General features: G+C 42.7%; 7 protein-coding genes and 1 non-coding gene across 15 annotated transcripts; 6 read left to right on the top strand and 2 right to left on the bottom strand.

Annotated features, from left to right (window-relative positions):
- The first annotated feature begins 35,156 nt into the window (after positions 1-35,156).
- Positions 35,157-147,427, top strand: dlgap4b (discs, large (Drosophila) homolog-associated protein 4b). Of its 4 annotated transcripts, none has more exons than XM_028998405.1 (14): positions 35,157-35,431; positions 72,311-72,377; positions 107,957-108,001; positions 116,918-117,420; positions 118,036-118,802; positions 118,986-119,212; positions 121,471-121,618; positions 124,816-125,110; positions 139,175-139,566; positions 139,784-139,872; positions 140,518-141,008; positions 144,771-144,862; positions 145,000-145,158; positions 145,441-147,427. In XM_028998405.1, exons 4-14 carry the CDS (start codon positions 116,988-116,990, stop codon positions 145,657-145,659), a joined length of 3,312 nt encoding a protein of 1,103 aa, XP_028854238.1. In that variant the 5' UTR covers positions 35,157-35,431; positions 72,311-72,377; positions 107,957-108,001; positions 116,918-116,987; the 3' UTR covers positions 145,660-147,427. The 4 variants fall into 4 exon arrangements, with proteins under 4 accessions (XP_028854238.1, XP_028854239.1, XP_028854237.1 ...); XM_028998406.1 differs by having other exon boundaries at positions 118,036-118,814; positions 124,834-125,110; XM_028998404.1 differs by having other exon boundaries at positions 118,036-118,814.
- LOC114801486 (U1 spliceosomal RNA) lies at positions 86,880-87,036 on the bottom strand. The gene has a single exon (XR_003751537.1). It is a non-coding gene; the product is annotated as a U1 spliceosomal RNA (small nuclear RNA).
- Positions 147,428-153,152: 5,725 nt separating the features above from the next.
- Positions 153,153-159,940, top strand: tgif2 (TGFB-induced factor homeobox 2). 3 transcript variants are annotated; one of them, XM_028999585.1, is made up of 3 exons: positions 153,153-153,453; positions 155,385-155,641; positions 157,254-159,940. In XM_028999585.1, the coding sequence occupies exons 1-3, from the start codon at positions 153,435-153,437 to the stop codon at positions 158,118-158,120; spliced, it is 1,143 nt and encodes a 380-aa protein (XP_028855418.1). In that variant the 5' UTR covers positions 153,153-153,434; the 3' UTR covers positions 158,121-159,940. The 3 variants fall into 3 exon arrangements, with proteins under 3 accessions (XP_028855418.1, XP_028855419.1, XP_028855417.1); XM_028999586.1 differs by lacking the exon at positions 153,153-153,453 and adding an exon at positions 153,699-154,762; XM_028999584.1 differs by lacking the exon at positions 153,153-153,453 and having other exon boundaries at positions 154,920-155,641.
- Positions 159,941-160,741: 801 nt separating this feature from the next.
- On the bottom strand, positions 160,742-165,304 carry myl9b (myosin, light chain 9b, regulatory). Its single transcript, XM_028998652.1, has 4 exons — positions 165,167-165,304; positions 163,068-163,269; positions 162,131-162,292; positions 160,742-162,048 (listed from the first exon to the last, which is right to left on the bottom strand). The coding sequence occupies exons 2-4, from the start codon at positions 163,249-163,251 to the stop codon at positions 161,873-161,875; spliced, it is 522 nt and encodes a 173-aa protein (XP_028854485.1). The 5' UTR covers positions 163,252-163,269; positions 165,167-165,304; the 3' UTR covers positions 160,742-161,872.
- A 2,289-nt stretch (positions 165,305-167,593) lies between these two features.
- LOC114800484 (phosphatidate phosphatase LPIN2) lies at positions 167,594-182,173 on the top strand. The gene is made up of 21 exons (XM_028997912.1): positions 167,594-167,631; positions 168,211-168,365; positions 171,246-171,446; positions 172,302-172,397; positions 172,499-172,725; positions 173,012-173,119; positions 173,457-173,565; positions 175,062-175,752; positions 175,834-175,927; positions 176,571-176,758; positions 176,840-176,933; positions 177,068-177,137; positions 177,394-177,486; positions 177,597-177,667; positions 177,929-178,055; positions 179,933-180,081; positions 180,200-180,286; positions 180,404-180,556; positions 180,655-180,769; positions 180,887-180,990; positions 181,117-182,173. The coding sequence occupies exons 3-21, from the start codon at positions 171,255-171,257 to the stop codon at positions 181,259-181,261; spliced, it is 2,913 nt and encodes a 970-aa protein (XP_028853745.1). The 5' UTR covers positions 167,594-167,631; positions 168,211-168,365; positions 171,246-171,254; the 3' UTR covers positions 181,262-182,173.
- Positions 182,174-185,006: 2,833 nt separating this feature from the next.
- On the top strand, positions 185,007-188,443 carry trim107 (tripartite motif containing 107). The gene is made up of 2 exons (XM_028999092.1): positions 185,007-185,046; positions 186,842-188,443. Exons 1-2 carry the CDS (start codon positions 185,010-185,012, stop codon positions 188,314-188,316), a joined length of 1,512 nt encoding a protein of 503 aa, XP_028854925.1. The 5' UTR covers positions 185,007-185,009; the 3' UTR covers positions 188,317-188,443.
- Positions 188,444-191,665: 3,222 nt separating this feature from the next.
- Positions 191,666-200,766, top strand: tpra1 (transmembrane protein, adipocyte asscociated 1). 2 transcript variants are annotated; one of them, XM_028998238.1, is made up of 11 exons: positions 191,666-191,975; positions 192,688-192,868; positions 194,766-194,898; positions 195,156-195,242; positions 195,476-195,548; positions 195,645-195,724; positions 195,836-195,946; positions 196,070-196,130; positions 196,240-196,342; positions 198,064-198,144; positions 198,607-200,766. In XM_028998238.1, exons 2-11 carry the CDS (start codon positions 192,702-192,704, stop codon positions 198,845-198,847), a joined length of 1,137 nt encoding a protein of 378 aa, XP_028854071.1. In that variant the 5' UTR covers positions 191,666-191,975; positions 192,688-192,701; the 3' UTR covers positions 198,848-200,766. The 2 variants fall into 2 exon arrangements, with proteins under 2 accessions (XP_028854071.1, XP_028854072.1); XM_028998239.1 differs by lacking the exons at positions 191,666-191,975; positions 192,688-192,868 and adding an exon at positions 192,875-193,008.
- A 267-nt stretch (positions 200,767-201,033) lies between these two features.
- Positions 201,034-234,679, top strand: chchd6b (coiled-coil-helix-coiled-coil-helix domain containing 6b). 2 transcript variants are annotated; one of them, XM_028998717.1, is made up of 9 exons: positions 201,034-201,284; positions 202,180-202,264; positions 202,353-202,404; positions 203,895-204,039; positions 211,428-211,448; positions 215,052-215,135; positions 221,113-221,183; positions 227,977-228,112; positions 234,162-234,679. In XM_028998717.1, the coding sequence occupies exons 1-9, from the start codon at positions 201,201-201,203 to the stop codon at positions 234,186-234,188; spliced, it is 705 nt and encodes a 234-aa protein (XP_028854550.1). In that variant the 5' UTR covers positions 201,034-201,200; the 3' UTR covers positions 234,189-234,679. The 2 variants fall into 2 exon arrangements, with proteins under 2 accessions (XP_028854550.1, XP_028854551.1); XM_028998718.1 differs by lacking the exon at positions 211,428-211,448 and having other exon boundaries at positions 201,035-201,284.
- The last annotated feature ends 1,464 nt before the right edge of the window (positions 234,680-236,143 follow it).

Below are 236,143 nucleotides of genomic sequence, written 5' to 3'. Positions count from 1 at the left end.
CGTTCTCTGAACCTGCAGCTTGAGTTCTCCACCAGATTTTGCCTCCAGAATCCTAATCAATCAGAACTAATTATTTGTTAAATTTGACATTATTTTGAGGGTACATTCAATTGAATCATAACCAAACAGTGAGCACCATTTCAAAAAACATTTTTGTAAAGTTTTTATTACATAATCTACCCTTTACTGCCTTACCGCCCGTAAAAGATGTGTTTATGTTGACAGTCAGAGGACGGCGAGAATGGCTGAACGGCTCTAATGGCGAACATGTGTTGGGGGAGCGTGCGGGGGCTCCTGCATTCCCCGGCTTATTATCTTTTCTGAGTGCGCCGTCAGTTAGTCACACAGTTCGTGTGAACCGACGAGACACCGGGAGTCCCATGGGAGTTCTACAACAGCACGGAAGAGAGAGAGAGAAAGACATTTCGCCACCGACCGCACACCTGTCTGCTGCGCTGCCTGCGCCGCTTCCCTCGTTCTGGCCTTTTACCCCCGACGTGTGTGTCCCTCACCGTTTCCCATCCCAAGTCACACACTGTCATTCAGTCCCTCCCTTTCTGTCTTGTCCTCCAGTCTGGCCGGAGGAGGGAAGGGGGACACAGCTCGCCTGTTTTGGTGTATTATGGGGGAGTCTGATGTCTGAGGTTTCTCTCTCTCTGCAGTTTATCGGCCAAGGGGCCTAAGAGGAACCCATGAATCGTGAAAAGGGACATGCTGAGCCATTAAAAAAAAAAAACACCCACCTCGCCCTCTCTCAACACTCTTTTTGTGGTCAGGAAAGGCAGCAGATGTTTTGGCCACGCCATAGACCCTGTGGTTTGCTGAACGTTAGGAGGGGCAGAAACCCTCGACATGAATAATATAATTGTGTTGTGTGAATGCAGCCGTGTGTGTTTGTGCTCGTCTGTGTGTAGCCAAAACCGACACGCCTAAACCAAACATGCCCACGCTGCCATTACAAATTACCCAGGTACACCAGCAGGCTCACAGAGCTCCTTTCAGAGCGACAGGCCATGGCCTGTGCGTTATGGTGAGCATACATTTGTTATGCCATACAATGGGAAATTTTCTTATCTTTCCAAGACAATGACTCTTTTCCATTTTTACACATCTTGTAAATGCCTAAATAATCAGAATGCATGAGACTGTCCCACGGGGATTTTATAAAGTAGCAAAGCTGAACACCTTTCACGCCCTGAAAAGATACAGAGGGTTAGTAACATAGCACAGATTCACAGTGCTGCATTAAAACAATTTAAGAACTGCTGTACATTGTACACAGGCTACATGATCCAGATACACATGAGTGCTTGTCATTTCAATACATGACTCTTAATTGGTGTGGAGGCAACTGACCTCATAACCTTTCATGCCAAATAGCACCTCCTTTCACTGAAAAGGCAGCAGTAGCCTACGGGGTGCATTAAAAAAAAACTTAGGTGCACAGGTCAAGTTCACTGACATCTCATCAAGCTTTAAGAGCATGTCTTTTTCATGTCACATGTGTTACTGGTTAGTTAATTCCTCCTCAGCTACACCTTACTAGCAAGCCAGACCCCGTCTTACTTGTCATAAATGAATAAAAAACCATGAAGACTGCTGAACACAATCCTGGATGTCAATTGGAATAAAACAACATCATTCACAATGCTGTAACATAACGTCACACTGCGTTACTCCAGGAGGACTGCATTAGTGAATGTAAGTCCGTCTGGATGAGTGCACCCACTTACTGGGGTTCAATTTACGTGGGGGCACCTAGAGTACAAGCAGAGGCCTCAGGAGGTAAAGCATATGGTCTGATGGATAACAAAGGTCAAGTTATCTGGCTTCCAAATGAGAGAACTAATTCACTTTGATAGTCTAAACCGACCCAGATGGTGCCAGATGTAGAGACCAATTGCATTTCCGTGTGAACTCCCCCATTAACACCAGCAATGAGAAACACAATATCCAGCAGTAATAAAAAACATGAGTTGCTGTTTTGGAATGCATTTTGGGTACAGTCTTAATGAAACTGTCACAATCGAGGACATCGGACACACGGCCGCGAGGAACAGGGATCCAGTTCGATTCTTGGACCTCTCCTCAACACTGGACACATGCAGTAAACTTTATACTGGATATACTGGACACTGAATTGACATTCGATGCACAGATCAGCTCTGTGGTCAAAGCCAGCTTTTTCAATTGAGACAACTGTCGTGAGTCAAACCACGTCTCGGGGACACACTTGCAGACATGCTTGGACCGGGGGGACAAGAATGACTGGAGGTGCTTGGCCGGTGAGATGGAGGCAGAAGTTGAGTGGGAACAGTGGACACGCCGGTGGGAGGGGAGCTCTGGCTCTGTAAGGAGTGGTGGGGAAGGAGGCGAGGGGGTGGGGTGGACCAGGGCCAGAGGAGAACAGGAAGAAGGCTGGCTTGAGGACAGTCCAGGAGCGTGAGTCAGATGGGGCGCGTCTTGGGTGGCACAGGGGGACACCGTTGCTTGGCTATGGGTGGCAGGAAGGTGGGGTAACATATACGTATCGACGTACCATAAGGGGCGGGCAAACTGAAGGTCGAGGACAGGCAAAGGTCGCAGACAAACGGAAGAATCAATCAGGCGTTTACAAAGAAGGCTAGCGTCTCTGGGAATTTAATTCAACAAAGACTGCCCGCTCTCACTTCCGCTTCCGGGTCGCTGTCTCCCCGGCTGATCTTGCTCCCTCCGGTGGGCTGGAGGTGGCACGTTGGCCGTGACACCATGATTTTATTACAAATCATCTGGACTACTGCAACACACTTTATGTTGGGCTTAACCAGAGGTCACTTGATCAGCTTCACTTGGTCCAAAATGCTGCGTGGCTTTTAACTGGTAGAAAAAAAAAACACGAGCATGTTACTCCAGTTCAGGCATCGTCACACTGGCTTCGTTATCGGATTGATTTTACAGTTCTTTTGTTTGCTTTTAAATGCCCCAGAGTATTTTACGCTCCTCCGCGTGCTCTCAGGTCAGCAGAACATTCATTGCTAGTCGTCCACAAGTCAAGGAGGAAACTTTGGGGTGATCCAGCTTTTTCAGCCGCTGCTCCAAGACTTTGGAACGTAATGCCCTTGAACATCAGGCCGGCCAAATCCCTTCCTGCTTTTAAGAGGTCCCTCAAAACACATTTTTTCTCCTTGGCTTTTAAATCTGTCTGAGATGTTGGTTTTACTGTTTTATTGTGGTTAGTATTGTGGTTAGTTGTTATTATTTCATTGTTTTATTCACTGTCTCTCTCTTTTCTTTTGTCTGTGTACTGCAGTTTGGTCAACTGCGTAGTTTTAAAGTGCTTTATAAATAAATTTCAGGAACGTGGTGTCAGTGTCCGTGTCAGGAGGAGAGCCCTCTGGTGGCCTGGTGTATGGGTGACAGCCGTGACAGAGGAGTAGGTTGACAGCGGGGGCCGAGCCTTCGGCAGCAGGATCGGGAAACCACATGGCGGCTTGACCGGTGGAGGCCTCAAAGGGGGAGAGGACCGTGGCAGACGAAAATGTGCTGGTTCCGAGCGAGCTCTGCAAGGAGGACATGCTTGGACCAGGAAGTGGGTCGGCTCAGTGGGGCGTGGCTTCACTTGGAGGCGTGGCTTGGCAGAGAGCAGGCCGTGGGTGACAGGGCGTGGCCTAACCTGACGGAGGTTTGGTTGATCTCGGGAGCGGACACATTGTCAGAGAAGGCGCCGGAGTCATAGTTGTTGCAGAAAAGGCGGTCAGCAAAAAACAAGGGCAAACAGGAGATGGAAGCATAATCCAGAATAGACAGAAGGTAGTTGGCATGAGGCAGTATCTATCCAGGTAAGGCTTACAGCAGACGTGAGATGAATTAACGTATGAGTTTACGTCTGTCTTCACTCGTCGCCGCCATTTTATTGCCGGCTACTGTCATGGGTGCAGCGCCCTCTGTTGGCCCGGCGGATGGGTGACAGTCGTGACAGAAACCTCGACTGCAGCTGTCACAACAAACTACCATCAGGCACACAATTCAAGCTGACATTTTCGAGTTCCGAAGCCATGTGCCCAACAATTCTTATACTTATTTGTTTTAGTTGTCATAGACCACACTCTTTTACTCGTTCTTCAAGTACTTTGATGAAATACAGAGCAAATCCAGGGCAAATCCATATGTTTTTAAAACATATGGCACTGCATATGTGACCATTTTTTTAAAAAGTATAGATTAATCAGGCCAACGCTGTTAATCAAACTGCATTCATTAAAGGCTGCTCCGTAAAGAGAGCCAAGGAATTAGGTCAGGAGCTGCACAATGAGTCTAATCCCCCCTTTTTCTTTAATGGCTAACAGATCCAGCACTTACTGTACAGAACTTAACCCAGAGGCAGTGCTCTGAATATCAAATAAGCCATGAAATTACATTTGCAAAGGCTTAACTTTGAGGAAAAACTCCCAAGTAGTCAGATGCTCTGAAGGCTCCTTCATTAACCTGCCAAACGCGATCTCCACAACCGGAAAATAATATATGCACTTTATGTTGGGAAAAACATTCAACTTTAGTCCCTGTTAATCTATGAAATGGTTTGAAATACAGTCCGTCCGTAGCCCATCGAGCACATTCTCGTATTTCACTGCCACAGCTGAAGACAACCCTCTATGTGTATATTTAACCAAATGTCTTTTTTATTGGAGAACAGAGGGTCACTGAGACCAGTAATCTTCCTCCTGTCCACACCCGCCCAAGCTGACATGTAGTCACTGAGAGCAGACGTTTTGTCTGCAGCTGCCAGGACCGGAGCAGCATGCGTGGAAGTACAAAAAAATGTGCACAGACACAGCGCTGCCTTGTTATACACAGACACATTCAACATGTCCAGGGTCTGGCCACAAAATAAAAACTCACATTAAACATTTCAGGAAATCCCCATCAGGCCTGAGACCAAACACACTCTCCCATCAGAGAAGCACTGTTGATCTAGCTGTTTTTCTCACAGAAAAGTCGGAGCCCCATCTGGTGGGCAAGAATGCAATGAAGAAAAATTATACTGACACACAAATTCATCCATAAGTGACTTTAAATCTGCATGACACTGTCATCATGTCAGAATGAGATGTCAGCCACTTATAGTGGTACATAGAAGTTGAGAACATAGCTTAGTTATGTCTTGTTTCATTGAAGTAGTTTCATGTTTACAATGTATATTTTATAGTGCTATTACTTTATGAGCATAAACTAAAGGCCAGATGTTTCAGCCTTTAAATTTTTCTGCACGTTTTGACACATCGACTCATGGACAATGGAAATGAGGCATCAAAGGAAGCACTGAAACCATGATGGATGAGAGGTTGATTTTTGCAGTGATTTTAACTTGATTGTAGTGGTCATAGATGGGTAGTAACAAGTTACATTTACTCTGTTACATTTTACTAAGACTGGGTTTACAATTCCATACTTTTACATTTGTGAATTATAAAACTCTACTCTTACTTCGCTTACTTACTTCGTTGACATGACATGACACCAATCAGACGTAGCCAGGCAGTAGCATGCTCACACATAAACCGTGGAGGCACAGCAGCACAAACTTCCACAACACAGACACGGAATGAAAAATTAAATATTACAGAAACAATACAGAATCCCAGTCTTTCATTTTGACCCTTTCAGTGTTTGTTAACATTTTGTTAAGTGGTTTTTCTGTCGAGGATGGAATTAACGTTATCGTTTGTCTGTTTAATTTAATATATCAATACTAATACATAATTTAGTCCATTGATACCAGAATTGTATTTTTCTGTCTGAATACATTATTTTTACATTAAATAAGATGTTGTAATCCAAGTTACTCAGTACTTGAGTAGTTTTTATACTCTTTCGTTAGTAGACTACTTTTGGTGACTACTTTGTAGTTGAGTATTATTATCTTGTTTAATTCAGGTCACAATGGTCACATAATTTATTACGTTGCACTAGAACAAGCCACGATACATCGAGTATATTCCATATATCGGTCAACACTAATTATTTCCAAACAATTTTGGTGAGGATGCAGTGAATCTGTACCCCATCATTCCTGCATTACCAAATCGACCAATAACAGATATATCATGGGTAGCACATACACTCCAAACCTGCAAAACTTCTTAACTATAATGAAGTTGGACCAACCCTACAGGTATCCCTAACTTCTTACCCTTCTAATTATAAAAAAGTCAGCCTCATCGTTTTTGTAAAAAGCATTTGACCTCAAGCGGACCTGCAAAATGTCCCCACAAGGCAGGTGTTGCCTGTCATTCCTTTCCTCATAAGGAATATTTTATCCCCACGAGTACAGTGATACAGATGGTGTGTCTGTGTGTGTGTGTGTGTGAAGATCTCAGACACACCTGTCTTCCCCAAGCTGTGTTTGTGCTGAGCTTAAGGGTTTCCATCCCCGGAACCTGAAGAGCACTTCAGTGCCTTCAGAACGGCCATGACACCAAAATAGAGCAACCACATCCTTACATGGAGCAACAATGCCCTTCTAAACATCTCTTTAACTTATATGTGGATTAAGAAATGTTCAGAAGTTACATATTGCTTTTTTAAATGCACATAAAGCAACTTAATACACAAAAATATCCTAGGGCTGCTATAATAATATATTTAACATTTATGTATTGGGTTAATGTCACATTAAATAATATATATCAAACAACAAATAACTATCCAAACAACTTGTCAATTTGCACATTTTAAGCTGTCAAAGACATTAAAATGATGCAGACACAATTCTCATAATAACTAACAGTATAATAATATGCTAAGTCTTTAAATAAATAAGCATGCGCATGTTGCACTAAAGTAGCCCCAGCCGTCTGGTGCGCGTCTGAAACTGCTTCAGGCAGCTGTGATTGGCTCTGACCTGTCACATGACCTCGGACTGCAACCTCTTGGGCAACCTTTCACACTACAGACACAGTAAACCCTGAATGTAGAGTTAAGCGGTGCACGCGCGCACACACACACACACACACACACATGAAGAGAGAGCCCGCTGCACAGTTAACAGATGTCTTGAACATTAGAGAACAGGTGGGATGTTTTCTCAGACCATAGACGTTTATGCAGACGCGGGGGGGTGTAATTGCAGAGCGCTGATGATGAAACCCAAACAGGTGTAAAGAGCACTGCGCTTTATTTACTCTAATTGCATGGTTTGTGGGAAAACTGTGACACGGCGTGTTATAATGCTCCATAGGTTAATGCCAGTCTCTAGCTGCAGTCTAAGGGAACGCGCCCCAATGCCACCCCCGTTGCACCCTCATATATATCTTCCTGGGTTTTTACTGAGAGCTGATTTCCATTTTGTCTGTGCTCATCTGTGTATTTCTGGATCTATCTGTACCATACATCACAACTGGAATTTAGGTGGTGGATGCACCAGTGGAAACAGTAATTAAATATGTCACACGTTTCACAACAAATGCATTGTATTCACGTACCTCACACAAACCACTAATTTCACAGCAGCTACCCGTAGATGTAATCATTATGAAGTCAGATGGAGATAATGTTCCAAAACAAATAAATAACCTTAGTAATACTTCTAAATGTAACTGCAAGAGACACGTGGCATGTGATGAAACAGGCATAATACAGTGGCATCAGTGGCACAGTGCACGTACGAGCATGCAATCATTGGCTCTTCATGCTTTGTGGGTTAATGAAATCACCAGGCTGTTTTAGCTCAAAGCTGTATTTGACCCATACTGACCCATACATGAAAATTTATTTCCAATAGGAGAAAATACTCTGTATACAGTGACTGCTGGCAAGGCCCATAGGTGTGTGTGTGCGTGTGTGTATATTTAAATATATATTTTTAATTGGGCTCAAAGACAAAACAATGTCAAGTGCTATTAAAAATCCACATCTATGACTGTCTAATGTCCATGCTTTGCAATTACTCATTAATACCGCATATTGTGCAATAATAAGGTCAACACTTATAACGCTGCTTTAAAAATCCATTAGATTAGGAGTGGCATATTTTGTTTGACAGAAGAGCAAATCACACTGGGTCAAGAGTACCTCTGTATTTAATACTAACCTATGGCCCACCAATGCACCACAGATATCAGTTTCCCATGAACTTCAGCAGAAAGCTTCTGTAGAATGACCTCTGACCTTGACATCTTTACTATGGCTATTAGATAACCCAGGAGAACTTTTAGCATATCCCAACAACAGACTGTCTTTCTTTTAAAAAAAACAATGAAGACTGAGAATCATTCATGTAGAGATGCCCTCTGGTTAAAAAAAGAAGAGGTAAGGAGGGTGTGGCCCAGAGTTATTGTTTCTGGATCCCTATAGTCTGTGTAAGGCAGGTGATACTCCTGAAAAAGTAACTCCAACACAGGCAGTATGGAAACCTGATCGGAAAAAAAGGTAGAAAAGAAAAAATCTCTAGAGAAAGTTTCACGCAACGTGACTTTCTGTTCGCGTTTAGTATGCGTCACGGCATCTTACATTTAAGGGAGGGGGAAAGTTTATAAAGACTTACGTGATGAACACGGGCTTCTCCGGTCGTGCGTCCGCTGCAGGGACTGACGGACAGGAGCAGTGACGGCCGAGCAGCAGCACACGCGTCTCGACAGGTGCGCGGTCTGACAGCGGCTCCTGTGATTGGCTGAGAGAGACACCGCGTTAAAAAGTAACAGCGCGACGAAGCATCGCGAGAAGGGCTGTGTCGGGAAAAGGAACGATTGTTAAAACGTCACTTTGTCGTCGAAACTGCCATTTTTCACATAGTTTAAAAGTAGCAGTGGCTCGAAACTGAATTAGATTTTTCTTTGGTTCATAAAAACACTATGGTAAAATGTTCAAACACTAGCTGTATTTATTTTCTTGAAGCATGAAGAATTTGACCACTATGTAATGATTAGTCCATTTGAAATGTAAATATTAAATCAGGGAGATCTGTTAAACTAATCAATTAATTAACTAACGTTATTTGGTACAAATGTTACATAATTAGTTGAAAACTAACATTACAGTGCATTATAATAATATATTTGTGTAGTGGCTGTTGAGCTTATGAAAAAGACAAGAAAGTACATGGACAAATCTATATTATTTTATTTTATTAATTCCATATTGTGTTGTCTGATCATCGCAGCTCGCTGCCTGAACGTTCGCTTCTTCCGTCCACTGTCTTCCGTCCACTGTCTTCTCTCAGACTGTCACGACTACGGACTTACGGGGGAAGGAAGCGCAGAGGTCTGACATGTTGGGAAGGGGGTTTTATTCATAAACAAACAATAAACTCAAAGAAACAATGGCGCGGTGGCCGAAAACAGTTTAACGTAAATAAAGAACTTAAACAAACCCGTAGGCGTGTGGCGATTGCCAGAACTGAAATTACGAAAACCTACGCGGTTACAATATCAAGTTCACGAAAATGCCAGCGACCCCGAACGGGCGGAAACTTCCAGCATTTATGGGGCGTCAGGATTGGATTCCGGTGTGGAGCCCAGCTGCAGGCAATCCTGACAGAGCCCCCCCTCCAAGAGCTACGTCCTCGGAGCCCCAACAGTACCATCAGTGGAGGCGGCGGGGCGGACGGCGGCAACCACAGGGCTCCTGCCCTGCTGTATCCTCCCCTTGGAGGACCCGGTCCCTCGGGCTGGCTCCCCGGCGTGGTCAGGCGTGGCGGCCCCGGTCCCTCGGGCTGGCTCCCCGGCGTGGTCAGGCGTGGCGGCCCCGGTCCCTCGGGCTGGCTCCCCGGCGTGGTCCCGCTTGGCGGCCCCGGACCCTCGGCCTGGCTCCCCGGCGTGGTCCCGCTTGGCGGCCCCGGACCCTCGGTCTGGCTCCCCGGCGTGGTCCCGCATGGCGGCCCCGGACTCCCGTACCTGCACACAATAATCAGGGCCGATCCATCTGGGTACGTGTGGGCCCTGTCTCCACATGTCCCCTCTGACACGTCTTGTGTCACCCCCTGCACCGCGCAGGGAGATTGTCCCAGAGCCTCCGGCGACTGTTCCAGGCACCCCAGGCTGGTGCCTTCTGGGACTATGCAGCCCCTCTCGCTGCACGGCCCTGGTGCCAAGGGGGGGGCATTGCCAGACCATCCGGCTAGCCCCTTCTGCGTCCGTTGGGACAAGCAGGCCCTCTTCCTGCCTGTCCCAGCTGGGTCCTCATGCCTACCCGGGGGCTCTATGGCGCTCCACCCCTCTGGAGGCAGACGCAGGCCCATGCCTGGCCCGCCCTCCTCACTGGCTACCGGAGGACCCAGCTCCATCGCTTCCCCACCTCCCCTCCCCTCAGGAGGAGTCCCCAACCCGAACTGCACCCCCCCAAAAAATTCTTTGGGGGAGCACCCCCCCCGGCTGGACTTAGGGGTACCTTGGGGCTTGTCCACCTCGCCTTGGACCAGCACATTCGGGTCAGGAACCTTCTTCCTGGGGTTCGGCTCCGCGGCTGGGTCGCCATCTGGTGGACACAAAGAGGGGAAGTGGGGGCGACATACGGACACATATGCCACACAGACACACACAGACAGAGACAGACAGAAGAGAGGGTCGTCTGGCTCCCTCTCTGGGCTCTCCGGGACCTCCTCAGGGGGCACAGCCAGGATCTCGGGAGGAGCGACCTTCTCGTCGCCCACCAGTGCTGGATCTTCTTGCCCCGGATCCTGACTGGCACTGGATGTGGTGGAGGGGCAGAGTTCGATCCCTGGCTCAGGCCGATCAAACTCCGCCCTCAGTCTCTGTTGGAAGTCCCGAAAACTCCTGTCTGTCTCTCCCTGCTGCCAGAGGGTTGTGCTCCAGCCCCATGCTGATCCAGTCAGACACGTGAGGATGGTAGTGATCTCGTCTGTGTCTGCTGCCCCACTGAAGGGTCCCGGGACAATTGGGCTGTCCCACACGGGGCTGGGCACGTCGCTGGAGATGGTGGTAGGTGTGTGGTGTGGAGGGGGGGTGGACGTCTTCTCCAGCAGGTGTGGACGCTGGTGCTGCGCTGCCATTTCGCTGGGGAACGTCCGGGCAGAGGGAAGGCGGGTCGGCGACTGGAGCAGGAATGGAGGATTCCCTGCGAGGCAGTCCCGGCAGCGCAGTTGCTGGCTGGCGACCTCCCGTCGCCCTCTTCCACCAGCTTTCCTCACACTGCTGGGAGGGACGTGGGTCTCCACGGACCTCGTGACGATCCTGGATGGGCGCGATGGGCGGAGCCATCCTGGCACCGACTGCCCAAACGGCGTCATCCTGGTCGTCGTCCGTGTCCACCTCGTACCCCCGGAAGTCACATGGGTCATCACGGACGCCGCGATGATCTCGGACGCGCACGCTGGGCGGAGCCATCCCGGCACCGACCGCCCACCGAAAATCCACGTCATCATCGCTTTCGTCATCCGTGTCCTCCCACCGGTGACTCCAAGGGTCGTCCACCCTGCGGACATCCTGGACCCATGGCGCGATAAGCTCCCATGGGCAGTACTCTGGCCATTCGGGCTGGAGGCTGCCCACCTCCTCGCTGGAGGAACGCCGCCGTTGTTGTTGCCGCTTCTCACCCCCCTGGAAGTGACGTGGGTCCCCACGGACCTTGCGACGATCGCAGACTGGCGCGATGGGCGGAGCCCAACTCTCGTCTCCCGTGCTCTCGTCGTCGTCCGTGTCGTCCCAGTCCACGGGGAGCCTTGCCAGCAGAGCGCAGAGTTCTTGGCTCGACATGGCGAAGATCGTGGGGGTCGCATCTTCTGCGCTCGCTGCCCACGTCACTTCCTCGCTGCTGCCGACGCCAACGTCCTCGCTCCGCCCACTCACCCGCCGACGTTGTCGCTTCCGGGTTTCGCGGAGTTTCCCGGGGGGTGACGTCATCACGCGGCGCCGCGTACCACGGCTTCTCGGGGAGAAAACGCTCCACCAGAACGGGCGGCGCATCTCTCCCCTGGTGTCCGCGTTCACCGCGCCGGGCTGCGTCCTTCGCGGCGTTTCTTCTCCTCTGCTTTTTACCTCTGCGCTTTTGGGGGGGTCGCTGGCATTCTGTCACGACTACGGACTTACGGGGGAAGGAAGCGCAGAGGTCTGACATGTTGGGAAGGGGGTTTTATTCATAAACAAACAATAAACTCAAAGAAACAATGGCGCGGTGGCCGAAAACAGTTTAACGTAAATAAAGAACTTAAACAAACCCGTAGGCGTGTGGCGATTGCCAGAACTGAAATTACGAAAACCTACGCGGTTACAATATCAAGTTCACGAAAATGCCAGCGACCCCGAACGGGCGGAAACTTCCGGCATTTATGGGGCGTCAGGATTGGATTCCGGTGTGGAGCCCAGCTGCAGGCAATCCTGACACAGACGATGGCTCCTAAACCTCCATTTCCTGTGCCTGATTCATCCTCATTTACTTGTTTGTGTAAGATTCCTCATGGGATGCTTCATCCCCTTCCCTTTACAGACACAGCATGCAAGGACTTCGTAATCTGTTATCATCTTGCTGTGTTTTATCATTATTCCTTGTTTAATTAGATTGCATTTTGATCATTTTATTTATCAAGCACTCACCCTTAAGCTGTCCTCATTCTTGTCCTCTTCCCAGTCTTCTTGACTTCTTTGTACATTGATCCCTGCTGCAAAGTTTCTCAGTTTCTCTCCACAGATGCATCCATCTGTGTCTCAGTGAAGCCATCAATCGCCCTCGTCTGTCTCATCATTTTCCTGCTGCTCTGCCACCCCCTGTTTTTTCTGTTCTGCACTGTTTATCAGACCTTTTATCTATTTTATCTCCTCCACTCCTTCTATCCCGTTCTTTAAGATCTTTCTCTCTTTCATTGTCTCTTGTCCCACATTGTCTTCATTTATTTATTGTTTTGCTGCTTCTTTTGTCTCAAGCTCCTAATTTCACACATTTTTTCAGCAACAGTGGTGTCATTCTCGTCCTTTGTTTTTCCATTGTATCATTTGTGACTTTTCTCCATTTGTGGTGGCCTTGTGGATAAGAAAGCGACATAGAAGTACCACTTCTATGTACCACTATATATACTCGATACCCTAGGGTTGTGGGTTCAAATCCTGAACCGCCAAGGTGTCGCTGAGATCCCACGAGCAACCCACCTTCATGGCTTCCCTCTGCTCACTAAGCACTGAGCAACAGAGGACCGTGTTCACCGTGTTCACCGTGTGTTGGGCAAGGAAAATGTAACTCACTACTGCCTCACGGTGGTGTTACAGTGGGCCATTTTTAGCCGGTTAGCACGCTAACCTCAGCATCTGCATGTGCAGCACCATACACAGGGATCGACCGCCTGCCTTTCATATTTTAAATGCTTTAAACAGAGACATTTGTCATCATATAATTATCACGAAAATCCCTTTCACTCCAGAGCAGTGAAGGACCGGCTTTTGTGTTTCCCCATGACTGTTCGAGAGGATACAGATTGTGAATTTGTGAGATGTATAAATGTCAATATCATGAAACTGATAGCATGCGTTCTGAAAAGCTCGAGTGCTGTCGCAGGTTCAGCTTCTGTCTAGTGGTGCAGGACGACAATTTTCTTTTTATGCTTCATGTTAAATACAATGATTTCAAGGTCATCCTTCTCATTTGCGTATTCTGTGCCCTGAGCTCACTGCTCTGTCACTGTGACTCAGCCGTTGCTGTTTTAGACATTTAACGATTTAAAAAAAAAAAACTTTCGTACATACAGTATACAGAAACCTGCTGTGCATGAACATTCACACAGAGAACGTGTCGAGTTTGTATTCAGCTTCTTTCTTTCTTTCTTTCTTTCTTTTTTACATCTGCATTCCTCTCTCTCCCCTCACATTCGTGTCACCTTTCTCATCTGTTCATCAGAATCTAACCCTAACCCGAAGGGGGAAAGATCAGACATTATCAAATTATTTAATATTGCGGACTTTTGATTGATTTTTTTGTTTTTGTTTTTGGTCAGAAGCACAAGGTCATTTTGTTGCCTTGAAATAGCAACTTGCCGACAATGCGCCTAGCCACGCCTCGTTTTAAAAAGACCAGTTGTACGAGGGCAAAACGAACAAATCATTTGCTATTTTGAGGACACAGGTGCATGGCGAGAAGATGAGCGACACACCTCCACAAATTTGGTGGACAGCATTGAAGCTGTGTCTTATTATGTGAGTTGGATTGTCGAATATGCGTTCTTGATGTTCCCCTGCTTTGGAACAGCCTTCTTGCATACCAGGTAAGTCCGGTATAAATGAATGTCTAATAAACCCTGTCACGTGGTTTGTGATTTTTGGCTTCCCCTCCAAAAAAAACCCCCAAAAAACAGAAGGAGCAGATTGCATTCTGCTTTAAGTAAAGGAAAGAGCACCACATCTCACATCTCTTTTTTTGCCTTTGGCCAAGGTTTGTGAGGCCAAACTTGTAGAAGGAGTAATCAGATCAAAATTTTGATCTCTACATACTGCTCAAAACATTCGCTTTCTCTCTGAAGGTTTCCATGTCTTCAGGTTGACAGTCTTCCCTGCCCACCTTCTGTGGGGTTTTGGATTTTCTCCAGTTCTTTCTCAGCCTCTTTTTCTGCACCCTCCTCCACACCCCCTGTTAGTCAGCTTTGGTGTCCTCGTCCTCCTCAGACGTCAGACCGAAACGTCCTCCTCCACCTTCTCAATCACCTCCCCAGGTTTTGCCGCTTCATTGTCTCTCCTTGTCGCACGCCCCCTCCATCTCCTCCTGTCTTTTTACCTGCCTCTTCATGCCACTCCTTCTTAATCCCCATCAGCTCATGTCCTCTCACCGCCTCGCTCTCTCTCTTCCTCCCGCACCCGAACAACATGCCTCATCTTCCCTCATTAGATGCATCTTCTTCACACCCTCACTCTTGCCATTCTTCTCAACCTGCCTTCATTTTCTTACCCTAATTATGACTAATTCTCACATTAGTTCCTTTTTTGGGGACATTATTTTCCCCCACAGTCCCACCTCATCCCATCCTCTTCACCTTCTTTTTATTCGTCATTATTAAATCTAGGGCTGCAACTATTGAACATTTTTCATCAGACTCGAGTACTCTGATAAATCATACTTTGGTATATACTATATCAATAGCGTGTTATGCAAAATGAAATGTCTCTTAAAATGACCAAGCATTGTGCTGTTAGTCCTCCCTGTGTTTATTCAAACTGAATATTTGAAACTTAAAAGCCTGCGGCTTATTGGCACCAGACCTAAGCCCATTTAATCAACCTTTCTTTGAAACAAAAAACCTATGAAACATAACGTCACAAATATAGGTTAACCTATTTGTCCTTTTATTTGAATAAAAAAGGGGTGTAACACCTGCCATAGCCCCACTGAGTACAAAAGTACAAAATAGTAAAAAGAAAATATAAATAAACAATTCAAGTATTACTAATAATCCAAACAGTTCACTTTTGAACTGTATCCAGTTTTAATCAGAATTTCATCAGCCTTTGAATGTGCAATACCATTGAATTCCTTTTCGGTCCGATACCAAGTAAAATCCAGGTTGGTATTGACAATACTGAAACTAAATGTAATTGGCAAGTCAAACTAAAAGTGTGTGTCCTTCTGCACCATGAGAGCTGCTTCAGTATATTGATTGTGTATGACAGGCAATAATTAATAATATTCATATCAAGTATAAAATTGCATCCTCTATGCTTTAATGGAGGTGCTTGGAGAACTAAATACCACTGGTCAATCACCAGAGGGCAGTATAACTTACAGTGTGAAATCTGCGCTTCACAGATTCACTGCATGTTGACAAAAGGCACTTGAAGACAAGCCATTTATCATACAAATACACACAATATTATTTATCATAACATTCTGTATTTTTTTACTTTTCCTCAAAGCCTCCTAAAATTGTGCACTGATGGGCTGCTAAGTTTCTAGAAGAGCCAGTGACCTCTTTTTGAACAAATATAGCCGGAGAGCATCACATGCTGACTGCAGCCTTCTCCCACTGAGCCCACTTGTGCCAGACCTCCACCTGTCTAATGAAGACGAGCCCTGAATCTGGGTCAGGGATCCGTGGGAGCGTGGAACAAGGATCCTGCGCTTTCATAAGCCCCAGTGGCAGCCGCTTACCAACAGTTCAGGGTGTGCAGACCTCAGGCTCCTCCTGTGATCTTTTGGCCTTGTTTGGGACTGACAGGGATTTAAAGTTGCAATGATGACAGTATGGAGAAGGTGAAGAGAACACTGAAAACAGTGACCCTGATTCACTAAAGCAATTACAGGGAGCATGCAAATCCAGATATATGTATTAAAACATACAAAAACCATATTTATACATAAATTACATTTTAATGACCTTTTTAATCATGATTTATTCTGATTCATTCTTATTATGCATCTTGCAGACTGCAAATAAATTGCAAATTACTGCTTTTCTCTGTAGTTCAATGGGATATTGTTTAAAAAAAAATCTTCCTAAGAATTGTGTCACCCCTTTTTGGGTGAAACAACCTTAAACATCTGTATTTGTTTCACCTTCCACGTATGAAAAAAGATGCAACCAGTTTGCTCTTATGTTTGAGAGCCTCGGCAGCCGCGGGTGTCCATTTAAAAATAATGTAAATGAGACAAATCAGAACTCATGTTACCTTTAGAGCATGTGTTAAATAGCACAATTCCATTTTTATAATTCACCTGTATAATTTACTAGTACGTAAAAAAGTAAAAAAATCCAAGAAAAGGACTGTGTGATGTCAGCGTACACTGCAGTTTGCTAGCAGCAGCGCTGCGGTGTAAATACCGCTTTTATATCGGTCCAGGTCGGGCTACAGCACTCACAAGAATAAGTAGGTCAGAAAAACTATGAGACATCAGTGGAGCGTGTTAGGTCTTCAGCCCTGTTTCTCAGAAGTTTTTTAGATGTCTTGCATCTTGAGGTGAGCACTGGTTCAGTGACGCAGGTACAAGGTGCAAGTTTCTTTTAAAACCTTTCAGTGCAAAAGGACAATAGCTGAAAGTAAAAGATGAACACAAAAATGTTGCTTTCAAATTACTGATGCTACCAGAAAAGTGTTAATTATAATGCAAAATGTTTGTCATAAAAATGTTCTGGCATTGATTAATCTGTATCTGTATGCAAATTTTGGTCCTAATAAAATGTTTGTAAATGAAGATGGTTCACAGTTCAGCTGAAGAGGGCCTGGAATAAAATAAAATTGTAATGGCATTAAAAGCTCAAGTCAGCATGGGAGGATGGGCTTTTTGATTCACACAGATCTTAATGAATTTAATTTTTTTTGCCATGCGAGCTATGTCTCTAGAAGATCTGCTTTTTATGGTGTGCTTGCTTTCTTATAAATTCACTGTGAATGTGTAAGGGTGTCTGTGTGTATTTATAAGCCCTGAAAAGTCCATTTCACCGAAGCAATGTGAGTCATTCCTATTTGGGTAACGTAAGGCGAAGTTTAAGACTGCAATGTAGTTTGCAGAAATGGGAGGAATTGTCCTTGGTGACACAATAAGACATTCTTCCATTCTGATAGTGTGGAATGATGCGTTGTTACATGACGTAATGACCAGATATTATCTGAAGCCTTAATCACATACCTAAAGATAATTTTAAATTTATACTCACAAAGGAGCCATATTATTTTATTTTCCATAAAATTTTCCTCCGAGGTTAAACTGTTTAAAGGTTAAACTTATGCTAGTGAAATTTAAATTCTATTGAATCCTATTGTCAGAAATTGGTACAAGAAGGCCACAAAAATGCGGTTGCTCTTTGTGTGTGCAGTGTACGTGCTCTCCCCATAGTGATGTGGGTTTCCTCTGGGTTCTCTGGTTTCCTCCCGTAGTCTGCAGGCATGTACACTAGATGAATGGTGTGTGTGTGTGCTGGGAGAGCAATGCCCTGCTCCCAATGTCCTATGATGGGCTCTAGCTGCCGCAAGCTTGCTCAGGAATAAGTGGTGATGGATAGCGTGTGAGTGAGCAGTTTGTTTTATATTTATGTAATAAAGCCCACACAGTTTCAGTCAGTGCTGTCATTACTGGCTTATCACTCTGTACATCCTCGCATCATACTGCTGTTAACAGGCCGCCTGCTGCTGAGTCAACATGATGGGTGAAGCTGCTACACTGCGCCATGTCCCCTGACCTCTGTCTCCCGTGGAGGGTCTCCACCAAGTGTCTCAGGTGGTGTATCTGTGGGGGAGTACTGGTGCTGCTCAGGGATACTGGGGACAGCTTCTATGATGTCAGCCCCCTACCTGTTTTCTAGCCCCTGGGCACCAGTCACTCTTTGTAGAGCATTCCAGTCCCAGATGGATGTTGTAATCCCTGCTCCGCGCGTTCCCCAGGCAACTGGGAGTAAATGTCATTCTCAGTGGCCACGCTTGCCCCGAGCCAGCCAATGGGAGACTCCATTCTTGATGTGTCCACAGGGCAGGGGTGCATTAGCAGTATGTTCAGCACGCTGAAGTGTAACTAAGGGAGGAAAAGTTCAGTGGACGCAAATGGAAACCGCTGGTCTGTGACAATAAATGTCCAGTCTGCAGCAGGGGACAGAGATGTAAAAAGAGGGCGATGTTCTCACAGGGGCCTGAAGGAGTGTAATGGTATGCATGATCAGACTGAAATGGAACATGAACATGAGGAACATGATAGCCGAGTTGATGAAGTGTTTTGTGTCTGAACTATACCGGGGTGTGTATGTGCACTGTACTAGCTGTGAATTGGCTGCGTTAGTAAAGGGTTAAAAGGTGCTGAGACACCCAGCATGTCCGCCACATCCGCAGAGTGTGTCAGTGGTGTTGCGCTTTTTAAAAAAATGTGCTGAAATGTCACAGTCACACACCCCCAGGCCCTGGTGATGTTATTCTTGATTATGTTCATGAAGAGCAAAAAAAAAACGTTTTTTTTAAAGCTGAAATACTGAGCTTGGCCAAATATCTCTCAGTGCCTCGGTCTGACATTTAATTCAATGGTCTTTTTAACACTGATAAATTAGGTCCAAATAAAAACAAAGTGATGTCATTATGTTTGAATGAGTGTAGTCTCCTTAAGTGGATGGATGTCTGAATCAGTTGTTTCACTGTGGGTGCCAGAGTGGGTATAAATCCTTAACATCTATCCTTCTACCACCATGATGTGGGTCTAAATTAAAAATGGTACAAAAATTAATAAGAACATGTCACTGAAAAAGCATAGTCACTGAACGAAGCATTCCATTGTAAATCAAGAAAAAATAATTATCCCTGATAATGGGTCTCTCTGCAGATATTCCATTCATAACCAGCCACTTCCAGCTACAATAATTTTTTACATCATGGACAGGACTTGTGATCTCTATTTAGTGTTATTTTAATGGGGTAATATACATCATTTTATATTAAAACCAAGGCCATTTCTGAATGACCCTGAATGTTTTAGTGTATCTGCCATGTAGCCTGTGGGAAGCAGAGGACCAAAATGTAAAGATGACAAATATTATTTATAATGTGTCTGAACATGTAGAGGGATGACACCCGGATCAGAGTGCAGGGCACAGAGGCCTGTAGACAATAATAGAAGAGAGGCATGACACTACAGAAAATCACATGCTGGAATGAGAGAATGTTGGAATCGGAGATGGAGAAAAACAGGTTAAAGCCCTTGTTATAGCAAGAGCAGCACCGGTGAAGCAGGATTTGGCAGCCACTAGCATCTGGAGGCCGCTAGATAGATCTGTGTTTTTTTTTACCATACGACCTTCATTATTCGGCCATTAAGAAGGACCCGAGGCTAATTAAGGTCGGGCTTTCATGCAGGTGGCACTGCGGGAGCAGGTTTTGGACGTGCCGATCTATCTGTGAACCCGAACGCAACACAGACACCTGGCTCACCCGCCGGTACCCTCTGCCTTTCACCTGCCCTGTGTGATGTCTCCTTCTATTAGCCTCTCCCTGTCCTGTGTTGAGTGTGGGTGATGGATGGATGTGGGTGGAAGGTCTGAGGTGTCAGCTCTCCAGGTTGCCTCAGCATGACAGTCAAATGCTGATTATTTGTGTCACATTGACAGACACTCAGTTCCTTTTTTGGGTATTTCACTTGATATTCATGTTGATGCATACTTGTATTCACTTTGAACTACTCTGTTTAAATATGGTTAGCATTAAGTACTTAATTAATACCCTTTGTTGCCCAGGTCCACATATTGCATAGAATACAGAAATGACTGTTTCTGGATACCTGTGATATGCAGCTCTGCCACAATATACTGTAGGTGGTGTAGATATAATATGTCAACAGGCTCTGCCCTAGGTTCCCTTCTGTTGTTAGCAGCTGGATCCACTAAGGTTTTCTGCTGCGCTGCAGTGGTTCAGACATCCCACAGATGCTCATTTGGATTGAGATGAGAATTTGAGTGCAGGATCCCATAGGAACACCCCACCAGGCCCATTGTTTTGGATATGCTCCAACCCATTTGTGTAATGACAACTTAGTCCTTGTTAAGATCCCCAGATCCTTATTCTTGCTAATTTCTGCTTTGGGCGGAAGGCGTCACTTGCAATCATGTTAATCACTTTGCCTGTAAACGGTTTTAATGTTGTGGCTGACTACAGCCACCTCCCACGCGCGTTTTAATTGATGCCCTGATGCCCTTCTCCAGAGCAGTTAATTACAGGGTCAGTCCCCGGCAAACAGCAGAGGGGTTAAATGGACAAAAGGGTAACAGGAAGGATTTTGGGCCTGCATCTTCATTTTTCACACTCTATAGCATTTTATTGTGTGGTTGTACATCACAGTTGACTGTCCACAGCTGGGCGTGCTGGACACAACAGCTTGACAGACCGCAGGCTTCAAAATGTGAAGGCCAAATGGCAGGAGGGGGAAACGAACTAAATCTGCGGTCACATTTAGCCCAGCAGCTCATCCCATGTTGCGGAGTCAGACGAACATGTGAGGTACCGGCTACAATTAGTTAATGGAACACCGGGAGCACAGAATAGGTCTCATCTGGTCCAAAATCCCTCACTAATCCCCCTTTAAAACCCAGCTAATCCTGCGCTGCCCTGTCCCGGGACAATGCTGGTGGACGGCGCCGGTGCAGTCCTCTGTGGATGAGGAGGGCGTGTGTACTCTGCCTCAGGTGTAATGCTCTCTTCTGCCCCCACTCCCCTCTTCACAAGCCTGATGCAGATGTTTTTGGCTGTTTTTAATTTTCATTTCTTGTTTTTTTTGTATGTGTGTGTGTGTGTGCGTGTGTGCATGTTTTTTTGCTGGAGGACTGCTCTTCCTGTCTGCATTAAGGGCCATCTGTGGCTGTGTGTGTGAGCGCGTGTGTGTGCGCCAGCACAACTGGCCTTGGGCTTAGCGCTGCCTCGCTCGAATGCTGATGCTAGTTTTAAATAGCAGCAAATGGGAGACTGGGCCCAGACCGACCCTGTCCAACAGCGGGGCTTTACTGAGGGAGAACAGTGCCGCTCTATCCAGAACTGGGAAGAGGCGCAGCACTCAGTCATTCAGAGACACACCGAGTGCGCGCGTGTGTATGCACAAAACAGGGAGGCAACTGATTTCACACCACTGCACACGGGTGGCCACATCATCTTGATAAAAAAAAATCACCTCAAACTCTCAACCTATCCTTCGCTCCTAATTACACACTAACCAACCGAAGATACGGGGGCATAATATTGGCCATGCTCACAATCAGACACCAGACACTACGGCTTCTAGGTAACTGAGTCATCAGTCACATGATTTGCGTGATTTGTGGAGCCAAGAGGAAGGCAGAATGTCACACAGACCAAGACAGAGAGAACGAGATCAAGAGAAAATGCGAGGGAGACGGGGACAGGATTGTGACAAAAAGCTGAAGAAAGAGGAGTTGGAGGAGAGGGATGAAGAGATGACATGTTTTCCTGACGTCTGTTTTTTGGTGACATTTTCAGGCTGATTGAACGAGCCATTAAAAAATAATAATAAGTAAGAAGAAGATGTGATGACACTGTATGGCCTGGTTTGCTGACAGGCCTCTATAATTAGCATCTGCTCTGTTCCCACACTGACAAAATTGGCACAATCTCCCTAAAGTTCCATTACCTGAATATCAGCAACACTCTTTTTGTGGCACTGTGGGCTGTGTGCAATGTGTCTGTGTCTGTCACATCACAATTAAGTTATGTCTCTTGCACGATCACATCTCACCGTTGCCTCTTTTGTCCCTTAGTGATGACCTCACAGATGGATGGAGATCTGGGGTGTCTTCACCTAGTGGTGGTCTTGCAGTTAAGGAAGCGGCCTGTAATCAGAAGGTTGCCGGTTCAAGGTGCCACTGGGCAAAGCACCGTCCCCACACACTGCTCCCCGGGCGCCTGTCATGGCTGCCCACTGCTCACCAAGGGTGATGGTTAAAAGCAGAGGACACATTTCGTTGTGTCACTGTGTGCTGTGCTGCAGCGTCTCACAATTCACTTCACTTTCACTTTCACATCGTCCAGCTAAATCCTTTAGTGCTGTTTCCAAGCAGACACGGGACAGTGTCCAAAAGAAGAGGTTTCTTGAGGACCCCGATACAATTTTTGTATGAATGTTCACCTGTTCTTATGGCCTCTATTTCCCTGCCTTTTTTTTATTTTGCAGAGATGCAGCTCTCCTCAGGGCGATGATAATTACAAAGGCATGCTGTGAAAAGATGATTGACAAACCTATGAATATAATCGACACTAAAAACAAAAAATATTTATTTATGTCATATATATTTATTTATTTAGTATTATTTATTTATCTCAAATCTTCAGATCAGCATGTTTCTGAGGAAGAGACTGAGGGAGGGGGAGGCAGAAGGAGAAAATCGGCAGAAATCAATACAGAAGAAAAGAAGGGCGGGGGAATTGACATCCGCATTGACGGATGGTTCAGACGTCCAAGCATTTGCCTGGAGACGGGAGAGTCAAGTTGCTTTTTTCACTCTGAAGTGTGTGCCTGTGTCCAACAGGCTGAGTGTTAAATATTTAACTGACCTGCAGGAAGATGAAGCAGCTGCCCGTCAGGACTTTTATTAAAGCGGCGGAGTCAGGAATTACAGAAGCAGTGCACGTGGACTGAATAAGACGTTTGGACTGAGCGGTTTGCCACATTGCAGTAACAGAGCTTAACAATCACACGTTGCACTGCACAACAAGGAAGGAAGTCGTTTTACACCAGCACTCCCACGCATTAATCCCACATTTAATGTTTCAAGCAGCATTTTTAAGAAAATTAGAATTTTGTGTGCATGTATTTTGTGTGGATTGCTAGGTGTGTGAAGTGTATAGGCATGTAAAGACAGTGTGTAGTTGTTACTTAACTGCCAGGGTGCCAGTACCTAGGCAGGGATCATTTTATACCCTACGGAAAGAATAAAATACTTTTTTTTCTCCACAAAAACAATGTATGAATTGTCACCCAAAATTCACACATGAAAATAAAAACGTTGGCAATGCTTTGATGTAATGATGTTAGCCTGTGCATTTTTAGGTTCTTTTGAACTGTTGTCAAAATGTTAAAAAGAAAAACATTGTGCGGAATGTGAAAATTAAAGTTAATATATGCCATGTCTGTCTGAGTTTAAATATATTTAATGCACACAGATTAAAAAAAAGTTATTCATTGTGTCATTTATTTCAGTGTACCTGACTGCTGACTGGGTGAGGTTGCTTAGCAACAACACCAACAACTACATTTATAACTTCATCACAGCTTCAGGGTTTCTGTTCTTCACCATTGAAGGCAGTCATTCATAAACTATTTTCAAACTTATTGTAACAGGAATATTCAAGCCAGGGCCATACAGTGCACGATATACAGTTCTCATGATTGATGACTATTTATCAGGACAGCCCTTGTAATCAGAAATGTGTACTGAGGTAATTCTTACACAGTATTGGTTTTCGAACTTGTTGAATTTGATATGATTAGTGCGGTAAACCTCTTTGGCAGAAGCATGTTTTTAACCCCTCCTTGTTATGGGGCTTGGGGAAGAAGGTGGTCATGTGAATACCCACCATCTGCTCATCAGCTGGCAGATCACATGACCTCTTCATCTGCTTGTGACATGCTTATTAATCTCCTGTTAACTGAGAGCAAGGGAAATAACCCCTTCGAAGTGTAAATAACTTTTTTTTTTGTTTTTCTCTTTGACTCAGTTTCAGATGCACAATTTGATTAGGTTAATAGAAGCCGATTGATTTTTGTCAACAGACACCCGGATCTCAGCCAGCTTTGGCGCGGAACACTCATTTCGTCAGTGCTCTGCATTGCCATAGTCCCAGCAAATCAATCACAAATGTTCTGTCGATTGATTTGTTTGGACCGACGAAGCAATCGTTTGCTGCAAAAATCCACCCGGACCTGGGGAGCGGTTATCGCCGGTGTTACCAAGGAACAAGGGGAATTTTGCTGAGCTGCACCTTTTATTCCCAAATGAACAGTTTAGAGACCTCTAAACCGATAGAAACAGCCGCAGAGTAGAACAGAACAGAAAAGGACTGGAAAGGGTTAAAAGCAGAATAATTACTTGACCCCTTTATGTGCTGGACATGATTCCGGCTGACTAGAATGTCTTTTGGGGCAGCAGCTCCACAATTCACATCTATAATGCCCGGCCTTGATTAAACCATCTGCCCCCGTAAAGGGTCAGTTACTCAGCTAGTGGGATTTGTGAAGATTCCTATCAATTAATGGTCATGGCAGGAAACCAGCAGGCGTGGGGTGGCACTCGTTGGGTAAAAGAGCGCTGTTGCAATTGGGGGTGATTAGTGCGCTGTGTTGAAGTTGGGTAAAAGAGCGGCGTTGCAATTGGGGGTGATTAGTGCGCTGTGTTGGGGTGTGCTGACAGTGTGACAAGCACCCACAGCTACACGCCGCACCCGTCTTCCCTGCGCTGTGCACTGGCAGATGTTTAATGAATCGCTCCTCAGCTCACACGCCTCCGCTGTGTCTGATAAAAGCAATCAGGAGCACAGTCGCTCATTTATCACATGGACCGAGCTGGGGTGTAATCCAACACTTTGCATGGATTAAAGGTTCGTCAAATGATGGTTACAAATAGACCATCCAGTCGGACAATGTGTCAAGTACGCAAGCACAGGAAGAAACTCGTTTTGTTGGCTGATGCATTTCCAACTATGATAGGTGATGATTTAAGATTGTTAGAACTGCCCTTTTTTTAGCTCCATTTTTATAGTACATCACAGACCAAAACAGCACACAAATTGGTTCCAAATTGTATGCTTAACATTGAAACAGATTTGTGCCACAATTTTTGAACACAACTTTGGCAATATTTTACAATGAAAGCAAAAAAAAATTGCTGAGAAAAAAAGTGCTATGTGCTTAGTTGAATCTAAGTTAATATAATAGTGTATATTAGTTATAGTTTTTTTTTTATTTCTCTGACCCATGTTTTGCTTACAGCTCGCTTTTTTTCTGTCTCGTCCATGAGATTGTCGCTCTCGTAGGTGGCTTTACATTTACGCCCCCTTATTTATGGTATGTGTTGCCTGAAGTTTTGGTTGTGTTGTGACCAAACCTTTAATCTGGGCGGGGCTTTCTGTCATTGGTCAGCAAGTATTCGAGTGACAGCTCCCTGGCCCAGACGTTATTGGGGATGAAGGCACAAAGAAGCTTGTCGATCCAGGGCATGAATAATAATTTTGACTCTGCTGGGCTAGACATGTTATGTGTTAGGCTAGAATGTGTTAGCTATGCATTGTTATGTAATTTAGGGTGCATGGAGCTGTCACTCAAATACTGTCCAACTTTTAGACGAGTATGATTAAATCTTTTAAAATGATGGTCACAGTTGGGACAACACAATAATTGCTAATTGTACTCATTGTAACTGCTCTGGGTTTGGAGTACAGTCGTGGCCAAAAGTTTTGAGAAAGACACAAATACAAATACAGGTTGGTAGTAGCCTAGTGGATAACACACTCGACTGTGAACCAGAAGACCCAGGTTCAAATCCCACTTACTACCATTGTGTCCCTGAGCAAGACACTTAACCCTAAGTTGCTCCAGGGGGAGACTGTCCCTGTAACTACTGACTAAGTTGCTCTGGATAAGGGAGTCCAATAAATACTGTAAATGTAAATAATGTTTTTCTCAAAGCTCCCGTTTTTATTATTACAATTTGCATTTACTTCAGAATGTTATGAAGAGTGATCAGATGAAAGAACTGATATTCTGTAAAAAGTACAGGGATTGGACTGCTAAAGTCACTTTCTCTGATGAAGCCCCATTCCGATTGTTTGGGGCATCTGGAAAGATAATTGTCCAGAGACGAAAAGGTGAGCAGTACCATCAGTCCTGCCTCGTGCCAACTGTAAAGCATCCTGAGACCATTGATGTGTGGGGAAGCTTCTCATCCAAGAGAGTGGACTCACTCACAATTTTGCCTAAAACACAGCCATGAATTAAGAATGGTACCAAAACATCCTCCGACAGCAATTTCTCCCAACCATCCAAGAACAGTTTTGTGAAGAACAATGCTTTTTCCAGCATTATGAGCACCGTGCCATAATGAAGGATTATGAAGGAATGGGTCGCCACCAGTCAGGATTTGGCCCAGAATTTCACTGACTATGCCTGTCACGACCATGCGGGCATGACGCGGCGGGTGAACGGAGAGGACGACGAAGAGTGACGAGGAATGGAGGACGCTTTCACCTGACATCACGAAACGGGGTTTAATTTGTGAAGCACAAGACAGGGGAGACATCCGAGACGTAGACACTGGTGAACATAACGTTAAAGACCTGACCGCAGACAGAAACGAACAGGGCAGCTTTAAACATTTGACACAGGTGAAAACGATTAGGGAACATTACACAGGACAACAATGAAACTCCGGCCCGGATCCTGGACCGGAGTAACCCCCATTTCGGACCGGATCCTGACAGAATCCCCCCTTTTATGGCACTACACCTGGCGGGCCAGACGGAGCAGTCCATGAAGGAGGGGGGAAAGGTCCATACACAGAGTCTGAATGGTTCGAGTGGACAGGAGGAATCGAACGGAATCGACTCCAGGAGAGAAAAGATGATGAACAGGGAGGAATGATAAATGACTGAATGAATGAAGTAATGAATGAATGAATGGTCCAGTCTTCACGATGGACGAGCGGCGGTTCTCCAGCGCAGACGGCTTCGGGCCAGTGTGGTACCGGCACCTCGTCCGCCGTCCGCATGCGTCCGCCGCTCCCTGTCAGTCTCCGGCTCGCCCCGCTGAATGGCCGCTCCTCACCTTCAACGCCGCCAGACACGGGACTGAGAGGCAGGGGTCGGGACCCTGCTGAACATGAAGCCATGGAAGGCCAGGGACAAGGAAGCTGGCGGCGTCCTCCCGGCGAGTCGCGGCTCCTCCGATCTCAGCGGGGCTGCGTCAGGTGGCGTCCAAATGTGGGTCAGGTCTTTCTGTCACGTCCATGCGGGCATGACGCGGCGGGTGAACGGAGAGGAGGACGAAGAGTGACGAGGAATGGAGGACGCGTTCACCTGACATCACGAAACCGGGGTTTAATTTGTGACGCACAGGACAGGGGAGACATCCGAGACGTAGACACTGGTGAACATGGAACATAACGTTAAAGACCTGACGGCGAACAGAAACGAACAGGGCAGCTTTATACAATTAACACAGGTGAAAACGATTAGGGAACATTACACAGGACAACAATGAAACTCCGGTCCGGATCCTGGACCGGAGTAACCCCCATTTCGGACCGGATCCTGACAATGCCAGGGCAAATTGCAGGGGGGGCGGTAAAAAAAGGGTTAACATTACAAATATCGACTCTTTGCATAAACTTGATGTAATTGTCTGTAATTGTCTGATGTAAAGCTTATATTCTAAGTAATTATACTTCAATAACTGACTGACAAAAAGCTCTAAAAACACTGAAGCAGCAAAAAAACTGTATTTGTCATTCTTTTGGCCACGATTGTAGTAGTGTCCTTAAAACTGGGATAACTGTTCTTCTCTTCACAATAAAAAACTTTTTCCATGTGCAAATTCTCACATTTTCAATATGCCAATATGATGGCAGCAGGAACCCCTGATAGCTTTGAGTTTTATAGAGCATTTCTTAATTTCCACACCTTTATGCTTTGCAGCTCATTCTGTGCTGCCCATCCTCCTCCTTCCTTCGGCTGCTCCTTTTAGGGGCCGCCACAGCGTATCAGCTGGTCTGCTTGTTGTATTATGCCCACGAGTGTAATTTCCAGGGGGTTAATCAGATCCCCCCAATACAATCGCAGGGCTTTAGAGTGTGACCAATTTGGAGGAAAACTCAATGTGGCTCACGCAACAAACACATATTAGGTCTGCGTCATATTCTAAACCAATATGAGATCGTAAAGGACGTGGCCCGCCTCTGATTGACCGTGGTCCAGATATTCCTGAACTGACATCAGCCAGACAAGCACAGCTTTTTATAAGCCCGAATCTGTGTCATTTATACATTTTTAAACGTATCTTTCATGGTCAAAGTTCTTTCCACACCTCAGACTAGCATCCGTTTCATCGCCTCTGCTTCCCTTTTAGCTCTAATCATAAAGCATCACCTGACCGTGCATTTGTCGCCCAAGCCTGAGTAAAAAATTATAAAGTAAACACTGAAAAAGCACCTGTAAAGCACCTCTGCATCTATAAAACACATTACATGCTGTGATAAATGTACTGGACCGGTGTCCTCTCTCCCCGCTGCCTTTCATCAACAGGCAGCAGCAAACAGATCATCAGGCCGAGATGATAGTCAAGCCCTTAAAACACTTGCACTTCAAATTACATTTTCTTTTTATTTCATATGTCTTGTTTTAATTTCAGCTCATTGAATCACTTTAAGCACCAACACATTTTCAAACACATTTACCTTTCTTGTAAGATTGTGCTTCGCATAAAGAACCTTATGTTAACCAGATCGATATTAAATAATTTACAGGTCAATATTGTCCATATGCACAGTGATTTAAAAAGGAGAAAAAGTGAACCTGTAAATCTAATTAAATGTGATGCCGTTGAAAATTTGGTTCAAATTTGGTGCCAAAACTCTCAATCCCATCATTCCAGTTATGATTTCTTTAATCATTTCAATTATTGCCAAGAAAGTATTTTAATTAATTGGTAATGTAACCCGCTTTCTCTACCAAACCATCACCTGTTTGTTAGCGCAGTCGCAGGTGCTAACTAAATGTTTGCTAACTGAACTGCGAGAGACAGACATGAAAAGAGGCGGACAGTTCTGACCGAGAGGAGGTAAAAAAAAGTCCTGACCGAGAGGAGGTAAAAAAAAGTCCTGACCGAGAGGAGGTAAACACCCCGACTGTTAAGTTAGCTGATGGTTTGTTGACTGGAGTGTGTTAGTTGTTCAATTGCCAGCCCAGCTTCCTGTGAGGAAAAGCCAGTCATTTAGCCTGTAGCCTACAGTCAAGACCAGCGCAGAATTCTAGAATTGTAACTGAAGTACGGTGGTACCCCACGTCACAGAACGAATGTCTGAATCCAGCACACACAGACAATGATGGTGCATGTTTGTGTGCTTGTTAGTTACAAAAATATGTGGTCTATGACTGAAATGGTGAGTAGAGAATTACCCGGAACATCTGATTAGAGAAACATCTCTTTAGCTTATCTACCAAAAATTGGAAATATTGGAAATTAAAATCATTAGCATAAATAATAGCAATATAAGAAAAAGGAAATGTTACCCTATTTGTTGACATCTTCCACCACAAGTCACTGCAAACTTTGATGTTGGAGACCATGTCCTACATTTAGCTTGTTAATGAACTACAATCACAGCATTAGCGCAGGTTATGTGGAGGGGGGTTGGCAGTGTGCTGTGCTGTGTGCATGTGGGGCATAACTGGTGATTGCAGTGTGTGTGTGTGTGTGTGTGTGTGTCTGTGTGTATGTATGTGGGTGAAAGAAAGGCAGGGCAATTTATGTGATGGGATAGAGGAATGTTATGTACAGTAAACAGTACAGACCAAAAGGGGCCAACAAGTGCTAAACACCTCTGGGAACTCCTTCAAGACTGTAATCAGAGCAAAGGGCGGCTATTTTGAAGAAACTAGAATATAAAACATGTTTTCAGTTATTTCACCTTTGTGGTTAAGTACATAACTCCACATGTGTTCATTCATAGTTTTGATGCCTTCAGTGAGAATCTACCAACGTAAATGGTCATGAAAATAAAGAAAATACATTGAATGAGAAGGTGTGTCCAAACTTTTCGTCTGTACTGTATGTTAAGTATAAATAAGCAGTGTTTAATTATGTCACCATGTAGTGTTTTTGCCATCTGGTTAAACAGCAGCAGGGGAGCCAACAAGCAAAAATGTATTTATAAATTTATTTATTTAGGCAGATGTATTAGCCCCCCTCGCCCAATGTTCAGCACAATGTTTATGCCGGATGCCCCTCCGGATGCAACCTTCCTCATTTACAGCGGCTTGGGGTCGGCACCAAGAAACATGCTGTCACCTGCATCCCCAGCGGCTGGGTTCATTCCATGCTGCCCATAAATAATGAAAATTGTTTAAAAAAACTAACCATAACCTGAGTGTTTGAGAGTGTTACTTCAGGTCTACATATTTCTTTGTGAAATCCACACAGGTTTTAATTTACTATCCATGTACTTGGCTAAATTTGCCAGAGCTGAGGAATTTTAGGCTGTAAGGTCAGTCTGGAAAACCATATTCAATACAGACAATACAGACTTCTAAACGGACCCATCCTGGGCTCTCCTGGGCTCTTTCCTACAGATCTGTCTCCAACTGGTAGATCTGGTAAAGTGAACCCTTCACATACTCACAGCAATGGGAGGGAAGTGCAATGACTTACACAACTCAACACAGCTCAACAATCTTTGCTCAGTATTAACTCTGCGCCCATCACAGAACCTCGGTTGCACTACATCAAAGTGGGTCTGGTGCATGGCCCAGAGCTCCGCATTTCACAGTATGGCAGCTTATTAAAGAGACGACATCTACGAAATATACGAAAGGCTGAGTAATGCTCAGCCTTTAAGAATACTATTTACTTTGGCTCTAATGACTCCCTTGCTTTCATCCCCATTTTCCTCTGTACTTATTCATTTATCCCTGAATTCCTCAGTGCTTCCCTCTGAGGTGATTAAGTGTCTCCCAGCAGCCTCTGGACGGCTAATGCTGTTTCAACTCCCTTTTCTCCTTAAATACAAACCATTAAAATAAAGGTCCACAATGTATCACAGCCTTATACACTGTATAGGATACACTGAATTCATGAAAGCATTATAATCATGCATTTAATGTTGACTGTTGTATAGCAACGTTCCACCCAAATTTTAATAGTTGTACCTTAAAGAGCTCTGTGGTGAAATGCACTCACAAAAAACACATTTAAACATTTACAGATGTAGATTGGATGTTAATATCAGAGGAAATTGCCCTGGATGCCTATAATGAACCAAACTGAGCCAATTTTGTGACTTTATCACATATTTGAAAACAATTCAATGACTATTAAGGTTTGGTTGTTATTACATGCCTTTAAAGAATGTCTTTCTATATTTGCTTTGCATGACAAAGATTATTATGCACTTAATGTGTTCCTGAAGTGTTTCATGTAGACAGCTGAAGAAAACATAGCAACAATCCTGCATGTAGAATAAATAAGGCTTCAGTTAAATTTTCACAATCATCTCCTCCTTGAACCGTCACCTTATCATAGTGGAGGAGTTTGAGAGCCCTAATGATCCTAGGAGCCGTGTTGTCTGGGGCACTTGGTGTCCCTGGTAGGCTCTCCCATGACAAATTGGTCTTAGGTAAAGGGTGAGACAAATAATGGTTCAGAAGATCTTTCATGGAAGGAAAAATGTGGTGGCAATGTGCAATGTGGTCCGATCCCCAAAAAAGGAAACTGGCTATTGGAACATGGAACGTCACCTCTCTGGCGGGAAAGGAGCTGGAGCTTGTGGAAGAGGTTGAGCAATACCGGCTAGATATAGTCGGACTCACCTCGACACATAGCATTGGCTCTGGAACCCCAGTCCTTGAGAGAAGCTCGACAATATCCTTTGCTGGAGTTGCTCCGGGTGAGAGGCGCAGGGCTGGGGTTGGCTTTTTTGTTAGCCCCAAGATTCTCAGCCTGTTTCTTGGGGTTTACCCCGGGGAATGAGAGGGTAGCTTCGCTGTGCCTTCCGGTCGGGGAAAGGGTCCTGACTGTTGTTTGCACTTGTGCACCAAGTAGAGTCCCTGGGATGACTGGGGTCTCCATTGTCCTGCTGGGGGACTTCAAGGCTCACGTGGGCAATGACAGCATGACCTGGAGGGGCGTGATTGGGAGGAACAGCCCGCCAGATCTGAACTCGAGCAGTGTTTCGGTATTGGACTTCTGTGCAAGCCGCAGTTTGGCCATAACAAACACCATGTTCAAACATAAGGATGGCCATCGGTACACTTGGTACCAGGGCAGCCTAGGTCGCAGGTCGATGATTGACTTTGTAGTCGTATGGGTGAAGAGAGGAGCAGAGCTGCCAACTGATCACCACCTGGTGGATCAGATTGCAAGGAAAGATACTATACCCAAACGTATAGTAAGGGTCTGCTGGGAACGCCTGGCAGAAGAAACTGTCAAGATGGTCTTCAATTCCCACCTCCAGTAGAGCTTTGACTGTGCCCCGAGAGCAGTGGGGGACATGAGTCTGAAGGGACCTTGTTCCGCTCTGCGATTATTGAGGCGGCTGTTGCTACCTGTGTTTGCAAGGTGGCCAGTGCCACTTGTGGCGATAACCCCCATATCTGCTGGTGGACACCAGAAGTTAGGGCTCCCTAACGCAGTCAAAGCTCTGCCGGAGGTGGGAATTGAAGACCATCTTGACAGGTTCTTCTGCCAAGCATTCCTAGCAGACCCTTACTATACGTTGGGGTATGCCGGGTCTACGTGGCATCTTTTCCTGCAATCTGATCCACCTCACTGAAGAAGGAGGCCTACAGGGCATGGATGGTCTGTAGGTCTCCAGAAGCAGCAGACAGGTACCGAATTGCCAAGAGGGGTGCAGCGGTGACAGTCGCCGAGACAAAATCTCGGGTGTGGAAGGAGTTTGGTAAGGGCATGGAGAAAGACTACCAATCGGCTCCAAAGAGGTTCAGGCAAATCATCCAATGCCTCAGGAGAGGAAGTCAACAACTCGCACTGTTTACAGTGGGGATGGGGACCTACTGACGTCGACTGGGGCTATAGTCGGGCGGTGGAAGGAAGACTTTGAGGAGCTCCTCAATCCCAGCAATGTGCATTCCGAAGAGGAACCAGGGCTGGGATAGCTGGGTATGGAGTGTCCAATCTAGGGGGCAGGAATTGCTGAGGTAGTCAAACAGTTACACAGCAGTGGAGCCCCAGGGGTGGTTGAGATCCGTTCTGGGTATCTCATTCCTATGGATGTTGTAGGGCTGTCGTGGTTGACATGTCTCTGCAACATTGCGTGGACATCAGGGGCAGTTCCGGTAGAGAGGCAGACTGGGATGGTGGTCACCATTTTGAAGAAGGGGGACCAGAGGGTGTGTTCCAACTCTAGGGGGATCACTCTCCTCAGCCTCCCTGGAAAGGTCTACTGCAAGGTACTGGAGGGGAGGGTCCGGTCGATGGTTGAATCTCAGATTTAGGAGGAGCAATGTGGTTTTCGTCCTTGCAGTGGAACTGTAGACCAGCTCTTTACCCTTGCTGGGGTGATGGAGGGGGCATGGGAGTTTGCTCAACCAATCCACAAGTCTTATGACCGTGTCCCCAGGGGCACCCTATGGGGGGGCGCTCCAGGAGTATGGGGTGGATGGTCTTTTGTTAAGGGCCATCCAGTCCCTGTACCAGAGGAGCGTGAGTAAGTCAGACCTGTTCCTGGTGAGGGTTGGACTCCGCCTCGTCTCTTCTTTTTGCGGATGATGTGGTCCTTCTAGCTTCATTAGGCTCTGACCTTCAGCTCTTGCTGTGTAGGTTCGCAGTCGAGTGTGAAGCAGCTGGGATGAGGATCAGCACATCCAAATCTGAGACCATGGTTCTTGCCAACTTCGGGTTGGGAGAGAGGTCCTGCCTCAAGTGGAAGAGTTAAGTATCTCAGGGTCTTGTTCATGAGTGTGGGAAGAAGGGAGAAGGAGATCGACAGGCGGATTGCGGCATTGTCTGCAGTGATGTGGATGCTGAACTGATCTGTCATGGTGAAGAGGGAGCTGAGCCAGAAATCAAGTCTCTCGATTTGCCAGTCGATCTATGCCCCAATCCTCACCTATGGTCACGAGCTTTGGGTAATGACCAAGCGGTCAAAATGAGTTTCCTCTGTAGGGTGGCCCAGGTTGACCAAGGACATGCTGGAGAAATTATATTTCCAATCTGGTCTGGGAACGCCTTGTGGTCCTGCATTTCTTTGGATTATTGCTCACATAAAAGGGTGTGTGTGTGTGTGTGTGTATAATCATACATCTATACATATATACATATATATTCATTTTCAAAAATGTTTTCATTTATAAGATGGAATCATTCCAAATTTGGCAAATTTGAAACCAACAACAAACCCAGCTATAGCAACTATGGAACATGATCTTTCTTGGTGATCTGGTATGTGTCTGGTGCCTACTTTGGGAAGATTTGGGAAGAATTTAGTTTTGCACCATGCAGAAACAATGACAGTTGAAATGATGATGTAACTCGGATAAACTGAGAAAATGTGCAGTGCTTGGAATGACTCCCATTATAAACAGTGACCAGATTCTCCACCAGCAGGACTTGAGAGTCAGTGCAGTTTTCTTACATTTATTTTTTATTTATTGCATAGATTTTTTTCACTTTCACGTACAATGTTGCACCAAAACAAACGCACACATCTGCGCAGCATACGTTGTAAATGTTTGTCTCTGTAATTTAGTCGTTTTGTATCTGTACTACAACTGCTACTTCTACTACTACTACCAATAATAATATTATTAATAGGAATGAAGCAGCTGTTATTGTTACTATGACTGATGTATGAATTTTTCGGAACGCACATCACTCTCGGCCAGGGAATTGTGAGCCTCTGCAGTTGTTTGCTGTCCGTGGTGCTGATTTGAATATTTGCACTCTCTCTCTCTCTCTCTCTCTCTCTCTCTCTCCCTGCTCCCCCGGGCCCTGCGCGCACTGCAGCGTTACCGCTCCTCTCCTCTCCTCTCCTCTCCTCTCCTCTCCGCAGACGGGATTGTAGGGCTGGAGCCGGAATGGGGGATGTCTGTGGAGCGGGAGGCGCTGCTCTCCTCCTCCTCCTCCTCCTCCTCCTCCTCTTCCTCTCGCCGGATAGAAGACGCCGCTGAGGACGAGTAACTGTGACCGCGGTCCGCGCCTTTGGCTCTTTCTTTTTGGGAACGAAAATAAAGCCACGGTCGACCACAGGAGAGCGGTGGGAAGTTACGGCCGGTCACGCCGGGATAAGTGGCGCCGGCTCGGGCTCTGCGCATCCGGTGACTGCGCGTGAAAGGTAGGGACATGGAGGGCACGACGAACGCGACGCCCGTCTGCATGCAGCCTCCCGAGCTGGTGTTTTCTCCACGACATCGAGCGTGCGCGCATGTGCGGCTTTTTTACTGCGTTGTTCTACAGCGTGGCAGGAGAACTGGCTGAAAACATCATCTGGTGGTGGTGGGGGACGGGGACGGGCGTCCGCTCGTTATCCTTCACCTCCACCCATTCAGCATCAGTCGCGTCTCATTGAAGAGGAGCGGAGAGGAGAGATGTGATCATCACCCTCCTCATCATCCTCACCCCTGTCATTTTTTTATTATTATTATTAATTATTAGTCTGGAGTCTGGAATCTGGAATCGGTCCCCCTCCTTGTGCACTGACATCTTCACCCTTAGAAATGTATTTCAAAGTTTTCCTACGTTCAGTTGTTTCCTGCCATGGTGATTGTTATTTAGCCGCGGCTTTAAATGAGAAATGAAACTGCGACGGTTGGACATTGGTACAATTTTTCTGTGTGTGTGTGTGTGTGTGTGTGCGCGATGCGAGGTCGTGGCCTTGGTAGCCGAAGACATCAGTCTCCCTGTCCGTAATCCTTTCTGAAGAAATCTCAAAAGTGGAGGGACTGTCTTGCCCTACTTTAGCAGCCATGAGTCATTTAAAAAAAAACAAAAAAACCTTGTCTCGTGTCCCCATAACTTTCCCCTTTTCAAACTGAATTCAATACTGAGCTGCTCTCTGTCTCCCTCACCCCTCCTGAGACGTACCGTAGTATTCCTGTCTTTCAGACCTGGGTCAATGTGTCTTTCATGCCTTCAAATTAACATTCGCTTTAGCTGCACCCCTTTAGCACAGCTTTTTCTTCTTTCTTTTTTTCCTTGGTTGACCTCAATAGCGGAGCCTAACTGATTTAGTAGCCTCAATTTGTTTTGGAGTCAGAGAGAGAGAGAGAGAGAGAGAGAGAGAAACGAGCAAAATTTGTCTGCATTGGCCTCTATTTTCCTCTTTGTCAGAGAGAGAGAGAGAGATGGCACACACTCAGTTTTGAAACCAGCACGTTTTATTGTTGTGATAGTTTCTGTTGGTCAGGAACTACAGGATGAGCGGTTGATTTTGTTTTGGGGGGACCCCCCCCCTGAAATAAATGCTGCATATTTAAACAAACATTAATGTAAATTGCTGCGGGTGTCATTGGGTCCTTAACTGTGGGGCAGCGGGAGTATTAGGAAGGAGGAAAGGATTTATCAAAGGATTTTAAGACACGCTGGTAGCGGCCCTGCCTGTTTAATGGCCCAATCAATCTTTGTTGCCGGTTCTTGGTGCTAGAACCAGTGGAGAACAGAAGAGCCGGCTCTGGGGCCTGAGGGCCGAACGTGAATATGCGGCGGAATCAGAGAATCGGTGCTTAATGGTGCCATATTTAATGATGACCTTGTTTAATGATGACCATATCTCATTTCAGTAGATCAGATCACATGTGCTAATCATGATGGCGATGCTCATGTTGACAGATGTAGTATTTCTGCACTAATTATTTTAAATCGCTGCCATTTTACCGTTGTGTGGACATTTGTGTATAAAAAGAGAACAAAAAGATAGAAAGAAAGAAAGAACTGATTTCTTTTCTTGCGCATTTGCTCTGCCTGTGATATTGTCAAAAGTGTGAATAATTTAAGCTGTGAAAATGTCAAAAGGGCCTGTGTGTGTACGCAGAGAGAGGCGTGCGTGTCCGGAAGTCAGCGGCAGTTGCTAAATCATGCGCCGCTGTCCTGCGCTGACACCCAGCGCAGCTCATTAGGGGCCAAGGGGACATGCGAGGGAGGCGTGGGGACACGATAACAGGCCTGGAGCAGCCGGACGCATCAAAGGTAAAAGGTAGAAGACAGTATAACACTGCATGTATGTCCAGCCAGGGCTAGGATTTACAGTGTAACAGTGAAGTGAAAGTGAAGTGCAGCACAGCACACGGTGACACAACAAAATGTGTACTCTGCTATCAAACCATGACAGGGGCCTGGGGAGCAGTGTGTGGGGACGGGGCTTTGCTCAGTTGCGCCTTGGCAGTTCGGGATCTGATTCGGACACCTTCCGATGACAGGCCGGGTTCCTTACCCACTAGGCCACCACTGTATTACTGTATGACTCCAGAGTAAAAAAATATATATTTCCAATCCGCACTGCATTAGCTAGATTAGTCCCACACAGGTCTTTCTCTCATTTTTACTTAAAATTATTCTTAATAAAGTATTTTTAATGTAACAGCATGCATTACTGAACAGATAAATATAATACATATATAATACCCTTATTGTACCCTTACATTACCGAATTGACACACACATTCAAAAATTTAAGGACCCAGGATGTACAAATGTAATTAAGGCATTTTAAATGTGTAATTACGGTAATATTAGAACACTTCTCTGAGTTCGCATTCTCTTTCCCGTAACCATAGTAACCCCATGCAGATTTTGGTATGTTTTTTAAATAAAATATGAAAATTTCCTTACTTTGTGAGGACATTTTGTCCTAAGAAGTACATGCTCGCACACACACACTCTGATTGCTACAGGATGGTTATAAGGCATTTAAAGTTGTAAAGTGGGCTGGACAGCTCACATTTGGACAACTCCACAGCTCAGATACCAATATTTCTAGATATGATATGTACTTTTTGAGCCTTAAACTAGTGAAAAAATCTCAGCCAATGAAGTCTATTTCTGGAACAAACGTCTTCTGGTCAGAAATGAGCGGGGCGAAGCTGACAAGAAATGAAGTCAGGAGTGCAACAGAGATGAACAAGTCTGTTTCCTTTCCGCAGGACTGACTGAGAGATAATCAGCATTTCCCAGCACAGGTCCCCTTCCTCTCAAGGACTGTTTTTTTATGAATACTAATTAAATGATCTGCCAGATGTGTCAACGCCTATCGTCCCACCCGGAAGCCAGTAAAGCAGTACGACATTGAGGCGTTTTAAAAAATACTGACGTGAGCCGTGTTAGCAGCGCTTTGCCAAAGTTCGTCTGTAATTAAATCATATCTTGAGTGCTGGCCTGTTAGTATCACGCAACAGCAAAATGCACAGACAAACACATAGACACAAACAAATCAGTTCTGGAACTTGTCCACAATGCTTTTCACTTCAGGGTGACCGAGCCAAACTAATTTGGAATAGAACAGACAGACACACACACGCACAGAAATACTAAAGAAATGTCCAGAGATGTGTCTGTAATACATGGCTGTTATTGCCCTTGATATCTTACACATACACTCGCACACTCACACACACAAACACTCACACTCACACTCACACTCAGTGCTTATTCTTAGTTAGCCAAGCAGACTTCTCAGACGTGTCGGCTGTTACTACCTTTTTTTCCCAGCGAGAGACGGCTGAACGCTGGCGCTGTGTGTTACATCATCAAACCAATCCTGGCCACAGATGTTCGTTCAAAGTGACCCAGTCTATAAATATTAAAGCCGGAGTGAAAACATGATTCTGAATTTCATGCCGCACGGTTCCGGCACGCCGGAGTCAAGTCCACTTCAAGTTCAAGTTGTGCACCTGCTGCTGTGGCACGGCAGCTTCGGATGACTCTCCGTCAACGAGAACATTAGGAGCTACGTTCCGCTAAGTACCACCCTAAAACACTCATGTTTTCTCAAACAGCAAGGAGCATCATGGGAAGCAACGTCGTTCAGCCTGTGGATTTAGAGAGGCCGGCGTGGCGAGCTGCTCTTCCGACTGTAATTTACAGCACAGCAGAAGAGAAATGTGAACAGAAATACCTGCTCTGCCCCATAATTTATGGAGGCCGATGGTGTGTGAAATGCAGTGATAATGACTACAGCCCAGATTGAATTTCTGTGTTTGCAAATTCCAGAGACGGGAAACGGGGACATTCTTCTTCAGCATATGTGAATGTGTGTCTTTTACTAACCTTGCGGGGACCCAATAAAATGACACTATACACTTAAATAAGCTTGTTTGCACTCATTATACATGTGAACAAAATGTATTTGTGTCCTCATTTGAACAGTTTTTTCAAAGAATGTTCAATGGAGGCAAAGGGCGGCACTCAGCCAGCAGAATGAGCCAGGCTGTGCATCAATAAAGGTTTCCGTGGTGACACCCTCGGAATCCAGTCCACGTTCCGCCCAGGTTCTATTTGCATTCATGTATTAACCAGAGAAGGTGCTGCTGTGATAGGCCACTAAGCTTCAGAAACTGAAAGAAGGAGGAGGGAAACAGGGAGGTGTATTTTTAGTGATTTGACCATGGCCAGTTTATTTCTCCACCATGACATGTGACTGAAGGAGACCTGGAACAAACATGTTCCTCTCTGTCTCTTTACCTCTAAGGACTCCTGATTTGTCTTTTCTCCGAAGACTATCTTCCGTCAGTAACGTTTGGTGGGACTGAATTAACATGTCACCTTGGCTCAGAGCCCTGGATAGATGGGTGTAAAAGAGGAAGTCTTGCAACACTGACATGAGAACAGCATCTTATTGTGTTGAGACACATCTCCCTCCACCACTGTACAACCCGTAATAACCAACCTTGGCAGTCATGATGAAGAACTCTCCTCTCAGATTTTTCTCAGCCCGTTATGAATATCTGATACTGTGTGGCACTCATTTATAATAAAGTAGTCTATAGTACGTTATAATTTGGCAAAAAAGAAAAGGTCAATGCTGTCCATGTATCACTTTTCTGATTAATGTCTATATGTTTAAGTTATATCAAAACAACAAAAGTGGTTATATTGCTTGGACCAAAACATAATTATTAACACAAGATTAATAATATTTGCTTTACTATGGTTGTGGATTTTAAAAGTCATTTTGCCTGTCTAATGTTGGGATAGTGAAGATGTGTAGTCTGATGGCTGAAATTAAATATTATGGATTCCACTGATGAATTAAGTGCCTTCAATGTACACTAATAATTCAAAGGAGACATTGTTTTTACAACCAAAAAATTCTGAATTACCGCTTAGCCTTTTCATACCTTCGACGATGGTTTTAACACTTTGACATAAATATACATCAAAGGCTTGAAATAATGCAGTGATTCTCTGCTGCCCAGAATCAATTAACTGGCATTTCAGTGACTCGACTTCAGTCATAATGACTGAATGGAGGATTTTATAATGGCTGCTTCAGTGAGACAAGTATGAGTGTGCCAAGAGTCTTAAGAAGTCTTCTCTCTCCGCCTCGCTCTCCCCTAATGTATTTTTTCTGTCATTTCGCTGTAAATATTCCATTCTATTCCATTCTTCCATTCACCTTTCAATGCTGCTCGTTTCCGTCGATAAATAAAATCATCAACTAAATTTGGAGTAAGAGGACTTTCTATGTTTTTATTTTTCCAGCTAGTCCATTAAATGCCTCTCCTGTGTGGTTTTCAGAACAAAAGACCATAATTTTGAATTAATTACTTGCCATTAAACAGACCACTTGGCTAAATGGTTGCAGTCATGGTACTGTGCCTTTAAGATAAAAAAAAAAAACATCTGTTTTTTCCTGTTCCTTTCTAATGGACAAATAGATTTCTCAACAGGACCCATTGACACCAACTGCATCTTTTTACTCTGCCTAGTTACTGAATGATAACAAAGATATAGCTGGTGCTGATTTAACGCTTGTGATGATCACAACAGCATACCCAGTAAGAATTCTTGTTGAATGCTTTAAGCTTTCAACTTTTGAGATTCTTTATTTACATTTGTCATTCGGCAATTTTTTTTCCAAAATGCAACCACCTTAACTTTGGTTACTGTAAGACACTAATTATTCTTTTGTGCGTGGATGCTGAGCAAATTTCTCAGAGCCAGATTACATGTTAAATTGGATGGCGTGCACTGGGGGAATAATAAATTACTGCCTTGCAATTAACTAACCAGCCCTACCCGCAGCCGAGAGGAAAATATTTAAATAGGAAATAAATGGACTAGGGACTCAAGCTATTGATTTTGACCGCCTTCCCATATTTGCGTTTCATTTTTTCCTCAGTCCTTCAAATAGAATAGCTTCCATGTGGCACCGCGTTCACAAAGGAGCACACTTCAATAACTGTTTTTGTAGACCTCAGAGTGGCATTTCAAGTTGGCTTGCATGGAGAATCTGTACTTTAACGGTGCAGAGAATTGCATTAATTGATTTTGCCGCAGCCGGAGGAACCAAGTCAGATTGTGTCAGACGTGCATCCATGGCTTTTATGCAGGTGTTTGCCTGGAACACATTTTCTTCTTTCGTTCTAATTCGTACTGCAAAGAGAATACAGACCGAAATCTCTATTTCATCAGTGGTTTAATCATAGGCCCAGCATTCTGGGTGCATGTATGTATCTATGTATAGGTGTGTGTGTGTGTGTGTGTTTGTGTGTGCACGTGCCTTGGTGCAAAACTGAAGTGCCTCTGTTGGAAACCTTTCGCCAGGTTCAATGATTCACTAATGACTCAAGCACACTGAACCGGAGAGTTTAAATGAAAGGAAATGCAAGACTAAACTATTCAGTATTCAGATACACAGGATGAGAGAGAGCAGGAGAGGAGAGTCAGAAGAGACTCGAGTGGCACGACCAAAACAAATGGAGGCCAGAAATTGCGCCGAAAGAACTGGAGATGTTTTGAAGTATCATTTGAAGTGCATTATATCTGCAAATTGCTTGGCAGCCCAAACCCAAAGCCATTTTACAAAGCTGCAGCCTGCCCTGCACATCATGTTGACTGATTCCTATTCAGTGTCCTCACATCCAGTGTCCTCACAGCCAAAAACAGAAAAAATATTCATTTTAAAATCTAATATATGACAAATTAGGATCAGCGTAATGTTTGTATTGTTTTCAACACTATTGTGCTCATTGGCAGCTGAAATGCATTATGGTCTGAATTCTGAATCTGGTAGCCACATTTGAAACTGGGTTTTGGCCCTGTGTGTGTATGGAGTTCGCATGCTCTTCCAGTGTGGTGTGGGGTTCTCTAGTCCTTCCTTGGTCCGAACGCATGCTGCACTAGGTGGGTTAACAACCGCTAACTGGCTGTACGTGTGAGTGAATGGTGTGAGCACCCTTTGGTGGGCACCTTACAGTATAACCAGCAGTCATTGTCAGTTCGTGAGCTGTAGCTGGTTGGTAGCGCTGTTAGTGTGCACTGCCATTTGATTGTTTTGGTCCAATTAATCACAAGCACAGAATAATTCTAATAATGTTTCCTCCTTGATGTAAGGGTGAATGTCATTACTGTGACTCAGCTGTCTCGAGCATTTATGCATTATGGTTTGCTGCTCCAGGATATTTGCCAGACGCTGATGAAACAGTGTTTAGGGAGCTGTTGGGGAAATGTGGCTCCAATGACTGGTTCAAAATTTTCCACATAACACATGCTACACTGCATGTTTTTACAGTGTCTTCTTCAGTATGAATATGAATATGTCAAGAACCCAGTTATCTACCTAAACAACGTATTTAACCCCATCACACATAGGAAATCAGCAGCATAATATGTCCCTCTTGATCACAATTCTCTCAAGGAATCAACAACACATGTACATGGACATGTTGGGTCTCACCGCAGTGTTGCATGCTCTCCTTTCTGTTTGGTGCTGCATCTTTCCATTCAATTTGGAAGTGTGTTTGGCGCAGATGTCTTCACAGATTGGACAACATTTTCCACAGATTTGAAATGGGACTGAATTCAGGGAAAATGAGGGACATCTTGTTGTTCTGCAGTGAAACATCTCCCCTGTGTCATCCTCTGTTGCTCATGATGTCTGCACCACTGACACAAGGTAAAATGATCAGATTTCAGTACTTGACAATGATCAGAACATCTAGACAATTCATTTGAAACCAAATGTGTACGCGGTGTCTCCATGGGGACTGTTACACGGACTGTCCCTGTAAGTCACTTAAGGGCGATAGGGATAATGGCATCTGATAAATGCTGTTAGTAATGCATAAATGCATTAAAGTGAGAGAGATCACACGACACACCCAAAATGAAACACTTCACTCACAGATGGGATGACTGGTGCACTGCGGGGACCTGGATATTGAAGTGTCACCACTGACAGGAAATTTTATGGGATCTACCGTAAACAAGCTAATAGCAGTGTTGACTCGCTCTGCCTTCCTTTGTACAGAGAGAACACATATACTGCACTGTACACCCTTTCACTCGTTCTCTCTGCCATTCCCTCTGTCACACTTGTACGTTGTTTTGTGATCTCAGAGCTCTCATATTTGTTGCACCCTAGACACCCTAGAGGAGCCTGCAGGATTTACCATAACACCAGTAGGTACACTCCTCCACACTGCTAACACTGCTGTGGGTGTGCTGGTCCCTCGGCTTCTCATCAAAAAAGTCTCAGTCAGGGGTAAACATGACCGGCCCTGGTTTAAATTATGTTTTCTTCCGTGCAACCGTATGCACATTTAAAAGTCGGATTTTGCTCCTTTTTTAATGTGGCAGGGACACCGAGGTCTCCCTCTCCGGACCAGCCGGACCTGGGTCTATTCAGTCGTTGCACAATTCATACTCGGCAGACTTTTAAGCAGTGATCTCGATACATTTCTGAAGGCCTTGCATCACGCACAGCCTGCTAGCGTGACAGAAATAATTACACACAAAAAATGTCCGCTTGGGTAGTTCTTTGTCACCAAAATAACATGTTTGATGTGACATTAGTTAACTATATTTCTATTCATGGCATTTACCAGACGCCCTTATCCAGACTGGCTTATGTTCAGTAGTTACAGGGACAGCCCCCCTGGAGACACTCACGGAAAAGTGTCTTGTTCTGGGAGGCAATGGTAGTAAGTGGGATTTGAACCTGTGACTTTGTGGCCTTCTGGTTCATAGGCAAGTGTGTTACCCACTAGGTTACCGCCACCCTACTCCCCTTGAATAACTATTATAGTACATCAAAAATTGGGGCCTAAGCATATTCATTGTTGTTAGTGTCATTATGGATGTTAGGATATAACAGTAGAGATGGATTGTCCCATAGTAATCAGTGTAAAAAACATATTGCATATTTATTCAATATTACTTACTCTGATGGGGTATAAGGGGTATTGTGACTTTTTTTATGATGCTGCTGTCTTCACTTAAGAGGCAATGTGGTCCTCAGCGTTATCGCAGCCTTTCGGGTCTTATCTGAACCCGAGTCTAAGCCCAATTCGCAAAAGAAGTCAGCAGACCTCTGGGACCATATTAAAACCAGACCATTAAAGTTTTATGACTTCAACTCACTTATCACGGTGGTAGGCTGGCAAATCAGGCCAATTAGTTGGAGACGAGAGACGCAATCTTAAATCTTAAATTCTCCTTCTCCGAAGCATGTTGGGAGCATTTATTCGGTTTCTAGTGATGGTGGCAGGGGCAAATTGGGATGATGAAGAGCAAGTGTAATTTTGTACAGCACTGATTAGCTTCAAGCTCTTTTATGTACTGATCTATTGAAGATTGACCCGTTAAATCAGGGCTGTCCTCTTATTCCCATGGTGCTATTTTTACATTAACACAAAAAGAAGGGTAGTGTCCAGACACCTAGACACACTGGAAATATGACATGTCACATGATTAAAGCACACACCCTTCATTTGTGTATCACGTTTAAGTGACAGGAAGAACACTTCCTGAAACTGAGAATTGACCTTACATTTAGCAGTAGCACAATTTAAAATTAAACCTACACTGTCAAAAATTTATGCCATAACTGTGGTCATTATTAACCCTTATGTGCCCTCTCACATGCATGACCCTTTTCAAGATTTCTTGTCCACATCACATGCATCTGAAAAAATTTCAAGTGTTCCTGACACATAAACTGTATAGCCTTCTGAGCTGAGGTTGTGACACTATCTGTAACCCATAGGGGGCCATTTGCAGTGGACCATGAACATCACCCCATTAGTGTCACAAGACAGAGACAGACAGGTGGCAGCAGAAGTAGAGCGCATATGCACATATGTGTGAGCCTATTGTTTCTGAGCAAACCACGTGATCCAGGCTAAAGTCTTCATACAGTTTATATATGAATGTGTCATTGTCTTTAAATCAGCATCCTGTTCACCAGTTTGCGCTTGGCTCCAATCACATTCCCTGCTTCTGTAGTGAGAAAAAGGCTAGAGTAATCACTCTGTGAGTTGTGCAAGAAGTGCTTCACAGCAGAGAAGCCGGTCCTCTTCCGTTCTGTATATCAGCAGTACAAAGAGGCCAGGGGTTGCGAGCATTCCAGGGAGGCCACGCTGCTTAGAAGTGTCTTTGCACATGGACGTGGACTGAGGCCTGTCAAGAGGGACCCTTTTAGCTCTGTTAGCGGTCCGTCTGATTGCACTCGGCAGCATTTTAAAGGGCTCCAGCAGCCCTGCATGTTAGGGCTGATCATGTTCTGGCCCTCTTTTCGAAACCTCCAGCCACTTCTCTCCTTCCCAGACGGTGGTGTTGTGTCACACAGGGGACAAGAATACGCTTTAGTGCTAGTGTGAATGTGAGATTAGCTTTTTTTTTAAACGATGCTGCAGGCTTGATTTAGCCTTGATCACTTCAGTTGCATAAAGCAAATGTTCAGGTGGATATAATAACAGGGTTTCAAGACCTTGTTCAAGGCCATTTTTATCAAATGTAAGACTCTTCATCAGGGTCATCAACACCATTTCACCCAGGTTCTCAGCAGACACTGTAAGTCAAATTCGAATATACACACACACACACACACACACACACACACACACAGTATACAGTCATGTGAGAAAACTAGGACACCCCATTAATCAGCTCTTTATTAGGAAATGTTCACATATCAATGTCCAGTCATGTTTTTATGTATGTCTGGAAAATGTATGTATGTCTGTATTTTAATGGAGGAAAAAGTTAGGACACCTTACCCCCTAATAACTAGTGTTGCCCCCTTTGGCTGATATAACTTCGGTGAGACGCCTTTGGTAGCCTTTTACCAGTCTCTGACATCGATCAGAAGAAAGTTTGCCCCACTCCTCAACACAGAGTTCTTTCAGCTGTGAGATGTTTGAGGGCCCGTTTCAAGTCACCCCACAGCTTCTCAATGGGATTACGATCAGGGCTTTGACCTGGCCATTCCAGGACTCTCCACTTCTTAGTTTTTAGCCAGTCCTTGGTGGATTTGCTGGTATGCTTTGGGTCATTGTCATGTTGCAGTATCCAGTTCTGCTTCAGCTTTAATTTTTTTGCAGATGGTTTCACATGTTCTTCAAGCACCCTCTGATACACAGTAGAATTCATGATGGTGAGCTGGCCAGGTGCTGCTGCAGCAAAGCATCCCCAAACCAAGATACTGATACTTTTTTATATATGTTTTATATATTTTGTATATTTGGTTTACATTTACAGCATTTATCAGACGCCCTTATCCAGAGTGACTTACAGTCAGTAGTTACAGGGACAGTCCCCCCTGGAGCAATTTAGGGTTAATTGTCTTGCTCAGGGACACAATGGTAGTAAGTGGGATTTGAACCTGGGTCTTCTGGTTCACAGGCGAGTGTGTTATCCACTAGGCTACTACCACCATCACCTGAAGAAGTGTGCAGCGTGCCTGGCAGATTACTGACAGATGGAAGGCTTTTTTCGTTTGATTTTTTACAAATGTAAGCACATACATTTGTCACTAATCCTGATTCAATGATATCAGAGAATTTTTTTTTTATATAATCAGAACACGTCCGCTGGTAAGTCTCACACACAAAAGTGCAAAACACATACTAGAACTTCGCCAAATTATTTTAGAGGTTACCAGTAAATACATTTATTAGGTCTACAGTATTTTAAGACCTTTAACTCTGGATTTAAGGATTACTTAATGATAAATGATTTTTAATGATATTTAAGGCCTAAGTTTTCAAAAGTTCAGATACACTGAATAAGCTACATAATTTTGAGGCTATTATTGTTATGACACATATAACTATGGTTTACAAATGGCTGATTTAACATGATTAGGGGCTGATCCTGTTGGAACTCATAACTAATAACAAAACAACTATATCAGCTATATCACTGTAGTCTTGCTTGTCATGCTTTTCTTCTGTTGAGAGCAAAATTTGAATGCAGTATTTCTTCATATCATTTTTTTGCAAACAAATGTTGAATGCAGCATTTTTTATTTAACCCTTTGAGTTTTTTACTCTTTCAGCCCAGACAGCTGAACTAGACACACAGTGGTGTTGATCCATTAAAGCGCAGTGCTGGGTCACAGTGGTAAAGCCATTGATTTCAGTGAAGAGTGCAACGTGCATCTGATGTGGCACTTAGTGTGGGTAACAGCAGGGATTCTTGGCTCTCCTTGCCTGGGGGGTATTTCATGTATCAGACACATCTGGGACTCTGTGGTCCGCAGCCAGCAACTGCGGTGGTCTCTGTGCAATCTGTGTACTAAAAAAAAAAAAAAAACGGAGCAAGTACCATACATAAAGCATAGATAGATAGATAGATCGATAGATATTTGCTGATATTAATTGATATTTGCAAAAATTAATTACAGAAATTAGCAAGGCCCACTCCTCTGGCATGTGTTTAATAAGCGGGCTCTTGCTCTCTAACCACAGCAGTTTTTAACAAGACGTGTTGCGAACCCATATGAGCATGAATTTCAAACAAACGACATGATGCATTGCACGACTGTGTAAGCTGGTGGAGTGCTTCACATATTCCGGCGGTCTTTTGCCGTGTGCTCAGTGTGGCATGCTCATTTATAAACCAGGATCGTGGAGATAGAGCGATGGTTTTTATTATTTCATTATTTAAATAATTATAATAATTAAAATAATATATTAAAAAAGGTATTTAAAGAACATAAGCAGAATGGGAATTTGCTCTGGTTGTTATGCCAAATAAAAAAAATTACAGGTCTCCAAAGAGGCATGGGTAATTGTTTTTCCTGCTTCAAACTTTTCAGAAGAAATGAAGTGTTATTTGATTTGTTCTGGTTGATAAAAGGCCTGTTATTGTGCATGTCTGCATTTTACAGATGGGTACTTTGACTGTTCACATGAAGATGTAATTTTGCAGTTTACTCTGTTCGAATCTGGAGAGGCATATATGAGGGGGCAGACAGAAATGTAAAGGGGGCACATGGTGGCAATGGAGGTGGGAAAGAGGTGGGGTGGGGATGCTCTGGATAAATGTTTTTGTCCTGTAACTGGATTGCACTTTGTCAGGCCTCTACCCTAAGACTTGTCCAACTTGGGTGTCCACCTGATGGGTCATTGAGGCACACAAACCACCTGACCACAACAAGGTGGCAATCCCTCAGGGGAAAAACTAAAAAATTAGAGCACAATGTTTTTTCAGCTCTAACAGACAGGCTGACAGTGGTGCTTGGGGGATCGAGAAAGAAACACTCCTCAAACGAGACTGAAAGTGCGAGAAGAACAATGGACTAGTCCCCCACTGGCCGTACAAATATAGACGTGTTTTATTATTTGTTAATTATCTCACCAGTCGCTAAGATTTTGAAGACAAGAGATTTGCTGCTTCCTCTACCTTGCCGCGAATTTTGTTCTTCCCTGCCTGCTGTCATGACTCCGGGTTGGTAGAGGAAGGAGGTGCAGAAGCCAGACTAAATGCTCAAATAAAATTCTTTAACCGAGAAACAACAATGGTACGTCATCTAACTTGTGCCGTTTCCAGTGGATTTTCGGCTGCTGTAGTAAAAACCTGTTCATATTCAGTTTGAGGGTATTTTATTATTTTCTTTTTTCAACTTTGAAAAGTTTGATTCAAGGGGGCAGGACGTTTGTTTATGGGGGAACTTCCCCCTCTTGCCCCAGCGTAGAGTCGGCCCCATTTAAGGTTATGGCTTGTGTTGAATGAAACAAATGCTGAAATGAAGGGCTGCGTCAGGCTAAAATGTAGCACACTGCGAGTCAGAGATGTTTAAAATGGCAGCATTTGTTGAGATTGGGGGTTTAAAGTGATGGTTTGCTGTATGCACTTTGTGTTCCTCATGAATGCAGTTTCAGTCAGAGCTTGGCGCATCAAAGCCTCCTTTCATTTTTAATGTGGATCACAGCCTTGCTGGTTTTATCTCTCTTATCTGTTTTTTTTTAGCGTGGAGGAAAATGTTTGAGATAGTATTCCATTCTTCAAGGAGGACTGCTTAATATAGGCCGCAGTCTGTGGCTCGACCTAATTGCCGGTGCTGGAGAGAGAAAGCAAAACCTAAAGATCAACCTAAAGAGCAGTATTATTCAATTGTAAAAAAAAAAAAAAAAAAAAAAAATGTGACTTCATAATTTTAACAATTTATCGGAACCAGTTTGCCCAATCACAGCAGACACTACCACCTTTCTGCCAACATTGTGACTTAGTACATTTACAGCATTTATCAGACGCCCTTATCCAGAGCGACTTACAATCAGTAGGTACAGGGACAGTCTCCCTGGAGCAATTTTAGGGTTAAGTGTCTTGCCCAGGGACACAATGGTAGTAAGTAGGATTCGAACCCGGGTCTTCTGGTTCATAGGAGAGTGTGTTACCCACTAGGCTACTACCACCCTGGTAGTAATCTGCAATCCATGTGTACAGACTGGAAGGAATGCAGTTTATTTCTCAGGCCAGCTAAACCTCATGTGACTATGTATTATACTGAATTAAAACATTAAATTATCCATTAATATGATATTACAATCAACAACACTCCACCAGGCATCAGTCCACATATCACACAGCACCACAAACTAAACAACACTGCACACAGATCAGGAAACCACATGCCTGACAACTCTTGCATTCTCCAGCAACAATTACTGCAATTTTTTGTCCAAAAAAGGCATTTATTTTAGAAAAGTTGCTGTAAATTAAGGCAAACTGCAGAATTTACATAATAGACTGTGTCCTCTGTTGGTTTTAATAACTACATGAAACATGCAGGTACTGCATACAATTAACAAATAATTTTGACATTTTTAAAACCTCTAGGAAACATGGTACCATAAAGTGGGAAATTGAGGAATACGGGTAGACAAAATGAGAGCCTGCACTTCACAGTGGCCTGAAACATCCAGCACCTGATACAGCACCTGCCCCAGAGACGGCCCTGGACAAAAATAGCCGCTGATAAATTTCACTACAAACCCTCGACCCCCAACTCCACCCCACACATGCCACACACACTTCAATTCTTTCTCTCTCTCTGGACTGTGAGGTTCCTGCCGGAACCCATGTCCTGTTCCACACAAATGTAGAACACGTACAGAGGCACTGTTGTGTTTTTTGCAGGGAACATTATCTCCTGGCCAAAAAATCTGTCCAGAGCAGCATCACAAACAGGCCGAAATATGATTCATACAGCATGTTTCTAACACAGCATTACTGTTGGCATATGTTAGCTAACACCATGCAATACTTGGAGTTTATGTGGGGCAGGTCTGGCCTGCTGGGAACATCTCAAGATATTCTTAAGGGGGCAGGTTTAAAGTGACTCGGGATCAGTCTTAAAATGGGCATGTTTAATGGGACTCGCCATTTTCTTATTTAAGATTTGGATTTAAGAGGACATGTTATGTGCTTCTTAAAGGGGATGTTTAATGAGGATTTGTTTGTTAATCCTCTGTGGGGCTTGAGTTTTAACCTTTTGGTATTTGGTATTTCAGCCAGAGAGTATTTCTCTCTGGAGTGTTTTATATAATAAAGATGCAATGAATAATAATATGATAGTAATGGGATTTTTCTAATAATTACCACTAGACTTGGAATTTGCATGAAATTCTTGATGTCCATGCTAGTGGCTGTACTGCAGTCCTTAAACACAATCCACACAAAAGGCTGCTTGATGTGAAGATTCATCTGTGTAAAGAAATCCTTTCTTTGCATATCTAGGGCTTCCCCTTGTGATCTTACGGTGGGTGACTTCTGGACAAAAGCCAATTCACCAAGCCTCTTGCAGCTAAGCACCACAGCCGGTCTAGAGCACCAGTTAAAAGAAATCAGCTCCAGGCTACATGTTATTGCATTAACTGTAAATGCTTGAAGTAGGAACCATGGGATCACAAAGGTTTTCCATTGTGGCCTGGACTACAGAATGTGCTGTCTGTGCAGTACAAAAATATTCTGATTGCATTTTGATGCAAATTAGTGCTTGTCTTTTTCAATCTGATCTATGTTTTTTTTGTCCTCTCATCAGGGTCCTCACAACACTTTTACTTAATCATGTAGCGCCAGATTTGGAGTTAGCAATTAGCCACTGGTGTGTGAAATGAGTGGAAAAAAGCCTGATATCACAGCTGTTGTATTCCCATTGTAATCTGTCATTTAAAGCATCAAACAGTAATTATGTTCTGTACCCATAAATGAGAGTCATCTTGTATAACTGTCAGTTGCACAGTTTGAAACTAAGATACTGACACAAAGACACATGGCACCAAGATGTTCTAACGTTGTTTTCGGTCATTTCTTTTCCCCAATGAAAACACATGGACTCTAGAGATATGACTGTTGACTAATCTAGAGATGAACGATTCAACATTCTGAAATTTTTTATTTTAATTGATTATTTAATTTGAAATAATATTATTTACCTGATGAACTGTTTGGCTGGTTCCGTTTTACAGACTGAATGAGTTACAGCTTCATCTGGTGTCACAGTCTGCATTATCAGAAGACCAAAAGTGGATGTTCAATTTCTTGCATCTGTGTTAGATGTCCCCATGACGTCCAAAAAGTTACCATGTCTAGGTTTGACTATATGTTGACGTCCAAGCATGGTCATATTTAGACGTCAAAATAGTGGACACAGTTTTCCAGAATTGGTCTTGGACCGATGTACGCAATATAGACATGATCTGCTCATCCATAAGATAATGTTTAGTTGGCTGAAACATGGTAAAAAACATACAGTATAGTGTAGATCCAAGATTGCATAACATTAGTCATACAAGTGCTTTGATTTTGCAAACATAAAAATTGAGTTCAGCAGAACAGAATTACATTTGACAAGAAACTAAAACTTTTGGAGATGCAATCACAACAAGCCATAGTTTACCAGAGTGTTTTCTGTAAGCCTTCAGAGAATTCAGCAAAAGCGAATTCAGGACTACAAAAGTCAAATATGCAGAATGTCTGGAATTGCAGTTTGCAATCAGTTACTTGTCTGCTGTCTATAGAGGACAGCAAACAATGACACACGTCGGAAATAACCCAGTCAAGGACTTGAACACATGTGACCAATAGACTTTAAATGACATTGTTTCATGTTGCTCGCTGTCCTACGGCTGTTTGTTACACCACTATCCCTTCTCTGAACCTTGCTATTTTAATCTACATATTCCTCACAACATACCACTGCATGTCTACCCCCTACACACCCACATCCTGTACCTTTCATTGCAGTACCTTCTGAGATCCTATGAGCTTCAAAATGACTCTAATTATCCCTGATGAACTAGGCACATTCCATAAAGGAGTAATTTATGGCAAAAATCTAGACTTGCATTTATGCAAGGAGTCTGTTGTGTGCTTCAGTTTAACAACTAATGACTAACGTCTGCACCATAAGCACATGTAACAGAGATGTGCATGAGTCCTAAATAAAGTGCGACTAAAAACATTTTTTTTTTGTATTTCATTTTATTAAATTTTTATTTCCAGTTTGTCTTTCACCTTGGGGTAGTAAGGTGGGTGGAAATGATGCTCCATTCTAAAAGTGTGTTTTATTTTAGTACTTCATGTGTTGTGTGAGAGTAAATATTGTACATATAGTTAGTGATGTTTTGTGGATCGTGGTAGCCCATGTTTAGTTTCGGATGGCTAGTCTTGGCTAAGCTTACTATGTGTAAATTGTAACTTTTGTATAGTGAACTGAGCAGGGGAGTTCATGGGGGCCACACTGTTTTATTTTGTGGTTATTTGAGACAGGTATGCGTCTTTTATTTAGTGTTTTTCTCTTTTTGTACATTTTGTATATGTGTTAATTTTACATATTACACATTGAAATTAGCATGGCGCTGGGCCTAACTCGGTTGAACTAACACAGTTCATCTTTGATCTTAGGGAAGTGAGTAAACTGAACAGGGGAGCTTCACTGTTTTATTTTGTGGTTATTTGTGAAAGAAAAAGAAAAAAGTCAAGGAACGGCAATCCTTGAGACCTGATTTCCCATCCCGATGAGTCGAACTGAAGGCGTACACACAGATGTGCCATATTGCACTGTACAATCCCCACTTCTGTTCTCAGTGTTCATCTGTGAATGTGCCTCTTGAGACCGTTTAGTCAGTCTCCTGAAGTTTGTGGATGACACAACTCTCATTGGCCTAATCACTGACGCCACAAGGAGAGTGTACCAGAGGGAAGTGGACCGTGTAACATTAACCACCTGGAACTCAATGCAATCCAGTGGAAAAGGTCATCAATTCATACAGATATCTGCTCTCTCGATCCACACAGAAGTAAACGCCTTTTACAACCTGTTAGCGGTTCAAGTTCTATGTCTTTCTTCAGCTTTGTCACTGCATTCATATTGCTGTCACAGGGTGAAGGTCTAAATCTTACAGGAAATGGGAGAACCAATCATTTCCAAGAACCATAAAAGCCCGGCTCAGCCAGATAACTGAACAGCCAGTTCAACAGAGCTGTGGACTACAGCAACCTCACTTCATCCATAACTGTCTGGTTCAGAGGAACAACTTGCAAGACTCGGAGCAACTATCATTGTGCCATTTCCTCAACTTCCCTGCCTTGAGACCCTGTATCAATCAAGAGCATAAAAACTTACAGGGACAATTGGTACTGGCCCGACTCACTCTGGTCTCTACCCACTTCAGAAACTCTCATCTTTCTGACACTCAGATCCAAAAGAACTCGGCACCTTAGCAGTTTGCTCCCAAGGGCCATAATATAATGGAATGACCGCTCATTATCAGTGACTGCTGCTGTTGTCTCGGTTTCTTTTTGCAGCATATGTCAGTGTCACGATGGCTGGACATGGCAAGGAAGAAGGACGCATACGCACGACGTCACAGAATGGGGGTTTAATACATGTTAAACAAGACAAGGGAAACATCACCAAACAATGACCCGACGGCAAACAGACACGAACAGGGTAGCTTTATACAATCATACACAGGCAAACACGATCAGGGAACATTACACAGGAAGAACATGAAACTCCGGTCTGAACTCCTGATCATGACATTACCCTCCCTTCTAGGCACGAATCCCGACGTGCCACCCAAAATGATCCATGAAAGGGGGGGGGGGGGGGGGGGGGGGGGGGGGAGTCCATAAGGACGAGTGGCAGCTGTCCTGCACTGGCGGCTTCAGGGTCGGGCCAAAGCACAGTTCATCCGTGGGGCACCGCCACTCCGGTCAGTCTCTAGCACGCCCCGCTGGAAAGTCCGCCACTTTCCTCGTCTCGGTTATTGTCGGGAGCACCTGAACTGTGCAACGGGTCTCCTCGACCCCAAGATAGCTTTCGTAGGCTGTCGAGATCCAGCTGCAAGAATTTGCCGTTACTCCTCACCTCAGGGGAAACATGGATAGCGTGACAGATCTTCTCAACCCCACAAGGCATGGACTTCATCAGAAAACAACTCCAGACCCAGAGTTGTCCCTGCCGGACCGAATCAAGACAGTCAGTGTCTCCCTGACCTGGAGCTGCATCTACCAGAATTACTCTCAACTTACCTCAGTTAGCCTCAAGTGTTTCTAAAATATCATAATGATTGTAGCATGTTTTCGATTGGTATAAACGCTTCCTGGAAGGTGGGCCAGGATGAGGGAATACTGCCTTTTCCCAGCCATGAATGTCTGAGTATTCTATGAGAGAAGTCATTTTATGCTGTGTATGACATTGTGCCAATACAGTAATTCATTGTAAAAGGTGCAGCAACAAAGTGTTGGGCATAGGCAATGAATACTTACGTAGACGTGATTTTTTTTTTCCAATAAATTTGCCAGGACCTCACGTAAACTTTTGTTGGGGTGTTGTGTGTAAAATTCCGAGGGGAAATTTTTAATCCATTTTGGAATAAAGCTCTAATGTAACAAAATGTGGAAAAGCACAGAGTCTGATCAGCATAGTGTTAGGTAGAGGGACAGATCCAAACTCTAGAAATCATCCCTAGTCTGTCCCAGCACTGAACCAGGAAGGGGTCAATGTGGGGTCATGTTGGGAAGCCTAGAGCTGATAATTAAATAACGACCCTTTACAATATGAGCCAGCAACTGATCTAATACGTAAAGTGAGACTTTGCAGTCAATAAAGGGATTTCTTGTAAACAGGGTATTGAGTATTATTTAGTGTCACATGGTCACAACACAATTGTAATCTTGCCCAGTCAATACACCTAATCTTGTCCTATCACCACAAAAAAATTTGTGATTTCATTATGCCTGTTGTTGGAAAATGGATCATACCTGTCATTACACACAAAAACCCTCTGCACTGCTGAACTAATTGATAAAACACTCCACATAAAGCCTTTATAAACTTTTTTTGTGAAATAAACAATGATTTAACAACACTCCCTATCATGGAATGTAATGAGTTCTCCTTTCCGGAGTTTCTTTGGCTACCAATAGAAGCTTGTGCCAGTGTGGCTAATTCTGTGTAATTGTAATCTATATGGCCTCAGGCTCCAATTTCACAGTTGCAATGCTGGGACACTGAGCTGTGACGATAATCCCGTCATTTAAAGCTCAAAACTGTGGGCCTGCCCTACCCTTATTCCGAAACCAATTGTCTTTCTTGCTACTCTATTTGCTGAATCAAATCAGAAACTTGCAGCTAGCTACGTTTCAGTGTTAATTTTATTAAACCAAACTGATAACGTCCCACAATGTAGCCAAATTTGAAGCATGAAGCGTTTATATTGATTGGCCACATTTACTCTCAGCTTTGACAAATGTTTAGGATTGATTTGTTCTTCTTTTTTTACTTGTCTAACTGTGAATATTATATGTTATATGCTGACCTTCAGAAAAAAAAAAAGTTTAAGCTTCATTTTGGGTCGACGTCCAACAGATGGATTTGTGAATCACGGTTTTTGTGTATAGCTCTGTCTATGCAATTATCACATCTATGATTGCTGTCGTGCTGATGATAATAGCAATTTAAAGGTAATTAGACACTACAAGTCTTTAGGGATTTGTTTAAGAAATTCATACTATTCTAACCTTGCTTAGCTGTGAGTGTATGAGTCAAGGTCCTTAGATTGTCCAAGTCAAGGACTGAACCTGCTTGTCCACCCATGTTCACCCAGTTGTGGGATTCCTGAGGGGGATCTCACACTCCAAAGACAAGCTTAATATAACTGCCAGCCCTAAATTGGAGTTTCAATTGATGTTTCTGTGTGTTCCTCTAGATAGACTAGCTCAAAGACTAGACTAGTAAACTAGTATGTTACTTGGGATTTGTGCTGTCAGTGGAGATGAGTCAGGCTAGGGGTGGTGTGCTGACAGTCTCAGAGTCGTGGCCATGCTTCTGCCACCACAGGGCCTCAGCTGTTTTCAAGTGTTCTTCATTACCAAACTCGGCCTGTCCTTCCATTACTCCCTCCACCGTGCCTCTTGCTTTTAACTCTGTACATTTTGATGAATCAAGAGCCAATCAGCTCTGTCAGTTTCATTCCGGCACCCTGAGAGCTCTAATGAAATCTCAGAGCAGAGCAGTGGGCACCCCTCACCTGCCTGTAATAAGTCCCAGCACTGGAAATCTGTTTCATTACCAGTAGCCCCAACCCTTTTGTAATGGAATCCTTTGGGGGCTCTTTGGCCAGACATCACACTGGTCACAGTTTAAAAGAGGCATTCCCCCAATTTGTCTAAGATAACTCTGCTCAGCCCTCAAAACAAAGATTTATTCAGGTTTATTCATTGATCAGTTTCCTTTTTTCTTTTTCTGAAAGGCAAAAGTTTAATTGCAGCATTTTGTATCTGCAGAAGTAGCTTTGAGACAGCCAGACTTGTTTCGGTAAGTCCATGATGCAAGGCTCTGGCAGACACTGAACTGAGTCCCTTGCTAAAGTTAAACAGAAATCTCACATCACCGAGAAGGAACAAGCATGGATGCAAGATCTGCTTATCCACATCCACAGAATTTTCCCTTGCTCATATATTGTTTGTATTGGTTTGGTCTCATGTGGTAAATTGTATTTCAATTTTTAAGTAAATGTGTATTTAGTTTATACTTCACATATGTAATACAATAAATATCATTCTATATGTAAAAAAAAAAAACACAATAATATCAAAAGTCTTTTGGGAGATCATTCCATATAACACAACACAAATGTCATGGTTATAACTGCATTTGGCCCAGCAATACTATGTTTACAACACTAATAACCTGAATGATAAATTGATAATTGATAACTGAAATGCAACTGCGAGGCATGTGCTGGCAGAAATATGTGAAATTCAACTAAACTCTATGCATTTAGATGTAATCTGTTTACTTTTGGTATTAGTGTTGTTCAGCCATAGTGTGAAGTCCAAATCTGAGACCTCCGAGTTCCCAGTTCATATTAAATTGCATCTTTAGTCCTGTGTTGATTGATTACACATGTCCTTACACCCTAATTTCCCTTACTGTTTAAACCTCAGTGGTGATCTGCCATTTTGCTTTGATTTCAGCAGTTGATTTCAGCAAGTTTTTGCATATCATAAATCATACATTCATGTAAATTAATGATTTCTAACAAATCATGTTTATGACAATGGAAATACCCCAGACACTGTCACGGCCATTTGGCATGGCGAGGCAGGTGAACTGAGATGATGACAAGACTTGACGATGAATAAGGACGCATTTGCACGACGTAACAGGGGTTTAATCTTGTGAAGAACAGGACAGGGGAAACATCCGGTAACAGATGAACATGAACCCAAGTAACAATGACCTGACGGCAAACAGACACGAACAGGGCAGCTTTATACATCAGACACGGGTGAACATGATCAGGAAACATTACACAGGACAAACGTGAACCTAACATGAGTAACCTCTTCCGGACCGGATCATGACAGACACATCTAGTCCTCAGATCATGTGCTTATACAACAAAACAACTAACAATCTGCATTAACTTATGTCGCTTTGTTTAGGCTTGGTTTTCATCGCGCTTGGCAGGTTCCGATTTCCCTCAGAACCCACACTAAAATGGACTCTTCTGTGTAGATTGTCACTCCTGTTGAAAGCATCTGCTGAATTGAATCTGTGTCATTTATTAACTTGGAACTTGTGCTGAAGTTGAGCGATCACTTCATCTAATCCGTTCACAGGCTCTCAAAAGGTTCTAGTCTAGTATGATTTGATTATGATAATGCATTTCATTTGAGCTCTGTCAGAGTTTGGATGAAAGATGTTTTTTTTTTGTTCATCAAATGTCAGATGCACTGTGCATTTCAAATTGTCTCTGGGATGAAGGCCCAGCAAATTGGCTGCAATCATTTCAGATTTTCTGCTGCAAATTGTCCTCCCCTCATTAGGCCTTTGTGGTGTGGTGATGGGCATTTATTTATTTATACGGTAAACCACATCAACTTGATTCAATTTCAGATAAGAGGCGGAGATCTGTGTTTACCAAAGAGCGCTTAGAGAAGTGTAATGAAGTTAAATGAAAGGACCACCTCACTTCATGACCCAAAGGAGATGGTGTGGCCTTAACAAGTAGGTTAGGTGGGCAGGGCCTGATGCAGCAGTTGGCACAGGGTGTGGGCTGGGGTGGTTGGGGGAGGACAATGCTGCATTACAATAATCTAAAACAGATTGATGGTGCCTGAATGATTGGGCAGAGGCTCCACTGTTGCCCAAACTCATGTTCTCTTGACTACCACCAGAAGTGGGACAAAGTCATTGCTTTTCAAGTCACAAGTAAGTCTCAAGTCTTTGCCCTCAAGTCCCAAGTCAAGTGCCAAGTCAAGACAGGCAAGTGTCAAGTCAAGTCCAAAGTCAAGACTGATAAGTCTCAAGTCAAGTCCTAAGTCCTGCAGTTTGAGTTTCGAGTCCTTTCAAGTCTTTTAAACCGCACAATAATAATAAATTTTCACCGATCGTGTATGCTTTTAAAATCTATTGTTTTATTAAAACAAGTGCAATTGAAACTGCAGAAATAAATAGTGCTGACATTGCACTATTAACTTCATTTTTAACATTTAACTAATATTTTTTAAGAATATTCTTCATTTTAAACCACTGCTTTACAGAATAAACGCATCTGAAAAAACAAGTGCAACTGTAATTATTCGAACAAAAAGTGGTAACATTGTATTTCCATGACATATTGCATTTCAATTAGTTCCACAGCAGTTTGTCCTGTCCTGTAACAAATACATGAACATAACAGACTTAACCGCGGGAAGTGGAGAATAAGATGTACTTGTCTTTACCAACTGTTTATTCAGTTAAATAGCTGCATCCATGTTACCACGTCACGTTTGATGTGGTAATTTCACAGTTCGAAGACTCGTTCTCGCCCCCTACAGTGCAATTCGGCTAGGTATACATCCGCGCTAAAATATCAAGGTGAAAGTCATCATAGTGTAGCGGTTCTTCTTCTGCATTGCGTAACTTCTCTAGAACATCGCGTCTTTCTGCACCTCTCTCTACAATATACAGTATTAAAAGAACATAAAAAAATATTCACAAAATAACACACATGCAAAATATTCCTAATATGTACAAAAATTAAAATGAAATAACTTTTTGCACACAAACCCCACGCACCTCTCACAGCTCACGCCATGTGTCCAAGAGACCTGAACCGGGTCTCAAAAACAAAATAAAAGTCTTTAGAAAATAAGAACATAAAAGACACAAGAAAGAAGAAATATACTTATAAATCTAACCATTTAACTCCGGCACACTAGCTTGCGTAGTATAGACCCAGCTCCCAACCCAACTTTGTGAATAGATTAACGGCGATATTTTTTTATCGCCGATAAGAGTCTCACGTTAATGCAGCACGTTTTTATCGCACGATAAGAGTCTCACGTTAACGCACCTCACGTTTTTATCGCCCAATAAAGAGTCTCACGTTAACGCAGCACGTTTTTTATCGCCCGATAAAGAGTCTCACGTTAACGCAGCACGTTGTCCTGTAATTTGATTGGATGGATGCTGTTGGCTCAAAACAACGTGGATCTAATTTGATTGGATGTCTTGCCGACAGCAAATACGCGCATAGACGCACATATACACAGACATTGAAAGATACAGAGCGTTCGGTAATAACGTTTTAATATTTGGGTTTTCTGGGAAACAGCAAGTCTTGTCAAGTCAAAAGGCTCAAGTCCAAGTGAAGTCACGAGTCAATGATGTTAAAGTCCAAGTCGAGTTGCAAGTCTCTTTACATTTTGTCAAGTCGTGTCTAAAGTCATCAAATTAATGATTCGAGTCTGACTTGAGTCCAAGTCATGTAACTCGAGTCCACACCTCTGACTACCACCACTTTTAAGAAGCAGGTGAAAACCCTCCTATTCAAAAAGTATTTCAGACAAATCACAAAACACTTACACACGCACATGCGTACACATTGCACAAAACAATACAAAAATATATATACATTATAATTTTTTCTAGGTCTAGCACTTAACAATCTCCGAGCATGCTCTTTGCTGACAAGTTAGGCCTTATCAGGTCTCTTAGTTTTGTAAACTCTAAATTCTATAGATATCGAACGAGAATTGCTGGTCTTTTCCTCTTGTAAGTCACTTTGGATAAAGGCGTCTGCTAAATTAAGTAAAGTAAAGTAAAGTAAAAAAGTCACTCTGATTGCTATATTTCTAAGCCTTCCAGTGGATCTCATGTTAGTCTGACTTTTGCCTCCCTCTTATTGCCTCCTTCCCAGTCTCTACATCTATGTCAGCCCAGGTTTCTCTCTCTCTCTTTTCCTCTCGCTCTATCACTCCCTCTCCATCTCTCTCCCCCCCTACGGCAGCCTAGCTAGAGTGGGATTCTGTCTCCATGACGATGGCTGGAGGCTCCTCAGTTTTTTTTATTTTTTTCCCAAGGTCACCTCTGTGAGAATGTCACAAACAGAGAGAGAAAGAAGGGGTAGAAAACAGACACATGGGAAAGGGGGGATGGTTGACGAAGTAAAATATGAGGGTGAAAAATAAAATCATGTAATACTTTTAATGACACGAATCCTACTTTTGCTTCAATATTCAAAACCAAAAGGAGATAATAAATAAATGCAGAGCTCAAGCTGTGTAAAAAAAATCCTTTACTCAACCATCCATCCCTCCATCCATGCAGCTCATTTCTCTGCTAACTCTCTCCAAATGTTCCATTGTCATAAATATTTCATCTGTTCAGAACCCGAGTTTATATGAGGGAAGGGGATCAGGTGCTAACACTCTCTCTGCACTCGTCCGACCTCGGATTTCATTTTGCTCTTCAGAAGGGGGTAAACTGTAAAGGATCCTTTCACAGCCTCATTTGCTGCAGTCTTTCCTAACTTTTCAGCTTAGCAATCAAACACCATAGTGTCTGCACAAAGGGCTTTCTGAGTGGGACCTCATTAAACCACAGGACTGCTTTAATGCACCCCGTTTTTTGCCGGTACAGTGAGAAGCAGCTGCTCACATCGGAAGTGTTATGCACGCTTTGAAGATGCATTTCCTCAGCAGTGCTTTGCTGCTGGGGCCGGCACGCTAAAGTTGAGGGGCTGCCTAATAAAGCTAGCAGCTGCCTCAGAAATTGCATTAGAAATGCATGATCGGGTCAATAATGGACTGAAAAAAAAAAATCTGAAAGCCTTGGCAGCCACTGCACTACTGTACACACAGTTGCCACACGTAATCTGTATATCTGTATATCTGTATATCTGTATGTGTTATATTTTACAAACCAGTATTTAGAATACAGTTACTTTTAAAAAAGGATAGAATGCTTTTAGAATACAGTCGCTGCAAACTGAAACAAATCTGCTTGGCATAGATGTGTATGACACATGTTGATTCTGATTTGCCAGTTGACAGCTGTAGTATATTTGGCGGGATGTCCAATACTTTCGCATTTCACTTGCCATAAAAGGCCGTTGAAGGGGATGTGAGGCTGTATTTCTGCTTTATACACTTGTGGTCAGAATGCAGACTAAATGCAAATGAAAACATATGCACATAGAGATTGGAGCAGCAGGAACATGAAAATTCAAAGCCCTGGCCGATCTGAATTGGACGTGCTGCCCTGTAAAACAAACTTTACACCAATAAGGCCTGATGCTATTCTTTTGACAAATCCTTGTTAATCCTGAAGAAACTACTAAAGTGCCTTGAGAAATCACAAAGTACAATAGCAGAAGTACAAAGAAAAAAAAAACAACTAAAATGACAAAAATATTTCACAAAATTAGCTAGACAGGGCTGGAACAAGATAAGGCAAAGACATCAACTCAAAGATGGGAGTATGAAGCCAAAAGAAAATGCACAAAAACTGAACCCACTGTGGATTTTAGACAAATTTGTCAGAAAGAAAGCTATTGTAGTTGAAGGATCTATTCAATATTATTTAGCAATCACAACCAACATATTACTATAGGCATCAATCCTTCGGCCTTAGCTATACCTTTACACACAACCTAAGTATTCAGGGCTTCAAATGAGAGAAAAAGGATCATTAACTCAACCACCTGGCCTTTGTTTTTATGTATATATGAGTGTGTTCTTGGTGTGTGTGTGTGTGTGTGTGCATATGTCAGGTACAGTGCAGCAGGAGACCGGTGGCAAACAGTAATTTGCCGCGATGGAACACCTTGTTGTTATGCTGACACTGGAAGGTTATGTGTATAAATCACCTGTCACCCACACTCCCCGCTCTGGCGGAGGCGCTCAGACAGGCCACTGCATTAAACAGCTTGACCTGTATTCGCTTGAGTGAGCTTTGAGGAGATTGTTGTGTTGTTGTTTTATTTTTTTTTATTTTACTTGTGAATTACACAGAGGGACATTTTGACCATTAAGGGTCATGTCTCTTGAAATAACATGTCTTCCTGTACGTTAGCATGGGAAGAAGTAGGTCAAGTCACAGAAAGGTAGAAATCTGAGGGTGATTCCTGAACTTTGATCAGGAGTAATATAGTAGTACATCTAAAGGTATTATTACCTACTTGCTGTAATTACTTGCTATCATGTGGAAAGCTAATCGTTGTCAGATCATGCAAATCATAACTATCATATCCATTATTCAAGGCAAGCTAAGTGAGCAAGGAAGTGACTTCACGTCATGGACGAAGAGGCTAAAGGTCAGTTGAACATTTCTGGGCCAGACTTCATGCAGGGCACCCTGATTTTCTTTATTGTTGATGAGGGGGTGGTATTTTAAGAGACTGCGTGGCAGTTCGTACTCTACGGTCATGGATACTTTCTGGGGAATTCTCTGCAATGGCGTTCTAGTTTTTGCTCCACTTATTGCTCCAGTTTTATGTGGACCAGCCTCCATTTTGTCCACTTTGCTGGGACCCTGTGGTTATTTTGGTAAAGGAACACCCAGTCCTCATCATGCTTAGTTAAGACGGTGTCTGGGTGTATTATGAATCTGATCTGTACATCAGAATCTGTAAATATGATATGTACCACCATTCACCTTGGGTGTACTTTGGGTTGGGCTAATTGAACAAGTCAGTGTGATGTAGATTGGGTACCAATGGGACAATAATGAGCAACAACCCTTGAGAATCCTTCAAAATCATGAGTTCTTTTCTGTCTCGTAATGTTGTGCATATGCATCCGCCTTCCTTGCCATATCCAGCTACCGTGACAGAATGACCCGAACAGATTAGAACGCAGCCTATGTCGCCTCACTGAGATCCAAGGAGCCGTGGCTTGCCTGGAGTACGCCGCCAGCCCCCTTGTCCCTGGCCAGTGTTGGCTTTATGTTTTGCAGGGTCGTGACGTGTCTGATGGGATTTCTGTTTGGTGGAGGACGACTGCCCTATGATCCCATGTCTGGTTTCGTTCATGGCAGGAAGCGGCCATTCAGCGGTGCATGCCGGAGACTAATCATCATGCGTCCTCCTTCCATGCTCTGTCCAGACGGTGTCTGGGTGTATTATGAATCTGATCTGTACATCCTAAAAAAGTCCTCAAGGTGTAAAGAGAATGCGGAGAATATATTTTATGGCTGTTAATCTATTTTTTTAAGTTAAATAATTGCCATTGTGATACACTGCAGCACAGCACACAGTGCACACTAAATGTGTCCTCTGCATTGAACCATCACCCTTAGTGAGTACTGGGCAGCCATGAAAGGTACCCAGTAAGCAGTGTGTGGTGGTGATACTTTGCTCAGTGGTACCTTGTCACCGGCTACCTTCAAATTACAGGTATGGTCTCTTTCGGACGATTCGCTCATCATCTCACTATGTGACACGCCCCTTGTGTGGCTATTTGTTGAAGCCCAATTAAATCACACATTCATGCTCAACTAGATGGGGCAGCGGGAGGCCCTGCCTCCTCTTAATAAAGCCCCTCCACACCCTTTTGGTCTCTCTTTCGTCACCTCTTCACTCAAGGTATTCTTTGATTGTGTATGTGCTTACATACACAATCAAAAATGTCATCTTCACTAGTGTGTGTGAAAGCATTTTGGTAAAAAAATTTTGCTAGTTTTTATGAGAGATTTTTATTAGTGCATGCATTTCACCATCATGTGTGAAGGGCATTTCACCTGAACAGGAAACCATTTCACCTGAACAGGAAGCCATTTCACCATTTCAGCCATTTTTTTTAAAGAGCACATTTTACTTTGTAACTTCACCAATGTCCACATATTTCACTTGTTTGTGTGAGAGCATTTCACTTGTGTATGTGAAAGTATACATTTTCACTTGTTTGTGTGAGAGCGTTTCGTTAGTGAATGTAAATTATTTCAGTTGAAAGTATATGCATCTTTCATTGTAGTCTGTGCTTGATTATGGTTTCATATGTTTCTATGGAGGGAAATTCTGAATAAAGTCCCTAACGGCCCCTTATATGTCAGACATACCGTTCACTAGCTCAATTAACAAAGGCATCAGTATCAGCTATCTCTGACAGCATGGTGGGAATTTCTAAAAATGACTGAGTCATCACTAATCCCATTCAAAAACCCATCTGGAACAACCTGGACATAGTACAAAACAATAATATAATAAACTTTTCAAATTGAAGCTGTAAAGACATTCAATACTTATTCACATATTCAAAGGAAATGACTTTCTTCCCTTCAATATATTAGTTAAACAATATTGTATTAACAAGAATAGATTATTTGTACATATCAACAAAAACCACCAAGTGTGGTAGAATTCCTTAATCTAAAAACTCCCAAATTGCTGTCCAATATCTAAGACTTTTTCCAATATAGATTACTCAGTCTCTCTAAATGGAAGTGTTTCTGGTCAGATTTCTGGATTAATTTAAAACATTTAAATTGACTAGAAATACCAATCTACAATTAAAACAATACAAAATTCTGCATAGAGTACACTATACAGGCCAACGGATGTTCAGGATGGGTATTAAAGGAGTTTGGTCTTTTACCGAACTACTGAAGTGCCTGACACGGGACGTGGCCTGGCTGACGCACTTGATGTAACAATGCTATACTCTGTTGGTTCCGTTATATGCTACACAATTAAAAAAAAACTCGATGTCTAATACAAAAATGTCCATTTATTCCAAAGCACTTTGCAGATATCACCAGTTAGTAGTTCGAGTTGGAGGTACAGCAAACAGTCCTGTAAGAGCTGGCGTAGCATTCGTGCAAGCGGTTAAAAAACCCTTTGCCCTTCCGGGTCAAACACCTACCAACAATATAGTTTGTGCTACCTTTATACCTGAATACCTGCATGCGCCACCCTGTGTTCCACCTAGGATATTACAACCATTAACCTTGCAACATTTGGCGGCTACAATGGGTTTTACGTCTACTAACAACTGCTCACACTGTTAAGGCAACACACCTCAAGGTTACACCCAGGCTCTTTGCTTCTGTCCACTTGTTCAGAAATTTTGGTGCAGGATTTGTGAAGACTTACGGTCTTAACCTCAGTCTGCTTGTTGGGCATCCTAGACGGTGCCACCATGAAAATTAATACAATTCACATGGCTTTCACTGCCTTATTCATTTCTAAGAAAACTGTCCTCATGAACTGGAACCACCTGTGCTGCCCAGTGGTAGACTGGCTAACTCCCATGGACTGCTTGGCAGGTCCTGGCCCTCCTGGCTCTGTTGGGTCCCTGGCAGGGGTTGGGGGGGTATGTGGGTCGCTAGGGTAACCCCGCCCTCCTCCAGGGTTCTCCTCTGCCATTTTCTAGGTGGGGGCCGCAATTGTTCCTGTGGTGACCCTCTTAGGACATCCGTGCCCTGTGGGGGTCTCTGGATGTCTATTTCCACCCTCTCCTTCCTCTATATGTCGACTTATGTCCAACTGTCTGTTGTGATTGTAGCAAGTTAAATAAGAAAAATTAAAATCTTAGAATTTATTTATAAAAAAATGCAGTGAATGATGATAGCACAGATACACATACACACTTCCTGTGTTACTGTGTTACTGACAGGCCAGAAAAAAGTGAAGTGATTGTCATACACTGTTACACAGCACACGTGCACATAACGAAATGTGTCCTCTGCTTTTAACCATCACCATTAGTGAGCGGTGGGCAGCCATGACAGGCGCCCAGGGAGCAGTGTGTGTGAACAGTGCTTTGCTCAGTGGCACCTCAGTGGCAACTTGGCGGATCGGGATTCGAACCGGCAACCTTCTGATTACAGGGCCACTTCCTTAACCGCAAGGCCACCACTCCCCCGAAAGAGTTAGGCTGCATTGGGCGGGAATTGAACCCTGGCCTCCTGCGTGGCAGGCGAGAATTCTACCACTGAACCACTAATGCTTGCACCTGAACACTAATGCTTGCTTACGGAGTGAGTGAGTGAGTGAGTGAGTGAGTGAGTGAGCTTGTGACCTTTCACACATTTCTTCCTCATTTTGGATGATTTTTTTAGATGTAAGTCCTGTGTCCTCATACTCCATTTGTCTGAAAATAGTCCTTTAGACCTTTCACTTTACATTACTGTAAAGCACTTTAAATGTCATTTGTTAATGAATACTCCTGCCTTCTCTGTTACATCCTAAGCTAATAATACTATCAGCCTTTTTTTTTTTTTTTTTTGGAGTCTGTGATGAACGCTTGATTGGGCTCTAGATACAGTAATTCAGAGGAATATCTGTATTCTTCTGGACTTCACCTATCCAGCCAAAACCACCGACAGATGTGGCACGAGGAGACAGATGCAGACATAGCGGACTGGCAGCAGGTGATGTTTAATGATGGTATAGACGGCATCCAGCAGGGTACAGCAAGCACTCGTCTCACACTCATATGGCACTAAGCCTCAAATCACGAGAGAAGAACAGACCTCACACCTATGGTCTTGAATGCTCCTCTTTACTCCATTTCCTTCCACAAAGTGTGACCTGAGCTACATTTGTTTACAAATCAGGACAGTGTAGTGGACAATGATGTTAGTAACATTAAACTTGAATACTCTAAAGTACTCAAGGTGGAGGCTAAATTTACTGTAGGTGGCCCATTTAAAGCAGGCCTTTTAAAGGGATCAGCCATTTTAGGAAGGAATTGGTCATTTTGACCAATTTCAACAACAGGCTACAAAGAGTAAAACAATCCAAAACCATCTTCCTGAAAAAAAAGCTTTTTATCCTGAAGCAATTCATCACAAACTTCCTGAGAATTGTTTTCTAGACATTCCAGGGGCAATTTTGTGGTATGTTAGGGTAACATTTTAGCAGTACAAATACTACTACTAATTATTTTTGTTCAGCTGATAAACCTGCTGAACACCACACATTTACACTTATAGTATTTATCCTTATCCATAACAACTACGGTAGCTACAAGGACAGTCCCCTGTCTTGCTCAGGGACACAGTGGTATTAAGTGGGGTCTTGAACCTGGGTCTTCTGGTTCATAGGCAAGTGTGTAGCCCACTAGGCTACTATCACTACCACATCAAACTTAAATTCAGCACGCAGTGCACACAGTTCCACAGCAAAAGGGTAACAACACTACACACATCCATGAGTACCATTAGATGTAACTTTGAAGCCCCCACCAGAAACATCCATCAGACTGTCGTGTCAAGGGCATGCTGAGTAGTGATGAACTACTGGTCTCCACAGCCTCCTTGAAGCATGCAAAAGGAAGTACCTACCTGATTATATTTACAAATATTTGGTGAATTTTATTCAATCTATTATCATGTAATATCTACTTAAAAAATATACATGAGATTAAAAAAATGTTCTAATATAGTGCCGGATGACACTGGACGAGGCTGCACTACACGTTTCTTGGAAACACAGCTTTAGAAATATTCTAGATCAAGAGCACAGACCCACACAAGGACCCTTAGACACTTAAACACACTTCCATCATGGACAAGCTTCTCTGTGATTGATCTGTTTCAATCGGATCCAGTGCCACTTCTTCTGAGTTTCTGAAGAGTCTGGACACAAACAAGACGTTTTTTCTGCATCTCTCTCTCCCTCCCTTTTATTTATGCTATAATTCCCACGAGAACACATAGAACTATTCTGGCTCACTACAGTACTAAAGGTCATTTTTTTTATACGGAAATGTGTTTGTCCTCTCCCTTCCTTTGAAATCAGTGTCTCAAAAACTGCTGTGAACTTTGCAGACTGACAGCAATCCATTAGTTCACTCGTATTCCCATCAGAGTTTAGCCAACACTGCTGTTGTGCTCGGAATGCTTTTGTAGGTGACAGGTGTATTTTGTTCAGGCTCCTCTTCATTCTGTTCCAAAATAAGCGATGGCGGTATTTACTGCAAATTTGGCCTTCTGTTCCCCACCGTGGGGAAGCACATTCTGTTTGAACTTTTAACCGTATTTTCTTCCATATAAACACCTTTTACAGCTTAGTCCCACCGTGGATCCAACTGTCAACTGTCCCATTGAGACATACTGTATGTAATTATGGCCTATACAAGAAATAAGTGTTGTTGGTGATTCTTTTATGAACTGAGGCGTTGTGTCTTCACCAAATCGAAAATGTTGAGCCAGTGTGAAATGGCAGTGCAGGGTAACTCCTGCCTGGACCAGCTAAATATTTAATGGTTCCTCTGTCAAGTGAGCAAACAATATCTGGACTAGATATATGAGGTGTTTTTAACTCCGGTCTTGTTGCTGCACCCTAAATTAATTATTTCAGTAGAAGTAATCTAATAAGTGATAAATCTTCTGAGGAGTCTTCTGTCCACCGGCACCTTACATTGCTGCTCTACACACTGTAAAAAAATTGGGAGAAAATTTGCAACCGGCTGCAGAGTACTTTTAAGTTTATAACTTCACACTTTGCTAACTTTTTTTACTTAAGAGTGCCCTGTAGGATTTATGTTTTTTTCTCCATTTAGCACCCAACATTCCTCCTTAATTCCACAGTGTGTTTATTTTCCCTTTAATTCCTATTACTGAAAAGCAAGGCAAAATAATTGATTGAGGAGACGTCCTCTGGTGTGCTTTATGGCAACTGAAATGTATTCTGGGTATGCAGTTGTAGCTGGTTGCGGGGTTACCAGCTGGTTGGTAGTTCTTATAACAATCAAGGCATAAAAAAGTTCCCTGAATAATTGCAAACATTAAACATGTTCTAAATTGGACAGCATAAGAAAAAAGAATAATATTTCTGTGGAAAGGGGAATTTTGTGCATATTTCTTCCTTTCAGTTTTAAGATAGACTAAAACTTTTTTAATATTATTTTGAGGGCAACAGAGTGATGCAAGCCAAAGACAAATGATGCAGTACACTGTATTTATCTTACATAAGTCTCTATAGGTCAAAAACCCTGCAGTGCTCATCTGCCATTTGTAGTCTTATCTCTTCTGATTCTGTCATGTGAAATAAAACCATCCTTGTTCTTAAAACAATGGATTTGCTGCTCTGAGCACTGTGCCTGTAGATAATATAATTACCATTCTGATAAGCACATTCTGATAAGCAGCGCTTTGAAATGTGGAATGCAGAATGAGTTTTTGCTTCTTTTTGCTGACTCATACTCTCAGCACCTCAGTAAAAGTAATACTCAGTAAAAAGTCTGTAAAAACTATATCAGCTCTTTCTTTAAAGGTAATATTTTGAATTTTTTTTGTGAGATTATTTAACTTTAATACGAGTTCCCCTGGCCTGTCTGTGGTCCTGCAGTGGCGAGTGGTCATTCTGCTTCACCGTTCAGAGAGCCGGATCTGGAAATTTGTCCTCTTGGAAATTTGTCATCATAAGGGGAAAGGTTACCTCCCGTTTCTCATGCTTTTTCCACCCCTCCTCTAAAAAAAGTAACTCCACTGACAGTCGTGCCTTGAAAACGTGCGAAGCGTTGCAGTTGCCTTGTGATTAGATGTGAAAATGAGCAGAAATGTATTTTTTTTAGCTCCATCAGGCGAGACTCTGAAGAACAAGTTTGTTAAATTTTCTTTTTTCTGGATAAACACTGACACGACTTCTTAGTTGCGCCAATTATTGTGGCCGGTGAATGGTGAATGGTCACTTCTATAGGACGCTCTCCTCCTCATTAGCATTTAAAGCTACAGGCTCCAAAACGGCGCGTCCTGGGGAAATATTTTTGTGGGACTGGCTGAAAGAGATTGTAATTCTGCCCCTCGGCTGACATTATTAGGGGACCACAAAGACCGATATAAAAGCAAAGAGAAAAACATAATTAGGGACCTTTAAAACTACTGTAGGTCAGAGACACACACTTTCACAACCTAACTGAAGCAAGTAATTCTGAAAAGAACGTTTGTGTTTTTTTTTTTTTTAAGAGCGTACTGTAGTCATAGACCAGCAGGCTAAGCCTGCTGACAGTGACACACACCAGAATTGCTCCGTTTTCATTGCTGAAGTGGTGCTGAAGCAGTGACAGCACATTGAAGGTGGGCGCACACCGACAAAGTGTTGCTGGAGCGAGGGATTTTGAGGGTTCGCTGTCAGTGAGGTCAGAACCACAGGCAGTTGTGTGTTTGCACTGTTGTTAGCACACTGATCAGTCCCGGCACATCGTTCTGGCAGCAAGATCATCTTTGGTCATTGCAGCCTTGTTTTTCTGTCTAATAAGTCATTGTCGCTCATTTCAATTTTAATGGGCTTATAGTTTCCACCGCAGCTTCTCTTGCAGCACTTTGTTCCGTTTAGCACAGTATGTTTAATTTCATTTCATTTTCACAGTATGTGATGTGTGGCATCGTCACCAAATGTGACGATGCCACCAAAACACACTTGTTTTCATGCAGAAAATACGTGTAGATGTTTGATATGAACTATACAGCCTATCGGACAACGAGTCCCACTGTGGAGATGGTAGTTTAAAAAAAAATATAAGCTTGATCATGAATGCTAAAATAAAAAAAATAAAGTAAAGTGAAAAAGTGAAGTGATTGTCACATGTGATACACAGCAGCACAGCACACGTTGCACACAGAGAAATTTGTCCTCTGCATTTAACCCATCACTTTGAGTGAACAGTGGGCAGCAGTGTGTGGGGACGGTGCTTTGCTCAGTGACACCTCAGTGGCACCTTGGCGGCTCGGGATTCGAACCGGGAACCTTCTGATTATGGGGCCGGTTCCTTAACTGCTAGGCCACCACTGCCCCAAATAAGAGCATCACCTCCCCATCGGGGAATCGAACCCCGGTCTCCCGCGTGACAGGCGGGGATACTCACCACTATACTAACGAGGAGCCAATGTCTATGGTTTAATGTAAACTGGTGTTAACTGATTTATAAAATATGTGTAAATGTGTTGAACAGTGCATAAACTTGCGACAGACAGAATCAAACAAGCATATGAGGAGAATGAATGAGTTAAATGAACTTTTTCTTTTTTTTCTTTCCTTTCCAGAAAAACTCCTGTTCCATCTTTCCCCCTTCGTGGTATTTGAGGACTATTTTCTCACAGTCTCACCAAGGTACAGTAAGTGTGTGTGTTTATTCCCTAGTACTGATTTGTTGTTTGCTCGCTTCTCTTCTGCGACTTGTGGCCCCTCAATTTCTGGAGCGTGTCATTTGCCATCTCCCAGAGGAAGAGTGTGGGCGGCGTCTCTCCTACTTGCTGTTGACTTTGAGATGGGTGCCGGTGGTTGAGTTCAGCAGAGGAGATGTTGGCTGGTTGGAGGGTTAGGGAACCAGGGTTTCTCGGAAAAGAGAGCACTTTGGGAATTACTCGGATAAAGCTCCCGCTGAAAGTGCCTGCGTTTGGAGTCTTCAGTTGTGCCAGGGCTGTCAGCTTGAGGCATGGCTAGATTTTACAAGGCAAAGATGCCTTTTATTTGCGCTTTTTTGCAGTGTTTTTAAAAGCAAAACGTGATTTACCTGCACAGTCGCCAGGCTGCAGTCGGTGTTAGTGAATTAAACATTGATCGAATCAGGTTTACTGCGTTGCAGCAATATTTCACAAGAATTCTTTTGTTTGTTAAATGCGAGTGTAACTCTTCATGTGTTACTAACTATACCACTGTCTAATTACTAATCAGTAAAACAATTCAGCTCCGGATATAAAATCTGTTGAGATTTGTGCTTCATAATAGCTATTTTAGTAATAAGAATAATAATTATTATAATACATTTGGTTTTTACATATTATATATTATGTATATTAGCCCCCTAATTTATCCATATAGAAGGATCAGTTGAATGCTCCGCAGTAGTAATCCAGGCTGCTACTATGCAGGCCATGCTGTTCCTTGTTCATTTTGAAGTAGAGCACCACAGTATATTTAGATGATCAGAGAGTTTTCGCGGGGTGCTGCGGTTGTATGTCCCTGTTTTAGAACGGTGGATCGGCCTCCACATGATGTCTTCCTTCGCTTTCGTGCCTGTAAGCAGAATGCACAGTGGGCCGCAGGGGTCATTTTGTTTTGTGTCAGGAGCAAACCTGTCTAATTAAAGATGCATTACTTCTACCTGCTGTGCTTGGAGAGGAATCGTTTTTAATATACCATGTGTCTTCTCGGCTCTGCTGTGTGTTTTTTAGAAACATATTTATTTTTGATAGAAAGCGGGTGGATTTTTTACTCTAATATACAGAGAGTTAGAGAGAGAGAGAGCAGTGTCCAGTCTGTGTAAGCATTACATTAACATGCCCTAATCTGTAGGAGGCTTATTGAAGACAAATCCCACCCCCCAAAGCTTTTAAAGCTCCCATCCTTTTATCTGCAACCCTCCCCTCTGCACGCCGGTCTCTGTCCACGTGCCCCATCCTGCCCCATCTCATCACCCTCTTACCATTCCTCTCATCATCCTTCCCTTGCACTCCTGCGCCCCTTCCGTTCCACCGCTTCGGTTTCATCCTAAATCCAACCAATAGGTAATCAATGCAACAATTAAGGAGCGTGTGGAAACAGATGTTCACATGGAAACACACACAAATTAAGGTACGGAGAATGCACTTTGATGAAGCCGTGAGAACGAATATGTGAGCATATAGACAGCACTCCCTAATGCTAATAATGAAATGAATGTCTGGTTTAGTACTACCAGTCATTCAAAAGCCATTTTTACAAACATTCTGCCCCTAAATGCCCTTTAATAATAAATAATATTGGGGGGCAGTGGTGGTCTAGTGGTTAAGGGAATGGTTCAGTAATCAGAAGGTTGTCGGTTCAAATCCCAATCCACCGAGGTGCCACTGAGCACCGACCCCACACACTGGTCCCCCGCCTGTCATGGCTGCCCACTGCTCACCAAGGGTGATGGTTAAAAGCAGAGGACACATTTAGTTTTTGTCACTGTGTGCTGTCAATCACTTCACTTACAACACATTAAATGTATGTGTTATATATTAAATGTATAATTTTTTTTATTTCAAAAAACAATTTACAACCTTCACCCAGTTTTCATATATAGAACACAAAGAATTGAATCAGGACTAGATGCCAGTAAGACTGTAGCACAGCATGATTCCCCATATTGTATGAAGGATGGCTGTCCTTTTGTGACTGCCTTTATCTCTCCTCTCTGACCTTCTTTATTCTCTCACTCTCATTTGTAATGTGAGTTGATATCACTGTCCTGTTTTTCTTCTGTGACCTGAAATGTCTGTGCTAAAAAGCACTCTGAGCATCAGCACCCGTTCACCTGCATGACCTAAAGTACTGCAGAAAGAGGAATCTAATCATCTTGGCGCAGGGTCATGCAAATGTCAAAGGTCAGGCAACAATTTGCTTCAACTTAGTTTGGTTCCTCTCATCTGCTAAATGTTTTTATGATTGTCCAAAAGATGCTTTATGTGGAAACAGAGTTTGCATTCCCAAAGAGGGAAACTGGAGGAAAACTCTCAAAAGGAGAGTCTGCTGGCAATGTCTTCCTTTTATACCTTAGTTTGCCCACAGACACATTTGTTTTATATTTCAACCAGTTGTGATTTTTTTTTAGCTACTTCAGTCGCTGTAGAGCTAAATGTGCTTGTCTGAGAATCAGGGCATTCCTCCTTTCTACCTTTTCCTGTAGCTTTCCCTTCACTGACACTGTAGATCCATTGCAGCAGCATGTGGAACGTTCTCATAAATATTGAAAGAATTTGCTCCAGTATGTCTCTTTCCCAGGAGATTAGTGGCATGTTGTGAGCACTCCTTCGGAAATGTAATCCTCTCTGTTCTTCTCAAGGTTCCTTCATGTTCCTCAGTGGTAGGTGGGCTTGCTAGAACACTGAGGACATTGACCCTGGAGATAGGGACGCACTGCTGACTTTGTCTCTCTGGGATGTGCCTAGTTGCTCTAGTGTGGTGTATATTCAGATCTTCCCAGGTCCACAGTAAACATCTCATCAATTGTGATCCACGACAATCTCCTTATTCTCCACATCATTATCTATCCCAGTGGTAGCATATTAATAGCATTTAATTAAGTATTTTTCATATTTATGGCAAAAACGTTGTATATTGAGATTTAAGCATATAAAATGACAAAGAATGACGTACCCCTCTACACATGCATTCTTGTACCTTGATGTTTACAAAGCAAAATTTATGGGAGAAATAACAATGTTTATGTTTATGTATTAACATTTTTTACATGATTAACAACCGGGTGGGTAACCTAGTGGGTAACACACTCGCCTATGAACCAGAAGACCCAGGTTCAAATCCCACTTACTAACATTGTGTCCCTGAGCAAGACACTTAACCCTAAGTTGCTCCGGGGGGGGGGGATGGACTGTCTCTGTAACTACTGATTGTAAGTTGCTCTGGATAAGGGCGTCTTATAAATGCTGTAAATGTAAACGTAATTTTACTTGCCAAGAAAACTAAAAGGGGTGGTCTCTTATATTCAGGTCAACATGGGAGTCAGAAACTACTTCATTTTTCACACAATTTGCTCTCTTTGAGGTTATTTGTTGTATTTGGTTGCCAATCAACCAAACAGCCAACAAGTGAATTTCTCTGTTTGAACTCGACTAATACAAATGCTGCTACTGCCACTGTGCAGTTTACATTAACAGCTGCTCAATCGTAAGCTCAATAATCCCGTCTCTTTATATAAAAAAAATTCCCACATGACCTGTCAGGGCAGGGTCATCAAGAAACTAAAGAACAAGGGAGCAAGGAGAACAACAGGGAAGAGGCGAGAGGAAGGGAATGGGCCCATTGTTGCTTTGAGCAGAGGACATGGGATTTTAAGATGAACTGATTGCACAGAGAAGAGCCTCAGGGAAATGCAGCGGAGAGGAGTGGTGCCGGACTGGTGCTGCCTGTCACAGGGAGATGCTAATGAGTCGGCAGGACCAGGCACCGGAGAGACCCACTAGGGAGAAGGAAGTGGAGGCGACTGATGAAGGGCGATTGTGAAGGAGGCGGCTCTAAAAAAAATGCAGGAGTATGGGACAGTGGGCACAGGACAATTTAAATGTACAGACCAGCTAAAAAAAAACAAGATTCCTTCCTTTTAAGTTTGTGTTGCGGCACATCTCTCAGCTCCTGTCACCTCTCTTAACCCCAATGCGTTTTCACTTCTCCTGCAGCTAATTCCATTTAGGTGCTAATTAACAGGGCCGACCTCAATTAATGCAAGAATTGCACCTACATACAACGTGCGTGCTTTGAGGGGAAAAAAGTAGCTTCTATTTGCTTGCAGGTGCTTTCGCCTTCAACATTGAATATTGCAATTTTAATAAATCAAATGAAATACTAGGCATCTGTTGACAAAACAGCCCTATTGAACCAGAACTCCATAAAACTGATTAACAGATGTAGGTGTTTTACACATTGCATTAATAAACAAAAAAGATTGTTTTTCATATATTCTCAAAACAATGTAAATCAAAATGTAAATCTTGGTATGCAATATGATAAGATGTAATAATGCACACAAAAACGAAAGTTATTTTAGATCTATCAGGTTTTTCCATCTAGTACTTCTGTGATTATTGCCAACAGAACCAGGTCATGCCCAGAGAAACATGGTTATATCTTATTTAACCCAGAAATTACATACAAGATATGATTTAATTAATTCCAATTGTTGTATTTTGTTGTGTTATATACTTTTTAATATGTACAATTTTGAATGTATTATCTTTACATATTATATTATATAATATTATAAATATATTATATTATATAATATTATAAATATATTATATTATTGTTAAATGGCAAACTCAGTGAGTTAATATGGCCAAAGGCTGCTGGGTTTACTTAAATTTAGATGGCAGCATGGTGCCTGCAAGTGTTAGAGCGGCTTTTGAGCCTCCATGGGACATCACCACCGGATGTCCACACGTCATCTGCGCAGCTCGTCACCCTAACACGTCAAATACCCAACACTCTAAGCCTTATTAACCCAAGCCCCCTGGAAGTGCGGCGTCCTGCCATCATCCACCACCAGATAACCCAAACAGCTCATGTAACCACATAACAGAAAATACCATAGAATAGAGTGGAAGGAAATGAATTAGGGTCACTACGTCACTTGGAGCAAAAAATACAGACTTTCAAAAATTCCATTAGCAGGTGTTTATACCGTATCCAGATTTATTTATTCATTTATTGTCAGGACTCATTAAGTGAAATGTAGAATGCTAAAATTAAAGCACAGAAAATATACCCATAGGCACCATCCACAGACTTCAGGCAATATAAACAGTGATTTGACAGTTTACATCCATCTTGAAACAATGCTGCAGTTTTGGAACAAACACATGACTCTTATATAAGACAGCCGGCTGTTTTTTTATTTCACCCCAAACATTTTCTGCTATCAGTTGCAATCTTTTACATTTTGCTCTCACACTGAAAGAATATTGTCAGTCTTGGTTAAAAGCATGCATAATTGTTAAATCATACATTTTGTAATTCTTTTTTTAGGGGCTTGAGGAAACCTGGGCTCTGGTCATTCCCTTACCACCTGTTCCAATCTTTTTTATTTATTTTAACCCTAGTTTTGATTTAATTTCTGAGAGATTTCTGAAATGGGATGTTGGATTTGGATGCTCCTGATGAGAGTTTCAAATTAAGTTTTTTATGGAGTTTTTAATTTATTTCCTTACTTTTTTTTTTTTTTTTTGCTGAGTTGAGGTTGACCCTCCGCCTCATGTCTGTTCAGCCTGGAGCTGCTTTGTTCACATCTGCTCTCCATACTGGGTCCCATCTGCCCCAAACGCAACATACAGGCCTGCAGGCTACACTCACACATGCTGTAACTCATTTACTCAAACTGAATTACAAAAATGTGTACTTATTTTATATATATATATATATATATATATATATATGCATGCACACATTGTTAATCACTTAAATGCACTGACACATGCACAGAACTACACTGACATTATTGCTTTCACTGTTTTTTTATATTAATTTGCATCTACATGATACCCTGAAATACTGAATACACAGTATTACAAGCTATATACACATTTTCCAAGTGAGTACCTTAATATAAATTTATTTATGTGTATTTATCTATTTGTTTGTTTGGTCCCCGTTTCATGACACTGCTGCTGAAAAAGTAATATTTCAAGGGACGATTGCTTTCCCCATCTTTTTGACAGTTATGCATTGATAATCAATCAGGGTTGTTGATAAGTGATTATCGAATGGGTGTGGAGAGCCGGAGTACAGGCAGTGAATGGTGTTAATCACATAACCACATCACTGAGCACTCTGGATGTGTGGACCATAAGTCAATTTGGACAGCAAGCCAAACAGCTTTGGAAAAATAATCCTCCATAATTATGACGGTCAGATTATACTGAGATCTGTTTTTTCCCTTTGACGCAAAAACTCTGGTCGGAAATGATGATCGTAACCAACAGTTGTTTACAGTTTTAAGTTGTCCGTTGCTGCTTATTTGAAGGGTATAGAATAAAGTTTTGGAATTTTTGGCAGACTGAATAATAACATTTCTGCACAAACTGTTCTGTAAATATGCATTACAGGAAAACACAAGGCTTCTACTCAGACCTTAAAATGTCCAACAACCCCAAGGATGTTTTTTCGCATGTCCAGCAAACTGTTTATTTACAGCATTTATCAGACCCCCTTATCCAGAGCGACTTCAGTAAATCAGTAGTTACAGGGACAGTCCCCCCCTGGAGCAACTTAGAGAGCAACTCAGGGACACAATGGTAGTAAGTGGGATTTGAACCTGGGTCTCCTGGTTCATAGGCGAGTGTGTTACCCACTAGGCTACTACCACCCTGCATTTAGACTCATGTGGTAAAATGCTCTCACTTGCATTGTGCCAACTAACCTTATTGAGAACAAATGTAGCTTCAAGGCGTATAGTTTGAAGCTGTAGCCCATCATACCCCCACAGTGCCAGCACATTGCATACCAAGCAACTGCTGCTGAACATATATTAGTTAGTTGTGGAAGCTTGAGGGATGTTGTTGTCTTCATCACTGCCGGAATAGTGCACAATGTCCAGACAGTAGACACTAGGCTGAAGATATGGATCCCAGGCTGTACATGACAACAAATTGACACGTTGCAGAGTAATATGAAGACAATTTTGTGACCAGTGAGTGTAAGGCTTGTGATGCTCCATTACAGAAGAAAATCATCAGTGAAGCACAATGCAATAAGTCCACCAGACTAAATAAACCTAAGACTAGAAAATAAACTCCCAAACTCCCAAAATACATTTATGTCAGATGTTATAAGCATGGTAAAAATGCTCACTGTAAGATCACTTAATTGATGGTAACATGGAAGCACGATTTAAGTCGCTCTGGATAAGGGCGTCTGCCAAATGCCTTAAATGTAAATGTAATGCTCACAAAATACAAATGAAACAACCAAGAGGATTATAAGCAGATGCATGCTGATAATGCATTAACTAGTGTTAATGCATACAATTAATTGTAAAACAGACCAACACACACACACCAACAATTGGCACTACCAGAACAAACAGACATACATGAAACTGAAACTCGTGAACACTCCACACTCACTACTGCTTGTACGGTGCACATTGCTAACCGTTCGTTTGAGAGGCTGAACGACAAAAAGGTGACCAAACCGTAACCAGGATGAGACGGCTTCCTGTATTCCCACAATTCCCTGACCCGTGCGCCATGTCCTTGTAACAGGAAGTGCTGCTATCTCATCATTTGTCACAGATCTGCTTTGTTATTGACTTGTGGGGTGGCGGTGGAGAGTTGCTGGTGTGCAGAGCTCACTGTGCAAAACAGCCTCCACCCTTCATCATGGCGAGCTGAGGGGTTTTTACATTGGAGCTGGGTAAGACGTCCTTTGTACCTTTCATCGAAATGGTTGTTGACATCTGTGTTCAAGACACCAGGAGGAGGTAGAGGCAAGGGAAGGAAGGCAGGGAGAGGAGGACGTTTCATGTTTTTCACTCTGCTGTGGGGCAGCACTTGTGTGTCCTTCTACCTCCGACTCTCTTTCTCTTTCTGCCTCGCTGTCCATTTTTATTCTTCTTCGTTCTGCCCCCGTCTCTTTTCAGTACGAGCGCAGGAGCGCTACGGCTCCTCAGCGTCTCATTAGGGTGTCTGAGAAACTGGGAGAAATTCGGCTGGCAGGGCACTGGCGCAGAAGGGGACGTGAGGACACACAGAGTGGAGGCGCTTTGCAGTTCCCCCGAATCACACCGGAAAGCAGGAGGAGGTGCAAAATGCACAGGCTGGGTTCAGGCTGCAAATCTGAGTGGGTGCCAATGTTGTGATATTTTAAATGTAGAAAGGACCACTTCGTCCTTCATTTCCATATTTTTAAAATTAAAACATTCAAAAAGCATTTTTGATCATTTCAATTGGTTTGTTGTAACTATAGATTCTTCTCAGGATCTTGCCAAGAAAAAAATACAGTCGAAGATAAGTCATAATTGCATGTTTCAATTATGTCATAAAATGGCTAAAACAATTGTCATAAAATGGCAAATTTGCAACCCAATATGCAACCCAACTTGCAACCCTTATTGCAATCTCTGATCAATTAAAGAGAGATATAGGCAAAGTATTTTCAGCATATAATGAAATAATGTTTAAAAAAAAAAAAAAAGATTCTGTTGAAAATGAACATATACATGATTTTGTGAAGCAATGGTAAACTGGTTCAGAGTGCCTATCGCATACAATTTAAGACAGCAGAGGAGCTGAAAGGATATGTCCATATCTCAAAGTCTAGCATTTGGATGACAAAGAACTGCACTTTAAATCAGGTATACACTGAAAATGTCCACGCTTCCATTTTAAATTAAGCTTGGCGAACTCACAACATTAGGATTAGGTCAAAGTGAGAGCAACCTTTTAAAGTATCAGCAGCTGTCCCATTTATCTGCAAGCTAAAAACTGGGACATAATGCTGAATGGGTTGCCAGATGTTGAAAGGTAATTTCTCAAACATTAATGCTTAGAGATTTAATCTTATTTTCTTTGTCATGTTTCATTGCAGATATGTTTGCCTAATTTATTTATTATATCCCTATTTGAGAGAGGAGCTGTCATTTATGCTGCATTTTATGTTAAGGCAAGAGAACCTGTTTAAGGCAAAGCTTGCTATATGCTAATGTGTGGAGGGTCCTCAACTGTAGACAGATGGAGACTAGCCTCTGTTATATGGATTCACCCTTCATGCCGTTAGAGGGCTGAAGCTCGTGCATATTCTGATTACGAGGAAGCAGACATACAGCAGAAATATAATTTTTCACGTGCACATGTTGAGAGAGAACATACGACTCACACTATCTGGTGTTAAATTAACACACTCCTACATTTGTAACAGACATTATTCTCTCAGGACAGTGTTTTCTCGGATCTTATGCCAAAAATTCATCACTTTGGCAAAATGATAATCAACGCCTGGGTTTTCTCACCACCATTTTTGGTCAATGCAGCAAAATGAACATCATCACCCAGTTTTTGCAAAGCATGTGTAAATGTTGGAATACTATTAGCAAAGTGCCCTTCCAGAGGGCTGTTATTTACTGTCATTGACCTTTGCCTATCAATCTTCACCAGTACCACAAGGCAACTTGTCCACTGGTGCAAGATGAAGCAAGAACAGATTGATGGTTACAGCTTCCTTCTCTTGAAGAACATCCATTTTTTGTTGGTGTATAATGATTTCTGTCATCACCCGGAACACAAATCTTGATCTGATGATCAAAATGGGAGGAGCCCAATCATTGACAGTTCTCGTACACGCTCAAACTTAATTAAAAAAACTATTGAGTTCAGTCTTGTTTTACAAAAGTGCAAATCCTGAGGACACCTTTCACCTTCTTTAGTGAATAAGCCCCATGCTTAGCATGTAGTGCTGTGATTTGTGCCAGAAAAATGCCCACAGGACATTAATACACCCATGACATGCTTACACTTAATGCGTGTAAGTGGCCTCCTGTGAAGCTGCATGCAGACTTCCAAAATCCATAAGATAATATCTGCTATCAGTCTAGCATCAGCACCATATTGTCCACATCTGCCTCTGACACGAAGCAACAATAATTACAATCATTATTACAGTTTCAGTGTTCAGAAATGACCATTTGTGTGTGTGTGAGTGTGTGTGCTTGGCAAGCCAAACAGGAAATAAATAATATATATAATGACAGGGAACTGAATATATGGAATGAAATCTGATGTCACCAAGCCATTGGTGCCATTTGTGTTTTTTGAGAATATAAAGGCAGCTTTTAATGACACAAGTGAAGGTGTTATGATTAACCAATTGATGGCAGTGTCACTACCACTACACTACAATTGTTTCCTGGGAGGCATGTAATATGATACATATTTAATGCACATTAACACAAAAATAATTAAGTGAAATTGACCCTGAAATACGTAATCTTTTGTGACAACACTGACCTTCAGAGGACAGAATATGGGAAAGTCAATGTCAATGTTTTCTCATGTCCCTCTTCAGTTATAATAAGGCTGTGCGACCTTCCTCTACAAAGGAAAACTCATCAGCCCTTGTGGCATTACCTTCCTGATGTTTTGGGCAAATCAGCCACAATCTGTAATTTAGACTTCATATTGATTAGCAGTAATTGCTCTCAAACCTTGTTGCCTTTAATTACCTTTGTACATCAGAGGAAAAACCATCCTTTGAATGCGCTCCAGCAAATTAGCAAAAATGCCAAGATGAGTGTTTGCTCTTAGTTTTGTGCAATTACAGCCATTCATCAATACTCCTGAACAGACCTCAGTTGTAGTTAACAAGGGTGCCCAATATCCCTCATTCCTTGTCCATATCTATCTGCAGAACATTACAGAAGGTCATACAGATGCTGCCCTAAAAATCCATGACTTTTTCAGCATGGGTCACCTGAAAGTAATGACCATATTAGATATTAAAAAAAGCACAAAGAAGCAGGTAAACTGAGAATTTGCTTCCTTATTTTAAAAGATGCAGCGCTATACACTGCCACACACCTTTCTGATTCACTGAAGTATTCGAAGCACTAATTAATGTATGCTGTTATACATTTTTAATGACTATTGACCATGTATCTGGCAGCAGCATGTACACATACTGCTGTCCGGCAGCCGAAGTCGTCCCTGAATTCAGCAGTGTGGGTTTATAGACGCAAGTCATTGTGTTTGTTAGAAGGTTACTAAGGTTTCCTTTCAAAAACGAATAATTGAGAAATTGCATTTTCTCCCCCTAGGAGAGAGAAGGGAGAGAAAAGAAAGATAAAAAGCACAGCATGTGAACTGTATGTATGAATGTATGTGTGTGTGTGTGTGTGTGTGTGTGTGTGTGTGTGTGTGTGTGTGTGTGTGTGTGTGTGTGAGTGTTTGTGTCAGACAGCTCATACTTTTACTACAGTGAGCAATGTCATTTCAAACACGAGTCAATGGTCCTCTGTGGCAGTGACACAAGCTGAGGTCCTGTGATGAACTTAGATAATGCAGCATGCTTCATTTTGCTTGTGTGAAAGTGCAAGTGTGTGTTTGTGTGTGGAAAAGCAAGCCCTTGAGATATATGCATGTCTGTCTGCTTTGTACTGTTTTCTCGCTTTCTCTTTTTTGACCTTTACCTCATAGTGTCAGTAAGTGCCAGTTTGGCCAAATAAGATCACATCAGCAGAGGAAGCAGAGGAAGTGAACACTATCTATTCCATATTACTGTTCCATTATCTAATGTACACTGATCAGCCAGAACATTAATACCACTGTGATGGTTTGTGAACAACCTTCCACCTGCAGGAAGAAAACTGTAATTTTAAGTTGATGAAAAAACGGACTGATCTGAGTGAGTTTGACTAGGATCAGATTGTGATATTAGACTTCTGGTCTTGTGAGGAGAGAGCAGTGGATAGTACCTTTGAGTGGTCCAATGAAGAACAACCAGGAAAAGTTGTGATATGGTGGGAGGGCTTGCCCATCTGTGCTAATCCCAGAGAGGACAAAACAGTCAAGGTGGCGATTACATTTTTGGCTTATTTAGCTGCAATCCTCAGGGTGTCCATGTTGATCCCCACAAACCCCAAAAGCCCCACTAATCAGAACAAGACCAGGATGTGGTCAAGAGGTGTCAGACAAATTAAAATACACCTCATGGGACCTAAAGTGATAGAAGTGAAAGTGAAGTGATTGTCATTGCAAAACACTATAGCACAGCACACACAATGAAATGTGTCCTCTGCATCTAACCCATCACCTTAGTGAGCCATGGGCAGCCATGAAAGGCACCTGGGGAGCAGTGTGTGTGGACCTCAGTGGCATTTGAACCCACAACCTTTCAATTATGAGTCCACTTCCATACCTGCTAGGCCACCACTGCCCCAAAGGATCTACTGCTATCTTCTTGTTACAAGATATGGTTGGACACCATCAGATCCGCAATGGATCAGAGTTGCTTTGGTGTCACAAAATAGACAGAATATTACATGGGGGTCAGGTAATGCCCAGCACAACAAGTCACAGTGTGTCACAGGAACAGTGTAAGATTATTAAGGGGCTATGGAGTGAGGTGCTTTCCCAGATCAATGGCAAAGAGAGCTGCCATTTGCTGTTGTCGCCGTGTTGGACATGTAGTGTTGGTAAATACAGTCCAGTGCTCTGTCGCATTCACATCATCCCAAGCAGAGCAGTCAGCATTGAGATGGATAATGCTGTGTTTCAAAATGAGATTTATTATCTCTGTTATGAGAAATTATTCAGGCCCTACATTGCGAGAAAATTAGCTTTCATGGGCATTTTCTTTTTAGGATCAGGGTAAGGAAGAAGGTTGTGTGTTCAAACCCCAAACCATCAATGTGCTACTGAGGTGCCATTGAGCAAGGTACCGTAACACTGGTCCCCGGGCCCCTTTCATGGCTGCCCACTGCTCACCAAGGTGATGGGTTAAATGCAGAGAACACATTTCATTGTGTCCTCGTGTGCTGTGCTTCAGTGTTTCACAATGACAAAAACATACACCTTCACTTCATTTTAAAGATTTTCTTTGCATTCCTGTTGACTGTATGTAAGGGTATTTTTTATTTCTTTTTTTTTCAATAATTTTAAATAGCAAATGTTTAAATTGTGTTCTGAAATTGCCAATTCTTTCCGCAACGTTCTGCAATCTGTTTCAAAGTGCCAGGTATACAGTCATAGATAACTGTTCATTAAATCCGCACAGTAATACTTTATGAACTGTAATGTAATGAATTATAGCCAGGCATGTTTTATTAAAAAATAACTAACAACACTCAAGCGTAAGTGTTTTACATACATTTACCATCTGCTCGGAAAGTGGCTGGCATGTAGGTCCTGGTAATTGTTGGGGTGGTAATGGTCTAGTGGGTAACACACTCACCTATGAAAAAGAAGACCCAGGTTCAAACCCCAATGTAATTTGATAATTTGATTATATTGGATAGTATATAATTTTATATGGTGTTGTGACCAATGGAGACCACTATTCACCTCAGGGCTCCTACTTCAGTGAAAGCAGGACATAAAATCACCATGGACATTTTATTTTACACCATTCAGAAAGTTCGGAGTTCCGACCGAAGTTTCATGTTCGTCCTTTGTTATGTTCCCTGATTGTTATCACCTGTGTATCATTGTATAAGACTATCCTGTTCGTGTCTGTTTGCCGTCGGGTCATTGTCTGGTGATGTTTCCCCTGTCGTGTGTACTATGTATTAAACCCCTGTCTTGTGACGTTGTGCGTATGCGTCCTCCTTCCTCGCCATGTCCAGCCATCGTGACAGAATGACCCGACCGCGAACAGACAAAACAGGGCAGCTTTATACACATATGATTATACACAGGTGAACACGATCAGAGAACATTGCACAGGGCGAACATGAAACTCCGGTCTGAACTCCGGACCCGGAGTAACCCCTGCCGGACCGGATAATGACAAAATTTACTAAATGTAATATGAATCTTTGTCCAGCAAAAATAAATAAATAGATAAATAAATAATGATAAAGTTTAACTCTGTCATGATATGGTCTGGCAGGGGCTACTCCAGGTTCAGGATTCAGACTGGAGTTTCATGTTGGTTTTTGTGATTCCTGGTTGTTTTCACCAGTGTATGATTGTATAAAGCTGCCCAGTTCGTGTCTGTTCGGCATCGGGTCATTTTTACTACCTATTTTGTGACGTCATGCATATGTGTCCTTCTTCCTCGCCATGTCAAACCAGCGTGACAAACTCATATTTGCACAATGTACTAAACTGGTCGGTTTCAAATGTTTCTTTAACCAGTGCAGTGCATTCTGTCAGAACTCAGTGTGTGTAGTGATTGTCACATGTGATACAAAGCAGCACAGCACACGGTGCACACAGTGAAATTTGTCCTCTGCATTTAACCCATCACCCTGAGTGAGCAGTGGGCAGCCATGACCAGTGCCCGGGGAGCAGTGTGTGGGGACGGTGCTTTGCTCAGTGGCACCTCAGTGGTACCTTGGCGGATCGGGATTCGAACCAGCAACCTTCTGATTACGGGGGCGCTTCCTTAACCGCTAGGCCACCACTGCCCCTAAAAAGAAATTATCAGGGGAGAGCGCGAACGCAGTCCCCCACTACCAGAAATTATGCAGTCGAGATTCCCACATTTGGGGAATTCGCAGGGGTCAGCACAGCCGAAGTGCAATGGCTGAGCCTCGCCTTGGGTGAACCGCCTTCTTGATCACGGTATCTCCCCTAATTGTTGCTGATAATGAGCCTCTCTACATTTAATTTACAACATCTGGATTTTCAAGGATTTGATATTATTTTATATTAATAGATAAAACAATGATTTTCTTATCAAGGAGATTCCTATGTGACCCTTAACTTTTGAATGTTTAGAGTACAGACCTTAACAAGATATGGCAAAATTTCTCTGTAATTCGATAAGAGCAAAGACCCCAGAACACACATTTCAGACCAGAGAGCTTAATGTTCCATTACCAGCATGCATTAAAAAGAACATAAACAGAAAACTACAGGAGCCCTTACATTCCAAATTAATTACCCAAGTTATTGAAGCAAATGTTCCTTTCCACAGACAGTGATGCCATTTTTGGTGCTCTTGAAAAAAAAGGCTTTAGCCTCTGTTATTATCTCTGTCCCTCAAGACATTAAAGAATTAAATCATTCATTTTAGCGACACTAGACTAATGAAACATGCTAAAGAGCTATCAGTCAGAAGAGCTTTAAAATCTAGCCATGTTAAATTGATAGACTCAAGTCTTGTTTACAGTCATTGTCCTTGAATATTTTCAATGCTAGTCACTATCTGTACCTGTTACACAGATCATGTAAAGCTTTATGATTTTGCCTTGATTCCTTGTTTCTGAGTTTGCATTTTTGGTGTTGAGTTATTTGTTATTTGGATTTCTGGTTTTCTGTGTTGCAACCTATTTTGGTATTTATGCTCATTGGACTCAAGGGGGCTGTTTTACTTTTTTTGCCCTCATTTAGCTAACAAGACTTGAAATAGGGTGTATAACAATGCGACCGTAATATTTTTATTTGAATAAAAGTGGCACAGATGCATGTGGCAAACAAGAATGGCTTTTTTGTGTCAGCGTGGCCATGAACAGCTGCAGGGACAGAGGGGGGCTGTCTCAGGGTCATCGTTGGTTTCTCCTTTTCACACTCACCTTTAAAGTTGTTAGAGAATGGAAAACTCCTTTTGATGGGGGCATAGTTGAATAAGCAGGGATGAACCTCAGCTCTGCGGCTTAATCTGTCTAACACAGAGGTCAGTAAAAAACACAGGGGATATTTTCACTGCACTTTCTTTCTTATTCGCTAACATGTCATCTACCTGCTAGCCCAGTAAAATGCTAAAATTGAAGGGCTGGTAAGACATCTGCAAGTTTGGTCTGGTTAAACACACAGCATAGTAAAAAACAATGACAAGGATAAGACACAATGAGGGTACATTTATACACATAACGGATGTACACACGGATGCAATCTGGGAGAAGCACTGTGAACAATGGTCTGAAAAGTTCTATGTGTTGTCCTGATGTTCTGTTAAACATTGACATCAGAAAAAAAATGACTGCAGCGTCATACTGTCACTGCACCATTCAAGCAACTTGCTGTTTTCCATAACTTTTTATTTTGGAACAGAACTGAAAAGTGTTGGCGTTGTGCTCCAGGTCCCTAGTGCATTCTGATATTTTCTCAGAAACCTTCTGGTTTCAACTCATTTTGTCCAGCTGGATCACATCCTCGCCACAGATGGAGATCAACACTTCATTTGTCCATGATTCTATTTTTATTTATTCGTCATAGCACTGTCCTCCCAAAATGCTGAGGTCATATTAATCTTCATGTATATGTTAAAAGTTTGACTTGTGACGTATGTTCAGTGTTTTGTCACTTTTATGAAAAATATGGTATCAACAATGTCTGTGAAGATTCTCAGTCATCCAGGTGAATTTGTCTGATAGTTGAGTCATGGCAACTGGACTTTCTTTCTTTAAGGTAGATACGTTTCATTCTGCATCCACAGAACTCCCCCCACCTTTGTTCCACGTAACGAGCCTATTCAAGGTGGGATTGAGGTGCAACCAACCTGCAGGATAAATTTGTGGGCACAAGCCAACTTCCCTCAGATTGACAAAGTTCTGTGGATGCAGAAAGAAACAACTCTACCTTAAAGAAAGAAAGTCCAGTTGCCTCGACTCAACTTTCAGACATGGTATCAACAATGGGTCACGAGAGTAGGAAGTTGTAATGGCAAGTATTTGTGTGATTTCTAAGCAATCATTTTGGAACATCTGCGTGTGCAACTGTGTGCATGTTTGATGAACAGGCTGCACTGAAAACACCCGTTTGAATCCACTCTACCGTATTTCACCCGTTTTATCGATGTGACAGTCTGTGTGGTGTTTTGTCATGTTAATGTGCCTCGCCTGTCGGTCCACGTTGAAGCACTTGGCTGATCTTGTTTAAAACATATATAACCACTGCTCCCTAAAGAAGAAGAACGAGCCATAACCCATCATATTACACTTGTGTGTGTCTGAAGGTACCTTTAGATCATACCGAAAGCCAGACAACAAAGGGTCCAGGCTATCACCTCCCTGTCACAGGTTCAAACCCAAGTCGCACTGGATATTTTTCCAAATCCACATCGCTTTGTGCTGGAAAGACTAGTTAAGACTGGAGAGAAGTGAGGACCAGAGGTGGCTCTCACAGATCTTATGTGGTCTGTTTTATCTTGGGTTTGTCTGACATTAACCTCCACTCCATGAATCAAGAGATCTTTCACTGAAAATTGTGGCGGCTGCTCGTGTGTCTGCAGCCTGGGTGTCTGTGATGTGCTCTGTGCCTATATCGGTGATGGGGATGGATTATGAATGAAATGGGGTCTCCTCTGTTCTAGCCTGGTAAGGATAAGGCCAGCAGCACTTCCTCTCTCTGTCGATGACCCTCCTCCTACTCCAACCCAACCATGGCTGTCAGCACTCTCCCCCTTGTAGTCACACAGCTGTTAGTCTTCATTTTCCAGCAATATTGGCTTCACCAAGGTACTGACCATGCCAAAGCAATGCTATAATCTGCATCCTGAGGACAGAACAGTGTGGTTTCTTCATCCTCCAGTAAAGCATATAGTTCCATATCACATGACAGTCAAGTCACCAGGAGCCCAAAATCCCTCTGATCCTTTTGCAATTAAATTCCACCTTTTGCTATCCTTCTCAGCAAAATATCACTAGTGTCATGAACATAATCTTTTCGTGTTTATTATTGGTGTTGCGCCTGATCCTTCTTCACACAAGCTCTTGGAGAAATCCGATGTGGCTTTTATGGTGAATGTAAATAGTCCATTCTCCCTTCGTCGTGAATCTGAGTTGCGTCCAGGCACTGGAGCTCTGCTAGCCATGTGTGTTCCTCTCCAGAGGCCTATAATTACACTCACTGAGGAGCCATTAGTGACGGCAATGGAGACAGATGTCCACAGCCTGCTCCGCTAGCACCGTGCTCAAACACGGCAGGCATGATCATGTGACCAGGACTGTTGGTCCATCCTGTCTGCCTACCGTGTGAACTAGGCTTCAATCGTGCCATTTATTCCAATCGGGCTAAGCTGATAATGCTTCATAAACTCGGGAAAGATTTGCAGATTAAGGCACTTAGCTAAGCATGTCAAGCTACTTGAGTAGCATTATAAATATTTGCTAACATGCTACAGAGAGATTATGAATCATCTTTACACATGGGATGGGAATACATGAGCTATGGCAAGCACATTGAGAACCAGGGAAGAGCAACACCGGAGCCAAGTTATCTGATTGGCCTTGCTGCTAAAGAGATGAGCGAGACCCCTGCTACCCGAGCGTGCATGACCCTGAAATGATAATGGTCATGGTAATCAACTGTTCAAAGCTCTGTTTGAAGTATCACACAAGGCCATAGTATAATCCATTTTGTACTCATTAATAATGAATGAATTGTTTAATGAAGCAGCACTCAGAGGAACAGTTAGCCCGGGTGGCTTATGTCCATGATATACAGGCAACTGTGAGTACACACTCTAAGTCATCTTGAGCAATAATGTAGGTTTTCTTTTTGCAAACTCTGTTATGTAGACAGTCATTAATTAAATAAATGGCACCATATCCTCTAGATGACCTACAGAAGGCATGACGTGTCAAGGAATGTGTTTAATTAATTCATTCATTAATTGTAATATGCAGAACTCCAGTTGGCTTATGCCCCACACTGTGTGAGCCCAATGTTCCATGATTGGAATGGGGTTCAAGAATGAGTGACTATTATGCAGAAGATTGTTTTTTTATTTGTAAATGCCTACTAACATTTAGTTCCATGTTTTTAAGAAATTCTATTTTTTTGGAAATGGCTCTTAAAAAATTATTTGACTGAAAACATGTACTAGTGAACAATGGAGAATCTTCATAAATCAAAAAATGATACTAATTTAATTGTTGTATAGCAGCATTTTCAGTCTTCCTCCTGGAGCTCCATCTCCCAGAATGTTTAAACTCCAGCATGGCCTTAATTAGCCTCATATCTTTCATATTGACTAAAATGAAGGTGGTAGGTTGTAGACAGTGTGGGTTTGATTGAGAATTTGCAGGGAGGTGATATTTTGGGGCCAGAAGATACAATCCCTCTTCTGTCCCAGTTCAAAGCTGCATTGTGAGATATGAGGTTTCAGTTCAGTGTAAAACTATGTAAAACCATAGAAAATACTGATTAACCCATTTACTGTCTACTGTAGATCAGGAAACTATGTCTTGTTTTCAACCCCAAAATCAAAGTGGTTACAAAATATTTTCTTAATTTTCGATAATAATTCCTTCAAACATACATGGAACAACACAGCATGAGCATTTCATGAGTTCCATGCCACATTAGTGGAGAAACTCCCTTGAGCTGAACGGAATGCAGAATGAGTGGAGACTGCTGCAGACCCCGTCAGCACAGTGCTGAGACTCCATTTTGAAGGTCGCTCATGGGATGAGCGAGATCAGTGCAGCCACCGCATCTGGGACTTGGGCAAAGCCTTGGCATTCACATCTCTAGAAAGACAGTACAGATTAGGGGGAAGTAAAAAAATCCATCCCAATTCTAGGCAATTACAGCGAGTGGACAAATATGTGCTGCTGATTTTTGATGGAAAATGAAGATGAATTGTGACAGCCTATATTTATTTATGTAGCAACCAAGTCAGAGTGTAACCATCTCAGTTTTCATTTTTATGAAATTTGTTTTAATTAACATTTGTTATGCTCAAAACACTTGCAAAAAACACAATGTAACAGCTTTGAAATCAAACTGTCCACTTAGGAAGCAACACAATCAATTGACAATCAATTTCATGTGCTGTTGTGCAAATGGAATAGACAACAGGTAGAAATTATTGGCAATTAGCAAGACATCCCCAATAAAGGTGTGGCTATTCAGGTGGTGACCACAGACCAATTCTCAGTTCCTATGATTGCTAATGTTTTGGTAAATTTTGAACACTAGCAGTGCTTTCACTCTGGTGGTAGCATGAGACGTAATCTACAACCCACGCAAGTGGCCCAGGTAGTGCAGCACATCCAGGAGGGCACGTCAGTGCAAGCTGTGGCAAGAAGGTTTGCTGTGTCTGTCAGCGTAGTCACCAGAGCATGGGGATGCTACCATGAGACAGGCCAGTACATCAGGAGACATGAAGGAGGTTATAGGAGGGCAACAACCCAGCAGCAGGATAGCTACCTCCATCTTGCTACATCCATTTGCCTGTCAGTGTCCGGGATTCAGACACAGCCTCAGTGTTTAAATCCAATCTCAAAACTGTTTTCTCTGGCTTTTTGCTAAAGTCCTAGACCCTCATTTCAATTGATTTTGACGCAGTGTCAATTATAAAGTCCAGTTTATCACAGAGTCCCCCTGTTAGACACAGACAAAGTTAAATTCACCAGTTAGGCTGTCCTAGTTAGGGTACCGGGCCACTGTAGCACCAATATATCATTATAACCACATATTTCAGTATCGGTCGTACAGTGCAACCGTCTGCCGCTGTTTGTTTTTCTCCGAGACACGGAATCAAGCACCCAGACTACTGGCAGACTCCAGTGATCAGACCAGCAAATAAATCCTGGTTCCTGACAACTGCTTTACAAGGACAAAACATGAAACAAACCAGAGGGTCACCACAGCCACCACCACCATTACAACTACAGCTTCAGGGATCTTCAAATGGACCAGTAACATCATTATGGACACGTAATCTAGACCATAACACTGAATACATCCTGGACTTCTCCAACCCTACAACCGTAGGACTTATTATTATATCATCCCCAACCCTGCACTGACACCAATTGCAGGCTCACTCTACCCTGGAAGGGGGTCCCTCTCTGTATCACTCTTTCCCAAGGTTTCTTCCTCTCTTTTTTTTTTCTCTCTCTCCTAGAGTTTTTTTTGTGTGGAGTTTTTCCTTGTGTGCAGAAGGGTCAAGTGTGGGGGGTGTCACCTGTAGAGCCTGTCAAAGCCCATTGAGACATACTGTATGTGATTTTGGGCTATATAAGAAATAAATGTTGTTGTTGTTGTTGTTGATCTTTGTGCAAGGAGGAACAGGAGGAGCGGAGCACTGCCAATAATCCTTGTGTGAGTTTGTTGTCTATGTAAAGAAGAATGTGAACAATTAATCATGTGAACACGACCATTTGATGCATAGAGCACCCAGAATTGGATTCAAACCCATGTCTCCTTGTGAAAAGACAGAATGTGTGTTCCCTGCATGTACACGTTTTGTTAATTCATTTCTTGTTTTTTTTTTTTGTTTTTTTTAGTCATATAGTGAAAGTAGGAAAGAGCAGCACGCAGTGTACGTATCTCTAAGAAGTAGGCAGCATTGATGAGTCATCCTCCATTCATACAGAGCTGATTCCTTCTCCACTCTGGCTGCCAGACTCACAGATACACAAGTAGAGCATGTCAACTCGGCATCTGAATCCGGAATATGAGGCTCAGGAGCAGGCAGAACAGTAAATGTGATACATTTACACTGTTTATTCCAGGGGGAGAGGGATTCTGAAGAAGATGCGCAGAAGCTAGGAATCCCATAAGAGGAGTTACGGTAAAGCCAGTAGCTCACAGATTAGATGCAGTGGGGGCTTTTGCGTGAGACAGACCCTTCCAAGACCTTCACCATTCCCCCGAGAGAAACATAACATAAGCATAAACAGGGAGATAATGGTAGTTAGTTCTAGCAAACAGCCATTAGCAGGGTTCAATAAGGAACCTCTCACCAATCCCAGTTTATTTACAACCCCAAATGAGAAAAAGTTGGGACAGGGTGGAAAATGTGAATTAAAAAATTAAGCAGTAATTCACAAATTTCCCTTAATTTTAATTTCATTGCAGACAGTTTTTTTGATCAACATCATTTGATATGTAAATAAACATCCATTCTTGCCATTTTGGCTTGCAAGACATTTAAAAAAAAGTAGTAGGGGGTAGTAATGAGGTATAATAATTCATAATGGTTTGATTTGAAACTGGTTATATTAACAAGTGATTGCAATCATGATTCGGTACAATAGCAACATCGAGGAACGGCCTACTCCTTTAGGAGCAAAGAAAATTGCCAGTTTGCCACCAAGTGCAGGCAAAAATATTTGAAATGATGAAGAAAAATGTTTGTCAAAGAAAGATAGGAAGAGATTTGGACATTCCTCCTGCTACAGTGCATAACATAGTGAAAAGAATCAGGGAATCTGGAAAACTTACAATGCAAGCCTAAACTGAATGGCAGTGATCTCCGAGCCCTCAGATGGCACTGCTTATTTCAGCAAGACAATGCCAAACCACATACTGCATGCATAACAAAGGCATGGCTGCGTAAGAAGAGGGTGTGGATGCTTGACTGGCCTGCCTGCAACCCTGATTTGTCAGGGAGAATGTTTTGGCTGTATCCGGTGGAGGATTAGACCTGCAGGTTACTAGCTAACTCCGCCCACAGGAGGTAATGTGGCCATATGTGTTGGTGGTCTGATGTGAAACACCACAGGTATCGTCCCAGCTGGGGCATTGGTTTGTTCTCTCCGCCTGGCCATTGGTTTGTGGGTGATAGCTGGAGGAGAGACTGCAGGTAGAGCCAATGTACCGACAGAATGCCTTCCACACAGCTGAGACGAACTGGGGTCCCTGATTGGAGACGATGTCCTGGGTAACGCCTGGAGGTGAACAACGTGTTGGAGCAGGAGGTCGGCAGTTGTGTCAGAGGAAAGAAGGCTGGGCAGGGCGACCAAGTGGACCGCTTTGGAGAAGTTATGGTGGTCTTTTCATTGGCTTCTGGAAGTCTAGGGATGAAGTCCAAGGCAAGGTTGGTCCATGGACGATGAGGAATAGGCAGGGGACGAAGGGAACCGACAGCCAGAGCGTTGGAGGACTTGGCCCGGGCACAGACGTCACAGGGGTCCATGTAGGCCTGCACATCCCTTGCCAACGACAGCCACCAGAACAGCCAGTGTATGAAGGAGATGGTCCGTTGGCATCCTAGATGGCTGGAAAGGGTAGAGGAGTGGCCCCAGAAAGCGACAGGTCTCTGGGACATACAGGCAGGGCCAGGATCTGACGTCTGGGTGGCTCCAAGGACCACCAAAGAGGGCATAAGATCCAGTGAAACAGAAGAATGGGTTCAGGCTCAGAGGAGGAAGAATCTGGGTGTGCTGTCAGGATATGGCATCTGCTTTGATATTCCGGGAGCCTGGACGGTAGAACAGGTGGAAGTTCAAATTGTTTGAAGAACACCGTCCACCTTGCCTGTTGTGGATTGAGTTGTTTAGATGACTTGATTTAGATGAGATTCTGATGGTTGGTCCAGACCAGAAAAGGGGTGTCACAGCTCTGCAGCCAGTGCCACCACTTCTCAAGAGACGCCTGTATCACATCAGATGTTGACGTAAAGGAAAGGATCAGGGAAGGGACAGGACAAAAGGATGAGTTGATAGATGATGAGTCAGATAAGGACAGTCTTACTTAGTTGAGGAGAAAGCAAGAGCTGAGTCGAGTTGACAAATGTCAATCAATGACTGAGCGGCTGACAGTGGCCATCTTGTCAATTTATGGGAGTCGCTTTACCTGATTTCCACGGTGGTCCAATCTGCATTTGAGTCGTTACAGTAGAGTCACACTCAGAATATTACATTTTGCCCAATATTTTAACATAAATATGAATTCTATTGACTGTCATTCACTTTCAGTCCATTAGTGAGTTTTCAGTAATATAGATGCATACCTGATCATGTCATATGTGAATGTCTTTGCGTTCCCATCATAGTATTTTATATTGTGGCACAAAAGAGTTCAATAAGGTCAGTCTGCATGATTTTATTAACAGACCCCCTTTGCTCTTTTTATAGCTCCTCTAATGAAGAGACATCATTTCATGTTTCTGTGTAAAAGTTACTTCCTCTGAGCCCTGTCCTCCTGATTTATTTTAGATTTTTCAGAAAAAATTTTTAAGGTTTTAAGGTGAGATGTCTAATTTTGACCATTCCTTTGATATTTTAGTTTTCACTGACATTTTATTATTCTTCAGCATCATTACGAGAAGAGAGACCTCAAAAACCCATTTAGCGGATTTTCAGCTGTTGGTTTTTTTTTTTTTTTTTTCATTTTAATCTACCTGCATCATTCCATGACTCATTTTATTTTCTGATCAATCTGTGATTAATTTTCCAGATCTCTCGCAGACCAATAAATGATTAGATAAACCTTGGTAGTAACTGTGTTTGTCTGTCCATGCAAATGAGTAGGGTGCCATTTATTTCTGTATCTCTTTAGATCTGTATTCATATATTTATCTTTTCTTAGCTACAGTCCCCATACTACATTAATTAGATCTGGAAGGAGCTCTATAGGGAGTTCAAGCTAATATGCATGTCTTGGTCACTACAAAAAAACTATACACACATGATATATATATGTTTTTGTGTGTGTGTATCAAATATCTAACGATCAAATATCTAACGATAAATAATTTTTGCATTGTCTGTCCGAGTTTGCTGCCTGATTGAACCACTGCACCCAGATTTAGTATTGCCCTGTCAATGCCAAAGTGTGTGTGTGTATGTGTGTATTGTCAGTGTGTGAATGCAGGTAAAGTTTTTTTTTTATTATTGTCAATTTGAGGATGTTGATATGGTAAATGCATGCTGTAGGAGAAACTACCTGCTGGTAGTGTTCAAGTGTTCAGAGATTAGAAGTTGCACACGCATGTATGTTGATATAGGCTTGCATAAGTTTTTGTGTCTGAGAGAGTGTCTGTGTGCATACATATATGCACATTGAATCTGTGCATTCACTCGTGTACCGTGTGTCTACGCAGGTGAGTGTATGAAGAAATAAATAAAACTGAACTGAATAAATAAATAGGAATTTCCAGCTTACTATTGATTATTCCCTTTAATTATTGCAGTGTAATGATAAACATATTATAGAAGCATCCACTGCTTATAAATATTTGGCACAAATAAATGTAAGACATTTGTTCTGCGCTACACGTTCACAGCAGCTCTAAGGGAGCAGTTTGGAAAGAGCGCATCCATCAGGCTTTCACTAAGTCCAATTTTCTCTTGTAGCATCATTGTCAGCCATCGATCTTGAGAAGCAGATGAATTAGAGTTGTCCTGTGCACAGCCCGGAAGGCTTTGTCTATGATTGTTTCTCTCTTCTTCAGCCTGATAGAATTTCTGTCCTGCTAACTGTACAGGCTGTTCACTGCTTCTGTGTAATTCGTATATATGTGGTTAGTGGTGGCATAAATTGTAAGATAACAAAATCTTCCATGCAAAATGTTGTGATTAGATATTACATGGAAGATTTTTTCTGACCCCGGGTTGTGGGCAAATTAGCAATGACTGGAGCCAACAATGTCAGCAATCATTTGGTGTTTGGATATGTAAGTGTGGTATCTTAGTAATTCAATGTGAGTTATCTAATTATGGATATTTTTCTGTCACTGCATATCTAGCATCCTTAATGTTCAGCAGGCTGCAGTTGCCTGAAGTGTTGCAGCTACTGGTGAGACCTATTGTAATTGGCATAAATATGGCCTGGCGCTTGCAATAGAGGTTACCCACAATGATAATTGAAAATTAGCAGCAACATGCTGGTGTTTTTTTGTTACAGCATCCTGGCGATAATTGTGTTTACATGACGAGATGCCCCTGAGCTTTCTGCTAAAGACCGTCAACACTCATTTGAAACTGACACTGCAGGCTGGTCATGCCTTCTTGTGGAGAAACGAGGGTAAAACCCCCTGAGATTCGAAATCAGAATGGAAGGGATGATGAGGTCTACGGGAGTGCGTCACACGGATCAGCCAGTATGTGATAGATCCTTTGGGCCTTTAGCGATGGATGGGCTCAACGCTAATATGCCATCTTTTAACTCAGCAGCTCAGTTGTGGTCCTTGAGAGCCGATGGCCCTTGCAGGCCTTGTTTAGCAGCACACTCGCTCACTTACTGGGCCACTGGGCAATCATTGCAATTGTCTCGATACCCCACTTGTGTTACCATCAGTAAATCGGCCTAGCACGAGGCAATGCACGGTGAGCCGCCACTCGAAGGTATTGAGTTTATTAGATGTCTGTCAGCGCGCAACAATGGTTTAAACGTTTAAACCTTTTATCCACTTCTCTGTCCTCCGTTCTCCAGCCATGTCTCCCCGGCTCCAGTGCAGCTGCTGAGGATCTGTCTTATTACTCAGATACCGCTCAGAGATATTGCTGGGAAAGAAAGAGCTCTAATCTCTTTATAAGAGCCCAGGAGGCGGAAAAAAAAAACAAATAAATCCACGTCTTTATTTCATTTCATCCTTTCTCAAAACTGGCTAATTGTGTTGCTAGGCCAAGTGTGTGTGTGTGTGTGTGTGTCTATTTGTGTGCTGTGCCTTTTGCCTGATCTGATTTGTATTGGATTTGTCTTGCTTAGTCTCTGTGAACTGGTCCAGTGAATAGATGATCAGTCGTTGCTTTCAGCATGTGGAGGAGCAAAATGACAGACATGGGCAGTTCTCATTTTTAATCTGTAATCTGTCTTTCTCTAGAATATTGGATGTTAATAACTCTGTAGCCTAAACTTTTGGAAGGAATATAATTGTACAGGGTAACCTGGACGGTTAATGCAAACACTAATTGAACAATTGTTTGTGTGTGTGTGTGTTACCACCATGAGAAATCCATGAGCCTTACCCCAAGATTGCAGAAAATCCTAATGAATTGTGTTTCATATAGATCATTATTAACGCCTCTTCAAACATGATCAGATATAAGAGATTAATTTATGGGCAGTGCTTCCCAACTCGGGGTTTGCGACCCCCTGTGGGGTTCATTTAGAAAATCCCGGTAACATAAAACTTATCCTATAGGCTATTTAGACTAGAGCTGTAAATCTTGGCCTGAGCCAGGTCGGGTTTGTATTCAGTTTTTATCATTTTAGACGGGTCAGCTGAACCAGAGAGCTTGTGTGCCTATCTTTCCTGTATGATTCACTGCTTGTAAATTTGTTTCGGTGATTGGTTGCAAATTAGTTTTATTAAATGTTAGTTTTTTAGGGAAATTTTTAATTTGCAATTCTTGTCCATCGTCGTCAGAGATGCGAAAATGGATGCTTGACAGATGAAACAAAGGCAAGAACCTGGTGATTATGTTTTAAATGCACTTATTTCCTTTCCTTCATAGTCTAGTGCTCATACCGTACACAAAGAAAGCTGGGTTTTTAAAAAGCTGTACAGCACAAAGGCTCATGGGATCATGACTATTTGGAAATGGCGCAGTGAAAACGCTAACTGTGTGACTGTTTCATTTATTTAAATGTAATGCACAGCATAAAAGTCAGGTTGGGTCTGGCCAATTTTTTAGGGCCAATTACAGCTCTAATATAGACTATATACAGTAGATTGCAGTGTCAAACAAGGGGAATAAGACAAAAAAATCTACAACTGTTGTTTGCGAATAAAAGTTTGTAATTAATAATGTTATTCTTTTATATTCGGAAAAGAATTGGGTTGGTGGGTTCTGAAACATTTGTTTACCTTATTATGTGCTGTCCACCAAATATCTGGAAGCAGACTTCACATTTTCATGGCATACGCCTGTGTCCTCAACATAATATATGTTTTATATTCAAGCAGGTCCATTTGCCAAACAGATCTGGCTTTTCATTTAAACAGACCTTCATAAGTGAGGTGACTGTCATGACACAAAGGAAAGGGGAGGACCCAGGCACCGGCGGGATACAAAAACATCAAGAAAAAAAAAAACATCATTAGAATCAACATCAAGAAATCTGCTTTGGGAACGAGGAAGTGGAGATAGGGACAAAAAGGTTCGCACACACTAGAGACACTTATTTGTCTGTCAAAATATGTTGTCAGAAAGCATGCTTCAGATGAGTGTTTCAAACTCCAGTGAGTTCCAAGTAAGCATGTAGGTGAAGGGTTGACAGAAGCACCTGTGATGTTCTTCGGATTCTACAGAGCACGTTCCTCTATGCAGTAATCGTTCTGAGTCAACAGGTTGGTCTGCGGGTAAGAAAAGTGCAATCTGTCGCTAAGAAATCCTCACCAGATGTTCTGGTGTCTTCAATCACCCCTCACCCAGTAGGGGATAGGCTGTTTTACCGAAAACTGCATCATACCTAATGATGACGAGGAAGTAAGCCAAGAAGCCATCCGTGGGGATGTAGCTGTTGATATTTTGCATTTTTTTGTAAGCCACATGGTAAAGTTAGTCAGTGTGGAATTGTACATTGCATAATTACATTTGGTTGGTTGGGAGCAATCACATTAGTTAAGTGTCATGCTTTCAGCCCCAGCTGCCCCTGTAGTCTCAATAGTGGAAAACTGTATATAGGCCAGCACTGACAAGCATGACTAGCATCTGGCAACTGGGAATCTTAATGGGGATTCAGGTTGTGGTGATGCATAATTGGTTTTGACCAATATTTTGCTATGAATTGAGAATTGAATTGTCTTGATGATATGCAAGAAACAGTCAGTTTGGTATACATCACAAACTTTTTTATGCTGTATTTGCATTGTGCTGTAACAGATTTAGTGTGTAATTATAACTTAAATTACATTAACACAAAACTAATACATATATTAATAATACCAAATTTGATTTAATTAGGACGATTGCTGGGAAGGTTCAATGTGGTACATTTGTGGGGGATCTCCTCCAAGCAATATGAAGCATGCTTTAATCCAAATTTGTTCTTCTGCTCCTGTTCACACGGTGTCTACAGAAATTACAGTGCATTTACATTGATGCACACACTTCATTTATAGACCGGACCTCAGCACTGTTTTGAACAAGGTGCTTGTCTTTTCTTAATACCTATGACCTATTCACATTTATTCTGAAACATTTTTGATTACCCTTTAAATGTCATGAAAGGTCATGTAGTGTGACTTGCCTTGTTTTGGAGACTGTATGCCAGAGCAAATGGAATTAGCAGAATATGAACAAATCATCAGCTATGTACTTTTACATGAGACACAAAGTAAAAAGCATTCATACAGCCCATGGAGAGGCTCTCCCTAGGGAACTTATGACACACTTATTTAAAAATTCAGTATTTGGTTTTTTAAACATTCTTTGAGGCATATTTGGGTGCCACCTTTGTGAAGTCAAAATGAAGGATTACAGTCTGTATCAACACAGAAACTCATTAAAATCAAAACCATGCTCTCTGGGGTGAAAGCTGAAATGTGCAAACAGTTCTATCAATCCAGAATTTTCAGCTTTAGGGACTTCTAGCCATTACAAGTACAGTATGGTTCCTCACTGGCAGGTTTTATCAATCTAATTGACCATAATTCCACATAAACAACATTTTCTTTGACATCTTGACCTTTCTGAATGTAGTCTGAAAACCTGAAATCAATTTATTTAATTGGACAAAATGGACAGTTTCCCTTCAATGTCTGAAACATCCAAACACCCCAATTCACGGAACACAAAGTATTGTACTTTGTACTATGGAGCATGTATTTTACAAGAAAGATTTGAAAACTGTGCACCTCAGTGGCACCTTGGCGGATCGGGATCTATTTCTTGGGGCTACAGGTGGAGACAGAACTTGCTGAGTATTTTGACTAGAACAAAAGGCCTCTATTATATCTGGTAATACATCCCACTCCACATGCACAGTGGCAGCTTCACTCCTTTTATCTGACTTTCCTTAAAACATTGTACTTCATAGTGTCTTCACCGATCAACATTAAAATACAAGGGCTTTGTGGGTCCAAACATGGGTACTGTGTTTACAGTTATTTGTGAACACTATCTAATAGACATTTTGAGAGATTGTCAGTCAGGGATTAAAGAGAAATATGGCATGCGGGAATACGGCATACGTGACCACAGTAATTTGCAGTACATGGATTCTTCTCTTTCCTTTGGCTGCACCCATTAGGGGGTCCACACAAGGGACCCGGCTAAGTTTTTACACCTGATGCATTTCCTGATGCAACCCTCTACATTAACCTGGTTTTGGAGCCGGCACCAATAACTCCACTATCACCTGCATCCCTAGTAATCAATAAGCCTTAGTAACAGAATTCCACTGGAACTCAAGCTTAAGTGTTACTAATATTGGGTCTCTTCCAGCTATCGTAGTCATTTACAATATTAACGACATCTGGACTGGATTTTTGAAGTATTTTACTGGACAAAACAATCAGGAAAAACAAACATGTTTCTAAATGACAATTGCTAAATTTAGTCCATGTGCTATTCCTGACTGGCCTGCAGGGTGCTGTTCTGACAGAATGAGAGAACCATGAGCGACAAATCGTTTTGAGGTGTAATTTTCTCCAAGCAGCAGCTGTCCTCCAATTGCAAATGTGTTTCCAATGCACATTAAATAACAGTATATAATAGAGCAAGAGAGAGCAAGAGATGGAGACAGTGAAAATTATTAACCATCTCTGTCTCTCATCGCTTTGCTCACTCACGCTCAGGCAAAATAACTGAATTAAGGCTAAAGGTGGCCGTTAAAAAAGCCTCTGCCACAATCAGCGATGGTTTAGAAAGCGCCATGCGTCACTGGTGCTTGTGTGGCCGCACCACTGAATGAGAGCCCTCTCGCCCTCCTCCATCCTTTCATTGCTCTAAACAAGTGCCCCCCAGGGGTCTTGCTCTGTGGCCTTTTTCTGCCTTGCTCTTCTGTAAACGTGAACCAGCACTGATGGGCTTCTGCATGAACACCAGGGGAACTGTGAAGCACGGCTCAGTTTAATAGGCCAATGTACCGCTGGTGTAGCTCATACATCAGCAGGAATTTCGGTGGAGACATGGCCAAAGTGAAAAAAAAAAAAAACATGCACGCACAGACACACTGAGCAGTCAATGGTTCTGTAATATAACAGCATTCAGGAAAAAAAGCAATCTGGCAGAGACCCAACAAGAAAAGCCACCCTGCAGCTTTCAACAAGACAGCTGTGCCAGTGCCAGCATGTTTACAGCAAGCGTGTCACATGTGCTCAAACACACACACACACACACACACACTTCCTGTTACCTAATAGAGGCTGTATGTGTCGAGATGAACTGGAGGAAGACTGTCTAATTTTACATAACAAAGCAGCAACCAGACTCGATGATGTCACTGTCATCACAGAGCCATGGTGTCTTGTTTCCTCTTCCTCTCCATCCCTGCTGGAAAGAGAAGAATCTGTTGTTGTTTCCTTCAGGCTTAAGTTCTTTATCACCTCCCCATCCATCAGTTCCTAGATAATTGGTAGCTTATTTAGCAAACACACCAGCGTTTCTAATCATATAAAAAGAAGGCATAGAGGGAAAGAGGAAATGGGCAAATGAGTCGAACCCGGTTGTGTTTCGCTGACATTGCCTAGCTGATTTGGCATCGATGTGTGTGGGGTAGAGATGTCTCCGGTTTAAAGCAAACAGAGAAACAGATTAAAAGCATTACATTTTATTACACCATCCTAACAAAGGCCAGGATTTGTATAAGAGGTCGGCGAGTGAGAGAGTGACCTTTTGAAGACATGTCTGATAGAAGAGGCCATTTTCTATTATTATATTGAGTGTCATATTATAGCACTCCATAAGATGGTGGTTGCTACACATTAAATATGTACTGTATGCATTTTACTTTTAATAAGTCAATTTTTATTTCTGAATAAGAAGTGGCAGTTTTGTTACAAATGTTGAACATAAATTAAATTAGAGTTTGGAACCAAGTGATTGGGTGAAGTGAGTGCAGGTGACCACTGACATGACATTAGGCTTTATTTATTTTAAAGCTGTAAGTCAAAAGATTAAGTTTTCTTTTTCTACCACAAGACAGAACACTGGTCCTGTAATTACAGAATGTACATTGTTCTGGATAAGAGCAGCTGCTAAATGTAGAATGTAATGTTGTGTAATGAGCTACCCTGTGCTGATTTGTGAGGATTGGATGAAAACTCTTTACTTGAGGTTGTGGACAATTTCTTAAAAATAAAAAAACTGACAATGCACATGTACATAAGTATCCACAGCCTTTGCCTTGATGCCGAAAAATGAGCTCAGATACCTCCTGTTTCCCCTGATCTTCCTTGAAATGTGTCTGCAACTTAATTGGAGACCACCAATTAAGGCACAAATCTGGGGAAGGTTACAGAAAAAAAAAATCTGCTTTGAAGGTCCCAATGAGCTCAGTGGCCACCATCATCCATAAGTGAATGAAGTTCAAATCCAAGACTCTTCCTAGAGCTGGCCAGTCACCTAAACTGAGTGATCAGAAGGGAAGGGCATTAGTCACGGAGGTGACCAAGAACCCCGATTTTCACTCTGTCAAAGCTCCAGAGGTCCTCTGTTGACAGAGCAGAACCTTCTAGAAGGACAACATCTCTGCAGCAACCCAACAATCAGACCTGTATGGGAATGGCCAGATGGAACCCACTCCTCAGTAAAAGGCACATAACAGCGCACCCGGAGTTTGCCAAAAGGCACCCGAAGCACTCTCAGTCCATGAGAAAGGCAGGCAGGCTCATTGTCTCAAGTCCAAATGGGTGTTCCAAAGAGTAATTTGTGTCCATGCAAAAAGATTGGGAATGTTTGAGTCAAAAGAAGTACATGCAATCTAAAATGGGGTAGTCGAGGGCAAAAAACGGTTGTCTTGGATCTTGGATTGGGAGAGAAAAGGCCAGCATTAACAGATAGAACGAACCACGAATAAGCAGGTGGCGATCCAAGATGGCGCTTAGAATTTACGGAGGGAGCCTACTGCTTCCTTGTCCACATCCTGATCAACATCCGTGTGGTCGCCCACTTGCCCCCTGTTGGCTGTGAATAATTACATGCATGTGCTTTGTTAGATTTACTTTTTTATCATTTGCCAAAACCTCAAATAAGATTTTTCCCATTGTCATTATGGGGTGTTGTCAGCAGAATTCTGAGAAAATCATTTAAAATTATTTAATCCATTTTGGAATAAGGCTGTAACATAACAAAATGTGGACACTGTGAATACAGATGCACTGTATGTACGTTTTTATAGAGTTCACCCACTACAAAAATTAACACAATTCTCAGCCTACCTCTGGCTAAAAATATATTAAAAATATATAAAGCAAAGAAAGCACAATTCAAATAAGCTGTATTTGTATTGAGATGGACATAATATTTGATACTTGATACACAAATAGTAATTACAATCAAATGGCCTTGTTCACTTTTCCTGATCGCTAATCACTCTCTGTTTCCTGTTTCCAGGCCAGGCAGGATACGAATGGAAAAGATTCTGACAGAACAGTTATTCAATTCTGTTCTCCTTAAACCACCATTCATTAATCTTTCCTTGCACATAAGTGTGTGTATGTGTGTTCCTTTTCCTTTTGTTCTCAGTTATTTTCATTAAGCATGTTACTGTATATGCTATGTGTGAGTGTGTGCTATTTTTATTTAAAACTCAATTATAGACATTTTCTTTTGAAATTCAATCCTCCTGCAGTAGCTAGCTAAATTGAAAAAAAACTTCTGGCTTGTCATTAATTTTCTGATTAATTTATTTTGGTCACTGTGGCCTCCATATAATTTTTGTACCAATGTTTTAATTAAGCTTATTTATGATGTGGGATGATGAAATGTGACACTGGAACACCAGCATTTTTCTCCTCATGCAAGATTAGAAGCGTTTATCTATCTAATCGCTGATCTGCTGCATTCGGTTCTTAATTACCTCTGTTCCCTTCATCTAATAAACTCGTAGCTGCCATGGATACATTGGGAGCTGTTTGTAGTAATGCTTACTGTACTCTCTATGTTCTCTGGGTCAGGTTGATGTGGGATCAATGGCCATCTTTTAAAAGGCTTATGTCAAGTTATGTTTGGTGTAGAGGGAATGGCTCAGGTTATAAATATTATTTTAAAAAGAGTCTACAGTAGAGGTAGAGTGTCTAGAAAATGCAAAAATTCTGTCATGGAAAATGTATTGGGAATTTATCAAGGACACCAGTTCCTGGAGTTTTAAAACAGTATAGACAGCAGATAAAAAGTCCTGTGGCTGCAGAGCTGAAGGTCCAACGCTCTATGCCTCAGTATTTGTACATGAGTTGGATGGGCGCAGACCACAAATAGCCTGGTAAGATATACCGGTGCCTGCATCTGCAATTTGCCAATGTTTATCCTACCTGGGAATGAGTAAAGGATTTACAGTTTGTGATGAATCTGTGGGATGACAGATAAACAATTTCAAAAATAGTTCAATGCCTGGGCATGGGCAGGCATGAATAAAATATCTCCATAGTGCAACACCCCTTGATTCCTAAATAGAAAGTTTTGACCAAGCTCTCTGTAAAAGACTTGATGATCAAGAATGGTCTTTGATCAACATGCCCAGTTGTGATTCCCTCAAAATAGACATATGAGGGGGGGTCTAAAACCACAATGAAATGCAATTGGCAAATAGTTTAAAGAAGGGCTACTAAATAACCCTATTATCACCATAATCTGTAACAACTTGACCCACTTTTAGGTAAATGGAACATTATATTTTAGATACTGAAAACCAGTAAGGTAGTTGGAGAGCCATCCAACTGCAATACTGTGGTCTGTAGCAGTTGCAGAAAGCATTTCACTGCACATCATACCGTGTATGACTGTGTATGTGACAAATAAAATTTGAATTTGAATTTGAATTTGCTTCGTCTGAGAACCGTATATATGTCAAATGCCTTTAGTTCAGTTTTTTTTGTTGTTGTTTTTCATATAGCCATTAAATAGTTAATAACAACAGATCAATAGATGATTTTATATAAAGTATAAAGTGAAGAAATTGTCACTTGTGATACACAGAAGCACAGCACACGGTGCACAGAGTGAAATTTGTCCTCTGCATTTAACCCATCACCCTGAGCAAGCAGTAGGCAGCCATGACAGGCGCCCGGGGAGCAACATGTGTGCTTTGCTCGGTGGCACCTCAGTGGTAACTTGGCGGATCGGGATTCGAACCGGCAACCTTCTGACTACGGGGCTGCTTCCTTAACCACTAGACCACCACTGCCCGTGGGTGGATCCTTCACCTACCAGCACAGGAGGATGTGGCACTGCGATACTCATAGAAATACCAGTGGTTTTATGATCACAGTAATACACTTGAAGTCTTGCTGTACGATGAAGCTTATATTTCACAATAGTCATCTTCTATGTCTATTGATTAAAGAGAGAAATTTACCATAAAGATATTTTTGATATTTATGTTGGATATGTTAGAACCTTTTTTTTTTTTTACTTTATTTTCAAAACACTTATCTTAGCATTTCTTTCAAGTGCTTGTTTTTTCTAGGCTACAAAAACTCTTCTAGGATATTTCTGCTCTGTGAACATCAAGTTTATTTTTACTTCACAAAACCTCATTTAGTTTGGTGGGTGTGATAGAAGAAAAACTGAAGACAGCAAAAGCATTCTGAGGGTACCAGCACAAAATGTTAAGAGGTGTTAAGAGCTTTATAGGATTTGTACCAAAAAAATATGCTGCCATCCTTGGTGAACTGTGAACTCTTTGTGAACTCTTCATCATTAATAATGAGCATTTTAAGGTTGTCCTAATTTTGTGGATTATTATGAATCTTTTTTTCCCCTTTTTTTCCAGGAGACTCCCACCTAGACTGCCACTCCCAGAGGATGAGCAACAAATGTGAGTCTTGTTTTAGAACGATTGAAAAATCTTTGCTCAAATTGCTAATAAAAAGACTTGAATGTGATCAAGTCAACTATATTTCTCTTACTGAATCTGTCTTAAACACAGCTTTCTATTTGGATTTTTTAATAGCTCACTCTTCCACCATCATCTTATGTCCAACTCTTTCCTAATTCATGAATTCGTGAACAACATCTTTTTCATTCCTTTTTATTTTATAAAATGTCTTATCATATCTTGATAAGGACACCCTTATTCAGAGTGAATTACAATCAGTAGTTACAGGGATGGTGACCCTGGACACCATCCCTGTTAAGACACTCAGGGTTAAGTTACTTGCACAATAATAGAAAGTGGGGTTTGTACCTGTGACAGTGAACATCTGTGATGTCACATCTCCAGTGTGGCACAATTAGACTTTTACTGGATCACCTAGGGGATCTATTTCCAAATTCATAAATCATTATAAATTAAGATTAAATATGATTAAAATAATGTATGCTAACCACACTTTTAAACACAATGCATCATTTTTTTCAGTGGCTTCTGTGCAGTTCATTCTTTTGAAAGACTTTGTGCTCATTGTGTGACATTTTTAGACCAATCAGAATCATTCACAGTCAAAATGAAAGATTTTTTGGCAATTTTTCTTTTCCTAAAAGAAAGAAGTTGGAATTTGAGTAAAGTGCTCTTAAAACCTGCTGCACTTCAGCTTCTTCCATAATGACACCGCACTGCAGATCAACACAGACTGCACTGCATCTTAACACCAAGGCCCACACACAGTGATATCCAGCTGCAGCTTGCGAAGGCACTGGTGAGCCCCGCCGCTGCATTCACCTCTTGTGCCGATGAAGACACACCCAGGAGTGTCAGCGCATCTAAAGGGGGCTGACAGCTCTTCCATCCTGCCGTAGGGCACTCGATCCCAGCCATGGCTTTGAGCCGAGGCCCTGGCAGGGCTGGATGTCACTGCAGTCAGGAGATAAGAGGCTGCTCTATTTACTGTGTTACCTCCAAGGACCCGTGCAGTGCAGAAAACGAGAGATGCTCAGGCAGGGAACGGGAGAAGGGTGGGAGAAAGACCACGAGAGCTCAACCACCAGTGGAGGCGCAATGAAATGAGGATTTGGCTCTTTTAAAATGAATGAGCTGCATCTACTACCTCGTCCTCCTCTTTCATGCATTTGCTGTGTGTGTTTTTGACCCTGGCAAATGGCTGTTATATGCTATCCGTGTGCTGATACATATTGAGAATACAAAAATGAAGTATCTGGAAGTACACGTTACAATGTACAAGGCATGTGCTGTGATGTAAAATAAAAATTAATATTTATGTTGTTATTTTAATCTTGTTGGTGCTAAAATGCCAGATAACAACTATAGCAAATTAGCTGGGATAAATAGGTTCACATTGTCATGTTGTTTATTGGGTGATGTGATCATTTACAAGGAATGTGTTATGTTCTTTTTGGGGCTTTGGGCTCTCATTAAGGTAGCTCCCACCAGGAATAAAACTCACAATACATGAACTGAAGCTCCAACACAGCTCTTTACACCCTGCTCAGAACCTTTCAAATTAGCTTTTTTCTCAGTGCCCATGACCTCAACCTCAAATGACTGATCAATTTCTGCATTATATTTCCACCTGTGAAACCACATGATCAGTTTTATTCTTATTCACCAGTAAGTGGTGTTAACGTTGAGGCTGTATAAACCAGTGTGATTGCCATGTAAACTTTGAACGTTTTATCATCTTTAAGCTGAATCGGTGATGTTAATGCAGTCAGCTGTTATGGTACTGACCTTTAAGGTCAGTAACATGAAGCGACTCCAAACTGCTGAACAGCCATGAAAAATGATGCACAGGCCCGAAAGCCATCCAGCCCCCACCTGCCTCGTCTTTCTCTCCCTCTCTCTCGCTCTCTCTCTCTCTCTCTCTGTATGTACATCTGTATGTTTGTCTGCATGTCTGTGTATATCTGAGGGATGCTGCATCTGACACAGAGAAGCTCAGACCTCTTTGCTTTCTGGAAAATCTTCCCAGGTGTCCAAAAATGCAGCAACTGCAACCTGTACCGAAGGAAGAAACACCACAGAAGAATTAACATGCTGGGGTTTTTCACTGAAAGTAATGCAAATCACAGATAGTGAAAATTGCCTACCACTGAGTTATGAATGCCAAACACACTTCATTTGAAGTGTTTCTGCATTTTAGGAAATATGGTTTTCTGTTCTGTGGTTTATGGGTCTGTTTTTTTAAGAATCAGAAAAAAAATATATTCTGGAAAAGAAAAATCCTGAAATATCCACCCAGTCTGGCAATACAGAGTGTGTTGTCTGGTTTCTTCTCTTCCTCCTTCTTTCCCCTTCATTCTATTTGCTCATAATAACATTTATTCATTGTACCATCAGCACATTTCAGCACCATATCCACTACCAAACTGAACATTCAGATATATTATCAGTCCATTTTTAAATAATTCTGATTGGAGAACTATCCCCCAGCTGACTATAGCACAAGAACAATATTCCCCTCAATTGTCGCTCTTAACACAAACAAGGAAACTGGAATGCTGTTTCCATTATATAACATAGACTTGAATAGATCAGATTGCATTGTTTTGCAAAGCTTATTTTCTCTCCACGGTCACAGATTAGGTGAATTTGAGATGATAAAGTGTGAGTGTTCACCCATCTACCTGAGCACTGGAGAATGACACAAATAGGTCTTTTAATGAAGAAAAAAAAAACACACAAATTTTGAGTTGGTTTGCTTGGTTTCTGAGTCCAATTGCCAGGGCAAAACACGGTGGAATATAGCACACATGTGACACACACAGGCAATGAAGAACATGGCGGGTAGTGGCTGAGAGTACGGTGCATAATGTCATATTTCCCCTTGTGCCAGGTGCTCTTTGTTGGTATGTAAATACGGCATAAGTATCTCAACTGGAGAGACACAGGCTACAGCTGTTACTGCGATAACCTAAGACATATTTGAAGATAACCGGATGTTATGGTTCTTTAGAGTCGCTCTGCAGAGCCCGTCGGTGACATTCTGCATGTCCTTTACTGAGTGAGGGCAGATGCCTCGTAGAATAAGATAAGACTTTCTACAAAAGTCTCTCAGAGGCTTAAAAAAAGACTTTCCGTTGTGTTCAATTTTGTGTGTGCGTTTGTGTACTGTGCACTTTTCACTCGTATAATGTTCATCTAAATCCACCAGCGTTCAGGATCTTGTGTGAATGAGATTATGAAGTAAAAGGCTGCGAGAACAAAATGCGTGGCTTATTTTAAGGGCAGCTGGGATTTGAGTGTCCTGTGTCACTGATGGTTTATCTTTTTTTTTCTCTCTTGCGTGTCTTTTGGTCTGCAGAGACGGGTTTAAAAAGAGGAGGTCATCCATTACAGCTGAGGGAAGAAAGCGCAGTAAATTTAGAGCTGCGAAAATAGGCCAAAGTGGAGCTGCGACGGTGATGCTGGGAGTAATTAGGACAAGGTTGAAACAAAGCACTCGTGAATGGAAACCATGCATTTGCTTCACCGGCACATATGCAATACATACACACACGCACACACACACAGTGACAGTGCGTTTCAAGATGTGACAAGTTGAGTGATTGCCCAATTCCTCCTTCATTAAGCGGTTTCAAAACGATCTTTCCTCTACTTCCTCCGTATCTCCCATTTTCACAGGTGACAGCACACCCCTTGCCACCTCTCCCCACCGACAAAAGGGAGAGAAAAAAGGGTGGGGGTGAAAGACATAGACATAGTGGGGGAGTGAGAACAGATGTGTCCTCTGGTGCTTGACCGAGATCAGATCGAACACCGGGGATGTGAATCGCTGATGTTGATGTGTGTGGGCTGCTGTTGTAGGGCTGCGATCTGGTTCAGCCAGCCTGACCGTGCCTCAGGCGTGGACTTTTAAACCGTAGAGTGTGCCCCGAGTGTGCAGACGATCTGGTTACTATAACTGAAATGAAATATTGAATTAAAACAGATAATCAATAGCATATATCTGCAATGGTTTTTATGTTTATGCTCTCACTCGCTGTTTTTAACCACTCAGTGAAGAGCTTGAGAAAGGGAGCACAATCAGTGATGAATGATACACCCAGGACTTTATGAAGAAATGTAGGCCAGGAGGAAGAGATGTATTGTTAAAGCATGCCTAAAAGTGGTTATATTGGCGGGTTGCTGAGCTGGGGGCAACACTAGAGAATGCTCTGACCCACAAATGGAGCTAATAAGAACAGACCTGTTTATAACAAACTGACTTGACCTAACTGCATCTAACTGACCTGTAATGGACACAGAGGAAGGTCATCATGCATCGTGAATCAGAAGTCCTCACTAGCCCCCCCTTTTGAGATATACCATGCCAAGAATTTGACAAAAGATCAACACCGTGAAGAACTCCTTTGACAATTAATACAAAAATAATTGAATGTAAAAAGGTGCAAGGTTTACAAAGTGAATGTTCACGCAGCAGGATTCAGATTTCAACAGATAACTTATTACGCACCTCATTAGTGCTGCATCTATTACGAGTTTAAGTGTCCATGCAACTGTGACACATTGCACGCAAGGACGGCCGCCCGTTTTCTGTTTACTGCTCCACTGCAGAGTTGGTTTCACCATAATTGGTGACACAGGAAGAATCTGCTGAGTTGTGATTCGTGTTAATGAATTATGTGATTGATGTCTGGATTTTCCAGTATTTGAGATCTGTGATGAGTTTTTTAATCTGTTGGTTATTAGCAGGGACCTCTGAGAGCCCAGAGGTCCCTGGTTTGTGTGTCGGTTTTAGTTACTTATTTCATCATTAAAATGTTTGTGCAGTTCATTCATTCATTTGTTTATTTGTTTGCTTGCCTACTATGAGCAGCAGCTGATGTGGCTCAGTCAGTCTCTCACTGGGGCAGTGATGGCCTAGCGGATAAGGAGGCGGACTGAGGGGTAACTGAAGGGTTGCGGGTTCAATCCCAAATCACCCCCACACACTGCTCCCTGGACGCCTTTCATGGCTGCCCACTGCTCACCGAGGGTGATGGTTAAAATGTACCTTCACCAGTTCTGTAATCCATGTAGGTTGCAGTCAGCTAATAAAATGTGTGCAGGGAAAAGTGACCGTGGACAGATGGCCTTGCGAAAGGTGTGTGTGTGTTGCGCTGTGTTGTGTGATTTTGTGTCGAGTCTGATGAGTTTAATTGCTTGGAGGAATTTTATGAGGCTGCACGATATCTTTCATGTAAACAGACCATTGCATGTCTCAGCCAGAAATAATGTCTCATAGTTTATAATCGTTTTTGTTTGATGTATGTGTGTGTGTGAGTGTGAGAGCCTCCAGGGTCGTTTCAGAATGCATTGACCCATGGCGCCCCCTGCTGGCCAGTGTAGAGGATGGGTAAAAAAAATCAGCACTGATTTACAGTGTAATATGGAAGAATGAATTATGGCGCACTCTTTATTAATATTTCTGTGTGTGTGTGTGTGTGTGTGTGGAGGGGTAGAGATGTGTTTGTGTGTGATTAGTCTGTCAGATTCCAGCTCTCTTCCTGACACACTGACAGATGGCGTATCCCCCCTGCTCAAAAATCTGCTCCCAAAACCTTGAGCATAGCAGGGCTGCTCACACACACACACACACACACACACACTCACACACACAACACACTTTTGTTTTTGCCTTTACCGCTGTCATTCTCCGTTGCGCTCTCTCTCCTCGTCATCTTCATGCCTTCTTTCTCTGGGGGAGACTGATAGACAGCTACAAGTTTTGCTTTCATATCCTTGCGACAGTGATCCCATAATATTTGTCATATCTTCCTTCTTCAGCATTCAGCATCGCACTCCCTCCACTAAGCAGTGCAGCGGAAGTGGTATCTGCCTAATAACATGTGCTCGGCCCTCGGGGTAATTTTGAGAATTTGTGCTGTGAGGGTCTTGGTTAATGATGTTAAATGAGCACGTCTTTAGGTTAATGATGCCGAGGGATGGGCATCAAAATCTAACGGGAGGGTAGACTCGGAGTTAATTGTTGTCTATGGATTATGCCTTCATGCATGAATATTCAGGGCCATTATTATTACTACACATGGGAGTGAAGGGTTTAGTGAAGGTTGTCAGTGTGTGTGCTAATGGGGCAACATTTCAGGGCAAATTTTCACCAGCCTCTAAAACATGCTGTTCATATCCATGTTTTATTATTTGCTCACATATGACAAAATCTGCAATACTCAGTACACCGTAGAACAGTTGTCTGCAATATGCTATACCTATGATAAACATTTTAAAGCACTCACGCAAGTCGCTCTGAATAAGTGCCAAATTCTGTAAATGTAAAACTTTCACCTTCCTGACACCTTCCAAAGCTGCTGGGTGCTACATTCATCTGGGTGCCATTTGTTCAAGAGGAGAAAACTTCCTAGTTCCTCCCCAGCATTTGTGCCATTTTCAATATCTCCCTGATTAAAATCATTGCTTTAAATCATATGAAGTTCTTCAGGGTGCATCGGAGTCAATTAATGTGCTTTCGATATTTTGCATACTCAGGGAGAGATACAAGTATCCTGCAAGTCTTCTTGATCAGTAGGATCTGTTCCATTTTAACAAACTGTTGTCAGCGTTGCTTTCTCCAGGCTGCAGCCTCGCTCAGCGAGTAATGGATTCCTCTCGGCTTCTTGTTGATGCTGGGCTGCTGAACTGCAGGCTGAAGTAATTGGCTTTTGTGTCCGTGCTGTTGGGGCTCCCACTGACACGTTTCGGGGGCCTGTCTCCATACTGAATCGCCTGCTTTATCGGCCTGTCACCGCTGCTCCATCCCATTTACCGGGTGTCATTCAGCTGCTTAGATTCAGCTGAGATTACTTTGAGTCAAGGGCCTCAGGTTGTTTATCTTACAGTTTGGTTGGCGATGGGACAAATAATTACTTTCTTTCTCTCTTGAACAATATTAATGTCTTGGAACATTTATTGTATTATTTTTAACCCCAAAGAGATTTGTGTAAATACATTTTAGAGGCCCACTTGTTTTCAGGGTTGCAGGGATGTTGGAGGCTGTTCTAACCATTTATATGTTCTCATGAAATCTTGTCCTCAGTTTGTCCTCTAGTATGCTGGGATGAACTGCTTTCTGAGAGTCATTCTGAAGTCCACCAGCTTTGTGTAGCACAAAAAATCTGGTTTCTGTACATAAGCAGTCCCTGTGGCTTCCATAGCTTTCGATCCAGGATTTATTTGGACCACCCGGTTGGAAATTCATGTTTATCAGGGTATTGTGTGCAATGTTACATTAATATGTAATTTCAATTGGCATAGTTACTGGTCAGTAAACATATGTTATAGCAGTATGCACACTGTTAGAAAACCGATTATAGGCTATATCTGACTTTTATCTTGGAAATTCCATCAATGCATGACATAGGAACACTGGTTTAGAAGACATGTCCAAAGATATTGCTACGATTGTTTCACAATTGTCATTTTTTGACTGGGAAGGCTAGTCAAAATGTTTTTTTTTTTCTCCTTAACTCCTGTAACATGATTTTGAGCATTGTTATACCTCAATACTACAATGTTACACGAATCATCTGCTGTTCTGAGCAACACCATTCATCTTTCAATCGCTTTCAATCAGTCAGAGTGTGTGCGCTCTAGTACTTGCTCTTGGCATTGCCTCCTGCTTCCTGCCAGCCAAGCCTCTTTGTGCCAGTCTGCTGAGTGCCGGTGCCAGGGCACAGACAGTCCGACTAAACGAGGGGGGGTAGCAGCGTTCACCTGCCACCTTCTTCCCCCACTCACCACACCGTTACCCAGGCCTGCAGGCCAGCTCGCTTACAGCTTAGCATCCAGGCTTTGGCTTGAAGGAGCACAAAGCTTGAATATCTAGTAGGATCAAGCCCAATAGGGGGGGATTTGTTTGGAAAGGTAACACAAGGAGGGAGACTCAATCCTGGATGGAGGGGTGTCTGTGTGTGTGTGTGTGTGTGTGTGTGTGTGTGTGTGTGTGTGTGTGTGCACGAGTGTCTGTCTGTTGCCCATGGCGAGCATATCACACTGCAACAGAGGGCATTGTCAGCGGCATGTTGAACATGCTGGATGATAGTGTATGTCCGAAATCCTGCCAATCCAGATTGGTTACCACGAACGTTTTCAGGTATGCATAAATATTTTTATATGAAATGGATGAGCAAATAAAAAGTTACTGTGTATGACCCTTTAATCAAGTCAGGTAAAATAGAATTTGAACATCAGTCCTTTTCCTTCACAAAATGTTGCAGAAATTGAATCCTCTGTCTGTGTGTTTATGCATGAGCTATCGTCTGAGACCGATATTAAATTGCAAAGCCATTTGGGATGTGCTTTAACGAACAAAATGAAATCACCCTGCCAGGTTGGAAAAGGCTTGCCTTTGCATAATCTTGTAAATAACATCAGCAATGGTCTTAAGGTTCTGGGACATCAACACTTTTGTGATCTCTGTTGTGCAGTGCTGCACCATTTGACTGAAAATTTAATATTCTTGCCCTACTTGCCCTACTTGACTCATGTGTGTTTTGTCAAGAGTCACACACTTTGTTCTGAGTGATGTAACAGTGAGACAGGGGGCAATTACTTCCAGATAATTGCAGGCTGAGGTTCCATAATACTTGATGAGTTATCATGCTTATCTGTGTCTGGTGTCGGCTACAGAGTAAACAGAATGGATCATTATTACCTGGCCCTGGTCATTTAACCACAGGAGCTGCAACCCATATCTCGCTTTATTTTAAATGTGTGTATGAGGGAGTTGGCACATATATTTTTCTCTTTCTTGGCCTACAGGCCACAAGGAGCAAATGTTCACAGTGGGATGTTCTTGGGTTTAAAAAAAATCTAATTTTCTCTTGTTTCTGTCTACATCAGGATTCTTCCTCCTGTGTGGTCCTCTCTCCCTGACTGGGCCATGTACTAAACAGGGTCCTCCTAGACCACCATGAAAGGGTACGGACCCCAGCAGCGCATGCGCCACCTGTCGGACTCCTGTGATCCATCCTCAGGGCCAGCCAATCCCGTCTACCCTCCTAGCACTCTACCGCGCAGCCCCTATCTGCTGAACCCCACGGCCATGGAGCATTATGGAACCCTGAACCCTCATCACTTCTCACCTGACCCTGGAGTCCTGCCAGCAGACTGCATGCTTCCCCTCAGCAACCAGATGTCCACCAGCAGCACCTTTCCACGCATCCACTACAACTCACACTTCGACCAGGGGGACTTCTCCCCAACATCCGTTCAAGGTGGAGACAGCATTGGGGGCATCAGTACAGGCACCATGGGAACATCTGTCTCCATGGGCATGGGCATGGGAATGGGTCTCGGTGTTGGACGCACAGCCATGATAACCAGCGGCTCTGCCACCATCTCAGGTAAGAACTTTATAAAGCTTTTGAGAGTTTTAAACCTGGTGATCCTTAAAGGTCGATCAAATGTGGATGATGAATATTTTAAGCTTGAGGCAAATTTCCATTCATTTTCCATTTCCAGTGGGCTGGGAAATAATCTCAAGGTATAAAAACTCATGAACTCAAGCTTTCACTGCAGGGTCAAACAATGTTTTCAAAGCACAGTCATAATAAGGAGTGGAAAAAAAATTAACAAACAGGAGCAGGAACAACTGTTACAATTGTATTATTTAAGAATTAATATAATAATGTATGTGCACCTTTCACAATAAAAAGACATAGCATTTTAAAATATATGTATAATATATAAACATATCAGATAAATCAATAGACATAAATAGACATACCATAAATTAGCCACTCAATATTCAGCATCACAAGAGAGGTGGCTTCAATAACAGAGTAGGGCAAAACTCAATTGAAAAATAGCTTTATTTTTTTTGTTGTTTTTTTTTAACATTACCATAAAAGCTTTTTTCAAAACTTTCATGTTTCTATGAGATGTGCTTTTTACTTATAATCTACAGCTAGGTTATCATACTAATGATTTCTCCATTTCTTTTACATCTTTAACTATAGGTGGAGGAAAGATGAACCGTTTGCCTCCAAATCTCCTGGACCAATTTGAGAAGCAGTTACCAGGGCAACGGGATGGTTTCAGCACGCTGCAGTTCCACAGGACGTCTGCTGTTGCCACAACAGCCAAACAGCAGCGCACCGACAGCCCTGGGCGAATCCGCTATCTGGTCCACTCTGTCCAAAAGCTCTTTGCCAAGTCCCAATCCTTAGAGAGCTCAGGTCTCAAAGGCAACGTCAACGGCCGCTCAGCAAACAGCTCGTCATCTGGTGGGGAGGATGGTAAGCACCGGCGCAGTAAGAGCAAAGACCGGGGCACCACCAAGAGTGATGGTGCTGGCAAACGCCGGCCAAGGTCAAACATGTCTGGATACTGGAGCTCGGATGACCTGGACAGTGACATCAGCTACAGGAACCCAATGGCCATGATGACTCTAGGTAGGCAGAGCTCTGGAGGAGAGAACCAGGGAGCCTCCAAATACTTTACACATGGCTACAACACCATCAGTGAGCACACGTTAAAAGCTTCCAAGAGCAACAACGACCTGAAGTACCAGGGGCTACCGGCTCTGCCCGGCCCAGGAGGAGAGGGGAGTGGAGGAGGCCGAGGGGGCCTGGGGACAGGTGGGGACTTTGGTAAAGGTGGCCCCTGGGCAACACTGACTTTAGGCCAAACTAGACAGATGTGTCAGAAGGGCTCGGCTACTCTGGATCGCTCCATGCCTAAATCCAAGTCCTGCTATCAGGATTTGGCATGCCAATACCTACAGGTACGGGGCAGAGTGAGTATTCATTACAGACTTTACCATTTTATACCTTAATAAGAGTAGGTTTTTCAGAACAACAACACAGTTTGCTTCAATGTTCAACACATGTTTAATGTATTGGATGTTTCAAAAAGTTCTTAAAAGACTTAAAAGGTGAGGCCTCAGTCTGTCGTGTTTTTGGAATAGATGCCATCCACAGGGGACTGGAACAGTACTCTGGGTCGAGGCGGGGGCCCGGGGGAGATTCCATGCCGGCGGATGCGTAGCGGCAGTTATGTGAAGGCCATGGGTGACCTGGAGGACAGCGAAGACTCAGAGGGCAGTCCCAAACCCTCGCCTAAGGCATCAGCACGGCGACAGAGCTACCTAAGGGCTACACAGCAGTCACTCAGTGACCAGCTACCACCACGCAAGTATGTGCACACAAACACACACACAGATGTAGGCCGAAGTGTGGGCCAAAACGTGGTCTTTAAATAGCTAAAAAAAGGAACAGATGCATGCATGAGAGCTTATTGGCTCGGATGAAAATACACACGCAGAACATGCATACAGACTCACACAGTAACACACAAACTCACACTCTGAACGAGAAAAGCTGTGCATAGCCGCGCGTTAGATTAAACACAGTTGGAATCTGCCTGCCACCCACATGCTACGCTACCTCTCACATCGAATCCTCACAACCTTCTGGCAACTTTGGTCCTGTTCATAGAATCCTTTCAGCAATTTGCCCTGGCTTGCTCTGTTATACTTCCTGGTTTAAAGTATAATTAGTATGAAGAGACATCCAGTCAGTAAGTAAAAGATGGCACAAAAGAATAATAAAATCTGAACACCTTAAACAAATCCAGGTGTTCAGGTGTCATTTTGTTGTTGCGTTCTTCTGTTTCATAAAATCATATATGTGTTATATACTCAGAAAATCTTTTCACACTACTACCTCTCACAGTCTTTCACTTAAAGACACACATACACACACAGCTAATTAACAATGGTCCAAATTTGTAATAATGAATTGTTAGATTAAATGGTGTGACTGTGTGGTGATAATAACAAGGGAAGGGAATGTGCGACACATAAATTAAAAATAGACTTCTCACACCTTATGTTGTACATCTCACAATATTTTCACCTTTATGTTATAGTAAAAAAATAGAAAGGGGGTAGCAATGCATGTTTTATTAATACCTCTCAAATGTTTTATATACCCCATTTATTATTGCCATGTGTTTACTTTGGTGAAGTGACACAAGGTGGCAGTATCATGATTGTTCTTTAAAATTTCTCCCAAGACTCATTCCCGCAACTCTTTTAACCAGAAAAACATTGAATGAGTTTCAGAACAAGGTGTTATATATGTATAATAATGCATTTATGTATTATAATGTGTACAATGTGTACAAGTTTTGCGACAATGATACATTTTAAACTGAACCCTTCATCCCCATCATATCAACAACAGGTGCTGAACCCCTATTCCAGTTCTCGCTGTACCACCTACCCCTATATGCTTTTAAATTTATACCCCCACAACCCCTAAATAAGCAATTAAACCCAACCTGCTGTGAGTTGTTTTTATTTCTTGACCTATCCCTTACTCTTTTTCATTCATTAACATCACATCCCCCCAGTATCCATCCATACATCTGTCCCACACATTCCTGACCCTAACCATTTCCCTATTACCCCTCCAGCAGGCCGCTGGATTTCTCAATGCTTCAGGGGGATCTGGAGGCACTGTGGTCCCCCCTGCAGAGTGTCACCTCTCTGCACCAGCTGGGCAGGTTAGTGGGCAGCCCACAGCCCATCAGAGTCAATCTGAGACTCCAGACCGAGAGGCGGAGCAGCTCTCTCTGATTGGTCCTTGCTGTTGCGCTCTGATTGGATTATGGTTCTCTCTGATGGACAATGTTCAGGCTTCAGCTTCCTCAGACTGGATCTGCATTAATATTGTTTTGGTGGGCCATTCATGGACCTTGTCCTGCTTTAGCTTGCTCTGACTGTTTAATACAGACAACCTGTGCTAACAGTTCATCACAATGAACAGGCTTGACTTGAACTTTCACAACACAAGACCTGTGTCTTCAGCTTCATCACCTCATTTTAATTTTTAACTGATAAACGGTAATCTGCTGCTTCCCTGAACCACTGATGAGTAGGTAACTTGCAGTATAATAAAATTGTTCTCAAATCAGTTGTTCAGGGCAACACATAGCTGGGCACATAGCCACTCCCTGTACCCTGTTGCTAGATGCAGTCCTTCACAGACCTTTTCTTTGTAGGGCTTTAATTGAAAAGATGGATAGGCAGATGAATGGATGGATGAATCGATGAATGAATGGATCGATGGAACAATGGACTGCACAAGCTACTGTTCTCACCTTTAACATTTCAAATACTCTCTCTCCTTCCCAGCAGGTTCATTTTCTGAGACTAATGCAGGGTTTACTTCATGCTTTTCACAGAGCCATCATGTTCACCGCTTTTATTGAAGCATTGCACAGCCGGCATCCACCTGTCGTTGTTGCATTGCATGAATGCGACCTCCCTTAAAGCCCTGAACTGACCACTGATCTTTCTTGATGAAGGGGTCATCTGAACCTTTTTTTCTCCTTTGTTCCTCTTCTCTCTGTTGTGTGGCCCAATCCCCTCCCCTCTGTTCTCTCAGTTGTCTTCCCTCTCTCAGAGAGCTCTCTGGGAATCGCAGCCTGGATAATCTTGACTGTATCGGCGACTCGTCTCCGTTTTCCCGCTGGGATAATGATGACTTCAGCCAGGGCTGCAACACACTGGGCCGCACCAGCTGCATCAGCCAGGTCCGAGTTCTCTTGCTATGTCACCGTTTTAACATTTTATAGACCTTCCAGGATTGGACAGTAGTTTTGTGGGCCTAAACTTTCTAAGGTATCTTACAATTTTACAGTTTTTTGTGCAGAGATTGATGTTGAAAGTGAAAATCGCTTTGTCTCCAAACAAGGCAGTACATTTTGAGACAAATAGCTCTGGGTGGCATGTGCTCCTCTGTGATTGATGAAACTCTTAAGACTATGCTTGTCGGTCAAAATTGCAGAAGGGTTTCTGTGATTGGACAAAATTGCAAGGTCATGCATGGGCTTGGTTAATTGCTGCAATCATGCCATTGTAAATCCTGGAGGCACATGTCTTCTATTTTTGTGGATTCAATAAAAGCTTGATAGAGCAAACAGTAGAGCAAATGTGATGATAAAGCATCCTTAGCCTCATAATCTATACATGTCACCGCTAAAAAGTTTGTTCTTCGAAGGCCCCTCTTGCTCTATGGGTTTGCTGTGTGGATCCTTTAAAATTTAATTCATGACAATCCTGTATAACAATTAATGAATTTGAAACTGTAACTATGCTTTCAGCATTTTTATGACATTTTAAATGACTACGTTTTCATAAGCCCTAAACCCAGTCCTTGCAATTACAAGATTAAAGACCTCCAGCTTTAGCCAAGCTGACTTTGCTGGGAGAGAATCTTGCCCTCCACAGAAATGACTTTGAATAATGAATTGGCACTTCTCTAATATTTCCACGCTGTGATAGGCAGCCAGAATCAACTGAATTAATGCTATTAGAATGAAACATCTCTGGGTGTTAATAGGCTGTTTGATGGAGCAACTGTAGGAATGACATCAACATGCAGAGGAGTACATTCATTCCCATGGAATAAAGCCATTACCCTTTCCCCGCTAACAGCTAGCTAAGTGTTCCCATGTAGCCATATTGTGTTCTTTCCCATTCCCTTTCACAGGGTCTATCACTCAAAGCCTGTCATGGCAAGCAAAATGACTTTGGCTCATTCATGGCCACAATCATCCACTCTGATACGTGACCCCATTGGCAATAGTGATAGACTATGGTCAACACACAGTACACTGCAGTATCTGCAGATGCTGCTCTGCCTCAGTCTGTGGCTCTTTTGGAAACTTTACAGTACTGAAGTCATTACTGGACTTCTTCTGCTGGCTTCTTAATCTTCCGCCATTCATGGTGGTAATTACATACAGCTCTAGGTCTTAGCGCGCTTTCCTGACAAGGCTTTTTTGTACCCGAGTGCAAATCGCTATACCCGCTTGCTATTGCTATTGCATCATGCACTTTATATGATATATGGATGAGCGACACTTGACAGATCTGTCATTGAATAGAATTTGTGTTGAGCAAAATGATTATGCATAAAATAATATTTTTACCCTACATTCTAATTTGCCATGAATGCATTAGAGGTTCAGTGTGAGATATCAAAGACAGACAGCAATAATATGCATTCATTTATCCCCGGGGGCAGCTTTATTTTATTTATTTATTTTTGCTCCCCTTTCTTCGCCCCTCCAAGCTCTGGTATCACACTTTTCACTCTCTGTGTGACATGTCCCTTACTGTCATGCTCCCAATCGCTCAAACGTGCCCCCTGCTAATCTCAAATTCCCTTTCTTCCCTTCCGTGCACTCCTTTGCTTTTTCTTCCTCTATCTCTCCCTCTCCCTCCCCCTATCTGACTGCAGATGTCCCCTTTTCTTTTTGTTGTGCTACACAGACCTCGAATCCCCACTGGGTGACTGGTGGTGTGAAACACTGTAATCATCCTGCTTCCTTCCCTTTGTGCTGGTTAGGATTGTTCTCCTCACCTGCTTAATCCAGTGAAGAATCTCCAATCCCACAAATAAATTGAAATTATAAGGTGGAAGGTCAAATATTATTTTGTATCACTGATCGTTATATTTTTGTAAAGGCTGGAGTTAGTGAATTTACTGTATTTTACCACATACCATTATTTATTCAAATTTTATGCACAATTGGTTGACTAAAATTCCTAATCATTGCTTTTACTCTGGCGTGACTAATAAAGGAAATGTCAGTGAGATAATTAAAGATCCATGTAGGGTAATGAAGTTGAAATTGCAATTTGTTTTTTTCTCACCTCATTAAAAACTCAGCATTTTAAGAGCATGATTTAAAGGTTGTTTATTTTTCTCACATTTCTCTCTCACAGAAATGTGCTGAATTTTTGAAGCTGGATATAAATGAGCAAACTGAATCAAGGTCATTGTAGTTATTTCAACCACAAATACGTTTCAGATGGCAACATGCTATTTAATCTAAAATGATGAAAACTTCCCAACAAACTTGTAAGGATTGGGGAAATTTTTCATCTCAGCAGAAACACAGAAAATCATGATTAACCATAATTCAATATTGCCTAAACAGTCACAACACTGAGTTCAATTTAAACGTCCCCTGACATGAAAATTTTGCTTTTATATTGGTCTTGTTTGGCCCCTAATACTGTATCTGAAGACTCTTTCCAAATTCAGCATTGGTGCAGAATTACAGACACTTTTATACAGTCCTACGATGAGATTTCCCCAGTAGGCACCTTTTTGGTGTCTGTAGCTTTAAATGCTAATGAGGAGGAGAGAGGCGGGAGGAGCAGGAGAGCGGCCAATAGAAGTGAGGGGGCATTCGCGGAAATGACGTTATCAACACCATTCATCAACCACAATGTTTGACACAAACAGGGCGTCATGTAATCGTTCCCCTTATGACGACGCAAGGGGAGAAATTCCAGGTCCAACTATTTGAGCTGCTGCTCTCTGAATGGCGAAGCAGAATGGACAACTCACTCTTTATACATATCACCATTTCTAGCAACTGCAGGACCATAGACAGGCTTGTTAATGTTAAATAATCTCACAAAGTGAAATTTTCGTGTCAGGGGAGCTTTTAAGGATTTAAGGATAAATTTAAGGATAAATACTTTACACATGGATTGGACATCACCAAGGGACTCCCAACCCTAAAACCCACTGAGAGTCATTGAGAATGATCTGGAGGAGTGGTTTGACCCTCCCATCCTCAACACAAATGAACACAATGTATTAATGTATGTGGCATGTATGTGGTATATGTTTATTGTTTTATTATTACACTTTAGTGATGGCCACCAAAATGGCCACCATGGCATCAGTGCAATCTAACAACCCATGCAGATGTCAATGCCCTTCCAGGTACGGGAGATGGAGGTGAGCCATCGCTATGGCGAGGAATCAGGTTCAGAATCCGTATTTGGCGAGAGCCACTCTCGCTCACACATCCGCTCCCACCCGCACTCTCGAGGTGAGGACCACCCGGACCTCCCCATGCCAACATGCTTCCGCTCACGTAGCCATAGTTACCTCCGCGCCATCCAGGCTGGCTGTTCCCAGGATGACGACACAGCCTCACTGGACTCTGACTCACCACCACCAACTGCCACTACTGTCCGGACCTACAGTACCAGCACCGGTGAGAACCAGTACCCGGACAGGGTTTAATGTATATTTTCATCAATTCTGTCATTTGATATGTCATTTAAGCTTGTTAAGATGTATTTTGTTTATTACAAAATTAATTGGGGAATGAGCCAATCACTGGCAGTTGTTGTTATTGATGGGCACAGACTTTCTAGACTGGAGAGGCCTACTGGCACTAAACAAAGCATCCTTTACAGAGTGGATCAGATCTGATGAATGAATGTTGTAATGGAGCAGCTAGTGAGTTCTCTGTGATAGGCATTTGTTCATTATGACTCTGCAAGCAAGCAGCAGGGGAGTGAATAAGACTGGAAAGGAAGCAAGGCTAGTGGTCTCAGTCACAATACGGCAAGGCAGCCAGCCAGACCGAGACAGATTTAGGTATTTAACTGTGCATGCATAATTTGGGTTAATTGGTAATTCTTTGAGATACTAGATGAAGAAACAAGATATAAGCCAGCAGATTCTAAAACAAGAAACAAGAACAAACAAGAACAAAGTATAAAAGTATACAACTACAGAGGTAGATTTTAAATGCAAATTCAGCCAATCTCCATGAATTTTGTGTGGCCTTAAAATTACATCAACAATTGTCACCCCAACCTTTCACAAATACTGGTAAAGACAGACCTGTTTTTTAGTCTCTCAGGGCAAAAGGAAAAAGGGAAATAATTCAGGCATTTTAAATCCCCAGAACACAATTCTGGAGGGATATTATGAATATATAAAAATACAACAAGTAGCAATGCCATATGGATTCCAAGTAGGTTATACAGACACACACAGTGCCAAAATGAGAATAGGTATGATGGAATAATGGAGTGCATAAATATTGCACAGACACATTTTTGCATTACGGGTAATACTATATAAATAATAATAAGTCTAATAATAATAACAATACTACTACTAAAAATAATATTTTTATTATGATTATGGAATACATGTTGAGAAAATAAGACAATCATAAAATGTTTTGCACAAATATAGTGGTGTGTATGTGAATTTAAGAATCGGAATCCGACAGAAAGAAAGCCTTGTTCGTTCCACAAACGCCTGAGCTCCAGGCCATTCTTCTCCCTCGTCTGGATTTCTCTCCCCTTCCTCCTCCTTCCTCTCTCCTCCCTCCACCCACCTTCTCTCGTTCACTCTGGCGCGCGCACGCACGCAGACGCACGTCAGACAGGGCGGGGCCTAAGCCGTGTTACAGGGATGTTGCTCACATCGTGGACGGACTCGAGGGCAGAGACAGTCACGCGCTGGGCCAATAGGAGTCGCGGAGCGCAGTGACTGACACTCCCTCTCCACCAATCGGATGCCGGCGTGGCATTATTTCCTTAAACACTACTCCAATGCGCGCACCGGGAGGCGTTACCGCCACAATCCTTTCTTTCCGCGACGTGGACACATATATCAGAAATAGCGATTAACGGGCCCTGTATAACTCGCCGAACCCACGCTGCCGAGGACTCTGGGAGCGCTCGGACTGTTTCCGACTGACACTCGCAGCAAGCGTGGAACCTTGGGGCCGTGGGACAACGCGGAGGCTTGCCGCCCGCATCTGATCTTCAGACAACGTGGAGCGGAGAAAAATCCCGGACTCGGTAAATCCCCCCGCCGCACGCCACTGACACTGGTCTAGTCGGCTGGTCGCGACGTGGCGGTGTGTCAGGGGATAAATGGACGGACGGGATTAGATTAGCGGTCGTTAAACCGGGATTGTGTTTTCGGTGTTGTCCGCGTCAACGGCAACAGTTTCCCCCCACGCGTGACAGATCGTACCAATACGAGCCGTAGTGTCACCTCTTGTCGCGTTTTACCACCTCGCTGCTGGTCTATCGCGATGTGGAAGTGGGCTTTCTTCACCACAGCAGGCTCCGTGTTGACCTGAGAATGGGCGGAATTCCGAGTTCCGCGTTGACCGTACTGCGTGTCGGATTTATAAATATGTAGCCAGCAGGGAATTTGTGCTCTTCTAGTTGTTCCTTTTAATTGTGTTCGGTATATAACATAAAAGAGAGGGTGGGGTGGAAGGTCGCGGCCGGACCGTTCCCACAGTGACGCGTGGAGGGAGCAGCGCCGCAGTTCCGCCGTCGCCCGGCCGGGGGCGCTGCGGCGAGGCGCCGAACCGCCCCGCCGTCCCTGTGCACTCGCCGCCTCGGCGCGACGTCGGCCGCGGTGAGTCGGGAACTTTCTGTGTGTTGGAAGGGGGGTAGAGGCTTCCTGCTCCAGATAATAACACGTTCTGGCGGCGAAACGCGACTCTGAATTTGAACGCTGCAGATTCGTGTTTCGCCGCTGGAGGTGTTGGAGGTGTCCGCGGTCTTCTTTAAAAAAAATCGGACTGGTTCACGAGCTGGTTTTGCGTGCGGCCTTTAAGAACGTGAAATGGTTTGTTGTGGACCTGTTTTAAGATGTAAGGACGTTTGTGAGTCTTCAGCATTGTTTGCTTGCTCGGCACCATGGGAACCGGAGGAAGTGCATGGTGGCTGCTGCTTTGGTTGTGTCACCTGAGCTCCTGCACTGTTTGGCGTGCGTTTTTCACACCGATGTGTACAGTAAGAATGTGAAATGGTTTGTGTTGGACCTGTCTGTTAGTTCTAAGGATGTTGGGCAGGCTTTCAGCATTGTTTGCTGGCTCGGCACTATGGGAACCTGGGGAAGTTCATGGTGGCTGCTGCTGCTTTGGTTGTCACCTGAGCTCCTGCAGTGTTTCGCGTGTCCTGTGGCCACCTGGATGTACTGTTCAGACCCAGTCTGTCTTTATCGCGCTTCTTGCTGGAGTGAGTTATCAATACACAAAATCAATATAGTCTCAATACAGACACTGAGTCCGCAGAACTCAATATTGTCCCTTAGGAATGTCCAACAGGGATGTGCCATGCTGGTGAATCTTGCTTTTGACTACCCTGGAGGAGTTCATATTCAGAATGCATTAAGAGGGTTTAAATAAAATATGAACGTGTGACTTCAAAGCACCAAAAATATCTCCATAAAAGCAGCTGTGCAGAGCTGGTAAATCAAAGTGGCCTCTGTCATCGTGGGAGGTGGCAGGATCAGAAGGGGGGGGCTTTCTGTCATCACCATAAAGTTTAATGTGATTTGGATTGATCGATTGGGACTTGCTAAATCCACAAATTGCTTTTAGCGATTGTGCAGCCAGGCCACTAAACTTGTGGGGACTAGCAGCTGTCTTTTGATTACATTTTTGACAGCGAGGTCTGTGTGTTGTTTTTTCTTTGCTGTTTCCCTGGCATCAGCTTCATGCTCCTCGGAGGATTCCTGCTAATGAGGTGGCCTTGCTTCTGGGAGCACTACTGTAGCACTTCCATCCTCCCTGGCTCCGTCCATAAGAACACATTCATTATTGAGCAGCCTCCTACGTCACGTATGTGCTGGGCCACCCGCCACATGCGCGTTCTCCAGGACGCATTTACAGCGCTGCTTTAAGCGGGCGCCACTGTAGGCAAGGCAATGCAGTGGCGAAGTGGTAAAATGTGGAATGGTGAGGTTGCAGATGCAGGGTTAGGGACATTTTACTGCCAGCGTACTGCACGCCAGCCCGGTACGGCTCCAGAAGGCTACAATTATGATATTCTGTAACAAGGGCATTAGTCCACGGCAGTCCACACCCTCTAATGAGGACAGAGAGGCGTGTACGTCTCGCTCGCAGTTTGCCAACCTTCATGCAACACAAATAGTTGTAGAACACCCAGCCTTCTGTTTGATATGAGGCTATGTGTTTTAATTTTGGCGTCTGCTCACATACGAAATCATTAAAAAGAGCAATAAAAACCATTCCAAATACCTCAGATGTCAAATGTCACCATAGACAGGGCATTTAAATAGATTTTTTTTTAAAAATAGAATTAAATAGACACCTTGTAGTCACGTTTATGAGTAAGGACCCTTATGTGTACTTTGTGCAAGCAAGGATTAGTGTGGTTAATGCTTTCTTCAGTCTGTGTTTTTTTTTTTTTTTTTTTTTTTTTTTTTTTTGTGCAGTACAAAACTTTTTCCTTGGCTACTTCCTTGTGACATGCACATTCAGAACGTACTGTACAAATTGCCTGTTAAACTACTGTTCGTGGAACCTTGGGTTGGCTGTTGGGGGAAAAATAAACAACAGTAATGACATTGTTTAAGTTTGTATTTTTTCCCCATGTATAGGCATCATTTAGGCTTTCAGGAGGTTCTTGTTTTTCTAGCTATTTCTGTAGCTCTCCGCAAATGTTGTCCAAAATGTGTAGATAGCCTGGGGGAACATTTCATCCATGTCAAACAAAGCATAGAGCAATATTTAGTTTGCATTTTTAATGCATTTCACTTTTCATATTAAGACCTCCAACTAGCGTAACGGTGGATTGCCGGGTTGTTTGAAACACTGCAGATTTGGAAGGCACACTTGAAGCGTTGGTGAATCTCAGAGTTTGGACAGATGGCAGGGAAGTTCATCTGCTGTGCGTTTGGCAGGCTGAATCTGGAGACTTGATGGTGTATTAGTGGCAGTTAATGGCACAACTGGTTTTCTTGGCATTCGCTCATTTCTTTCGTCTGTGTTTTTATAATTGTATTCACCAATTGTACAGGTGTCTGTGTGTTCAGCCCCAATGCTCGAATGCACTGAAGGTCTGTTGGCTGGGTGTTTGAGCCCTCTTGCCAAATGACACTTTTTAGCGGTCCATTCCTTCTGTCTGCTTTCTAATTCTTTCTCATTTAATGCACAGCTTTAAAATTGGGGTAGAGGGTCTCACTATCAAAATCTTTCTCTCTAGTCCTGTTTTTCACGTTGTGTATTTGATTCACCAGCACAGAAAAAGCTGAACAAGTTTGTTTGACTAGCGCTTAGTTTTGCAAATGACAATAAGTTGCTTCCATTAGTTGTACTGCTACAGGTCCTTTGTGACGTCTGCATCCGCAATATCCTGTGACATACTTTCTTCCCAACACGCTTTGTACATTTTGCTTATCATATACCATATAAATGGCTACCTTTTGCTTTTATGGAATCAGACTTGTGCATAAAGCTTTTATTTTCAAGCAAAAATTAATGTAAAATCAGAGGTTTCTCTGCTGTCTTTTTCAGTCACGCGGCCCTGTTTTACATTGTCACCGCCTGAGTATTCACTTGCAGTTCTGGAACAGATCTCTCGTGTGGGTGGGGTTTTGCCTCATTTGCCTGCAGGTATTTGAGTGACAGCTCCATTCCATATGACAGCATTATCATAGCATAAACATTTGTTTGAAATTCTGGCATAAAATCTGATTTTATATGATTTCAAGTGGTTGTCTATAGCGATGTTATTGTACACTTTAAACATGCTTGCCCTTTTGCTGTGTAAATCGCAGTTTTCCGATCAATGACTGCAACTTACAGTCAACTTAAGTCTTGACTGTAAGCCAGGTAAAAAAAGTCTTTTATCTGGACACTTTGGACTTTTGAACTGACACAAAGTACAATGCTTAACTGTCACTTTCATCTCTTCTGTCCCAAAAACTCCCCCGTGGTCCTTTAGAGCCATCTTATTTCCTACTGCTATGAATTAATGTAGTTTTGATTGACATAAACGTGTCAAATGACGTCAGGCTATGATTACTTTTTCTGTCAGCTCGTTCACTCAACTCCGTTCACTTCACCTACATCCCCATTCATGTGCAATAGACTTCTCATGTCTTTTCAGCATGCTATTTGCCAAATTTCCCATGGCTTGTTATTACGGGGCACAGGAGTGATAAGGGTATCTTGATATTTGATTGTGCGACTGCTCAGGTTCCAGTGCAGTGTTACAGGAATTTATTTTGTTCAGAGCCAAGTAGTGTAGCCAAAATTTCTCATGCAATGAGTCCTGCAGACTTCGGATGATCATAGACAGGGCAGAGCAAAAAAAAAAAAAAAAAGAGTGCAGGTGGAGGAAAGATACAAGGCCACATGGGCCAAATTCGTCTGCATTTTAACTTGTGGTTTTATGCTAAACAAATGAAAAAAGCGCCGCTTTGAAACATCGGTTGCCTGAGGCCGTCTGGTCTGTTCACGTGCGCAACATGACCACGCGTTACGTCTGCTTTTTTTTCACGCCTGTAACATGGACATTTCGTTGTGTCACCTTGTGCTGCAGTGTTTCAACCCCATCTGAGCGCCTGTTTTCTGCAGCAGGCAACATGGCCTCAAAGAAAAGAGCCGGGAACATGCTCCTATTTTTGCATTGCAATGAAAAGTGTCTGAACAAAGGGAATGAGAGAAAGTGTGTGTGTGTGTGTGTGTGTGTGTGTGTGTGTGTGTGTGTGTCAGTGTGAGAGTTTGTGAGGGTCTTGATCTGCAAAAGTGTGTGCATCTGCAGTGTAGTGTAGAGAACAATTTCTGTTCTGACATTCTGTTCTGGCAGCTCAGGTGGCACTTTATTTTAAAAGTCTATATTTGGATGTAAAACATACATGTGTATGTTTTTTGTGTTAGTCCATTTTTATGTTATAATTATTATAACAGCTCAAGGAGCAACATGTATGTGTGTTTTCTAAATATTTCTGTCTTTGAATAAAGGGTTGGAAATATTTTTTTAATCCGATTTATCAATTAATCAAAAAATAGACAGATTAATCAATTATTAAAATATTCGTTAGTAGCAGTACTGAGTACCTGTGTGTGTGTGTGTGTGTGTGTGTATATCTTTTTAAACAATGTGTTCAAACAAATAAAATATAAACATACTAATTATTGTATTTCTTAATAATAATAATATTAACAACTTAAAGTATGTTTTGTAGAAATTAATGAATGAGATTTTTTATTTCATGCTAATTAAATATGTTAGCATTGCTATATTAAATAAAACACCTAAACAGTAACAGTATCGATAACAATGAGGTCTACTTATCTCATGACACCATTCAACAAAATGTTAACAAATGCTGAAAGGGTCGATATGAAATACTGGGATTCAATATTGTTTGTTACATTTTGGTTTTAGCACTGGAGATGCTCGCATCTGCTATTTTTCATTCTGTGTCTGTAATATGTGTGAGTTTGTGCTGCCATCCCGGTTTGTGTGTGGTCATGTGACTGAATGGCTTCCTCTGGTGAAATGTTGTCATGTGATTATTGTTGCTACGTCTGAGATGTGAAACGTTTTAGGTCTACTGGCAGCATCTGTCTGGCAAAATGAGTTATATAATAAATAAAAAAAACCATCACGCTGGTTTTTAAAAAGTCGAGTTGCACAATTTGTGAATGTCTTATTTACAAAGGTACTCAAGTAAAGGACTGTCAAATGAACATGTTAATCCTTGTAAAACACTGCAGCACATGTAAATGTGTCCTCTGCTTTTAACCCGTTACTCTTGGTGAGAAGTGGGCCCGGGAAGCAGTGTGTGGGGACTGGAACCGGCAACCTTCTGATTGACGGGGCTGCCGGGGCTGCCTCCTTAACCGCTAGGCCACCACTGCCCCACACAATTCATTAATGTGAGGTATCTGACCTGAGACATGCTTGCAAAATTCATTCAAGCCAGAGTCAATCCCGACAATATGGAGGTGGTCTGTGAAGTAGCTTTACAGCAGATGACTTATCTCTTCATTCTGTGTCTGTAATATGTGTGAGTTTGTGCCGCCATCAAAAGGCCAGATCATCTCCCCATCATGCTGGTCTGTCATAGTTTTGATTCCTGAGGAATTTGGCCCACAAGCGAACTATTTTACATGTAAATATGCATGTTTTTAGGTAGCATCTGCTCAGGAAATGCTGTTTAGAAAGCGCCCTGACTTCATGTGGTTTGCAGCTGATTATTTTAAGACTGTATTTTTTGAGTACTGAATGAGAGAGCAAAAGTTTACAACAAACCCTGTCTTGTAGTCTCCTTCCTGGACCTTTTCCTGCCAGCACAAAGCCATGAACAATGAATATATTAATGCATGCAACCACCTCATCCATGTCACCTCTGTCACAATGTTGTTTGCTTGGAGTGAACCGGCTTGTAATTACAAGGAGTCTAAAATTACAGCCGTGGGAATGCTTCATCATCATGCTTCGTGTTTGGTAACATCTGCGATAAAATTCTTGGACCGGTTGCTGTAGAGCAGTTGTGTCACACTCTTTTCTTCATAACCCAACTGTCTCTCCAGGTACAGAGTTCCTGCCTCGTGGATAAACATAGAACAAAGGGCAAGGGTGAATGAATGGTGTTTTATTCCCGAATCGCTGCTCTTCTGGTTTCCCCCCCAGGGCTGTCTACCATCTCTGAGTTCTTTATACCTGATGCCGTATACAGGCGATGAGGGAAATTAGCCTTCTAGTTCAATAACTCATGTCATTCTTTTTGTCAATTACATTTATGAATAATTATTTAGAAGCAATAGCAGCCCTTCAAGCTGCATGTAAGGGCCTTGGACTTGATGGCTGTTTCTGTGTGGACAGTGGACAGCCGAACCTCGCGTTAGCATAAACCTCAGCCACTGTGTGCTTAGTGCTGAGAGATGAGTGCTCGTGCCACTTAGCCTTTTCATCCCCGGAGGCCGTTTTATGTGATATATGACAGAGTGTAAATCAGTGGATACGAGTCTTCCACGCTGCTTGGAGCAGGTGTGACCCTGGAGGTAGGAGAGTATGTGTGAACAGGTGGGAAATGGGACCCACTGCCTTGCCAGCTGAAGGCAGCGGACTGACATGGCAGTCCCTCACATTCCGCCACCTCTGCGCCATGTTACACGCTTGTGTTATAATCGTTAGAGCTGTCAGCAGGCAGTAAATACTCGGCGTGTGTGTCAGCTTTTCTCTGCGGTTCCAGCTCCCGGCCTCGGAGAGAAGGATGAAGGATTACAGAGGGGAGGGAGACTTGAGAGTCCTGTACAAATTTTTTTTTTTTTCCTCTTCCCCCAAGCCCTGCAGCCCCCGTGACCCAAAAAAAAGAGAAGGAGCGAGTCTTAAATTCCAAACAAACAAGACACGCTCCCGCAGTCTTGCGGCGACAACGGCCTCGCTTGTATCCAGGACAGCCTTGGACCGGGCCAATCCAGTGGAGTAAACTGCCCAAACAAAGGGCTCATTTGTGCAGGTCGTGTTGCCGGCTGGGCTCCTGGTCAGGGGTTTTAATAGGATTTAAGGGCCTGGGCGGAGTGAGCTTCATTAAGTCGCATTCAGATGACTGCTCCCCAAGTCTGGAAACAAGGTCTTGGCGGTTGAGTCGACACGAGGTGGGTCAGTGCATCACAGGGTCAGCCTGTCATGTCAGGTCTGTAACTGCATGAGAGGGGCGTCCTGAAATGGGAACAGGAATGATGGGGGAAAATGTGGTTTAATACCTGTCTCGCAACTGTATATTTAAATGTAAATGTGTTTCCTGTAGTGAGATTCCATTTCTGAGTCATCCAGCTAGAGCCACTGCATCATTGTGTAACCGTTATATATAGGTGTCTGTGTGTGACAATTCAAAATGGCTGAGATATGGAATACTCAGTCTGATTGGTGCAAACTTGTAATCGTTAATGCTTAAAGTGTATTGCTGAATGATGGGCAGTGGTTGTCCCAGCGGGTAAGGAAACAGACCCATAATCAGAAGGTTGCCGGTTCGAAGGTGCCACTGAGCAAAGCACCGTCCCCACACACTGCTCCCTGGGCGAAGTATAAACTCTCAAGGCTGCCCACTGCTCTCTAAAGATAATGGGTTAAACGCAGGAGACACATTTTGTTGTCACCGTGTGCTGTGCTGCAGTGTTTCAAAATGACAACCAAGAGCCTGGTCTCTTCCTGTCAGCACCATTAACAATTATAGACCTGCTTAAACTCTATCTCGATAGGACAATGTAAATAAAGGTCCGATAACAACGTCTGGATCCAGATCCTATGTAAATGCGGGGTGTAAATGGGGTCATAGTCCAGCAGTGGCACATGGGACATGAATTCAGATAAATGACCAAATGTATAATACCTTTTGTCAAAGCCTATTTTGTTACATAATATGTTTACAACATGTCTGTAACACTTCATCCACCCCGGCTGTCATGGTCATCTAGCAATTGCATTATATATCTAGCAATTGCATTATATACCACCTTTTTTAAGGTGGGTATGTTGAAAAATGTGGCGTATGGGGACAGTAGAGAAGTCAGTGAGCATTAGTTATTTGAATGCAATAATAGCAGGGGGAGAAAGTAAATGGTGTTGTGCTGTGTGGGCCAAGTGACTGCCTGATTTACTGGAGGACTTCCTTAAATAAAACTAAAATCCCCATTCTTGAGTATAGAAAATGACTCACACCTCATACTGTGTCTGTTCTGCACACTGATTAAAAGTTGGTCACAGCATCTGTCTAATTAATCCCTCTCAGGAACTTCTGAAATGTTCTAGTCAGCAAATGTTCTGGTCAGCAGAGATGCCTGTTCTGTAATTCAGGAACAACATCCATTGTGTATATTACAGGAATTGGGCAATGAAGTCACTATTTATCCATTTGATGTAGGGCTGATCAAAAAAAAAAAAAAAAAAAAAGATCACAAAATGAATTTTTGTTTTTTGCTTTTTTTAAGAAAAAAAAAAACAAACACTTTATTTGCTCTGAGTCACTTTGGCCATAACCAGTAGGGTTACCAGACGTCCTCTATTTTATTTTTACTTCTCTCTCCCTAAAAACTGCATCCAGTTGAGTTTAGAATTGTCTGGAGTTTTATGCAGTTTAAACATTAGTCACATCATTTGCATTATATACACCTATTCATTTCCATTTGTGCTAGTGGATCGGTTACACTAGTCGAGTATCAAGCTGAATTTTATCATTGATTTGTTCAGCCTTAGTTCTGTGGAACATCCATATCACCTAAATGTAACACTTTGTAGTGTTTCAGATTGCATCTTTATTGCAGTATGTTAATTTTATGTACATTTAATCAATCCAAAAAATTGCCTGAATATATATATATATACACACACACACACACACACACACACACACACACACACATGCAGTTCTGCTGTAATAGAATTAAGGAAAACCATATTGCTATTTGCATTCAGCTCTGTATGCAGACTGGTTGCCAGCATGAATGTCTAGCCAGTGTATTGTTATTGCTTCTATCAATGCATAGAGTTGGCTAAGAATTGAGCAAAGTGAAGTATTGGGACAAATAAAATAAAAAAGGCACCCTGAACATATTGTAACATCCTGTCTTAGGCTTCTGTGCTAGTGTGCATGCTTTTGCTTTAAAGTGATTGTCAAGTTATTCTAATGAAGAATGTGTGGAGGGTTATAAATCTGGATTTAGGCGTGTCTGTAGTATGTGCACACTCACATATAACATATAGCCACCTCCAGAGTAAAGATGGGCCTTTTTTTTTTTTTTTTTTTTTTGCCTTTCTGCTTGATGCCGTCATTGAAATGCCAAGGAACCAGAGGTCCTGTTGTGAATATGAGCCCGGTGTGGAACGTCATGGAGATGGCATTTACAGCACCCTCATCTTCCAACACTTCTATCCCAGGTATGCAGGGAATCCCTAGAAGCCTTGACTGGCAGGACAGATAGTGTCGTATTTGGGCAGACGTTCCAAATCACATGATCACAATGTCAAAAACTGAAGTCCTTCCTCTTACTGACTGGTTTTCCGTTTTGGACTGTCCAGCGAGATTTGTGATGAAAGTTGATCTATACTGATGTTAAGGACAAGTGAGTTCTGATTGGAATTGCAAGAAATTGTATCTGCATTATATTTAGGACAGCATCTGTTGGAACAATGTAAATGAAAAGGTTTTCATTCCACCTGCTTTGTGCTGTTTGTAAATTACTAGAAAATGTGCCAAATTAGGTAAAAATCTGAGTTGTGGAGGCCTTGTGAAAGTAAGTCTAAATGAGGCAGCATTAACACTTCATTAAAAGAAACTGAAGGCTATGTCCTGCCATTCATTAAAATGTAATTGATGTAACAGGGGCATTTGACTGTAATATATTATTTTCTTTCGAATCTGTCCCCCCTTTTCTGTCCATCTATCTGTGTTTCTGTGGTGTTCCGGCCTTGTGCACACAGACAGCCCAGGCGGGACTCTCATTCTCTCTGTGGGGCGTCTGACCACAGTCACTGGGCCCTCTGCCCCCTCCACCAGAATCCTCCCAAATATGTCTGTCTGTCTGACTCCCCGTCCAGCCAACACACTGATACACACACACACACACACACATATATATATTACACATACACTATAATCAGGATACAGACAGTGTGTGTGTATGCAGACACAGGAAACACAAAAGACAAAGCACATCTCCACTACATTTAGGGTGTGCACAGTAACACAAACATAGACGTGTTGCACACATTGCTGCCACCAGACGTCCCCTCCTACATGAACATAACAGATCCCCTGTGGCTCCATACACACTTTTATAGCAGAAATGACACCACATACCTACCACTGGCTGCGTATGAGCTGGGGGAGGGGGGAAAAATAAAAGTAGGCCTGGAAAAAGAGATGAGCAGGGCCACGCATTTGCGTCAGAGCTGAAAACCGTAAACACCAGAGAGAGAGGGAGAGAGACAAAGACGGTCAATGTCACTGTCCATTCCAGGCTGCTGCCATGGTGTCTTCTAGATGCCTGGTAGCGTTATTAGATTTTTTTTGGGGTGTTTGAGTCCTGTGCGGCTCTGTAGGTCGTTTGCAGCCATGCAACACGGGTCACCAGTCAGCCCGTAATGGAGCGCTTTCCGGCACTTTTCTCCCGCTGCGAGAAGTTTATCCGATGTGCACGGGTCTCTCTCTTCTGTTTTTCTCCTCCCCATCTCACTCCCCCAGGAACCATGAAGGGCCCGTAGATGGTGTGTGATGAGATGAAAGCGATGGATGATCGTTGTTCTGCGCCGCGCTCCAGTGTTTTTCTCCAGACTGCTTTTGCTGGAGGTTTAATGCAGTTAGGCCCTGCAGCTTTTTATTTATAGGGCAGGGTGGAAAGATGCATCATTATCTGCATCAACCGGGTGGCGTAGTTTGGTTGAGGGAACTCCAGAATATAGTTAATGAACATGGTGTATACTTGGGATGGATGATGTGAAATTTTCTTATATCTTATAGCAGGCTCATTGGTTGTGTAGTGTTTGTGCCTTTTAGACAAACTTGCTAAACTAGAAATTGTGAGCATGGATTGTGCATGTTTCCACTGAGCTCCCTTCCTTCAACTTAATCCTGCTCTCTCCTGAAGATTGTTTGAAGGCTCCATTATACTTGCATATATCAGCAGGTTTGGAAAATGAGTGGATAGATTTCACCATAATGCAGTATTTCTGCTTAATCCAAGAAAATGTATAAATCAGGCATTGTATATTACCAATTTATCATCTCTCACTGTTAATGAACACTATTGTTGTAATGTTAATCATGAAACAAGTGAAAAATCTTATGACATTAACCACTTAAGAAAACTGGTAATAAATTCTGCATTTTTTTTCAGTAGATATCGAGACGTTTGATTCATGCTTTACATGCTGAACCAGGAGCGTATGAACGTCCGCAGTCTAGCATAGGTTAAGAATAGCAGGAACCTGGGCTTTGTGTGGTTCATAATAGGGGAGAATTAGATTGGTGCAGGATAAAAGGCAGGCTGAAGAAGTAGAAAAGCGTCCATTCAGTGAGGAAGTCAATGAAGCTCTTAATGCTCCGAGTCGCCCTCCCTTTGTGTTTCCCTCCCCAACCTTTCTCTGTAATAAGGTGGGACTTATTAAAGCTTGTAGGTAATGGTCTGTCTGTGTTTCCTGTTGGTTTGCATGCCCTCCTATCCCAGAGTGCACTGGAGCATGGGGTGAATGAATGAATCATCTCATTGGCTCACACACCGTGACCTCTCTGATGTAGCTGACCAGGAATGCAGTCTCTCTCTCTCTCTCTCTCTCTCACACACACACACACTCAACTCCGACAATTGTTCACATTCTTTCTATCTCGGTCACACACATTGCAATGTGGGAATTGCTGTAGATAGTCAGACCATCCGTTTAGTTACCTGGGTCGTCAGTAAAGCATGGTGTGTTCAGGGGATCTAAAGGAATCATTTAATTGATATTCTCTCCTTTTTTCCTCCCTCTTTCAGTCTCTACATGCATAACTACCTGTAAGAAGGTGGCTCCACCCCCTGTGCCACCTCGCACCACCTCCAAGCCTTTCATTTCTGTAACAGTGCAGAGTAGCACTGAATCCGCACAGGACGGTTACCTGGACAACCACGACCGCAAAAGCGAAGCGAACAGCCAATCAGGTCACAGCAACTCCTCCGACAGCCTAGACAGCACGCGAGCCAACAGCTTGGCCAAAGTGCCCCGCCACCAACTCCCTATCGCCCCTCCTCGGGAAGTCCCCTGTGCCACAGTAATCTCCCCTCCCAAGCACGACACCCAGAATGAGCTGGCGAAGGGTGGCCTGACCGCGGACGACCCCAGAGCTGAGCACGTGCCCCGCAGGAAGCTGTCCTCCATCGGTATACAGGTGAGCGTTACAGGGAGTACAAGCTGATTCGGAGTCCTTACAATGCAAAGGTCCTGTCTTGCATTTATTATTGGGGGTAAAAAAATGTACCCGGCAATAACAAAACATACAATAACGTCATTAGAATAGCATAACACAACAGGGTGGAAATGTGCAATTAGAGTTCTGTCCATTTTCTGTTTATTGTTTAGCTAAATATGATATTGTTTGATTGTAGGTGGACTGCATACAAGAAATCCAAAGAGCAGAGACCCCACCGCTGGCCAGATTTCAGTCGATTGGCGTACAGGTTGAGGACGGCTGGCAGTGAGTGTTTCCTGTTGTCTTTTCCTGCTTCTCTTTTAGAACAATACTGTAGTGTCTTGTCTCTGTGTCCTCCTTTGTCCTTCCTGTTCCTTTGCATGTTAGTTTTGCAAACAGTGTGGACGAGGTCAATGCAGTGATTTTGAATACATACTTTTCTGACCTGATAATCATCATGATAAGACATACTTCTGTTGGGAACAATGACCAGGTCTGATTCAGTCTGATTGTCACATGCTTCTGTTGCTGGCTGCTTACTTCCTTTTGAATTGGCTGATTCACACAAACAAGGCTGCTGATGCCAGGGTCAAAGCACACTCTTAGAATTGAGCTCATTGTTCTTATCAGCAATAAAAAAAAAATTAAAATGCCGCATTTTTGACAGTAGGTAAGTGGATCTGTGCCACACACTTAAACAAAGCTGGTTTCATTTGTCATTTGGAGACTTAAGAAGTCGGTTTTGTGATTGCTTGAAGGATGGCAGATATGACCGAGAGATAATTATTTAATCATGAAAAGAGTTGCTAACTTTTTAAAAAATTATGTAATGAGTGGTCTTGTTTGTATAGACAGTCATTGGTATGTTCTAAAAAGATTAAAGAGACAAAAAGCCACTCTTCTGAGTGTGTGTGTGTGTGTGTCTGTTAGACTCAGCCGCTCCAGTAGCATGGCCTCCAAGCAGGAGACTGACTCTGACACGCAAGACATCACAGTTGCCACTACCAACTGCAAACCTGGCGAGAAAAAGACCATGATCAACACCGCCTGCCAGTCTATGGACTCACCCACCCAGCTTTCCCTGGACAACGGCGACCACGACGAGGCGGTGACCACCAGCGGCCCGTCGCGCCAGCTCCTCACCAACCGCTCCACGACACGAAGCAGCTCCTCCTCTTTCTCCGAGAGCTTAGACCCCGCCCTGGACCCATCATCACTTCCTCCACCTGAGCCGTGGCTGGAGAGCGGGAACGGCACCGGGAATGGTGGTTCGGCGCTAAGCTCAGTGGGTGGTTCCGGGGCAACATGCAGAAGGGATGGCCACTGGTTTCTGAAGTTGCTGCAGGCCGAGACGGGCCGCATGGAGGGCTGGTGCCAGCAGATGGAGCAGGAGACAAAAGATCATCCGCTCTCAGAGGAGGGTAAGAGATAAAGTTACAAAAATTTACATATCCTAAGTCATTTATACCATAATCCGGTATATTGATTGCCATTTATTTGAGACTCTGTCCACTTGCACTTGTAGGAATTGAACTAAAGCAGCGTTTATCAAACATTTTCTCTGTGGATTCATGGCTGAAAATGTAAACCAATATTTAGGAATATATATTAAATTCCAAGTATTCAGGAGTAAAAGCCCACAAGTAAGTGAATAGATATGTTCTACATGCAGTCTTGGCATCTCAAATCTCAGTGGTGTTGTGATTGTCTACTGCCATTGTGTATTCTTTGGTTAGTTTCTGAAGGACCCAGGTAGTTAACTTTGAACCAGTGCTGCAACATAAGATCACTGGTAGTAATTTGAACCATGGGCAGAGTTCATCTCCAGGTCAAATGTTTACACACACATTTTTCCACTTTGTGAGTGTCCTTCAGAGCAAACACGGACACTCCTTCGCTTTCAAGCATGCGTTCTTGCACCATTTTAAGGTTCTGTGGGTCAGTAATATAGGGGTTACTAGACAGGGCAGGCATGTAATTCCTGGGATTACACTAATCTACCGTGGGCCTGATTAAAACACAGATTAGCACCAGAACATCAGGCCCACAGCAGCGTTGGTGGAACAGATTGTGACGCAGAATAGATCACTGACCTATGCATGTGTTAATCGCCCAAAAAAATCTTTAAACTGTTTGTTATAGGGGGCACATTTGCTGTTTGTTGCATAGATCAAAAAAATAAAACTGATCAGAATTCTCCAGATGGTAGGTAAGGATGGCAAACTCCACATTTGCATTTCCTGTTACATCCATTTCTATTACATCACTACAGCGTCTGCTTTAATATTAAAAATCCAAAAGTAATTCCCTGATGTCCAGAATGTGAGATGACCCTCCACTTATAGTGAGAAACATTTTCTTATAACTTTTTGCTCCTAATGCTTGTACGTGTACTAAATAGAATACCTGAAGTCAAATTTGACCTTGATCCTACTTTAAAGGCATTAACATGAACATGTATTAATCAAAATGTAATTTGAGTTGGCCCCGTAATCAGAAGGTTGCCGGTTTGAATCCCAATCCACCAAGGTGCAACTGAGGTGCCACTGAGCAAAGCACCATCCCCACACACTGCTCCCCGGGCGCCTGTCATGGCTGCCCAATGCTCACCAAGGGTGATGGTTAAAAGCAGAGGACACATTTCATTGTGTCACCGTGTGCTGTGCTGCAGTGTTTCACAATGACAATCACTTTACTTTGTTATATTTTTAATACAGGCAATACTGTCCAGCATTTAATGCTCAGTAGTTGGTGTCATATCAGACACAATCCATGCCAATGCACCTTAAGGTTTGAATACAGATTTATTTGTCTCACATTCACACTTGAGTGATTGAAGACACACTATCTTCATTTTTAGATATATTTTACATTTTAAAAAGTGAGCATAATATTTGAGCCTTGCTGAATGGGTCTTTGGGCTGTTGCCACAGTTGCATCAATGGCATATTATCAAAATAACAATCCAAATATATATAACCAAAATAACCAGGGCTCTAGAGTGCGACCATACATTTCAATATGTTTCAAACGTTTCAATAGTGCGACTAAAAAAGAATTCCTGTACGTTTGAAAGTATGCATGCTGCGGTCAGACAGAGACGGGTGAGTAGCCTGGACCGGTCAGAGTGGATGTAGCCTTGGATTAGAGGCCTTGAAAGTTAGACCCAAGCCAGACAATTACAGATTTTAAAAAAACCCGAACCAGACGTTATTGTGTCGGCCGATGCTGGCAAACACGAAGGGTGTTACGAGTCATTTTTAGCATCGTTTTTTTATGGTCAAAGTTTTTTTTTTTTCTGTATAACCAAAACAAGTAGCCACCCCAGCTAATTGAACCACCTCACCTGACCACACATTTACCGCACGAGCCAGACTAAAATGATAGAAATTAAATGCTGAAATAGCACAATGCATCAATAAAACCCATTACATGCAGCAATAAATGTACTGCCCCAGTGTGCCCTCTCCCCGCTGCCTTTCAGCAACAAGCAACTCAGGCCGAGATAATGAAATTCAAGCCCTTAAAACACTCACACTTTTAATTTAGATTTTATTTCTTTTATCTTATTTTAATTTCAGCTCATTTAAGCACTTTACACACAAACACAAGATACCTTGTAGAATTGTGCTTTAAATAAAGAATTTTGTTAACCAGATTGTTAGTTAATCAAGTATTGGCTTGATTAACTAATATTGGCTGTATTCACATCAGTTGAAAAAGAAAAGGGAACCTGTAAACATTGTTAAATATGATGCCGTCGAAAATTTGGTGCACCAAAGAAAAATAGTTAGATGCACCATTGCAAAAAGTTAGTATAGAGCCCAGCTCAGCAAGCTTGGGGAGAAAACATCCAAATCCGAAGCAGCAACTTAGCGTGCGCTTTTGAAGTCAGTTCAGTGCTTGATTGAGTTATAGTGATGAAATTATTGCCATGCAGAACCTGGTACCCCTGCAGCCCTTATGCAACCCAGACCTGCAATGTACTCATGCGGCTCCTCATTTCATTAGAGCTGAGCCCATAGCGCCTTGATTAAATCGGGCAGCTAACTCCTCCACTTCCTGTGAGGAGATGTGAGCCATCTGCAGATTTGGCCAGTGCATGCCTGAGAGTGTGTGTGGGTGCTAGGAGCATATTTCAACACACTGTGGTGAAATGACTTGTTACTGGTATAACAATCTCGTGCACATTTTAGGCCTAGGTGGTGTGGGCTAAAAATGACCTCACCATACAGATCTTCATTTTTTCGTCTACATAAATAGACTTAGGGCACCAGCTTCTTGAGCTAATTGTCATTTATTTTATGACCATTGCAGCAGTAAATATTTTATATGCCATTATACATCCACAACAGCAGGTAGTGGCGATGCTCATGCTCAGCTGACATATGCTATATAAGCCCACATAAAGAGAAATAAACAGATCATGCAAATCGTGAATAGTGGCTTTTAATCTGCTCACAGCATAATTTCTGATTGAGTGTGTAAGACTGTCAATCCTCTGCTATCCTCTCATCTCCTGTAAGGTGTGAAATCCTCACCAGGATTCCCCCTTTTCATCCGATTAGACTCATGATGCGCATGCGGGGGGGGGGCTTGTCTGACTCTTTAGCCTCAGCCTGTGGCGTCTTGGTGAACGGTAGCAGTAGACACAAGTTACTTTAAACTCTCTGGGGTATCTGTTGTTGTGTGTTGGACATGGTCAGCTTTTCTTTAATTCAGTGTAAATTTACCTGGGTAGGGCATGAAATTAGCTTAATTATGTGGTTGACTTGTCCTGTTTGACACTGCCTTTGTTTATTTATAGGACTGGTTCATATATTGATAACAAGTGATCCATTCTGCTTCATTAGGACCCCCAACTATGAATACAATCTTTTTATTCACTCTGTTGTAGTTTCTATACATAAGTCAGACAATAAGAAGGTTACAAGTTCATCTAAATATTCTATAAAGAGGAAGGTCTTGAGCTGCCGTTTGAAAGTTCTGTTCTGACCTCGAGGGGAAGTTCATTCCACCACCAAGGGCCCAAGACAGAGAAGAGTCTATATGAGTGTCTTCCTTTTACCTTCAGAGATGGAGGGATCAGTCGAGCAGTACTGGAGGGTCGGAGTATATGAGGTGCAGTGCGAGGTATAATAATGTTTGCCAGATGCTTCTAAACTGTGGCGTTGTCTCTCTAGTGCTGGGGAAGGTGCGCAGTGCGGTTGGCAGTGCCCAGCTCCTCATGTCTCAGAAGTTTCAGCAGTTCCGAGGGCTGTGTGAGCAAAACTTGGTGAGTAAATGGCACGTTGGCTGCCAAAAACTGACATTTCATAATGCTCATATTCCAAATATTATTTACCACCATACCAACTGACTTTTTCATCATTGCCAGGCTGACCTGTGTGTCATCTCCTATTCTTCTTTCAGAACGTGAATGCCAACCCCAGACCTACAGCCCAGGACCTCGCAGGTTTTTGGGACCTGTTGCAGCTCTCGATAGAGGACATCAGTCTGAAGTTTGATGAGCTTTACCATCTCAAAACAAACGACTGGAGACTGGACACCAGAGACTCACCAGACAAACAGGTATACACTATCTGCATTTATAATTCAGCTAACTTTATTGACCACGTATCCTTATTCAGTCTTTCTGAATCAACAACAAAAAGATAAGTTAATTAAAAAATATCATAAAATTCTTGCAGGTTAACTTTAAAAGCAATGAGAGGTGTAATAAAAATATAAATCATAATATTTCATCCATAGTGCATGGTGTGTAGTTCTGAAGAGGCTCTTTTATTTGCTGCTGTTTTGTTCCACTCCTTTCTTATTTTCTTATTTCTTTCTGGTGTGGCTGGTGGCCTAAAGGAGACCCCAAAACAAGCTCCTCCCATCCCGAAGAAGCCTGGGAAGAGCAAACCAGTGGCCAGCAAAGAAAAGAGCAATGAGGCGGCCGACAGGCAGCGACAAGAAGCCCGCAAGAGGCTATTGGCAGCCAAGAGAGCAGCGTCTGTCAAACAGAACTCGGCCACAGAGAGTGCAGACAGCATCGAGATCTACGTCCCCGAAGCCCAGACTCGACTGTGAGCGAGCACGAGAGAGAGAAATATAAAAAAATTAAAAAAAAGAGGGGGAGAGAGGAACAGTGGAATCCGTTTAGATTAGCTGCAGAGAACAGGTACAGGGGGAAGGAGAGCTGGAAGAAGGAAACAACGTGTGTAACGCTGGAGGAATGGGGACACAAGAATAGACTATTCAAGACACAGGGAGAACATACAAAAAAAAACTCAAACAGGAGTGGAAGGAAAGAGAGAATTGAAAAAGAAAACGAAAACTTTGGAAATGGAACATTGAATAAGTTCTCCTTTCATCAGGCTACCAAGGAAAACCTCAAGATGACGTCAACATTAGTATTCCAGTTATAATTATTGTTAATATAATAATTATTGCAAATTGTTACTGATAATATTATCTCCTTAAAGAAGCTATATCAGACAATTTTAAATGTTGTACTATCTTGGATAAGAGATCTTCTAATGTGTGGACTGTTAAGCAGCCACTTGTTTCCTTGTTTGTTTTTGGATTTTTTATTTTATTTTATTTTTGTTTTATTTTATTACATATATATAATTTTTCTTTTGGGGTGGAGTCCCCGCCCACTTCTGCCCTGACTCTGTAGTCTGCACAGTTCATATCCCAGCACACATGCCTGGCCTGGCCTCCTGCAATCTTTGTCTTCCTGAATGTTTTATTCTTCACTCTGTCCTTTCTTTTTTTTTTTTTTTTGGGCCTGGCGTTCATTTCATCTTTTGGTAGAGTTTGAGATATAACATAAAAGAATTATGAATACAATAGTGTGCGAGTTGAAGCAGAAAAAGCAGGGTGTGAGGCTCTTGTGGAACTGAAGCACCTCTGCTCCTCTTTGACGCCATTTTGCTTCCATGTTTATTCAGAGGTTAAACCCTGTTAGTAGTGTATCGTACCTCTCATGAAAAACTTTCTAATGCCCATCGTGTTTGTACCAATCATATTAGATGCTTTTTATTTTAGTTTTTTTCTGAATAACTTTTTGAGAAGTTATAGGATGACAGTGCTTCATTGTTATTTCCTTTACCCATTCCAAATGTTCAGGAAGGACCACTCCATGACCTGGTGTCTCCAGGAGATCCTCTCCCATCCAGAGTTTTCGGGTTGGTTTTTAAGTGTAGATTTCTCAGAGAGCCTCATTCTAATGTTTAAGGTCTTTTTGTTGTCACACTTCTCAAAAAGCAAAGAGACACCTATATTCAGGATTTGTTACACAAATGTGACTCGGAAAAGAAAAATAAATGGTCGTTTGGAGACGCTTGTCCCTCTAAATAATTGAGCTCACAGCTTCGGAGGAGTAGTTGGGAGAACCCTTTCATTCAGCGGATCCTTTGAGACCTAGCCCTGTTATTAAAACCACCAGCTCATCCCTTTATAGCTTTTTTTTTCCTTGCTAACATTGCCACAGCAATACTTTCTGAGCAGTGCGGAGGCGACAAAACATTCCCCAGCCTCTGGACTGAACTGTAATGTGAAGTTTACCAGCTGTCATTGACTGCCCTCCAGTGGTGAGCTTGTAGCACTACCCCATTCCTTTCTTTTTCGGATTGGGCCAGCTACAACCTGTGCAAACGCCTAAATCATACAGAAACAGTACTATAATCACTGCAGGGGGATATCTGTTTCTTTTTTTATTTTTTAGTTTCATTTGTACTTGTGCTGTCTGACCCCTTTACCATTGTCACTTCTCTCCTCCATTCATCTAAACAAATCTTTTTTTTTTACATTTGAAATCAAAAGGTAAATCATTAAATTTGCATCTAATACCTTTTATGTTTTTGTCTCATTTATGTTTCTTGAGTTTAATTGAGTTACCTACCCTTTAAATTCAGTATCTCAGTCTGACCCTTATTTTTCCAAAAGTGAATTCATAAACTGTGCCAGATATAATGGTATATCAAATATATACCATAATATATGGTATTATATTTATTATATAAAATAATATAATGTTGCATTTATTTTGTTATTGACAGATATTGATCACTTTGAGTGAAATTTATTTTAGTAAGATTAAGAAAGTCATTTTAGATTATGAATCACAAGTTATAGCTGTGCATATTTACTCACATGACAACCTTAAGCAGCACAAGAGTATCTTGTTCTTTTGCAGTATGTGTATCAAAATCAGGTGAATGGCTTGGAGGCTGTAATACAATTTTTCTTTTTATTTGCTTAATCCAAGTCGTATGCGTTTTATTCATTATAAACATCATATACTATTGTCTGGATGCTTTGTGTACCAGTCATGGTTTTTAAAAATAATAACCATAATATACAGTACAGGACAAAAGTTTTCTTCTTTATTTTCATGACCATTTACATTGGTAGATTCTCACTGAAGGCATCAAAACTATGAATGAACACATGTGGAGTTATGTACTTAACAAAAAAATGTGAAATAACTAAAATCATATCATATTATATTCTAGTTTCTTCAAAATTGCTGCCCTTTGCTCTGATTACTGCTTTGTACACTCTTGGCATTCTCTTGATGAGCTTCAAGAGGTTCGTCACCTGAGATGGTTTTCCAACAGTCTTGAAGGAGTTCCCAGAGGTGTTTAGCACTTGTTGGCCCCTTTGCCTTCACTCTGTGGTCCAACTCACCCCAAACCATCTCGATTGGGTTCAGGTCCGGTGACTGTGGAGGTCAGGTCTCCACTTTTTGTTAAGTACATAACTCCACATGTGTTCATTCATAGTTTTGATGCCTTCAGTGAGAATCTCCTATATTTTCATGAGCATTTACATTGGTAAACACATTGAATGAGGTGTGACCAAACTTTTGACCTGTACTGTATGTGTGTGAGAGTGTGTATATCCACATACATATTTTTCGTAATTCATATTTGCTTGATAGATTACAATAATTATAATAAACAAAAACCCACTTTTCATCTTTCCATTTGCATTATTATTAGAATCAAGCCACCTCATGAATATAGGCAGCACCACTGAGTAATGTATTTTTTTTTTTTTTTTTTTTTTTTGGGGGGGTCTTCAAGCTAATGAACACCAGCAGTTTATGTGTTGTTAATTTACTTTTAATTCCCAAATGCTCCTTCTGGCCCTTTAAAACAGGATGTGTATGTTTGATTTTGCATCGGAAAAGCCTTGGTGAACCCCTCCCTCTGAGACATCAGCCCAAAATGGCCTGTTGATAGCAGGCCATTGTGTTTTTTGCCAGCCTGTGATGGTCCCTTTGCTGTGTTAAGTGCCAGCATGAATGAGACTCAACTGTCAGTGGCTGTCTCCATTTGGTGTGGGACGCGCTGTTCACACCTCTGGCTTTTGTGTGCTGAAGGCTCTGCGTTTATCGGTCACGGTGGGGCCTCTACTGGCGCGTTTTGCAGACTGGAATTTATTTTTCCACTATGGTCAATTTCCCTTCCACTTTTCTAGGATATTGGACAAATAATTAAATTGTAGCTCACAACTTAACAACATTCGCATCTTCTGAATCTATTTAGTCAAATCTTGACCAATGGACCCAAATCTGTCAGGCTGGTATTTCAATGGGGTGGAGTTATATATGCATATACAGCTCGTGCTGGTGGATATGCGGGGTTACCCTGACATTAGCCTACCAAAATGTGAAATTTGACTAATTCAATTTGATGGAGGATTTCTTGTGAGACCTTGAATTAGTAGTGACCTGAGGAAGAAAGAAATGGTTTCTTCTATGCAAACAAAGTGCTATTCCCATTCATGCTCTGGAAGTCAAACTCTTGCTTGCTAAATGCGCAGCCATCTATGTTCTGAAGAGCTCATTTGGACTAATCGTTCAGTTTCCACTGCTCACCTCCATGATGTTTTTTTTTTTTAATGCCTCATCACTCACTGGACATTTCCCATCATTTTGTCCCCCATTTCCATTCCAGTCAAGTTACTGAAGGGAGTTGTGTGTTGTTGGGCTGTCAGTGGCTTCACAGGGAGCAGCAGCTGTGCCAGCACAAGCATTCTCCTCGTATCATGAGCCAGACAAAAAAATTCTAATAATGACAGACTGGTGGAGAGCTTTTATCCATCCATTAAGTGCACTATGCACATTTGTGTCAAATGGATGCTCTATACACATTTGGAAAATGCTCATTCAGAATGAATGGGAATTGTTCATTTTATACTTCACTACATTATGGAAACAAAGAACTGCTTTTTGCCCAAGTGTAACCCCAGATGGGACCCATGTTTATGTCTGTCTATTATGTCTGTCTATTGCTGTCCATCAAGGGACCTGTGTAGGACCTCATTGGGTTACAGAAAGTTTTGAACTCATGTAGGATTCTTCTTAAACCAACAAAATCATGTTCTCCTTTTGTATGGCTGGGTTTATAAGTCACGTGCATTGTCCTACGTCTTCAGAGTCAAGATTGCTCGACCTGCAGACTTTAAACATTTGAAGGAGATTTTATTTTTCAATGTGACATTGGATTCTTCCCATGCTGCTTGGATATGAAATATTCTTTTTTTAAACATATAAAATACACTTGGATCTTTATGGGACTGCTCCACAACACAGTGGCTAAGCTATAACCAAGGGCCTCGTGCCACTGGGGCCGAGAGAGGCTCGTCCGTGTGCTTCTGTGCCGGCATTCAGTCTACCTGCTCCGCCCGGTACTCTGGTCTTTACATGCAAAAATAAGCCTGCTGTTCCCTGCCCGCACTCTTCAGCTTTTCCCTCATTCTTAGGATTCTGTGGGATGAGGAGGTACAAAAAAAAGGAACATGATCTGTACTCTTATTGCAAGAGTTTGTAGCAAAAAAATTACTACTACCGTAACAATCGATAATCAATATTTTATGAGACAAGCACATATTTTGCTGACTAGGATTTGTTCAGTATATATTATGCTATACAGAGTTAGACTGTGTATGTCAGGGTTTTTGGATTAGTAATTAATAAAATAAAATTGTGGAAAAAAGAAAACTAAATTAGTGGTCTTTTTGTTCCCAATGTAAAACAACTGTACCTATGCAATTAAAAAGGGCAAAAAGTAAAACACACACTCCATGAAAACATTGGGGCAGCGGTGGCCTAGCAGGTAAGGAAATGGACCCCGACCCACTAAGGTGCCACTGAGGTGTAACCGTCCCCACGCACTGCTCCCCGAGCGCCTGTCATGGCTGCCCACTGCTCACCCAGGGTGATGGTTAAATACAGAGGACACATTTCATTGTGTCACCGTGTGCTGTGCTGCATTGTATCACAATGACAGTCACTTCACTTTCACTTATTTGTACAAGCGGTTTGCCGAAGTCAGCAGTAAAACGCGGCCATTTTTACCTACTGACTAGCGAGAACGCATCTGCTCTTACTCTCTGGCACCACGCAATGGAGATGGTGCCTAACCGCCCACCTACACTAAACTGCGTTTAACCCCCATGTAACACTCATCTCAACATGCAACTCGCTCATTTCCTTTTCTTTCTTAGTTAGCCAGCCTTTTTCCGAAGTGATAAGCAACACTCTTCCCACTAAAAGTGAATGTAAATATGAACACTGTAATGCCTTTTTTATGTTTATGTCTGATATGTCTACATCTGGTACTGAACCGGCCCATCTGGCAAATTTTAAGTCAATGTGGCCCCTGAGCTTAAAAGTTTGCCCACCCCTGGTCTAGATGAATGCTTTCCTAGTACATTGTGAGATGATGGTACCACTAGAGCAGTGCTGGAGGATCAGAGAGATCGAGGAGTAATGACAGATCTGAGGTAGGAGGGTCCTGACCACTCCTTGGCTTTGTATTTTGAATCTGTTGCGGGGGCAGCTACAGGAAGCCAGCGGAGGGAACATAGTAATGGAGCAGTGTGAGAGAATTTGGGAAGGTTGAAGACAAGTCGTGCTGCAACGTTACGGGTCGGCAGAAGAGGTCGAGTAGCGATTAGAGGCAACCAGCCAGAAGTAAGTTACAGAGATGACCAGACCTTGGACAAGAATCTGAGTAGCCTGTGCTGATGAAATGAATCCTTCTGATGTTGTAAAGAAGGAAATTGAATGAGTGAGAAAGATTGGAAATGTGAGACAAGTAGGAGAGCAAATTGTCCAATGTTGCAGTGACAGAAGAAGAGATTTGAAGAATTGTCCAGGGATGTTGTGAGGAGGAAACTGCTGGAATAAATAGCAGTTTGGTTTTGCAGGGGTTGAGTTTCAGATGAGTTTTATCTTCATGGCTGCTTTGTTCACTGTTGACATCATCAAAAGCTGCATCATAAGATGCTTGTTAACATGAGAGAATGATAAGACAGTGCTTCGACTATTCCTGTTGTTTAACCGAAGGTGGTGGAGAGAAGCCAAGAGTATGACATGCTACCATCACAGAAAAAGCTCCCTGATTTGGAGAGACTCAAATGTTCACATTTTTGTCTATTACATAACCTCACATGTTCTATAAGGTAAAAAAAAAATACAATACCCATAAATGAGTGGGTGTGTCCAAACTTTTGACTGGTAAATAAGTACAGGATTCCAAAAAATAAAAAATATATACACAGTGATGGAATATGACTGGTGCACATAAGGACAGATTTAAAGGTGATAACTCAATGTAAAAAAAATCCACCTTGACTATTGGGTTAGTTCGTATGTAAAATAGATTGAATTCTCTACTTGTCCACAATGGCCCTGTAGCCTGGAGCTGAAGTTTCTGTTTTTAGAGACTCTGGCTTCTCAATGAAATTCCTGCATATGAAAGAGAGAGGGGAGGGGCAACGCGCCTGCGCGCGTTTTACCTTAAAACTTTCGCGCACCGGATACAGATGCGAAATATAATAATAATTATAATAACGCATTGCAGTTTATGGCAAGCAACGGTGAGAAAGAAGTCCCTGATGTCACATTTCACATCGAAACACGTGACAGTAGGGCCTTCTAACAGTTGCTTGCGCTAGTTTAAATGTTAGTGGGCGTGGCATCGGAAGTGGACCGTCTCTCTTATGGCGCTTAGCCACGCCCCAAAACAAGATTCCTCGCCAAGGTTTTAGACAACTGGCATTAGAACAATTCACCATTGCACACACAAACACGATATTAAAACTAATACTGAACACCAGAGTTGAATATACTCCAACATTTCACGTGGCATTTTTGTGAGCAAAAAATAAAAGAGATTTTATAAAGATACAATATGTCAGCAACACTGTATAGAATTAGCAATTGCTATCAAAGTAACAGTATATCTTGAAGCTTGTGGGTAAAAGATTTATTGCATTATTTATATCTTTGATTCCAAGAAACACATTTATTTGCAGACACTGTAAATGAGCCATTCCCTAAAACCGTGCCGGAGCTGTCAGCCAGCGGCCGCGGGCGCCTTGCGAATGAATCGCGTTGATTGGCGGTCCGTGGCTGTCGTTGTCGCGGGGATCCTCGGCCTCCGATTGGCTGTGGGCGCCGGAGGGCGGGACCAGGCGCTTATGTCAGCGGCAGACTGGCGCAGAGCTGGCGCAGCTAATAATCGCAGGTAAAAAAAAAAAAAAAGAAGAAGAAGAAGAAGAAGAAAAAAAAAAAAAAAAAAACGGGACCGCGCGGCGCGCAGCGTGTCAACAGAGATCCGCGCGTCTGGAAAACATGCGCGTCGCCGAGTCTTTGACGTGAGAGCGGGGACGCGAAGCTTCTCGTCAATTAAGTTAAAGGAGAGAAGAGGAGGGAAGGGGAGAAAAGAAAAGAAAACAAACAAAAAAAAAACTTGTCGTCGGTGCACGAAAAGCACGCGGTTTTTCCCCCCCTTTTCTCCAGAAACCCCGGACAACGCGGCCTGCGCTCGCAGCGTCTAACAATGAAGCCTGGAAAACGAGGTTTGTTCGCCCGGTTTTCGTTGTCGCTTTTCTGTCCGAATTCGGAGGGGCTGCTAGCGGGAAGCGTGCTGTCCGTCTGGCGGAGTCCTGCTGGCTGGTGCTGGAGCGGTAGGAGGAGGGGGGCGTCCGGAGCGTGCGTTTCTGTTCTGTTCTGCACAATCCGAGCAACGTGGGACGCCAAACTGCAGCCAGTAATAACAACACACTTTTTAATGAACGACCACGAGTCGTTGGCGTGTTTTAACGTGAGGTTTTATTGTTAGTAGTTTTTTTTTTTTTTTTTTTACCACGCGTGTGCATCAACAGAAGGGAACTGAAAGGCTGAACGCGTGGGGGGATTTCCAGCATGACGGCGGAGCTAAACTCACTAGCCTGCCTGAGAGGAAAAAAAAAAAAGTTATCGCGCGGTCCCGTCGTCGATTCATTTAACGCGTCAGCCTGCGTCTGGTGTTCGTTTTATCGCTCGTTTCGAACGAACGTTTCCCTACGAGTTAAATCAGCCATCTAAAGCGTCGTACGTGCGCCAACTTCTTCTTTTTTTTCTCCTTAAAAAAAAAAAGAATAATATTGAAGAGTTAGCTGGACTGCTAACGGCGTTAGCCTGCTAGCTAACAGGCTGAGAGAAACAATGGGCGACCAGGAACCCACGCACGCTTCTGTCCGACGCGAATATAACTACGTCTGGGTATTCTGAAGACCTTTCTTTTTGTTTGTTTTACCCCGTTTTAAAGTCAGCTGGAAACGTCGCGGCCGGTAATGATGTCGGTGTGAAAAATACCAAGAACTTTTTTTTTTTACTTGTTTGACAGGGAACCATCCCACACAAAGACCGAACTAGAACATCTGTCAAGGTTCCTTTTTAATAAACAAAAACCTTCCCACAAACCATATATACATATATAAACAGCAGTGTCACGATTTAATTTTGCAGTAGGATAAGCCGTTTTCTTTTTTGTTTGTTTAAAATGTTAACTTCTGTTTTATTGTTAATGAGTCGTATTTTGTGCTTGGAAATTGTAAGCTCTTTTTTTTAAATGATATTTTTGGGTAAGTATTACGCATCGCCCCGAGGGAGGGGAAAGGCGAGAGTTGTTAATGGAAGAAGCGCGTCTCGAATCCTCGCCGTTTGAGATGGATATTCGGGCACACAATCCCCTTTGTTAGCAGGATTCTCGGACGGGGACGCAGGAACTCCCACATTCTCCTGGGGGTTCGGGTTACACGAACAGAGAGGCGTTTTAGGGCCACTGCGGGCTCCGCGCGTCTGCCAGCGGGCCCGTGCTGCGGAAATCCGAGCGCCGTAAGCGCGGTAATAAGAAAAGATGCACTTTTTTTATTTATATATATTTTTTAGTTTTTTTTTTTATTATTATTATTTTTTGGGGGGTGTTGAAGCGAGACACTCCCAACTTTTAAGCTCGCTCCCAATTAATCCACACCGCCAATTACCGCCGTGCTGCGTGAGATATCGCGATAACACAGTTTTGTCCAGATTTTTGCTTCCCAGTTGGGATTCCAATTATGGTTTTAATTTGGGCAACGTTTCATAGAACGTTGAAGTTATTCTTCCACATGCTCCATCCGGTTTAGCTACTCGTGTACACCGTTTGAAATCATTGGATTAATTTGTGTCGATGCTATGACCTGAGAACTAGTTTTTGTTTCTCAACTTCTGTAATAGTAACGCGAATACCTTGGTTGCTGAAGGGATCTGTCAGATTTTGGTGTCATTTGTTGCATGTTTCATCTGTATAAATATCGGCCGGTTTGCCGTTTGTGCTGTTGTAGAGTGGCTTGTACTTTCCGCTCTTAAAAGCTTCAGTGGAATTAAATAGTGGCAGCTAATGGGCCGAACCATTTAATGAATCTTCCCGGAACGCGATCCCGGCCAACCCTGGTTTTTAACTGTGTTTACTCTGTGGATTCCTCAGTGCTAGAGGAGGAGCGCGGGGGAGATGCGGAGTTCTCAGTCATGTCGGACAGTGACGCATGCGAGGAAGAGGGCTACCCCCTGGACCTGTCCACCAGCGGCACGGGGGCTTCCGGCAAACGGCGGCGTCGTGGAAATCTGCCCAAGGAAGCGGTTCAGGTGCTGAGGACGTGGCTGTATGATCATCGCTTCAATGCCTACCCCTCGGAGCAGGAGAAACTGAGCCTGTCGGGACAGACCAGCCTGTCCGTGCTTCAGGTGAGACACACTTCCTTCCTTCCTCCCTTCTGGGCACCAGCTGAATGCAGGTTAAGCTGCAGGAACTTTGACGTTTTTGTAACATTTTTTATATGCTTTTAAAACACTTTTGTAATGTTGCATTTTTTTTTTTTTACTTTTTGCTGACTAGTCTGTTCTTACATTCTGAAGAAGCCACATGAGAACTCAGGAATAAACTGTTTTGATGCATTTATAAGGTCTTCATGATCTGTATGTTACATGTCGCTGCATCTGCTTTTTGCTCGACAGCAGATGTCTGTGAGCCCATCAAACCAATTCTTGGTGTATACCATCTTGGTGGAACCTCTCTCACAACAGTTCAGTCGTTTCTTCTTCGTGACTAGTTGGTTTTACTCCTCCATGGTTTGTTCACCCCATTCTTTGTGAAAACAGGCCCTTTGTAAGCATAAATGAGCCTTTAATCTTCATCCTCAGTCCCTTTGGAAAAAAGCATCTGTCAAATGAGAGTACTGTAATGAAACAAGAACGCTTGAAGCAGGAATGCGGATCTATGATTTCTATCTTAGTTTTAAACGGGCTGAGGTAAGCAAAATCTAGTCTGAGGTCCGGAATGATGTGCGTTCAAATGTACTTCCTCAGCATAGGGTAACTTTAATTTAAACTTCTTTTAGGCGTGGCCTTTGGTCGAATTTCTAATCTCCCATTGAAATTTGAGGTTATAATGCATCCTTTAAGCAGCACAGCTATATCATATTACATCCTAGTTTCTGACCCAATTTTTAAAAAACAAATGCATGTTCCAGTTGAACTTGCTGATAAGGAAGGAGAATAAAACTCATTTTATGTGCCTACAAAGCCTCAAATGAATGCACAAATAAATCCACAAAGCTGTGGAGTATATTAGTTACATATAAGGGATTTGTTTGAGTAATCCTCCCCGACGTTAGCCCCATTGTTCACCTGCACGCCGATTTCCTTAATTCCGGCCCGGCATGCATATATCGATCGGTGCTCATGAGCCGGGAGTGGAGCTCGGCATGATCACCGCAGCAGCTCGGCAGACAGAGGCCGGCCTTGATGCAGCAGACGGCTCCTGTGTTGTCAGTGCTTTGGAATGTGGCCGGCTGGGTCTCTGCAGATCACAGCAGGGGCAGCTGTCTTTGGTTTTGGTTTTTCTGCGTCGAGCACTGCAGCCTCCAGTCCTGTGGGCCAGTGGTTAGTTTGAATGAGTGGGTTTACCGTCCATGTTCCCAAGGACGTCGAAATTGTTACCATGAACCGGAGTGACGCTGGAGTAGAACAATTTTGACGAATTGATTTCATTATGATGGTGAATGCCGTCGAGACCCATGTGTGTTTGATATACAACGTGTATGTAATACTGATATTTTAATGCATGTGGCACAGAGGCTGTTTTTACACCCCCAAGGCTTCAAAGATTGAAGTAGAATGTGTGAGGAAATGTAATAAATAGTCAGGACTCTTTACACTGGAAGCGTGTGTGTTCATACATTTTCTGCCTATGTGTGGCGTACCAGGTAACGGTTGCTGTAGTGCCACCTCGGTTAGTTTTTGTAGATTTTAATAGTTATTCTGGACATTTTCTAACTTTCGTGCGTTTTCCTGTCAGATCTGCAATTGGTTCATTAACGCTCGGAGGCGCCTTCTCCCAGACCTGCTAAGGAAAGATGGCAAAGACCCGACCCAGTTCACCATCTCGCGCCGTGCTGCGAAGACGGACAGCCGCTCCTCAAGCTCCACGGCAGGAGGGGCCGGATTTCCTGACAGCCACACCGTTCCATCGCCTCCCACCCTGCGGCCATCAGTAATCAGGCCCGCGCCGACTCTTGACCTCAGCCTCTTGGGAAGCACAGCGACGGCCATCCTGGCAGGTGCCGGGTGTCTGGCGACGTCTGCAGTGGAGACGGATCGGGTGGCGCACAGTCTCATACAGGCAGACACTCGCGGGCTGCTGCGGAGAGAGGCATGTGCCGTGACTTCCACACAGACCTCCGTCACCAGCCTGGGAACCGTGAGCCCTACTGGCGGCCTGTTCAACACCCCTCCCCCCACTCCTCCAGAGCTCTACCCATCACACGACTTCAGCGACCTGAAGCTGCTTGTGGATGCAGCCCTCCAGAGGGCCGCCGAGCAGGAGGACCAGACCAGGCAGCAACAGGCAACAGCAGCCGCAGGGCCCGCCGATCAGCCGCCCAGTCCGTCAGGGTCGACAGTCAAGAGCCTCGGTGCCGACCCAAACCCCGACAAAGCGGAGCCACCTCCAGCCAGGGGCCAAAGCACCCAGCCAAGTCCCAGAGACAAGCCCCTATTGCCAGTGTCTGTGCCTGTGCAGAGTCCCCAGCCCCATGGCCCCATGGCTCTGCAGGCCGAGCTGTGGAGCGTGGTGAACGCCGAGGTCAGACAGGCTGAGGCTCAGAGCACCGGCCCGGGAGTCTGGGGCCACTCTCTGCACGCAGTCACGGAAAAGGTCAACTAAAGAGCTGCGAGCTAGGAAGGCGTTTCTGGGCACGTAAGCATGCGAGTTGAGCTGAACTCTGAACCTCTTCAAAGACATTTCCTTTCACATCACTACGTACAGTGTGGTGTAGAGGCAAGAGGCTGGCCGTCTTGGCTTTTGAATTAGTTCTCCTGTCCTCCATGGGCAAGATGGACCACCTGTATCTAGCAGTACTGGAGGATATTGTAATTTTTTATTATTTTTTTTTTCATATTACAGAATCGGGTCTTTTCAAAAAATCAGGTTCTCTTCACACTGGCCTTTTTTTTTTTTTTCTCTCTCTCTTAGGCAGTGAGTGGAAATGAGGATCTTATTTAATTTTTTTATTACATGACAACATAGCCTCAATTGTAGAGCCAGAATTTCAGAACACCAGCAGCACTCATCGATGCATGTGGGTTTCTATCACAATTCTGCACTTTATTCGTTTGTCGCTCCTCTGTCTTTGGGTGGGGGGTGGTCTCAAACTATATTACCAGTAGACCCTACATGGGTTTCCATCCATTATTGATCACTTTATAGTCCTCTTCATTTCTGCCTACACTGACAGTCATCAAAGCTAAAGTAATTGAGAACACTCTGATCAGTTCCTTATGCTACTCAAGACATTTGTCCAGCATGTAGGTGCCACATGTGAACAGTTTTTTTTTTTTTTTTTTTTTTTTAGTGCTATATGGAGAAGGATGGAGAAGTTTTTCAGGGCTTCAAAGACAACAACTTTAAATGGACAAATTGGCTCTGTTGGTTTAAGACAGGGACTCTCTAGAGGGGGGTGTTGTCTGTATTCATGGCACTGATTTCAGTATGGATCCAGCGCCCTCTGTAGGGCTTTTCTGTCTACAGAGCATGTTTAATGGGCTTGTGCATGCATGAGGAAGCTTTTGAGAGACTGTTGAGGAGAGAGTTGGGTTGAGGGAGTGACGTGTGAGTAAAGTAGTTCTTTGGAACAGTATTATAGACCAGCATCATTCTAATGGACTTTGTTCAATGTTACATTAAACATATTGCCACATTTTTTATTCCATTTTTTTACACTACAATCCCCTCACAAGAGTGGGTAATTCAGGCCAAAGACGCTTCCTTTGACTTAGCCATTTCTTTAAGTAATTCTGATGAATGTACTTGTTCGTGACCAACTTGTTTTGAATGCAGCGTCTGCCCTGCTTATGGTCTGCCTTTCGGTGATTTTGGTCTTGCATGTAGAAATCAGCACCGTATGCCTATAAATGCTTTTAATGAAGTTTAGTGGTTTTTAAGTGTTCCTGCATCATACCTTTTACTGTCCTGTAGAAGATGTTTTCAGTCACCTTCGGAGGTTGTAGTTTCCATGAAACAGATGAATAGTTGGTGTAGTTTTACCGTGGTGCTCCGAGCACCTTTTTGCTCAAATTCATCCTCAGGCCTTTCTGAGCAATCTGCTCCTCCTGAACCTTGTGGGTTCAGATTCTGTGTTTTTTAGTATTTTTATTCTGGTCCGTTCTGTGCCGTTTTAGTTGAAGATTGACAGCTCTACTGTACAACTGTAGAAATACTGTAAAGTGGCTTTAAATGTATGTTTTTGATTTAGTATTGAAGTTTCAAGTTCATATAGTTTGCACGTATTTGTGTATGTGTGTTCTTCATTAACTCTTGAGTACAAAGCCAGCTGGATGCAAGTGGCCATGATTAAGTCAGCAAGCATCGTTTCAGTTCCACCTGACTGTACTTGCTTTTTACAGTAGTTCTCATCATAAGGTAATCAGATCTTTTTTTTTTTTTTTTTTTTTTTTTGCCATGTTTAAATCCTCATAGATTGTGCTGGTCCAGCAAGATGTTCCTTTTCAGGAACAACTTTTTTTTTTTTTTTTTTTTTTAACCACTACTCAATCCGCTGTGAGCATTCCTCCTCCTTACCAGTCTACTATTGGATACGGTTTAAAGTGTATGTGTAAATAGATATATAAATATATATTTTTTTGAACACCCCCCACCCCCCACCTCTAGTGGTGGGAAAACTGCTCCATGTGTAGTTGAGAATGGGTCTTAGCTGCCAATGTGAAATGCATGTGTAAATACATCTACTTGTTCCTGGCCGTGTTACTACAGAAATGAAATGTGTAGCTTTTTTTTTTTTTTTTTTTTTTTTTTTGTTTTCTTTCATTATGACCAAATGCGTTCTGATTGTTGTAAATGTCATTGCATTTTGAGAACTATGGACAGTTGATGCTGGCATTTGTGCCTTAAACTGGGAACAAGGGAACCTCCCTGCCTTCATAGAAACTTGGAGTAGATTGTGCAATATATGCCTTTACACTTTTTACATGTTTTTTTTTTTGTTTGTTTTTTTTTCCCCCTCTCCCTTTTTCTACAAACATTAAAAAAAAATAAAATGATCTTTTTCATATGTTATGTCTTGCGTGCTATGTCTCCCCCTCTATCTACTGGGGACTCATGTGACAATTAATTTCTTTGCAATGGTCTCAAACCCAGTTAAATGGGGGGAAAAATTGCCATGTCAAATATGTGGGCGACCAGACTGGTGCAGCCAATGGAAGAAATAAAACATTGGGCGCATTTTGGGATATTTCAAGTGTAGTCTTAATGAATCAAAACTTCCAAAATGACTACTATTTAGGTTTATTTATTTGAGAAATATCTCGAATGCACACCATCTGGAAACGCCTATGGACGGTGGGAGGAAACCTGCACACACAATCACATGGAGAGCTTGTTAACTCCTTGCATACAAAGTCGGTAACCAAATTTGGACTCCTGGAGGTGTGATGCCCCATTGTTACCCACCACATCACTCATTGTGTGGAACCATCCCTAATCCAAAAAGTTAACTTTGACTATGTGGCTTTAAATTGTTTACACAAACATGTCAGTTTGGGATAAATGTTTAAAAAAAAAAAAATCTTTTATTTAGTCCAATAGAGTATAAAAGATAAAGCTGCCCTGGAAAACTGTCTTTTAACAGTGTCTGCATATGGAATGAAGGATCCTCATTGGTACAAGCTGCTGTAACAGACAGATAAATACAGATGTTGGACTGCCAACACTTCAAATAAGCTCAATTATGGTTGGGGGCTGAACATTTGTGGAACAAACCATTAAATATAATTTATTTCAAAGGGAGCACTTTAGACCAGTTATAACCTTAGTCCTTCAAAGAACCGATAATGAACCCTCTCTGCACCGACAGGACCATTGTATGCCAGACATTTGGCGTGTGTAATATAGAGTCCTTGATTGTTTTGTCTAGGTCTGGCTTGTGGATTCATAAAACTCACCTCTCACGCTTGATAGGCTTTTACAAACGGAGGTGTTGGCTTGCAGGTCGAGATCAAAGGAGGTTGTTTTCTTCCCCTCCTTTTGTCCTGTCATTTCAGCAGGTACGTGTGAGAATGAAGATGCATACAATAGTCCTGGGGGTAAAGGGCTCCGATGCTCACACTAACATGAATGTCACATTGCACGTTACACTCTTGCCACTGGTTGGATTTACAAAATGACAAACTTGGATGCTCTAAAATTCTTTTAAAAATTAACCAATTGCTGGTCATTATTGGTCTTCAGACCTATATTACTACAATGTGCTTTTATAAGCAATAAAATGCAGCTCTGGAATCTTATATGGGCTTTGCTGCAGGATAGGGACATAATAGCTTATGTAATATTGACAATAGTGCGATTTTACCATAGCTACCAGGGCATGTATTATGGAGTGTGAGCACAGAGAAGGTGCTTTTCTATATGTCGTCCTTGTCCTTGGCGCCGTGTTTGAGGATGCGGGTGAACTCGGCATAGTTAAAGTTGCCTTTCTTGTCGATGGGAGCTTCTCTGAAGAGCTCATCCACTTCCTCGTCTGTGAAGCGGTCGCCCATGGTGGTTAACAGTTCACGCAAGTGGTCCTCATGAATTACACCTGGATGCAGTACAGGAGACTGGATGACCAACATATTCATAACCCAGTCAGGTGTGAAGAAGCTATTTTATCCCAAACTTACCAGAACCCTCTTCATCAAAGCATGCAAAGGCATTCCTGATGACATCCTCAGGGTCGGTTCCGTTGAGGCGCTCACCAAACATGGTGAGGAACATGGTGAAGTTTATGGGGCCAGGAGCCTCGTTCATCATTCCCTCCAGGTATTCATCTGATGGATTCTTGCCTGCATACGAAAGAGAGAAGTGTCAGGAGTAGGGTAGGCCATGTGACCTATTCAATGTTATATATAACGATATGTATAGCAACCTCAGGGCTAATGTTAACTATTTCTTTTCATTGTAGTATTCAACATAAAGGACTCTTATAAAGCCTACATGGATATTCTGAATCATGATTTCTGACATTTTGTCTGTATATTTAAGAGACTTCTGAATGATTGATGCTAGGATCTGCCTTTTCCCGACGTGAATGGCTCTTTTTATGAACCCTTTTGGTTTGTTACCATGTTACAGCCTCTTTGGAGACTTAGTTCCTCGACAGATGGCTATACATCTGCTGTCAAATTTTCGGAACTACCCTGGGATTCATTTGTCCCTCAGTGACAGAAAGATATTAAATCTGACTCCAGTCCACTCCATCTGCCTTTCTGCATGGGTGTGGAGAGGTTTGTTGATGGTCTGCAGGGTTAAGCAACACAAAAATGTACCAAAAAGTTCAGCTTTTTCTCCATAGCAACAGCCCATGAACATCACTCAGTTTGATAGCTTTCTATAAATCTTACTTTAATTGGCTCAGATGCTATCAAGTGCATGAGGTAGCTACAGATTGTTAACTGTCACCTAAACATGACTGACCCCTAGACGGTCACAGGTTTTTCCAGCAACTTCGGTATTTAATATGATGGCTAATAATAATGCATTTTTTGCATTTGTAATCACCAATGCAGTCACAAATAAGAAGATTTATTATTTATTGATTAATTTTTCTTTTTGGCATACCAAGAGATGCAAGCATGTCATGAAGATCCTCTTTGTCAATGAATCCATCTCGGTTCTGGTCGATCATGTTAAAGGCTTCTTTGAATTCCTGGATCTGGGACTGGTCAAACATGGCAAAGACATTGGAGGTGGCCCTCTGGGGTCTCTTTTTGGTGGTCTTCCCCTTGGCGCGTTTGCTAGACATGGTGGTGCTTGAAGGGACCTGAGGGAGGAGCGGGACAGGAAGATTATTTCATTTCATTTTGAGAGCTTAATGGATGCACCACAAAATGCTGAGAACCATGAGTCACATGGTACTATGTGAATGAAAATATTTTCATCTGGTTGCGTCTGGACACAGGCGCATCGCAGACACACCCATGTTATTCTTAGAATGTCCTGCTTAGGACATAGCTGAACACATCCACGCTATAAATCCTGTTTTCCCGGGGTTTAGTGCTGTCAAAATATTGAACTCACTACGCGAGCGTGTTATTCTGTGTTCGACAGCCCACTCTGTTCCTCTTGGCTCAGTGTTCACTGCGAATGCCACCACAGGAAGGAGCGGGTGATTTCAGCCTCAGATTAGATTTTTTTATTTTTTAACAATAAAAGTAAAGGTAGCTTTGTGTTTTAGATACTTTCCTTATCGTAATGTGCTAGTGTCTCTCTATTCTGAAGGAGTCCGTTGTCTCTGTGCTGTCACTGCTGAATAAAGAATGCAAACGAGGACTTAATTTGACCACATATCACCCATGTGTCAGGGCCACTGTGCAGATACCCAGAGCTTGTTCTTCTGCTGTAAAACCCAGGCAGACGGGGATCGGTGCAAATGTGTTTAAAGTGCAAATCAACCTTTTCTAACAGTAAATATAAAAAAAATGTTATGTGTCCCTTTGACAAGTTCATATCATAATAAAAATCAATAGTAAACCTTTAGGTCATTAACCACAAACTGCCTTAGAAATATTAATGATTTTCACTTGTGCCTAATCTTCTACATTACACTGGCCTGATCTGAGGTCAGCATTGATCTAAACCGAGTCCAAACTGCAGGATGATGTCAGGATTATTTTAATCTTCACACCTGAACTGCAGCAGCTTTTTGGTAAGGTGCAGCAGCAGCAGCCTTTTAATGTGTTAGCTCATGTTTAATTGTCTGTGTGGCAATCTGCCCTCTTTGTGTGACTCTTCCACATGTCCTCCCTCCTCACCGTCCTCCACTCCCAGATAGCGTCTTCCTATTGCAGAGGGGATGATGTCATCCATGTACACATCAGTAAATAACACCCCCTGTAACCTCTAACATCTGAGCTTGTGCAAGAGAAATATGTGATGTCAAGAACGGGAATTTACATTTACATTTACAGCATTTAGCACTTAGGGTTAAGTGTCTTGTTCAGGGACACAATGGTAGTAAGTGGGATTTGAACCTGGGTCTTCGGGTTCACAGGCGAGCGTGTTACCCACTAGGCTACTACCACCCAATTCATAACGTTTTGCTCATAACCAAAAAAAAGTGTCTGCAGTATATGAAGGAGATTTTGATTGCACCAATGAAAGCTATTATGTTAATTACTTATCTCTAGACATGATAATGCATCTGAATCTAAAAACATAGGAAAATTCAAATATAAACTGTTCGCTGCACTTAATGAACTTGTTTTTGTGATGAAGGTGACACTGAATTAGCCATGTGTCTGCGCCTGTACTGCCAACACAGTACCAGTCTCGGGAGTCCTGTCTATAAAAGGATCAGTTAAGGAGCTGGAATTAAAGGCCTCTGTCAATATGGGTCAGAGGGGTGTGGAAATTCCTCTCTGAAATCCAACCGAGCGCTGGAGGTGAACGTTCCCTGACCGCCTATCTGCAAGGAGACTTCTTCTCAGGGAAAAGTCTGTGGCCTTGCAGCCTTGAGGACACGTTCCTATAAATCTCCCAAAGCCATAGAAGTTCTTTAGATCTACTCTGAGCCTTCTGTACAGGGGACAAACTGATCGATCAGCTCAAAGAAGCCCAATCCGGCCACAGCATCCTGCTGCGCTGACAAAATCCCATTAAGACATTCAGCATGTCACAAGTGGACATAACAAAGCAGGAACACAAGAAGCACGTCTCACCTTGGCTTCAGGTGATCAAATTAGGAGCCCACAAGCCCTTTGTCTGGTTCCACGGCGGAGAGGGAGGGAAGCAGCCGCTTTCACGCTACCCAAGTTAGTTTAAAGCATCAGTTAAGCGGCGCGGCCCGCCTCCTCTCCGTTCGGCCAACCAAGGGCTGCGCTCTTTCCAAACAGAGCCTGCCCAGTGCAGGGATTTAGCCATATAAGGCAAAAGAATGTGCGTCCACCAGCCTCCCTCCACACCAGAAGAATGGATCCTAAATGACAGGAACTCAGATAAGGCTGCCTTATTTAGCGAAAAAGCAAAGGACTCTGCATGCTCTGTGTGTGTGTGTGTGTGTGTGTGTGTGAGTGTGTCCTTTACTGGGTTCGAGGCACTTCTGTAGGAGTGTAGGCCAGTGTAGGCATGAGAGCGAGTGAAAGGACCAGACAATTACAATCCCTGTTATAAGAGCAGTGTTGGTTTCCAGACCACAGAACGCCTTAAAAAGGGCAGCGTCCTCCCTGGAGTCTAAATATATTTATGGCTCTGTAGATAACGCACAACTTACAAGTAGATAAGACTGAAATGATTAAAAATCCCCCAAGTAACATTGCTGATGAGCATAACTGCAGTTCAAAATGGATGATTTTCATGTAAATTGATGGTTGTTTAATGTTTCTGGTTTTGTATATTTCTGCTAATCTTGTAATTCTTGTGGTTCAAAATGTTACCATCTGACGCGATCCCTAACTTAGGGGAATACTAAAGAGTGTCACTTTTGTGGTGCGTGTGTAACTGATCCGACTTTCTCCAACTCTCCAACTTTAGGCGTGCTTTTGTGCTTTTGAAGGAATTCGCCACAGAAAAATAAATTAATGGAATCAAACCAACTGGCGCAGCATTGAACAAGCCTCTTTATTACATCCATTTCAGTGCAGCGGTGTATGATTGGTGAAGGCCCTGTTTTTTGAAGATGGTGGTGCCGTGTGTGCTCCTGCCAGCTACACCAAGTAAAGCGGTGTGTAGTATTATATCATCAGGGTTCTGCACTGTTCCAAACAATAACCACCCACTCTATGAAAAGCTCATAACGGAAAACACTCACTAGACAGACCGTCACTCTATTCATCATGACCATTATGATATTAATGTGTAAGTCTAACTCATTTTGCACATATTTTACGTAAAACCATACAAACAGCATCTGTTAAATGTTATCCTGTACATTTATTTTTTTAATCATTGTATCACATAAAATTCTGATATTTTATCAGATTCAAAAATCCCTTTTTTAGCCTTTATTTAGATTTACATTTATGGCATTTGGCAGACGTCTTATCCAGAGCGACTTACAACGTGCTTCCATGTTAAGTTCTGGTTCAATAGGGCTCAAACCATGAATACAGTCATTTTATTCACTCTGTTGTAGTTTTTTCTTGCATAAATCAGACTATAAGAAAGTTACAAGGTCGTCCCTCCCATGCCCCTGCTGACACCTAGCGGTCAACTATCTGAATGAACTGTGTGCTCATTCATTCATTCATTCATCCACCTGGAGTGGATGAATCCACACTAAATATTCCACACTAAATATTCAAATTAAATGTCATGGCTTTTTTTGTGGGAAAATAAAAGCCATTTACCATTTTATCCCTTACATAAATACTGTAAATAGGGATACTGTAAATAGTGTATATGGGACGAACAGGAGTGCGGTAGGCAGTGAGAGTGTGGTAGGTGTGAGAACTGATTGTGGACTTTAGGAAGCAGGCGCCACCTCCCACCCCAGTCTCCATCAGAGGGCCTGATGTGGAGGTAGATGAGGACTGGTATCTGGGGGTACACACGGATAGTAAACTGGTCTGGTCCAAGAATACCAACACTGTCTTTCCTACTGAGGTGTCTCAGGTCTTTCAATGTGTGTTGTGTTATGTGTTAATGTGTTAATCAGCATTAAGACTCTGCAATTACTCATCTGTACAATTACTCATCTGTACAATGTCTGTTTTCATCCCCATAACATGCTGCTACCTCTCTTTCTATTTATGGCACAACACTAGGCCACTTCTCATAATCACTTGAGCTAATTAATGTCATTTTTTTTATAGCTGCCATAGTAATTTATTAAGTAAGTTATAGTAAGTTATTTTGAGATTATATTGCAATATTACTACTGATCTGGTCTTCTTTTTTTGTATATTTTACTGTACTGTACTGTATATCTTTAGTTCCTCTTATTGCATTGAGCATGTTTTTAGGACAAACAAAATTCTTATTTTATGAATGTGCATGTGACATCTGATATAACAATTGCTTTACTTTTGTTGCTGTATATATATTGTAACTATATTGCACAACGAAATGTGTCCTCTGCATTTACTGGCCCTGGCTTGGGATTCAAACCTGCAGCCCTTTTGTTACTTTCTTCCCTGCTAGGTCATCACCGGGCCACTGGTGGCCTGGGGCAGTGGTGGTCTAGCGGGTAAGGAAACAGAAGCAGAGGACACATTTTGTTGTGTCAACGTGTGCTGCAGTGTTTCACAAGGACAATCACTTCACTCGCATTGCACTGGGGTCCATGGAGCAGTGAAGACCGTTTCCCCTGTAGTTTTGCATGTAGATTACAGATTTTCTGATATATATTTCAATGCTGATTATATTTCTTTGTGAATTGTGGAAATTATTTTCACAGTTCAAGCACTGTAACAAAACATACATTGAAATTAAAATATCTCAGTAGACAATTATAAAAATGTAGAGAGTTCCAGTTGAAGGACGTACACATATTAGTCACATGGCAATCGGTTCAATATAATTGTTATTTGATCATGGGGTATCAGATCAGATCAATCAGATGCCGTCATGATTTCGTTATTTTTTAGAATAATCTTCGAACCCTCTGAGCACAAACAGTGAACGTCAGAAACAATAAAAAATTAATAAATAACAGGACCAGAAAGTTCTTTCTTTCTTTCTTTCTTTCTTTCTTTCTTTCTTTCTTTCTTTCTTTCTTTCTTTCTTTCTTTCTTTCTTTCTTTCTTTCTATCTGTCCACGCACTAGGGGCGTGTCTAACCCACCAGGCTCTTCTGATTGGTTAGCGCTGGTGATTGACGTGTGCAGTGGGACTCAGCTCGCGAGGCGGCGCAAACATCCCGTTACGGAAGCCGGAAGTTTGTGAAAATCGTTCTAACAGTCGCGAAGCTGCATCTCTTCAGGTGAGTTATTTACATCCCAACTCATCCTTTATTACTCAAACCGACGGGCTACTGTTTACTTTACGCTCCTTACATGTTTGTTGTGGCTGCTTGTCCTCTTTTTTATATAAAATAATACAGTAGTTGTACGGGTCGTGTTCCTATGTGGTTTAATGTCTAGTGTCATTTCTGGTTATTTTCCTGCATTTTCTTATACAAAAGAAACATTCATGTACGCCTGTAGCGTATTTTCGTCTGGGTCGTTCTGTGATTAGACCAGAGCTGCCGTTGCAAGTCTTCCTAAGCGAGAAGTTTGCAGTGAGAAGTTTGAAACTTTGAAGATCACACAGAGGTGCTGTCATAACTCTGTCAAATACTTTGTAAATAAGTTACTACAAGTATGGTTGAGGAGGGTCTCGCCTCGCCCGGAGTCTCTGTGGTCTGATCTCTGTGCCACCTGATGTCCTCTGTGGTGGTGTTTGCTGTCTCTTCATCACCAGCTGACTTTGTGCATTTCAGGCCTTTGTCTTTGGACTTTGAAACTGCTGTCCACTGCAGAATCTCCAACCAATAATGTATCCGTACCAAAACGGATCAAGTAAATGTTTACAACAGTCATCATCTTATTATGGGCCCTTTCTGATTGATAATAATAATTAACAAATTATGCGTATCATATGCTTACAATATAGATCGTTCAGTACTGTCTTGTAAATCTATTAAATCCTTTCTGTTCATGTGTGGCTCGGCGATCAGCTGCTACAAGTGAGATTTATCCTCGGTCAGCGCGATGCAGATAAATGACCAAAAGCTTGTATAGTCAGTCAGATATGGGAAAGACAACAAGGGTCTCCTTTATTCTGCCTTTTCTGTGTGGAGAAATTGTCTGGCTGTGTTTGTGTGTGTGTGTGTGTGTGTGGACGAGTTCCACGGGGGTCAGCAGGGGTGTGTGTTGGTGAGTTTGAATGAAGAGCCTCGGTCTGGCTGGGATAATTGATACTGAATGTGCTGGGACTCTCTCAAATGGTGGTTCTGGATCACCACGCTCACCAGAGCTCTACCCGACACGAGACCGGTCTGTTTCATGGCCGGAGCAGGGTCTGTGTTGCTCATTTCAGACCCAGCATGGATTACTGTAGTCTTATGGGTTGAAAGCCCTCGACGTTTCTCCTTCTGGAAAGGACGGGAGGGAATAGTCCCAGTGCAGAAAGGAGGTTTTGGGAATGAAGGAGCTTCTTGCCTTTGATGGAGGCTGGTGGGCTGAGGGGACCAAAGGTCAAAGTGACCGGGCGCTTCCATCCATCGTTGTGGGTAAGCGTTAAGAGCTCAGAGTCCAGGGTTTATCTGAGGGCTTGAGACAGCCAATCACACATAGTGACACAGTGACTCGGGTATGTGTATGATGTCACCAGTTGAATGATTCATTACAAGGTCCCTTGGGGTGCTTAGCAGCACAATGCATGTCGACAGGGGCCAGAAGTGCTATTTATGGCTGCTACTAAATGATGTATGTTAATCTAACTAGTACACTTATGGAACATTAGGACATATTTGCCAAAATCAGTGACACCATGATCATATTACAATTGCTTAGCGTACTTCTATTCTATTGACATATTTGTCTTACATTACAGATAAACTATATTTTCTGTCTGATTTTAACATTTTAAAAATGGAGCACATGGGAGCGATCTGAATCTTTAATCTGAAGAAAAAAACTGGTATGTAAACTCCGCTACACCCTGACTTTGAGAATTTGCTCCTATACCAACAGTGTCATTTGTCCAGGAGTTTATTCATTTTTAAACAAATGACCAGTCCCGTACTGGTGTCTGTTGGTACCAGTTCTCACCCTTGGTGAGCAGTGGGCAGCCATGACAGGCGCCCGGTGAGCAGTGTGTGGGGACGGTGCTTTGCTCAGTGGCACCTAGGCCGTTCGAGATTCGAGATCCGTTTCCTTACCCGCTAGGCCACCACTGATAATATGCATATAATGAATATTATCTATAACGTGTGAGAGAGAGAGAGGCCAATCCCTTTTGACATTAATCCTGAACTTTTGTCTACTTTGTAGCCTATGATTTGTCATGCAGCAGTCTTAAGAAACACCTAGGCCCTATGCCAGATTGTGGAGCAATGCCATTCCGTTCAAAGGATGTTAAAATCCCGGAGTTCCGTCTGCCAGAGCATTTTTCATTTCAACCCGGCCCGGCCGTGCGCAGCGAGGCCTGGATTTAAAATGCAGTGTTAGAGGGGCTAAGCACTGTAACGATGCCGCCGGTTTCCGTATTTGGCAGATCGTTTTGTTTGGTGCATGATGTCAGGACAGCGTTGTGATTACGCTGCTGGACCCAGGGCTGGAGTTGGACCTTGATAACCGGTTGGAAGGTGGAGGTGGTTTCAGACAGCGTGTGCTGCATCTCGGCTCAAGGAGAGAGCATTTTTTTGACGACGTGTTCAGCTAAAAAAAACAAAACCAAAATGTATGTCTTCTACAGTTTAATTTATTTGTGCTATTACAGCCGTCTTCATCGTAACATTTGATTCTGTAAAATGATGGCATCTGTATGACATTTGAACCGGGTCCATTTGCCTGCGTAATTATACCTTTCCTGATTAGTTTTTATGATGCTGGACAACTAAATGCCCTACCAACAGATTCGTGATTGCTTGCGATCATTTCCAGTGTACGGTGTGCATAGGACTGCATTATACTACTGTGGTTTATCTATTGTCACTGTAATCCCCCGCCTTTGGCAGACGTCAGTCGGTTTAGCACAAAAGGACGCGTCACCTAGACCTGTTCTGGCCGGAGCTTCATGAGTCCGTTTCAGTGGCTTCATCACGTGCCGCAGAGAAGTTGCTTTGTTGTAACATTCACAACCTTTTCTTGTTTTTCAGTCCCAGACCATGAACTACGTAGGCCAGCTAGCAGAAACAGTGTTTGTGACGGTTAAGGAGCTGTACCGCGGGCTGAACCCAGCTACGCTCACGGGGGGCATCGATGTGATCGTGGTTCGCCAGCCTGATGGCAGCCTGCAGTGTTCCCCGTTCCACGTTCGCTTTGGAAAACTGGGAGTCCTGCGTTCCAAAGAGAAAGTGGTAAGTTCCTTAAAGATATACTACTTTGCCACCAGCACACCACACATGCACTCTTCACCCTCCTACCATCCGGAAAAATGTACCAAAGCATTCGGGCCCTCACTGCCAGACTGTGCAACAGCTTCATCCCACAGGCCATCAGACACCTGAACACTCAGGGACTTTCCACTCTGGACACACACACACACTCACTCACACACACTACCTCTGTGATATTGTATGATTATCTGTAATATAATCTATTCATGCATCGTTCTACTTTGATTATCTATCTGTAATATCTTCTACTTTTGCACTGTTCCATTTCGCACAGCTATATTTGACTTTTATTTATCATTTGACCTGTTTAGCGCGGTCTGTCCCATTGTTGTCTACATGTTTTTTTTTTGTTAAATGTTATTCTTGCACGGCCTGTGTCCCCGGTTTGCACCTTATAGAGCCCAGTTTGTCGGTGTTGCACACATGCACTTTGTCAGTATGTAACTTTTAAATGTAATCGTTTAAATGTTACACGTAGCACCAGGGCTAACATGTATGTAGCTGAAATGACAATAAAGCTCAACTTCAAACTTCAAAGTAGCGAAGCAGAGTTGCTATCTAAATAAATACTTTTTTAAAACACGACTGGTTGCTAACTAAGGATACGGACCGCTTGGTTACAGAGAAATATTTTGTTGTATATTTTGGAGTAATATTTTAGACATGTAGTGAAAGCCTGTTGGTTAAATCAAATTTTATTTAGTTTGTTTTTCAGTTCAGTTTTTTTTAGCATATTTGTGTTTTGCATGTGTGACTTGATCCTGAGAGGTTTGTACAGTACTGTATGTGAGAACATGCTTTTGTACTCGTTTGCAGGTGGACATTGAGATTAATGGAGATCCAGTTAATTTGCACATGAAGTTGGGAGACAATGGCGAGGCGTTCTTCGTGGAAGAGACGGAGTCGACAGAGGTCTGTGCGGAGCAGTCTTTAACTCTAAAGAAGCATATTTATGATATTTTACACGTGTTCGAGGTAAGGAAGCATCCCCTAATCTGGATGTGCCTCTTCAGACCAGCCTTCCTCCACACCTCTGTACCTCTCCACTCCCCCTCGAAATGTCCGAAGCTCCTGAACTGGCAGAGTTACCCCCGACCATTTGCCGCCGGAAGAAGCGGCGACGGAAACGCGCACGCTCCGAAACGCACCCGAAAGACGATGGAGGCTCCTCGTCAGATGAAAGGGAGTCCACTGAACCCGAGCTCCCAAAAGACGATGCCGCGTCATCGATGGTTGCAAGGTAAGAGGCCGGATGCACACAGTGAGATGAATTATAATTAATATGTTGACCACAATGCAACAGTGTTCTGCACACGGGTAGTCTCGCGAGTACACTTTTATTGGAGGCCTCAAAGCAGTTTTCCAAATGGTAGAAGAGGAAATAGTACATTTATCAAGTGGGAGCGGCCATTCATGATGAGTGTTGACCTTGGCTGCAGTGTGTTGCAGACTTTCAGACTGCAGTTTCTAGCCAGCTGCAGTTGTTTAAAGCATGCGATTGTTGATCAGTGGTCTCCACTCCCCAGTAGGTCGGTGTACTACTCCCTCTCTGAGGAACCCTATGAGGAGGTGCCCAGCAGTCAGCTGACAGAAGTTCATCCTCACTCAGACGGGGAGTGTTCGCCCAATGAGAGGTAAGCAGAGTTCACAACATTTTAAGACAATATCACTATTAGTTAAGTTGCCTGGTTGCAGTGTTGTGCATTTATTGAACACAATTCATATTTCATAAAAAGAATGAATGAGTGTACAGTTAATGTGAAGTTGAGTGCCAGTCACTCTTGTTTTTTTTTTTTTAACATTTCAATAAGCTTAAGCAAAAAGATTTATTGGCCTATTTATTGAGTAAAATTAACATCTTCATTCGGATAAAGTTTTTTTCCGATTTGGACTTGCACAACACTCATGGTTTCACTTTCATTGTCTCTCCATTGTCCTTTTGTCCTCACACCATATTTTTGTCTCATTCAGCACTGTGTTCTACAGTCGCCCCGCCTCCCCTAAGAGTGACTCTGAGCTAATGAAGCCTCAGGAAACTTTAGGCCCCCAAATGCAGTGGAACTGGGGAGGTTTCCCAAAGGTACTTCTGTTCTTCATGACGTTCTGCTTCATATAAAGTCCTTTCTACCAGCTTCTTTAAAGACCAGATAATATTAATATTATTTAATCTGTCTGTGTGTATGTAGCGATTTATATAGGTAGCTATACATTACCTATTGTGTTTCAGCTGATATTGTGTACAATACCAGTCAACATTTTGGACTCATCTACTCATTTATGGGGACTATGACACATGTGAGGTTATGTAATAAACAAAACAAACAGCAAATATGGCAAAAGGTTTAACTTTTAAGTCTCTCCAAAGCAAGGTTTTCTGTGATGGCAGCATGTCACACTCTTGGCCTGGAAGTGGAGTTCCATAGTGGCCCATAATGATACACATTAGGGCTGTGCAATATGGCATAAAATTCATATTCCTTTATAAATTTAACCATAGAAGGTATATAAATTGATAAGTGAATTTGAATGTATCTGTTTTTGAAAGGGTAACGTGTCCATAGCAAAAGCACTGCAGCAGAAAGTTGTATCAGTACAAAGTTTACGATACATCAACATATAACAAAACCATATTCCCGATTAAACAATATCTGGGCAATTCTACTGAAACTGGACACTTGTCACACCCATAAGGCCAGTAAAATACCAGGTAATTGTGTTTTGATTGTTTAATGATTTAAATAAACATTTAGGATTTTCTGTATTCAGCTGAAGAGTTTACATTACAAATATTGTCAGAAAATATGTAAATAACACTCCTTAATATTCATATTCATATTCAACCATAATTACTTTTTTCATAGTGGCCCTGGTCATTTCCATGCATACTGTCAGTACCCAATTGGTACCACTTGCCTGATCGGTTTCGTACGTGTAGTGGTGCAGGTTGGGCACTGACGCTGGCTTGCTTTCTTTTATTTATTGGGTCTGCAGTATTTTTAAGACCTTTAAACTCTAGATTTTGTGATTTAGTCATTTTTAATGATATTCAAGGCCTTAGTTTTTGGAAACTCAATTTTAGGATTTTTTATCGGCAGAAACCCTGCCATACGCTTTTTGCTCTCGCCCAAAACTAAAGGTTCGTGCTCAAGTAGGCGTGGTTTCACGTAGCTGATGCAACTTTGTCATTTTTGCGACGAGCAGATATTTTACGCCGGTATAATGAAAATCTCTCCGTCGGCCAAGTTTATATCGCATACCGTTTATACCACACAGCCCTAATGCACATGATGTTGACTAGAAACGTTTTTATTGCAATAATGCAGTGCAGTGCACACATACACATGGGTCTTTGCATGAAACGGAATGTTGTCTCACGTCTGTCTTTGTAAACATTGAAGTAAATTAATTTAGGCCCAGACTTTACTAGATTCCAGCTGATTTCAGTGGTTGTATATACAAGAAAAATATGGTACTTGTTGGCACATTCATTCTGAATAGTGATTCAACACAATCAGTGCTTTTTACGGTTTTAATGCACAGCTTGTGCAACTGAGCATATGCTTACCTTACTTTCAGGTATTGACAGAGAGGGTGACCGCAGAAGAGCATAGCCCAGTTTCCCGTCTCACCCTGACACAGAACTCCCACTTCCGCACTATCCAAAGGCAAATGTCTATTGATTTGGATGCCTCGGATTCCCTAAAGGCTGTTACCATTGTCAGGCCAGAGCCAAGGCCACTGGCAGCAAACTCTCACTCTGTCGAGACTCTTTCCAAAGCCTCCCATTCCACTCCTAACCACAGTTCAGAAAGTGCCGCAGAGCTTGCATGGCCATCACCAAAGACTGGGGAGGCACTGGACTCTGAGCTCTTGTGCGGCCTGGACTCAGTAGAGCTCCAGAGCAGTACAGACAGTGCAATGAATATGGAAGAAAATTCAGACGCTCCCTTATCATCTGCCATGTGCTCTGGTGATCCAACTAATACAGCTAGCACCATAACAACATGCCAGAAAACCATTCCTAGCACCAGGTTGGACCTTGTGGACACAACCCTTGCCTCACCTGAGCCAGCTGATCTGGAGAGGACCGACTCGAAGGAGGGGGACAGTGGGATTGAGCCCTGTGCAGAGGGGCTGGATGAGGAAGAAGAGAGTCCAGCGACTGCTGGACTGACCTCAGAGGGGGAAGCTGTTATCCAGTCAGAGGAGCAGCCTGCCTCTGTGGGGCTGGCCATCAAAACAGCAGATTCTCAGGACAAAAAGAAAGGTCTGCATTCATTTGTGCTGGTATGCATTTGGCGTGTTCTTTTCTGGCGTTGTAAATTGTCCTTTGTTCATATTGATGCAGGTAAGCGCAGTCATCACCTGGGTCCTTCTGATATCTACCTAGACGATCTTACAAACCTGGACCCTGAGGTGGCAGCCCTCTACTTCCCAAAGAGGTGGGTGTAATGACTCCTACCTCGTAATAAAGATTATGCATATCACAGTAGAGTACAACACATGATTTCTCCTCAGTGTGTCAGAGAAACACAAAAAACATACATTATCAGTACACCACCTATTCACTCTCCATAACTGCTCTGTCCTGCCAGAGCCCACCCTTGTACACTGGGCCCAGGATGAGGGCCATCCCACTGGAGATCATCAATACATGCAACATATTAATAATTTTCTATCACAATCATTGTTGTTTATTAATCAGTGAAGTGACTGATCTTCCCCACAGAAGACACAGCACTAATAGTTGGATTTGCTTTGTTGAAACATACCTGTGACATCCGCTCATTAAATGTCCACACTACAGACATAAAAGGAAGCGCTATGTTTCTTTTTCATTCGATTCCTCTGTGCTGAAAGGTCTTCCGTAGTTATTTAAAGATGCCAGCATAAGTCTTGACTGGGGTGTGGCAGGTTCTTTTGAGCGTTTTCCCAGAGGCTGAAATTAGTTATCTTGCACCCTTTCTATTGCTCTGAATTGGCGTGCAGTGTGTTGAGGGGAAGGCAGATTACACCACAGGTTGCCAAAATATATTCAGATTATCTCTGGAGTGATGAATATGTCACGCTTTGTCTATTTTGTAGTGAGACAGAGTCGGCCTCTCGTCTGGGCGCTGAGCTAAACCCACAGTCTGGTAACCAGTCCCCCCAGTCGGTGGGTAGTGGGAACCTGGACAGTGGGACAGACTACATGTCTGACTCCACTATAGACTCTCTTGACGTCACCATGTCCCTGTGTGGGAAGGTGGGAAGCACCAGCCAGATCAATAAAGGTATGAGGAAATTTACTTTATGCTACAGAGAAGTTTATGGAACACATCATCAGTTACCAGGATTTATTTTTAATGCTACAGAGAAGTTCATGGAACACATCGTCAGCTACCAGGATTTTTTTAAAAACCCAGGAATCATCGATGATCCAAACCTGGTAATCTGCATCAATTCAAAGTGAGTGTTTCCAAGTTTGAAAACTGGCCAAGTTAATTCATATGTTCAGATCATATGCATTCATATGCAAAAAAAAAATAAATATATATGTGTATGTATGTATGTATATATATATATATAAATTGTTTTGGCAGGTATTATAACTGGGCTGTGGCGGCTCCCATGGTTCTTTCAATGCAGGCGTTCCAGAAGAACCTTCCAAAGGTTGTACATCCGTACACATAAAAAATGTCCACAAGAGAATATATGATATGAATTAACATTTTTATTTATTAATATATTTCTCTAACACTGTTGAAAACCCAAAGCTGCTATTGCTGTGTAGAACAGCACATATAACACACTTGAACATTATATAGATATAAATAGTTTCTAATAAACTGTCCAGAGCGTGAATAGGCCTCAACTTACTCTTTGGATGTTTTCATGTAATGCCAATCGTTTTTGTTTCTGTTTTCAGAGCACCATTGAGCAGCTGGTAAAAGACAAGATGCCAAAGAAGTCTGGGCGCTGGTGGTTCTCCTGGGGCAGAAAAGACATGAATAGCGGTCAGGTACAGATAATGCTCGGTGTCCGATCTGAACTGTACAGTTCACAAGCTGTAGACTTTAATGTTTTCATTCGTTTATGCAAAACATGACATTTGAATCAACTGTGTTTCAGGCTACTTCTAAGTCTGGACAAGAGGAGGCACAGACAGAGTCAACAGCCCCACTACCTGGTCCCACTTTGAAGTAAGTGTTTGAGTGAGTGTAATTGAGCTTGAGTAAGTTAAGTCGACCACTTATTCTGAGTACAGAGTACAGAGAGGTTTATTGTCATAAAACATTATACACAGTATACAGTGTCTTAAAATGCTGTTTCACACAGACCTCCCATAATGTGATAACAAAACATATATAATTTATTGTGTGTGTTTTTATTGTGTTTCTTGAGATGCCAATTGTCGTAACCAATGTCATTTAAACTGAGTAACGCAAATGTGTATCCATTAGGGAGCCGTCTAGTGATGAAGAGGTTGCGAGGACTGTGAGGACAAACAGTCTGACGGACGCCATGGCCACAGCGCAGTGCATAACCCAGATGTACCGCAAGTCCCTTCGTCTCACTTCAGAACAAATAGTAAGGAGCCTGGATAGCGGTCAGTAGAGCATCAGACTTTTAATCTGTGCGTCCGGGGTTCCCTATTCAGCCAACTGTTTTTTTACCAGGTGGACTGTCCCTGTAACTACTGATTGTAACTCCAGTAAATTACTATGCAACCTATAATCCTTTCTAACTGTATCTCTCTGGGGCCTTTTGATCATTTCAGTGTTATAGTTTCTGCGCTAGTGTAAGGTAAGGCATCATCTGGATATACAGGGAGTGCAGAATTATTAGGCAAATTAGTATTTTGTCCACATCATCCTCTTCATGCATGTTGTCTTACTCCAAGCTGTATAGGCTCGAAAGCCTACTACCAATTAAGCATATTAGGTGATGTGCATCTCTGTAATGAGAAGGGGTGTGGTCTAATGACATCAACACCCTATATCAGGTGTGCATAATTATTTGGCAACTTCCTTTCCTTTGACAAAATGGGTCAAAAGAAGGACTTGACAGGCTCAGAAAAGTCTAAAACAGTGAGATATCTTGCAGAGGGATGCAGCACTCTTAAAATTGCAAAGCTTCTGAAGCGTGATCATCGAACAATCAAGCGTTTCATTCAAAATAGTCAACAGGGTCGCAAGAAGTGTGTGGGAAAAACCAAGGCGCAAAATAACTGCCCATGAACTGAGAAAAGTCAAGCATGCAGCTGCCAAGATGCCAATTGCCACCAGTTTGGCCATATTTCAGAGCTGCAACATCACTGGAGTGCCCAAAAGCACAAGGTGTGCAATACTCAGAGACATGGCCAAGGTAAGAAAGGCTGAAAGGCGACCACCACTGAACAAGACACACAAGCTGAAACGTCAAGACTGGGCCTAGAAATATCTCAAGACTGATTTTTCTAAGGTTTTATGGACTGATGAAATGAGAGTGAGTCTTGATGGGCCAGATGGATGGGCCCATGGCTGGATTGGTAAAGGGCAGAGAGCTCCAGTCCGACTCAGACGCCAGCAAGGTGCAGGTGGAGTACTGGTTTGGGCTGGTATCATCAAAGATGAGCTTGTGGGGCCTTTTCGGGTTGAGGATGGAGTCAAGCTCAACTCCCAGTCCTACTGCCAGTTTCTGGAAGACACCTTCTTCAAGCAGTGGTACAGGAAGAAGTCTGCATCCTTCAAGAAAAATATGATTTTCATGCAGGACAATGCTCCATCACACGCGTCCAAGTACTCCACAGCGTGGCTGGCAAGAAAGGGTATAAAGAAGAAAAACTAATGACATGGCCTCCTTGTTCACCTGATCTGAACCCCATTGAGAACCTGTGGTCCATCATCAAATGTGAGATTTACAAGGAGGGAAAACAGTACACCTCTCTGAACAGTGTCTGGGAGGCTGTGGTTGCTGCTGCACGCAATGTTGATGGTAAACAGATCAAAACACTGACAGATACCATGGATGGCAGGCTTTTGAGTGTCCTTGCAAAGAAAGGTGGCTATATTGGTCGCTGATTTGTTAATGTCAGAAATGTATATTTGTGAATGTGGAGATGTTATATTGGTTTCACTGGTAAAAATAAATAATTGAAATGGGTATATATTTGTTTTTTGTTAAGTTGCCTAATAATTATGCACCGTAATAGTCACCTGCACACACAGATGAAATAGCTAAAAATAAAAACAAACTAAAAACTACTTCCAAAAACATTAAGCTTTGATATTAATGAGTTTTTTGGGTTCATTGAGAACATGGTGGTTGTTCAATAATAAAATTATTCCTTAAAAATACAACTTGCCTAATAATTCTGCACTCCCTGTACATAAAACAAGAAAGGTCGTGATCTTGAAGAAGAGAAACTAACCTTTTTCGTTGGTGTGTAATTATTTTAGTCACCCAGACTGTTGACTGGTTTGCAGGAGAGTCTGAACTTGAGGGAGGGAGCAAATAAGGTGGTATTCAGCGTGACAACTCAGTACCAGGGCACCTGTCGCTGCGAGGCTGCTATCTACCTGTGGAACTGGGATGACAAAATAATCATTTCAGACATTGATGGCACCATCACCAAGTGAGTCTGAGTGGCTGATATAGTGCTATAGTTTCATGTTTTGTCATTTTGAGAAAGGGATCTGTTGTGTATGTGTGTATCTATTTTTTATTTATTTTTATTTTTTTTAAACATATAGGTCTGATGCGCTCGGTCACATTCTGCCACAGCTTGGTAAAGACTGGACACATCATGGCATTGCAAAACTGTATCACAAGATCCATCAGTAAGAGTGCACAGTTTTATTCTATACTGTTCTGACAATGTCCTAAATTACATATGTAAGAGTTCTACATTTATATTGCATCCCTGTTTTGTTTTTTTTTTTTCCCCATGTTCTCAGGAATGGATACAAGTTTCTGTACTGCTCTGCTCGGGCTATTGGCATGGCCGACATCACTAAAGGCTACCTTCAGTGGGTGAATGATAAGGGAACTGTCCTTCCAAAGGGACCAGTGTTGCTGGCACCTAGCAGCCTTTTCTCTGCTCTGCACAGGTACGAACACAAATTTAAATGACTGATTTAACATTTTTTAACATTTTGATAGTCAAAATTAATTGTGTTCGTTTTTTCGGGTGTGTTCCTGTATCAAGGGAAGTGATCGAGAAAAAGCCGGAGGTGTTTAAGATCACCTGTCTCACTGACATCAAGGATCTCTTCTATCCTGACAGACAGCCCTTTTACGCAGCTTTTGGCAACAGAACAAATGTAAGCATTAGGGCAGCATTGTTCACAGAAGAGGAATATTATGTCAGATGTGAGAGAACATCACATGAGTATCATTTGACCACAGTACTAACAAGCCCCCATTGTTCTTTTATACAGGATGCCTATGCATATAGAGAGGTTGGGGTTCCTGAGACCCATATTTTCACTGTGAATCCTAAAGGAGAACTCATTCAAGAAAAGACCAAAGCAAACAAGTCCTCGTACGTAACCAGCAGAACAGTTGCCTAGCGATTTTTGTTCAGTGTGTCTACTAAAGTTCTGCCATAAAGTTGGGATGGAATTGGTCATATGACGTTTGTGTTTTTTTTTTTTTTTTTTTTTGTCAGGTATGCTCATCTAAGTGAATTGGTGGACCATGTATTCCCTCTAATCACTAAAAACCACAGCTCTTCCTTTGACTGTCCAGAGTTCAGCCACTTCTCTTACTGGAGGGAACCTTTGCCGCCAGTGGACCTGGATTCTGTCATATAACCTCACACACTGATTGACTGTATCCTGTCTGAGGAACATAGATGCTGTTTTAACTGTCCTCTGTCCACGTGACCTAATTGACTTCTAGAATCTGTGATAGCACCATATAATTAATCACCCAATGTTTCTTCACAGGGACATCTAGTTCTCAAACACTTACCTTCTTCCTCGTTGTCAAGGAACAATACAGAAGTCAGTAGACACATAGAGACAGTCTCCTAGCTTGTCATTTTGTGTACTTAATTCAGTCTGCTATGAAAAACACTACATATACCTACAGAAAAGAAAACCTACAAATCAACAACCCACATGTTAACTCTCCTTGCATTATTGTTATGACACAATCTGAACAAAATGGGAAAAGTGCTTATTTATTTACAGATTTTTTTTAATGCCTTAAATTTTATAGAAGTACATATTTGGACTGAAAGCCTTCATACGTTCAATGTGAAATCATCTAAGAATGTGTGTCATTGCCAGAAAATCCCGCCTGCTACAGTGTTGTCTACTATTCACACTGGGAACCGCCCCGTGTGGACTGAATGCACTGCATGCTGGGTTGTTGTAGAGCTATACAGCATCTTATGTTTCCTTTGCCTTTCACACTGAACCCAACCAAAGGAGTCACAATTTAATACAGACTTGTTATGTTGTCTGTCTCTTAGGGATTGTTTTCTTCGGGATATGAATTTTCCTTGGAAATGTGTACACTCTGGTAAACATTTCAACGATGTTTATTTATGTATGTGTTATGTAATATGTTTCTGTGTTGTGTATATGGACTGTTGGCAAACATTCTGTAAGGTTTTACAGGATTTTGCACATTTGTGTTGCGGTTATGGTTGTGTTTTGCTAGTTTTTGTCTGGAGGAGGGGAAAAAAATGCAGAAATAAATATAATTGTTTATCTTTTTCTTTTATTGCAATTCGGTTTCTTTTTGGAAGAACCACCTAATTGTATTTTCTCTGAGCGGTGCAGGTAGTTCTAAGTAGTATTTTCCAATCAAACTCTCCTTATTTTTTGAGTCACTCTATAATGATCAGAAATGTTGCCTGCTTCATATCAATGTCACTGTTATGAGAGCATTTGAAGGCTAAGGGCTGCATTTGTGACTCATTGTGAAAGAGAAGTGATTTGTTAATGTGCACGTGGTGACACTACGAAATGTGCTTTTAACCCGTCACCTTGGTGAGCAGTGGGCAGCCGTGAAAGGCGCCCGGTGAGCAGTGTGTGGGGACGGTACCTTGATCGAGGGGACCTCAGCGGCACCTTGGCGGTTCAGGATTTAAACCCCACTGTTACACACCGACTGGTTGTTGTCTATAAATATGGCTCTGTTAAAGTTTACCATTTACATCCTGACTATTTTAGTTTATTCTGTAGATATTTTCTAAAACAAATGCAAGTCACCCTGACGTGATTCACATCAATTACAGCAAATGCATAAAATGACCATATAATAAATTTTTTAGAACCAAGAAAGAAGACTAATTAACTTTAACACAATATGCTCATTCATTTTCAATTTTATAAGACCAGGAGGAAACAAGAAGAAACCGAGGAAAGTCAGAATGTGGGGGCATAAGCTGACAGTGTTGATTTTATATCTGTCATGACCTCAGTGTTTTGTAGAAACAAGTTTCATGACAGAAATGTGTCAGCAGAGGGCGTTAAAGGCACTAATTCAAATGTGACATTATAGTTCACCCCTGAAGCCTGCGTGACCTTCACCAGCCTCTTGCTGAGCTGCCTCTGGAGGGAGTTCCCCGGGGAGCTGTGAGAAGCAGGCGGAGCAACATCAGGATCATCGGGGAGCTCTTTTAAGTCCATGGTCCACAGCAGCGTCCACAAGCTTCTATGTAATCCCACCAAGGAGAGCCTGGAGTGTCCTGTGCGTCTGCCAGGCCCTGGAAAGATCTCAGTGGAGCGCTACGCCAGGAATGTGGAGAGAGTCATCAGGCCGAGGAGGAGAACCTCTTTCTAGCTGTGCTTCAGGCTGCAGGACACGCTGGACAAGTGCAGCCTCTGACTCCATAGACAGGAGACTCATCCGGTGGAGGGAAGGCAGCCGTTACACATGCAGGGGCTTCCCCAGCCTATTTGACAGCCCTCTAGTGCCTATCCACCCACACACACATTAGATGCCACTCCAGCCAGTCAGAGAATCCTCTGCCCCTCCCTGAAGCAGCAGATGCACCTTGCTAAATGAGGGCGCCCTTACTCCCCGCAAGTGGGGAATAGAAAACTGACCTGTGGCCAGGCAGTCATGATGTCAGGGCAGCATGAGCACTTGCAAGGACTTGTTATATCCAATTTGTCACTGACCACAGTTGATCGTTTTTATTGAGATGCGATGGGGCTGGTTGTTTAGAAGATTCTTACAATAGTCTATTTATTTCAATAATTTCAATATAGCTTTTTTAATTGGTGACTAGTTCGATTGGCAACAACCACAACAATTAACGTGCGAGATTCAATACAACTAGAACTAAAGAAGCTCAAGATGCAGAATGATAATTACATTAAATTAGTATTTAAAGAATCAATTGGTGAGTAGTTTGCTTAATTGGCATAAAACTAAATTGTTTGTTGGTTCTTGTGTAGGTTATCACTTCTGTTACATATTACTAATTGATTAGACTCAGCACATAATCCATAGGTGACAGGACAATAAAAACAAATCATTCAATAGTCTTTTCATCTGACTTTTTTTTCTGATTTCTATCTAAATCTTTGAAAAAATATCTTTGTCTTCCTTCGGATGTTCTGAGTCACCACAATGGATCAACTGGTCTGATTATCAAGGCAAAAGCTTTACACCGTATACCTTACTTACACAACCCTCCCTACCCAAGTTAGGTGTTGTCACTAAAACTAGCACAGTGTCATGTGCATCCCCAGTGGCTGGGTTTACTTTTATTTAAATAAAGTGTATTAATATTACAAAATAAAGAAAGGTTGCTTCATTGAATAAACTTCAGCTGCCGGATATGTCTAGTTCTGTGTTCACTTACTGTCATTTGTTGCTAACTCATCACTAACTCACTCTTCCCTATTCCCTATCCTTCACCGTCTAGTCTACTGGGGATGGTAAATCCTGCCTGGGGTTTAGAGTGATCACGTGACATGGCCGACCTCCATGGAATGTCCTACTTGGCCCAGTGCCAACCCCATCTGATAGTCACCTGCTGGCACTACCTGGATGATAACACAAGTGGACTGCAATAAATCTTAAATGGCGTCATTTTCTGGATGTATTTAACATGTAATCCAGTGTTGACCAGAGGATGGGTTCCCCTTGCTGAGACTTGCTGAGAAGTTTCTCAGTAGAACTCAGTAATTATGTAGATATGGATTACATCATAATGACGTTATGGCGCCATAAATAATGTGCATTTAGTGCACATTAATTTTTGAGTTATGAGATGCATTTGTGAATGGTGTAACGTTATTTGTGAATCAACATTTGTAGCTGAATAAAAACATATTTGTGTGTGGTGTGAAATTTATTTGTGAATTTTGAAACTAAACTATCTCCATATTTATCTACTTTTAGGGCTTGTGTGAAATCTGATGATGTTTAAGGTGCATGTGTAGTTATGAATATAGAAAGTTCTAATGGTTTTCTCTGTAAGTCAGTAGTTCTGAGCCCCACAAGCTCACCCTAGTGATAGTTTTATCCGTCTGCAGTTCAGTTAATGGTTAAACACACCCTTCTTAGGCAGGATGACGTGGGAGCACCTGCGCCATGAACCAGGAAAACAGGAAGCCAGCAGGATCTACGGGTAAGACCAAGGGGACTTTAGTCAGTTTTACTTTTGAAAACTGGGATGCGATTTTTAAAAAAACATATAGCAGCAGACGTCATGCTACAAAGAGAAATGTTTTAAATGACTTTTTTTCCCACCCCTTCAGCAGCAGTGTAGTGTTTCCATTAGGCGTCGTCTGAACCTTGCAGCTCTGGAGCTCCACAAAGAATCAATTCTTGGCATAATTCTGGTTGGGAGTGAGTGCAGAGGCGTATCCCTTTTGGGGATTAAATCTTTTTTTGCCGTTTGTTGGATTTTTTGTTGTTGTTGTAAAGTTGTGAAAGGCTTTGCCAACTAACATGATGTTCCTTGGCACGGCCAGCCAGCTGCATGTTGCCAGGACGGGGAGGGATGGAATCAGATCAGTGCACATCCCAAAATCCACTAATGTACATTGTGGTTGTGGTCACAATTGCACAGAGTAATGCTCACAAATAAGTTTCATGTTTTTCATGCTTAAAAATATAGATTTCTAAAAACTGAGAATATAAGTTTACAGCTTTAACGGCCAGTTAAATTAATCAGGGACGAGAGCAAACGGTTTTTCGGCCATGCAGAGCAATGGCCATGTTCCTTAAGGCCTGTGCTGCACAGATGTTGCTGTCACATTGTCCATGAGAAGCCTTATTGTGATTCGGGAAAAGGGCTCATCTCAGATTGGTCGATGCATTTGTGAAACTAAGCAGTCATTCACTTATCCTGCGAAGTGTAAAGACAGATTGAACAATTTACAAATGAAAACAAGTATTTACACAAGTATTGAAATCCACAAAACAGTTTCTGTGCATGAAACACATGGAGTATATTCGTGAGCATTGATCTGTGCATTTACGACCACAATATACATTTAATATGCATATTTTCTTGCTGTTAACAGTGAAATAAAATCTGGCTGTCTGATCAGTGTACTTTGGCCAGGGTAGCTGAAAAGGGAGCAGACTGCAGGATTTTGTTGTTTGTTGTTTTTCAAGGTCACATTCACTACTTTTCAAAAGTTTACTTTTCAAAATGTCCTCAATTTTGACAGGAAATGATCAAATGTGTCAAAACTTTAAAAATGTTTCATGTTGTAAATCACTTCATCAGCAACAAATAGTCTTGAGTTCCAGTGGAATGCTGTGTTTGTAAGCCTGTCACTTTAAAAACTTCATTAACTATTAGAAAAAATCAGTTGCACTGATTGAAGAAGCATTTTATATGGCCAAATTCCCAGAGTCTATTGCATTAGCAGATGTGGGTTTTATTACGTCATGATTTTAAACTTTTCCATTCTAATCCATTTCATGTTTTTTTTTTAACAAGAAATTGTTTCAAAATTACCCTCAATTTTTGATCAGTAGTCTATAATGCATTTTTACATATAATTTAGAGACTTAATAATTGGAGTAAGATCTGTGGCCGGGAACAACTTTGCAGACAACATTTAATGATTCACTCATGTCACCAACATAATTCAGCATTCCCACCACGGTGGACCCCATGTATGAATTTTTCAAATGTTTTGTAGATTTGGTCCTTGCTGGGTTACTGTGATCAGGAAATTTTGTATTTTGTGCCTGTTGCAAAATGTTTTTACATCTGTGATATATTAGCACCAATAAAATATATAAATATATATATAAATATACATATATAAATATGAACACGTAAATGAAAATGTGCACAGGATGAGAATGAATGTGTCCAAAATACTTCTGCTCAGAACACATATAAAGAGCTTCTGCACATTTATATTTATCTTATGCACTGTTTTATGCTGTATCTATTGCAGTCATGGCAGATGGACGAGCATTGTGTGACTCAGACGGCTCCTTGGAGCATGAGCTGACTTGTCCCATCTGCCTTGGTCTCTTCTCTGAACCAGTGACTCTACCTTGTGGCCACACCTACTGCAAGGTCTGCCTGGAAAAGACCGTGATGTCTTTAAAGTTCAACAATGACCAGCATTGTTGCCCGGAGTGCAGGGGTGAGTTTCCTGTATCTGCAGTGCAACATGGGAACATTAAGCTCCGGAATATTGTAGAAAACTACAAAACAAGCATGGAGAGGGCCAGTGCTGGATCAAGAGAGTGTATGGTGTGGCACATTCAGACTGGATATCACTCCAGCCCAGACTCTGATGGGGGACAACAGAGTTCTCCTGATCTGGAAGAACCAGAGAGCCAGAGAGAGGAAGGGGAATTGGGAGCTTCTTGCCAAGATGACACTAAAACCAGCGAGGGACGATCCAGGCTGACCAGCTTGGTGACAGATCTGAGTTCCAAGCTTGCAACTGCAGAGGACCAGCTAGCAAAGGCTGAAGTTGCTAGGGCAGCACATGCTAATCTTTGGGATAGTGTGACCAAGCTGATGGATGAGATGAAGGTCCTGGTCCAGGATTACAGCACTGTTGGAATGCGGCTGATAGAAACAGAACTCAGGCCCAGAGAGGAGTTAACACTTGAACGCATAAGATGTGTCTCTAGCCTCCTGAAGCAGCTCAAGGCAGCCCAACTGAAAGCGAATGATTTAATGGCAGAGAGGGATGAAGCCAAGTTTAGAGAAGGTCTCATGGACATAGAACCACTGATTGATGTTACTTTGGCAGAGACGTTTGACGAAAATGTACACCCAAACTCTATGATGTGTGTGTGTGATGAACTGGAGCATCAGAACACTCAACTCCAACTTGGACTAAGAGCAACTCAAAGAGCCTTACGGGCTCTCCTTAACCCCTCTGAGGTTACCCTAGACCCAGACACTGTCCATCCCAACCTAATCCTCTCAGAAGACCTAAAGACTGTATCATTTAGCGCAGTCAAGCAGACATATCCGACAAGAACAGGAAGATTTACTAACTTCCTACAGGTCCTGAGCTCCCAGGCCTTCTCAGATGGGGAGCACTGTTGGGGGTTGGAGATGGAGAACTGCTCCTGGATTGTTGGGGTGTGTTATGGGAGTTTGCCCCGCAGTGGGTTAGGCAGTGCTCTGGAGAGCAGCTCCGGGTCCTGGGGCTTGATGTACTGCGAGAGCCTGCTGAGGGCGTACGAGAAGGGCAGGGACACTCAGCTGAAGCGCACCACTGCACTGAGGAAGGTCCAAATCTGCCTGAGCTTTAAGAGAAGCTCGCTGTCATTTTATAGTGTCAGTAATGTTGATGCCAGTGTGACACACCTTCACACATTTAGGGTACTGTTTACTGAGCCTGTGTACCTTGCTCTTAGAATTATGTCAGGTCATCCCAAAGCACGTATTACATTCTGTTAGTCTGGATCTGAAAAGAGGGACATTAATGATTCTCCAAGGTATGCATATGTTGTATGATGAAATTGATGCTTTATAAACATATTGCACAATCAAATGTGATTATTTCACCACAATTAATTATGTTCACACTGGCATTTGAAAAAAGAAGCATTTCAGCTGTTTGTAACCTTTTAACAATATAATAAAGTGTATTAAGAAAGCGAATCTTGGATGTGTCCAGAATATTTTGCGTCAGGGTCCCTTAGATTGTCCATCCAGACTTTCACTTTCACTGCAACTTTTCTACTTCAACACAGGCAGCTTGTTCCAATTCAATAAAAAGACCATTCATTTTCCAGAAAATATCTGAATATGGCATTAAATAATAAAATGTACTGTTCCATGTTGTAATGTGCAGCAATCACAAAATTGATTGTGCTGCAGTACACTTATATGCATGCACGTGTGTATTGGACACTGTAGTCTTCTTAGTTTATGCTCATCACAATACAATGCCGTATTATGTTTTCATGATTAATTCAGTTTTATTAAGTGTTCATTATCTGTACAGGTAACGAACAGGAGATTCTTGCGTAAGATCAGTAAGAGTAAGCATATATTCTACTCACTGTCAGTTAGCAGCAACACTGTAGAAAGGAATTTGCCCTTTTTTAGGTTTTAAGAGCTATATGTTCTGGGAATATTCTGGTGAAAACTACACCAGTCCTCTTATACTTTTCTCTACAAAGACAGAACATGATCATTGCTTTCACTTCCTCAAATGACAGAAAGTGCAAGAACCTGTAAAGAGGAAATATCATTTACCAGTTGATTAGCAGAAAAGAGTTTATTGATCAGCCACAACATTATTTATCTTTTAACATGCATTTCTGTTTTCCTCCGAATTCCTCTGAATTACAATAAATAATGATATACACACACACACACACACACACACACACACACATATATATATATACATATAAACTACTTGATTTACATTGATAAAGGAATTTGGAAAATTATTTATAATCCATAACTGCCTATTCCTTCCAGAATCCACACTCCACACACACACACCTACAGGCAGTTCACATACTGTGCATAACTTTGGACAATGGGAGGAAACCAGAGAACCTCGAGGAAATCCAGGTAAACTCCACACACACAAGGCCTGAACCGGGATTCAAACTCGAAGCCTTGGAGGTGTAAGGCCACGTTGCTAACTGCCGCTAACTATGTAAATACTCTTAAGATAGTTTACATTTACACAGTTGAATGTGCTAACAAAATCACAAAAAAATATTATTATAATTTCCTTATTATTATTATATTAATATTATTCCTGTTCACATGGAAATCAAATGTATCAACCCATGGAGGTCGGGATTTGGAGTCACACTCAAAATTTAAGTGGAAAAACACACTAGAGGCTGATCCAACTTTGATGTAATGTCTTTAAAACTGACGGCAAAATGAGGCTCAGTAGTGTGTGTGACCTCCATGTTCCTCTATGACCTCCCTACAATGCTCCTGATGAGGTGGCGATCCCTCCTGAGGGATCTCCTCCCAGACCTGGACTCCTGGACAGTCTGTGGTGCTACGTGGTGTTGGTGGATGGAGCGAGACATGATGTCCCAGATGTGCTCAATTGAATTCTGGTCTGGGGAATGGGCGGGCCAGTCCATAACATCAATGTCTTTGTCTTGCAGGAAGTACAGACACACTCCAGCCACATGAGGTCTAGCGTTGTCTTGAATTAGAAGAAACCCAGATCCAACCAACCAGCATATAGTCTCACAAGGGGTCTGAGGATCTCATCTCGGTACCTAATGTCGGTCAGACTACCTACACCATTACTGACCCACTGCCAAACCGGTCATGCTGGAGAATGTTGCAGGCAGCAGAATGGTCTCCATGGCGCCTCAAGCCTCTGTCACATGTGCTCAGTGTGAAACCGCTTTCATCTGTGAAGAGTACAAGCTGCAAGGTGTTGGGCTGTAAGCACAACCCCCACCTGTGGATGTTGGGCCCTCATATCACCCTTATGGAGTCTGTTTCTGACCATTTGAGCAGACACATGCACATTTGTGGCCTGCTGGAGGTCATTTTACGGGGTTCTGGCAGTGCTCCTCCTGTTCCTCCTTGTACAAAGGTGGAGGTAGCGATCCTGCTGCTGGGTTGTGGCCCTACTGTGGCCACCTCCACGTCTCCTGATGTACTGGCCTGTCTCCTGGTAGCGCCTTCATGCACTGGACACTATGCTGACATACACAGCAAACCTTCTTGCCTCAGCTCACATTTCCATCCTGGATGAGCTGCACTACCTGAGCCACTTGTGTGGGTTGTAGGCTCCGCCTCATGCTACCACTAGAGTGAAGAGTGAAGTCTTGTGTTTTCAATATAATGAAGTTTTGAACCTATACAAGATGGAACAACTCCATTGTGAAATGATTGTGGATTATGCGTGGAAACAACTTCTATCAGAAGTCAGTCTTGTTGTGTGGGTGAGGATGGATGAGGCGCTGAAACTCACATTTTGAGAGGAAATAGTCTTTATTCACACAGAGACAGAAAAGGGCACGACAGAAAATGAAACTTAAAAACCCAGCAGCATGTGACTTGCCGTCAGTTAGCACATTAACATGCAAACACAACTAGTGTCTCTTGCATACACAGTTATAAAGGGTCCTGAGCTCTCGATCTAAAGTTTTGCTTTAACCAATGACATCCAAAAAGCTCTGAACACATCGGTTAATGTTGCAGACACACTGGCTTTTCACCATGGTCAATATCATCAGTCAGACTTAAGTATATTCATAAGCACAATACTTGAAAATTGTGACAGCATATGACAGTTCTTTCCCAAGAGAAATCATTTGTTTCCTATCTATGTTCTGTATACAAAAACAACAAGTAACATTGTGAAGTCTGCACCATTCTCTCATTTTAGTCTGCATTTGAAGATTACATGTCTTACAGACAATAAACCAACAAATACTTGCAGCAAGCAATCCAAGCTACATTACATATTTGGCTAAAGAAACAACAAAAACATCCATTCAAAGACAAATACGTACATTTCCCTTGTCTGCAGTTTTAATGTCTCAGTTTTGTTTGTACAGGTTACATCAGAAACAGGAAACTGATCAAACAATTTAATAGATTCATTATCTCATTTTCATGAATGTTTAATTTGGGAGGCGGGCCGAATGGTTCTACGGCAGCCAACCAAATCACAGATTTTTCTTACCTGTTGTTTGGGGGCCAATGGGAGAAGGGTAGAACTGACAACTGACCACTGCACCCGAACAGTGACAGTTTACTGCACTGATGGAAGACAAATGTGCAAAACCGCGGATGTGTCTGTCAATTTCTGTCGCTTGAAACCGAAACAGCAAGATCTGGCAGGTCGCGCCGCGATCGACCGAGGAGACGCTGGTTTTGCGGACTTTCCCTCCGAGACCTGGCAACATCCCGCCGCCGCGGTGACGCGCACTTCACGCGCGGGGGTCAGGTGACTCGGGACTTTTCTGTCCAACTATGGAGCGCTGCGGTGCCGTCGCCGTCCCCGCCGCCGCTTTCGTTTCTCCTGGGATCAACTGAAGCCGAGCTGCAGGCTGATATGTGGCCGGGCCGCCCCGCGGAATATCCAGACCTCGGTTAACGCCTCTCTGCGGGTGTGTACGCGCTTTACGCGACGCTGCGCGCCCGGCTAGCGGGAGAAGGGCAGCCGGTGACGTGTAGCGTTCAGTAAAAATAAAAACACGGACACGGCGAACGGATCCGCGAGTGCAAGCCGACGTCTCGCGTCAGCCAATGCACGTGGCGGTCGGGTCGCAAGATGGGCAACTTGTTTGACGATGAAGATGTTATTTCGCGTCACGTCAGCGTAGCAGTGCGTTAGCCTAGCTGACGTGCGTCATGGCGAAAGTGGCTGGCTCGGTGCTGCGCGTTTCATCGTAAAACGAATAAATAACCTTTGCTTCTAGGCACTGCCCGCGTAGTAAAGCTAAACGTGGACTCAAGGCGCAGGCAGGCACACACCCACGGACCGGAAATATTTTGCATGGGCGACGTTCGTGCCTTTCGCCAGGATTTGCTCTGGTGTTGCCAAGATGAACGGCGTGGAACGTCTTCCCACGGTCACCCTCTATCCGTTCCAGTGGACCGTCGTGCTCGTCAGAAAACACGCTTCTGTTGTCTGAGTGCCGCTAAAACCGACCGAGGATCAATGCAACTGGCCTCGTTCGATTTGCATGATCAATATTGTTCTTCAGTCCTCCTAATTCAGCACTCTGACTTATTTATATGTGCTTTATACGTTAAACAATGACAACACGTTCGCCAGGTGGGGATGGTTTGGGAATGACCTCTGAACTTTGTCGCCAGGCTGTGAACGCAGTATGTTGGACTCTGTCACCTTGGCGAGGCTCGCGCAGGAAGTCAACGGGACCGCGCTCCCCACGTCGCCGGAGAACACGTCCATGCTTCCCACCTGGCCGCCGGAGAGGAACGTCACCAAGCCGCACCGCTGTCTTCTGGTGCTTTACGAAGACATAAATGACTCCAGGTATATTTAAAATGTTCTCGTCTTCCCTCACATCCCACTGTGTCTGTTTTCGTTAATAGGTGTAGTGCCGCGGCTCAGTCGTTTTCACCAGCTTCGCCATGAGCATCTGGCTGCTGTTGTGCCGATGAGCAGGACCTCTGGTACTTTCCAGGTTCTCGTATTAGTCTTTAGCCTCATTACTAGAATGCTGCTCTTTCAGTTTCTTTTTCCGCCTCTGTATACATTTTTCAACCCTGTTCTGTGCTTTTCCACCACCAAAGTGTCCGGCCCGGCCAGGTCGAGGTCATGGCAGTGCGGTGTTTGGTGTTGGCTGGGTGTTGGTTGTTGAAACAGAGTCACAGGTTGTGCTTTCAGCTTCAGTGCGAGGCATTTTGAAAGTTAGGGTTACCAAGGAAGGGTGTGTCCTTGTGTCCCGTATCCCTGCCTGCTCTCAGGTTACGGACCTTTTCATGTCGTTTTCCTCTGAACTTTATCTTATTACAGATTGGAATTCAAAGGGACGTATTTAATGCATCTCTGTAGCGTACTGTCAGAAAGCGTTGAGAAATGTGAATGAATGTGTGTGGGAACAATTCGCTTTGAAGATGTAGCCGTTTCCACGCCATGTGCAGATGACTGCGGACGTGTTCCGTAGGTACGCGTCTTCAGACAGACAGCTCTGTGTTCTCCCTGAAATGCACTTCCTGGCTCAAGGGCAAAAGGCGGAGACGCAATGCGAAACAGTCTCATTTATGCCACAAATGCTCACAGATACTCAGAAGTGAACAGAACTTGTTTTTCCCTTGTGCTTTATGGCAGCCTTCTTCAGCCAGCCCCAGTAGACCCTGTTTTATGGCAGTATTTTTTTTGCCATGCAAAGCCTCCAATCGGCGTGTTGTGTGCATGTGTTTATGTATTTTGTATGTTTGTGCGAGGCCGGGTTGCATACTTAAATTGAAAGGGCTCATCCATTTTAATTCTGGTGCGTGGGAGCGGTTTCTAATGCCTGTTTATGGTTGGGTTTGCTGTTGCTGTAAATGAAAATGGTTTGTCTTAAAATACGTATTCTGTAAATAGCATTCCAATGCAATTGCGGCGATTTCCTGCTCTTCATGTAGCCCTAAAAAAAAGTTGTGATTCCCCTGCGTTAGACTGTGTTCTCCAGTGAGAGCCCTCCAGCACCATGTGATTTGAGTGTTATTAGTGGACTTACACTAAATATATATTTTAAACATCTGTTAATAATATAATAAAGGACTGCAAATCTAGATTTCTTTTACATGCATGAGGATGGCCAGTGCCATGTTGGGATTAAAAACATTAGTAAACAGTGCTTTTTTCAACTAGTGCTTAACCATCAGCGCTTACTATTTGGACTTGAATGAATGTTGGATGATATTTAAGAACATCTAATCATTGACTTCCATTTTATTCATTGAATATTATTATTTACGGGGGTTAGAAAATATTGATGCATCAATATATCACTATTTTTGTGGTGATGTTGTATTGATACAGGGACATCAAATATTGCTATTTTTTTTTGTATACAAATTTAGTCCACCGGGTAGTGCTGTTGAGCATTATCTTTAGTGAGGTCAGCAGAGATGAGAATTGTCATGTGACTACGCCTCCAATCCTGTAGAGGGCGCTGTACAGCTTTGTATTTTAAAAAATAATAATAATAATAATAATAAAGTGAAGTGATTGTCACATGTGATACACAGCAGCACAGCACACGGTGCACACAGTGAAATTTGTCCTCTGCATTTAACCCATCACCCTGAGTGAGCATTTTGTTTACTGCTTTGCATTTCAGGCAGAGTGAAATTGCGAAACATGACAGACTGATCACAGCATCTTAAAAAAATCATTATTGAATAACCTGGGATTCTTTCTCTCCTTTTCTCTTCGGCAGAGTTCGCTTCTGGGACTTGCTGCTGTTGGTCCCTAATGTGGCCTTCTTCATGTTCCTCATGTGGAAGCTGCCTTCAGCCAGAGCAAAGATCCGCCTCACGTCAAGCCCCATCTTCATCACATTTTATATTCTGGTGAGGGCTCACTTCTATATAGTCCCTTACACATATATACTGCCGCAAGACTGCAGTGAATTCATGTGACCTGTAAATGCAATTTTTTTTGTTTCTTTTACTTGTATATATTAGGTGAGTTATGGAAGCTGAGCGTTAATCGTAATTAAAGTGCAAAATGAGCACTGTGCACAACTCCTCCCAACTGCCCTCATGCTCTACCTATTTGCCACTGTGATACACTGTCACTGGTTGTAAATGTTTGCCCACTTGCTCAGGTGTTTGTAGTGGCAGCTGTCGGCATCACCCGGGCTATAGTGTCCATGACTGTAAGCACATCCAGTGCCGCAACGATTGTAGACAAGGTAAGAGCAATCCATTAGTAAATGCGTTCTTATTTGCATATATTTTGTGTGCTTTAATTGATCATCTGCATGGTGCTTTCCTGTGTTAATAGTATTTCAGATCATGTAATTTAATGATTTAATGTGAAAGAGTTTATCTTATTATATGTACACTGTGTACATATAGGCGTTGGCCTTTCAGGTTGCCATCCACCAACCTTTATGGTAACCTGGATGTTATGTTGTCCCACTAGGTGCTGTGGGAGATTACTCGCTTCTTCCTGTTGGCTATTGAGCTCAGTGTGATCATCTTTGGCCTGGCTTTTGGTATGTCTAAATAAATCTAAATAAATATATATGTTTGGTTTGATTTTTAAGAAAGCTTTGTATGTTGTAATGCCTTTTTCTATTTTCACCTCCCAGGTCACCTTGAGAGTAAATCCAGTATTAAACGCGTGTTGGCTGTTACTGCGGTGCTGGCGCTGGCGTATTCGATTACACAGGTACACACAGACCTGTACGGGAGCCAGTTTACTGAGCTAATGAACAGACCTCTTTTATGAGGTGCGATTTGCTGTTTTCTGTTATTAAAATGTGACCGGTTGCACTCAAAGGGCACTCTGGAGATACTGTATCCAGACCACCATCTTTCAGCAGAAGACTTCAACATATATGGCCATGGAGGACGGCATTTCTGGCTGGCCAGCTCCTGCTTCTTCTTCCTGGTAATCAACAAGACATCTTTGTAGGACATTGTCTCCATGCTGTTGTGATGTTTTACAATGCTGAAATACCTAAAGTTGTGTACTACAAGGAGTTTTTTTTTTTTTTTTTGGTCTTTTTCTCAGGTTTATTCCTTAATTGTCATCCTTCCTAAAACTCCAGTCAGGGAGAGGATACCCTTACCATGTGAGCAAATCCAGCAATTCCAACTTCTCTTCATCTGCTCACAGGAATTATTGTCAGTTTTGTCATATTTTGAGTGTGCATTTAGTTTTTTTTTTTTCCCATCTTGCAGCTAAGAAGAGTTTTTATGTGTATGCTGCCACCTTGTCTCTACTGAACTTTGTACAGGGACTTGGAAGTGCCCTCCTCTGTGCCAACATCACAGAGGGTCTCTGGTAGGTCCCAGCTCTTTTTCTTCCAATGTTCTCATCATCAGTTCAGCACCTTTGTTCAGGGTCAAGACTGGAATTCAAACTCGCACAGTAGCCAAAGTAGCGGCTTATGAACAACACTATCTGGTGCAGTCATGCAACAGAAGCCCTGTCCCATTCCTAGAGTGCGAACCCCTAACTGACCCCCTGCCTCATTCCCTTACACCGGATTAGATATTTAAAACCACATGTGGACTATTATGCATGGCATGCCTCCAGGAACAGGAGAGAGAGCCCTGCCGTAAAGGCTTAGCGGAGGCCTCATGTGACTTTAACAGGCTATTCTGTTATGCAGGGTATTGTTCGTTTGCAGGTGTGTGTGTAACTTACAGAATCTATATTGTTCTTTTGTTGTTTCTGTCTTAACCTGGGCTGGTGAGGTTTTTAAGGGGCTAACAGGTTAAATTTTAAAATTTAACATTGATGGCTCAGGCCATCAGTCATAATGGCTGCTTTAAAGCTCGTATGACTTTTATACTCTGTGTCTGCTTGGTGTTTGCTCTGTTATTGATTTCCCTAAATTATAAATCATTAGATCAAAATGGGAGGAAAGGCAAAGGAAGACTGGGATATGTGAAAAAATTAATGGGGCAGGGACCTGATGTGTTTGAATATATTAGACTTCATGTGGCATAAGTATTTGTCTTAGTTGGAAGGCTGAAAGTAATGCCACAGTTGCTGTGTAAAATGAATGGGCTTCAATGGGAGGATAACGGGATGGGGAAAAATCAATAAAGGTGGAGTTATGTAAGGGGGAGCAGGCTTTCATTAGAAAGTGGCTGAAGGAGCAAGCGGTCTTAATAAAATAGGGTGGTAGTAGCCTAGTGGGTAACACACTCGCCTATGAACCAGAAGACCCAGGTTCAAATCCCACTTACTACCATTGTGTCCCTGAGCAAGACACTTAACCCTAAGTTGTCCCTGCAACTACTGAATGTAAGTCGCTCTGGATAAGGGTGTCTGATAAATGCTGTAAAGTGGCTGTTATTTATTGTGTTGTAGGAAAGTGTTAATAATGACTATGTAGGTGGTTGCTACGGTTCTAGGGGGAACTTTTTATATATCTTGTACTGTCCAGTGTCTGCCATGACAATGTAAATTTCCCACTTGTGAGACCTAATAAATTGTCATCTTACCTCTTATCTTTCATTCAAGTTCAAAGAACAGAAAAAACGAGCACGGGTTCGAATCAACCAATTTAATCAACCAAGTGTGTCTGACCCACCATGCAAAATAATAATGAAAATAATAATGTGGCCGAAGGAGCAGGTAGTCTTCATGAAGTGGCCGAAGAAGCAGGCAGTCATAATAAAGTGGCAGAACCCCCCCATATAATAATAAGAAGAAAGAGAACAAATTTTCTTTTTCAAATAATAAGCTATTGAATACAATACTGTGCCAGCATTTGACTGCAATATGTTGTTTTCCCCCATTATAAAATATTTTGGTTTTCATATATGTCTAATTTCTCTTTGTTTTCATGACCAGACTATGCACAGAGAACGAAGTTCTATGAAAAGTATGATCTCTGCATCTTGTAGCTGTTTGTGCTATTGAGTGGAAAAAAAAAAGGACATTGCAGTTCTGGCAGAAGCAAAATGATAAACCGAGATAAATGAGACGTGAGAGCTGCAGATCATGTTTGAATGTATGTTTGAGAATGTATGTTCTTTGTGTTTGTGCAGTTGTGTTGACGTGACCACATTCCTCTACTTCTCTGCGTTCGCTCCACTCATCTACGTGACATTCCTCAAGGGATTCTTTGGGTATGTGGAGGCTAGGAGTTCTTCCTGCAGACATGTTTATAATGTTTAACATCGCTCCTCTCTGTATTGACAGCGGCTGAAACCTCTAATTCAGTTAGTAATACTCACAACAAGTGGGTTTTTAAAGTGAAACAAGAGTGTTCTTCTGTTTGGGTGGTCTTAAGTATATAACAGTTACATGTTGATGGTAAAATTAATCTTTTTTTTTTTTTTTTGCAATCTCTGCTTTTAAATTTCTGGTTAATGTTCACATGTCCTTCCAGATAAAGAACACATCTATTGATCATTGGTCTGAATGAATTGCACTTTGATTATGAGTAAAGAAATCTTTACTTTGCAGTACTAGCATATAATTATTATATATAATTAGCATATAATTATTTCCTTTTGCTTTTTTTTTTTTTGTGTGTGTTTTTATTAACTTGTGTTATGTTCTTGCCACCTCTCTCTCCCCCACTTCAGTTCTGAGCCTAAGATCCTGTTCTCCTACAAGTCTCAGATCGATGAGCCAGATGACACAGATGTCCATCTGCCCCCAACGTCATCTGGCGGTCTGGGCAGGAGGGATTTTGACCACAGCTCCTACTCCAGCACTCAGATTGATGGCTCTGGAGCCTACCTGGACGATGTGGTATCAGGCCCCTATGGAGTAGGCAGCATCAACAGCATTGACAGTGATCGCTGGAGGGCCATGAATGCTTAAAACGAGGGGAGGAGCCAGAGAATGCACTGATCGGTGTGTGCGTAGTACATCGGTCTGTTCCAGACTGTATTGAAACAGGAACGAAAAAGAGCAGGAGGACTGTTAGCCGTTCATTGTCTTTGAAGAAAGGATGAGGTTGACCTGGGGTCCAGAGAGGAAGTGTAACAACATGTGGTGACTGGATGTCCATTGTCCAATGCTACCTGACTAGTAGCATTATGCTGTCATGTAATTATTTTTTAAATTACTACTCACAGTAGGCATGAGACCAATACATTGCAGATGATCCAGTACAAGTTTGAGAACTTCCCAGTCTATTCACAGTTATGGAAATACATCTTATAGATACTATGTAGCATCAAGCTAACCTGGCAAGTTATAAAAACCTTTAGAATTCCAGTTTACATCAGCCTCATAGTCATTTTAGCTGTGATAGATTTTGTCCCATGCCTAAAGTAGGGTCAAACTGGAAATCAGGCAATGCTGAGTTTGCGTTTCCCATTCCCTTTCAATGATTTATATGGAATTCCACTTGCTTTCCATAGTTTCCGGACAGTGAGAGTTTGATTTCCTCTCCAGCGATGTTATTGTTCTTAGAAAGCCAAAAGTACAATTGCTGACATCTGTTTGTATAGACGCAAGCGTTGATTTAGACTTTTTGCAGGGATCAACTTGGTCTTAAAAGAATTCCTACATAAACACCACAGTGTGGTGTGCTTTGTGCTGTAACAGAGGGGTTCCTCCAACTCACAAACCATATGATGACAATATGGGTCGATACAGGCCTTCTGTAGGTCATTATAGATCTGCATTGAACCAGGGAAAATGTATCATGGCGGAATTCACATCTAATTCTTCAGATCTGCAATGCTGCTGGAGTCTGGATGAGCCCTCTGGCCTGGTATGAGTTCAACAGAGACACACTGTGGTTGTGCTCTTCTCTGAAAGCACAGAATGCTGGAATGATAACAGAAAAAGAAACTCTATGGCAATATTAAGTTATTTTTATTGATTTTTATGTTACATCATGTGTTTGTGTGAACATTTAAGCTCCATCTCTTTTAATGAATCACTTTATTTAGTATAAAATGTCAAAGAAATCTATCTTGGTTTTGAGTTGATGAAGAAGTTGTGATTTAATGTGCCATATTATCATCTCTGCTTCATTTACATTTTAAATGCCACATATCCATATATCCCCTCAGTTAACACATAAATAGTGGCATACCCTTTAAACCAAAAATGTGCATATTTTTAAAATACGTATAGGGTCATTTTGGTTGCAAAACATTTGTCCAGACCATTTCATTCCTCTGAATTCCTTCATTTCTATCTTGAATACCAGTATATGCTTTATAAACCAAACAATGAATCAGTGTTAAAAATGTATGAAGCATTTTCTTTAAAGATATTTTCCAGCACCACTGTTTAGCAGTGCCATCTTATTCCACCAGCGCACTCCTCTGAGCCTAAATTCCACTTTTTAGGCAGCGCCGATCCCATGATTGAAACCTTTGTTGTATGTCTTAGATATATATTTTTCACAAGAATCTTTACTTCCGTCAGTTAGTAGTTCCGAAGCAGTGCTGACTCTGCAAATAGGATGTTACTGCCAACAGCGTGATCATTCACCTCCTTTGAAAACACTGGATTATTTTTGTACAGAATGAAAAAGGCGGAAAAAATTCTCCCAGTGCTTTTGTCATTGACAGCAAAGCTGTTCATAAATCTGGGTTTGTATAATTTAATTTCAAAATCATATTGTATTTATATCCAGAATGTTACAAGCCAGCAAAAGAGAGGCCGAGGCTTTTGTTTTGCCCTTGCTTGTGAGTAATATGGAACTGGATTGTTGTATATGCAATTGTTTGTGATGCTTTGGACATTCCATGTGTGATTATTAAAAATGCTTACTTTTATGACGCGTCAATTGTTATTTTTGGCAGTATTGCGCCATACTGATTCTGGCATATCATGTGACAGACAGAAATTTTTTATCATGTTTTGTCATCCGTATCATTAAATTCAGTTCAAATAAAATAATAATTGAATGCGTCCACGACTTTTGAGGAACCGTAACTGAACGAGTGAGATTAAGGTGGATCTAGCACAGAACTACAACTACCGTGAGCCTTTGCGTGAACATGTGCTACAAGGCTTTATTCTACTGGACAACCTTGTTTGATCGGCCAATAAGCCTCGCGCATACTGGCCCGTACCTGGAAAGTGACCTTTTTGAAGACCGGCAGTGACAGACTGGGAGCCGATGAAACTCTGTCACTTCTAGACAGGCGAACCTGTGAGCTGAGGGCGGGCGAGGAGCTCACATCCATCTGCGGCGGCCACCGCGGGTATGGGCGGCGGGGAGAGCACTACTAGGCGCGCGTCCTTCGGGCTGGACGAGGACGACAACGTGACGGTCCTGCACGGAATCAAGGTGATGCTAGGTTATTTCAAAAGAAAAGTTTTCTTTTTAATTCCTGTATTTGTTGTGACATTTTTTTTTTAAAACGGAAACGAAGTCGGGTTAAGGCGGCAATGGAAGTGTCCTTAAGTGAACTCGCTATGCGGCGGCTTGAGTTCCAGCGACGGGCCTCCTTCACCCCAACCACAGGCTGCCTGTACCTGAGCACACCTGCTGCCGGGGCGGGAGCGTGTCCTTCACCCCAACCCGCAGCTGGAGCGTGTGGTGTGTGCCCTTGTGTCAGGAAGCACACATTTGAAGGGTGTCTGGAGGCGGCAAGGTCATGGCTCAGAAACTTTATTTCCTAAGGACGCTTATCAGGAGCCACGTGGTTACCACCCCTTTAGGGCACGTGTTTAATGACGTCAGGGGTGAAATTCAACATTAATAACAACATTTATTCTTTATGTAGCCCAAAAATGGCATACAGTATGTCTCAATGGGCTTTGACGGGCCCTACAGTTGACCCTTCTGCACACAAGGAAAAGTCCTCTTAAAAACTTCAGCAGCAAGAGAGAAAAGAAAGGAGAAACCAGCAGGTCGTAGCTATTTCTTTATATGCTTGTATTTACACCACAATTAGCCATTAATATTAAACTCGTGAGTGTGTGGTACAGTCATCTTGTTCCTAAGGCTAGTTTGTTACCGACTGATCTTCAGGTGTTGTAACCTACAGAGTCAGTGTGGAGTGGTCCATGTCCTAACCAGCGATTAATGTCGTCCATGGGTTTTAAATAATAAAGTCAAGGATGCCGGATTCATGCTGGGCTGATAGATAATGTTGGCAGAAGGTTTTCCGGATGTTTGATGAAAGCCAGTGAACCTGAAAGTCTGAAAGTTCTGAAGAATTCCACCTGTTGGTCCCCAGCTTTCCAGCGATGTCCTTCAGAGAATGCGGGGACCAGACAAGGAGCCTCAGGCGAAAAAACCTGAGAGTCCCACACCCGACCCAGGTGTGAAGTCTCACCTATTTTCTTCTTCCAATCTTTATGAAGTTCAGTTGTTGGTCATTGTGGTGAATCACCATTTCTCTTCTCACAGCCCCTACACCTGGACCATCTCCTTCAGACGTTCAAGAGGAGCTGCGAAGGAGGTGAGCGGCTGAACTTGCCTCTCTGGTGATTGATGAGTACGTGATCAGGGCTAGATCTCACCTTTTTACTCTGACGATAGCTAACACTGATCCTAGGTCTGGTGTCTCGCCGTGACCATTTATCAGAGACTTTTTTTTATATTTAGATTGATTTCTCAGTATTTTATTAAATATTATTAAGGTAGTTATTCTTAAAACAGCACTTTTTATGAGCATGGTTTCTAAGAAAGTCTTAATTTAAGGACTTATATATCACTCCATCATCATTAGTGAGCAATGATGGTAGAAGCCTAGTGGGTACAACACTCGCCTATGAACCAGAAGACCCAGGTTCAAACCCCACTTACTACCATTGTGTCCCTGAGCAAGACACTTATCCCTAAATTGCTCCAGGGGACGACTGTCCCTGTAACTACTGATTGTAAGTCGCTCTGGATAAGGGCGTCTGATAAATGGCATAAATGTAAATGTAAATGAGCAGTGGGCAGCCATAACAGGCACCCGGGGATCAGTGTGTGGGGACGGTGCTTTGCTCAGTGGCTCCCTGGCGGCTCGGGATTTGAACCGGCAACCTTCCGATTACAGGTCCACTTCCCATAATGTGTATGTAGCATGTACGTTTTTTAATTATCTAGTTTTTTTTTTATCACTACTTTTTTTTTTTTTTTTTTTTTTTAAATAATACAAATTCTCTGGTGGTGCAGTGCATTCTGGATCCTTGTTCTTTTTTCATTGCTGTGGATGAAACATGCTGTAATAAAACTTTTAAAAAAGACCAAGTTGGTACTGATACAAGCTTGCAACTCATTTGCACTGAGCTTGATGGATTGCAAAGTAAAGTGGCATTTCATTTGGATCTCTCTGCTTCTTTTATTTCATTTGACATTAGTCTGAATAGCTCAAGTTTAGCGAGTCTTGGCCCAAGAATGAAGCATTTAAGGCTTGGCTGAATCCAGTGTGAAGGCACTGGAGTCACATTCAAAATCAGAAATGCATTAAATTGCAGCTGAAAGTCTCCAGAAAATTCAGGCCCTTGCCCAGCATTGTAACGTTATTCCGGTACTTGACAACAACCAGAGCCAATAACAGTAAAAACTATTCCAGATTGGTAAATAGGAATCGTTTAATTTTTGTTCTAGGAGTCGAGGACTTTATTTTATGTTTCATTTTCATACTTTTTTCTAGTGTGGTTTAATTTATAGCCCTAGAAAGACTTAACAGAAGTCTTTAATGAAACCTGCCGAATTTTGGCAGGTTTATATTTAAAAAAAATATATTTTATATATATATATTTTAATTACAATTATTTGAATACAAATATTTACAATGGAGAGATTGGAATTAATATACCAAGACTGAGACACCTGACAGATCCATTTGAGATCCAGATGATCCAGGCCTTTGTTGTGAATTGAGCTGAATGGAGGTACGGCCATATGGGGCCCTGTAGGCAGGTGTGGCCCTCATGCGCTCTGATGTGGTTTTGGCAGGTACGAGCGGGAGCAGGCTCTGATTCAGGAGGAGCTCGCCCGCATCGCCCGCAGGGAGAGGGAGGCGGGGCAGGAGAGCGTGAGTGCCGCCGTGCTGCGAGAGAGAGCCAAGACCAGGGAGGAGATGGAGAAAGCGCACAGACTGGTGAGACCGTTCAGTGGGCCTGAAGATACTGTGTACTGTGCAACTCATCTTTGCATGTGGTTCTGATTAGAATACGTCAGCTATACAAAATGAGCAACAGCTTGTACACACAAGGAAGTGTGTACTTGTCAGCCTGTAAGAGGAAATTTTACTCTTCCATCTTATCATTTATCCCAAAACACTATTTAAGGTAGTATTATTAAAATGGGCTTGACTTTTACCCCAGTATACATCACGACCCCACCCAAATAAAAGACAGACACACCCTAAATGTCATATTTTCATGACTAATGTGGATGAAAAGCAAAATATAACTAAAGTTTATTTACCACATTAATTATAACCACATCAAGGGCTGAGAATCATAGGGAACTGTAAGTATCATTTTGGGCAAAATTGAGCTCTTTCTCCTGGCAAATGATATGATGAAACAAAAAAGAAGTAACTTAACACCAAACACAAAGAACCAGATGGTGCCAAAAATGCACTCGTGACTCTTTTTGAACAATTTTTCTGAATGAAATATTGTTCACTAATGTGTACTGTCATGCATGTGTTTTTAAAGAATTTAATTTCCCCTCTTAAGTTTGCCAAAACTCAGTTGTGCCAATATGGTTCATAAATCATTATGCATTTTATTATGCACCAAGGGGTAAGTTAATGTTTGGCAAACTGGGGAAGGAAAAGAAAATGTGACGCAGATGATTTTTCCCAAACACAGGTTACATTTCTTCATTTTAAAGCTATAAATGTATTTGGACTGGAAAAAATAATAAGAAAATATGACCACTAGGGATCTGAGATTTAAAAAAAAAAAAAAAAAAAAAAAGCTTGAAGTGGTTCATAGTCATAAATGGCATGAGCCTTGTGGGTTCAAACCTTGCGAAATGATGAGTCCGTGGTGGCGGTGTGTTTAAGGATGCCCCTCTGCATTTCTGATAGGATGCATGTTCAGCATATGGTCCTGTGTGTGTGCTTGTGGGGAATGACTCTCCCGTGTTTGTTTTTCCTCCCTTCGCTCGAGATGGACTCGTTCCGCGTCTCGTCTTCCTTTCAGTTAAGTGAGAGTAATGAGTATTGAGCGCCTGCGTCTGCCTGTTCTTTTCTTTGTCTGCTAAACATTTAATGATGTACGTTCTTAATGAGGCCCTTTTTGAGCCCGGTTGATTATTTCTCCAGCACAGCTGCCAAATCACGTTAGCATCTGTGTGTGTGTGTGTGTGTGTGTGTGTGTGTGTGTGTGTGTGTGTGTGTGTGTGTGTGTGTGTGTGTGTGTGTGTGTGTGTGTGTGTGTGTGTCCGTCCGTCCGTCCGTCCATCCATGACTTTGCACGCCACTATTAAGTTAGACACAGAGAGGCAGAGAGAGTGTAAGGAAGAAGGAAAACTTGCCAAGTCCATCACTGGACACGGTCACTTCTAGTTTTTATTGTGGGTAGTGTTTTTTTTTTTTTGCTTGGTGTAATGAGCAGTGTGGCCACTAGATGGCAGCCTGGCTGCAGGGATGAGCCCGGTGTTCCTGCCTGATCCATGGATCACTATTGATTTGAAAGGGGGGGCAGCAGCAGCTATGAATGATGTGCACTTGTGCATCTGCCATTTTCTCTGCGCTGTTTTCTCTCTGGCTCTCCATCCACTGCTATTGTTTTTTGGTCTTCTCATATTTCTTGGTCTTTGTGTGTGTGTGTGTGTGTGTTTGTTTTCCTCATGCACCCCCCCCACGCCACTGTGAGTTGGATAGATGATGAAAGTGAATGCAGTAATGCGGCGGTTGTTAAAGTGAGGATGGCTCTGTGTTCAGAGGCATCCGTCACTAGAGGTACCTTCTGCATGTTAACAGTACTTCACACACACACACACACACACACACACACACACACACACACACACAAGAGCGTGACCGCTAAGAGACATTTTTGTGTTCCCTCTGAACAACTGGTCCGTAATAAGTCAGACACACATACAGTAGTTGTGTGTATATGCATCAATCATCCACAACATTAAAACCACGTACAGATGACGATAGTAACACTGTCAAGGAGCAGCAGTATTGTATATTGAAAGTGATTATTTGTCACATGTGATACTCGGCACTCCGTGCACACAATGAAATGTCCTCTGCATTTATCCTTTCAGAAGGACTATGGGTTAGCGGTTTCTTTCGGGTCTGCTTCGAGTGTGACACCTCATGAGCCACACATATTTCTTCACATGTAAATGTGTGCGTTTATGACGAAAAATTAATAAATGACATAACGGATAGGCTGGCCTCCAGGCTCTGGATTCTCTGACCGCTTCACTTGTGTAACTCGTCATGGGAGTGGTACATTCTACACGACACAAGCCATCACCAGTTGTGAGCAGTGGGCCATGGACTCGTCCGGGAGCAGTGAATGGGGACGGTTCCTTGCTGAGGATCTCAGTGGTACCTTGGTGGTTGGTGGATTCGACCTTCTGATCACACATCCACTAGGCCACCACTGCCCCAAAGATTCTGCCTTGTGCCTTGAGTCCTGTGGTGTCTCGCACCAAGATGTCACCAGCAGATCTTTGAGGCCCCGTCTACACCAGAACACTTTTCTCTAAAACGGGGTTTCGGTTTCTAAAATACTTCTGTCCAAACAGGAGCGTGATCTGAAATGTTGTCGTATTCGGAGACGCATCTGGGTTTATAGGTCAGGTTGAAGGTTTGCGTGAATACACTTTGCCTTGGATAAGAGAAATTTACTCTGAACACATTTAAGAAAATAACCATTGTGGTTCTTCTGAGACACCGTCTCCATGTCAACGCCAAGTCAGATCAGATAGAAATGTTCTTGTTTTAGATGGGGGGCCTGTACATTCTGAGGTACCAAACATCCAACGCAGATGCTTGATCAGATTGCGCATCAAGGAACGAAGCAGGTAGGTGGTTGTCAAAGTAACATCCACATGAATGCATGACCAAAGGTCTCTGTGTAGCGCATATTTCTTCCCACGGTGCCATCTTTTCACCATCAACGCATCCACACCTACTCATGCACATGATCTAAAACATCTAACCTGGTCACCTTCTTACATCGATTTTGTGGTCCATTTTCTCACTGACCTGCGGCTGCCCTGACACCTTGCTATCATGTTAAAGTCTTCAGCAGTCTGGACATTGTGTTGCATAAATGGGCGTAAATGAACAAGCCCCCATGAGCCTGCGACTTTTCCACTGTTGTCCTTGCTTGGAACATTTTACAACCTCCTGCGCCCCCTTCAGGCCACATAGAGGCCGTGCATTGCCTGTGGGGACAGTTCATAGTCAATTGACCTGTGATTAGTGGGTAATGAAAACCAGGAAAACCTTAGCTCGGCCTTGTCTTGTGCCGTTACTGGTTCTGGCTCTGCTCACTCCCTTTTCTCCACTTTGTCAACTTTTTAATTCACGTTTCTTTCAGGTTTTTTTTTTTTTTTTTTTTAATTCTCCAAGCTTTGCATATTTATTCACCTCTACATACAAACATTCTATTCATTTTTTTTTTCTCTAACAAAAAGTGGCATAACCAAGCACTTTTTGTATAAACTTACTACTGTATGCTATTATGTGTATACCATCACAATTTGGCCCTTTGTCATAGACCATTGGTCATGCTTCAATCCCATCAGCAAGTTTCTGCTGAACGTTTCCCACCACAGCACGCCACATGTCAGAGGTTTTAATGTAGTGGCTGTTTGTTGTAAACGTTTAAATTTGCTCACATTTTGCATATGTTTCGTGGGTGTCTTGTCATTGAAGCCTTCACACACACCCTGTCTGCCTGGCCCATCTCTGCATCTGCATACATCACACACCCGGAAAGGGTGTGTCTGCGCGCCTGCCGCCTGACACACCTGTTTGCCCTCATGGCGGCAGGAAAAGATGGAGCCGTAGAGAAAGCATATGGCCGAGGCGCTTTCAACTGGTGTGGGCTGAATAATGAGAGCGTTGGGGGTGGGGGGTGGAACGGGTGAAAGACGGGGAATGGGGGATATCTGGGCTGATGAGATTTAAATGAATGCAGAGTGAATGTTTTGGCATGGTGCTTTGCGCTGCTCGGCTTGATCGCTGCGAGTCTGGAATTGGGGGTGAGAGATGGAGGAGACGGAAGGAGAGAAGGAAAAAAAAAAAGAGCGCGAGAGATTGCTCGAGGCGTACGATATGGCGAATGGAGAATAGTCAGAGTGCCACTCAAGAAGAGTTTCTTTTTTTTCTTCTTCTTCTTTCAGGGCAAAAAAAGTGAAAGGAAGTGCCAAGGTCACGTTTAAATTAACGGCACACGGATCTTGCCTTGCGCGGGAGCAATGGTGTCGATTCAGACACCGCCCTAAACATATCGGCGGAGCGTCCTTCTCGCCTTCCTTTTGAGCCCGGAAACGCGGCGAAGGCCGATGGGGCTTTGAGGACTCCGGCGTGGTGAGGCCAGAGAACGGCGCCCGGGTCCCGGTGTCAGCACTTCCTCTCTTCACCGCTGATTCTGTTCACCGCAATCAGCGTTTAATTTGCAGCCATCCACCTGTGCGGCGCTCATGTTTTATTCTTTTGTTCTGTCGTGTGTGTGTGTGTGTGTGTGTGTGTGTGTCTCTGGAGTAGACGGTAATCCTGGATGTGCGTTGAATAGCAACATGCTGATAACCAGGCCTTATCGCTAATTGTAATCATAGACTTGACATCTTCTTGCGAGTTAAGCCCCTTCAGTGTTGCAGCTTTTCACCCGAGTACTTCTGTCGCTCGCTCACAATCCTCCCGCCCTCGCGCTCGCCCTCTCTCTCTTGTTGCTGTTTATCTGTTGGACCATATGTATAATGAAAAATGACGAGCGATTAAAAGACATGATTATATTGTTTCTCAGTGTGTGTGTGTGTGTGTGTGTGTGTGTGTGTGTGTGAGACCCTTGTAAATGATGAAGAACGGGTAATCACATTTGGGGTACGACTTGTGAGGAGGAAGACACTTGTGACTATGGAAGAGCCTCAATCACGCTGGATAAATGCTGAAAGCTGATTGACTCAGGTCCTCACAGACAAAGGAGGAGTGTGACACAATCACTGGAGATAAGAGTGTACGTGCGTGTGTGTGTGTGCACTCACTTTAACCAAATGCGTAAAGGTCAGAATCTGCTGGATTTAAATCTGCTTGGATTCTTGCGTGGTTACATATTCTTATATATTGTTCTTACTATAATAAGTTGCATTCAGTTCAAAGATTTAATACATATAGGGTTCCGGTGAAGTGAATAACAAAGATGATCTGGTTACAATGGCAAAAATATGTTAGGCTGACATTAACATTTTGTCCCTGAAGCAGAAGGTGTAAGTATCTGAGCAGATTGTGATGTCTAGATGACATGATAGCATCTCCAAAACTGCAGCTAGCCAGGATCTGGTAATTCAGTTTACTTTTGTGCAGGTTATTCAAGGTAATGCTAGATTGGATCAAATACAGACATTTCAGGATTATCAAATCCAGTTTACTAATGCTTTAAATTCAACATGATGATGAAAGTATTATGGGAATGTTATGAACTGTTTAAATGGTTGTCTGAAGATGATTGACTTATAGTTTGTTAGAAAAATGGTTTGGTCCCAAACCATGAGACTGGACCAAGTTGTTAGAGAGGAGTGGAGAAGTGAAAAGAGAGTAGTTTTATTTTTAGAGGTTGACTTACATTTTATAACTTATATATTTAAAATATAATTTAATAAATGGGGTCTGCCTCCAATTGCCATCCACTTTGTGTCGCCACACAAGAATTGTTGCTCTATTTAAAGATGGCCTAGGCTATAAGAAGATTGCATGGTCGTCAGGACCATACTGCGGTTTAACAGGAGAGGTTCCACTCGCCATGTCTTGTGATGGCCGCCGTGGTTGAGAGCACGTGGGGGGGTTTCCTGCAAGCGGTGTGATGAAGGCAGGAAGACCAGGAGAAACGTATTTGGTTCAGATGGTAGCAACCTACCAGGTGAGGGGAACAAAGACAAGTGCGTCTTGGCCACAGTCAAGCATAGTGGTGGGAGGTGGTGGTTTGGGGCAGGATGAGTGATGCCAGCACTGGGGAGATACAGTTAATTGAGGGAACCATGAATGAATACAGCGCACGATCCCCCTCCCTTCGGAAACTGGGCCACAGGGCAGTATTCCAACATGACAGTGACCCCAGACACCCCAAATACTGAGGGTGAAGGTGCTGGACTTGATATACCTGTCTCAAGAACTAAACCCTATTGAGAATCTATGAGGCATCTTCAAGCAGAAGGTGGAGGAGCGCAAGGTCTCTAACGTCCACCAGCTCCTTCATGGAGGAGTGGGTGAGGTTTCCAATGGCAACCTGTGAAGCTCTACCGAACATGCCCAAGTTAAGGCCGTGGTAGAAAATAATGGTGTCCACACAAAATATTGACCCTTTGGGCACAATTTCCACCAGCCAGCGGTTTCGACATTAATGGCTGCGTCTTTAGTTATTTTGAGGGGACAGCAAATTTACACGGTTATACAAGCATGACTACTTGACATTTTATTAAAGTGTCATATCTTCTTTGCTGTCATGTGAGGGCCGTACTCACTCTTGTGAACTACTGTGTATGTAATTACTCACTCACAGACACACACACACACACACACCATTCACACACACCTACGAACAGAGTCGCTGATCCAGCTAGCGCACATGCCTTTGGACGGAACGTGAGCGAGCAGTGGGGGAATATGCAAACGAGGTCCGAGCCGGGATTAAAACGTACAACCTTGGAAGTGTGAGGCCATGCCGCTAACCGCGGTGCCACCATGCGGCTCTCGAAGTAAATATATGTAAGGCAGGTCAAAGCATTTCATTGAGAGATGAATTGCAGCCGCACGGTTGCCGCGGCCTTGCGGCAGCTCCACTGAGATGACGAGGCGGCGTGCCAGTCGCTCCGTTTTTCCTTCTCGCTGGTTATGCTAACAACTGCAGATGCTCGCTCTGCCCATAATTCTCTCTGTCTCTCTCCCTCTTCCTGTCCCTACCCCACTGCTCTGGGCCCCCCTCCCGTCATTAACTAGTGAAAACCGGAGCACCGCGGGTTCGGGCCGGTGCGAGATTTGCCTGTTTATTAGGGCGTGGACTGTCTGTTTAATCTTGAGGAATAACCCTGCGCGGGCGGAGTTACATGGACGCCGCGCTGCGCCGCGCTATATTAACAGGCCGGAGTTAATGGATCTGTGGCTAACGAGGGTCTGTTTTCTTTATTCTGTCTGTTATCCCATCTGGTCATACTTTTTACACGCCGACACATTTTATTTTACTACTTGTTCTTCCCTCGTGCTCCGTGTCTGTCCATCGCTCCTCATGGTGTCCTCTCCCTCTCTCTCTCTCTCTCTCTCTCTCTCTCTCTCTCTCTCCTCCCCAGCCTGCAGAACTGGATGGTTGGGTAAGCAGAAGCTGTTTGCTGTTAATCTTACTTTTCCTCTCTCTGTATTCAAATGTCATGTTTTCATTGTGTATTAAAACAGAGTGGGAGAGCGCACACACACACACTCATGCGCACGCACACACACACCTACATCACAACACTTTTAGAGCCATCCAGCTAGAAAATTACATATCATCTGCCGTCCGACTGAAGGGATTCTTCCTCTCAGCAGACACCGGCAGAATGAAGAAAAGGGCCGTGATTACGCTGAATGTAATTTAAGGCTCTGTGGTGTGTGTGTGTGTGTGTGTATATATTTGTCTATTGTAGTGCTTGTTTGAGTGGGTGTATGTTGTCTGGTTGTGCTCTGGGCTTGTGTGTATGTGTTGGTGGAGCATTCACACACACACACACACACACACTTAAATGCTCCACCAACACATTCACACACATAAAATGTTATATGTTTTTATTTTTGTGTGTAAGTATGTGCTTCTTTACCTGCTAAAAGTTCAGATATGTGCCTGTACTGTAAATCTTTATTTCGTATTCAGCGTTTCCCATATTATTATATAATAATATTTGTGGTCTTCTGTTTCATTTAGCTTAATTCAAAAACCAAATGTTAACCTTTCAATTATTTATTTGTTTTTAAATTCAAAATTCACTGACATCAATGTTTCTAGCATGTTTTAATTTATTGATATTTAGAAATTTTTAATGTCTTTGATGAAAATTTTATTTTTGAATCTTATGGTGTCTTTTCAAAGCCATGCTATTATGAATACCAATTAGCAGTCATGTGAATGACCCCATAGCTGATGGGTAATGTAATTCTATTTCATCACAATTAAAACTCACCTTCTGTTATTCTTTAAGACATGCTTGACACACTTTTAACAGCCAAAATCATCATACATATTATACAAAAAGCACTCACATCCTTTATGAACATGTTTTTATGAAAATGGCCGACTGTCAGGGAATGATTGATTCTAAAAAAAAAAAAAATATTATTTGATGTCTCTTATATTTTCCATGTTGACTGAGGGAATTTGGTGTCTGCTTTGCCTTGTAATTGTTACTGTTTTTTTTTTTATGTATCTTTATGTATCAGGATAAGACACATGAACATCTAGAAATCTGTGTCATTTGAAGTAGAGTAATTAATTCATGCCATAAAAATGCCCATGCCATAAAAAAAAACCCTGACCGACTTGAACTAGATGTCGAGCAAGACGTGTAACCTTAATTTTAGAATGATCGAGACGCATTGAATTTTAAGTGGTCATTTATCGAGTGAAAATATTCCAATCTATAGCACTAAAGTAGGTCTTTTGAATTGTGCTGTAAAAATGTATTATAGAGGTCAGTATGCAGACCAGTCATTTTGCTCCCCCTGTAACCACCGTATTTACTTACCAAGTAGGGGACAAACCTGCAGGGAGTCGAGGGAAGTTTGCTTTCTTTTTTTTTTCTCCACCAATTTAAAAGTTTAAAATGTGAACCTGAATGTTGTTCTGCTGTTGCCGTGAAATGGGCTGCACTGAAACACCGGAGCCGAATGTTATCAGCTGCTGCGCTGCTTTTCCTGCGCCTGGGCTTTCATGCTTGTCTTTTTGAGCTTTTCTTACTCTGCATAACCATTTCCTGCCCTTTCGCACTGCATTCTTCCATCTGCTTACTCTTCGTCCACTTTTTTCGGTCCAGTTTCTTTATTTATTTCTCTTATTTATTTATTTCCTCTTGCATGGCGCAAAGCTCTTACCAGACCAGGCTGCTTGAAGTCAAGCTGCAAGCTTCTGCCGTGGCCTTGTACAGGTATCCATCCTGGAAGCCTTCTACACCTCCATCCATCATAACATGCACATCTAAACCTAAACCTAATAACAATAATAATCATTTACAGCTAATAATATTTAGTTGCAGAATTAGGGTGGTTTTCTGGGAAAGCATTTCACATCCTGTTACTGCATGGGATTTGTTTTTCTATATACCAGACATCTTTAATTGTCATTGGATTAATGTTTTTATTTTTGCCCATTATCCACCGATTTGACATAAATGTGTGTGCTTATGTATTTCTGAATTTGGTGTGCGACTGTGCACTGTTGGCTTTTTGGTGCAGCGTAGTACACTTCTACTAAACTGCACTATGCTGAAACCACCTTGTGCTTTTCTGTGCTATCCGCAGAAATTGATTACATCATTACACCACCACACCACTGTATTGGAAGCCAAGCTCAGTGTCAGCAAAACCCCAAACTATTAAATGTACTGATGGAATGAAATGAAATCTGAAACAGCACTAGCTTCAGGTTACGATGACCTCTACTGTCAGATATTCAGATCATGCAATCCGTGCAATCATAGAATTGCATACAGCTACTGGGTGTGTGTGGTTGTATGACTTCACGCCACACATTTATCACTCCTTGTTGCTGTAAACCCAGCTTTGAGAGTTGATTGGCACTTTCTTTCAAGAGTCATCAGGCTTTATGTAAGTGAACAGGTAAAAGAAAGAAACGCTATCTTAAATAATTTGCACTTGTGACTCATTGAAGGGCGTGGCTTTTAAATCATTCAGAACTGGGAAGTATCATGCATGAGCGCCTCATTTTAAACTTGTACTTTAAAGATTGTATTCTGGGTGAGAGGGAAGTTGGTTCCTCTTTTTCAACATAGTGATAACTAGGCAATGGTGGCTTTTTTTGAAAAGGTTGTGGATTCGAATCCCGAATCACCAAGGTGCCGCAGAGGTCCCCTTGAGCAAAGTATTGTCCCCACTTGGGCTGGGCGATATGGCCAAAAAATTATTTTGATAAAATGTCCTATATTGAACGATTACATTTTTTTTATATAAAAACATTGACTGACCTTTTTGTTTTGGTTTGTTCATGTGAATTTAAAGGACTCTTTTGGACCTTACATTAATGAACAAGCCCCATGCTTTGCATGCAACACTGCACTTATTTCAACGTTCCTTGTATGGGGTGGGGAACACACTCAGTCATAATTCTTTTCAACCCTATGGATCCCATTGTTTGCTATGTCATGCCATGCCATAGTGACAATGTGCCATGCACTTCTGTCCTCATGTATGCTGTATTTATATGAAGGGTCCGGTGGGGGTATTTAGTTGGGGTTAATTGCTCGGTGTCTAGGCAGCTGTAAGCTGCACAGTCCTGCTCAGTGCTGATTACCTCTCCCACTCAATGAACTCGGCTGTACTTGGCCGAACAATGGGCTTCTGTCAGCGGCAGCGCAGTTTGATACAGAAATTATCGGAGCAAGTAGCGGCGTGCAGCACAAAGCAAGGCTTTGGCCCAGCATGACAATCGACCAAAGACTGGGCGCATACAGCCGGCCCAGGCCCACTTCTGGAGTCTGGTGTGAGTGTATAACACACTCCAACTCTGAGCAATAACTCCGGTGGCTTGTCACCATGAACGAATCACACAGCAGCTTTTATAACAGTCCTCATGTTCAAGCAAGAAATGAACTCATCAATTTTACATGAAGGCAACAGCTAATTCAGTCAAAAAACTTTTCAAAAGATCTCTCTCTCACACACAAATGCGAGCATACAACGCATAATCCAGTCCTGTTCCTGTCTTTCAGGCTAAGCAGTTGGACAGGAAAGAGGCCGAGCTGAAACAGCTGACTGCCTTCTACAAAGAGCAGCTCCAACTGCTGGAGAAGAAGGTAAGACAGCTGGGAGAGCTGGGAACCTTGGGGACTTTGCATTCATATAGACTGATTATGATCTGAAATTATTTCAGTTCTTTGTCTTTAATCATTGGCCTCAGCGACACGCTTGGGTTAGCTAAGCAAAACTAAGCACATACAAGTGCTGTAAACTTCGTAAGGTGCTTATTCTGATTGACGTCTCCAAATACATGCTTTCATACATTAGTAGTTTGTAACTATTAATCAATTAGTAATCGATTTGGGCAGTCAATTTGTAAAAAAATCTATTTATTAATTGTGCCTTTTGCAATCAATTATTCAGTTATTCTTAATTAAAATTATTTCTTAAGATTAAATTCTCCTTGGCTGCATATTTTAAATGGACAGACAAGTGTGGAAATGACAATTGTGGAAATGAGGTCTGGATGACCTGGACATATATACATATAAAATGTACCATATCTAAATGCCTAGAATCACAAGGTAATTGTAGTAATTACACATGAGGATCCACTGTACTTAACGACATAGCTACGTGTAAGAACAGCTGTGTAATGAGTTTTTAATTTCTGCCAAACTATGATGCAGAACTGTGAATCCACATGTCTCCACTCTGTACACACTTGATAAAAAAAAACATGCATCCAGATGCAGATACATTATGGACATACCACAAGTGCATAGCTCCCATCTGCCATGTATCTACATTTGAAACTAAGTGAAATGCACACACAAAAGAAAAATTATTTCAATTGGTTGTGGGTGTCTATGATGAATTAAACATCCATGTCACAGATCAGCAAAAAAAGCACATTATTTGCTGCAATTAATTTCTAAATATTTAAACATGTTAAAATTATTTTATTGCACCAATTAATTATTATTAAAATAATTAATAAATAAATAAATAATAAATGATTAATCCTACTATCAACATTTAATAAAAGAAACTATATTAGAATCTTCTAATGTCATTATCATTGTTCCAGTGGCATCTAATTTTCTCCCTTATGGCTAGTTAATGCAGAATTCGCACACAAGTAATACCACACACACTTTTTAAGTGTTCACAACATTCCAAGAGCTGGACAGAACTGTGCGATTTCCCCAGTGTGTTATTTGTGCCTAAAAACATTGTGGTATTCATCCAGCACCTTTCTTGTTTTCTGAATGGTCTATTTGTGGACTCGCACAATAGGAAAAGGCACGAGTGATGCATTAGCTGTAGCCACTTTCCAACCGTTTTTTTCCACAGGAATTTATGGCCAAACTGAAAATCTTTGTGTTGTAACAGCAGAACTGCATTGGGAATTTTTTTCCCTTTTTCTTCTTTGGAAAGGACACCAATTTTGAGACTAATCCAATTTGGTCTCTTCTTCGTTTTTCTTTTTTGTAGTTCTCTGTGTAGTTATCAGTGTTTTGCTGGCACATTCAGTTGCTTAAGAAGTGTGGAAAAAGAAGATATATAAAAAAAAGGGGGGGGCGACACTCTTTGTGTGCTTTTAAGAAATTACGCCAGTCATTCCCTCTCATTCCCCCGCTCTGGCTGCGCTAATGCAGCGCTGGTATTTTCAGCTCATAAAAGCCTCTGGAGCCGAGCGTTAATAAAAGGCCCTCGTAGCCCCGTCTGCTGTCGGGGCCACCTGCTCTCTTCTGGTTTGATGGGGGGGGAAACGTACGCTCTGGTTAATTTGTTTGTCCTTTGCAGGATTTGCAGGCCGGAGAGGGAACGAAATGCAGGATGGAGGGGGAGAAAAAGATGAGACGAGCAAGTTGCAGTTAGAGCAATGGATGGTGGCAGAATAGAGAGAGAAGGAATACTGGATGGAGTGAAGTACTTTTCTTCAATTTGAACGTAGGGGATAAGAAAGAATAAGATGGAAGAAGAGAAAAGCCTCTCATTCCCCCGTGCTCTTTCTCTCTCTCTCTCTCTTCCATAACATTGCAGACCTTGAAGCATCTGTCTCACGGCCGTACACAACAGGTCTCTAATCTAGAGAAAATGGGTTTGCTATAGTCATTTGGTGACCTTTTCCTAAAAGCGTGACCTGTTTCTATTGGCCCTGGTTTATTTCATTTGCGTAAATGATTTTCTGTGCAGTACATGTGATGAAGGAACTGCTCATTCACGAGCTCGGGGTACAGCCTGTACAGTGTTGCACAGTTGCTTTTTCGGGGATAGAATTTTGATTTTTAATGGAAAAGATGGCATGTGGACATGTTCTGCCATCAGTTGTCTGTGATGCAGAGGGTTTTAGGGACAATTTTCAGTAGGTTTTCACTCTTGTCGCCAACAGGAGGATTGTGCTCACACTCTTTCATCACCCTGTGGGGCTCTGGGTATTTAGCGCTCAACTAACACTTTTATGCACGGCAGTGGGCGGGTCCCAAGTGTCGACACTGTGTTTCAGAAGGCGAGGAGCTGAGAAGTGGACTGAGACCTCCCTACATCCCCCATTTAAGTACATCTTTAGTCTCCCCTTCTCTCCCTCTCTTCTTGTCCAGTCTTCACCTTTCAGCTCATGTTCTGCTGTTTCTCCCTGTTCACATAAATAAATCTAGTACAATAGGTCATTGTCCTAAGCCATTGTTTTTTCGGCAGTTGAAGGTGGAAGTTTAGTGACGTGCACTGGTATATTTAATGCCACCTCCTACCTCGGCTGTGGTGTAAAACCTGTAGAAGGTGTGTGTCATCTGCATAACTCCAGTTGGTAACAACATGCTCGCTAGCATGGGGGGTGGCAGTAGCCTAGAGGGTACTAGAGGGTTGTGCACCTTTTATGAGTTATGTATTGTTTATGAGTTTTCTAAAATCAAGTACTTTTTGAATGAATAAACAAATTGGGACATGTATGGATGAACTGAGAAATAGAACCATCTCTGCACAACAATCAGGTGATCCACTGATTTTGTGGATTAGGGTGACCTGCTACCAATACTTCATGTGAGAGCGCAGCATACATGCCCGCAGCATACATGCTGATAGATACAGTGAACGAAAGTGAAAGTATTTGGTCATTGTGATACACACTGCACACAGTGAGCAGAGGGCAGCCATGAAAGGTGCCTGGGGAGCAGTGAGTGGGGACTGTGCTTTGGCAGTTCTGGATTTGAACCTGCAACTGATCTGGACATGGGCATTGACATTTCCGTCTGCTGCTGGATAAGAGAATTTCTCTCCGATCGCAAACAGAGAGGAAAAAACGGATCTCCACAGGGGTGCGTACTAAGTCCTCCACTGTACACGTATGACTGTGTCAGCACCCACCCAAAAAAACACAATCATCAAGTTCGCAGATGACACCACTGTGGTGGGGCTCGTCTCCAATGATGATGAGACAGTGTACAGGGAGGGGGTCCAGAGACTGGTGGGATGGTGTGTGGAAAACAACACCTCAAAGGAACTCATCCACAACTTCAGGAAGAGAAATGCCAACCTACAGCTCATCTCCATCAAAGGGGGGTGTGTGGAGAAGGTGACCAGTTTTAAGTTCTTGGGTGTTGCATGCATATTTGAAATGGAGCTCCAACACCTTGGCGGTAGTAAAGAAGGTGATTCCATTTTCTGAGGGTCCTCAGGAGAGTTAACCTGAGGAAGGAGCTGCTGACAGGCTTCTACCGCTGTTCTGACATATTGCATCTCTGTGTGGTACGCAAGATGCACAATGGCGGGCAAGAAGTCACTACAGAAGGTCCTCAACACTGCAGGGAAAACCATTGGAGCATCAGTAGAGACTGCACACACCCCGGGGTTTGTGGGGCGTTTGAGATGCTGCCCTCTGCCAGGAGATTCAGGGCGCTGAGGTCAAGAACAAATAGAGTGAGCCACAGTTTTTATGACCAGGCAATAGCACTCAACACAAACACATACATTACATTTACTACGATTCATACTAGTACGCTACCTCACTCATTTGACTTGTTTTGCACACTCCTCTACAGGTTGGTATTTATTCCATATTTATTTTACCTCATGTGTATCTTTTATGGCATTTTGCACTGGCTGGTGGGCAGGACCTCAATGTCGTTGTACTGTTAAAGTAAGTATGATTGTGCAATGACAATAAAGACTTTCAACTTTAAACTTAAACTTCGGTTATGGGTATGCTTCTTTAACTGATTAGAAAGCGCGCTCCCTCTTAAACCTGACCCAGCAATCTGTGATAAAGTCGACTGTCCTTTACCATTAAACTGCCTTGTTTCTTTTCACAGCCTGACTTACCGGGCGTATTAAAATATGAGCCCATGCTTGAATACACGCACATTGAATTTGTACAATACACACAGACACATACACAGGCATTCGTGCACACACACTCATCATCTACGGGAAAAAAACATGCTAAAATTTTTTCTTTTTTTTTTTAACCTCTCTGTCCGTCTTTCTTCCTCTCCCTCCCCCCTTTTGTCGACTCAAGTGCTCTCTAATCACATACATGCATTTGATGAGGACCTTCCATAAGGATGCGGTACGTGAGTGACTTGCGTAAACAGTAGCTTTTTAAAATTCATCGTACAGTCTAATCCTCCCTGCTCTTTGTTAAGTTTCCACCACCGAAAATAATCCCCGGCGTCCGACTCTTAAAGCGTGAAAAGCAGTCGGTGACATCGGCCCATCTGAATCCATGACTACTGGAGCACAGAGCCTCGCCGCGCTAATCCGCCACGGCACTCTCTCTCTTTTTCTCTTCTGTCACACTCTCTTGCCCCCCTTTATGCATTCTGTGTGTGTGTGTGTGTGTGTGTGTGTGTACACACCACCAGTCCAAAAACCTGCTAACATTCAGAAGATGCACTGGAAAAAAATAAAGTTTTTTTGAACATTGGGTTTATGCCACTGTCTCATTTTAGCGGGGATGCATGAGAATCCTCATGCCTCGCTCCTGCTGCATCACCTGTCTCATCATGTGACCATTTAACCAGGGGGTGGGAGTTCTGCGTTTAGCAGCACACCTAAAATATGACAATCACCATGGAGACGCTGTAACACCCTCCACAGCTCTGTGTCTACAGCCGCACCAGCTCAGAAATAAAAGTGTGTGGTTTTTTAAGGAAGAGGGTCATTATGGATGACAGTCGCTGGAGTAAAACCAACATTCCAGCCTTGGTGAGGTTGGAGGAACTCTGTAACGTTTTACTCTACACTTGCTGGAGGTTGAACAGACTGCATTGGAAATGTCTCTCTCTCTCTCTCTCTTTCTTTTTTGGTTTGGTATATGTGAGAAGGTAAAGGCAGAAGCGAAGCGACACTTCGTGCTGCAGTAATATTTTAATGGCGTGCCGTCTTCAGCCCAGTAGCGGTTGGGTGAAAGCCCTTGGGGATGGCCGGGGCCGCCTAGCTCAGCTTCCTCTCCGCAGTCTGCCTCCGACTGGTAATTGCTGTCTAAATGCCAGCAGTCTGCACACTAAATAAAACTTTATGGGGTGTCGTCGAGGCTCTGCAAAAAGGCTATCGACGAACGCGCGGCCGCAGCCGTGTGGTTGCTTTTAATGTGCTTTAATTTAGCTGGGTTGCGGCAAAAGGCCGTCTTCATGTTATCTGCAGTGTCCTGACCTGCACTGCACTCTGGTAGTTGGTTTTGAGTAATTTATTAACTAATTTATTTTATAAAGTGCAACTCCTGTCCACTGTTGCTTATCACCGTCATCTTTAATTTGGTGAATCAATTTAATGAAAATAAAGCAGCAGTAGGACACTGTGGCTGATTTTAAGGGTTCTTCTTGATGTTTTGGGGTCATTAGAGATGAGGCACGATGTGGTTTTTGGGGAAATCATGTGGAGATTGATCGCAGATGTTGCATTCAGCTACTTTAATCTAGATTTCCCTTGCATAAGAAGGTTTGTGTGGGTGTGGTTTATTGTGTAGATGCATGCAAATGCGTTACTGTAATTGACAGTCATTCACTGAAGACCCCACCCGAGCTGCGACTGATCATGTCAGGCTCGGCGGGGCTCCCCATTAATCCGGTTTCCCCCTGTGTTTGCCTGTAGAACCTGGAGCAGTACCAGCAGACGTCTGAGCACTACAGACAGGAAGCCACCAAAGCCGAGGCTCGTATTCTGTAAGTGGAGAATGAAATCACGCTATTGAAACAAATTCCCTGCATGCTCACCACCTGTAAAGCGGGTAACACACTCGTCCATGTACCAGAAGACCAGAAGTCACAGGTTCAAACCCCACTTACTGTCATTTATTGTTTGTAACTACAGATTCGTAAATCACTTTGGATAAGTTTATGGATAAAATCCATAAATGTAAATGTACGCTGGGTATAGATAGAAAGTAGAGGTATGAACCATTTCTGGTCTCAAGATTCGATTGATTTATCAGTGCACCAAAATGCATCCCATCAATTACTTCACATTATGTTTTCCAACACGCCAGTGAGATGAGAGTTAAAGCCTGACGTCTGATCCAGGCGGTTTTTTTGGGCGTCCGTGGTATCAGGTGAACGCGGACTGAACGGCGACCGCTTTTCTGCTCATTAGAGCAAATCAAAGCATCCGCGCTGGCGTCCAGCAGGGACGGAGGGTGTTCGGAGGGTGCCGAAATCCCGACAGGAGTTAACTAACGTCAATCGAGCGCGGCTACATGGCACAGCAAGAAGTGCGCATCAGAGGGTGATCATTTCAACCCTCCGCCTGGTCGAGTCCGAACTCCTGCCCGGAGCGGCGCTGTACATTCTCTACCGGCGCTACTTCCCAACTAGAAGTTTTCTCCTAGTTAGAAGAGCAAATCAGCACGTCATACAATCGAGCATGTTATGCTTTGACTATTCATTTCAACACCCCTAATAGTGTTGTGTGCAGTGTTGAAAATCAAGTCAGCAGATATTTTAAATGTTTTTCACATCTGACTGCCTGGGAGGGACGTGATACCATGATCTGCTCGGGGAAGAAGGCATCACGGCGGAGGTAGACGTGGGTCCTGCATTCATGTGGAGGTTACTTGAACACGTGACCTGTTTCAGCAGAGTGGAGCACAACAGCAATTTCAAGGTGTTTCAAGATCTCGATCCAAGCGAGCATACATCTTTTATGTGGCAATGTAGCGTGTATGAGGTCCTGGGTTCAGTCCCCGGCATCTCCATGGTGACTATAGTGTAGAAGTCTCTTACTAATTACAGAGAGCACCGCAGTCTCACCAGTCTTTGACCCGGGTTCAAATCTTAAACTTTGGGGCAGTGGTGGACTAGGAAGGGGACACGTAATCAGAAGGTTGCCGGTGCCAATGCTGAACCACCAAGGTGGCACTGAGCAAAGCACCGTCCCCACACGCTGCTCCCCGGGCGCCTTTCATGGCTGCCCACTGCTCACCAAGGGTGATGGTTAAAAGCAGAGACCACAATGACTTTTCATGATTTGTTGGAAACACAAGTCTTGCTGCGTGGAGGCACCATGCTACAGAAGATCTGGTATAATGGGCCAGGGGTGTTCTGGCTGCTTATTGCGTTTAGAAGGACGAAGGGAGACTCATCTCTGCCGGCCCTGGCATCTCCTTGTTGGTGAAGAGTTGAGTCTCCCTGTAGCCATTTCCTCATGTGATCCTGTTGCTCACAGTTGTACGGTGTATAAAGTAAGGTGTATATCGTGCTGTTTGGTTAATTTATGAGTCATAACTGGAGTTTCCATGGAGAATCTCTCTCTCTCGCACGCTCTGGGCGTAGCGATGCGTGAGTATCTGCAGAGCGTTCATTAAGTGCAGAGCGGCACGCAGGGGCATGCTGGGATTGGTGGGAGCCGTCTGCTCCTCCTGAGAGTCCGCCACGCGCCACATCACACTGTGCATAATTAGCACATTTCCTGTATTGGGGTAATTGGTGACCTTTTGCCGAGGGTGTGTGGGGAGTGAGGGGAGTGTTTAAACTGGGCTAAATCAGAGCCTGCAGCCACTCACACACACACACACACACACACACACACGGTGCTGAGAACGTCGGTCATTCAGGGCATTTACTCCTGCACTTATATACGTTCTCTCCTTCTCTCAGTTCTTCCTGTTGTGTTACAAGCTGGTAGTGGGTCCTGCATTCACGTGGATGTTAATTTGTAGACCTGAGGGTTTTGTTGCATGTTACACATCTTTATTGTCACAATGTCCCCACGTCCACAAAATAATAAGTGATCGTGCGCACATTTAATGTTGGTAGGAGTGGTCTTTTTAGATCAAGGCGTGGCTGGACATTTTAAATCTAAACCACCTCATTCAGCAGGTCTGTTTGGTTTTGGAATGATTCTCCTAAATCTCACACACACACACACACACACACACAAAAATAACACATCCTAGATCTGAATGAAGTGAATTCTTATTTAATTCTTGTTTAACTTTGTTCTTTACATAGTTGAATGTGCTGACAACAAAATCACACAAACATTATCGATGGAAATCAAATTTATTAACCCATGGAGGTCTGGATTTGGAGTCACACTCAAAATTAAAGTGAAAGAACACACTAGAGGCTGATCCAACTTGACCTCCCAGGGGCGAATTTGCCAATCTTTGAGTTCTCTGGCAAATTCCTAGTATGCTGCACGGTGTTGGACTGTAAGCACAACCCCCAACTATGTATGTCGGGCCCTCATACCGCCCTCATGGAGTCTGTTTCTAAATTTTTGTGCAGAAACATGCACATTTGTGGCCTGCTGGAGGTATTTTACAGGGTTTTGGCAGTGTTCCTCCTGTTCCTCCTTGTACAAAGGTGGAGGTAGCGATCCTGCTGTTGGGTCGTGGCCCTCCACGTCTCCTGATGTACTGGCCTGTCTCCTGGTAGAGCCTCCATGCTCCGGACACTACGCTGACAGACACAGTAAACCTTCTTGCCACAGCTCACATTGATGTGCATCCTGGATGAGCTGCACTACTTGAGCCACTTGTGTGGGTTGTAGACTCCGTCTCCTGCTACCACTAGAGTGAAAGCACCAGCAGCATTCAAAAGTGAACAAAACATCAGCCAGAAAGATTAGGAACTGAGAAGTGGTCTGTGGTCACCACCTGCAGAACCACGGCTTTATTGGGGACATCTTGCTTATTGTCTATAATTTCCACCTGTTGGAATAATTTCCATTCCCTTTGCACAACAGTATGTAAAATTTATTGTCAATCAGTGTTGCTTCATCTGATTTCACAGAAGTGTGATTAAATTGGAGTTATCTTGGAGTTGTTGTGTTTTTTTTATTTGTAGCAGTGTATATAAAGTGGTGCTCATACATTTTGTCCCACATCAAAAACCAAACTGGTCTTAACAGGTCTGCTTTGGATACCTCTGGATAGCAGATGCGGCGGTTTTGATGATGTGACTGTTGGGTGTATACCAGTTCCTCTCCCTCACCGTGTGTCCGGTCCATTCCTGACCTCGTCCCTGTTGGGTTTTTATATCACTTGGTTTCCTTAGTTACCATGCCTGCCCCACCACCCCCGCCTGTCCATCTTCCTCTGACCTTTACTTACAGCACAGTGCATCCCTCCCTCTTCCTCCCGCTCTCCTTGTTTACTTGTCCCCATCCTGCTCTCCTCCGCTCTCCTTAATATATAAAAAAAAAAACCCTTCTCAGCCTGCCTCTCTCTTTTTTTTTTGGTTTCTTCAGCTAATCAGTGGCTTCTCTCTCCTTCTCTCCCCCTCCGTTCACACCTTGCTCTCCCTGTTAAATGTATTTAAATGTAAGAAGAGTGTGGGGACGATTGAAACGGGGCTGTAATTGAATGAGCGGAATTAGGAGGCATTTAATGAATTGCTGGGTAAGAATGGCTCTCAGCTCCACTCGTTTCTCCCCTGCAGTGGGAAGCCACTTTCAGCCGCGTCCCCAAAGCCGACTCGGTGCGTCTCTATACTTTTGCACGTAGTAGCCTCTGTTACTTCCGCGTGCAATTTTGTTTGTGCGTATTTTTCCTCCTTTCCAATGGCTCTCGGGCGCCTGTGGCCTGTTCGGTGGTTTGCTGCCGAGGCCGATAGACAACTGGAGCCAATTAGGAAGCCCGGCCATTGTTTTCTCTCCTTCAAAAACAGGAGCATTCATTATAGCAGACGCGGCCTGTCCAGCAGCACCACACCACACATTCATCACACAGTGAGGGCTGCCCAGCCTTCTCCTTCTTTTCCTCTTTCTCTCCATCGCTCTCTCTGGCTTTCCGGCTATGCTTTTAATCTAGTTTTTTTTTTTTTCTGCTTTCTTAAACACACAGATGTTCCTTCACTTTGTCTGACTATCGCATGGCAACTCAACAAGCAGTTCTGTGTTGTTTGCTGCTGTTTGGTTCAAATCTGCATCACTTTCTGTTCACATCAGTGCCTGCCAAGCCCTCTCTGGTGTTCTCCTCTCCTCGTCAAAGAGAGAGAGAGAGAGAGAGAGAGAGAGAGCGAGCGAGATGCTCATGGAGTTTTACACTTTGGGAAAGAAAAAAAGAGGGAGAGAGAAATAAATAAATAAAGCAGCCCATCTACTGTAGATATGCCACCAGCCTTATCTGCAGGTTATAACCTGCTCCAGTGAAATGTGTTTTTAATCTGGAACAATCTTTAATCCTGACACTCACAAGGCCGACCAGGTAAATTCGGAGTTCATCAGATCCATCTGACCACCCCGCCGCACTCCTCTGTTCGCTCGGGGGATATCTGTTATACTGCGGCATGACATGGCGTGTTGGGTTCCATGCTGATGCTTTCAAAATAGGTCAGGTTGAAATTTCTTCATGTCTCAGCCCTGCTGGTTTGGAAGAGTTGTAAATTTATTTTTTTTTTTTTGGTTCTTTTTAACTAGATTTGTGTGTAACTCCTGTCTTGATTTACATGACCGCCTATGATTTATGGCCTCTTACATTCCTGTCTCATATATGTCAACATAGATGAAGCGTGTGAGATTCATACATGCCCCGTGAGTGTATGAGGATAATGGATTTTTCACAGAATTCCTGTACGATTTATATGAAACATTTCCACATGCCTGGACTTATCACTGCAGACATTTGTGTTTAACCTAATAGAATTCGATTGTTTATTTTATAACATTTTAAATGCAGACAGGTGACTAAGCTCATTTTAAAAAAGATCAAATCTGACTGATGGAAAAACGCGCACTGTGTTTTTTTTGGTGGGGGTCGTGTGAATTTCTGTATGAACTTTTCTCGTATAGGCTATTGTTTCATCCTACGATGAAACAATTATATTGGAGCCTTCCAGGATGATGACATGTCCATCCACAATGAACAAGTATGTTCTAATCATAGGCTCTTTTGGAAGAACGGCGACCACCCTTGTTGTAGAGAGACTCGTATTCCACTGGAATTGCGTTCTTTCACCCGTCTGTATTTTTCATTGACAAACGAAAATTCTCGTGGCATTTCAGGCACCAGCCAAAAAGAAAACGATTCGGTGTAATTGTATCTAAATGAAAAGGCCTGCTGTGTTCAGTCAGCAGAAGGTGAACATCTGCGGTCGCCGTGTGATATCAGGATGCCACCGCTCGCAAGTGTGTCTGTGGTGGGGACAGGCTGCCCGTTTTAAATCGCGATTGTGACTGCATTGTCACTTTTTGCCTTTGTTGCTCTCGGAGAGTAATGAACTCTGTTCACTTTTAATTCTATCCCACTACACACGCAGGAAAACCCTTTTACAGCAACGAGAACAGCGTTATGCTCATCAGTTTTATCCCCCCGTGTAATGCTGCTGAGATAAATACACGTTCGGTGTCTACAACCTAATGGACAAATGTAATAATCTTTTCTTTAATACGTTCTTTCGCTATTCTCCGGCTCATGACTCTGCACTTTAAGTTGATGAAAGTAAAAAGAAAAAAAAAAACTGAGCTGATCGGCTTTAATAAAACATCTCACCTATAATTGAACACGGAGCTCAGAAGTAGCACAAGCAATTTTCTGCTTCAGACTCTTCTGCCAAAATGCCACGTGCTGCCATTTTAAATATCAGGGAATGGCTTCATATTTATTTCCTTTAAACAAGATTGTTTCCCAGATTGGTGTGGAAGGGAGGGCCCTGCACTAAAAGCTACCACAGAACGGGGGGAATTTTAATAAGAATAAGACATCAGTCTTTTTCTACAGGCAGTCATTAGTGGCCCGTGTTTCGTGATTTAGTGTTGATCCTGTCCCTGGATGCCTGTATTCGGGAGATGAGACGCCGCCACATGCGTCCACGTGGCGGTAAAACGAGAGCGTGCAGATCTGCTCCATTAGCGATGATTACCTGTGATTTGCTGACTGCCTGGGATTGAGGGGCGGGTGTAAACGTTGTAGTACAGTACGGCCGCACTGTTTTATAGGCTTTACTGTTTGTAGCCTGCATAGTACAGTACTGGAGTTGCAATGTAAAAACTTGTTAACATTCCATTTTTCCTCTCTGCTTTTTATTGGCGTGAGAAATGTATTCAGTAACTAGAATTCCACAGATACAAACAACTTTTGATAGAAAAGTAAGGACTATAATAATATCAATAACATTAATAAACAACTCATAACATAAAGCATTCATTTACATTTACAGCATTTATCAGACGCCCTTGTCCAGAGCGACTTACATTCAGTAGTTACAGGGACAGTCTCCCTGGAGCAAGTTAGGGTTAAGTGTCTTGCTCAGGGACACAATGGTAGTAAGTGGGGTTTGAACCCAGGTTCATAGGTTCTTCTTGTTCATAGGCGAGTGTGTTAACCACTGGGCTACTACCACCCAGATGTTATGTGTGAGCTGTCAGTTTCTCTCTCTCTCTCTCGCTCTCAAATTGTATGAACTGCACAAAATAATGTCGGTTTAATGTATGAATTATAATTTAATGAATTCTTCTTTTTTTTTTTTTTTTTTGTGTGTGTGTGTGTGTCTTTCCGTCTTTGTTCCCCCACCTCAGGCCTCGGCACACCGCACCTATCTGTGCAGCGCTGCAGTCTCAGGTGCTGAGATGCTATAAAGAGAACAGACACCAGACCCTCGCCTGCTCCAGCCTGGCCAAGGAGTACATGAACTGCATCAGCACTGCCAAGAAGGTGTGTGTGTGTGTGTGTGTGTGTGTGTGTGTGTGTGTGTGTGTGTGTGTGTGTGTGTGTGTGTGTGTGTGTCAGTTTTCCAAAGCCACATTAGTTCTCAGTGCATCCAAGCGCAAATGACATTAATGAGCAGTTTATCCTTTTGGCCCAGGCTAGGATTGAATGCTATAAATTATCTGACCGGCACGCTGAGGATATGGAGGCACGCTTAATTTATTTTCATTTCAGATCAATCTGGATACGTTAAAGGAAAAACGAGTCGTCGCTGTTCACAGACGGACGCTTAATTCACTTACAAGTGTCTTTCATAGAAGCTATTGCCACAGTACATCTTTTACACTCTGATTCCGGCAAGCGTTTATTATGCAAATGGGGAATTAGAGGAAAACAGGGACACGCAGACTTATTTCTACAGAATACTTTAGTCAGTAAATTGTTCTTTTTTTACGTATTCAGTAATTTTTTTAACACTGCTTAATCCCCAGAGAATTTAATTTCTTTTAGGATGTCCCTTTTATGAGGACCAATTTTCATATTATCTTCACTACCACAGTTTGGCTAATACATAAAAGATAAAAGTATACAAATAATGAAAAGTATACAAATGAGGGGGAAAAACTAAGAGAAAGGCTCCTGGAGGTGGGGGTAAAGGTTTGGGTTTGTGTGTGTGTTTCTTTTTTTTTTTTTTTTTTTTTTTTTTTGCATTAGTGTTCATAAAACCTGGTTTGTCTCTCAGGATATTGAAATGCAGTGGCCTGTGTTGCGCGTCTGTATTGTCGGCGCGTGTGAGCGGATGAATGTGCCGCCGCGGTTGTTGTGTTCTGTCCTTTATTCCCCAGTAAGACACAGGGGCTTTTTATTCCGGGCGCACTCAGGCGTTCCTCGCCGCCCAACACAAAGCCGAGGCTCTTATTAAAACTGGGGGTGCAGCATTTGTGCATATTGCTGCTTGTGTCTGAGACTCATTTACACGGCTATGCACACGCACACACACACACACACACACACACACACACGCACACACACACACACACACGCACACACACACACACGCACACACAAACACACACACACATATACACACGTAGGGAGGGCGGGTGAATGACTGAGCCCTGGAGCTGGTGCTCTGCCTGGCGCCCGTCCAACTGGAGCGGGCGTGCGGCCAGGCAACCCACGTGCATCACGCCGACACCGGCCCGAGTCCTAGAGCCGAGCCGAGCCGAACCGAGCACACCGGCTGAAAGAACACGTTCATTCATGGATTTAGGGCACCATTTATTTATTTGTACTTTATCCCAAGGCAGCGCTGTGGCAAATTAGCCTAACGATAACGAATGGCGCCCTCTCGAGCAGGACATTGGTGTGTTTACATTCCCATTTTCCCACCTGCGGGGAGAATGTGTGCTGCTGCGGGGTTGCTCTGAAGATCTTTTGAAATTGGTAAAAAAAACGAATAAATAAATCCGTAAATGAATGCAGTATCATGTTTGTTTGTAAATAATGGGTATTTTAATAGTCTGGAAAAGAATAGCTATTATTATTCTCATATTGAAAAAATATTTACCCGTGTTTATTGCACAAACAGCTGCACTTAATCAGGGTGACAAGATGGCGAACACTAATGACGTAATGATCAGCTCTGCTGATTTGTCAATAGTACCCAATACGACCACTAATCAATGCTCGGCTGGATCGTATTTATATACGATACGAGCCAGGTTTGTTGGACGGTAGAAACTGAAGAAGCAGCTCGTGTGTCTGTGGTTATTATTTTGACAGCAGTTGAAAAAGACGAACGACCAAAATAAAATGCAGTTCACTGCAACTGTATGATCGTTGTGATTCAACCCAGGGCTCCGTCGCTTTTTTTTTAAATTTACTTGTTTATTTTTTGGAATTTGAATAAAAGGCTTTATTGGAAATTGGCACCGTCGGCAGGGGGGCTTGTGCTTTGTGCACCGGGCGAACACCATGTCATGGCCGATCAGCACGGCGCCGCACGAGTATGTCCATTAATTGTTGTTTTTTCGCCTGTTTCGAACATGCAGCACGGGCTGTCACGGAAGAACACGATTTATGAAATTGATTCTGCTGGACCTAGCAGCACTGCGGTAAAAATTAATGACCTTTCACGCAGAGTTTAAGCTTTTCTAATGACACTTATTCATAGCGCTGTCATGCTATTATGAAAATGGCGTGAGGCAGGTTAGCTGAGCAAAAAAAAAAATAATAATCTCCCCCAGCCACTATGCCTCTGTCACCTCAGGGAGCATTGTCTCATCTCGCCTCCTCTCTCCTCGTCTTCTTCCCGACAAATAAGCACAAACGCTGTCCATCACAGCACCCTGCCACATTACAGAGAGACGATTTGCTCCGCTGGTCAGAAACCAGCTCTCGGGCCCCAGTGTTCTAACGAGGCCCGGGCCAAGCTAACAAGCTCCAGCTTAGCTAACGAGAGCTGGTCAATCTTACCAGATGACCCCCCCCCTACCCCATCTTCACCTGAGCACGAGAAGCCAGCATTCAGCCAGCGTCCCCGACAGGAAGCTCTCGCATCCACATCCGCTGAGAGGACTCTTCACCCCAGCTTTGTTTTTTTTCTTTAGGTCTCTTTAGCAAGACGTCTTTCAAATGTAAATCCAAACCCCTGCACAGGAGAAAGAGGGACAGAATACAACTACCCAGATGTCATTTCATGCACAGACGCCAAACAAAAAAGGAGTTAGCATATAACAAACCTGTCCACTTTTTTTCATACCGCGGTTTTTGTCTCTGATTGTTCAAGGCACCGTTTTTGTGCTTCAGGCTGGAATTGTCTTGGAGTCGCTGACATTTTATTAAGCATTAGCCTTTCGACCCACTCATCCAGAGTGAGCTACCTTCACTAATTTCAGGTTCAGCCCAGGACTTAGAGGATCACATGGTAGATGGGTGGGTTTTTACCCACTTGGCTACAAACTGCCCCTGTTTTAAGAGACCATTAATACTTCAGTACAGGGTTGTGAGCAAAAGAATCAATGCAGACAGTCATACATGTATCTGTAATTTGTCCCCTTATGTTGTTATAAGTGGAAAGGTTACCTTCTGTCATGGCTTGAAGGTTACCGTCATGTCTTGAAAACGTGTGAAGCGTTGAGGTTGCTCAGTGGTTTGATGTAAGAGCACAGATGTATTTATTATAATTTTTTTAGAACCAGCTGGTAAATACATTTTTTCTAGAAAAACGCTGACAAGACTTCCTGTCTGCACCAAACATTGTGGTTTGTATATGGTGTTGATGACACCTCTCTCCTCCTAATTAACATATAAAGCTACAGACACCGAAAGGGCGTGTCCTGAGGAAATCTCATCGTGTGACTGGCTAAAAGTGGCTGTAATTCTGCATAAAGGCTGAATTTTGGAAAGAGACTTCATATACAGTATTAGGGGACCAACAACACCGATTTTCATTTTTTTTCCAATAAAATTGTCTTTATTGTTGCAGCGTCTGTGCGAACTTACATTGTTTTAAAATTTTATATTGAAACCATCTGCCTGTCACATGTGAACTTGCTGGTGGTGGGTTTTTTTTGCAGAGATTGGAAGGCTGGCATTTTAAGTATTAATTGTGATTAATCGTGACAGCCCTGGATTATATATGTGCAAAGTAAAATACTGAAAAAAGGCCATTCAACATGCCGATTGCAGGCTTTGTGTCGTTCTCCTTACGCCGAGTGATCGGCTCCATCTCCTGCCTCTTGTTCCAAAGGCTATCGCCTCGATACCTTTGACCCTCTGGGTTGAGTTGGCCCATTTCCTGTCTCTTTCCAGACGCTTCCTTATTCTCCCTGCAGACAGTGGCTTTGTCATGCTTATGGGGGTCTCGCTGACTGGAGGCCAAAAGAAAATGTCAGGTGTGACAAAGGAGTGAAGGCTCTATCCTCTCCTCTCCTCCATCTCTCTCCCTCTTGCGATAGTCACGCCTTTCCCTAAACACTTTGTCGCTGTAGTCAGTCCTGACCATTTTATTTTTGGCTATTCTTTCACATTTTTGCTCCCAGACTACAGATTTGACAGATTTTATTCATTTACAAATGTCTTCGAGACGTGTTCCGTAGCTGCGGTTTTCTTGGCGGCTTGTGATTCACTCGTTTGCCTCGTTTTGGTTATTTTGGGCGGCATTTGAACACGTTCCTCTGCCAGATTCTTATGTGCAGTCTCAGAACTCAGACGTGATGTGTTGATCGTCCTGACCAGAAAGTTCTTCTTTTTTTTTCTGCCTTTTTTTAATCCCCCTGGCTGCACTTACAAACACACAAACTTTCAGTTTTGTATTCGCTCTCTTCAAACTGCTGAGACCTCAGACGTTTTTCACAGTCAGCAAACACACCGGTTCCTTGATGCCCTGCGCGGACAGAGAAAAGAGAATGACACGGCAGGGCTGCAGGTGGGTTTCCTCTCAGACGTTACTCATAATTAATAAGTCGTGCGCAATATGCCACATACAATATCAACGTCACGTTTAAAATGTATTTAGAATGAACGTCACCCAGTCTGGAGGAGTGTGTGTTTAGTGAAGCGTTGCCGTGTGAAGCGTTGCCGTGTGATGCACTGCGGAGAGCGCCGCTGCTGCTGTTTGAAGACCCTCAGTCTTTAAGATGTGTGTCCCTGGCCGGGCGTTGTCTCTCCCTCCAGAGAAAACACACTCTCATCATTCCTACGGGGAGGAGACAGGGAGGATGAAGAGTCCATTAAAACCATCTCTCATACAGAGGTGACCCGGGCTGCAGCCCAGACACACACACACACACACACACACACACACTGTGCAGGGGCACTATGTCACTGTCCATTTTAATACAACATCATTATCTGTCCAGCAGAACAGAGGCAGACACCTGACATGTCATTACAGAGCTGTGAATTAATAATCCAATAAAACGAGGCCTATCAGCGAGGGGAGCAGAGGGCGTTTTTAATTCAGCACTTTAAGTTCAGGTGATCCTGTCATCTGTGTTTGAGTCTGAGTTCACGGCCAGGTCTCGGCCTCAGTAATGACGGAAGAAAACAGCGTTCACTTTGTTCGCTCCCCGGGTCACATTCTTTTTCACTCTGTCCCTCTTGTCGTAACATTGGATTTGTTTCTCACTATATTTCTTCTTCATCTTCACATCTTGACATCTTCTCTTTGTCCTGTCATCTTCTGCTTATTGATGTCTGCCTAACCAAATTAAAAAATATTTAGTGACCGTCATGATGTGTGGCGGTTTATAATGTTCCTGAAAGAAAGCAAGTGCAATTGTAGACCATGGTACAATGAAAATTGATGAAAAAGGAATAGGGACCCATTTTTAGAATGTTTGATGTTAAATGGCACTACAAGCTACATAAATGCATATTATAAAGTCCTGTATTTGTACCGCTTTTCTTTATCAGGTGCCAAGACCAACACATCTGAAAATGGCCAGCCAAGCATTTTCACAAAGGCGAGATGAAAGTCCAAGCTAGTGTAACTCCTAGACTAAATGAGCTGGATTTTTCATATTGACACCAGAGGCAAACCTAATGCCACAAAATGGTTCAATTCTGAGGTGATCGATTGTGGACCATTTATGTTAATATGTCCTTATTAGCAGATTTCTCAATCTGGCTGGAGTTTGTTAGCCAGCCACCACCTGACTTCAGGTTTAGCTTCACCTCTAGTGGTGCTTCCTTATATGGCACTGAATTCTGAAATGCCTTTGCGAGTTAAAATTGGGGCTTATCCTTTTACTTGCACAGATTTATTTCTAAATACTGATACCATCAGAAATTGAAAAGGCATTGATCCCAAATATGATAGTTTGACAGCAGGCAATACTGAAAGAAGCCGGTCGTATGGCCCCAAAGTTTTATAGTGTCTTGATTCAGTGTTATGGCAGTGTTAAGGTTGTGTATAGCCCTTCGCCAAAAGGATGATTATTTCTGAACATTAATAAACATTAGTCATTGTCATCAGTTTGACCGTGTAGCATTAGCTGAGAGTGCTAAAGAGTGGACTCATTGAACCACTTTTTTTTTTCCTTTACAGAACACGATGGTGAACCATGGAGCATGAGAAGGAGGATGCAACAATAAGCATGTTTCCCAGGGATTATTTGGACACTGCATTTGTGTGTTCACATGTGTGTATTTTGAAATGACATACTTATTAAAATATGCCCTCCAGCAAGTAGAAATTGTTTTGTTTGTTTCATAAAATGTAAAGTTGCAACTGAATGGATGCTGCACAAATATGCTAATCAGGGTTTTGAAATAAGTGTTAGAACAAGTAAATTGGGACATTTTTAAAAACTGTTCTTGTGTGTTCATGGTGGTATAATAAATCTGTGTGTGTGTGTGTGTGTGTGTGTGTGAGAGAGAAAGAGAGAGAGAGAGTGTGTGTGATAGCCCAGGTCATCAGCAGTAAATATAGAGTCTGACCCTGTTTTTATTGGATTGTACTTCTGTGCAGAGCATTATCTCCACTCTCCATCTACGTTCATCATCTTGGATTCTCTATTTGTGGCTCATTTATCAACTGAAATAAAATAGTTTTTTTCTGTAAAATATCTATATCCTGTTAAAATGGAACATTGAATAATCATGTTGAAATAATGAGAATTTTACATGGTTAGTATACACTGGTATTACTATTTATCACTATGCATAAAGACTTTACTTCATGAATCAGTTTTATAATGTTAAAGTACATTACTAATATACTGATGTATTCAGGGAACTGAGTGTGTGTGTATGTGTGTGTGTGTGTGTGTGTATATATATATATATATATATATATAAAATATTATATACACACACAGACACACAGTGGGTGCGGAAAGTTTTCAGGCCCCCTTAAATTTTTATTAATGATCTTAAATCATGTACACTGCACCCCATATTGACAGAAAAACACAGAATTGTGGACATTTTTTCAGATTTATTAACAAAGAAAAACTGAAATATCATGTCCTAAGTATTCAGTCCCTTTGCTCAGTATTTAGTAGAAGTTCCCTTTTGTTCTAATTCAACCATGAGTCTTTTTGGGAAAGTTTTTCACACCTGGATTTGGGATCCTCTGCTATTCCTGCTTGCAGATCCTCTCCAGTTCTAGCAGGTTGGATATTAAACGTTGGTGGACAGTTGTACTTAAACATTATAAAACTGATTCATGAAGTAAAGTCTTTATGCATAGTGATAAATAGTAATACCAGTGTATACTAACCATGTATTGAAATTTAAGGTGCAGTCGACACCTGCACCTTAAGTGAGGTAAATATGGTTGATATATGAGTGGTAATAATGTAATGTTATTAATAAATAATATTATTCACTACGGTGATTATGCTTTATGGCCATAGTACTCACTCACTTTCCATAGTCCTATTCGGGTATGCAGATGCCACGGCACCAATGAGTAGATTACCTTGAGTACATGGATGACAAGAGGAAACCGGAGAACCGAGAGCAAACCATGTACCAACACAGGGCGAGCATTCCCACACAAATCTGAACTCACAAGCTTAGTGATAAACATGTCTCTAACCACCATGCGGTCCATTAAATGTTACACATGTGCTTACATTATCAGCCAAATAACAGACATAACCTGGTCTGGTAAGAAATCTCTTTTATTTGTTGGGTCACATTTCGTCAAAAAAACACGTTACATATGTAGTGTATATGCTGACCTCATAAACCGGCATATAATTACAGCTGTCTGACATTGCCCATAGCAACAGAGGATTTTACAATGCATCTACTGTATACAGTTAATTATCTCATGGCACCTTTATGGATTATTTACATATCTTACATTAAATCTACTCTATGGCTTTTACTGATGTATAACTTTAGTTATTTTAATATGTGGAATTCCTTCAATACATATACCAATTAATATACCAAAACTTGTTTTATGTTACTACATGTAAAGGAGTCTTGCAATTCAATAAAATCATTTTTTTAAATCATGTTGAACCATGTTTTTGGTGTTCAGGAAGGGTCAGTGGAGGCCTAGCATGTAAGGAA

This window comes from Denticeps clupeoides, chromosome 12, assembly GCF_900700375.1.
Source record: "Denticeps clupeoides chromosome 12, fDenClu1.1, whole genome shotgun sequence".
NCBI lineage: Eukaryota > Metazoa > Chordata > Actinopteri > Clupeiformes > Denticipitidae > Denticeps > Denticeps clupeoides.
The sequence above is the reverse complement of the archived record's forward strand: the minus strand, read 5'-3'. Positions and strand labels throughout refer to the sequence as shown.

Coding starts and splice junctions, on each gene's coding strand:
- trim107 (XM_028999092.1), top strand. CDS start 185,010: ATGAACCAGGAAAACAGGAAGCCAGCAGGATCTACGG. Junction 185,047..186,841: donor GAAGCCAGCAGGATCTACGG/GTAAGACCAAGG, acceptor TATCTATTGCAG/TCATGGCAGATGGACGAGCA.
- tgif2 (XM_028999584.1), top strand. CDS start 155,315: ATGAATCTTCCCGGAACGCGATCCCGGCCAACCCTGGTTTTTAACTGT. Junction 155,642..157,253: donor CCAGCCTGTCCGTGCTTCAG/GTGAGACACACT, acceptor TTTTCCTGTCAG/ATCTGCAATTGGTTCATTAA.
- chchd6b (XM_028998717.1), top strand. CDS start 201,201: ATGGGCGGCGGGGAGAGCACTACTAGGCGCGCGTCCTTCGGGCTGGAC. Junction 201,285..202,179: donor CGGTCCTGCACGGAATCAAG/GTGATGCTAGGT, acceptor GTTGGTCCCCAG/CTTTCCAGCGATGTCCTTCA. Junction 215,136..221,112: donor TCCAACTGCTGGAGAAGAAG/GTAAGACAGCTG, acceptor GTTTGCCTGTAG/AACCTGGAGCAGTACCAGCA.
- myl9b (XM_028998652.1), bottom strand. CDS start 163,251: ATGTCTAGCAAACGCGCCAAGGGGAAGACCACCAAAAAGAGACCCCAG. Junction 162,293..163,067: donor TGACATGCTTGCATCTCTTG/GTATGCCAAAAA, acceptor TTTCGTATGCAG/GCAAGAATCCATCAGATGAA. Junction 162,049..162,130: donor CTTTGATGAAGAGGGTTCTG/GTAAGTTTGGGA, acceptor TACTGCATCCAG/GTGTAATTCATGAGGACCAC.
- tpra1 (XM_028998238.1), top strand. CDS start 192,702: ATGTTGGACTCTGTCACCTTGGCGAGGCTCGCGCAGGAAGTCAACGGG. Junction 195,725..195,835: donor TGGCGTATTCGATTACACAG/GTACACACAGAC, acceptor TTGCACTCAAAG/GGCACTCTGGAGATACTGTA. Junction 195,947..196,069: donor GCTCCTGCTTCTTCTTCCTG/GTAATCAACAAG, acceptor TCTTTTTCTCAG/GTTTATTCCTTAATTGTCAT.
- dlgap4b (XM_028998404.1), top strand. CDS start 116,988: ATGAAAGGGTACGGACCCCAGCAGCGCATGCGCCACCTGTCGGACTCC. Junction 118,815..118,985: donor ACCTACAGGTACGGGGCAGA/GTGAGTATTCAT, acceptor TTTTTGGAATAG/ATGCCATCCACAGGGGACTG. Junction 141,009..144,770: donor TCATCCGCTCTCAGAGGAGG/GTAAGAGATAAA, acceptor TTGTCTCTCTAG/TGCTGGGGAAGGTGCGCAGT.
- LOC114800484 (XM_028997912.1), top strand. CDS start 171,255: ATGAACTACGTAGGCCAGCTAGCAGAAACAGTGTTTGTGACGGTTAAG. Junction 172,398..172,498: donor AAGAGACGGAGTCGACAGAG/GTCTGTGCGGAG, acceptor GTGCCTCTTCAG/ACCAGCCTTCCTCCACACCT. Junction 180,770..180,886: donor CTTTTGGCAACAGAACAAAT/GTAAGCATTAGG, acceptor TCTTTTATACAG/GATGCCTATGCATATAGAGA.